Source organism: Mauremys reevesii, linkage group 12, assembly GCF_016161935.1.
Source record: "Mauremys reevesii isolate NIE-2019 linkage group 12, ASM1616193v1, whole genome shotgun sequence".
Taxonomy (NCBI): domain Eukaryota; kingdom Metazoa; phylum Chordata; order Testudines; family Geoemydidae; genus Mauremys; species Mauremys reevesii.
Genome location: NC_052634.1, coordinates 22,882,337 through 23,144,135, shown reverse-complemented (window position 1 = coordinate 23,144,135; position 261,799 = coordinate 22,882,337). Strand labels below are relative to the sequence as shown.

Here is a 261,799-nt window from a genome sequence, read left to right as displayed (position 1 = left end):
GTGGGGGCACCAGCACTGTGCCGGGTCGTGATGGGAAATTGTCCAAGCTGGCCCAGGAGAGACGTGTGTGTCCCTGCTGCCCCCTGCTGGTGGGGCTGAGCCCCGCTCTGTGTGTGTGTGTGTGTGTGTGTGCACGTGTGGTGGCTTTGCAGGATTTTTTATCCTGCAGCAAGTGACACACACACACACATTGACGCACAAAGGGACTCACACAATCCCAAGAACACTCACACACAACACACCCAGAGGGGCATGCTAGCCCAGCCCCCAAAGAGAGAAACAATCACACCCCCAGCCACACTCACAATCACCCCCACACACCAGACTATTCGGAATCGTGCTCAGAGACACAACCGCACACAGTTCACTCCCACTCCTCCCAACACAAAGACCTCCTGCCCCACACAGCATGTGCTGAGGCCTGTGGAACTCACTGTCACTGGACAGCTACTGATGAGAATGGACCTTTCCAGGAGACCAATAGACGTAGCCGTGGCGACAGAGGGGGCTGGGTTCCCAGGGTCTGACCCGGGCTGAGACTGGTTCTGACCTAGAGGGGTCTATCCAGCCGGGGGCAGCGTGACACACACACAAACCCACCAGCGCCTTTCTTAGCAGGTCTCCCAGGCCATCCCCCGCCCCACTCCCGGTTGGGTAACAAAGGGGCAGTATGGGCCACTGGGCCGTGTCGCAACCCGGCCCCAGCCCCTCGCTCCCACACGCTGGTGAGTTGAGTAACTGCTGAGAGATTGCACAAGAGAGAGTCAGAGCCAGGGAGAGAACCCAGGAGTCCTGGCTCTCCCCCCCCCCCGACACACACGCTAACCCCTGGACCCCACTCCCCTCCAAGGGCTGGAGATAGAACCCAGGAATTCTGACCACCAACCCCCCTCCCCCGCTCTGACCACTAGACCCCACACTCCCCTTTTAGATTTTAGTCCCGCTGCCTCTTCTATCCACCCACCCCACCTGTCCATCCCTTTGCTGCAGGTTTCTGGGGTGTCACCCTTGCTCTGCACTCCCCCAGTGCAGCCCAAGGCTTTTCCTCCCCCCAACCACACATCCTCTCCCCCTCGTGCTGGATCATCTGCTTGGCCCCCTGCCCCCTCTCGGGGTGCGCTGTGCGGCGTGGCTGGGGATTGTGCAATGGCCCAGCACCAGGCAACGCAGAACGGACACCACATGCCCTGCCCGCCTCACCTGAGCTGCTCTCCAGGTGCATCGGAGCCCAGTGCCCCGCACCTGGGCCCTCCTGCCCCATAGGAGGTGAGCTGCAGCCCCCGCCACACTCCGCAGAGGGGAGAAGGGTCAGGCCGGCCAGCCCTTGTAAGATGGGGAAATCACCACCGGGGTCAACGGTATGGGGGCTGTGACATATAGAGAAACGGTTGTTGCACCAGCAGAGGGCAGCTGACCATTCGCACACACATACACACACACACACAATTGCAAACATACACAAACACCCACATAAATCCAGCCAACATCAACACAGCTACTAACAGATGCAAATACATGCACAAATCCAGCCACATGAACACACACACATTTGCACAGCCACAAACACAACCCCCAGAGCTGTAATAACACCCCCACACACACACAAAACCCTTGCAGAAAACCACACAAACACATGCAAAAATCAATTCATCCATCCATCCACCCACCCACACATACACCGTCCCCATTCTGTGCACACACCTTGGGTCACTGTGACACTGAAGACTTCAGTTGGATGGGGGGCCCAGCACCATGTGTCTTTCCAAGCAAGGTTGAGCAATTCCCCCTGTGTGGCCTCATGCAGGTGATGGCTGATTTCCCCAATTTACAGCTAGTGGTGAGCTCCAGCCAGTTCACACCCATTCACAAGAACCGGTTGTTAAGTTTAGAAGCCTTTTTAGAAGCGGTGGTTCCAGGACAACCGGCTCTAAAAAGCTTTTAAATTTAACAAAGGCTCATACAGCTGTCTGCCTGGCCCCAGCTCACCTCCCCCTCTTCCCTGAGTGCTTTGCCCTCATTCTCCTCTGCTTCCTGCGAATCAAATGTTTATAGGAAGCCAGAAAAAAGCAGCAGGCAGGTAAGCTGGGCGCGGGGGTGGAATAGCTTCCTCTGGCCCTGGCCGAGTGCCCCAGCCCGGTCCCAGCCAAGCACCCCCAGCTCGGGCCCGGCCTGGGGAGTTGGGCCTCGGGCCCCGGTGCTGGCTGAGCAGCTCTGGCCCCGGTGCCGGCCCGGCCCGGGGAGTCGGGCCCCGCAGGGCCGGTTGAGGTCCCGGCGGAGTGGACCCGGTCCCGGCCCCAGGCAGTGTGGTAAGGGGGCAGGGGGCAGGGAGCAGGGAGGGGGTATTTGGTTGGTTGTGGAGGGGTGGATAGGGGTCAGGGCGGTCAGAGGGCAGGGAACAGGGGGATTGAAGGGGGCAAGGATCCCGGGGGGCAATCAGGAAGGAGCAGGGGTTGGATGAGGTGGTGGGGGCACTCAGGGACAGGGAGAAGGGGTGGTTGGATGGGGCAGGGGTCCCGGGGGGCCATCAAGAATGAGAGGAGGGGTTGGATGGGGCTGCAAAGGGCAGTCAGGGGACAGGCAAAGGGGGGGATGGGTCAGGGGTCCTGGGTGGGGTGTCAAAAACATAGGGGGTTGGATGGGGCATGACCTCCTGGGGGGGCACGACCCCCTCGTGAGGTGAGAAGGAGGGAACCGGTTGTTAATATTTTGGCAGCTCATCACTGCTTACAGCATAGTGACAACCATACTACACAATTCTTATAACTTCATATGCATGAATGGTGTACGTCTATGGGTAGATAAATGACTTTCAGCAGATCATATCCTTTCCCCTGATACCTTACAAGTCATGCTCTATATGTAAGATCACGATTATATGAAAATGAGGAATATGGGGGTTACAGCCGCTCCCCCAAAGGTCTAGAATGTCACACTAAGATTCTATTTTCATTTATGTAACCAACTTTGACCTCTCTGCCTAACACTTATAATCACTTACAATCTATCTTTCGGTAGTTAATAAACTTATTTTAATGTTTTATACTTGTGAAATTGTCCAAAGTGCTTGGGAAAGCTGCTCAGATTAAAAAGGCTGGTGCATGTTCACTTTCTTTTTGAGGAAGTGGTGAATTAATTAATGAGCTTGCACTTTTCAAGAGATTTTGAGCAGTGTAAGATGGTACATGTCTGAGGTGCAAGGCTGAGGGCTGGGGAGATATGCTGGTGTCTCTCTATGTATAATTGAGGAGTGGCTTATAGAGCATTCATGCAACTTAGTTGGGTGCATTGCTGCATGTTGTTGGCTGAGTGATCACAGCACATGGAGGGGGTTTTGCTGCTTGTCACTAGTGCAGCATTGTAAGACACAGCCCAGGCTGGAGAGATAAGAGGACAGAGCAGTTCCACAGTTTGGGATTGTACCCCACGGATCCCACCACACAGAGACCCTGCTGTGACCAGCCGTGGTAATACTGTGCTTAGTGCTCTGCCTTGTAGCTTCAACAGCTGCACATGCAAGATGAGTTACAGTGACCTTGACCTTGTTTCCATGTTTATCCAAAGCCTCCTTTTGACAGTTGTCAGCAAAAAGACCCGTTTCTTTTGCAAGCATTTGTATGGCTAGCCAGAGTCGGGCTTCTCCATTAACAAAAAAGATTGACCAAAAGGGGACAAGAGGAGGCACGTTCAGCAAGGCAGCACTAGATGCTGGATCCTGAATCTGCTCTTTATCCAGCAGCTCTCTTGGCAAGCTCTGCCATGGTGCCACGCTCTGGGACTTCTCCCCGAACTGCTCCATTTTTCATCAACAATAACATGAAAGGTGAAAGGACTGTCACTCTCCATTTCCTGCAAGCCCTGCAGAGAACCCTCTAGAAGGGGCTCTGTGCACAGATATCCCCAGTGAATTGCATGGGCGCATGACACAGGCTCTCCTGTCACAGCAAATTGCAGCCGGAGCAACCTCCTTGCCAATGCCAATAGCCTTTTCATCAACACCAGACTGAGGATTTGATTCTCTCCAACGCTCTGCTGGAAAGAAGCCTTTTTCTTCACAAGCAATTACTTGGATTGTCAAGGGAGGTCTCTTCTGTTTCCTAGGAAGACACAGGAAAATGTGAGCAGAGGAGACAAAAGCTATAGAATAAGGCACCACTGGGAGTTGAACCCAGGATCTCCTGTTTACTAGACAGGTGCTTTAGCCTACTAAGCCATGGTGCCTTCCCCAAGAAAACATTTGCAACCACTCCACTTGATGGTCCAAGACTAAACCTTCAAATTCCAAAGTAAAAATGTTGCTCATTTCCATCAAGACTTGCAGACCTTGAGCAGGCTGGATCAGTGCACAGAAAGCCACAGCTGAGCTGACAAAGGGCTTCTAACATGTGCTTCTCCCACCAGCTGCTGTAATCAGATACTGATTAGTGCTCTGTGTTTCAGTCACAGCAACTTCAGCTCAGCTTTGAGTCATGGTAACCTTTCCATCAGCTCCAGATTTACCACTTAACACTTTCTAAGACTTAGCTGCAAGGAAGGGTCTCTGTGTCTTGAACAAGCACTTACAAGGATTGTGCAGTGAGGTCTTTTCTTTTCATGAGAAGAAATAAAATAAAAGAAAGGAGCCTGACAGACAAGCCAGGTTCAGCAAGGAAGAACTGGCTGGCCAAGCCAGGATCTCCTGGTGAGTAGGAAGGCTCTTCATCCAGCTCTTCCCAAAGATCACTATCTAGAGGCCACTTCCCACAGAGACTGATTATGGTTACAGACACATCCTGAAATTAGAGCAGGATATTTTAAAGCTTTATCTCACAGTAAAGTAACACCATTCAACCATGTCGGCACAGAGGAGAAAGCACTCCGTCATTTCACAGTTATTGCTACTGATCTCACTGACAAACTTCCTTTTCTCAGGGCTGCTCCCAGCACTTTAAGGAGTTTTTCCTCTTCTCCCTTCCAGCTGTGGTGATGGGACTGCAGCAGCTCCCCGGATGGCCAGCTTTGCTCTTTCACTTACATCCTTCACTGCTTTGGCTGAAGCTGTGTTTGCCAACAGTTTAATCTGTAGCTGAGACCGCAGGTACCAGCAGCTAGTTACAAAGGCTCAATTCCCATCACCAGCAGTGGGAGGTTATCCTGGGCTGCCAGGGCTGCAGGATTTGGCCCATGGACAGTCAAGGTGCTACAGCAGCTACATTCTTACATGCTGAGTCCTGCAGCCTATTACCAAACTGCTCTGCCATAGTCTGCAGGGGGCCTGACTTGCTGAGAATCTGGCAGAAGAGAGACCCTGGAGCACAGAAGGAAAATGTCCTCAGCAGTCACAGCCGGCAGGAGCAGCAAAGACTGAGTATCAGACACACTTTTTCACCAGGGCAGTAAATGTGCACAACCCCCTGATATATTCTCAATTCACTCCCCCTCCCAAGGAAGCCCTATTCTGCTCTATTACACTCTCATGGGAGGAGAGGGAAGGTTGTCTCATGGATAAATAACTAGTTACAAGGTAGGAATAAATGGTCAGGTTTCAAAATGCAGAGAGGTCAATAGTGGTGCCCCCCAGGGGGTCTGGGACAAGTGCTATTCAACATATTCATAAATGATCTGGAAAAAGGGGTAAACAGCGAGGTGGCTAAATTTGCAGATGATCCAAAACTACTCAGGAAATTTAAGTCCAAAGCAGCCTGCAAAGAGTTACAAAAAGAGCTCACAAAACTGGGTGAAAGGGCAACAAAATGGTAGATTTGTTGATAAATGCAAACTGATGAACATTGGAAAACATAATCCCAATTATACATATAAAATGTCGAGGCCAAAAATAGCTGTTGCCACTCAAGAGAGATCTTGGAGTCACTGTGGATAGTTCTCTGAAAACTCAGTGTGCAACGACGGTCAAAAAAGCAAAGAGAATCTTGGTGATCATTAAGAAAGGGCTAGAAAATAAGGCAGAAAATATCATATTGCTTATGGCCAACCACATGCATTGGCCTCCCCTCAGGCAGGGGACTTATAGGCCGTTCTGCCAGTTGGCGTTGGCAGCAGCAAGGGCTGGGTTAAATGCCATGGGGAGGAGAGAGAGTCCTGAGAGAGAAGCAATAAGAGCAGAGTGCAAACCAACCAGCTGAGGGTCTCACAGGAGTCCTGAAATAACAGTAGCTCCAGGTCCCATCAGGGCCACCCAGGGGGGAGGGTAAGTGGAGCAATTTGCCTCGGGCCCAGCAGGGCCCCACAAGAGTTTTTTGGGCTTCCTGGAGTGGGGTCCTTCACTAACTCTGGGGGCCCCGGAAAACTCTAGTGGGACCCGGGCCCCCGGAGATTCTTCCGCTTTGGCAGCAATTCGGCAGCGGGGGGGTCCTTCCGCTCCGGGACCCGCCGCCGAAGTGCCCCAAAGTTATTTTATTCGAATTTCCTGAATCGAGTTCATACATTCAATGTTATGTGTCCCCACTAAAGCATGTGAATTCGGGGGAGTGCATCCACAGTACCAAGGCTGCATCGAGTGGCAGAGCATTTCACTGTGGTAGCTATCCCACAGTTCCCGCAGTCTCTGCCACCCATTGGAATTGTGGGTTAAGCTCCCAGTACATGATGGGGCAAAAATATTCTCACAGGTGTTTCTGGGTGTGTGCCGTCACTCACTCCTCCCTCCGTGAAAGCTACGGCAGACGCCATGTTGCCAGCATATGGTGCAGCACAGTGCACCAACTGTCTCTGGTATGTTGAATCCACTTCAAATGTCCTCTCCTCTTTCTATCTACATTTTCATCTAATCATTTCGCGCCATTTCTCGGTCATCGTGAACAGAGCCTCACAGCTTCCAACACTTTCTCCAGATTGTCTGTGCTGGGCTCCCGTGGAAGCTACAGAAGGCAACAATTCCCCGCCATCTCTTGGCCATCATGAACAGAGCTGCACAGCTTCCGCAGCAAAATCTGCAGGTCCAAATCAAGTCTCTGGAGTACATCCATAGCTGGGATGGGTCATTCAGTCCTTTGTAGAGCTTCAGTTTGTAGCAAAGTCCCTCCAGCGGTATTTGCCTTCTCTCAATGGGTCAATTGTGTAGCTGATGGTCCTTAAAGGGCCATCAAGCAGGCTAGGCAGAACTGACACCAACTTGTATGGCTGGGGTGTTCCCAGAAGCAGAGCACAAGTTTGAAATACAGGCAGCATAGAGCCAATATTCATAACGTCAACTACAAAATGATACACATCTAGAGATAGCATCATTATAATCAGCCAATCAGAACCTCTCCATAGACCCCTTACACGACAACCTTTCTATAATATTGGCTGCAAATATAGAACAGTGGTTGCAACGGTGATCTATACAGTTACAGATTATGTCAATAACGTCACAGGAGGTGACACGCCATCAGTGAGACTGATACTGGAATACTGCCTCCAGTTTTGGTGTCCTCATTTGAAAAAGATGTTGTGAAACTGGAGCTGGGGCAGCAAAGAGCCACCAAATGTTCTGAGGGCTGAGAAAAATGTCTTCTAGGAGCTATTGAAAGACCTCAACCTGTTTAGCATATCAAAAGAAGATTGAAAGGTGACTTCATTGAAGTGTTGAAGGGCCTTAATGGAGAGAAAAGATTGGCTATTAAAGGGCTCCTGAATTTAGCAGGAGAAAGACATAACAAGACCCAATGGCTGGAAGGTGAAAAGAGAAAAATTCATATTACAACCAAGACACAAAAATTCAACAGCGAGGATGTTTCACCACAGGAACAAGCTACCAAGGAAAGAGGTGGATTCACCATCTCTTGATATCATTTAATGAAGACTAGATGCCTTTCTGGGATGTGTTTGCCCCAAAAGTAGCTCTTGTGTCATACAGGAGGCCTGTGATATGCAGGGGGTCAGATTAGATGCTCTAATGGTCTCTTCTGGCCATAAAGTCGACTAATTTCTGAAAAAACTGAGTGTAGTATTGGGAGCAGCGTCTGATGTTTTCCTGTCTAGCTGGCTTGCTTCCTAGAACGAACGCTTCTTGAGTGGGGTGATCCACAGGGAGTAGCTCAAACCTCCAAAGTGCCTGGCCAGGGGCAGGACATTGGCACAGCAAGGGAGGGGTGTGGCAGTGACATCACAAAGGCCTTTTGCAGGACCTCAGACTATTGGTCAAAGGTGGTAGGGAGGAGGTGACCTCACAGAGAGATGCTGACATCAGCCAGGCAGGACAGGTGCGAGGGGCCAGGGAAACCTCAGAGACCCCTGTGGCTTTGCTTCAGCAAGTCTCCTTCTCCAGGTCTCTCTTTGAGGACTGAGAGAGTATTCGGGTTCACGGATGTGAGCGCCAGGAGGAACCTCTTTTGAGTTTTCTCCTTCCCTTTTAGTGATTTTACTAGAAAACAGACGTCCCTATTTAGATGGTAAGAGCCTCCTTGAGGGAAGGGGTGTCATGGGGGTGTCACTTTCAGATGCCGATGCCCCTCCCCGCTTTGTAAGGAAGTTCCCACCACCCTGCTCTGTGTTCGCAGGGTGGGAGAGAGCAGCATCCACGGCAGTGATTTGCTCCTGGCTGCCGGAGCAGAGCAGCAGACTCAGCTGTCAGAACTTCCAAGAGCGATGAAAGGGGAGGGGCCCATTGCTCTGTAGCAGGAGTGCAGGGCAGGTGAGTTCACGGCGGGCATTGTGGGATACTGGGGAAGGCCATTTATGGTGGTATAATGAACAGCAGCGTTTACTCTGTTACTTTAAGTTTGCTGCAAAAAGCTCTAGGCCTCTCATCGAAGTCGTTTTATTTTGTCAGCAAAACAGGGCAGTTTTGTCACCAGACATGGCATTGCAGTGTGTACACCAGCCACAAGCTACCGACCGAGAGAGCGTTGTGTGTTTTTCACACACCTGAGCAATATAATTCTGCTGAAACAACTTTGTAGTGCAGACCTGGCCAAAGATTCACTCACATACAGCTTGCAAGGAAAACGTCACCTGCTTCTCTGCTTTGCAGAATCCAAAGACAAGCAAAGCTTGTCAGGCCCTGGTGGCGATGGTAGGGAGTCAGGTGTGGGCAGACACTGTATTTTAATTACCCACAGGCACCATGGCTTAGCTGGCTAAAGCATCTGTTTTGTAAACAGGAGATCCTGGGTTCAACTCCCAGTGGTGCCTTGTTGATTGGTTGTTGGGACACCTGCTTTTGGCTACTGTCAGAAGACAAGATTCAGAGGTAGATGGGCCTTTGGTCTAGCCCAGTGTGGTTTTTCTTATGGTTTAAATAACACTCACAGGCACTGATAATAGAGTTACTGAAGGTTTGGGAGTTAGGAGCGGGTAGGTCAGTGGTCCAGTCCCACACAGATGACCCGTCTCCCTCTGGGACAGGGGCAGGTCTGAGCTCTCACCCAAATGCTCATTGTGGCTGCCAGAATCTGTAGGCAGCTCATTTAGTTTACGGCAAAGGTTGAGTCCTGCTTTGTGCACCGTGTGTGAGAATGAAAATCCTAAGCTGCCATTTGAAATAACGAAAGCAGCAGGACGTGTTATTGTGCTTGCCCCAAAGCAGACAGACCAATGGAGAAATGCCGTCAAGTCCAAGGTAATACTCCTGCCATTTTACCTTTTTGCTTGCTAAACTCCTTCTTATCTGCCCGGCCCAGGCTGTCCTCTGCCTCAGCTGCTGCTCCGGCCTGCTCTAGAGTCAAACACGCAGGGCCCCCAGGGGAACAGAGGCTGGGACAGGGCAGCAGCCTGGGCTGGGCTGGGAAGATGCTGGGAGTTCTCGTTCCCTGAGAACTCGTCCGGCTCCCTTCTCAACAGCAAACAAATCAAGTCCACGTCCCCTCCCTAGAAAAACCAGCTTGGAGCCAAGGGCAGCAGGGGATGATTCCCTCCAGTTCCCACCGAGGCAGGAGAGAACCCAGGGTGTTTCTAGCAGAGTTTATGGAACTGACGTGGGGAAACCAGCCTTTAATAACAGGCAGTTCCAGTTTAAACTAAGTGTTTTTAACAATTTCTACAACATTAAATAACCCTTCAATCGTAGTGTCACCATCCATAAAATTACTTCAGCCTCCTAAGTGCACAACTAAACATCTCTTCAAATCCAAGGGAGTGGAGATCAGTCAATGTTCAGAGTCATCCCACATAAAAGAACCATGTTGTGGTACATACTGGCCCCATCATGTGGCCATCGCTTTTCCCTCCTCCTCCAGAGTCAGAATGTGATCAGCTCCCACTGAGGGGGTGCAACACCCCTCCCTTGGTCTCTGTGCCAGAGCTCCTATCAGCTCAGTGTCCTTCCCGCAAGAGTCGGCTGCTGAGAGGGTTGCAATGGGGTAAATGAAGGCAGAGGAGGATTGTTCCTGATGGGGTTTCTTTGTGTTGCTCTGTGATCCTGCTGGAGGAAGCATGATTTGTGTTTGTTTCAGTGGCTTGGGTTGGTCTCAGGTTGTGACCATGGGTACAGGGATTCCTGCACTTTCTGCTCTTAGCCCCTCAGGGAATGGACAATGGAGCAGCTTCAGAAATTGGATAGAAAGTAGCCTAAAAAAGTGTCACATAAGTGAGAAGAAAAACAGCATCATCATCTGCCCGTCCCTGGTGGTCTAGTGGTTAGGTTTTTGGCACTTTTACTGCTACGGCCTGGGTTCAATTCCCAGTCAGGGGGAAAGTGACTTTAAACCAAAACTGCTTCAATTATTCTTCACTTACAACATAAACAAATCCCTGGTATTTTCCTGATTCCCCCCATCTTCCCAGTGTCTCCATGGCAGGGCTGGCTCCAGGCACCAGCACAGCAAGCAGGTCTGTGGGGTGGTCAACGGAAAGGGGAGGCTTCAGCAGCAATTGGTCCCTCTCAGAGGGAAGGACTTGAGGCCAAAAGCGGCAGTGGTAGAGCTGCAGTTGATTGCAGCTTTTTTATTTTTTTTTCTACTTGGGGTGCCAAAAACACTGGATCTGGCCCTGCTCCATGGAAGACAATTTGTTAAATCCCAGATGAGTGCAGTTCTATCAGTTCTCAGTGACCCTAAGAACCAGCAACCTCCAGGACAGCACGTTTGGCCCTCAGAGGAGGGAATGTGTCCCCCATGCTGCTCTTAGGCCACTGGATGCTCTGGGAATAGGACAGCTCTGAGTGTAACCAGCAGCCCAGCTGGGGATGTAGTGCAGCGGTAGAGCACATGCTTTCCATGTGTGAGGTCCTGGGTTCAATCTCCAGGTTCTTCTTTTCACCCTGCTACTTTGCTCATGCCCAGAGGGGATGTAGCCCAGCAGTCTCCCTGCAGGAGTTTCAGTCCTGCTCAGTGAGGGGCAAGTGCCAATTGCATGGAAGGTCGGGGGCGGTTTCTGCTCCTAAGTCACCTCAGTACATGTAAGATTCCCACCCGCTGTGCTGCTTGGGACAAGGGTAGATGAGAAGGGCGAATCCTCCAGCACTGGAGGGAAAGGTCCCATCTGCACAGACTGAGAGGCAAGGAAACAGAGGGGCAGTCAGTGCTCAGAGAGGAGAGAGGTCAGTGATTTACACCCACCAGGGGACACTGTCTTTTTGAGTACCACAGGGGTAGCTGTGTTAGTCTGGATCTGTAAAAAGCGACAGAGTCCTGTGGCACCTTATAGACTAACAGACGTACAGGAGCATAAGCTTTCGTGGGTGAATCCCCACTTCGTCAGATGAATGGAGTGGGAATTCTGTGCCTGGCTAGCCAACTACAAAAGCAATTTCTCCTCCCTTGGTGTTCGCACCTCAGCTGCTAGAAGAGGGCCTCATCCTCCCTGTTTGAACTAACCTCCTTATCTCTAGACTGATTCTTACCTGCATATTTATACCTGCCCCTGGAAATTTCCATGACATTCATCTGACAAAGTGGGGATTCACCCAAGAAAGCTTATGCTCCAATATGTCTGTTACTCTGTAAGGTGCCACAGGACTCTTTGTCTTTTTGAGGCGAGTGCAGCTGGCTTGGGATGGTGCTGACGATGGATAGAAAAAAGGCTGGAGTCAATGACTGATGAGACCACAGAAGGGAAGGGAATGGCAGCCCCACAGAAGGTCCTGGGTGCTCAGATGCCCCAGTTATTGCACCCTGGCCTGTCACACAGAGAGAAAAGACACCGAGGGACCCAGCCCCCCTACAGTGATCCCATGGACAAGAACCTGGCTGGGAGTTGGGTGAAGGTTCCCTCTGGGCAAAGGGGAGCTGAAATCCCTCAGTGTCCTGGAATTTAAGCAATGGAAGCTTCAAACCCTGCACGGGTGTGGGCTGAGGTGCGTTAGCAGAAGGTTGGGCTGGACACGGGAGGCAGGTTTGTATAATTTTTGGTCGTTCCCAGAATGGGACTAAGTCCTGCCCCACCCCACAGCTGTGTAAGGCTCTGGGGGGGAGTTTGGGTGTGGGAGGGAGAGGGATTGGGCTCTAGGAGAGAGTTTGGGTGCAGGGTCTGATCTCAGTCAGGGGATTGTGCTGCAGCAGGGTGTGTGGGGGGCAGGGTCTTGGAGAGAGTTTGGGTGCAGGTGTGGGGTCTGGGTTGGGGGTGCAGGAGAGGGTGAGGGGTGCAACCTTTACCTCGGGCATCTCCCGAAAGCAACCCGCACCCCCTTCTGGCAGCAGCCCCTAAGCGGGAGGGCAGGGGGCATCTCTGAGCATGGCTGCCCGCAGACTCCACCCCTGAAGCTCCCATTGCCACAGTTCTCAGAGTTGGCTCTCGGGGCGGGGGCAGCACGTGGAGACCCCACCCCCCACCCCAGGGGCCGCAGGGACGTGCCAGCCGCTTCCGGAAGTGGCGTGCCACATGGAGCGAGGGTGGGCAGGAAACCGCCTTAGCCCGCTGGTGCTGGTGGTGGCAGGGGTCCTCCGGCTCTTTTAACTTGACCGGGGCAGCAGGCAGGACCAGGGGGGACACTCCCAAGGGCCTAACGTTGCTTTGCACAACAATAAATCTTGGAACAGGACAGAAATGAAATGGCGGCAGAACCTAAGGAATTAAAAGCCTCCGGATTCTTGTGTGTGCACTGACTCCGAACGGAAACTGTAATTTGACTCGCTTTGTGTCTGTGGCCGGTAAAATATCAAGCCAAAATCATTGCAGTGATTGTGACCGTGGGTTTGAGGAGGCTTTGGTCTTATTAAAATGTAACTAGCATGTTACACTTGTGTTTTTAAAGGTGGCTTCCCCAAGCAATCCCAAGTTGTTCTTCCCACAGCTGGCTGATGGGGGGCAGCAGGGGATCTCCCCAATCTGGGGGAATCTCTCTGGGCCCCACTGTTAGTTCTCCATCCTTTCTCCTCCTAATCACAGACACCCCTCCCCTCCCCATTATCAGTGTTTTGGAGCGACCCCTCCCTCCCTTGATGGGATACAGACTCTCTGTGACAGAGACTGACTGGGGCTCCTCTCTGCACAGCCCCAGTGGGGAAAGAAAGAGAAGGGGTGGGGCAGGGCGGGGAGGCGGGGGGAGAAGATGGGCAGGAGTCAAATGGGACTAAACCAGAATCGAGGAGATTTTCTTCCTGTTAAAATGTCCGGGAGTCTCATCACTGAAAAGCTGCATCTTGAGTTAGGTTTGATGCATCAGCCTTTCAATTACCAGGCAAAGGTGTGAACCCCAGAGACTGATAACTGCCTGCTTCCCAGCTTGCTCTAAAAAGCACCTGCAGTGGTGCAATTGGTTGGTATAAAGGGGGCTACTGCTGGGGTTATGAGTTCAAGCCTTGTCTGAAGCACTGGTGTACGTTATCCATGTAATTTCCCCAGCTTGTTTGCCCGATGCATAGGGAAAGGAGGTTGAGTTTTAACATGTGGCAGTGGGTGTACAACTTGGAAACATCCCCCCTGTGCTGCCATTAGCCAGTACATTATTCACTGGCAGGGATAATTGATTTATTTGCTCCTGTGAAAGCCGCCAGGACAGGTCTGTGGGCAGCAGATCTCCTGCTTTTTCCAGCACACCCCTGGCTCCTTCCCTGCCCCAGTCACTGCTGTAGGAGGATCCTATATGTACTGAGCCTAAACATTTCACTGGGCCTTCTTAGCACAGTTGGCAGCATGTCAGTCTCATAATTTGAAAGTCTCAAAGCTCAAGCCTCAGAGAAAGAAATGGTTCTGTTTCCTGCTTTGGATTTTCTAAAGGAATTCAGAGAAAAGAAAGTAGAGGAAAGTGGTTTTAGACACCCTCCCACCCATCTAACACACAGAGGCTTTTCCAAGGCATTAACTTTTCCTTCTCTGTGCAGTTTGTATTCTCCATAGAGCAAAATAAACCAAAAACATGCAAGTCTAAGCCTAATACAGTACAAAACTCAATACAGATCAAATCTCACCATCAGAGATCTTCCAATAAGCTTCTTTTGCAGACTAGACTTATTTCTTGTGTAAGCAGAGTCAGGATGAGATCTACCCTGACATCTGGTGGTACATTATGAGGAGTGGGCAAAGGAATTTTAGGAATGTGCATTTGCATTGGTAAACCCACTCCACTTAGCATAACACACAGCAGCATGGGATGGTTATTTTCACACTGTGGCATCCCCAATTTCTTTGTTATTGGGGCAGGAAGGAAAAAAAAGTGCTGTTACCTTAATTATGTGAATGAGGAACTATGAGACTGCTTTATGACAGAAATGACTCAACCTACATTAAATAGTACTTGCTAGACAAGGGACATGGGTTCCAAAACCCAGTGAAGGGAGAGAGGCTGGGAACTGGTGTGTGTTCCTGATGATATGGGCCCCTTTTGAGGGCCTGGAACAACAATTGCACATTCTCCTCTCTCCACTGTTAAAGAGCAGAGCTAATTTTGAATCCTTTAGGAGTCCATTTGGAGGCTGCTGATCTGAATTCACGTTGGGCCAAGGTGGCACTGGTGCTTCTCTACTACAAGTTGAAACCACTAAGAGCTGAAATCACTAAAAGAGCTAAGCTTACTGAGCTGAGATCATTGAGTGGGGGAGCCTGAAGATCGATCGCTAAGCAGCTGGCAGAGCGGAGCAGTCTGCAGCACGTTGCCGCAGCCTGTGGAACAGTAAGCAGTGTGGCGCAGTTCGCGGGGACGGCTGATGCGGTTCACGGGTTGGCTGGAGGAGCGGCACAGCTGGTGGAGTGGAGCCAGTCGTGGTGAAGGCTGCAGCAGAACTCCACAGAAAAGCGGGGCAGTCGGCCCTGGCCCATGTAAGGTGTCCCTTAACACCCTGTGTGTGCCCCCACCATTTCCACCCAGGCTGGGGGGGTAAAACTCTGCAGATAAACTTTTGAACTCTGGGGTGGCACTGACCAGAGACAGAGACTCTTGGGTTGTTGGACTTTGGGGTGATTGGACGTAAGACTCTAAGGGGGAAAGGACAGTGCCAAATGTGCTTGGAGGTGGGTTTTTTTGCTTATGGTTTGTGTATAGTCCTGGTTGTGGTGTCTCTCCAACGTGATGCCGCATTGTTTCCCTCCTTTATTAAAAGGATTTTGCTACACTCGGACTCTGTGCTTGCGAGTGGGGAAGTATTGCCTCCTAGAGGCGCCCGGGGGGGGGGTGGTAGGTAATTGTCCCAGGTCACTGGGTGGGGGCTTGAGCCAGTTTTGCATTGTGTTATTGAAACGGAACCCCTGGATACTGAACCCGGCCCTTGTTGCTGCCAGCTCAGAGGGGCAGAAGGGTTACACTTGTCTGGGCCCAACCTTTTCACCTGGTATAGCCCTTGTTCCAGCTCAGGTGGTAGCTAGGGGATGTCTCATGACTGCAGCCACCTTTGTTCTGTTCCACCCCCTTATACAGCTTTGGTACAAGGCAGGAATCTTTTGTCTCTCTCCTGGGGAAAAGCCCCAGGTTTAAGATGGATTCCTGTACCAGGTAACATGGTCACATGTCCTGTGAGACCCCCAAGCCTTCATTCTTCCTGGCCTGACTCACAGATGGTGCAGGACAGAGCCATCTCCAGTCAATTGTCCTGGTTAATGGGAGCCATCAAGAGTCCAAACCACTATTAATGGCCCTCACTTTGCATCATTACAACAGGACCACAGAGTTATAGTTCATATTTCTAGTTTCAGATACAAGAATGATCGAGTCATACAAATAGGATGAACACACACAGTAGATTATAAGCTTTGTAATGATACTGCACAAGAGACCTTTTGCATGAAGCATGTTCCAGTTACATCATATTCACACTCATTAGCATATATTCATAAAATCCTATGGAGTGCAACGTCACAGCAGGGAAAGGTTTTTACTGCGGCACTTGGGAGCAGTTGAGTTTCATGTTCAGGCTGTGGTATGAGTTCCTCCAGGTTTCTCATAAGCACACAGGGACCTTAGCAGGTACTCTCGATACAGGAATGGCCCAGACATGATAAAGTGATGGGGATTGCATTTTCCTTTTTTATTTTTGTATTTCCAATGGCATTTCTGTTTGTGATTTTGTTTTGCTTTGTATAACTGTGTTTTCTCCTGGATTTGTTATTTAACTAAAAAAAGAATAAGGCCTCAGGGCACCGGATGGAGGAGCAGGCTAGGGCTAGGACTGCTAAGAGAGCACGAGTAGCAGGTTTTCTGTATTGTTTCCTACTCTCATTTTCTTGATTAGTTTCTCTTCTGCATGGAATTTGCTTCTTTGAAACATGAGCCTGACTAGCTCAGTTGGTAGAGCATCAGACTTTTAATCTGAGGGTCCAGGGTTCAAGTCCCTGGTCAGGTGAAAAGTAACCTTTCCCTGTTGGATATTTCCCCCAGAACTGATGAAGGCATCTCTCCAGGATGTTATTTGAATCACTTTTTCCCCCCAGGAATTCACCTTTCACTAGGAAGGGCCATGTACTGCCTGGGACTGAAGGGGAAACTTCCTCACATGCCCACTGGCCTTTCACAGTCTGGATTAAGAAAGGCCTCTGGGAGCTGCAGCAAACTGCTGCATGACAACTTGGTGAGCAAATGCAGGGCTGCCCGCACAGGGTCATACACACCAGAGCTCAGCAGAGGTCTGGGGGTTCCCTATTGGTCCCATGGTGTAAGGGCAGCACTCGGGACTTTGAATCCTGCAATCTGAGCTGAAGTCTCGGTGGGATCTGAGGACAATTCCTGTGCCACAAACCCTGCTGGGTCTTCCAAGGCTCTATCTTGCTCTCTCCAATGCCATGAATTCCTGTCTTTCACCCGCTAGCTGTTGTGACTTGAGCACAAGAGGGGATGTTTGATCCAGAAGCCTGGCCATGCCTGGAGTCCTGTAGGTAGGGATGCAAGCTCCATTTCCTGTGAATCCTGAAGCTGGGCTGCAGCCTGGCCTAGCAGGCAGCCCTGTTGGTTCACCTACTGGCCCAAAGTCACTTGGGCAGTGTTGTCTTTCCCCAGGGATGCTGAAGGGCCTAAGGGAGGGAGGCTCAATACTCCCCCCCATCAGTCAGGGAGGAAGAGGAGGGCTGCAAGAGTGGGCAGGTTGATGGCTGGGCCTTCTAGCATTCGGTTGGGGACGAGGTGGGGAACGCGAACTGGGAGAAATGGTTGCTGGCCTGTGAGGAGTGGCTCAGCCGGTGGCGTAAGTGGACCTTGTCATTACCTACAAGGTTGTCATGCTCAAGACCCATCTGTGGGGAATTTCCTCAGCCATGTATTTCCCCCTGCTCCACGAGTGCTACTGAGACCGAACACGATGGCCTTCCACTTCTTGTGGGGCCATAGGACGTCCCTACCTAGTCAGGAGAAGTGCGGCTTTTTTGCCATGTTAGAAGGGGGGTTGGGCCTGGTGGGCTTTGAAGCCTTGTACGGTTCTACTGTTTTGTTTTTCAATTTTCAGTGGTGGCTCAGCTGGAGAGCAGGTCAAAGCCCAAAGCCCTGCCCCCGCCCCCCTCGCTCCACCCTTCCCCCAAAGCCCTGCCCCCCCGCTGTGCCCTTCCCCAAAGCCCTGCCCCTGCCAAACCCCTTTCCCCACAGCCCTGCCCCTGCCCCCCCTTTCCCTGAGGTCCTGCCCCGCCCCGCCCCAAAGCCCTGCTCCTGCCCCCGTCACTCTGCCCTTTCCCCAAAGACCTGCTCCCACCCCCCGAGGTCCTGCCCTCACGCTGACCCTAACCCCGAGGTCCCCCCTCACATCGCCTGTTCCCCCTAATCCCTGCACCTTTCCCTGAAGTCCTGCCCCGCCCCGTCCCTTCCTCCAAGGCACCACCCTCGCATTGCCCCTTTTCCCCAGCACCCCACCCTCACTCTGCCCCTTCTCCTGACTCCCCACTCCCACATTGCCCCCCCAATACACCCCTCCCCTGCACCCTTTCCCCAAGGACCCACCCCCACATGGCCCCTTCCCCCGAGTTCCCGCCCTTGAGCTTTCCTTTCTCCTCGAGACCCCGCCCCTGCACCGCCCCTTCCCCCCTGGAACCGCATGCCTGCACCACCCCTTCCCCCTGGGACCCCGCCCCTGCACCGCCCCTTCCCCTGGGACCCCGCCCTTTCCCCCAGGGACCCTGCGCCTGCACCGCCCATTCACCTGGGACCCTGCCCTCACATTCCCACTAGACCCCACCCCTGCAGCACCTGTTCCCTCTAATCCCTGCCCCTGCATTGCCCCTTCCCCCGAGACCCCACCCACATGCTTCCGCTTTGCCCGAGACCCTGCCCTCACAGCGCCTCTTCCCCCAAGTCCCCAGTGCCACACAGCCCAATTCCCCTGAGTCCCCGCCCCACACTGCCCCTATGACCCCACCCTCACATTGTCCTGAGACCCCGCCCTCCCACTGCTCCTTCTCCTGAGACCCCGCCCCTGCACCACCCACTAACAGGCCAGACCCCGGCGGGGGAGGGGGAGAAACATGCTGTGCTCTGCCACAGACTTCCCGAGTGTCCTTGGGCACATCACTTAGCCTCTCTTCTCCCATCCAGGAAATGGGGCTGGTGGCGCTTCCCGCCCTCGCACGAGCTGGGAAGAGAACTACCCTGTGAATTAGGAAGATGCTCCCAGTTCCCCTGCTCCCACCTCTAGACCCACCTCTGCTCCCAGAGCCAGGAATAGAATCCAGAGGTCCTAGCACCCAGCCCCCTCCCTGTTCTGACCACTGACCCCCACTCCCCTTTTAGGCTCACTGCCATTTCTATCCACCCACCCCACCTGTCCATCCCTTTGCTGCAGGTTTCTGGGGTGTCACCCCTTCTCTGCACTCCCCCAGTGCAGCCACAGGCCTTTTTTCCCCCAACCACACATCCTCTCCCCCTCATGCTGGATCATCTGCTTGGCCCCCTGCCCCCTCTCGGGGTGCGCTGTGCGGCGTGGCTGGGGATTGTGCAATGGCCCAGCACCAGGCAACGCAGAACGTAAACCACAGGCCCTGCCCCACCCCACCGGAGCTGCCCTCCAGGTGCATTTGAGCCCAGCACCTTGCATCTGTGCTCTCCTGCCCCACGAGGGGTGAGCTGCAGTCCCCACCATGCTCTGCAGCAGAGAGAAGAGTCAAGCCAACCAGCCCATTTAGGATGGGGGAATCAACACCCTTTTTTCTGCACAGCCACTGACCATCAGCGGGATTCCTCCTCCCTCCTGTGCCTCAGTGCAACTAAATCTCCGCACCTAGACAGCTGGTCCATCCGCTGCACCCCAGTCCCCCATACCTAAGCCTCCCTGCCAAAGCCCTGCACCTGGCTCCATAGAATTAAGTCTCACATCTCGCTGGGAACTCAACTTCTTGTGCCCAGAGAGTCTCGGCACCCCTCAGTAGCTGACCTGAGTCTGAGAAACACAGTGTCTGTCTTCTCTAAAGTAGTACTTGGAGAGCATTTTCTAGTGTGACCACGTGGCCTAATGGATAAGGTGTCTGACTTTAAATCAGGTAGTTGAGAGTTCAAGTCCCTTTGTGCTTGTGCAGTTTTACCTTTGGCTGAACGTCCTGCTCCCTTCAGGGCTGGAACCTCTTTTTGGTCACTTAGGCCAATGCTCTGGCTTCAGCTAGAGCCCCGGGAAGGAGTTGGGGGTGGGTGTCACAAAGGCTGGGGCATGAGCCCCAGGTGCTTCCAGTCTTGCCTTTGCCCTTCCTGACTTGCCAAAGAAACTGGGCGGCTGCCCGGGCTAGCGTGTGGAGCAGTTTCCCTCTTCCAAGTGTGCACCTGTCCCTGTGCTGGAGGGTACTTGCTACATAGCACCTTGGGAGCCTGGGTGTTTCTCTGCTTCTCGCCAGCTGGGGAAAAGCCTCTCGAGGTAAAATCTCCTGCCCCACTGCCAAAGTGAGCACCTGGAGTGGGAACAGTAAGAGGCCCCACCGGGGGGGCTGGCCCTGCTTTCCTACCATCGTCTGATGTTGGCCACAGAGCATCAGCAGCCGCCCCGCATGCTGGTCTGTGGGTGGCCTTCAGTGGGTGTTTGGCATGGCAGGGAGCAGGCTGGCTGGGGGTCTTTGTCGCTGTCTGCTGGCCACGCATAGGCATGGTCGTCCCCTCCTCTGAACAGCCAGAGTGAGTCTGTGCTTAGAAAGCAGAGACACAGGAGACTGGAGACAAGAGGGTGAGAAAGATTGAGAAAGGGCCTATGCAGACAGCCCACACCACAGGGACGCTGCCTGGTTAAGGGATGTGGAGGCACCAAATTGCCCCAAATTTCCCGGTGCCCTGCGCAGCTGCGTGCTGCTCAGCGGGAACCCGATCCCCGGCTGGCTGAGCCGGCCAGGAAAGCTGCCCCTGCCCCTGCTCCACCTCTTCCCACAGCCCCCACCCTGGTCTGCCCCCACCCCTCTTCCCACCCCTGCTCCACCCCATCCCCACTCCGCCCCTTCCCTGAGCTACACCCGGTGGACGGCAGGAGGGATCAGGCGCACCCGGCACTCACTGGGCGGTGGGAAGTGGAACGACCTGGCCCCAGCCTGCTCTGCTCCACTAGCTCCCAGCCGCGCCACTGGTGAGTGCTGGGCGTTCCCAACTTCCAGGCTGGGAGCAGAGTGCAGCAGGCTGGGGCCGGATCACTCCACTTCCCGATGCCCCGTGAGTGTGGGGTCGGGCCTGCCCTGCAATTACCGGGCAGCGGGAAGTGGAGTGACCGGGCCCCAGCCAGCTCCACTCGGCCAGCTCGGGCTGGGGACGGGGGTGCCGTGTAGGGCACCAAAATGTCTAGGGACAACCCTGAATAGATCATTTTCCCACAGGGACCGATGGCTGTTAGACTAGAGATATTCAGGCTGCCTGTACAGGCCTAGACTTTAAGAACTCAGGTGTATTTTTATCACTTAGCTAGTGACAGGGCTATAAAAGAAAGACCCAAAATCCCAGTCTGCCTGCGTCTGGGCCTTCTCTCCCTCGGAGAGTCTGAGCCTTGTTTGTAGGCGAAGGCCTTTGGCTAAGCAGCAGGGGCAGCCATAAGCTGGGAAGCGAACGGTCCCATCCTCACCTCCCAAACCCGTCACACTGAACTAAGGTGGGGTTGGGCTGTTAGGAAGACGATCCTGTCCCGATAGTGCCCATCAACACCAGATAACGAAACAGATCTTAAGGGAGCATCCGGTCTGGCAAGAAATCCCTTCTCAATGGTTGTGGTTGTGAAACCCTCATTTCTGTAGGGTTTAGCTTTCTGGCCCCCACTTTTCTATTGTCAATCTGTCTGGTTCGCTAATTGTTTCTGTCTGCTGCAGAATTAATTTTGCTGGGTGTAAGTTAATTAGGGGAGTGGGATGTAATTGGTTAGAGAATTCTGTTACAATAGGTTAGAATTGGTTAGTTACAATGACTGGTTAAGGTCTAGCTGAGAATATTACTGTATAAACTGGGGTCAGACAGGAAGTGGAAGAGGAAATTGGAATCATGCTAACGGGGGGATGGGAATAGGGAACAGGGACACAGACAAGGCTTTGCAGTGTCACAGCTGGGAAGGGGGATGTGGGGTAAACACTCTGCAGTGTCAGAGCTCATAGACTCATCAACTTTAAGGTCAGAAGGGACCATTGTGATCGTCTAGTCTGACCTCCTGCACAACGCAGGCCACAGACTCTCACCCACCCACTCCTGTAACAAAGCCCTGGCCTATGTCTGAGCTAGCGAAGTCCTCAACTCGTTGTTTAAAGACTTCAAGGTCAGAGAATCCTCCAGCAAGTGACCCATGCCCCATGCTGCAGAGGAAGGTGAACCCCCCCCAGGGTCTCTGCCAACCTGCCCTGGAGGAAAATTCCTTCCCGACCCCAAATATGGCGATCAGCTAAACCCTGAGCATGTGGGCAGGACTCAGCAGCCAGACACCCAGGAAAGAATTGTCTGTAGGGATGTGGGGTAAATGCTCTGTGGTGTCAGAGCTGGGAAAGGGGACACTGGGGAACAGACTCTGTCGGTCTATAGAGATAAGCCCGACTGGTGTGAAGGGCTTCGGAATCTGCCTGCTTGGAAACTTGTAAACATCCCTTTGTCTGCGCTTCCGACTTCTGGTCTTTTGCTGCTTGCTGCCTGCGTGACAAGAGCCAGGGAAGTGGGCGGGGGAAGGGAAAGCCCTGTAACAATGGCTCCTTGCTCCTCTCACTCCAGGCTCAGGGGTCAAGGATGGGCAGGACTCCAGGCTCTGCTTGAGGGATCCTGGCACAGGGGCTGGTGGGGGAGAAAGGATGGTAGATTCTCATCTGCGCTCTGGAGAGGAGGTAATAAACGAAGGGGGCATTTTTGACTCCTCCCCTCCTCAGTGTCCCCAGGGCTGGAAGTCTACATTACGCAGGGGAAAATGAGGGGGTGATGCCACTTGGCTAATGAAAACCAGTGCTCCAGGTAAGGTTTGAACTCACAACCTCAGCATAACTCCTCTCAGCACTGCCCTATAAATACTGTGCACTAAACAATTGCACCACTAGGTTGATACACGTGAGGGGTGACCTCAAAACATTCTCAGTGGGGCTGAGAGCAGGTAGCGACAAGTGTACTCGGTGGGGTGGATTCTTCTTAAGGGTTCCAGGCACCATTGACCCTTTTGTTCTTCCCTGTGTAATAACAGAGCTGATTAAGACTCAATGGAGAGTCTTGCTGCAGACCAACAGATCTGAAGTCACTGATAACCAGCTCTAAGCATTAGTCCTGCTTTGGGACAGTGTCTCTCATGCAAGGAACTGCCCAGTCTGCACTAGCAGTGAGGCTCCCTCACTAACAGCTGAAATCAGGGAGAGCTGTGTGAAGTGCAGGGCCCCAGGGGTGCCGGAACAGGGGGGAACAACACCCCAGGACTTTAAAAAATGGGAGGGCTCAGCCTTGCCACTTTGTAAAGACCGTAATGGTGAGTGAGGGGAGGAGGGGACGGAGAGCAGTGAGCGGGAGGAAGGATCTTGGGGTATGAGGCAGTGTAGGAGCGGGGCCTTGGGGAGGGGGTGGTGCAGGGGCGTGGCCTCAAGTGGAAGGGGTGGGGCTACTGCTTGGACTCTGGTGGCCGCCACTTTTAGGCAGGGACACCCGGGGGGGGGAAGTGGGGCAAAAACCCCTCAGCTGGTGGTCCAAAGAGCGGGCTGGATGCCATTCAGAAACCCATCTGCCAGCAGCCGTGCCGGAGGCTCAGGCTTAATCCTCAAGGCCGAGCACAAAAACTTTCAGCCGGGAACGTTTCGCTCCCTTCCCGCCTCCGCCCAAGCGGAGTTGCTCACCCTAAGCTTATGCCATTAGATGTCTTTCACGGTGTATTTTAGTCCTGAGGTAAAAGGTGTGTTGTTAGGGAGAGAGGTAGCAAACATTAGTTGCAGAGGTGGTGCATGTGTCACAGAAGTCGTGTGCCCCCCCTGCCCCCGCTCCCGTCCAAGAGTCCAGTATTTCCATAAACCCACCCACTGAACTGTGACTAACAATCTCGCTCTGCTAACTCTTCCAGCAAAACAGGCCAAAGAAAGCGTATGCGAGCGCTGTACCACAGCCCCGGTGCTCCTTTCGGTTCCTTCCCACAGAACTTTCGCTCCATACCAGTCCAGTTCCTTGCTGTTGCTTGTCTATCCACTGCATGCATGTGCTATACTGTACCCTGAGCTGATGCCCGGCTTTTGTGCTCAATACAGCCTTGCCCCTCCGTGTCTCTGTGGCGCAATGGGTCAGCGCGTTCGGCTGTTAATCGAAAGGATGGTGGTTCGAGCCCACCCAGGGACGACGCTAAGCCTGTGCTGCTTCCTTGCTTCCCCGAGGCCAGTGGGGGAGCCTCAAAGGTCCCATTTTGCTGCCTCTTGGCCTCAGTGCTTTCAGCTGGTGGTCCAAAGAGCAGGCTGGATGCCATTCAGAAACCCATCTGCCAGCAGCCGTGCCGGAGGCTCAGGCTTAATCCTCAAGGCCGAGCACAAAAACATTCAGCCGGGAACATTTCGCTCCCTTCCCGCCTCCGCCCAAGCGGCAAGGGAGAAGCGGAGGAGACACGCCGGCTCAAAGACGCCTCCCTCCCACTTCTCTGTACGCTGTGCAAAGCTCTTGGCCTGCCTCATGCCTCGTCAGGAAAGCACGGCCATGCGGCCCAAGCCTGAGTCACGTCCGCGGCCTGGCCCGCCCTGCCCCGGCTGACGGTCGCGCAGAGCCACGCGAGTCAATGGCAGGTCGAGTCCGGAGCCTCGGCTCTTTCCCCTGACAGCCACACACACAGCGCTGCCTAGCGCCCCCAGAGCCTCCCTCGTGTTCTCCCGCAGCAGCCGCCTGCCGGGGTGGTGGGAAAAGGGGACCAGGAAGCACTGCAGCCTCATTCCAGGACAGGAGGCCCTCACCACGCCTAGGCCTGCCTCTTGCCTTCAGCCCAGGCAGCCAGAGGTGCCGGGGAGCTACCTGGCAGGCCGCTTCGCCTCAGCCACCTCTTGCCTCATGGCCTAGGCTCTTGGTGCTCTGCTGGTCACCGGCTCGCTTGAAGGCCCAGAGGGAAAAGAAACAAGCGCCGCAGCGTAGCAGAGGATGGTTTCGATCCATCGACCTCTGGGTTATGGGCCCAGCACGCTCCCGATGCGCCACTCTGCTGCTTCTTCACACCCTCCCCCTGCCACCTAGCCGCCACTATCCAGATTAGTGCCTTACGCGCTCTCGTGCTGGCAGGCAGATGCGCAAGCTGCTAGGCAGCTGCCCTGGTCACAGGATTTTACAGCTTCTACAGGGTAAAAGGGATCTATTTGGGGTTTGGACCCCATTGGGAGCTGGGAAGCTGAGTGCCGGAGATGGGAGCACTTCTTAAACAGTTTTCAGTTAAGCTTTCAAGCTTGTGGGGGACGAGGTTCAGCCTTGGATCCGTGTCTGCAGCAGGCAAGCGCGTCTGGCTCAATTGCCCCCCCCCCCCGCTGTATTAGCAGACTAAAACCCGGAGCAAACGCACACGCCTTGCAAAGGAACAGGAGCCGGGATCTCGAACAAAAGTCAACTTTTTATTAAGATGACGTTCAAGAAAAAAAAATGTACAGTACAGAGTTTCGGCATAGAAGTTTCTGGTGCTCAGGGAACAACGTACAGCTTACCCAAGGGATGCAAAATTCAGTTTAAGATCGGGTGGCATAAGGAATACATAATCTACAATAGCCCTGACTGGGGGGTAAAAGGTTAACGTACAGATACTGAGTTAGGAGGGTATGTTGTCCATATGAGGGCTACGTTCGGGTGTGGAATATAACGAGCGGTTACGACGATGAGGATGGATTGACCCGCGTTTGGTGAGTTTTAACGTTCGGTGTTTTGGAATCTTTGCCACAATCTAGTTGAAGCAGGGTCAGTATGAAATCTGCCCTGCCATCTGTTGGTGATGTGTTGTCAAGGCCTTTTGGGGCTGATGTCATTTGCATGGTTACACCCACCCCGGATTGCATGATGGGAGTGTTTGTCCAAACGGTCATTTCAGCTGCTGCGATATCCCCAGTCTCTTTGTTATTGGGGCAGGAGTAATCCAGTGTATTTTCCTGTTGATTTTGGATCAAGGACAGAGTAACTGTACCTGGCATTTGAGGCCTGAGAGCGTCACCCTCTCCTGAAAAGTACTCACCATTTAGGGGTATGGGTTCCTAACGTCCGCTCGTGGAGAGAGGTAGAAATGGATGTTTGTTGGTGTCTTGCAGGTGCTGCTGATGTCCTTTCTGGTGTGGAAAAACAGAGGCAGAGGCGGTTTTGAATCTCTTCAAATTGTTGTTAGTGCTGCAGTTGCTCATCCTAAGCTTATGCCATTAGATCTCTTTCACGGTGTATTTTAGTCCTGAGGTAAAAGGTGTGTTGTTAGGGAGTGAAGTAGCAAACGTTAGCAGAGGTGGTGCATGTGCCACAGAAGTCGTGTTCCCCCCTGCCCCCGCTCCCGTCCAAGAGTCCAGTATTTCCATAAACCCACCCACTGACCTGTGACTAACAATCTCGCTCTGCTAACTCTTCCAGCAAAACTTTTCTACCAGGTTCTTATGCAGCGGTATATTTCTACCAACTTTAGCTTTTAAGTACCATCAAAGACAACCTGTTTACGTATAACTAAAATTCCTGCTTCTGCATTGAAGATTTTCAGTGTATGCTATAACACATTATTTAAAAAAGAATAATAATTAATTCTATTTTTAAACTAAAGAGAAGAAAACCATAAAATATGTGTTTAGAGATTGCTAAAGAACCCTATAGTGCAAAACACAAATATTGATTTTCAATCTCTTTTAACTTGCTATTGTTTGGAACCCATGTGTCTTGTCTAAAGATTTTTATTTTGGTTTGGGTGAGTTCTGAAATCAAGAACTGCTAAGTACCGTTCTACTGTTCTTGATTCATGTCACCAGGATTACTACACTTAATTACTCTTGCCCTAATAAGAAAGAGTTTGGAGATCCCACAGCAGCCAAAATCACCATTTGGACAAGCACCCCCATCATGCAATGCGGGGTGGGTGTGACCATGCACATCAGCAACTAAATGCCTTTGCATCACATCACCAACAGATGGCAGGGTAGAGTTCATTCTGACCTTGCTTACACCCTCCCCCCCAGCCAAGAATTGGTGATCCTGATACATCACACGCCCTGTTATACCAACTCATTGGTATTGAATGCTGAAGTTATGGCTAGCAAAAGTAGCCACCCATCTCTGCCCTGTAGCATCCAGCTTAGCCCTTGTTAACACAGAAGTCAGTGGATTGTTCTCTGTCCATAGCTGAAACTGAGCACCGGACAAGTAGTCTGGAAATTTCTCAGTGATGGCCCATTTCAAGGCCAAGAACTGCAGCTGGTGGATGGGATAGTGAGTTTCGCTATCAGACAGTCCTCAGCTGGCAAAGGCCACAGATTTACATTTACCTTCCACTTCCTGGTAGGCGAGTGCTCCCAGACCCTCCAAACTGGCATCAGCATGCATGATAAACCGTTCGTTTGGGTCAGCAAGGACTAGGACTGGCACATGAATCAGGCAAATAATGATTTCCCGTAAAGCCCTGTCACATCTCTCATCCCGCCATGTCCCCAATGGAGAGGAGATGAGCCCCTCCCCTGTCCCAGGCCAGGCACACCAGATCTGTGCGGGGAGGTGTCCATAATGGTCACCTGGTTTTAATAAGGTGAATGTGGCAAGTTTTCCAATACTGTATACTGCGTGATGGAGCTGCTGGGAGAGAAGTTCCTTCCTCAGCCCGAGCCCACCAGAGTTGATGTTGCAGTGGGGAGAGGTATCTCTCATCTGGTTTTTAGATGCTCTGATGAGAGGGAGCAGGAGAAAGATTTTTCTTCTCCTTACATTTCAAATTCTCCACCCCCACCCCTAACCATTTTCTGCTCTAGCCTGATCTCTCTCTCTCATGTCTCCAGGGCCGTCATTAGCCATAGGCAGCTGCCTAGGGCACCACTAGGTCTGGGGGCACTGCTCTGCTGGGAGTCTGGACAGACGGGAAGCAGTGGAGCATGTAAGAGCAGGGCTGCTGGGTCCTAGAGAGAGCCGAATGCAGCACAGTCTGAGGGAGGGGATTGGCTGCTGGGGTCTCTGGGAAGGGGAGGGGGTAGGGGTTGGGGAAGGAGCTCACCTGTGAGTGTGACTCTTTCCCCCCGGCTGAGGTGAGGTGAGGCAGGCTCTGCAGCTCTGGAACCAGTGTCCTTTGTTGTCCCCCATAACATCCATTCTTCTCCCTCCCTGCCCCATGGAGCACCCCCTCCTTTCTCCCTCCTCCTCAGGAGGATCCCTCTCTCTCTCCTCCCTCCCCTCCGTCAGGGCTGGGTTGGGTGAGGTGCTGGGGGGTTGGGGGGGGGGAGGAGGCTGGCTGGCTGCCTGCTGAGGAATGACAGTGAAAGTAACTCACTTCCTCAGCAGTGAGCCAGGATTGGAATGTCACAGGGGGCTGGGATGGGGTTAGCCAGATGTGTGAAAAATCAGGACAGGGGGTTGGGGTAGGGTGAGCAGATATCCCTATTTTATAGGGCCAGTCCCAATTTTGGGGTCTTTTTCTTATATAGGCTCCTTTTACCCCCACCCCTGTCCTGATTTTTCACACTTGCTGTCTGGTCACTCTAGGTGGGGGTAATTGGTGCCTATATAAGACAAAGCCCCAAATATCGGGACTGGCCCTATAAAATCAGGACATCTGGATCTGGGCCCCCTAGCTGGGGAGCGCCTCCCCCCGGGCTGGCAGCTGCCACCGATCCATCTCATCCGGGGGGGAGCTGCACAGGGCAGGATGAGCTGCTGTGGCTCCATGGGTGACCTGTCCCTGAGATCAGATGCTGGGCTAACTTCACCATGGTCCGTAAGGCTGGTGGTGGTGCCCATTGGCGTGTGATTGGACCTGAGGGTTTGCTGCTGCTGTTGCTATTCTGCACCCCAAGAGGTGGATTTTGGGGTCTACTACTGCAGCTGTTGGACCAGCAGGCTGGGGGTGAGCCAAGCATGAAAGCAGTACAGTGTTGCCATTTAGATTGTCATTTAACAACTTTGTTTGCCAAAAATTCTTGCTAACAATCCTGAATCCAATTTCAATATTTTTTTTTTAAAAAAAAATCAATATCTTAGCCAAAAACAGAAAATTAAGTTGTTGACAATTATTAGTGACAGGTTTGGTTTGAAGCAGGGAGTGGGCCAGTTTTCATCAGAGAAACAAAAAATGTCGACTGACTTTCCTATAGCCTGTTACTCCGGATAAGAGCCCTCCAACAACTGTATTATGCTCATCTTCTTACTGGTGTATAGAGCAGGGGTCGGCAACCTACGGCACACACGCCAAAGGTGGAAGGTGAGCTGATTTTTGGTGGTACGCAGCGGCAGGCTGAGTGGCTCAGCCCATCACTGCTCTGGGGTTCCGGCTGCTGCCCTATTGCCAGCTGGGATACCGGTCGTTGGCCCCTCTCAGCACCTGCTGCTGGCCTGGGGCCACCCAGGGAACCCCAGGCTGGCAGCGGGCTGAGCAGGCCGGCTGAACCACTCAACCTGCTGTCAGCCTGGGGTTCCATTCACTCAGCCGGCAGCGGGCTGAGTGGGCTGGTGGCGGGCTGAGCAGGGCCGGTGGAGGGTTGAGTGGCTCAGTCTGCTGCCAGTCTGGGGTGCCAGCAGCACTCAGCCTACTGCTACTCCGGGGTTCCGGCTGCCGGCCCCTTGCCAGTCAGGAGCCCAGCCACCGGCCCCACTCTGCCTCCTGCCAGCCTGGGTGAGCAGAATCCCAGGCTGGTAGCGGGCTGAGGGGGGTTGGCGGCCGGGATCCTGGCTGGCAGGAGTTGGTGGTCAGAACCCCCGACCAGCAGGCTGAGCAGGGCCTGGGATCCTTGTCTAGGGTTCCAGCCACCAGCCCCGCTCAGCCCGCACCCGGTCTGGGGTTTCATTTACTCAGCTGGCAGTGGCCTGAGTAGGACCTCAGATAATAACAATAGTTTATTTATATAATATACACATAGAGAGAGAGACCTTCTACAAACGTTAAAATGTATTACTGGCACGAGAAACCTTAAGTTACAGTGAACTTGGCACACCACTTCTGAAAGGTTGCCAACCCCTGGTATAGACTGACCATATGTTGTACTAAGATTCTCCTGCTTTTTTTTTCCTGTGAGTCAGTATAGCTTTTGCCAGCCCAGAAGTTGGGCAGCCAATGTTTTACGTTTTCACAATGTTTTCTCCAACTTTCATAAAGTAAATTCATAGTTAATATGAGTTAAAAAGGCCACGGACACTTCCTTGTGAAGAATCTGTACAGCAGATCATGCTAGAGCTGTGAAAATGTCAGTTTTGATGGAACTTTAGAGGCAGTGATTTATCATTTATTTTATCATGCAGAATGTGCTGCTATTGCTAATGTCTTTCCAAACAAAATAAGGCACAATAGGACTTCTGTAACATTTCTGTGCTACCTTAATCTAGAGGAGATGATGCTGTGCTGACTTCATTTTGGTCACTTTGTGCTTTACCTAGCAGTAAAACTAGGGTTATATTTTCCCACTGTTTGGAAACCCAGCTTATTAAACTGATTTTGCAGCCAAAAAAGCCAGAAAGATTGCTTTTAATTAAAAACAAATTTTTGTTTCAATACCTCTTCATATAAATTTCCAATAAAAATTATACAAATTAAAAAATTATATTATTTGCATCATTCTGTCAAATCAGAATTTTTTCTATAGTGCTACTTCTTTAGTGCCAGTGCATCAGCATTACAGTGTGCTTCATTAAGTTAAACTGGTTTTAATAAGGTGAATGTGGCAAGTTTTCCAATACTGTATGCTTATATTTGTGTTGCTAAGAGCAGATCAGGCACAGGGGCACCAGTTTCATAATCTCGCCTAGGGCACCATAAATCCTAAGGACGGCCCTGCATGCCTCAATTCTCTTTTTCCTGGCCTTGTTCCAGAGCCCTCACAGCCCAATTCTCTGCCCTAACATTGAGCCCTCTACTGCACCCTGAACCTCTCATTCCAACCCCACCCCAAAGCCTGCACCCCCTAGCCAGTGCTCTCATCCCCCTGCACTCCAACTCTCTGTCCCCTGTAGCCTGATTTAGGGTATACTAATAATATTAATTTTGAAAATATGATGAAAATTTAATTTATTAGCTTACATTTAATTTAATTTAATTGAGTTATAAAGTTACAGTTGCATTACTGCTATTCAAAACTTACATATGGCATTATATGCAACAAAGTTTTGGTTAATATACTCACACCCTTCCTTGATAACCTGGTGGTAAGAGACACAGGACCAGCCTTGCAGTTCAGGTTTCTCAATTCTTGAGTGAAAGATGCAGTGCTTCGAAAAAGCTAATGTTACTTTGGGTTTACTTGAATAAGTTAAACTTAAAATCAAATCCTAATAAACAAAGAATAAAAACGTAGGGAAACCAAGCTTAGCCGAGTTACTTTGAAACTTAAAGTTTAAGAACAAGAACGGCCTACTGATAGTAGATAGAGAGAGTGGAGGAAGTATGATAGAAGAATGATAGAGCAACGTGCTCTAGCGAGGTGGGTTACCTCTTTTATAGGGCACAAGCGCCTGAAATCCTTCCTCCTATGCCCAAATTTCATTCCTTACCCACAAAACGTTAGGGTACGCTTACTTCATAGGCTAGTATGTTTGTGCGTGTTGATGACATGTACATATGCACATAAGTTCCCTTGTGGTGTACGTGTTAATTCTGTGAGTACAACACTGAAAAACACCTTATGCCATTCTCCATTGTCGATTGGTCTAGGTAAAGGTCTTAGACAAGCGTGGGTACTTCTCTCTTTATTTAACAAGATAAAGGTCAATTTTCCTTTCTCTATAGCATCTCTATAGTGTAAAAGGTCACACTATAGAGATGCTAACTTTGCCTTAGCTTAACATACAGGATATGGCCTGTAGGTTCTCTTAAGTCATGTGCCCGAGCCCCCTAATCATTTTTATTGCCCTCTGCTGGACTCTCTCCAGTTTGTGCACATCCATTCTCATGTGGGTCCCAACCCCAAAAGTACTCACATTTCACCCCAATGGCTCCAAAATGTACATAGGGTGCTGCCATTGTCAAGTCACTCCCGAGCTCTCCAGTGGAGCCTGCTGGCAGAGAACAAGGTGAAAATTAGCCAGGACGTTGCTCAGTCAATTCCCTCTGCTCCCGGCAGGTGGTATCGGAAACCTCCAAGATGGCTCACTTCCCTTTCTCTCATCAGCTTCAGGCCCCAGGGTTACAAATGCACAAACCAGTTGAGATTCTCCCCTGGGCTCAGGGTGTGGGGCTGCTCTGAGGGGATGGACTTGCACATTTGGGATATTAGTGCAAAGATACAATTTCAATTTCTCATAGAAAACTGAGGGCATTGGGAAAAGTTTTCAACTAGCAATAATCACGCCTCGGATTAACCTCATTGGCTATGATACTGCCACTTCTTATTTAGTGAAAGGAAAGCTGCAGTGACAGCCTGGTTACTGAGATGCAAAACACTTTCCTCCTGGGAGAAACAAGAAGTTAGAATTAGAAATTTACATAGTTTGTTCCAGTGTTGGCACAGGTTTAATTTTGCTTCTGTGTAGGTTTGTTTCAGGCTGTGACTGTTTTGGTTTATTGGGTTGTTTTGTTTTTTTTTAATTGGAATGGAGCTTTTAATTGACATTTGCTGGATTCGAATCGCTGACCTGCAACACCAGTTTTGACATAGTTCTGCATATTTTATACAGATTTGGCCAGTATTCAAGGATGTGATTCCTTTATGGGAGGTTTTAGTGGTCAGGCTTATTTATTTTATGTTATTTTCTCATCCTGCTGTAGCACACCTTTTTGATAAAATGTTGAAATTATTAATTTATGGCATTTGTTAGTTTTATTTTTAAAAACAACGTTTTCTTAATGTTTGGGTTTTAAATTAAGCATTGTTTTTGTTTCAATTTTTCATTTAGGTTTTGTTGTTGATGGGATCTTTAAGAACTTTGGATTTAAATAATATTTTTATCTCAAGGTTCCAAAGACTCAGACAAGGTTTTCATCTCGAGGCCAAAAGACCAAAAACATCAAGACACTTGATCATATCCTTGGATAGACCAAGAGACTACTCACACTTGATCTGAGCTCATAGTATTAAAATTTGGACAGATGTAGATTATTAAAGTAAACCGTTTACTATTTTATTTTAATAAAGGTTGTATTGCTTCCATAAAGGATGGAGCCTGCCCCCCAATTTTTTTTGTCTAGCCCATCTCAGTCCCCCAGCAAACGAGAAGAGTCTGATGCCACCCCTGCTGGTCACTGGGTGTCACTGCTGCTCCATGGGAAGCATGCTCTGTGAATTACTCAGATTGATGGGAAACACACTCTGTGCCTTACCTTGACCGGTCCCTGGGTGTCACTGCTCCTAGAAGGCAGACACACGCTGTGCATTAGGCCACCTGGCCACTGTGTGTCACTGCTATATCAAGGGAAACACCTTCTGTGCATTACCCTCAATGACCACGAGGTGTCACTGCTGCACCAACGGAGACACCTTCTGTGCATTACCCTGATTGGCCACTGGGTGTCACTGCTGCGCCAAGGGAGACATAAGAGCAGCCAGACTGGGTCAGACGCAAAGTCCATCTAGCCCAGTATCCTCCTGTCTTCTGCCAGGGGCCCCAGAGGGAATGAACAGAGCAGGGAATCATCCAGTGATCCACCCCCTGCCGCCCATTCCCAGCTTCTGGCAAACAGAGGCTACAGGCACCATCCCTGCCCACCCTGGCTAATAGCCACTGATGGGCCTGTCCTCTGTTAATTTATCTAGTTCTTTTTTGAACCCTGTTATAGTCTTGGCCTTCACAACATCCTCTGGCAAGGAGTTCAACAGGTTGACTATGCAACTGCCCTGAGTCTCCCCCCACCACCCCGGGTTGTATCTGGAAAAGAGGATGAGGCTGAGGAGAGCCATGATGTGTTTGTCACTGGCTGGTGCCTCAGTTTCCTCTAGGCAGCAGTGCTGCAGGCTCCTTTGGTCGGTTCCCATGCAGCTGTGTCGGGGGAAGGGGGAGTAGAGGCTCATGGTCCCCAGCCCCACGCCCCTCCCCCAGCAGCTGGGGAATCCAGGCCAAATGTAACCCTGGTAGCTGGGCCGGGATTAGCCTGGGCCAGGATAGGGCTGGGGAGGAATTGCGGGGGAGACAGATACACCCGCTGTGAGGGGAGATCCTCCCATTCCCTGCCAACCCCCCTCACTCCTTGCAGCACGGCGCCCTCTAGCACGTCTTTCTCTGTTGTGGGGGTGTCTGCTGCCTGCTTCTCCCTTAGCATCATCTCTCCCCACCCTGGGGCACTGGTGTCACCCGTCCTGTGCAAACAGGCAGGCCCCGGTGTGCCCCATGGCACTGCCCTGCAATTGGGGGGGGCAGCTGTTGGATGGAGCCATATCAAAATATGGGGGTGGGCAAGGCTGGGGACCAGGACTCCTGGGTTCTCCCCCCAACTCTGGGAGTAGAGCGGAGGTTAGGGGGTAGAGTGGAGGAGGGGCAGGGCTGGGATCCAGGGCTCCTGCTTTTTCTCCACCTCCTGCATCTGCCTTGGTCCTTTCAGTGTGTTTCCTGTTCCAAATTCATTTGCTGACTTGTGCAACCCACCCCAGAGGTGGCTGCATCTCAGTGTTGGGTGAGGCATCTTTGGCTGCATCACCTCCTAACCGCGTCTCTCTCGCCCTGCAGGTGACCCTGCAGCACTCAGCAAACATCCGCAAGATCGTGGGGCGCTTTGAGCATTGGGCAGGCAGGGGCCAGGAGCCCAGTCCCTCTCCCCCGACCAGAGAATGGGACCCAGCACCCACCCTACTTTTTACAGGGATTAAAGAGGAGCAAAGGGGGGCAAATCAGAGGAGGGGGGTGGCCAGGGTCTGAGCAGGGGGTGGAAATTGACTGGTCGGGGGGTCAAGCCGCGGGAGGCAGAGTGAGGAGCGGGGCTGACGGGCAAAGTCAGGGAGGGGGGAAGGAGCCGGAGTTAAGCCCAGGGGGAGGCGCTGCCAGAGGGTTAAACTCCGGCACAGGCAGGAGCAGAGGGGTAACAGTTACCCCGGGGGGCTGAGACTCCAGTGTTTGCAAAAACAGGGTGGGGGGAGCAGAGGGGCTTTTCTATTTCCCCTCCCACAGGCAGCACCTCTCAGCATGGGCTTCCCAGGGCTGGGCTCTTAAAGGCACAGGCATCCCACTGCCTAGACACTGCAGCTCCTCTCTGATGTGACCTACTGAGGTGCTGCAGTAGGAGACTCAATTCAGTGAAACTGGGCATTCCCTATACGCCCCCCAGCCAGGGGGCTGTGCACCCCCTTCCCCGAATTTCCCCAACCCCCCCCAGGGGTCCGGTAGGTACATGCCGCGCTGCCAATGTTGTCATTGGTTGCAAATCTAAATGGAAATTGCAACGTTAACAAACACTTTAAAAGCAGCTCCAACGTATGACAAATACTTGTACCTGAGAAAGTAAAATAGGTTTGAAAAGTCTGGACAAAGCCGGGTTTCCTCCCCCAGCTGTTGTGTTTGCTGACAATGTCGGTGCATTGGCTTCGGCAATGTTGGCCAACCTCAGAATTTCAAATGATGATTTGGAAGCAAGGTGTGGATGAGCTCTGCCCTGACAGCTAGTGACGAGCCAGGGTTGGGGGAGGCTTTGGGACCAGACTGTATTTACATGAACTCACCTACTCTGCCCAGGTATCCAGCAGACAGAGCTGGGCCGCCTCTGCTCTAGGTGCCCAGAGGAGGAGGGAAGGTGTGTGGGGCTCCAGCCTGGGAATCTTCTTCCCTCCTGCCAAGCCCTGACCCTCCTTTCTTCAAGCACCATGTGGGCCCCAGGAAAAGTGTGGCAGGAAGCACCAGGGCCAAACTTGTGGGCATCAGGTGAAGCAGCAAGGATCCCAACTGTCAGGGTAACAAGTTCTAGAGCCCCAACCCACTGTGGCCACCCCAGCCAGAGACCTGGCTCTAGGAGATGTGAGTCACCCAGCAGGAGGGGAAAGACTGGCTCTTGCACAACTGGAGACAGGGAAGTTGAACACTGGGAGCTCCAGGGCTTTACCACAAGGTCCCACTGAGATTTGAACTCAGATTGCAGGATTCAGAGTCGTGAGGGCTGCCCATTACACCATGGGACCAGCTCGTGCTGCCCTCTCTGCACATCGGTGACCCTCACGGGGCTGGCTTGTGTAAGGGGGCTCTTGGCCCATTACTAAAACTTAGCGTGGGGGGGGCGGGGTTTGGTTGGCTAGTTCCCAGTCCCGGGGGAAGGGCCAATGGGGAATCAGGACCCTGAGACTGACAGTCCCCTGGGCAATGGGGAGAGACCAAAGCTCCAAGTTAGCTGCACTGACAGGCCAGGCAGTGTAATGGGGGAGTCACCAGGCCAGGGGGTCCCATCCTCCGTGGGAGCTGGAGCTGCCTGGGCCAGAGTGGGGCAGAGCTAAGGAGAGAGCAGGAGCCCAAGAAGAGCCAGGAAGCAGAGCTGCGCAGGTGTAGTGCCAGAAACTGCTCCCTGTAGGACTTTGCTACCTGCAGCAGCTACTGAGACCTGAGGTTGTTCTTATTTGCTGACTTGTCCTAATTGGCTAAAACTTGACAGTGGTTTCTCTAGCAAAGGCCAGTCCCTGGCCCCTTGGTCCAGACATCCTCATTCACCTCAGGCTTCAAGTTGAGAATCATTTCCCCTTCCCGCTCTGTGGGAGGGGAGACTTTTAAACCCGCTCTCTGTGCGACTGCACATGGCTAACAAAGAGAACAAACCCCAATCCCCTGTGCTTTGGGGGCCAGGTTTGCGGTGGGAATTCTGTAGTTCAGATGACTTCACACCTGGGCATTGTGATTCTTTACCAGTTTCTCTGGCATTGGGGCAATTTTGTCCTCACAGCTGTGATGGCCGAGTGGTTAAGGTGTTGGAGTCGAAATCCAATAGGGTTCCCCTGCGCAGGTTCAAATCCTGCTCACAGCGAGGCCTGTGTTTTAGCCAGTCTCTCACCCGGGCAATACCTCTGTCCAACCCCCTGAGCCACTCTCAATTCTCTTCCCACCCCAAGTAAATCCTGTTCTGCTCCTTTCACAGAGATCCCTGGGACACCCCCTCACACTGTGTCCCTGAGGGGTCAGGCAAACTCTCAGTACCTGAAACCTCTGCCACTCACCTGGTGCCCCATAGATTAGCCATGTTGACGTGCTCTCCTTCACGTAAATCCGGTCAGTGCGACTCCTGGTCTGTCCCTGCAGAAAGGTGTATCCCCTCTGCAGCTGCTGTGAGCTCGGGTCAGAGGACTAGGAGGCTACCGCCCACCCTCCACTGGTTCTGCTATGGAGAAACAAGTCCTCTAAGCCAACCTCGCTACAGACCTGCACCAGGTAGTGCTCATTGTAAAAACGTTTCCTCTCACAGTTGAGAAAACGGGACCAGCAGTTCTCAGGCCGGCTGAGACAATTAAAATCCGCCCCAACACCAAACACTGTGTGGTCCAGAGGAAGGGAGCCAGTTCCTACCATGGATCTTTCCTTTCACACCTTAACATCAAGTGCCTCCTCTTGGGCCTCTGAATCCCTGCCATATTCCAGGTGCCAGATGCCCCTTCCCCAGCACTGTCGTCACTCAGCTTTGCAGAGGAGCTTTCCTCCCAAGTCCCTGCCCCCTCTGGCACCATCTCCGAGGGCCGTCCTGCCTCACTCCGTTCCTGCCATTTTGGGTGGACAAATAAGTCATGTGGGAAAGACAGCTCCCATCTCCCATCCTTATAGGTCAGGTGGGCCAACTAGGGGGAGAAGCCCATGCTCTCTGTTGTCCTGCTGGGGAGCTCAAAATCAGGTACCTGCCCCAGATAAAGGTGCTGCTGCCCTCCCAGAAAACAAGCCCCCCCTGCACAAAGAGGGATGAAAGGGCCTGCCAAAGCCTGGGATTAAAACAGGGGCCTTTGGATCTTCAGTCTAACGCTCTCCCAACTGAGCTACATTGGCAGCTGTGTGGCAGTGTTTTGGCCTGTTGCTTCTCTGTTCGGGATGTTTTTGCAGCAGTTGCACACAAAAGGACGTCATTGTGAGTGGCCCATGAAGACAAGACTCGCTTTTGCCTGCCTTGCTCAGCTTGACTTGCTGCCTCACCCTGTTCCTGCCCTAGTGCCCGGGTTGACCTGGTGGTGGAAGGGGACTGGGGGCCAGTGGCGCGGGGAGGAAGTTGAGCTGGACCCTGAGCTAGACTAGACCCTGGCAGTGAGAGTCTAGCCACCACCTGCCGCCCCACTCTGTTGTCCTGGCTTCCCCCACTGGGTGTCATTTCGGGAGGAAGTGGGGCTTCTGCCTCCGCCCGATTTTCACACCGCAGAGGAGTGCGAACAGGAAAAGCAGCGGCTGCTCCACACCCCACCGGAGGAACCCAACGCCCTTAGCTGCTCCTTGCTCCCCCAGCTGTGCTACTGAGTGGAAGCGTCCTGTGCCCATAACACAGAGATCGATCAATCAAAACCCTCTTCTGCCAGCACCAGGCCTCCTTCTTCTTACACTGGGCCTGCAAGTGAGGGGGCGGCTGGCACAGCACCAAGAGTCTAACCTGTGAGGCAGGAGGCGGCTGATGCCCGCAGCCTGCTGGGGAGCTCCCAGAAGTTATTAAGGGACAGAGACTCCTCAATGCCCTTAGTAACAAGGGTTTGGGGGTCACCAAGGCCAGTAAGGGGGTCACTATTTCGGCCTTATAACCCTGGGTGTCAGGTCGCTGTGCAGCTTTGATCTAGAGCTCGGATCCCAACAACCAACCAGCAGCCCACAGCCTCCCCCTGGGTCTGCCCCATCTGGTTACTTCTTACAGGCCGACCTTACCCCCCTTCCAGCCCCGGATTCACCCGCTAATCATCCTACTGCTGCTCAGAGCCACAGACGTGGAGGTGCTGAAGGAGGGAGGGGTGACTCTACGGTGGGGTTCTTCTCTAAAGATGGCTGGCAGAAAGGTGGTGCTCAGCTCTGTCAGCGACCTGCCCAGTTGCCTCACTGCCAGGGGATGCAGACGTTTCTGTAAGGCGATTAATTGGTGTATTTGACTTCTGATTGAATGTGAGGAATGTGCAATCCTGAGAGGGAATTTCCATCCCTCTTTCCACTGGTTTTCAGGGCCCCAGTGGCCTAATGGATAAGGCGTTGGCTTCCTAAGCCAGAGATTGTGGATTCAAGTCCCATCTGGGGTGAAAAACTCCTTTCTTCTTGTACATTGCAAAGAAGCCTTGGTGCTATTTTCACCAAGGAAGCTGGGAGACGTTTGAACCCAAAGTACTGGATCTTGGGAGCAATCCCCCAGAAACGGTATCTTCCACTTGACAAATGCTGTCTAGACCCATCAGTAGCAAACAGTTAATACTAGTGTTTGTCTGAGAATAGAAGGAAGGAGTGTTTACTCCGACACCTCAGCGAGTGAAACAGACAGAAAGAGCAAGGCTGTCCTGAAAGAGAATGGATCTGTCTGGAGACAAAGCAAAACCTGAGAATGAGCAACAGTGTGAAAAGAAGAACTTCAAATGTGTGTTAGGTGTTAGTTAGGTTGGTCTGACAAATTTCAAGAAAATACCAATGCTCGTAGACTGATGCGGACACTGGCTGCTTCTGATCTTTTACTGAGAGGTCATTGAGAAATATTTTCCTTAACTATGATATGGAATATTGGGTGGGCTATGAAGGTACCATTCCTCCTGCTTTCGCCCTTGGAGACAACATGGCTACATGGCATGCAGCCAATGCTCACCTTCCAGTCAACTGCTAGAGAAGACAACACAGACAGGGATGGCAGCAGGGCAGCCTGGAGCTCCATGGAGACGGTGGGACCAGGTCTCATCAACAGGGAGGTGGCCACCCCACCATGCACAAGGCTGAGCCAGCAAGTGCGGCATGTGCTTCACTGTGTCCCTACTCACTGCACATGGTGGTGGAGGGCTGTCCTGCCTGGCTGATGTCAGCATCTCTCTGTGAGGTCACCACCTCCCCACCACCGTTGACCAATAGTCTGAGGTCCTGCAAAAGGCCTTTGTGATGTCACTGCCACACCCCTCCCTTGCTGTGCTAATGTCCTGCCCCTGGCCAGGCACTTTGGAGGTTTGAGCTACTCCCTGTGGATCACCCCACTCAAGGAGCGTTCGTTCTAGGAAGCAAGCCGGCTAGACAGGAAAACATCAGACGCTGCTCCCAATGCTACACTCAGTTATTCAGAAATTAGTCGACTTTATGGCCAGAAGAGACGATTAGAACATCTAATCTGACCCCCTGCATATCACCGGCCTCCTGTATGACACAAGCCGGCTTCCAGAAAGGCATCTAGCCTTCATTAAATGACATCAGGAGATGGCAAATCCACCACTTTCCTTGGTAGCTTGTTCCTGTGGTGAATCATGCTCGCTGTTGAATATTTGTGCCTTAGATGTAATATGAATTTGTCTCTTTTCACCTTCCAGCCATTTGCTCTTGTTATGCCTTTCTCTGCTGGATTAAAGAGCCCTTTAATACCCAATATTTTCTCTCCGTTAAGGCACTTCAACACTTCATTGATGTCACCTGCCAATCTTCTTTTGATAAGCTAAACAGGTTGAGCTCATTCAATAGCTCACTAGAAGGCATTTTTCTCCAGCCCTCAGAACATTTGGTGGCTCTTTGCTGCCCCAGCTCCAATTTCACAACATCTTTTTCAAATGAGGACACCAAAACTGGAGGCAGTATTCCAGTATCAGTCTCACTGATGCCGTGTCACCTCCTGTGACGTTATTGACATAATCTGTAACTGTACAGATCACTGTTGCGACCACTGTTCTATATTTGCAGCCAATATTGTAGAAAGGTTGTTGTGTAAGGGGTCTACGGCGAGGTTCTGATTGGCTGATTCTAATGATGCTATCTCTAGACGTGTATCATTTTTGTAGCTGACTTTATGAATATTGGCTGTATGCTGCTCGTATTTCAAACTTGTGCTCTGCTTCCGGGGAACACCCCAGACAAGTTGGTGTCAGTTCTGTCTAGCCTGTTTGATGGGTCATTAAGGAACATCAGCTGTACAATTGACCCATTGAGAGAAGGCAGATATGGCTCCTGGCATGCCAAACCCCCGCTGAAGGCCACTCACAGACCAGCATTCGTTCTGCGGCCAGCATCACAAGGCGGTAGGAAAGCAGGGCCAGCCCTCTGACCGTTCCCACTCAAGGGGCTCCTTTTGGCGGTGGAGCAGGAGATATTTCCCCCAAGAGGCTTTTTCCCAGCTGCTGAGAAGCACAGAAGTACCCGGTGTGTTTGCTCTTGCGGTGAAAGGGGTTAATACGTTTAGGCGGCCTGGCTAGGTCAGCTGGCAGCACCTCTGGCTCTTACTCTGAAGGTTGAAGTTACAATTCCCTGTTTGGGTGCTTGGGGCTCCTCTTCAACAACACAACACACAGTCTGCTTAAGCCCCCACCCAATAACCTGGGGAAACTAACCTGGCCACTGGGTGCCTCTAAGAGGCGATACTTTCCCACTCACAACCACTGAGTGTAGAAAAGAAACTTTAAGAAAAAGGAGGAAAATCACCTTGTATTAACTTGGGAAAACACCACAATCAGGATTCATAACACAACACTATGAGCAAAACACCCACCCCACAGTGCGCTGGGCAGTGGCCTTTTGCCTCGGGCTCCTAAATCCAGACACCAGAAGCTCTGTGGATGTGCCCCTCCCTTCACTGCACCTCACCCACAGCTGCTGGCCTGGGTCAGTGAAAACCCAGAATTCACCTCTCACCTCCCGGGGGGAAAGCCCCTTTCTCCCTTCGCTGTCTGGCCACATTGCCGGCCACTTGCCGTTCCCCCCTGTCACCGCTCTGCTGGCCACCCTCTCTGCTCTGGGACGTCTTGTGGTCCCACCAGGAGCGGAACAGGCTCCCTAAAAGCAGGGCCACCCAGAGGATTCGGGGGCCTGGGGCAAAGCGGGGGAGCGGACATAAAAAAGGCGCCACTCGCTGCGGCACTTGTACTCACTGGGCGGCGTCCAAGTCTTCAGTGGCAGCGGGTCCTTCACTCGCTCCGCGTCTTCGGCAGCACTGAAGGACCCGCCACTGAACTGCCACCGAAGACCCGGACTGCTGCCGGATGAATACAAATTAAAAAGGCGCCTCTAGCCAGGGAAGGGATTCTTGGCCAGGGCTCGCGGGGCCCCTGTGGGGCCCGGGGGTTGGGGCAAATTGCCCCATTTGCCCCCCCCGGGCAGCCCTGCCTAAAATTAGTGGCCACCCGAGCCTGAACAGTAGCCCCACCCCTTCTACTCGAGGCAACGCCCCTGCCCCCCCTTCTCCCCAAGGCCCCGCTCCTGCGCTGCCTCATCCCTCAAGACCCCTCCTCACGCTCACTGCTCTCCATCCCCTCCCCACCCTCACTCGCCATTAGAAAGTGGCAAGGCAGAGCCCTCCCATTTTTTAAAGTCCTAGGGTGTTGTTCCCCCCTGTTCAAGCACCCCTGGGGCCCTGCACTTCACTGTCCCAAAGCAGGACTAATGCTTAGAGCTGGTTATCCGTGATTTCAGATCTGTCGGTCTGCAGCAAGACTCTCCATTGAGTCTTAATCAGCTCTGTTATTACACAGGGAAGAACAAAAGGGTCAAATGGGGCCTGGAACCCTTAAGATGAAACCACCCCACCGAATACACCACTTGTCGCTATCTGCTCTCAACCCCACTGAGAATGTTTTGGGGTCACTCCTTGCCTGTATCAACCTAGGGGTCTCAGAAAAGCCTTATGAATAGGTGCTCCAGTGGCGCAATTGGTTAGCGCACAGTACTTATAGAACAGTGCTGAGAGGAGCTACGCTGAGATTATGAGTTTAAGCCTCACCTGGAGCACTGGTTGTCATTAACCAAGTGACATCACCCCCTCATTTGGCCCTGTGAAATGTAGAATTCCAGCCCTGGGGACACTGAAAAGGGGCAGAGTCAAAAATGCCCCCTTCACTTATTACCTCCTCTCTAGAGCACAGGTGAGAATCTACAATCCTTTCTTGCCCCTGTGCTAGGATCCCTCAAGCACAGCCTGGAGTCCTGCCCTGGCGTCTGTACTGTTGACAAAGACTAAGTGACAGGGACAAAACACTCAAATCCCGCCTGGTGCAGGGAGCCAGGTTTGCTCTTCAAACTCTGTCGTTGGTACATTTCCAGGCCTGGGAATGTCCCACAACAGCATTGAAGGGGAAGCTGCCTGCAGAACAGTTACAATGCACAGAGCTCCTGTGGAGGACGGGCGGGAATTAGTAACATTTTGAGGATCGTTTGGGAAATGAGCCTTTAGTGACAAGGTTTGTCTCTGTTCATATTTCACCTTCAGGTGTTATGTTGAGGGATCTTTAGTATAGTTTTGTGAGGTTAATAACTATCTCCTCAACTTTATTTACTCAACTTAAAAATTGGTGTCACTTGATTTTTGCATCTCCCTGTGAAAATACAACTGACACGTTTGGCTTTCTACAGGGGGCCATGATGTTAAAGTTGGGGAATTCAGTCTCTGTACTTGTGTGAGGGGATGTTGCTTTTTTACAGCTGCCTCACGGCCAGGCACACCGGGCTGTTAGCTGCACCCACTGTCCTTGCCAGGGGCCCCTGCTGAACCCTGGGCGGCTGCACTGCCGTGCTGGGGTGACTCTGCAGGTGGCGAAGCTGCTGTGGAGCAATGTAGAGCAGGTGCAGGAAGGAGACGATGTCACTATTCACATTCTGAACTGCACAATTTTCCAAATTTGGAAAAAGATTAATAGATTCATAGACTTAAGGTCAGAAGGGACCATTATGATCATCTAGTCTAACCTGCACAACGCAGGCCACAGAATCTCACCCACCCACTCCTGTAACAACCCCCTAACCTATGTCTGAGTTACTGAAGTCCTCAAATCGTGGCTTAAAGTCTTCAAGGTGCAGGGAATCCTCCAGCAAGTGACCTGAACCCCACGCTGCAGAGGAAGGCGAATGTCCGAGAACAATTCTAAGGGGAAGGTGAATGCAGAGCAATGATACTGGAGATGCCCAGACCTCCAATGGGGGCAGCATGGAAATTAATAATGGGAAGATCATTTGCGAAATTAGTCGTCACTGACAAGATTTGTCTCTGTTCCTATTTCACGCTGTGGTGTTAGTTAGAGGAATCAGGACAGATTTTTTACTATATTGATTAAACACTTAATTTTATGTAACCAAGCCAAAAACTTGGTGTCACTTATTTTTTCTCTGTCCTAGCAAGAATGAATTGAATTTTGTGACTTTCTGGAAAGTGCAGCAAGATTAAATGTGGGGAATTCAGTCTGTGTGTTTGTGAGCTGATGTTTTCCTCTCACAGGTGTCGAAGAAAACTCAGTTCTCGCTTTTTGTTTGGGTGCAGCAAAATTAAATACTTTATTATTTCTCCAGTAATTACAATGGAGGGAGAGAGTGCCATAGGACACAGGGTCCTGGACAGGTCTCTCAACTGGTAAACAATTACATCAAGCCTTTATACCGTTGTTTCAGACAATTTCTAGCAATAATACAGACAGTAAAAAGCAACAAATACATTTTGTTTATACATAAGCTTTTCTGCTATCTCACTAGAAAAACAAGACTGCAAGACTGCATATTGCAAGGTCGTAATAACTTTCACACAATTCACTCTGTCTTACATTATCTTGCTTCCTCATGTCACCAGGGTCACAGTTAACCTAACTCATGCTAACTAACATTCATTAAGATCTCTTCAAAACCTTGTTAATTATTTACTGGCTTCCACACTCCCCCCTTTTGTACTTCTAGTACAACAAACAATTTCAAATCTCAATTCGCATGAAACCATGGACTTCAGATTCTACAGCAAACATGTCAACCATCATGGGACATAATGACAATGCATGATTAGCATGAACATGAAAGGTATTGCTATTCTTACGTTATTTACAACAACAACAACAATAATATAAGCCTAAATTAACTAACAACACTACAAACAATAACAATCCCATAGAAATAATATAATGGGGCTGTTGTACAATTGCGAACACAAAGCACAAAACATCATACCTAGTACATAAAGTAAACACTCTATAAGCTGTATGAAAGGCATTCCTTCCAGCTTGATATATATTCTAAAGCATGGGAATTTGCCCTTGCAATTCAGAGATTCTTTGAACCTTTGGTAACAATGAAAGCAAATTTTGAAACCAATCAGGCACTACTCTAGTTCAAGGAAAAATATACTTGAAATCTAAAAGCTACTGGCAACATTCTATCTGCAGGCCAGGAAATGATAGGATTGCCTGCAGCAGTGGTAAAATCAATATGTATATCTTGTAAAGTGGTGGCATTAACGCACACACAGCTATCATTAGCTTGAAAAAGTGGGTGTCCCGTCAGGGTAGTTCCTTGACCTCCACCCTCTCAACAAAAATTGTCATAAACAGTGACAATTTCCCCTAGCTTCAGTTCATAGATACACTGAGCTGTGGTGGTTCTAACGGCCAAAATGTCCATTGACTCTCTATTCTTATCCAAAATGTCAGGTGTCATTCTAGGGGTACTGTCTAGAAATCAGTTGGAGATACCAGGTGGTCTAATTTCCCCAGATGTCTCGGTAAACAATTACAGTCCCACAGGCAGCCTCCCCATGGACCCAGCAGGATTCGGTATGTGGGAGCCCACACCCACCCTAACCGGTCCATATGCTTGGAAGGAGCACTGTGAATGTCCACACTTCCATCCAGAAAGTGTCCAAGTATGTCTTCATGACCACAGATCAGATGGTACTCCTGACGTGTCTGGAAGGGCAGTGGGCCAAGTCAGGTCTAGATCCCACTGCAATACCTTCCCAGCCTCAGTGATATGCAATACCATCTCTGTCAGTAACTTCTGGGTCATAGAACTAAGGGTGGAAATGACATGTAACTCACCAACTCCAGCCTGTACTGAAGATAGCTGAGTTTCAAGAACAAGGCTAGTAGCCTTTTCTAGTTGGCCCAATTTCTTATCATGTTCCTGGCTTTTAAGAATAGTCCAAATGGCTACTACACTATTGGCTCCAGCCCACAGGGATCTGGTCAATTCCCTTTTTGTCCAGAGGAAATAACCCAGGCCTTTTGTTGTGCTAATCTAATGGCAGCCCCTTGTGAGCAATCTGGGTATGTAGAAAACTGGATAAGGGCAATGTCAGGTAAAATCCAATTAGGGAGGGCAATACATACTGAAGGATTTATCCAGAACACAGGGCGCAGCCTGTAGAATAAACCCCAAAATCCAATTAATACCACAGTCCCAAGCATGGGTCCCACAAATTTCTTCCTGCCAGTATGTAATTCTTTGTTTCTTCACCAGGGTCAGTTCTCAGTGTCCTTTTCAGTCAGGAATTCCTGGACTTTGGCAATGTCAGTGGAATGAGTGTTTCTTCTTCTTTCCCAAAACAATCAAGGTTTAGCATCCTACAGGGGAGAGGTTTCCAGCACATATCACCCTGTAATGGCTTTGCTTTTTCTAGAAAAGTCTAAAGGCACAGTTGGTCTGTCAGTGGACAAGGGAGCTTTTTCCCTGCTGTCCAGAAGCACAGTAGAACTAGAAGAAAGAATAGGCTAATCATCAATAGGAAAATTCTCCTGATGTGGAGGTCTTTTGCAGTGAGAATCCTGGGTCCAAGCAGTCAGTCTGTGGCACTTCACAGCGGTGTCGGTAGTCAGCAGGACTTGGAAAGGGCCTTTCCAGCATGGAGCCAAGGCAGACTTTCGCTGATGGATCATTATGTAGACCCAGGCTCCTGGTTCCAACGAGTGGCAAGGTTGCACAGGATCCTTTGGTAGTGCTTCCATCACCTGTGTATAAAAAGACTTAACACATTTCATTAGTGCCTGACAATATTTAAGCATTATGTTATCCAGCAAATGAATGTCCATCTGAGCTGGGGTCAGTGGGGGTGCAGTTGGTAGTCAGCATTGGGTGTCCTGTCAAATTTCATGAGGGCTGAGTCCAGTCGTTCGATTGGGAATGGTTCTCATACACATCAGTGCCAAAGGAAGGGCATCTGGCCACTTTATTCTTTAAAATCCCGTTCTGGCGTTCCACTGTCCCAGCAGATTCTGGGTGGTGAGGGCAGTGAGTTGCACATAACTCCTTTACAATCCGTCCAGTAAAGTGAGTTCCACGACCACTGTTGATAGTCACAGGGATGCCAAAACGTGGTACAAAATCTGTAAGCAAAGACCTCTACTGTCCTGCAGGGAAAAGCTTCAACCCAAGTGGTAAATACATCAACTAAAACTAATACATATTCATAACCACAACATTTAGACATTTGAATAAAATCAATCTGAATATTTACAAAAGGTCCCAAGGAGGAGAGTGGGCTGGCCGCTGCACACCAATCTCGTGTAACTGGAGTAACCATTCCCCCCCGCTTCCCTTGGTAAGCAGCCAAGCGGTGTCCTTGACTGGGGCCAGCGCATGTTAGCCATTCTCTGGTTGTTTTTTCCATGTAACCTACAAAGGAAACTTTTACTCTTCAATTATACACCTTTTTCATACCATGAACACATAAACAGTACTGTTATACAGTACAGAAGTATTATCATTCAATGTATGCCACATATACCCTTTCACTAAAATAACCTTATTACAGAACTTTGGAAGAACAAGCCAGGACAAGCACACCCACTTTGAGAAGTTCACTTAATATAACTTCTAGTCCAATAGCTATCCACCATCCCCAGCCCTCTGGCTAAAAGTCTGAGGTAGCCAGAAGGATCCCTTGTACAATATGGGGAGTGGGTTAACTTTTCATGTCCTTGCTTCCAAAGACTGTCAGTATGCAAATTTTAACAACAATTCTCAATTAAAAGATTTGGCCAATGTAGTTTCTTTCTCTTACTTAAGAAAATGTATTAGACTTTAGTATATCACATTTTTCTGATGTAACCAAACACTTTGTATTCTAAGTTGAACAAAACAAGTATCTGCATTTCAATCCAACACTTCCGCTTGATTTCAAATCAGACCATCTCATGAAAATATTAAACACAACAATTTTTTGCCACGAGACAAAACACCACAAAACAGAACATAGAACACACAACATAATTGTGATTGCCAGTAAATCATAGTACGTTGAATGCTGTGCAGCTGGCATTAATGTTCTTTGATTATCTGAAAGACAAAAACAGAGGTCCACCCCTTCGGGGCAGTTAAATACTTAAAATATACAAATACTCTTGTTGATTCTAGGCAAAACAGAGGAATTACCCCATATTTTCTCGTATGTGCTTCTTAGACAGCCCTGGTTCAGCGGCCTCTACCTTATCAGTTAGTTAATTTGCATTAACACAGATGCTTTCCGGCTTGTTTTTTTTTTTTTTTTTACTGTTAACTCCTGCTTTTAAACACTGAAAGAATACCATCCCCACGTATAGTGCCTGTAGGGCCTAATAAAATTTCATTACATAGCACTGTATACATTCTTCAACTGATTTAACAAAATTGTTCATAGCCAAATGAGTGCAATCTAATAATTTCTTTGCCTGAATTCATTCACAAACATGTCAAAGACACCAAAAAACTGTTCTCTTTAGCATTTTAACAAAGTTCAACTGCTGTTCCCCACAGCAAACACAGAGTCAATTTTTCATTTTCCCTTAAAAATCAATTGCTTTTTCCTTCCAACAGCCACTTTACCAATGCAAATCACCATTCCAAATATCCTTCTGAGTATTTGAAATCCTCATGCTTATATTCACTTACTCCTTCTTTCCACTACACCCTCAAAAGTTTCCAACCTGTTTTCCAATCACTCTGTCTGTTGCCCTCCCTTGGGCCCGATCCTTTTTTCCTCACTGAATCGTCCCGTCCATGGACACTAGCTTGTTCCACAACCAGTTCTTAGCTAGGAGGGTGGGCTACTCAACTAGCCCCCACCCTTCTGGTCTTGTCCCCAAAACATTTCTACTCACAAGACTACCTGAGTCCTTCCTAGTAAGGCTTGCCACCTGGGCAAAAATACATGGCCATTCACTTAACACATAATCCAAACCCCTTTGGGGTCTACCCAGAGACCCACCCATTTGTCTGCTGACACTTAAACAGAAAAGAAAATTACACAGAGAGCAAAGAAAATTACAGTCTAAGCCAAATTTTTCTACTTCTATTACATTGTCCGCTACAGGGGGGGCGGGACTGTAAAAATCTCAGGACAACCTCAGAGCTTCATCGCACACATGGCTTCCACCCTGAGGAATTACGAACGAGAAGTTCAGTTCCGCTCACAGACCTAATGCCCAAATGAACAGAGCAGAAAAACATCAGTAACCGGTTAAACAAAACAGAGCCAAAGCTAAATAGTGCACCAAAACCAAATAGTGTTTCCTTATTCTATTAGAGCTCACCTTTAACCATACAATCCTTATCATATAATACTAAACAATACCAAACAAAGCAAACATAAAATAACAAGGGTAAAACAGATAGATGGTGTAAATTCTACAGGGCTTCCCAATTCTCTATTGCTCACCAAACTGTGACAAATTTCTGTTACCAATTATCCCTTATGTCAGGTGATCAAACTGACATTGCAGGACTGGGGGGGGTAGATAGAGAAATCACACCATATATCCAAATTTTAAAGCTTCATTAAAAATAATAAAACAACAATGGAGAGTATTGGGAACACTCCCACATCACTCAGGAAAAATATGAATGCCCCAAGCCTTAAACCACTTTAATACTCACACATATCTCACTGGGAAGTTAAGCTTTGCAAATATAATTCCAATTCTGTAACTTGTAGTGCCTCTATTTTCCACAAGCAGCTGGGGCTGAAAGCAGTTTTCTTTGCACTTAGCATAGTCCGTACTAATTCATGACCTTGAACACAAAACAACTTCTCCTTTATCTCAGGGCTAAGCCGAATTTCAAATTAACCCGTTCCTAGACAAATTTCTCACTGTGACAGAGGTTTTGCTTTGTGATTAAAGCTCCACTGAGATATATGATCTTATCTAGATTGAAGGTACCTTCTAATGGGCATTGTTTAAATGAATTTTCACGCGTGTACAGATTCCAATCATTTAAATACCTGCAGGTTTTAGGACCATAATGTACGTACATGTAATATGCTGGGGTACCCTTAGGGGGTGAGGTGGAATATTTAGACAGTCCCTTACCCATTTTCCACTCACACAGGAGAGACTCACAAGGAAAGGGGAGGGAAGATGGGTTCACACACTCCTAGACCTAGGCAGCTTCCTCGCCGGACTATGCCAGGCTGAGTCAGCCCACCGTGGGTCGGATCTCCTAAAGATCCACTAGTTACCGGGCTAGCCCGGTAACAGCCACTCACACTGGTGTACACACACACACACCAAGGCCTCCTTTTCTTCCTTTTTCTTTTTCTTTTTAACCTTTTTTCAACCTTTTTATCTTTTTTTTTTTTAAAAAACCATGATGCATCTTTACCTGGTCCGGACCAATACCATGAGGCGGTATGACAACCCCTCTTGAGGCGGTAAAAACCCCTCAGCACCGGTGCATTCTAATGCATTTGCCTATGCATTACCTTATGCATTACCTTATGCATTTCCTTGGCCAACTCAGCAGTTCCCAGTACTGCTATAAACTAACCTTATTGGGGCCTCTCCCCAATACCACTTTGCATCTGATCCTGCTGCACAGTCAATAAGTTCAGATGGCGTGAGCCCAACAGAGAGACAGACGTCCTCAGGGACAGTCCTCCTCCGATACCCCAATAGAGATTTCAAAAGGTCTCATACCTCTCATGTGGCGCCATGGGGTTCGAAGGGGAATGTGGGTCTGTGGGCGTTGCCATCCCGGACGAGCCCCCAAATTGTCGAAGAAAACTCAGTTCTCGCTTTTTGTTTGGGTGCAGCAAAATTAAATACTTTATTATTTCTCCAGTAATTACAATGGAGGGAGAGAGTGCCATAGGACACAGGGTCCTGGACAGGTCTCTCAACTGGTAAACAATTACATCAAGCCTTTATACCATTGTTTCAGACAATTTCTAGCAATAATACAGACAGTAAAAGCAACAAATACATTTTGTTTATACATAAGCTTTTCTGCTATCTCACTAGAAAAACAAGACTGCAAGACTGCATATTGCAAGGTCGTAATAACTTTCACACAATTCACTCTGTCTTACATTATCTTGCTTCCTCACGTCACCAGGGTCACAGTTAACCTAACTCATGCTAACTAACATTCATTAAGATCTCTTCAAAACCTTGTTAATTATTTACTGGCTTCCACACAGGTCAGTGCCCGCATTGAAATACCAAGAGGGATCTAAGCGCTGGTGTATGCTGGGCACTGAACTGGCAGAGCGACGTCTCTCAGGGTGTGACACCCCCCCAAACCCATAGAGTTAAGGTGACCTAAGCCCTGGTTAGATAGTGCTAAAGAAAAGGAAGAATTGTTCTGTCCATGTAGCTATTACAGTCACTGTTTACTCCAAAGTGCTATAGCAGTGCCACAGCAGCGTTTTAAGTGTAGACAGAGTGAAACTAGATCTGGCTCCAGTTTGCACTGTGGAGGCTCAGGTACTAAGGCTACAATAATAACAACAACAGTGCAGTGCTTGTGTAGTTAGCAGGATTTGAACCTGCACAGGGAGACCCCAATGGATTTCTAGTCCATCGCCTTAACCACTTGGCCACAACTACTTGATATGTGCCAGTCTCACTACATGATGATTCTGTTCTCACTGAATTGTCACTTCAAATTGTTTGCTCAGACCAGCTTCCCCAGCACACTCATGGCTACATTAGTGTAAGTGTGTCCTTGGCTGAACAGCGAGAATTCCTGCCCATTTCCCTTCCGGCTGGAGCAGGATTAGAGTGTGTTTGTGTGAACGACATTGCTGTAGATTGTTGTTCATTCCCCACTCTGACAATTCAGACAGTCCCTTTCCTAGTCAAATCTCCAGCACATCGTTCCAATAGCAGGCAGCAGGATTTCTCTGGGGCACTGAGGGCTGGTGTGTGAGCTCAGCCTTGCATTCCACCCTTGATATTTCATGGACTAACAACAGCAGCAGAAAGAAAGAGCCGAGCCAATATCTCCCTGCCAGGGATGCAGGTGCCACGTCCCCTCTGTCTGACCATCGCATTGCAGGAGAGAAAGGTTCACTGGAATCAAATGTCCTGGCTCAGACCAGAGACACAGGGAGGTTTTGCTGTTCATGGATCTGTGCAAAGGAAATTGTGTCTCTGTGTGAAACTGAGGTCGGAAATGAAACGTCCACATGGTGGCCCAGTGCTCTAGGGAATGTGGGTGAAGGACTCGGGCTGAGAAATGATTTAACAGGGGTTTGTATCAATTTATTGCCCTGATTAAAATCTATGGCTAAAACGCAGCCACTGTTGTTAGTACTTGTACCTGTGTAGGGACACCCCAGTGGGTGTCAAGTCCATTGCCTTCACCAGGGGCAGTCGATTATTTTATCAAGGTACAAATTTCTTGGTCAAGGCCTAGGCTCCAGAGAAAACAATACACTGCTGATAAGAAGAAGTACATGAAAAGATTTTGCAGCCACCATGGGCATAACTATGATGTGTCGTGTTTCACTCTTTATATCTGGTGCCACCTCCTTTCCCTTTAGCCTTTAGTTGACCAAGGGCAAAGCTAAACATCTCCTCAGATACCAGGGTGTGTTTATGTCCATTCCTGCGAGCTACACAGGGGTTTGCTGTTGCTGCTTTCAATCCCAGAGCTCCCAGCCACGGGGGGTTGTGCCGATCGGGTGTCCGCACTAAGTTCAGCATCAATATGGTGATCCCAGGGAAGCTTGGGGCCCCCAGGTTACCTAAGGAGGGGTGAACCGGCCCAGGTCGGAAACGGAGCAGGTCAAAACTCCCGTGTCGATCAGTAGTGGGATCGCGCCTGTGAGTAGTCCCTGCAGCGTAGCCTGGGCAAGACAGTGAGACACGGTCTCTTTTAGACACCCCTGCAGAGACTGGATGGGGATGGGAGCACCCATTGTGGGGATCCTGAACTGGTGGGAGGAGGCACCATGTACCAGGGATCCCGAACGCGGAACAGGGACACCCCACACCAGGTGTCTTGCAGCAAGAGCTGCAGTCTTGATTTACAAACTGCAAGTGATGGGAATTTACCACCTCCCTTGCGGAGCTTGTTCCACTAGATAATTAGCCACACGGTTAAAAAACGGTCATTTCCAGTTGGGATTTTCTGACATCGACTGCAAGCCAATGGGGTCTTGTTCAGTCTTTGTCTGGTGAATTAAAGAACCCTTCAAATCACATATCCCCCCCTCTGGGAATTTGTAAAACGTATTTAAACCAGTGATTAAATCGCCTCTTAACCTCCAGTCAATGAAATCAATTGAGCTTCTTCAGTCTCTCGCTGGAGACATTTTTCTTGTTTTTAAAGGCAAAAATCCTGATCTTTCCAATGGGAGCTGCTGCTTCAATGTTCAGTTTGGGGAGGATTTGGCTGCACTCAGAGATCTGCCCGAGGGTTACAATCTGCGATCCGAAGGGCCGAACGCAAACAGCGTTTAGATGGGACCTTTAGTGCCACCCCCCTGTGGCCAAAGATCAGAACTGACCAGCAGAGTTTACAGCTGGAGCCTGGGACGCTCCTGAACAAGCTGGGCATAAAGCCTCCCGCGTGGGATCCTCGCTGTGCAGCAGGAGGCGGAGGCAGCTGATTGTCAGGGCTCAGGGCAGCTCCCTGCCATGCTGAGCCGGTGTCTGCGCTAACCTCAGCATCAATCAGGTGATTCTGGGCAGTTCGGGGTCCCCGGGCTCCCACAGGAGGGTGAAGCAGGACACCCCTGGAGCAGGTTAAAGCTGCAGGGTGACAGTGGGGTTGCTGCCCCTGTGAACAGCTGCTGTAGCAGCGCCTGGGCAGGACAGGGAGAGCCAGTTATACCCCCCCCAGCCTGTATCGGGGGCTGGGAGCGCTCACACCCTGGGGACCCACCCACCAGAGATCTGCTGGGGGGGAGAGTGGCACCCACACACCCAGGATCTTGTAGGGGGGGACAAGGGCATCCACACTCCGGGATCCTCTGCAGAGGGACGGACACCCCCACACATCCAGGATTCTGTATGGGGGGCAGAGGTACCCGGACACCTGGGCGGGGAAAGGGGGCACCGAAACATCCGGGATCTTACCTGGGAGGACAGCGGCGCCTGCAGCTCGACATGAGACGGGGGCGGGGGGAGCAGGAGCATTTCCCAGTTCCAGGCTGTCCCCGTCTGGCCAAAGCACAGAGCTCACAAGCAGAGTTTAAAGCTCCAGTTGCCAAGCTGAAAAGCAAGCTGGGCTCTGTGGCTGGTGCCTGTGATCCTAATGCCTGGGGAGGCTGAGGCTGGCAGATTGCTTGAGCTCAGGAGTTCTGGGCTGCAGGGGGCTGTGCCGATTAGGTGTCTGCACTAAGTTCAGCATCAATATGGTGATCCCAGGGAAGCTTGGGGTCTCCAGGTTGCCTAAGGAGGGGTGAACTGGCCCAGATCAGAAACAGAGCAGGTCAAAACTCCTGTGCTGATCAGTAGTGGGATCACACCTGTGAATAGCCCCTGCAGCGTAGCGTGGGCAAGACAGTGAGACACAGTCTCTTTTTAGACACCCCTACCCCACAGAGCCTGGATGGGGGGATGGGTGCACCCACATGCTGGGGAATCTGACTTTGGGGGAGGGAAGCGCCCAAGCAACACAGATCTTGAAAAGAGGAACAGCGACACCACACACCACACAGCCTGGATGGGGGCAGGGGAACCACACACGGAGCTAGTTCATGGGGTGGGGACACACCCATATGCTCCGTTGCACCATTCTTAATGAGAAGAGCGGGGGCATCCGCACAACACGGATCCTTAATGGGCGGGGGGACACCCACACACTCCACTATTAACCAGGAGGGACAGGGGCACCAGACACCCCCAGTAGCATGGAGAACCCCCACATCCACCAAATCCCTCATGGAGGGTAAGACAGAGGGGATTGTAATGGGGCCCAGTGCACACATGCACCAGGGATTGTTAAGGGTTGAAGAGACAGGGACACCCACACACACTGAGATCACGTCCTTGGAGGAACACAAACCCTCCACAGAAGGACCTGGTCTGTTCCGTGATGGCAGCCCAGCCTGGGTGAGTCAAAGTCTCTTTTTATACAGCCACGCCCCAGAGATCCTGACTAGGGGGAGAGAGACACCCACCCACCAGAGATCCTTAATGGTCTAGGGTGCACCCACACACCAGGGATTCTTATGGGTGGGAGGAATGGAGACAGCCAGACACACTGAGATCACTTCCTCCCAGGAGCCTGGGCCAGACAGGGAGACACAGTCCCCCTTTACAGATCTGCCTGACAACCTTCCTCCCACCCCCTCCACATAATGTTCTTATCTGGAGGTCAAGCCAGGGAAACCACATGGAGGATTCTGATCTGGGGAACTGGGGGGACCCACTTACCACCAGAGATTCTTAAGGGCAGGAGGAACAGGGACTCCCACCTCTGCAGCATGGGGGTGGGTCGCCTGCTGGGATCATCTGGGCATATTTCACCTCGTCAGCTCCCTGCCATTGCCTTGGGGGCTCCTTGTTCGCTGCCTCTGGTACCCAGTTTAGCCTCCTTCCTGAGGGCTGAGACGCTTTGATCTGTCTAAGGTCTGTGGGATCAATGTGTGTCATGATGTAATTCTGTGTTATTCGGGGGTCAGACTAGCTGAGCTAATGGCCCCTTCTGCCCTTAAACGCCATGAAAACATTTCCTTGGTTTCTCCTTGCGCCTGACAGACACCACGGTGAGGGGCCCGATAGAAGATCCTGGACACAGCGCTCTGGCTCTTACTTTACTTGGGGATGTCAGCGCTTCCCTGGCAAAGCTGCCGCTAAAGTGCTGGATTTGGGGAATGGTTCGGCTCCGGTTCAGAGATCTGCCTGTGCGGTGGGAACCTGCTACGAGGAGCGGGAAACGCAACCAGCAATGGGAGGTGTTGGCTGAGCTCCAGGCTGCCCCCGTGTGGCCAAAGCTTAGAACTGAGCAGCGGAGTTTGAAGCTGGCGCTGGGAGGGACCTGAACACACGGGGCATGAAGGCTCCTGCATGTAAAGCTTGTTGGGTGGGCAGCTGAGCGTAGCTGATTGCTGGAGTTCAGGGCTGCACCCCGGGGCGCTGAGCAGGTGCCTGAGCTCAGGTTGGCCTCGCTATGAAGGTTTCTGGGAAGTTTGGGGCCACCAGTTCCCCCTAGGGAGAGGGGAGCCAGGTCAGCCCAGGAAAGGAGGCTTTCAAAACTCTGGTACCAATAGACAGTGGGACTGCCCCTGTGAAGAGCCGCTGCAGCCCCGCTAGGGAGAGCCGGTCTCTCTTTATGCAGCCCCCCCCATTCCTCAGGATGAGGTTGTGCTCAAAGATCTGTGCCCCGTGTTTTCACCTCCATGTGAAGCGCACAGTGCAAATAACCCTCAGCGCATCAGCTCAGTTCCAGGCTCCACTGACACCTGCTCAGAGCGCAGAGCTCCCAGGCTGAGCCTGAAGTTGGAAGCGGGAGAGCCTGTTACCAGCCGGGCCCCGTGGCTGGTGCCTGTGATCCCAGCGTCTGGGGAGGCTGAGGCTGGCGGATCGCTTGAGCTCAGGAGTTTTGGGCTGCAGGGTGCTGTGCCGATCGGGTGTCCGCACTAAGTTCAGCATCAATATGGTGGTCCCGGGGAAGCTTGGGGTCCCCAGGTTGCCTAAGAAGGGGTGAACCAGCCGAGGTTGGAAACAGAGCAGGTTAAAACTCCCGTGCTGATCAGTAGTGGGATCGCGCCTGTGAATAGCCCCTGCAGCATAGCCTGGTCAAGACAGTGAGACATGGTTTCTTTTTATACAGACACCCTCCACAGAGCCTGCAGGGGGGATGGGACACCCACACGCTGGGGATTCTGACTTGTGGGGAGGGACGCACCCAAGCAACACAGATCTTGAAAAGGGGAACAGCGACACCCACAGATCCCGGATGGGGGCAGGCAGGAGAAACCACACACGGGAGCTAGTTCATGGGGTGGGGGACAGAGACACTCACCAGAGATCCTGGATGGGAGCACCCACATGATGGGGATCTTGAACTGGGAGGAGGGAAGCACCATGTACCAGAGGTTCTGAAGGGGGAACAGGGACACCCACACACCAGGTGTCTTGCAGCAAGAGCTGCGGTCTTCATTTACACAGGGCAGTGATGGGGAATTAACCACGTCCCTTGCGGAGCTTGTTCCACTAGATGATTAGCCTCATTGAAGTACCCAAACCTTTTAACAATAAGAAGTGGAATGAAATGGCCACATGATGGCAACAGAACCTAAGAAACGTGTTAGTTTCTAAGGTGCCACACATACTCCTGTTCTTTTTGAGGATACAGACTAACACGGCTGCTCCTCTGAAACCGAAGAGATGAGAAGCCATGTTCTTGTTCAATGTGCATTGAAGCTGAAAAGGGAGATGTTTCCTCTTTGATTCCTAAGCCCCCAACTCTAATCCACTAAACACCCCTTTCCTCCCACAGCCAGGACTAAAACCCAGGAGTCATAACTAGTAGCCCCCCTTAACCTTCTCTCTGTGAGGAAGAAGAAGCTCTGAGACCCCTGGGCTGTCCTCTTGCCACCCTGCCTGGGCTGCACTTGGAACCCAATGGGGTTTCCTTGGGCAGTTTTGAATCTTGCTCCCAGGAAGGGTGTAATTTTAGGAGCAGTTTCCAAATAGTGCACTTAACCAGCCAGAAGGGGCAGCAGGTATCGGTGTAGGAGCCATTGAAATAATCATAGCAAAGTAGTTCAGGGAAACTGTTATTAATCAAGTGTGAGTGAAAGGTGAGAATCTGATGGTGTCAGTGTCACACTAGAGGGCGCTGAGATGGTTTTAAATTTGTCATCCAAACCCAGCCACCACCTCGCACATGTTTTAACCTCTTCTTCTCTTACCGTTGCTCCTTATCAGGGAAGGGGAGAGAGCAAACGAGCAATAGAAACAGAGACCTAGTGACCGAAGCAAACATTTCTTTGCTCCTTGCTTGGCTCTGTCAATTATTCGGGTACAAACTCACCCCCCACCCACTGTCTGGGCTGGGCTCAGTGGGCAGGAAGAGCTCAGCTGTCAGTGGGACTTGGGGAGCTCGGGACATTACTGGGAGCTGCTTGAACGTTTAGGTGAAAACCACCTAAACACGGACACAAGGTCTAGGCTGCAGTAACTCATCTTGCATCTGCGGCTGTTGAAGCTACAAGGCAGAGGACTAAGTACAACATTTAAACTTATGTTTGACCTCAGAGAATAAAACAAATGTGTCTGTGAAAGAGGAGTCGAATTCAATCCCTTGTCACCATCAATGTGCAAACCAGGAACTTGTTGCTTTGCATTCCTGATGTGTCACCATCATGTGACTATTCTCATAGACTTTAAGGTCAGAAGGGACCATTATGATCATCTAGTCTGACCTCCTGCACAACGCAGGCCACAGAATCTCACCCACCCCTTCCTGTAACAAACCCCTAACCTATGTCTGAGTAACCTATTCTGTCTCAGTCCCTTTAATTAAAAAATTGTGTTTTTTTCATAGAAACTATATTTTCCTTGTAGAGACACAGGAGCAGATTAATCTACAAAGGGAAGGTGATTCCAAGGCAGTTCTGGAGGAGAAGGGAACGTTTTCAGCATCACTAAATTATTTTGTTGTGCCTCACAGAGAGAGAAAGAGAGAGAGAAAATAAACCTATTAATTTGAGCTACCGACACAGTTCACAGCATGAAATACATAATTTTGTGTTCAATGAATTGTGTTCATTTACATAATATGAAAAATATGTATTAGGCAATGCATGAAAACCTCACTGCATTGAAGAACCCACCTGATCTAGTCAATGTACTACAGAATATTTAAAGAAGTTAAGAAAGATGTGCTTATAAATTAACATGCCATTTACACACACAAGACACAGAAGATACTTTATTATTTGAGCTACTAAAATTTCCATTTTCTCACAGCATTTTAGGTCTCAAGGTTGTTTTAATTTGCTTATTTTTTTGGAACTAGAAATGGGGAAAGAGTACACTGAAGTCAGTGGAATTACCGCAGTGAGGGATTAGTCTCATTATTTGCCACTAACAAAACCTTTGTTAGCACAGAGTTAACTTTGACTGTGACTATCTCTTACCTTCAAGAACATCGAGTTCAGTAAAACTCAAACTCTGGAAAAACCGGGAATACAGAGTGATGGTACATGCTCAGATAACCTTAACTCTGCCTTCTAGAAGAGAATCCGTGATAGCATATGAGAACAAGGAAAGGTTTGGGGACAAATTACAGCTACATCCCAAGAGTTTGTTTCTTCTGTAATTAATTGATCCTGGCCCCATCAATTGATCCTGACCTGGTGTCTGGCATTGGAATTTACTATTTTTATCCTGCATATTTAAAGATGAAACTGCTTTACAAAAGCTCCTTTATTCTAGGTTATACAAACAGGTCACTTCTCCAGCTATTTCAAGGAGATGGAATTTTCCTGACCCACAGGGAACTTAAACTAACATGCTCAAGATCACACATTCCTTAGGAGAAAACGAAGGGGAAAAAAACCAAAACCCACCAAACTGTTGCTGTTTCTACCCAAATGAGACTGGAAAGTGAGACTGTGCAATTAACTGTCTGGTGCTACACTGACTCTGCAGTTACTTGGATGCAGACACACCCAGCTCTACGGTTGGTAAACGTACAGAGACTCTGCTGCTGCTCATGAACTAGCAGCACATGACCTCTGAACAGCTGCTATTTGAATGCATCTGAAAGTCACAAGGAACAACGATCTGTGTTAAAGGAAGGTTGCCATTTATTAGAGCCCCAGTTGATGCCGTGTGCACAAAGAGAGGATTGATTGTGTAACAGGGAGTTTGGTAAATCTTGGTTATTTTAGTTTGTAACAGGCTCCTGTCCACCTCCAGTAGAGTTTTCAGTCCCAATGGCAACTTACTTACCAAATGTAATACAGACTAGTCCATTCCTCCCAAGTGGATGTGGTTCTTGTTCTTCTGCACATTGTAGCCCATGGAGGCCAAGGACCTGCAAATGTGTCTTCATGTGCCTTTATTTAATTGATTAAAACAAACCTAGACACTTAGAGGATTGGAACTGATTTCAGCTGGGGGCCATACTAGGTTTTTATGCATTTGCACAGGAAAACATTGAGCATGTCCATTCATTTCAGGGATCCCTATTTAGGGGAGCTCCTGAACACACTAGAAATAGAATTATTTTTACTGAAGGAAGAGGTTTGTAAGAGGGCACTTGGATTTGAAGCAAGGACCATTTCATCTGCAGTCAAACACTCTACCACTGAGCTATACCCCCATGACATTTGCATTGGCAAGTCAGTGATATTAAGGATTTTGAAGGACGGGCTCTGCCTCAGAGAGCTCCTTTTCTATTCCCAGACCACATGGGTTTTAAAAATGGGGTTTGATTAAACTTTATATACACATGTAGACACCACAGCTTGCACACCCACCAACATAGCTTCCCCCACTGACATAGCTACCACCTCTCGGGGAGATGGGTTAACTGCACGGACAGGACAGCTCTCTCCCCTCCGCTTAGAGCAGCTTCATTATTTATGAATAGGTGGGAAATAACCTCCTGAATGGACAGGCACCAATTTATCAAATATTGCTGTGTCTGCATTCAATATGGGTAACTGGTCATATTGGGCTGGATTAGTAGGAGCATTGCCAGCAGATCGAGAGAAGTGATTATTCCCCTCTATTCAGCACTGGTGAGGCCACATGTGGAGCATTGCGTCCAGTTTTCACACACACACACCCCTCCCCCTACAGAAACAAATTGGAGAGAGTCTAGGGGAGGGCAACAAAAATGATTAGGGGGCAGGGGACTTACGAGGAGAGGCTGAGGGCAGGGGTGCCCAGAGGGGGGGCAGGTGGGGCAATTTGCTGCAGGGCCCCCAGGAGAATACAGGATTCTATAGTATTGTAACTTTTTTTATGAAAAGAGCCCCCAAAATTGTTTTGCCTCAGGCCCCCTGAATCCTGTGGGCTGCCCCTGCCCAGACCGTGGTGCTGCCCCCCCACTCCACCCCCTTCCCTCGTTCTCCTCCCTCCGAGGCCCCCCATGTGCTCCTCCCTCACTCCCATTTGGCCACTTCCCACCCCTGCTCTTTGGCTGAGGCCTGCTGGTCCCTGGCTCCTCTCCTCCCCCAAGGCCTCCTCGCACCTCTCCACCCCCTCCCCCATGGTCTGCCTGCTGCCCACCCCTCTCTGCCCCTCCCCTGAGACCCGCCCTGCTCACCGCCCCCACCTCTCTGCCCCCTCCCCTGAGACCCGCCCTGCCCATCGCCCACACCTCTCTGCCCTCCCCTGAGACCCGCCCTGCCCATCGCCCACACCTCTCTGCCCCCTCCCCTGAGACCCAACCTGCCCACCACCTAAGCCTCTCTGCCCCCTCCACTGCCCTGCCCACCGCCCACACCTCTCTGCCCCTTCCCCTGAGACCCACCCTGTCCACCTCTTTCTTTGGTCATCTGTTGTTATTCCTTGAAACATCAAGGATGGAATAAAAAGCTGAGTTTACTCCAGGATGAGGAAAAAAAGGAGCCACCAACCCCCTGGCAAAGCTCAGTGCCCCAGAGAAAACCTGTCCCCTGCTATCGCAATCACTGATGTACTGGGGATATGACGGGAAAGGGACTGTCTGAATGATCGAGGCAGGAAATGGACAACAATCTACAGCAATGTCATTAGCCACAAACACACTCTCCTCATGCTCCAGCCAGAAGGGAATGGAGCAGGAATTGGAGCTATTCAGCCATAGACACACTTACACAAGGGCACAGCAGTGACTGTGTTGTGGAAGTTGGTCTGAGGAAACAACTGGAATTGATCACTCAGTGAGAACAGAACTAGAGTGCAGTGAGAGCCAAATATCCAACAAGTAGTTGTGGCCGAGTGGTTAAGGCGATGGACTAGAAATCCATTGGGGTCTCCCTGCGCAGGTTCAAATCCTGCCAACTACGCAGGAAGTTGTGGTTCACTCTCAAGCTATGTCTACATGAAAGAGTAATGTGGCTTTAGTTAAAGTGTTTTAATTGAACAGCTGTTGCATGTCCACCCTGTGTCACCAGAGCACATCCATGCTAGCATCTCTTGTCTTGCCACAGAGAGCAGTGCACTATGGGTAGCTATCCCACTGTGCAACTGGCTGCAGGGTGCTTTGGGAAGGGTTTGCAATGCCTCACGGGCTGGTACAGCGTCACATGATGCAGGTTTCTATCCCATTGTTCCATGGGCATCCTACTAGACTGCCAGCTGCTTTTCAACTGCAGTGTGTGTGTGTGTGTGTGTGGTGGGGAGAGACAGTGTGTGCGTTGCGGAAGAGTGAGTATGTCGCACACTGTCTCTAAGTTCAGACAGCTGCTGGAAGCAACCAGTCCTGAGGCAGGGGACAGCCCTGACATCAGCCCCCTTCTCTCACTGGCTCAGCTCAGCACAGCACTCTCTGTCACACACACACACACACTCACACTGCTGCCTGCTTATCTCTATGTCAGGGGGGCTGGAACAGGGGGTTTAGAGGGCCATGGTCCCACCAATCTTTACTGGCTGTTAGGACAAATGATTGGGGGGGAGGTTGCAGTCTTGGAGAAGAGGCGTTCTGTGGGTGTGGCCTCGTGGGGAGAGGTGGTGTGAGTGGGGGTCCTTAGGGAAGGGGGGTCATGGGGATGGCACAGTTTGGACCGCGGGGCCTCCCCCCCCCCCCCCCCCACTGTAAGGAAGCTTCTGCCGCCCCTGCTCTGTGTTGGCAGAGCGGGAGAGAGCAGCATCCACGGCAGTGATTTGCTCCCCGGGGCTCCAGTAGGGGGGCTCGGGAGGCTATTTAAAGGGCCCAGGGCTCTGGCCGCTGCAGGGAGCCCTGGGCCTTTTAAATCACCAGCCTGGGGAAGCCAGGCCGGGCTGGCACAGCGTAACGGCTCTTGCCGGTACCCCATACCGGAACATACCGGCTTACTTTCACCTCCGGAAATTCCTCACGTGGATCAATAACTGGTTAAAAGATAGGAAACAAAGGGTAGGACTAAATGGTCAGTTTTCAGGATGGAAACAGGTAACTAGTGGTGTCTGTACTGGGACCAGGACAAGTCTACATATTGATAAATGATCTGCTAAACAGTGAGCTGACAAAATGTGCAGATGATCCAAAACTACCGGCTTGCTTCCTAGAACGCACACTCCTTGAGTGGGGTGATCCAAAGGGAGTAGCTCAAACCTCCAAAGTGCCTGGCCAGGGGCAGGACATTAGCACAGCAAGGGAGGGGTGTGGCAGTGACATCACAAAGGCCTTTTGCAGGACCTCAGACTATTGGTCAAAGGTGGTGGGGAGGTGGTGACCTCACAGAGAGATGCTGACATCAGCCAGGCAGGATGGGGTGAGGGACCAGGGAAACCTCAGAGACCCCTGTGGCTTTGCTTCAGCAAGTCTCCTTCTTGAGGTCTCTCTTTGAGGACTGACAGAGTATTCGGGTTCATGGACGTGAGCGCCAGGAGGAACCTCTTTCGAGTTTTCTCCTTCCCTTTTAGTGATTTTACTAGAAAACAGCCGTCCCTGTTTAGAAGGTAAGAGGCTCCTCGAGGTTTGAAACCTGTTCAGTCTGATCCATCTGGTGACAGTTGAATTCTAGGCATGGAAAACACGAGCTTAAGGAGGCCGAATTTTATTCCGCACCTGGGATTTTGTCCCTTAGAATCAGTGGGGACATTAGGGTTTGTCCTTTTTGTTTCACCTTTTCCTCCATCCATCCCATCCTCCTTTCTCTTCATCTCTTGCTTCTTTTGTCCTTTCTCCTGTTCCCCTCCCAACACCAGGAGGGGTGTGTGTGTGTGTGTGTGTGTTGCGGGGGAGTGCTCGGCAGCTCCCCCTGTGGGAGGTCCACCCAAAAATGTGGGGCTGAAATAGTGCTCGGGCAGTGATCCCCACCGGTGACCTGGGCCATCCTTTGGGCTCTCTGGTGAGAACCCTCAGCCTCCCGTCCTCAGTCTCTACCCTGATTGGCTGAGCAGGGGGTTATTGACAGGGAGGAGACTCAGGTCCTAGTTCTCTTTTAAGACCAAGTAAATAAGTCAGAACCAGTCATATGTTTGATGAATTTTGCTGCTTCTCTGCATTAATGGTCTCTGAGCAGTTCATGATTCTCTGTAACCTTGCAGTTCTCCTCAAATACTTGCTGAATAATTACTGTGCACTGTTGTTGGTCTGGAGCTCATCTGAGAGCACTTTATTCAGGTCATTCAATGTCTGAAATTCAAGATCTGATGGTTAGTTTGAAAATCAGGGCTCTTGGGTCCTATTCCCAACTCTGCCACTGGCTGGCTGTGTGACCTAAGCCAAGTCAATTCTCCTTTCTCAGCCTTAGCTTCTCCCTCTTTCAAGTAGGGATAATAATGATCTGCTGCTACCTACTTCACAGTGGGTGGAGGATGGGGATCCATTGGAGAGTGTCACTAGGAGTAGTGCATAATATGAGGTGTCCTATCACATTTACTCTGATCAGATTGTGACATAATAAAATAGCTGAAATAGTCTATTTGATTTGTATTTTTTTTACTTTGAAATTGTTAAGAGCAGCAACTACTTAGCTTAGACTGACTGAAGCATCTTATCTCATGTTTGTGATCTAAGTGTCTCTTCTTTGTGTGTGACGAGACAATTTAACACACTGTGACAAACAGGAGATGCTTTTGTTTGGCAACAAAATATTTGTGCAAAGAACTTTCATCCCACTTGTTTTGAGTTCGAGAAATGAACTGGTTCAGTCTTAATGGGATTTTCTGACAGAAATGGTTTCAGTGAAATTTCCCCACCATCTCGATTCCTGGGCTCTATCCCTGCCGCTGGGGGTTTTTGCTGTTTGTTAGAACAGGAATCAGGACAGGTGACGTCTCTTTCTGACTCTGCCACCGCCTTGCTTTGTAGGCCCTTGGGTAGGTCACTTCCCTTCTCTGCACCTCAGGCTCCTCCCCATCTGTCCAATGGGAACAGGGACAATTCTCAAACTCTGGGCGGTCGTGAGCCTGAGTGAGATAAGGGGCGTTAAAGCCCTCTGTGAAGGAGAAAGGGGAGTTTCACGGTATTTAGCACCAAGGAATTCTAAAGTTTGCTAAACAAGTTTGCTAAAGTCTGCGGAAACAAGAAATGGTCGGGGCCAAACTTTTTAACCACTGCCTTTTTTAAAGCCCATTCAGGGATGTGAGTCCCTGTCTCTTAGGTACCTGGGGTTCTTTGCCAGCAGGAGAGAACAGGTCCTACCTCTGTTTTTGTGGCTTTAACAAACCAGGTGCTGTGCCCCAGTTCTCGTCTGAGATCCCTGAAAAAGAACATCTTCCCATCCATGAACAAGACAGGACCTATCTTTAAAAGGGGAACAAAGAGACCCCTGGGACTTACAGACTAGCTAGCTTCACTTCCACAGCTGGGGAGATACTGGAATACATTCTTAAACAATCAGTTTGTCATCAGCACCTACAGGACACTTTGGTTCTTAGGACTAGTGAGCATGGATTTGTCAAGAACAAATCATTCCAAACCAATCCGCTTTCCTTCTTCGGCAGGGTTCCGGGTTTAGTGGAGGTGGGTAAACAGTAGATGGGATCGATCTCGGTGTTACTGAGGCTTTTGACACAGTCCCGTAGGACATTCTCACAAGCAAAGGAGGGAAATGTGGTCTAGATGCAATCAGTGTCATGTGGGTGCAGAGCTGGTTGAAAGCCCAGTCTCCAAGAGCCCTTCTCCATGTCTGGCTGTCCAATGGAGAGGGTGCACCTAGTGGGTCCGGCAGGGAACAGTCTGGGGTCCGGTACTATTCAATGTTTTCATGAATGATTTGGAAAATGGAGTGGAGAGCATGCTGCTAAAATTGGCAACTGACACCAAGCACTTTGGAACACAGGATTGGAATTCAAAACACCCTTAACAAATTGGAGAATTGGTCATCTTGAGCCAAACTCCATGGCTGGGCCCCTCTCTCTAGACTGGGCTGAAGTGAAACCCCAGAGCCAAACCCTCCTCCTCCTGGGCAGTGTGCTCCGACCTGGAATGGTCAGATGCTGCTTAGCACTGTCAGAGCAGCTGTGGCTGGGGGATTCTCCCAGCACTTTACAATAGCGGGAAAGTATGAAATCCCCAGCAATGGAACCCAGGAATCCTGGATCCCAGTCCCCCTGCTCTAGACCCCTTCCACTTCCATAGCCAGGGGTAGAACCCAGGGGTCCTGGTGCCCAGCCCCCTCCCTGCTCTGACCATTAGACCCCACTCCCCTCCCAGGGTGGTGCAGGAGTCACTGGGTCTGTGTCCCAGCTCTGCTAAGGGCCTTGACTGATTTTCCCAAAGTGCTTCCTTCTGAATCCATCCGACAAAGTGGGGATTCACCCACGAAAGCTCATGCTCCAATACGTCTGTTAGTCTATAAGGAGCCACAGGACTCTTTGCTGCTTTTACAGATCTGGCACATCTGCCCCCCATGCCCGGTCGCTGTCCACCCCCATGTGGGGGCACCAGCACTGTGCCGGGTCGTGATGGGAAATTGTCCAAGCTGGCCCAGGGGAGACGTGTGTGTCCCTGCTGCCCCCTGCTGGTGGGGCTGAGCCCTACTCTGTGTGTGTGTGTGCGTCTGTGACACTGTTTGTATCAGTGTGTTGCTGGGCTAAGCAGTAAGAAATGGCTTTGCAGGATTTTGTATCCTGCAGCAAGTGACACTGACTGACAGACAGACAGACAGACAGACAGACACACACACACACACACACAAAGGGACTCACACAATCCCAAGAACACTCACACACAACACACCCAGAGGGACATGCTAGCCCAACCCCCAAAGAGAGAAACAATCACACCCCCAGCCGCACTCACAATCACCCCCCCAACCATAATATTCACAATCGTGCTCAGAGACACAACTGCACACAGTTCACTCCCACTGCTCCAAATACAAGGACCTCCTGCCCCACACAGCATGTGCCAAGGCCTGTGGAACTCACTGCCACTGGACAGCTACCAATGAGAATGATCCCCTCATGCTGGATCGTCTGCTTGGCCCCCTGTCCCTCTCGGGGTGCGCTGTGCGGTGTGGCTGGGGATTGTACAGTGGCACAGCACCAGGCAACGCAGAACGGACACCACACGCCCTGCCCCACCTCACCTGAGCTGCTCTCCAGGTGCATTGGAGCCCAGCACCCCACACCTTGGCACTCCTGCTCCACAGGGGTTGAGCTGCAGCCCCTGCCACACTCCGCAGAGGGGAGAAGGGTCAGGCCAGCCAGCCCTTGTAACATGGGAAAATCACCACCGGGGTCGACGGTATGGGGGCTGTGACATACAGAGAAACGGTTGTTGCGCCAGCAGAGGGCAGCAGAGCATGCACACACACACACACACACACACACACAATTGCAAACATACACAAACACATGCATGAATCCAGCCACACACACACAATTGCTAATATACACAAACACCCGCACAAATCCAGCCAACACCAACACAAGCCTGGGAGCCAGGGGAGCAGAGCAGGCTGGGGCTGGGTCACTCCACTTCCCGCAGGAAGTAGCCAGCCCCCCATGTCCCACGATGGCCTGGGGCCCCAGCCTGCTCTGCTCCCCTGGCTCCCAGGCTTGGGGAGGGGAACCGCCCACAGCACTTGCCGGCAGCGTGGCTGGGAGCCAGGGGAGTGGACCAGGCTGGGGCTGGGTCACTCCACTTACCATGCAGTGAGTGCAGGGGCGGGGCTGGGGCAGAGCAGGGGCGGGGTCGTGAGGAAGAGCCGGGCAGCCCCCCCCCCCGCAGCAGCTCCCCACCCCAGCTCACCTCCACTCCGCCTTCTCCCCTGAGCTCGCCGGCGCCGCTCCACTTCTCCCGCCTCCCAGGCTTGTGGTGCCACTCAGCTGGTTAGTGCAGGAAGCCTGGGACGGGAGGAGAATTAGAGCGGGGACGGCGTGCTCAGGGGAGAAGACGGAGCAGAGGTGAGCTGGGACAGGGAGCGGTTCACCTGCACACACACACACCCCCATTACTTGCTGCGGGCAGCCCTCCCCCCGCACCTCCCAGCCCCCTGCCCCAGCTCACCTCCACTCCACTGCCCCCCCTGAGTGCGCTTCTCGGCGCCCCCGGCCCTAACCACTTGGCACCCTGGGCGGCTAACTAGTTCGCTTAGTGGTTGCACCGGCCCTGGCCACTGCCTGTCAGCAGGATTCCTCCTCCTCCTCAGTGCGACTAAATCTCTGCACCTAGACAGCCGGTCCGTCCGCTGCACCCCAATCCCCCATGCCTGAGCCTCCCTGCCAAAGCCCTGCACCTGGCTCCAGAGAATTAAGTCTCACGTGTCACTGGGAACTCGACTTCTTGTGCCCAGAGAGTCTCGGCCCCCCTCAGTAGCTGACCTGAGAAACACAGTGTCTGCAAAAGCAGCAAAGAGTCGTGTGGCACCATATAGACTAACAGACATATTGGAGCATGAGCTGTGGGTGAATCCCCACTTCGTCGGATGCGTCAGTGTCGGCCTTTTCCAAAGAAGTGCCTGGAGGGCCTTTTTCTGGGTGACCACGTGGCCTAATGGATAAGGCGGCTGACTCCGGACCAGGCGAGTGAGGGTTCGAGTCCCTTCGTGGTTGTGCTTGTGCAGTTTTACCTTTGGGCTGGACGTCCTTCAAGGCAGGAACCTCTTCTTGGCTCAGGCCAATGCTCTGGCTTCAGCTAGAGCCCGGAAGGAGTTGGGGGTGGGTGTCACAAAGGCTGGGGCATGAGCCCCAGGTGCTTCTCAGCCTTTGCCGTTCCTGACTTGCCAGAGAAAATGGGCGGCTGCCCGGGCTAGCGTGTGGAGCAGTTTCCCTCTTCCAAGTGTGCGCCTGTCCCTGTGCTTGAGGGGGGTTGCTACATAGCACCTTGGGAGCCTGGGTGTTTCTCTGCTTCTCGCCAGCTGGGGAAAAGCCTCTTGGGGTAAAATCTCCTGCCCCACTGCCAAAGTGAGCACCTTGAGTGGGAATGGTAAGAGGCGCCACCAGGGGGGCTGGCCCTGCTTTCCTACCGTCTTCGATAATGGCCACAGAGCATCAGCAGCCGCCCCACATGCTGGTCTGTGGGTGGGCTTCAGTGGGTGTTTGGCATGGCAGCCTTGCTGGGTGTTTTTGTGCCTGTCTGAAGACCACACAGGCATGGTCCTGCCCTCCTCTGGCCCTGACCTCGGTTGTTCTGTGGCTTTTAAGCCTTCCCTTGGAGCCGTCAGCACCAGCCGCCTCTGCTCTAGGTGCCCAGAGGAGGAGAGGTGCTGGGCTCTGTGACAAAGTGGGGGATTTTCTTAGGGTTTTCTGTGTTTTCCAGTGGTTCGCATGCACAGGGAGTGGGACTCAGTGTCCCCGGGTGTTACTGGTTTAACGAGGTGAGGGGAGAGGGAGTTTGTTGTTACAGAGGATCGGAGAGGGACTTGGGACCCCGGCTGATGGCCTGGAGGATGGAGACCCCAGTGACTGGTGACCTGGTGACCCGGAGACCCAGCTCAGGAGTCACAGCCAGTTCTGGCCAGTGAGAGGACAATGGCCTGCGGGGAGAGGACCCCGTGACCAACCTGTTCCAGCCAGAGGAGGGCAGAGAGGGGAGGAGGCCCAGGCAACCCTGTTTACCTGGAGAAAAGACAATGGACAGAGGTGGGGCCTGGGGCCCGGGATATCGGAGGCCCAGCTGGGAAGCAGGGGGGCTCGGGGCTGGCGAGGGGAAGCAGGCAGAGCCCACCTGGCTGCAGGGGGACTGGGATGTGCTGGGCTGAGGGAGGCCAGGCCTGAGGCCCTGAGAGTTTCCTGTGCTGTGTTCAACTCTCAATAAACCCTCCTGTTTTATGCTGGCTGAGAGTCGCTCCGGGCTAGAGAACAGGGGGCATCAACCCCTTCGGGGGTGAGGAGACCCAGGGGGTCCAGAGCGCGTGGACTCCCTGAGGGGGCCCACGGCGAGAGGCAGACGTGCTAAGGCTCAGAGAGGTGCGGCTCCAGGAGGTGGAGGGGCCTGACCCCGAGAGAGAGTGGACCCCCGCGAAGGGCTGTCGCACTGAAAGGGGCACCCCCCACGGACTGCACGGGGCCAAGAGTGGGCACGATCTGTGAGTCCGTGACAGGCAGTGACATCACAAAGGCCTTTTGCAGGACCTCAGACTATTGGTCAGAGGTGGTGGGGAGGTGGTGACCTCACAGAGAGATGCTGACATCAGCCAGGCAGGACAGGGGCGAGGGGCCAGGGAAACCTCAGAGACCCCTGTGGCTTTGCTTCAGCAAGTCTCCTTCTCCAGATCTCTCTTTGAGGACTGAGAGAGTATTCGGGTTCACGGACGTGAGTGCCAGGAGGAACCTCTTTCGAGTTTTCTCCTTCCCTTTTAGTGATTTTACTAGAAAACAGCCGTCCCTGTTTAGAAGGTAAGAGCCTCCTCGAGGGAAGGGTTGTCATGGGGGTGTCACAGTTCGGATGCCGGTGCCCCCCCCATGTAAGGAAGGTCCCACCACCCTGCTCTGTGTTCGCAGAGTGGGAGAGAGCAGCATCCATGGCAGTGATTTGCTCCTGGCTGCTGGAGCAGAGCAGCAGGCTCAGCTGTCAGAACTTCCCAGAGCGATGAAAGGGGAGGGGCCCATGGCTCTGTAGCAGGAATGCAGGGCAGGCGAGTTCACAGAGGGCATTGTGGGATACTGGCAGAGGCCAGTTATGGTGATATAATGAACGGCAGCATCTACACTGCCACTCTGCCACTTTAAGTTTGCTGGAAAAAGCGCTAGGCTTCTCATCAAAGTGTTTTTATTTTGTCACCAAAACAGGGCAGTTTTGTTGCCAGACGTGGCATTGCAGTGTGTGCGCCAGCCACAAGCTGCCGACCGAGGGAGCATCATGTGTTTTTCACACACCTGAGCAATATAATTCTGCTGAAATAACTTTGTAGTGCAGGCCTGGCCAAAGATTCACACACAGAGACACAACTTGCAAGGAAAATGTCACCTGCTCCTCTGCTTTTCCAAACACAAGCAAAGCTTGTCAGGCCTAGATGGAGATGCAGGAGTCAGGTGTGAGCAGACACTCTACCTTAGACACAGGCAGGCACCATGGTTTAGCTGGTTAAAATACCTGTTTTGTAAACAGGAGATCCTGGGTTCAACACCTAGTGGTGCCTTGTTGAGATGCTTTTAGAACACCTGCTATTGGCTACTGTCAGAAGATAAAATACAGAGCTAGATGGACCTTTGGTCTAGCCCAGTGTGGTTTTTCTTATGGTTTAAATTACACTCACTGGCACTGATAATAGAGTTACTGAAAGTTTGGGAGTTAAGAGCTGATAGGTCAGTGGTCCAAGCCCCTCGTGGATGACCCCCTCCCTCTGGGACAGGGGCAGGTCTGGGCTCTTGCACCAAATGCTCATTGTGGCTGCCAGAATTTGTGGGCAGCTCATTTAGTTTACAGCCAGGGTTAAGTCCTTGATTCACACATCAAGGATAACAACCCTTTGTTTCTCCTGCCCCAATAACAAGGAGACTGGGAATCCAACACCAGCCAAAAGTGATCATTTCGGCAAGCAACCCAACCTATTTCCAACATACTGTAAAATCCACATGCAGACTCATACACAAAACCTTGCAAGAAAATCTTCCTGAGGGGGTCTGAAGCACCTGCTGCTGGAGGGAAGGTGGGAGCTGTGGGTTGGGATTGAGGAGCAGCATGAGGAGAAGGGACCTGTGAGTTGGGATTGAGGGGCACTGGGAATAGGAGGGGCCTGTGGGTTGGGATTGAGGGGCACTGGGAATAGGAGGGGGCTGTGGGTTGGGACAGAGGAGAAGGGTGAAGAGGAGCAGGCTCTGGTTGGGAGTGAGGAGCAATGAGCATAGGAGGGACTGAGGGTTGGGTCTGAGGGGCACTGGGAGTACAGAGGACATGGGTTTGGGCTGAAGAGCATCCTCATTTGAGGATCCAGCAGGACAGGGAAAGGCGCAGGTGATTCTAATTCCTTAGGGATATTCTGTGTGTTTGTGTGTGCAGGGGAGGAACATGCTCTATGCCCAGAGGACTTTATTCCTCCAGCCTGCAAGGACAGAGGGGATGTCAAGGAGTTGCTCCTTCAATCCCCCCCACAAGGCCCTTCTTAGGAAAGGCAAAATCCTGAAGAGAAAGAGTAACACCAAAGAAGACTCCAGAAAGTCAGATTTTTACAATCACAGCAAGTAGTTTATCACCTGACCAGGGACTTGAACCCTGGACCCTCAGATTAAAAGCATGATACTCTGCCAACTGAGCTAGCCAGGCTCACACAGGAAAAGTGCCACTTGGTGCAGAGGTGAAGCTAGTCAAGAAAAAGCGAGACAGACCCAATCGGGGACACCTGCTGCTCTCTCTCTTCCCAGCCCTGGCCTGGCCTGGTATTAGTGCTGGTTAAAAAGATGGGAAAATATCAGCATCTACCAGCCTTTCATAGCTGTACAAGACTCAGGCACAATACAGAGGTGCCCATCTGCAAGTGCCGAATGGTTGGATTGGCTAATGCAGCCTGTAGACGTCCAGGGCACACTGGGATATAGAGCCAACTGTCCATCACCATCATCATTTTGAAGGGATAATGATAATGATGGGAAGGTTCACAACTGACTCAGTAGTTGCATACAAAGGTGCACGTCTGGCAGTTACATTGGGAAATTCTGGCTCCTTCTCAGGCTCAGGTTGGCCACCCCCGTCTAGATGTAGAAGTTACAACATTTAAACTTGAAAGAGGGGCCAATTTCCCCATCATTTCACACCTTTACATCCAAACACGATGACTTTCTGAATGAACCCTCCTCGTCCAGACCAGCAGCAGGCTGAGCAGGCCAACGGCATAAGATCAACATTTTAATTTAATTTTAAATGAAGCTTCTTAAACATTTTGAAAACCTTGTTTATTTTATAATACACTAGTTTAGTTATATAATATATAGACTTGTAGAGAGACCTTCTAAAAAACATTAAAATGTATTACCGGCACCCGAAACCTTAAATTAGAGTGAATAAATGAAGACTTGGCACACCGCTTCTGAAAGGTTGCCAACCCCTGGGCTGGAGGAACCTAGAGAGTACATTTCTAATCTACATTTCTATTTGTTTGGTTTTTGTAGGTTAAATTAATGCAGCCTCTGGTCCACTCTCTCGCAAGGGTGTAATGTTGCTGTGCACAATGAGAAATCTTGGGGAAAGATTGAAATGAAATGGAAGCAGCATATGGTGGCAGAACCTAAGGAATTAAAAGCCCATTGATTCTTATGTGTGTGCACTGCCTCTGAACCAGACATGTAATTTTTCTCGTTTTGTGGCAGCAGCCAGTAAAATATTTAAATATCTATCAGGGATGGTCTAGACAGTATTTGGTCCTGCCATGAGGGCAGGGGACTGGACTCGATGACCTCTCGAGGTCCCTTCCCGTCCTAGAGTCTATGAATCTATGAAACTCTGGCTTTTCCTGAATGCTGTAGACTGTGAGTTCCTGGGAAAGGGCAGGGGGAGAGGGAGCATGAGGAGAAAGGCAGAGACACTGGAGAAGAATAATGGGAGGAGAAGAGACAGAGAACACAGAGAGACAATCAATGATTGAAGATGTCCCAACTAGATCTTGCTCCTCACAGATGTTCAGAAAGCTGGGTAGTTGTAGGTTTCAAATATTAAAGGGATCTCCACATACCTGATCTCTCTCTCCTGGCTCCCATTTTAGTATTTTTATTTTGAAATGTTTGGCTTACCCTGATCTTCTCTTTCCTAACTGTACTGCAAGTTGGATGGGATTTTTGTTGTTTTTATGCTTCCCTTTGTTCATATCAATATAATTGTAACAGCAAAGGAATCTGTAGGAGCAAAACTGACTCAAAACTTTATTTCCCATCATGCAGGAACAGGGTACAAACAGCTCACGCAGCTGGAATCATCACATGGAAGCCAGGGGATGGGAGATGCAGGTTTCCAAGTGTTCTGTCTTCTCAGATGACACATTCCAGCCCCTTGTAGTCCTCCCTCCTGTGACACCTGCTGGGCTTTGACACATTTATTGTCTCATTCTATTGATAATGTGATTGTAACACAACGTGACTGAAATTAAACCACTTCCAGACAAGGAACCAACAAAAGAGAAAAGTCATTATTGCACTGGCTGGGAATTAAAGCCAGGTCAACTGTTTGGAAGGCAGCTATGCTCCCCCCTATACCACCAACACAGCTGGCAGGAGCAGCTTTCTTGCAGGCTACGTGTGCTGGCAAAGGGGGTTACACGTGACCATGGAGCTAGTAAGCAGGGTGGATGGGCTGGAAGCCGCCTGACAGCTGGGAGCAGAGTTAGGGGGCAAAGATGAAAACAGATCTCATTGGGAGCTGGCCCCACACCCAACCTGCCCCTAGGAGAGGGGAACTGAAGCTCAACTTCAATCATAGAAAACTCTTCCCTAAGAAGGAAGGGGACGGCTTGTTTTAAAGACAAGGTTTGTGGGTTTTGCCCACTACATACAGAGGGGCTGGATAGTGCTGAGTCCAGACAAGACTCTGGTAGGATAAGGAAGAAATTCAGGCTGCCAGTGAGCTGAAGGAGGGAGATGATATTTTGACAGTGATGGACACCTCATCTTAAAGGCCTTTGTCTGCCTCCATCTAGTGACTGTTTGGCACAGGAATGCAGCCCCCACTCCTGGGTGTCTCCTGTGGAAATAATGTTTCTGTGCAAAACACAAAAGCTTTTAACAGAAAGGAGGGAAAGGAAATGGCCATGCAGTGCGACAGGAATGTAAGGAATGAAACAGCAGATACTTCTCCCAGGTGCATTGACTTTGAACCTTGTTGTTTGCTGTGTTGTTATATCCCTGTTGTTCCCTGGACATGAGAGGTGGGGCAGGGAGGTGGGGGCTCACATATCTTTCAAAGGACCAAGGAAGGGAGTGTTATTTACTCCTTCTCATAACACAAGAGCTAGGAGGAGTCACCAAATGAAATGAATAGGCTACAGGTTTGAAACGAAGTATTTCTTTGCACAACGCACAGTTAACCTGTGGAACTCTTTAGCAGAAGATGTTGTGAAAGCCAAGACTAGAACAGAGTTCAAAAAAGAACTAGAGAAGTGCACAGAGGATAGGTTCCTCGATGGCTATCAGCCAGGATGGGCAGGGATGGTGTCCCCAGCCATTGCTTTCCAGAAGCTGGGAATGAGCAACAGGAGAACCACAGAGCAATGACAAAGCCAGGCTGTCATGGGCGAGCAGCTAGGGGGATGCACTAAAAATCCAGTGGAGTCATCCCCCTCCTCTCCACCCCCAAGCGGCTTTGAATCGTGATGACTCTGATGCTGAAATTCCACTGCCTCAGCATCCTCAACCCCCACTGGAGGCCAGTGTAGAGTCTTTAGATCCCTGTTCATATTTCATACTCCAGCTGATGCACCATTCCTGCCCACCCACTCACCGTCTGCCCCAGGAGAATCAGCTGGTGGGCTGCACAGGCAGACAACTCATACCGCTCCTCAGAGCAGCAGCCGCAGCTGTTGGCAGCTAATCCCCACCTAAGGCTTTGGGGAAGGAGATGGGGATCACGTGTTATTTCTTCCATACATCGAGTCTCAATGTGTTTGAAACATATTTTTCTAATGCTGATTTAAATTTAGAGCCCTCCCCAATGTCTGCTTTGTAAGAGCCTCATTTCTGTGCATAAAACATAAGAACAACTGCATTGAGTCAGACCAACGGTCCATCCTGTCAAGTGTCCTAGCTCCCAAGAGTGGTCAAAGCCAGATGCTTTAGAGGGAATTAACAGAACACGTAATCATGAAGTGATCCATCCCGTCGCCCATTCCTAGCGTCTTTACAGATGTGAACACAAAGAGACACTTGCAGCTACTTAGAATTATAGAATATCAGGGTTGAAAGAAACCTCAGGAGGTATCTAGTCCAACCCCCTACTCAAAGCAGGACCAATCCCCAACTAAATCATCCCAGTCAGGGCTCTGTCAACCCAGGTCTTACAAACCTCTAAGGATGGAGATTCCACCACTTCCCTAGGGAACCCATTCCAGTGCTTCACCACCCTCCTAGTGAAAAAGTTTTTCCTAATATCCAACCTAGACCTCCCCCACTGCAACTTGAGACCATTGCTCCTTGTTCTGTCATCTGCCACCACTGAGAACAGCCGAGCTCCATCCTCTTTGGAACCCCCTTTCAGGTAGTTGAAGGCTGCCATCAAATCCCCCCCTCACTCTTCTCTTCTGCAGACTAAATAACTCCAGTTCCCTCAGCCTCTCTTCATAAATCATATGCACAGGTCTCCTAATAATTTTTTGTTGTCCTCCGCTGAACACTCTCCAATTTGTCCACATCCTTTCTGTAGCGGGGGGATGCGGGGGGGGGGGGAACTGGATGCAGTACTCCAGATGTGGCCACATCAGTGCCAAATAGAAGGGACTAATCACTTCCTTTGATATGCTAGCAACATTCCCACTAATGCTGCCCAATATGCTGTTAACCTTCCTGGCAACAAGGGCACATTATTGACTCATATCCAGCTTCTTGTCCACTGTAATCCCCAGCTCCTTTTCTGCAGAACTGCCACTTAGCCAGTCTGTCCCCAGCCTGTAGCGGTGCATAGGACTCTTCCATCTTAGGCTTTGGCTACACTTACACATCAAAGCGCTGCCACGGCAGCGCTTTGAAACGCTAAGTGTAGTCAAAGCGCCAGCACTGGGAGAGAGCTCTCCCAGCGCTGTCCGTACTCCACCTCCCTGTGGGGAATAACGGACTTTGCAGCGCCGCAATTTGCAGCGCTGGAGAGGGTGTGTTTTCACACCCTGCTGCAGCGCTGCAAATTTGTAAGTGTAGTCAAGCCCTTAGAGAGTAGGAATCTGCACTTGTCTTTGTTGAACCTCATCAGATTTCTTTTGGCCCAATCCTCCAATTTGTCTAGGTCACTCTGGACCCAAACCCTACCCTCCAGCGCTTGGATTCTTTATGTGCTTTCACAGAGCAAAGAGCACATGTTCCATGATTTCATAGGGCAGAGTTTTATGCTATAGGGAGCTTTCCCTGTGTGGATTATCATAGATGCACATTGTGACCCTTCTCAGGGTGCTGAGGGCCATGAGTGTCCTTGTGGCTACCTGCCATGAGGAAGAGGGACTTTTGCATTTGGCAGCTGGATGTTAGTGACCAAACTCACCAGCCCAACCCTAACCAGTCAAGCACCCTCCTCTGAGCTACAGCAACCTTGACAGTTGACAATAAAGGCACCTTAACCCCTGAGTTCCTTCAATGTGTCCCCCTCTGGGGTCCAGCTCCAATCATCAGATACTCAGGGTATGTCTATACTATCTGCTGAATTGGCGGGCAGCGATCGATACAGCAGGAGGATCGATCTATCGGGTCCAGTGTAGATGCAATAAATCAATCCTCGAGTACTCTTCTGTCGACCACTGTACTCCAGCTTGGTGAGAGGCGCAGGCAGAGTCTACTGGGGAGCTGCAGCAGTCAACCGCGATGAAGACACCATGGTAAGCCGACCTAAGTTGTCATAGGTCTCACCCCCACTTAGAGCTGTTGGGTTCCAAAATGGGGACCTGCACTGTTTTCCCTCTAAACTAAAAATCCTAGTTTAGATCTGGTAAAAGCTGCCACCACCCAATCAGGTACGTGGATTGGGACACAGTCCTTCCCCCAAATCCTTGGGGATCCCAAGAGCCCCAAATCCATGGAGTTCTTACACCCGGGAGAAATAAACCATTCCCCCCTGCTTCCTCCCCCCTCCCTTTTCCTAGGAGAGATACCGGGATCTAACTACAGAGGGATGCCTCCCCCTCCCCTTTCTCTGAGAATCCACCCAAAGAAAGATTAACCAAGTCCTTTACAGAAAAGATTTATTAAAAAATAAAAGAAAGTCACTGTCTCTGTAACCAAGATGGAACAATATACAGGGTCTAAACTTATCAATCTCTGGAGAGAATTCCCCCTCCTTTCTTTCCTCAGTAAAAGCAATCAGTACAGAATTAAAGAAATTATATAGCAAAACACAGAATTGCAAATACAGAAATAAAAGTATAAGAATACTAGTTCCTTGCTAATACTCACTAGCTTGAATAGAAGAATTTATTGCAGAAACCTGGGAGGACTTGATTAAGATGTCTGGACTCTCTTAATTCCCAAGAGAGACTCTCTAAAACAAAGAACAGGAAAAAACTTCCTCCACAGGTATTTGAAATTATCTTGTCCCTCATTGGTCCTCTGGTCAGGTGTCCACAGGTACTGCTTGTTAACCCTTTACAGGTAGACAAAAACCTTAACCCTTAACTAACTGTTTATGACATAAGTACATCGACTTCAGCTACGATATTCATGTAGCTGAAGTTGCGTAACTTAGATTGATTCCCTCCCCTAGAGTAGACCAGGGCTCAGAAAAATCCCAGATCCTCTCTGCCCGAAGCAATGGTACATCCCAGGTTACCAGTTTTACTGTAGCCCACTGCTACTGGATCACACACAGCACTTAAGCACAGTTATTGAACAAAGGGAAATTTCTTTAACAAGGGACAGAGATTTAAACAAACAAATGTGAATGATAGAAACCAACTGTTACCAACAAAACAAAATCACAAAATGCAACCTACACTTTTTAATAGTTACCTTTCCTACCTAAGTAGATTGAAGTCTGAGGTGACAGTCTATTGCAGTGACTGCTAGTCCCTAGGAGCCAGGGCCCTGCCTTTCTTGAAGCACCATTGGTCATTAGTGATTTCCTTGGTGAATGGAACCAGAGTGTTTCTCTCCACCGTGTTATAAAATGAATCAGTTTTTTGTGTATATTCACAGAAAGGACCATTTCCTCATTGTCATATTGTCGTTTACACTTCCACAGGGTTTTGATGTCTATAATTTGTCTTTGATAGTTTTCCATTGGCTTTTCTGGGCTGGTGCAAAGGTTGACAATGCAACAACACACCACATAACTGGCTAGCAAGGGACGGGTGACAATTCCCTCCCACTTGAATGGGCCATTCCCAACAAGACCTTTGATTGGGGTGACTCACTTTCATGACAATACCATATGGGCATAATTTTCCATATACTAACATGACTCCTTCAATAGGACTCATACACACCTCTTGCAATGATCAGGAGTAACAATAATTTACAAGCTTTCAGTAGAGAGCTCACTGCTATGCTTCCTGGATAAATATCATAAAAATCAGTGCATTAGGTGTGATGAGTCTGTCAGGTCTGAGGCAGGAGTTTCTTGTGAATTACTTTGACCTCTCTGCCAATTGGAACCAAAGAGCATTTATCACACATGCACTGAGCTACACAGTCACACTCTGATAGAACAGAAAGGACAACACAAAAAATAGAGACAGGAACAATCATATCCTCAAATGACAAGGGTTGAACTCAACATTTCTCTCAGTCTTTGGACTGATGGGTACTAAGAGCTTTTCCCTCAGTTGAACCAGGTGATCGGACAGCTGGCTCAGCACTCCATACTAGCAGATTTCTCACATATAGGGAGATGGGTCAAAATTGGAATTGATGTCATGACTCGCTTCCCAGAGGGGATCAATCTGTCTAAGGCTGTGTCTACCCTTCAAACACTGGAAATATTCTTCTGACAACCTAACACTGTCTACACTGGGGCTTTGGTCACATTAACTACTTCTCTCAGTGGAGTGGATCTTTCACACCCCTGAGATATGTGGCCATGTCAACATAGTTTTTCAGTGTAGACCAGCCTCTGGATGGCTTTTAGATATGAAAGGCAGTGGACTTCAGCCTTTTCCTTGGTATTGATGGTTGACAACTGCAGCTTTCCTACCTGCTGGACACATCCTATGACAGATGTCAGGCCTTTCCTTTGCAAATTAGAGAAGTGGGGAAGTCAGTGACACTTACAGTGTAAGTGGGTAAAAACTTAGACAACTTGTCTCCTTGAGTAGTTTTCCTTTTAATAGAAATTGACTTTGAAGCTAAGCAAAATATGCTCTATCTGAAATACAAAAAAAATAAAACCTATACAGACCCAATATTCTCTTATACACTCTTTCTAACACCTATTCTCCCATCCCAACCTTTGGAGTGAGGTTTTCTACCAGGTTTACACTACAGGGGGTAAATTAAATCAAATTAACTTTTGAAGATTAACCATCATTTCCTGTACAACTAAAAAAAGAAAAAAAAACACAAGACAACTTTCAGTTTTCCAAAATAATTCAGATCATCAAATAACTTGTCTCTTACTCTAACCAATAACATCACCTATGATTTCATTTTCACTAGTAACACTAATATATTCAAAGATCACAAATTCTGGTCACATATGTTAGTTTTCTTTTAATCCCCATTGCCAACAACTGAACTTGGCTCAAGTTGTGGTTTGTCCCAACACTTCTGTGAGTTCATATATCTCTGGTTCCTCTGCCAGGCGTGTTGGTGGAAGGGGTCTCCTATGCGGGAATCTTTGCATCATGAGGAAAAATACCTCTCTTTTCACACTTTAAATCTTTCAAAGTAGTAGGAAGTAGGGGAGAAGTGATACAAATGCAGAAAACACAGGAGAAAACTGTCTGGGCTACACTAAAGACATTTATCGGTATAATTATTGCTCAGGGGTGTGAAAAATCGATATAGCTGAGCAACATAGTTACACAGCTCTAGTTCCCTAAGTAAATAGCGCTACATCAGCAGGAGAGCTTCTCCTGCCAACATAGCCATCTGAGACAATATTGATTTAAACAATTGAACTACACTGTGATCATATGCACTTCCTTCAGTTAGTTGGGGATCTGCTGTTGTTCACAATTTCCAAGTGGAGATTTTAGATCACTGCTGTGTCTTTGTTAGCATGGCCAGTAAATTGGAGAGTTCTCTTCTATTGACAGAACTGAACTTGAACTTTCTCCATATCATCATGGAAGGATGGGGAAAAGCAAAGCTGAAGTGAGAAATGATGACTTTAGCAAATGGTCATTTGTCTTAAACTCTCCAATAAATCTGAGCTGAACTAATATCTAATTGTGTGACCACACAGCCATCAAGAAAGATAGAAACCGAGATCACAGAGAGATAAAATACATGACAATGAACGTGTAAACTGAAATTCCAGAGCAGATTACATCTAATTATTTAGAATCAGGACAAGAGATTCTCCCATCACATTCTCCTCTGAACCATTCAAACATATTTCAGTGAGTAACTGTCTCAATAGTCAGTTATGTTATTTACAACATGTTTAGTATCCTAGCATTCCCATAATGGGGGGAAAAGCAGCCACCTTGCCAGAATTGGCTTTACCAATAGATGGAACCTGGGATTTAAACTCGAAATGATCACACTGCGATTAGGATCCATTTGAATTCCCCTTCCTGGTCTTTGATACTTTTCTCACCAGTCATAGCAACTCTGGCATAGGATTAAATAAGTCAAAGCATCATCTCCAAGCACAGACAACTGAGAACTCTTCATCACATGACACTTTGAGAAGTGGAGGGGTAGAATGTGATGACGATAAACTCTGCCTGGTTCAGACAAAAGGTAACAGTTCTGCCATGATGGGGAAGGAGGGAATCTCTGAGTCACCCCATCTCCTTCCAAGTATCAGAGGAGTAGCTCTGTTAGGGTACATCTATACTTACCAGCCGGGTCGACGGGTAGCGTTCGACTTCTCGGAGTTCGAACTATCGCGTCTAATCTAGATGCGATAGTTCGAACTCCGACGCGCCCCGTCGACTCTGGAACTCCACCACCGCAAACGGTGGTGGTGGAGTCGATGGGGGAGCCGCGGACTTTGATCCCGCGGCGTCTGGACAGGTAAGAAGTTCGAACTAAGGTAGTTCGACCCCCCCCCCACACACACACAAGTGGAGACCAGGCCTTAGTCTGGATCTGCAAAATGTGACAAAGAGTCCTGTGGCACCTTGTAGACTAACAGACATATGGGTGCATGAGCTGTGGGTGAATCCCCACATCGTCAGATGCATGTAGCGGAAATTACCAGAGGCGGGTGTAAATATGCAGGCAAGAATCAGGCTAGAGCTAACAAGGTTAGTTAAATCAGGGAGGATGGGCCCCTCTTCTAGCAGCTGAGGTGTGAACACAAAGGGAGGAGAAACTGCTTTTGTAGTTGGCTAGCCAGGGACAGTCTTTGTTTAGTCCTGAGCTGATGGTGTCAAATTTGTAAATGAACTGAAGCTCAGCAGTTTCTCTTTGGAGTCTGGCCCTGAAGTATTTTTGCTGCAGGATGGCACTTTTAAATCTGCTATTGTGTGTCCAGGGAGGTTGAAGTGTTCTCCTACAGGTTTTTGTATATTGCTTATGCTCCAGTACGTATTTTAGTCTATAAGGTGCCACAGGACTCTGTCGCTTTTTACATCTCCTTCCAGTATCACAGAGGCTGAAATGACAATTTTTTCCTGCCCCTGCTCTTCATTTAAATGTCATATGAAAAGTTCCCATGATAACTGCTCTTCAGCACAACATGAGAACAACTGGCAATGATACAATCTATATCACCGGTGACTCTAACAATAACTTTGCAATAGGAGGAATGGTATAAATGTGATGCTCCCTGGTTTCCGATAGGAAGGGCACACTAGAATTACTTATGGGAGAATGGAGTTGATAGAAAGGATAAATGAGTCCACCTCAAAGAGGTCAAACTGCAAAATGCAAAAATAGGCCACTCACTCATCTGGACAAGCTGAGGGATATCGGTGCTTCAAACAGCTTTTAAAAGTGGGAATCAGGAAAAGTATGAAAGTATTGATAGCCCTAGAGGTTTTTATGGTGTTGATCCCCCTTGCAGATTCTCTGATGGCTCACATGGTCTCAGTGGCAAGACAAGGTTTTCCCACACTCACTGCTTCCATTGGGTCGCATACCTGTGTGGATTCTGAGATGGGTAAGAAGGTGTGAGCTGTGATTGAAGGTTTTCCCACACTCACTGCAATAAAAGGGCCTCTCCCCTGTGTGGATTCTCTGATGTTTAGAAAGTCCTGAACTGCTAATGAAGCTTTTCCCACACTCACGGCATTCATAGGGCCTCTCCCCTGTGTGGATTCTCTGATGTTGAGAAAGGACTGATCTGTAAGTGAAGGTTTTCCCACACTCACTGCAATCAAAGAGCCTCTCCCCTGTGTGGATTCTCTGATGAACAGAAATGGCTGAGCTGCAAGTGAAGGTTTTCCCACACTCACTGCAATCAAAGTGACTCTCCGGTGTGTGGATTCTCTGATGTTTAGAGAGGCCTGAACTCCGACTGAAGGTTTTCCCACACTCACGGCATTCATAGGGCCTCTCCCCTGTGTGGATTCTCTGATGTTGACAAAGGGCTGAGCTCCTAGTGAAGCTTTTCCCACACTCATGGCATTCATAGGGCCTCTCCCCTGTGTGGATTCTCTGATGAATAGAAAGGGCTGAGCTGCAAGTGAAGGTTTTTCCACACTCACTGCAATAAAAGGGCCTCTCCCCTGTGTGGATTCTCTGATGTTTAGAAAGGCCTGAGCTGCTATTGAAGCTTTTCCCACACTCACGGCATTCATAGGGCCTCTCCTGTGTGGATTCTCTGATGTTGAGAAAGGGCTGAGCTGCTAGAGAAGCTTTTCCCACACTCATGACATTCATAGGGCCTCTTCCCTGTGTGGATTCTCTGATGTTTAGAAAGGTCTGAGCTGGTAATAAAGCTTTTCCCACACTCACTGCAATCAAAGGGCCTCTCCCCTGTGTGGATTCTCTGATGAACAGAAAAGGATGAGCTGCAAGGGAAGGTTTTTCCACACTCACTGCAATAAAAGGGCCTCTCACCTGTGTGGATTCTCTGATGTTGAGAAAGGGCTGATCTGTAATTGAAGGTTTTCCCACACTCACAGCATTCATAGGGCCTCTCCCCTGTGTGGATTCTCTGATGTTGAGAAAGGGCTGATCTGTAAGTGAAGGTTTTCCCACACTCACTGCATTCATAGGGCCTCTCCCCTGTGTGGATTCTCTGATGAACAGAAAGGGCTGAGCTGCAAGTGAAGGTTTTTCCACACTCAGTGCATGTATTTTTCCTCTTTCCCATGAGGACTTCCTGCTGTGTTGTGGTTTCCTTGACGCTTTTCTGAGTTCCCCGACAGGAAATAAATTTACCCATTTTCTCCTCTGGCTGGTTTCCTTGCTCTCTTTCTGGTCTGTGCTGAATCTCACAGGATTTTCCCTGCTCATGACTCCAGGACACATTCCTTTCGATCTTTGCGATAATTCTCTGTGTTTAGCCACTTTCTCAACATTTTCCTGCTGAGAATTCTCCTCTTTCTCACATACCATTGCGTCACCTGCTGTGATAGAGACAGAAACCTCAAACAGGGATGGAAAGGGAAGGCCAAACCAAAACAAGTGCTGGAGAGACGTCAAATAAAAATCAGGAACTGAACTCCCCCAAACTCTTCCCTAAACAGGAGAGAGGAGGGGATCAATTCGGCCCTCACATCCCATCCAAACTCACAGGGGAAAGGGAGGAAGCTACTGCCTGGTGTCTGCTAGTGTCTACAGGAAGCCATGAGCTATATTTACCCTGAGGATACGACCCCTGCTAGGGACAATAATGAACTGAGAAACCTTCCAAGGGCATTGTAGGGTATCCCAGATGTTTCCTTCAGGCACTTCCAGATTCTGAGTTGGTTTAATCTTTCCTCACCTGTGCAGGAAACTCTCAGGATCTCTCTTTCCTCTGAACCCTGGAGGTCTGGGGCCCATGGCTCTTCCCCTTGTTCCAGCTGGGAGATTATATGAGGTTTGGAAACTGGAAACGCTGCTCAGATAAAAGAAAACAAAGGAGTTCAGCTGATTTCATATGACTGTGTCATAAAAAACACTATTAATTTAACTTCAGTGCTTACTGTGACCCAGTGTGCCTGGGGCAGTCCACACTGAAAATGCCAAAAGGGCAGGCTGAAAAAGGGAGAGCAGATGCTCCCAAAACTGGTGGTTAACACGGAAGTTAAATTCACCGATCAGTCACCAACTGTGCTTCTGATCCCCCACACTGGTTATCGAGAAACTGAAAAAAGACATCACACGGCCCCCTTTACTGCATTCCAGTTCTCTGACTCCCAATCAGCACCTAGGTCCGGCACAGTGAGAAGTTATTTAAAAACTCTGCTCACATAAACAAAGTGTTCTTCTGACCCCAGAGTCAGCCACATTACCAGGTCTGTATAGGTTTGGATCTTACCCAGAATACTATGATGCCAGCCAATCCTTAGCATCTAAACTAAAGGTTTATAAGCAAGAAAGCATCTCAACTAAAGGTTTATTATAAAAGAAGGAAAGAAAAAGGAAGTTGTTAAAATGGGAAAACAGTCAGATACATTCAGAAATCTATATATCTGGTTCTTAGCAGTATTGGTGAGTTTCTGGCTTGAAAGGCTCTCTGGTAATGATTTTTTGCCCCAGATCCCTAAGTGGCCCCCTCAAGGATTGAACTCACAATACTAGGTTTAGCAGGTCAATGCTCAAACCACTGAGCTATCCCTCCCCCCCACATCATTCAGTCCTTTGTTCCAGGGTTCAGTTTGTAGAGAAGTTGCTCCAGAGGTAGGAAGAGGGACTAAAGACAAAATGGAGATGATGCAGCTGCCCTTTATATTCCTTTTGCCAAGTGGCTTCTACTTCCTGTGTCCCAAACACAAGCTTCACAGCACATGGCATGGAAAAGCCTTGGAGGTCTCAGTACACAGGCATATCCCTGCATGTCTTGCTGACTCAATAGGTGTCTCCCCTTGATCCTTTCAATGGGTTCATTGTACAGCTGATGACCCCGGATGGGCCATCGAACAGGCTGGGCAGCACTGATGCCAATATGTCTGGGGGTGTCACTCAGAAACACTACACAAGTCTGGAATACAGATATACCCTACATATCTATAACTCACAATACAAAGATAGACACAAGATTATCAAACTTGGAAAATCATAGCATTTTCATTGACACCTTACATGGCATATCTAGCACGATTCATTGCAATTTCATCATATTGGTATTTATAATAAAATAATAATAATATAAAATGTCTCTCAATTCCATAGAGTGTCACTTAATAAACCAGTGAATTCCCAGGACTGGTTCCCCAGGTGTTTGAAGATGCCGAACACCTTGTTTGTGAAGGATTGAAATACCCACATATATGTTGGGAACACACAGACGGACACTGTGCAAGTCTGTGCCCCTATGTTCACTCTTCTAGAAAATTATGATCAATTTTGTTCATAGTATGTGTCATGGCTGAATCTCCACTCTGTCACCCGAGTGCAGAAAGTGGGGCCCGCCAGGATTCTAAAAATTAATTTGTGCAACTCTAATAAGAACATAAGAAAGGCCATACTGGGTCAGACCAAAGGTCCATCTAGCCCAGTATCTGTCTACCGACAGTGGCCAATGCCAGGTGCCCCAAAGGGAGTGAACCTAACAGGCTTTACAAGTAATCTCTCTCCTGCCATCCATCTCCATCCTCTGACGAACAGAGGCTAGGGACACCATTCTTACCCATCCTGGCTAATAGCCATTTATGGACTTCGCCACCATGAATTTATCCAGTCCCCTTTAAACATTGTTATAGTCCTAGCCTTCACAACCGCCTCAGGTAAGGAGTTCCACAAGCTGACTGTGTGCTGGGTGAAGAAGAACTTCCTTTTATTTGTTTTAAACCTGCTGCCTATTAATTTCATTTGGTGACCCCTAGTTCTTGTATTATGGGAATAAGTAAATAACTTTTCCTTATCCACTTTCTCAACATCACTCATGATTTTATATACCTCTATCATATGCCCCCTTAGTCTTCTCTTTTCCAAGCTGAAGAGTCCTAGCCTCTTTAATCTTTCCTCATATGGGACCCTCTCTAACCACCTAATCATTTTAGTTGCCCTCTTCTGAACCTTTTCTAGTGCTAGAATATCTTTCTTGAGGTGAGGAGACCACATCTGTACACAGTATTCGAGATGTGGGCGTACCATGGATTTATATAAGGGCAATAATATATTCTCAGTCTTATTCTCTACCCCCTTTTTAATGATTCCTAACATCCTGTTTGCTTTTTTGACCGCCTCTGCACACTGCGTGGACATCTTCAGAGAACTATCCACGATTACTCCAAGATCTTTTTCCTGACTTGTTGTAGCTAAATTAGCCCCCATCATGTTGTATGTATAGTTGGGGTTATTTTTTCCAATATGCATTACTTTACATTTATCCACATTAAATTTCATTTGCCATTTTGTTGCCCAATCACTTAGTTTTGTGAGATCTTTTTGAAGTTCTTCACAATCTGCTTTGGTCTTAACTATCTTGAGCAGTTTAGTATCATCTGCAAACTTTGCCACCTCACTGTTTACCCCTTTCTCCAGATCATTTATGAATAAATTAAATAGGATTGGTCCTAGGACTGACCCTTGGGGAACACCACTAGTTACCCCTCTCCATTCTGAGAATTTACCATTAATTCCTACCCTTTGTTCCCTGTCCTTTAACCAGGCTTGTATTAAACCCCCAAAGTTACAGCTTTTCTCTGACCTTGGCTTGGTAAATGCTGCCACCACCCAAATGCAAAAAACCCCAAACCCTTGGACCCAGGAAGGAGCACTTGAGAATTCTTGCCTCTGGGGTAGCCTCAAGCCCTTTCACCTCCCTCCGGGAAAGAGCTGAGAAAGAAAACAGAGGACATTAGCTGTGGCTACCAGCTAATCAAACAACATGCACAAACCTCTTAGGGCACCAAAAATCCAACCCTGTTCTTAAAAGAGGTAAATTTTATTAAAATTGAAAAGGAAAACAATAAATCTGGAACTTAGGCTTTTGCTAGATCTTAAAAGAAACAATTGTTGTAAGCACCCAAAATAGCTTTCTTGGGGGTTCAGCTTAAAGCTTAGGCCTGGTCTACACTAAAGGGGTTCGAATTAGGGTGCAAATTCAGCTACGGAATAGCGTAGCTGAATTGGCACCCTAATTCGAACTACTCACCCGCCCAGACGCGCGGGTCGAACTCCGCGGCTCCCCCGTCGACTCCACCACCGCCGTTTGCAGTGGTGGAGTACTGGAGTCGTCCGCGGCGCTTCTGGAGTTTGAACTATCGCGTCTAGATCAGACGCGATAGTTCGAACTCCGAGAAGTCGAACTCACCGCGTCGACCAGGAAGGTAAGTGTAAACGTACCCTTAGAAGCAAAAAAAAGCATCTGGGATAGCATAGAGGAGCTCCAAAGCCAAAATAAAAAATATAAATCTGATTGTGTTTGTCTAAACTTCCCTGTCCAAAACATTTCTTCTAGGGATGGAAGATGAATTTTCCAACCTGCTTCAAGCCACACACAGCATTGCTACTCTGTGTCGCCTTCTCCGGAGAACAACAGACAAAGGGAAAGTTACTGTCCCATTTAAAAAAGTTCTAGTCTTTCCATTGGCTCTTTTGGTCAGGTGCCCACTCCTTTTCTTTTACCTATGGCCTTGTTAACCCTTTACAGGTAAAGCAAGCAGAGAAGTCACACCACCAAGGATTTTACAGCAATCTGGCTGTCTGGGTGTTTATAAAAGGGAGATCCCTCCCCTTCATTTATCACTATATGGCTTGTGAGGTATCATTTGAAGACAATCTACTGAATATCCTCCTTAAAATGTGTAGCAACATTGTATGTAAAGTTATGAGATTTTACGGTATGATATTACTGAAAAAGTTGCAACCCTAACCCTAAGTTCGTCAGAGACAGCAAGGAAAACAGCTGGTCAAATAGCCATTCTCCAGGAGGGGGAAGGTGTGAAGACATTTACATTCCATCACAGGGACCACTCGAAGCTCATATCTACGAGAGCCTGTCACCATGACTCAGCTGAGAACTAGATTTGTTTCTAGTACAAAGGACTGAATTATAAAGAGATGTGAGGAAAATGCATGAGACTCTCTCTCTCCCCCTCCCCTTCCCTCTGCTCATGACAACTCCTGAAGAACTGAATGTGGGCAGCAGGGGCAGGTTCGAGGGATTCCCGGCTGAAAGGAAAACCAGCCTGTCTCAGCAGATGGTGAGAGAAACATTTGTTTTAAATCCCTTTTAGCTGGTTAACTTAGATGTTAATTTGTGTTTTATCTTGCATTTCTTTTGTAAACAATTCTGACTTTTATGCCTCATTACTTGTAGCCACTGGAAATCTTTTTTTTTTCCAGTAGTTAACAATCTTGGTTTATTGTTTTATCTAACCAGTGTGGTTGGATTAAAGTGTGTTGGAAACTCCATTTGAAATAACAAGGCTGGTGCATGTCATTTTCCATTGATGAAATAACAGATTTCATATGAGCTCCCACTGTTCAGTAGTGTGCTGGACAGGACAAGATGCACATTTCTGGGGGATGTCTCGGAGCAGAGAATTTTCTGGGGTTCTCCGGTGGGGTACTGTAATTCAGGAGTTGCTGACTAGCAGCACTCAAAACTGTGTAGCTGGGAGCGAGTTACATTCTGGAGACTGCGTGTTACCTGCCCAGGAGTGGCTGCTCTCACAGTAGAGCAGTGTAAAAGGCACCCCAGCCTGGGGAACTGAGGGGACACAGCTGTTCAACAGTCCAGATTGTACTGTGCTTAATGTCACAGACACTCAATTTCAAAGTCTCTTAAAACACAGAGAAAGTAAATCCATGTCCCAGAAATCGAAGTCTCCAGAGAGAGGGCAAGTCTCCCTGGCTCTGCTTCTTGCTGACAGACAGGTCCAGAGACAAAGAGAGAGTCCTGGGGAAGCTGGAAACATAAGCGTGGAGCTCAGTGGAGAAAGGGGACAGGAAGGGCAGGGATATTACTGAATGCAGCATCTCAGCACTACTAGATGTCAGGATAACACATAGTGCAGCCCACTGGAAAACATAATCTCAAATATACATATAAAATGATGGGGTCTAAATTAGTTATTTCCATTGATTTATATAAGGGCAATAAGATATTCTCTGTATTATTGTCTATCCCTTTTTAAATAATTCCTAACATCCTGTTTGCTTTTTTGACTTCCGCTGCACACTGCTGGATGTCTTCAGAGAACTATCCACAATGACAAAAAGATCTTTTTCCTGATCAGCTGTAGCTAAATTTTCCCCCATCATATTGAATGTATAGTTGGGGTTATTTTTTCCAACGTGCATTACTTTTCATTTATCCACATTGAATTTCATTTGCCATTTTGTTGCCCAATCACTTAGTTTTGTGAGATCTTTTTGAAGTTCTTCACAGTCTGCTTTGGTCTTAATTATCTTGAGCAGTTTAGTAACATCTGCAAACTTTGCCACCTCACTGTTTACCCCTTTCTCCAGATCATTTATGAATAAGTTGAATAGGATTGGTCCTAGGACTGACCCTTGGGGAACACCACTAGTTACCCCTCTCCATTCTGAGAATTTACCATTTATTCCTACCCTTTGTTCCCTGTCTTTTAACTAGTTCTCAATCCATGAAAAGTTCTTCCCTCTTATCCCATGATAACTTCATTTATGTAAGAGCCTTTGGTGAGGACCTTGTCAAAGGCTTTCTGGAAATCTAAGTACACTATGTCCACTGGATCCCCTTGTCCACGTTTGTTGACACCTTCAAAGAACTCTAACAGACTAGTAAGACATGATTTCCCTTTACAGAAACTATGTTGACTTTTGCCCAACAATTTTTGTTCTTCTATGTGCCTGACAATTTGATTCTTTACTATTGTTTCAACTAATTTGCCTGGCACAGACATTAGACTTACCGGTCTGTATTTGCCAGAATCGCCTCTAGAGCCCTTTTTAAATATTGGCGTTACAGTAGCAATCTTCCAGTCACTGGGTACAGAAGCTGATTTAAAAGACAGGTTACAAACCATAGCTCATAGTTCCCCAATTTCACCTCTGAGTTCCTTCAGAACTCTTGGGTAAATACTATCTGGTTCTGGTGACTTGTTACAGTTAAGGTTATCAATTAGTTCCAAAACCTCCCCTAGTGACACTTCAATCTGTGGCAATTTCTCAGATTTGTCACCCACAAAAGGTTTGGGAATCTCCCTAACATCCTCAGCCATGAAGACTGAAGCAAAGAATGCATTTAGTTTCTCCGCAATGACTTTATCGTCTTTAAGGGCTCCTTATGTATCTCAATCGTCCAGGGGCCCCACTGGTTGTTTAGCAGCTTCCTGCTTTTGATGTAATTAAAAAACATTGTTATTACCTTCTGAGTTTTTGGCTAGCTGTTCCTCAAACTCCTTTTTGACTTTTCTTATTACATTTTTACACTTCATTTGGCAGTGCTTATGCTCCCTTCTATAGACACCTCACTAAGATTTGACTTCCACTTTTTAAAAGATGCCTTTTTATCTCTCACTGCTTCTTTTACATGGTTAAGCCAAGCCACAGTGGCTCTTCTTAGTTCTTTTGCTGTGTTTTTTAATTTGGGGTATACATTTAAGTTGGGCCTCTAATATTGTGTCTTTGAAAAGCATCTATGCAGCTTGCAAGGATTTCACTCTAGTCACTGTACCTTTTAATTTCTGTTTAACTAGCCCCTCATTTTTGCATAGTTCCCCTTTCTGAAATTAAATACCACAGCGTTGAGTTGTTCTTCCCACCACAGGAATGTTAAATTTTGTTATATTATGATCACTATTTCCAAGCGGTCCTGTTATAGTTACCTCTTGGACAAGATCCTGCTCTCCACTCAGGACTAAATGGAGAGTTGCTTCTCCCCTAGTGGGTTCTTGTACCAGCTGCTCCAAGAAACACTCATTTAAAGTATTGAGAAATTTTGTCTCTGCGTTTTGTCCTGAGGAGACGTACCCAGTCAATATGGGGATAATTGAAATCTCCCACTATTATGGAGTTCTTTATTTTGATAGCCTCTCTAACCTCCCTTCGCATTTCATCCTCACTATCACTGTCTTTGACAGGGGGTCGATAATAGAACCCTATTGTTATATTCTTATTAGAGCATGGAATTACTATCCATAGAGATTCTATGGAACATGAGGTTTCATTTAAGATTTTTACTTCATTTGAGTCTACATTTTCTTTAACATACAGTGCCACTCCCCTCCCCACCCCCCCGAGTATGACCTCCTCTGTCCTTCCGATATATTTTGTACCCTGGAATGATTGTGTCCTATTGATTGTCCTCATGCCACCAGGTTTCTGTGATGCCTATTATGTCAATATCCTCTTTTAACACGAGGCACTCTAATTCACCCATCTTATTATTTACGCTTCTAGCATTTGTGTACACGCACTTGAAAAACTTGTCACTGTTTATTTGTCTGCCCTTTTCTGATGTGTTAGATTCTTTTGTGTGTAAATGCTTCTCGTCTGATCTGGCCCCTACTTTATCCTCTTCCAGCCTCTCTTCCTGACTAAAACTAGAAAAATCTCTATCACTACACTCTCCTCTAAGAGAAGTCTCTGTCCGATCCACGTGCTCCTCTGCAGCCATTGGCTTTCCCCCCATCTCTTACTTTAAAAACTGCTCTGCAACCTTTTTAATGTTAAGTGCCAGCAGTCTGGATCCACTTTGGTTTAGGTGGAGCCCATCCTTCCTGTACAGGCTCTCCATCCCCAAAGTTTCCCCAGTTCCTAATAAATCTAAACCCCATCTCTCTACACCATCATCTCATCCACGCATTGAGACTCTGAAGCTCTGCCTGCCTACCTGGCCCTGCGCGTGGAACTGGGAGCATTTCTGAGAATGCCACCATAGAGATCCTGGATTTCAGTCTCTTTCCTAGCAGATTAAATTTGGCCTCCAGGACGTCTCACCTACCCTTCCCTATGTCATTGGTATCTACATGTACCATGACCACTGGCTCCTCCCCAGCACTACATATAAATCTATCTAGATGCCTTGAGAAATCCGCAACCTACGTACCAGGCAAGTCACCATACGGTTCTCCCGGTCATCACAAACCCAGATATCCTTGTTTCTAATGATCGAATCTCCCATTACTAACAGCTGCCTTTTCTTAATGACTGGAGTTCCCTCCCCTGGTGAGGTAACCTCTGTGCAAGAGGTTACCCTAACACTATCTGGAAGGAGGGTCCCAACTATGAGAAGCTTTCCCTCTGCTCCCGTTGACTGCTCTCATTCCCTGGGCCCTTCATCCTCCTCAACAGTGTCGGGGGCTGTCTGACTGGAGTTGGGACAATTCTATAGTGTCCCGGAAAGCCTCATCGACATACTTCTCTGCCTCCCTTAGCTCCTCCAGTTCCAAAACCCTGGCCTCCAAAGCCTCCACACGGTCTCTGAGGGCCAGGAGCTCCTTGCACCAAATGCCCACATACATACATGACATAAGAACGGCCGTACCGGGTCAGATCCAAAGGTCCGTCTAGCCCAGTATCCTGTCTACCGACAGTGGCCAATGCCAGGTGTCCCAGAGGGAGTGAACCTAACAGGCAATGATCAAGTGATCTCTCCCCTACCATCCATCTCCATCCTCTGACAAACAGAGGCTAGGGACACCATTCCTTACCCATCCTGTCTAATAGCCATTGATGGACTTAACCACCATGAATTTATCCAGTTCTTTTTTAAACGCTGTTATAGTCCTAGCCTTCACAACATCCTCAGGTAAGGAGATCCACAAGTTGACTGTGCGCTGCGTGAAGAAGAACTTCCTTTTATTTTCTTTAAACCTGCTGCCTATTAATTTCATCTGGTGACCCCTAGGAAGCTTCTGTTGATTATGCTGCACTTAAACCTCAGTTTTACTTGAGCAAACAGGAGATATCTGACACTGTGCGATACGGCTCCTGTGCTCTGTTCCCAAAGTGTTCTGCAGCAGGGGAGGGTCTCTGGTAGTGTGTGTCTCACTGGCATATTGGGGTGATGCTGAAACTGGTCAGAGTAGAGGTGGCATTGTGGGGCTGGCGTAAACCTTCACTCTCCATTTCCCCTTCCAAGAACCGAGGGGACAGTAACCCTTACCCAGCGAGGTCACATTCGCATAGTTCTCCTGCATGACATCGCAGTAGAGGGCTCTCTGAGCAGGGTCCAGCAGAGCCCACTCTTCCCTGGTGAAATACACAGCCACCTCCTTGAAGGTCACCAGCCCCTGAAAGAGCAAGAGTCCAACACTCAATACCTGCTGCCCCATTCACAGCCCCACTATTTGTGGGGAGAGGAGCCCATCAAAGGGAAGCCCTGGGTGGATTGCAGTCAACAAAGTCCCACCCCCACCCTGCTCAGAGCATCCCAGAAACATCAGAGTGAGGGGACAAAGAGAGCCCCTTATCTCTCCCAGCAGATCCATCACACACCTACTAGCCACAGACTGATAGAGGAGAGGGAGCCCCTAGCAGGGACCAGGGAGAGCTCCCTGGTAGGAAGCCCAACACCCTCCTCATTGTGAGGAGCTGGATATGAAGGGAGGGGAATCTCCCCTAACCCTCACTGGTGGGTGCCCCCTTCATATCTCACAGCAGCCACTGGTTAGTCGGGTCAGGCTCCAGCACTGTGAGTCTGGTCAGTTTTCCCAGCCCCATTCACGTGGGTTATTTTCTGCTCCACAAACTAGAGCATTTCCACCTCCGAACCTCATGGGTCTGTTCCTAGAATCTAGGCCACTTATAAAACAACTCCCAGGAGGTTTGTCACACCCTGCCCTCCCTTTCTCCACCCTGTGTATTTCCTGCCCCGCGCCAACATCCAAACCAGACTGTGTAAACCTTCCCATCTCCGCTGTATTTGCTGTCCCTCTCCCTCCTGTAGGAACCCACCAACCCCCCCCCTCAAAAAAATAATCCCTACCTGAGCTGGCTCCACTGCAGCCATTTCTCTTCCCTGTGTCATGGGAGGATGGGATGAGCTGGAGAAAAACATGGACGTCATTCTGCAGCCCTGGCAGGGTGAGAAGGGCAGTTGTGGAGGTTTCAGAACAGGCTTTAGTTAATTTCACATCACGATTCCCCCAGGCCCCTTCCCTGCAGACAGACATCCTAGACTCTGCCATGCTGGGAACATGCTTGATCTCTTTATTAGAGTGTAGACCTGGCCCCTCCTGTCAGGCTAAGCCCACAGAGATATTTTTAACCTCCCTTCTCCCTCCCCTCACCCCGTAACAAAGTCTCTGAATACAAGGCTAGAAAAGAGCAGAACCCAAGGAGTCACTGTGGGGGATTCTCGACACTGACCCACCGGCAGTCACACCCCAGCAGGGGAAATGTGGAGTCAGGAACTGGCTTTTCCTCTGTCTGAGTCTTTTCTTGTTCACTGGAAAGTGGTTCTGCCCAGGGATGCTGCAATACATGTGTCTGGGTGGACTAGAGAGCTGGAAATCTCTCCCCCGACTCATTTCTCCCACTGCCTCTTTCAGTCTCTCCTTCCCTGTCCTCTCTCCCTGCCCCTCGGGCTGGGACAGTGCCATTCCTGGTTCTTTGCTCTCCCAGGGCTGGATTTTCTCCTGGCAACTACTAATGGGAGGAGAAATTGGCGGGGAGGGGCTGTTTGTGCCAGTCCCCAGCACTTTCCTGAGATCTTTCAGTAACCTGGAGTCTGTGGCTCAGAATTTGCATTAACAGGGCCCAGGGCTGCCCTAGGGGGCTAGTACCAGCTGCAGAAAGTCATTACCTGGGCTGGACAGAGAAAAAAGCTTTAATTAAGGTCACATCCCAGGACAGAATCCAGCTGGGGGAGCAGCAGCTGCTAAGCCTGGTCTCCCAGATCACAATGGAGGCTGCAGTGTCTGACCCAGGAAGCTGAACCCCAATGTCCTGAGCAGAGAGGGACAGAGCGTTTGAGCAGCTTCCCTCCTTTAGCTCTCTGGGGAGAGCAGCTAATGAGAGCCCCTCCTCACAGGGAGAACTGCTGATCTCAGTCGCCCCACTGTCCATTCGGAGTCACTCCTTGTCTTTCCATGCAGTGACTCTGGATTAACAATGGTCTCAATGAAACCAGATTTCAGAAAGGAGGAGTCCAGAATGCTGTGGAAGAGACCATTGTGTGGCATTTCTAGCCCCCTTCCCACCTGCCTCACCCATCAGATCTAGTATAAGGACTCGGGGCACAAATTTTCCCAATGGAACTGGAAGGTCCTGGAGTTTTCAAGATGTTTGATAAGTGGATAGAAAGTTATCATGGTGACTGGGCCTGGCTGGGGAATGCTGGGCAGTGCTTGGAGCCAGGATTCTGGCACAAGCTGATGAGCTAGAAGGAGCATGGTTAGTAGCAGCCCCTAGAGCCTCCATCCAGGGGACCCCAGATACCCCCAGATCCCGCAGCCAGGGTCCCACCAGATATTCCCTGGGACCCATCCCCCCAAATCCCTGAACAGGAACTCCAGATACCCCTCAGCACCCCACTGGCCAGAGAACCCCCACCAGACCATCACTGGCAGGCTGGGAATCCTAAAGGTTCCCCCCACCAAGAGCCCCCAACAGCCAGGGACCACCCCCCCAGAGGACCCCTCACTGGGAATTCAGTCCCTCCCTGCCTGCCCAGGATTCCCGCCTGCCTGCCTAGGACCCCACCTGCCCTCCATCCGGACCTGCCAGGCCGTGTGCCGGGGACCCCCTGATGCTTTACAATGGGACCCCTCCCTCTGCTTGCCTGGCATCCCGACCTAGCGCCTGGCACTCCCCCACCCAGTTCTGTGCATTGGGCACCACTGAGCCCCTGGCACAGCACCAGGCTCCCTCCAGCCCCCTGCCCTGCCTCCCCAAGAGACGCCCACCCTCACGGTTCTGCACCAACAAGTCCCCAGCGTTACCCACCTCCAGGACCCACAGCCTCAGGGCTGGGCACATCATAACCCCCCCCCCCCCCCGAAACCTCCAGAACCCACCAATTTGATTAGGTACCCTCCCACAATGCCCCTTCAGCTCCAGCTACAATCTCCCCACACAGACACCCCATCCCCTACCCCAGCAACAGTATTAACTTTCTATCCACTTAGCAGACACAGTGAGGTATCACTGCCCCCTGCTGGCCAGTCACCGGGGCACAGGGATCCCTGGGGGGTGCTGCTTTAACAGGAGAATGGAAGGCCTGGAGGGCAAGAAAGGTCCATGCCCTGTCACTAGCTACATCTTCGCACTGCGGAAGCAGCCCCTCCCAGAGACCATTTGTCATGGGCTTTGGGATACTTCTGGACCCACGCTGCACTCAGAGTGACCTCCTCACCCAGTGCCAGCTGGAGAAAAGAAAAGGGTCCAGCCTACTCTCCTATTACCAGCTGGGAACCACTGATCCCCCAAACAGGGGGAGGCCTCTGGATTTGATGGGTATTAAATCCGTTTAGAGAGGAAAGTGGAAAATCAGAGGGATTTTATATCAGTTGTTGATACGAGGTAAAATCTGAGTGTTTCACATCAATATCTGATAACTGAATAGAGAGAAAATGGGCAACATTTGCCAACATTTTATATCCATGTTCAGGAATCTGAGAAAAGGTGTAAATTTGAGATTTTCTTAGTATTTTATATTTAGAGAGACAGGGAAAAATCTCAGGCCATAGTCATTTAGAAATAGACAATTAGAGAAAAAGTGGGGCTTAGGATATTTTTTAGATTTGCAGAGAATACATATCAGAAACTACGCAAGTGATAACACTAAGAGAGGGAAGGAAGGGATAGCTCAGTGGTTTGAGCATTGCCCAGATAAACCCCGGGTTGTGAGTTCAATCCTTGAGGGCTGCATTTAGGGAACTGGGGTTAAAAAATTAGGAATTGGTCCTGCTTTGAGCAGGGGGTTGGACTAGATTCCTCCTGAGGTCCCTTCCAACCCTGATATTCCATGAACACCACCAAGATCTGAGGGGATTTTATGTTGCTGTTAAATAACTAGAGGGAAAAGGGGGACTGTTGGACTGGATTGTATATTACTATCCAATACATATACACAAAGTGATGGTCCCCCCCCCCCCCACAGGCAGCAGGGAGCCCTGTGAGGAGCTGCTTTAAGAGGGCAAAGGGGGGTGGGGGAGGTGGCAGGTCCCTGGATGAGGGAAGGGGGCAGCAGTGGGGGACGGGCAGGTGACTGGGGGCTGTGGTGGTCGTGGGGGGCAGTAACGGGGAAACCGGGGTCCGGGCAGCCCCCACGGGGGACCCGGGCCCCTCCCGCCCCCGCCCGGGCATAGAACCGGCATCTCACCCCCCCCCCCCCCCCGCCAGGGGCAGCCACGTGCTGGGGACTGACCCAGGGCAACAATTTCCCACCCGGACAAGGACAAATCGCTGCAGGTTAAACGGGGGGGGGACCCCCCTTGGGAGAGATTTTAAATGGACATTGGAGACTCGTGGAGAGACCGGGGGGGGGGACAGGGGAGCCGAGAGAGCGGATCGGGGGGGCGACGCTCCCCGGATGTTACAGCCCGAGCGAGCCCCCGAGAGAGAAACGGGGCAGAACCGGAGAGACTCTGTGCCGGGGGGGGCGAGAGGCGCCAACAGGGACAGGAGCCAATTCACTCCCCGCCTCCCTCCCGAGGCGGCTCCGAGGCTTCTCCCAGGTTCCCCGGGGCAGAGTCACGTGCCCGCCCCCCGGGGTCTCTCACTCACCGGCTCACACGGAGGCGGCAGCAGCAGCTTTATTCTCCCGCCCCCAGCGGGGCTCGCACGGAGCATGCGCAGTTCCAGCTGCTGACCCCTCCCTCACCCGGGCTGGAGAGGGCGGACGCGCCCCCGGGGCAGGCTGGGAAATGTAGTTCCGGACTCTCCCTGGACCGGAAGTGACGTCGGCCAGGGAGGCGGAGCCGGAGCGCGAACGCGCGCGGGGAGCTGCGGTTCTGCCTGGCTCGTGCGGGGCCGTTGGAGCCTCTCCCGGGCCGGAGAAGGTTTGTGCCGCTGGGGCTCTGGGCATGCGCAGATCGCGGCGGAGAGACCTTCATTAACCCCGTGCCCGGGCTGGGCCCCGCCCCCGCTGGGGAGCGGCAGCCGCCAGGGCCCGGGGCGCGCTCAGTGCCCCCCCCCCCCGGGGGCCCGGCCCGGCCCGTCCCGGCTCCGCCCTGGGGCCCCGCGGGGTCCAGCCCCACTGGGGTCCCGGCGTGGGCTGCCGGGGTCCCAGGGGGCTGGGAAAGGGGCGGGGGGGGGAAGTGTCGGTGCAGCCCGGACATGGCCGGGGAGCCAGTGACCCCGAGGAGCGGGAGAGAAGGGGGCTGAGACCCCTCGGATTTACTGCTGCCCCCGTGGGGACCCCGCCCCCCGCCCTGCCCCTTTCTCCCTAGAGCCACGAGCAGCCCCAGGGTGACCCCCTCCCCAACCCCTGAGAAGTTCCCTGCCCCCGATTGTGCCCCATTTTCTCTCCCCTTCGCCAGTGGCCAGTTCAGAGCTCGGGGTTGGGGTTTCCCCATTTCCCCTGCAGGGATTTGTCCTTGTGCGGGTGGGAAATGGTTCCCCCGAGTGATTCCTGAGCTGGGCAGAGGCTGGGGGGGCCCTGAGACAGGGACACCTCTGGGCTGGGCTGGGGGGGGCTCTCTCTGCTGGCAACGGGGCCTGGGAAGGGCCAGGCAGGGGGGGAGGAGCAAGTGTCCCCCCTGGCGACGGCCCAGCCCCAGGTTTCCTAGTCCAGCTACTCCCCCCTCCCCCACCCTGCCCAACCCAGCAGCCCCCCCCGCCCCCCCCCCCGTGCCTTCTCCATCACCTGCTAGTCACATTCCCAGATCCCATTGCCAGCCCCTCCCCACAGCCAGTGACCTGACTCCAGCCCCCTCCTTTCCCCTGTGAAAGCCACATCACCCAGGGCTCCCTGCCGGCCATGGGAATGTGAGGTAAGAAGAATCCATCCCATTCTGTTGTTGTTTTAATATCGCTGTATAATCCCCTCAAATTTCCCCTCTTTTCTCTTGAGTGGTTGAATGGTGACATAAAATCTCCCCACATGATGCTTGTCCCTTATATTGGCAAATATATTGTTTGTGCCCCATTTTTCTCCTCCGTTCTGAAATACTGATATCAAATTCTCGAAAATCTTCCCACTTTTCTCTCCAGGTGTGTGACTGAGATCAGGGCTCTTATCGTACTGAGCGTGGCCCTGTTCTGACAGCTGCTGCAGAGACCCCAACTGAGGTCTGGGCCCTGTTCTGCCAGGCGCTGCAGAGACAACAGGTGAGATCAGACCCCACTGTTGTGCCAGGTAAAACTGAGACCTGGACCGAGATCACGGCCCCCCCCTTGCGCCAGGCAGCGAACGACTGCGACCCAAACCGCTGCCTCCATTGTGCTGGGCACTTCAGAGACCTCGACTGAGATCTGTGTCCCCGTTGGGTCTGACATTGCACGGACCCTAATGAAGATCACGCCCCACCATTGTACTGGGCACTGCACTGACCCTGACAGAGATCCTGCCCCCACATTTTGCCAGTTGCTGCAGGGGCACTAAACAAAATCCGGGATCCTGTAATGCCGGGAGTTGCAGAGTCCCCGACTGAGATCAGGCCCCCTGTTGGTCAGGGCTCTGCACAGACACTGACCAAGGTCAGGGTCCCCATTGTGACAGGTGCTGAACAGACACCCAGGGTATCTCTACCCTGCCATAAACCCCCCCCAGCTGGCCCATGGCAGCTGCCTCAGGCTCACAGGGCTCAGGCGAAGGGGCTGGTTAATTGCAGTGTAAATGTCTGGGCTCGGGCTGGGGCCAGGCTGTCGGACCCTGCGAGGTGGGAGGGTGCCAGACCTTGGGCTGCAGCCCCAGCTGGAACATGGACACCACCATTAAACAGCCCCACAGCCTGAGCCGTGTGAGCCCAAGTCAGCGGGCATGGGCCAGCCGTCGGTGTCTAACAAGTTTGCATGGAGAATTTGGGGCAAAACTGGGAACTGAACCCAGATTGTTTGAATTCTTGCCTCTCCCCTTAACCCCAAGCCCAGAGTGTGTGTGTACAGCTTGTTTTGGGCTGTGTTTGCCTTGCATTGGCTTCCAAGGGAGGCTGTGGAATTTCCTTCATTGGAGGTTTCTAAGACCAGGTTAGAGATACACCAGTCTGGGAATGTCTAGGGATACTTGGTCCTGCCTCATCACAGGGGGCTGGAGTAGACGCCCTCTCAAGATCCCTTCCAGGCCTACACTGAAATAATTCTCTTTTGTGCTGTGTCCTGTTCTACGCTGAGCTGTTTTGCATGGTGCCATTAGGAACTGTGACGCACCATGTTGTGTAGCAGTTTTATGATTCATTGTTTTGCCTCAGCTTGTTTGGTGCCTGTGTTGTGTTAGTTTGAGCTGAGCTCTTTTGCATTGTGTACTTTTGTCCTAGGATGTCATCGTTTGCATCGTGTTGCTTTCTTCTCCTTTGTATTGTCATTCTATGCTGTGGAGTGCAGGTTGTGTTTTTTCCCCCCTGAATTGCCTGACATTATGTTGTGGTGGGTTTTATTCTGTATGTTGGGTTTTATATGTATATATTGTATCGCATCCTAGAAATGTAGGGCTAGATAAGACCTCAAGATGTCATCAAGTCCAGCTCTCTCTGCCGAGGCAGGACCAAGTATCTGTAGATTATCTCTGACAGAGCTTTGTCCTACTTGTTCTTAAAAACTTCCAGGGAAAGAGACTCCCCAGCCCCCCTTGTAAGACTATTCCAGAGCTGCCCTGCCTTAGCTCTGGGGACACCCACACAGATTTGAGTGGTGAGCAGCTCTGCAGAGAGAGGAGACCCCAGTGAGTGGACAGCTGGGTAAAGAGACTGAAGTTGGGAGGAGAAACATTGACGTGTCCGAGGTCACCCAGGCTGTCCGTGACCGAGCTAGAAATAGATCCCAGTTCTAGTGCCACCGTACTGCTGTTTTGGGCACTGAAGGTCTCTGCCACCCTGGTGTTTTAGGCACTGGTGCAAACCCTTAGTACAGACAGAATTTACACTAGTGCACTCTGATTGGTACTGGTGCACCATGCCCCAGTTTGAAGGTTTGAGGTGGGGGTGGAGGGAAGTGACCTCACAGAGGCCTGGGGCTGGCTGAACAGTGCAGCTGGGAAGGGAGGGGCAGCAGTGAGCGCTGGAGATATGAGCCAGGAGCACAGCCCCACAGGGCTGGACACTGACTTCTCCTGACCCAGGGGACACCCCCCCAGCGAGGTGGTTTGTCCAGGGATGCACAGGCTGTCTTGGCAGGGCAGCTCAGCTGCAGTTCCTGCACACCTCTTCCTGCAGCCTAATCCAGTGTGCTCGGGGGACCTTCCCAAGCTGCGGGTGACGGGGCTCTGGAGCTAACAGGGTCTGTTCCTGGCTCTGTCACAGACCTGTTCAGTGACCGTGGGGAAGTCACAGCCCCTCTCTCTGTAACGCTGTCTCCAGTGACTCGAGAGCACGAGCACCAGCTTCGGGCAGACTGGTAAGAAGCAGGGAACAAACCCCAAATTGGGTGTGAGGTCTGTATGGAGATTTCACCAACCTAGAATCCAGTGTAAACACCTCAGGCTCTGTAACAGCATTAACATGGAATCACACAGTCAGTCCCCTTTGGGTGATCCCATATATCTTTCTGAGCTCCCCCCACCCCATACACACATGCTATAAAAACTCCACTGCCCATGAGGGCCACAATAACTGGTTTTCTGCATATAAAAGCCAGGGCTGGCATTAGGGGCAGCAAGCAGGGCAACTGCCTGCGGCCCCACGCCACAGGGGCCCCCACAAAGCTACATTGCTTAGGCTTTGGCTTCAGCCCTAGTGATGGGGCTCAGGGCCCTGGACTTCAGCCCCATGCGCTGGGACTTCAGCTTTCTGCCCTGAGCCTCAGCGAGTCTAATGCCAGCCTAATGGCAGCCCCCTGAAAGCTGCTCACGGCCCCCCAGGGGGCCCCAGACCCCTGGTTGAGAACCCCTGCCTTACCCCACGAATCACAGCAATGTTCAAGTTACTGCCAGTCCCGAAGGACCAGTCACTTCCTTAGGTCAATTGAATCTTAGATCTTCCAACAAAGACAACACTTGTAGCCAGTCCTGTCATAACCTGTATTAAGACTTGTTTAAAAGGAAAGGAGAGTTGTTTACAAAGTTAAAGCAGGTAATCCTATAGATGCAGACGAGTTGTCTTAAATATCAAAGGTAATAGAAGCTTCTATAATAAGCAAGCTCTACATATTCTTTAGGACTAACCCCGGCTAAGCAGCTGGGGATCTCTTGCTTATGCCTAGAAACTTTGCCCCCCAGAGTCCAAGCAGCATACAGATCATCAGTTCCTTCTGCATGGGGTTTTATATCCCCTTCCTACCATGTGCTCTGTCCTGGAAACTCAGCTAATGGGAAATCAAGAGCACAACAACAGTTTTTTGTGTCTTCGTTAACGTCCCATAATAGTCTCTCTGATGTTGATGGGCCTTTCCTGCCAGGCAGGGTGTAATGCATTCTATTGCCAATCAGCACTTTGCACAGGTAAAGTCTCTCTCCTGTCTGATGATTTACAGAGCCACAGAGGCTCCCAATGCAACTAGTCAGATGTTAACCCAGGCAGCAACTCACAAGCATTCAATAAAGTCTAAACACTAAACACATTCTTATGTTCACAGTCTGTATGAGGAGTATCTACTCATTTGGACTCGCTGGGGAGCCACAGAAAGGAACAAGATGTGCTGCGGCAAGAAAGCCAAGTCTCAGCGCCCCCGGGGTCACACTTGCCAAAAGCTAAAACTAGGCCCAGCCCATGAAAGGGGCACTGCCAGGAGAGACTGTATAAAGGCTGGAGCATCCAACAACTTAGTTAACCTGAGAGAGCTGCCTTGGGAACAGTGACAGGGAGAATCCCCAGAGTGACTCCTTTGATTCTGCTCGTCTCTGGCCTTTGGTTTATGGAATCACAGAACTGGAAGGGACCTCGAGAGGTCACCAGTCCAGTCCCCTGCCCTCAAGGGAGGACAAAGTATTATCTAGACCAGGAGTGACCAACCTGAGCCTGAGAAGGAGCCAGAGTTTACCAATGTAGATTGCCAAAGAATCACAGTAATACATCAGCAGCCCCCCATCAGCTCCCACCCCCTGCTCCCAGCGCCTCCCACCCATGGGAAGCCACACTAATCAGCACCTCCCCCTCCTTGCACCTCCCGATCCGGGGTTCACGCTATGCTATACACGCGGGGGGGGGGGGGGAATGGAGCAAGGGCACTGCAGGCTGAGGGAAGGGGTGGACTGGGGGCAGGACCTGTAGCTGAGTAGTGAGCACACCCAGCACACTGGAAAGTTGGTGCCTGTAGCTCCAACCCCGGAGTTGGTGCCTATACAAGGAGCCGCATATTAAATTCTAAAGAGCCACATGTTGGCCAGCCCTGATCTAGACCATCCCTGAGAGGTGTTTGTCCAGCCTGCTCTTAAAAATCCCCAACGATGGAGATTCCACAACCTCTCTAGGCAATTTATTCCAGTGCTTAACCGCCCGGCCAGTTAGGGAGTTTTCCTAATGTCCAACCTAAACCTGCCTTGCTACAATTTAAGCCCATTGCTTTTTGTCCTGTCCTCAGAGGTTAAGAAGAACAATGTTTCTCCTTCCTCCTTGAAACGAACTTTACGTACTTGAAAGCTGATCATATCTGCTCCAGACTAAACAAACACAATTTTTCAGTTTTCCCTCATAGGTCATGTTCTCTAGACCTTTAAGCATTTTTGTTGCTCTTCTCTGGACTTTCTCCAATTTGTCCACATCTTTCCTGAAATGTGGCACCCAGAACTGGACACACTATTCCAGTTGAGGCCTAATCAGTGCGGAGTAGAGTGGAAGAATTACTACTTGTGTCTTGCTTACAATACTCCTGCTAATACATCTCAGAATTATACTTGCTTTTTGCAACAGTGTAACACTGTTGACTCATATTTAACTTGTGATCCACTGCGACTCCCAGATCCGTTTCTGCAGTGCTCCTTCCTGGGCAGTCATTTCCTGTCTTGTATGTGTGGAGCTGATTGATCCTTCCTAAGTGGAGTACTTTGGATTTGTCCTTATTGAATTTCATCCTATTTACTTCAGACCATTTCTCCAGTTTGTCCAGATGATTTTGAATTTTAATTCTATCCTCCAAAGCACTTGCAACCCATCCCAGCTTGGTATCGCCCACAAACTTGATAAGTTTAACAGAGAGACTCTGCTGCTGGGAGGGTGTCACCCTGTCTCGGAGGGTTACACCCTGGTGGGAGAGGGCTAGGCCTGTACTGGGTTAAGGTCACTCTGTGCTTCACAGTGTGGCAGAACCTAGAATGTCCATTAGCAGGGGAAAATCCTGGGGGGAATCAACATGTGGAAAGGACAGAAACCCTGTCTGAATTCTCTCACATTGCCCTTCTCGCCCTGGCAGGCTACAGAATAACATCCACGTTTCGCCCCAAATCATCCCCTCCTCCCAGGGGGAAGGAAATGGCTGCAATGGAGCTGGCTCAGGTAAGGGATTATCAGACAGCTGGTGGTGGGTTCTGCTTGGAGGGAGAGGAGCAGTAAATGTACAGGAGGGTGGGAGGCAGGAACTATCTAGGGTGTGGAATGGGAGGGGACAGGATGTGACAAACCTGCTGAGACTTGTGTACTCTAGGGTGTGATGGGTTGTCACCCCGGGGTGCAGTCTGGGGGGCTTCTGGGAACCGCTGCGCCCTCTAACCCTCAAGCTGGGCTGGCCCTTCTCACACTGCTTTGCTGGAGATTCAGCCAGCCTCTCCAGGCCCTGTTATCACCCAACACAACAGCAGGTGGCGCCATGCAGCCAACTGAGCTACCTGAGTGTTTTACCTAAGTCGCTCAAGGACAGATAGAAGACAAAAGCCAATTTCCCAGCCGTAAGTGGTAGCAAACAGATCAAAGCAGATTACTTAAATAACCAAAAACTCAAACTAAGCCTAACAAACTATCTGGATAGAATTTGAATTAGCAATTTCTCACCCTGACTGATGATAGAAGCAGTCCACCAAGTTTCCATACACAAGCTGGAAATCCCTTTACCCTGGGACCAACACTTTCCCCCAGTTCAGTCTTTGTTCCTCAGGTGTTTCCAGGAGTTTTCTTGTGTGGGGAATGAGGCCAAGAGATGACGTCACACCCCACCTTATGTAGCTTTTCCACATGGCAGGAACCATTTGTTCCAAACTCAATTCCCAGTCCAGTTTGTGGAAAAATACAGGTACCAAAATGGAGTTTAGTGTCATGTGGTCTGGTCACAGGCCCTACCATGGCCTGCTGAGTCATAGTAGCCATGACTCATGGGCTGGCTGAAACATTCACAGGAAGGCTAAGCTCTTCCATGGTCCATTGTCTTTGTTGATGAGCCATGAACACTGTCTGGCTTCTTTGTTGTACCTGAAAGGCTCGTTGTGGCTGTTACCCAGAGTAAGCACATTTGAAATACAGATACAGAGTCAATATCCATAACTTCAGATACGAATATGATACATGCACACAAATAGGACAATCATATTCAGCAAATCATAACTTTTTCAATGACACTGAACATGACGCATCTTGCACAAAATGCATCATAATTATGTCCTAATCATTTGATAATCATACCACTCTGCTGAATGTGGGGTGTAGTGTCAGGGCCTAATTTCAAGGCACAGGTGTTGTGAATGGAACTTCCCCTTTTTGTGGAACAGGAAATAACCCTCTAGCCAGGGCTGGGAAAACTTCCCAGACTCCCAGTGCCGGAGCCTGAACCTACTGACACTTCATTAGTTACCACCAACCCCGATCTTTGTGGCAACTGCAAACGTTATCGGTGATGATTTTATATTCTCTTCCAGGTCATTGATAAGAATGTTAAATAGCACAGGGCCAAGAACCAATCCTTGTGGGAATCCCCTAGAAAGAAATCCACTCGACCATGGTTCCCCATTTACAATCATAGTTTTTAATCTATTTAATGTATGCCGTGTTTATTTTGTATCTTTCTAGTTTTCTAGTCAAAATGTTGTGCTGAACCAAGTCATACCTAAACTTCTGTAAGGCATATATTACATCAATACTATTAGTTGCAACCAAACTTTTGATCTCATCCAATAAGGATATCCAGTTAGTTTGGTTGGATCTGTTGTCTCTGAAACTTTGTTAATTGGTACTAATTATATTACCCTCCTTTCATTCTTTATTAATTAAATCCATATTCGCTGCTCCATTATCTTGCCCAGTATCAGACTAACACTCTTGTAATTAGCTGGGTCATCTCTTTTACACTTTTAAAATATTGGCACAGCATTAGCTTTAGTCCAGTCTTCTGGAATTTCCCCAGTGTTCCAAGTCCTAATTATAATCACCATTAACAGTCCACCACACTCCTCCACCAGGTCTTTCAAAACTCGTGGATACAAGTTATCTGGACCTGCTTATTTAAACATGTCTAACTGTAATAGCTGCTGTTCAACATCCTCGTGAGTTATTGTAGGAATGGAAAGACTGTCGTCGTCAACGTCTTATATGACTTACATCATCCGTTTTTCTCCAAATCCAGGAGAGAAATATTTATTTAACACTTTTACCTCTTCTACATTTCCATGTAGTAATTTGCCACTTCCATTGTTAGGATTAATTTTGTACTTAATATACTTTTTAAAAACTTCCTTCTTGTTTCATTAATTGGTCATTTATTTCTGATAGCTTCCCTTGCTAACTTTCTACAATTCTGACCTTCTATTCTTTACTATTGACTTCCCCTTTCTTCCATATATTTTATTTGGAGAGTGTTGGGATTCCTACCAGGGAGCCACCAGCAGGGTCCAGAGACAGCCTCATCTCCTATATTAAGCTCTGGCTAGTAGGTATGTGATAAACGTGAAGACCCTGCCTCCGTCTGTCAGCTGGGAGACACAGAGGTTCTCTCTTTCCACCCTCTGATGCCTCCTGGCTGCTCTAGACAAGGTGGGGTGGGACTCTGTTAACATGTGCCTCCTGGAGCTTCCATTTCCCTGGTGCTGCTGTTCCGTGAGTAGTGGGGTTGTGAGTGGGGCAGCAGGTACTGAGTGTTGGACTCTTTCTCTTTCAGGGGCCGCTGACCTTCGAGGAGGTGGCTGTGTATTTCACCAGAGAGGAATGGGCTCTGCTGGACCCCGCTCAGAGAGCCCTCTACAGGGGTGTCATGCAGGAGAACTATGAGACGGTGACCTCGCTGGGTAAGGAGTCCTGTCCCCTGGGTTATTAGAAGCTGTGGGGTCTCTAAAGAACCCGAGTAGTGATAACTTTATACCTTTATTTGTCATACAAGTTTTGACAAGTTTCCTTGCCCCCCCTTTTTTGCCTTATCTCCCACCCACTAGTATCATTTTGGACATGTGCCTTTTTAGTGCCATCAGTCATTTTAAAATTGAATTTAATGTATCCTTATTGGATACATTAATAACTGTAGCTTTCATGCCTTTTCCTCATTTTAAGAGGAAAATATACCTCCTGTAGAATTCTAAATTGAGTAAATAGGTGTATTACTCATGCCTGGCTTGTGTGACAGTCAGATGAGCTCCTCTTTCGATACGAGCGTATAATGTTGCCATTCAGGACCACATGGGTGAAGGGAGAACAGAGCTATGGGAGGGGAGGAGAAGGGGGGAGTAGATAATTCTGGGGTGCCAGGACATGGGGAGGGTGTGTGCAGGGTTAGAGCTAAGAAGCAGCAGGGAGGGATGAGGTAGTGAGAGGTGAAGAGGAACACAAGAATCTCCCAAGGTGCCGGCAGGTGGTGCTGGCTGAGAGTAATGGGAAGAAGTGGAGAGGAGTGTGGAGGAAGGGCACCGAGGAAGTGGCTCAGTCTCAGGTGTTGAAGCTAAGTGGCCTGTCCTTGTGGAAGAGTGGGACCCCTTGGGGGTCTAGTGCACTCAAGAGGCACCTCCCAAGGACTGTTTAAAAGCCAGGGCATTGCAGAGATCCTATGGATCCATGACAGTGCCAGAGGTTCAGCCTTATGGGGAAAAGATATAAAACAAGAAAAGGATCTAAATGCGTGTTTACCATCGCTCCCTCTCAGTCTTCAGGGGAATCCCTGGTCCGTTCCAAAGTGTATTAAAACCTTCCTCTAAGGCTCACCTCTTGGTTATCAGGTCATGTCCATTTGTTAGAGGGTTTTCCCTTCACCCTCCCACTTCCCTGGTTCTTGTCACGCAGACAGCAAGCAGCAAAAGACCAGAAGTCTGAAGCACAGATAATGCGATGTTTATTGGGGTTATTTCCAAGCAAGCATATTCCACTGCATATTCCAGTGCCCTAATGAACTTACACCTAGCAAAATTAATTATGCAGCAAACAGAAACAATTAGAGAACCAGACTGATTAACAAGGTAAAAGTGGTGGCCATAAAGATAAAACAATACTGAAATGAGGGTTTCAGAACCACAACCATTGATAAGAGATTTCTTGCCAGACAGGATGCTTCATTAACCATCTTAAGATCTGTTTCTTTATCTGGTGGTGATGGGCACTATCAGGACAGGATCATCTTCCTAACAGCCCAAAAGCACCTTATTTCAGTGTGACTGGTTTGGGATGTGAGGATGTGACCCTTCGCTTCCCAGCTTATGGCTGCCCCTGCTGCTTAGCCAGAGGCCTTAGCCTAAGAACAAGGCCTCAGACTGTCACAGTGAGAGAAGGCCCAGACACAGGCAGACTGAGATTTTGATTCTTAGCTAGTTACAGGGGTATAAAGACAAAGTGATAAAAATACCCCTAAATTCTTAAACTATAGGCTTTACAGGCAGACCTGAATATGTCTATTCTAACAGTGGGTTCTAGCCCTTCCCCCATTCTGTGTCTGTCTTGTGTATTTAGATCAGGGGTCGGCAACCTTTCAGAAGTGCTGTGCCGAGTCTTTATTTATTCACTCTAATTTAAGGTTCCGTGTGCCAGTAACACATTTTAATGTTTTTAGAAGGTCTCTTTCTATAAGTCTATAATATAGAACTAAACTATTGTTGTATGTAAAATAAATAAGGTTTTAAAAATGTCTAAGAAGCTTAATTTAAAATTAAATTAAAATGCAGAGGCCCCCCCCTCGGACCAGGGGCCAGGACCCAGGCAGTGTGAGTGCCACTGAAAATCAGCTCGCTGCCGCAGGTTTCCTACCCCTGATTTAGATTGTAAATTCTTCAGGGCATGGGCCATCTACTATTCTCTGTTTGTACTTTGCCTAGCACAATGGGGACCCACTGTTAGTTGGTCTTTAGGCACTAAGGTAGTGAATATGATTTGTTATAATAGTAACTGTCCTGCCACTTTGAGCCAAGGAAGATGGCCTTGGGATGCGTAGCCTTATTTGGGGTGTGTGAGTAATGTTGATTTGATTTATCAACTTAATTTAATGTGTATTGTACTTATTTTAATTAATTAATAATAATACTTAATCATTTATATTAATTAATATGAGTTTAGGCTCGCCAATTTGTTTGATCAGAAGATAAAAGTTTGTGTTTCGAATCAGGTTCCACAGAATTGATAAAGGGACCTTTGAGGGTATGACAGGAAGCTCACAGGGAGACAGATATAGTCATAAAGACTTTTTATTAAATTCAATGAAATAGTAAGTAAATTGTAAAACAGGTAGAATTACAGAGTTACAATTGTATTACTGTTATTCAGGAGATATATATGATGATACAATATTATGTGCTGCAAACTTTGGTTAATATTCACACCCTGTTTTGATAAACTGGCGTTGGCCTCACCTCTGGCGGTTCTGGTTTCACAGCTCTTGCAAGGGAAACTAATGTAAAGAGCTGTCAAAGCTACTTTGGAATTTACTTTTTAGCTCAACTAAATAATCTAATACACAAATTAAAATAAAGTTTAGAGAGACCAAGCTTAGCCGAGTCCCTTTTGAACTTAAAGTTTGAAAAGAAAATAAGTGCGGCCTATTACTGGTTAATAGCTGTCGTAGATGGATAGCATGAATACGTAGTTGAAGATGGTGAAGTGTGGAGAAGGAGGGAGGAGGTTGAGGTGCGGGTAAAAAAAGGTAGGTTACTTCTTTTTATAGTGAGGTAGGTTACCTCTTTTTATGGAAATAAATGCCGGAAATCCTTCCTCTTATGCCCAAATTTCAGTCTTCCCCCATAGAAATGTTAGGATACGCTTACTCCATAGGCTAGTATGTGTGTGCGTATGGATGGCAGGTATCTGCGCACTTGTGGGGTACTTGTTAAGTCTGTGAGTACAACTTTGAAAAATCCCCTTTGCTATTCTTCATTGTCTGTTGGTCTAGGTAAAGGGTCTTAGACCTAAGCGTAGGCACTTTATTTGGGTGTAGGAAAAACAGTTCTTTTCTGGGTAAAGGGCACAGGATGTAGCTATGCTAACTTTGCTTTAGCTTAAAATGCAGGTTTCTGGCCTGTAGGTTTCTTGCATTACAGCCAAACATATTTTTAATATGAATTAATAAACCTATCACAATACTGTACTTATAAAAAAAGAGATATTGATGCAGGCAAGCAGATGAATCCTGAGGGCTACAGATGTTACTGCCTAAAAATGAGATGGGGTTAAAACTATGGAATATTCTTTGTGACAAGTATCCCACAAATTCCACTGACCTCCCTTGTTTTCTTTGCCTGCAGTAGGGTTTCCAATTTCCAAACCTGATGTGATCTCGCAGCTGGAGCAGGGGAAGAACCGTGGATCCCGGACCTCCAGGGCCTTGAGAAAGAAGTGATCCCGAGCTGCCTTCACAGGTGAGGACTTGGTTAAACAACTCAACAACTGCTTAGAAATGCAGGAAACATTTGGGATGCCCTACAAAGACCCTGTGAGCTCGTCAAGTTCAGGATTGTTCCCTGCAGATGTGGAATCATTATGGCAGATGTCACTCATGGCTTCCCTCCTATTCTGACTGACAACTGGCAGCAGGTCCCTCCCGATCTCACTTCCCTGAGAGTTATGGTGCAATGAGGACCCAGAACTGATGCCTTCCTCCCTTCTCTGTGGAAGGGCTTGGGAAAATCAGCACCTGATAGGTTTGATCTCTCCCACATATATTTTGGTTTGTTCATCCCTTTTTCCATTCCTCTCTCTGACATTTCCTTTTTCTCAGGCACAGGGAGTGACCTATGTCTGGATTCTCTCTGTCTCCCATCCGGCGATGGGCTGGTGAGTGAGAACGAGGAGGAGAAACCCCAGCAGGAAGACACTGTGCAAGTAGATCCACATTGGCTGTTATCAGGAAGATCCAAAGGGAATGTTTCCAGGAGTTGTGCACTCCCAGAAAGCACAAAAGCCTGTGAGACTCAGCAGAGGCCAGACGAAAACTACAGTAGCCACTCAGCCCTTATTCCACGCAACAGAATCAACTTGGAAGAGACGCTACATGTGCCATGAGTGCGGGAAAAGCTTCGGGCGGAGCTCTCACCTTATCACACATCAGAGAATCCACACAGGGGAGACGCCCTACACGTGCTCTGAGTGCGGGAAAAGCTTCAATCAGAGCTCTGTCCTTATCAGACATGAGAGAATCCACACTGGGAGATGCCTATACGTGCTCTGAGTGCGGGAAAAGCTTCAATCAGTGCTCAAACCTTATTACACATCAGAGAATCCACACAGGAGACGCCCTACACATGCTCTGAGTGCGGGAAAAGCTTGGCGGAGCTCTGACCTTATCACACATCAGAGAATCCACACAGGAGACGCCCTACACGTGCTCTGAGTGCGGGAAAAGCTTCAATCGGCGCTCTCACCTTATCAGACATGAGAGAATCCACACAGGGTGACGCCCTACACGTGCTCTGAGTGCGGGAAAAGCTTCAATTGGCGCTCTCACCTTATCAGACATGAGAGAATCCACACAGGGTGACGCCCTACACGTGCTCTGAGTGCGGGAAAAGCTTCAATCGGCGCTCTCACCTTATCAGACATGAGAGAATCCACACAGGGGTGACGCCCTACACGTGCTCTGAGTGCGGGAAAAGCTTCAATCGGCGCTCTCACCTTATCAGACATGAGAGAATCCACACAGGGGTGACGCCCTACACGTGCTCTGAGTGCGGGAAAAGCTTCAATCAGCACACAAGCCTTATTAGACATCAGAAAATCCACATGAGAGAGAACTGTTATAAATCCCTTGACTAGGGCTGGCCAAAGTTTGGTTTTTTTAATTACATTTGCTAATTCCCACATAGTGATTTTTGCACCATCTTCACCAAGGTCTCTCAGCTCCACCAGATCAGTTGCCTGCTTCTGCCTTTTGCAGCTCACCCTTCTTTGGGGTCAGTCCTGTGATCTTTTCTATCAACTCCTTTCCTTTGAGTCGTAGGAGTGTGTGTCCCTCCTGCCAGGAATGTTCATCAACTCCAGGTGGGAGAGGGGTTTGATCCCAACAAGCTACACTGAGGCAAAAAGTACCTGTGCCTGACAGCCACTAGGGCTGTACATGGCGGCTGCTTAAGTTAGTGATCTTGGTGTAACAAGACAATTATAGTTGTAGAGCAGATGTAGCCCAGGTGCAGGGGTTGGCATTAGCTTTCCCCTTGACCTGACCTAAACTCCATCACTTTTCCTAGTCTAAACAAACCCTGAGCATCACGGTTATACTGTTCCCCCATTTCACAGCAATTGTTAGTCATCGAGTTCTCCCTTGGGGAACCAATTGTTTCATTCCCAGTTGCTCTGATGTTGCTTTAGGTTGTGCTGGGGAGCAGATATTTTTATTATTTTCCACACTTAAAATATATTGAACTATAACAAAGAGCAGGAACAGGGCAGGGATAGGGAAAAATGTCATTTCACCCATTGTAACAACAGACGTAGTTAGGGTAAGTCTGAGGATTCCCTTATTCCCCATCACCATCCTCGTTCAATCCGTGCTAGAGCCTAAGAATCCTTTTCCTTTCCCCCGTTGTGGGATGGGAGACTTCCCAAAGTGCTCCCTGTGCTATAGCACATGGCTAAGCTCAGAGAATAAACCCGAAATAGCCCCTGAGCTTTGCTTTTGAATTCTGTGTTTCCGATTACTTCAAGCCAGGGCACTGTGATTATTTACCAGTTTCTCTAGCACTGTTCCTACCACTGTTTCTGTAACATATTTTGTTTTTTGTGGGACAGGGTTGTTATTCCTTTGCCTAACCCCAACCTGGAAGGCCAGGGTGTCTGTCTTCTCTGGCCCCTCCCCACAGACAAATCTGACAGGGTTGCACCTGCCAGGAGCAAACAAAAAGCCCCACTGGTCACACACAGAAAGCAGATAGACACACACAAGATACAGAAGAAACTGAATTATTTGAGCTATCAACATTTCCACTTTCCCACGGCATGTTAGTTCTGAAGGTTGTTTTAATTTATTTTCTTGGAACCAGAAATGGGGAAAGAGACACTGGAGTCAGTTGAATTACAGCAGGAAGAGTTAAGTCTCATGATTTGTCACTAACCCAAAGGCTTTGTAAACAGAGCGATAATGTTACTGAATGGTCTGGCTAACCCTGCAGTTAGAAACAATCAGCTCTATGGGTGGCAAATTGACAGAGGCTCTGCTGCTGATCATGAAATAGAAGCACATTACTTTAAAATAGCTGCTACTTCAGTGCCTCTGGAAGTACAGAAAACAATGATCTGTGTTAAATGAAAGTTGCCATTTCTCAGAGCCCCAATTTCTATTGTGTGTGTACAGGAAGGTTTGAATGTGTAGCAGGTAGTTTGGTCAAGCTTAGCTATTTTATGTGTGTAACAGGCTCCTGCCCACCTCCAGCAGAGGTTTCAATCACATACGATGGCAACTTACCGAATGTCACACAAATTAGTCCATCCCTCCCCATATTCAGTCTCTGACGGGAATGTTAGGATGAGGCAGAGAACTGGGAAAGTATCGCAGTAGGAATACATTAAAAAGTGGGATTAATCAGAGCTGGGCTGCAGACAGAGCCTGTTCTAGAGCTGGTGAAGTGACAGGGACACACTCCCAGTAGTGCTGGCTCTGAAGTAACAGCAGAAGCAGATCGAAGAGAATGAGCTCATGGGCAGCTGCCCTGTCAGTGCATCACTCACCTGGCAGGTGTTACACAAAACACAGCACTTCCCCCCACCGCCACCACTTCATTATACTGTCCATGGGGCTGTTTGTCCTGCAGGACTTTGATCTCTCCGGGTGGTCCATGGTGATTCATAACAGAGCCATTAGGGGAGCAGGAGTCATCCCAATGGAAATCTCTCCACTTCTTTCTCAGTGTTACCTTCTTAGCCCTGGCTTTGGAGATGACATTAGCCTTATCCTGTCTTGATTTTAGGTAGGATTGTGATCACCCTCTGGGGCTTGGCAGCTTAGAACTTTTGAGGGCTTTTCTCTGCCTTTTTGGTCCCCGCTGCAGTCAGTACATTCTAGACATGGGCATGGTGACCTTCCTGAGGATCTTGACAGCTTTGGCCAGCTTCTTGGTGGCTATTTTCCTGCTCACAGCCACTGTCTTCTTCTCTTGCCTTGTCCTGAGGGCCCAGCCGTTGGCTGAATGTGAAGGAGCCAAAGTGCTGGTGACTTTAGCCTGCAGCAAGTTGCCTTTGCTCATCAGACTCCTGAACCCCAACTGGGTGTGGTTCTTGTTCTTCTGCACAGCACAGCCCTGGAGAAGAGGGATCTGCAAATGTACATTCATATGATCCCTTTGTTTAATTGATGAAAACATAAACTAGACACTTAGAGGATTGGAACTGATTTCAGCTGATGGACAGGTTTGCTAGGTTTTTATGCATTTGGACAGCAAAATGTTGAGTGTTTACATTCATTTCAAGCATCCTCGTATGGTGGAGCTCCTGAACATAATGGAGAATGGTTTTTGTAAAGGAAAATCATGCCTCACGAATCTACTATAATTATTTGAGGGAGTCAACAAGCATGTGAATAAAGGTGATCCCGTGGATATAGAATACTTACATTTTCAGAAAACCTTTGACAAGGTCTCTCCCCAAAGGCTCTGAAGCAAAATGGGATAAGATGGAAGGTCCTCTCTGGGATAGGTAACTGGTTCAAAGGCAAGAACGAAAGGGTCTGATTTTCAGAATGGAGAGAGGTAAATAGTGGTGTCCCCCTCGGGTCTGTACTGGGACCAGCACTGTTCAACATACTCCTGAGTGATCTGGAAAAAGGGGTAAACAGTGAGGTGGAAACATTTGCAGATGATACAAACCAACTCAAGTTAGTTACGTCCAAAAGAGAGTGCGAAGTGTGACAAAGGGATCTCACCAAACTGAATGACTGGGCAGCAAAAAGGCAGATGAAATTCAATGTGGATCAATGCAAAGTAATGCACATGGGAAAACATGATCTCAATTCTACATCTAAACTGATGGGGTCTAAATTAGCTCTTACAACTTAAGAAAGAGATGTTGGAGTCACTGTGGATACTTCTCTGAAAACATCTACTCAATGTGCATTGGCTGTCAAAAAAGCGAACAAAATGTTGGGAAGTCATTAGGAAAGGGATGGCTAGCAAGACAGAAATATAATATTGCCTGTCTATAAATCTGTGGTAGGCCCACATCTTGAATACTGGAGCTGGTCCCCCATCTCAAAAAGCTATATTGGAATTGGGAAAGGCACAGAAAAGGGCAACCAACATGATTGGGGTATGGAACAGCTTCCATGTGAGGTGAGATTAATAAGACTGAGGAGTTTTCAGCTTGGAAAAGAGATGAACAAGGGGGGGCTAGGATAGAGGTCTATAAAATGATGACGGGTTTGGCGAAAGTAAATAAGGAAGTATCAGAGGGGTAGCCATGTTAGTCTGGCTCTGTAGGGAAGTGCTATTTACTCCTCATTACACAAGAACTGGGGTCACCCGATGAAATGAATAGAGAGCAGGTTTAAAATAAACCAAAGGAAGTATTTCTTCACCCAACACACAGTCAACCTGGGAAACATTGCTAGAGGATGCTGTGAGGGCCAAGACTATAACAGGGTCTACCAAAGAACTAGATAAGTTGATGGAGGATGGGTCCATCATTGGCTATTAGCCAGGATGGGCAGGGATACAAAACCATGCTCTTGAAGTGTCCCCAGCCTCTGTTTGCCGGAAGCTGGGACTGGGCGACGGGATGGATCGCTTGATGATTCCCTGTTCTGTTGATTCCCTCGCGGGCACCTGGCATTGGCCACTGTGGGAGGACAGGATTCTGGGCTGGCTGGACCATTGGTCTGATCCAGTCTGGCTGTTCTTATGACCAATAGAGGGCAGTCCCCAACAGCAATATTTATATTTGGTGCACTGAAAGGGCTAACTTTCCAAAGCTGACCCAAATGATTAGTGAAAGTGTTTTGGAGAAAAACACTAAACAGAAGAATGTAAATGAAAATTGGGAGCTATTGTTTAAGGAGCTTGTTAGATGGGGCATAAGCCACGTTGCCTAATTAGCTGAGCCTGCAATGGCCTTCCACTCAACTGCCTGACATTTCTCCAGCTGCAAATGTGGTAACTGTTTTAAAACCTAGATCCTGGAGGTGTGTGGGTTACATACTTCCCCTAGCTGAGGAAGCGCATCCGGAGCTTCGGAGAGTTCCCAGCTGTAATCCTGGACAACCACTGTAACAATGCGGCGTCTGGCGGGACACTGCTGAGTATCAATTCAGGGCAAATTGCTTGGAGCAGGGCAGTCACAGCCCGAGGCTGGGTGCCCTTTACTATTAAAGCACGTCACAGCAGCCATGCCGGGAGAACTTTGGTTTTACCCCACTGGCCAATCCGGACGTCATAGAACCAATTCCCTCAGCTATTCCAGTTCCCTTCTATCACCACCAGCCCCGCTCCTTATGGGGATGAATGGTTATGAAAACCGATACCCCAGTAAAAGAAAATGGGTTCTCTCAAAGGACCAAGCCCCAAATGCAGGTGAATAGATGAGTCAGATCTTACCCACAAATCACGCTCTTGCAAATCCTTCAGCATGTAAAATCTAAAGGTTTATTCATAAAAAGTAAGAAATATGGATGAGAGCTAAAATTGTTAAAGGAATCAGTTACATCCAGTAATGGCAAAGTTCTTGGTTCAGGCTTGTAGCAGTGATGGAATAAACTGCAGGTTCAAATCAAGTCTCTGGAGTCCATCCACAGCTGGGATGGGTCATTCAGTCCTTTGTATAGAGCTTCAGTTTGTAGCAAAGTCCTCCAGAGGTAGAAGCAGGACTGGAGATGAGGCATCAGCCTTTTATAGTCTCTTGCCATGTGATCTTTGCTTTCTTTGTCGCAAGGACACTCTATCCAGCACGTGGCACAGAAAAACCTTCGAGTTCTGTCCATAGGCAGGTCCCTGCAGACCATGCTGAGTCACAGGGTGTATCTGCCTTCTCTCAGTGGGTCGAATGTAGATGGTCCTTAGTGGGCCATCAAGGAGGCGAGGCAGAACTGACACCAACTTGTCTGGGGTGTTTCCCGGAAGCAGAGCACAAGTTTGAAATATGAGCAGCATAGAGCCAATATTCATAACGTCAACTACAAAAAATGATAGACATCTAGAGATAGCATAATTATAATCAGTCAATCAGAACCTCCACATAGACCCCTTACACAACAACCTTTCTACAATATTGGCTGCAAATAGAGAACAGTGGCATAGCGGTGATCTGTACCATTACAGATTATGTCAGTAACATCACAGGAGGTGACACGGCATCAGTGAGACTGGGGGTTTGGCTGCACTTGCAGGTGTACAGTGCTGGGAGTTAAAGCTGTCTTCGTACAGCTGTGTAGGGAAAGCGCTGCAGTGTGGCCACATTTGCAGCATTTGCAGTGGTGTTGGGAGTGGTGCATTATGGGCAGCTATCCCACAGAGCACCTCTTCCCATTCTGGTGCCGTGGGTTGTGGGAAGTGCGGAGGGTGTGGATCATTCTGGTTCCTCTCCCAATGCCCTGTGATGCATAGCTTCACATCCCAGCAATCCCTGTTTTTCCATCCATGTTTGGCACCATCTTGCATCTTTCAACGTTTTCTGTGCAGCGCGATTCTGTGTTCCGTTTCGGTCTGCGGGAAGTGGAGCCTGAACTGCTGAGGAGTTTGCTGACAAGTCTCGCCAGCACATCACGTTTGGCAGTTGAGCTATTCCTTAAAATCCAAAGTGACAGTGAGGAGTCCACAATGATAGCGAGTTGCATAACGTGTACGACACAAAATTGCTTGTAACATTCACAGACATGCTCAGCACCGTGGAATGCCGCTTTTGGGCTCAGGAAACAAGCACTGAGTGGTGGGATCACATCGTCATGGAAGTCTGGGATGATGACCAGTGGCTGCAGAACTTTTGGATGAGAAAAGCCACTTTCATGGGACTGTGAGGAGCTCGCCCCCACCCTGCGGCACAAGGACACAAGATTGAGATCTGCCCTGCCGGTGGAGAAGCGGGTGGCTATTGCAATCTGGAAGCTGGCAACTCCAGACAGCTACCGATCCATCGCAAACCAGTTTGAAGTGGGAAAGTCGACCGTTGGAATTGTGTTGATGCAAGTTTGCAGGGCCATTAATCGCATCCTGCTAAGAAGAACTGTGACTCTGGGGAAATGTGCAGGACATTGTGGATGGCTTTGCACAAATGGGCTTCCCTAACTGTGGAGGGGTGATAGATGGGACCCATATTCCTATTCTGGCACCACCCCACCTAGCATCTGGGTACGTTAATCGGAAGGGGTATTTCTCTATGGTTCTCCAGGCGCTTGTGGATCACCGTGGGCATTTCTTTGACATTAACGCAGGCTGGCCCGTAAAGGTGCATGATGCACGCATCTTTTGGAATACTGGCCTGTTCAGGAAGCTGCAGGCTGGGGACTTTTTCCCCAGACCGGAGGATCACAGTAGGGGACGTCAAAATGCCCATTGTGATCCTTGGAGACCCCGCTTACCCGTTAATGCCGTGGCTCATGAAACCGTACACAGGGAGCCTTGACAGTAGCAAGGAACAGTTCAACTACAAGCTGAGCCAGTGCCGAATGACTGTAGAGTGTGCTTTTGGCCATTTAAAGGGGCGCTGGTGATCTCTGTATGGGAATCTGGACTTGGGGGAAAGCAGCATCCCTGCGGTTATATCCATGTGCTGTACCCTTCATAATATTTAGGAAGGGAAGGGTGAAAGATTCAGTCAGGCATGGACCTCCGAGGTTCAAGTCCTGGAGGCTGAATTTGCACAGCTAGAGAGCAGGGCTATTAGAGAGGCCCAACACAGGGCTGCAAGGATTAGGGATGCCTTGAGGGAGGAATTTGAGGCTGAAAACCAACAGTAATGTTTGGTGCCTTGCACAGGAGTGAAGTGTAGTGGTTACAATGTTAGTGGGAATCTGTGTTTGCTAAGCTGATTTGTAGTGCCTGTGTCTTTCCTGGGCTAAGGTATCTTTGACCTTATGCAATAATAAAGACTGTTTTCAAAGCCAAGAATTCATTTATTGAAAGAAAATTACTTTATGGAAAGACACACAACTTTTGGGGAATCTGAAAGGGCAGGGGGTGGGGTGGGAACTGTACAGTCACAGGTTTGAATATGTCCTGGCTGGAGTGCTGTGCAATGACTGCTGCACGACAGGGTGGCTATACTGCATGGCAGTGATTTCCCTACACCCCTGAATGTTCCCAACACCCCCCCCCAGTTTTGTGAGCTAGTTACAGACCCATTTAGTGACTGTTTGGAAATCTGAATTTAAACTGAAACATTAATACACACTTTAAAAGCTTATACAGTGTATGATAAAATATGTGTATCTGAAAAGTATAATAGATTTGAAAAGTATGAACATAGACTAGCTTCCTTGCTTCCTTATACAGCTGTTTTTTATGATGTCAGTGCATTTATTTCGGTGATGTTGGCCAACCTAATAATTTCAAATGATGATTTGTAAGCCAAGTCTAAATTAGTTCTCCCTGACAGCTAGTGATGAGCTGGGGGCTAAGGCTTCAGGGCCAGATTATATTTACATTCACACCTAATCTACCTAGGTATCCAGCAAACAGAGCTGTGTTGTCCAAGTGATAGATTTTGGCTGGGGTTGGGTTACAAACCACTTGAATGTGGGGGAAGGGGGAATGAAATGTTGTTCTTATTGTATGAGTAAAGGGCAGTAGAACTGTACTTAGTCTGTGATGATTTGAAGGCATCAAGAGAGAGGGTGGGGACCTGTCCCTCTCCACTGTTTAAAGACAGAGCTGATTAGGCTCCATAGATAGTCTTTTGTTCTGTTAAGTGACCACTGCAGCTGAAATCACTGACAATCAGGTCTAAGTGCTTAGTCCTGTTGTGGGGACAGTGTTCCTGTGGGGACAGTGTTTTTGTGTAAGAGACAGCCCAGACTGCACTAGCAGCGAGGTTCCCGCACTGAGAGCTCAGCTGAAATCACTGAGAGCTGGTGGAACCTCAAGAAACCAACTCGCAGAGATCACAGTGGTAGGTGACAGCAGAAGGTGACTGTGCAGGGCCATTGGCAACAGAGCGGTGGAGTGAACGGTGGCACAACGAACAGCCATGGCCAGAGCGAACTGTGCCTTTTTGTCCCCCACCTGGGAGGTGTACTCACGTGAAAGTGAAGTCTGAGTCTCCACTGACCAAGGACAACACCGGTGAGTGGAGTGCGGTGGAGGGAAAAGTGAGGGGCACGTTAAATAACCATTTGTTTGTTGGACTATATTTTAGTCACTTTGCTCCAGAATGCTGGATTTGTGACTGGGAATGGAAACTTATATAAATATGTTTCCCATTGGCCATTATCTTTGAAAAATCATGGTGATCGGGGGAGGTCCTGGATGACTGGAAAAAAGCTAATGTAGTGCCCATCTTTAAAAAAGGGAAGAAGGAAGATCCAGGGAACTACAGGCCAGTCAGTCTCACCTCAGTCCCTGGAAAAATCATGGAACAGGTCCTCAAGGAATCAATTCTGAGGGCTAGTCTACACTTACCTGCTGGGTCGACGCGGTGAGTTTGACTTCTCGGAGTTCGAACTATCGCGTCTAATCTGGACGTGATAGTTCGAACTCCCCGTGTGCTCCGGTCGACTCCGGTACTCCACCACTGCAAACGGCTGTGGCGGAGTCGACCTTGGAGCCGCAGACTTCGATTCCGCGGCGTCTGGACGGGTGAGTAGTTCGAACTAGGGTACTTCGAATTCAGCTACGCTATTCACGGAGCTGAATTTGCGTACCCTAGTTCGACCCCCCTTCTTAGTGTGGACCAGCTCTGAACCACTTAAAGGAGGGGAAAGTGATCAGGAACAGTCAGCATGGTTTCACCAAGGGCAAGTCATGCCTGACTAACCTAATTGCCTTTTATGATGAGATAACCGGCTCTGTGGATGAGGGGAAAGCAGTGGATGTGCTATTTCTGGACTTTAGCAAAGCTTTTGATACAGTCTCCCACAGTATACTTGCCAGCAAGTTAAAGAAGTATGGGCTGGATGAATGGACGATAAGGTGGATAGAAAACTGGCTAGATGGTCGGGCTCAACGGGTAGTGATCAATGGTTCCATGTCTAGTTGGCAGCCGGTATCAAGTGGAGTGCCTCAAGGGTCGGTGCTGGGGCCGGTTTTGTTCAATATCTTCATTAACGATCTGGAGGATGGTGTGGACTGCACCCTTAGCAAATTTGCAGATGACACTAAACTGGGAGGAGTGGTTGATATGCTGGAGGGTAGGGATAGGATACAGAGGGACCTAGACAAATTAGAGGATTGGGCCAAAAGAAATATGATGAGGTTCAACAAGGACAAGTGCAGAGTCCTGCACTTAGGACGGAAGAATCCCATGCACTGCTACAGACTAGGGACTGAATGGCTGGGCATCAGTTCTGCAGAAAAGGACTTAGGGGTTACGGTGGACGAAAAGCTGAATATGAGTCAACAGTGTGCCCTTGTTGCCAAGAAGGCTAATGACATTTTGGGTTGTATAAGTAGGGGCATTTCCAGCAGATTGAGGGATGTGATCATTCCCCTCTATTCAGCACTGGTGAGGCCTCATTTGGAGCACTGTGTCCAGTTTTGGGCCCCACACTACAAGAAGGATGAGGATAAATTGGAGAGAGTCCAGCGGAGGGCAACAAAAATGATTAGGGGGCTGGAGCACATGACTTATGAGGAGAGGCTGAGGGAACTGAGATTGTTTAGCCTGCAGAAGAGAAGAATGAGGGGGGATTTGATTGCTGCTTTCAACTATCTGAAAGGGGGTTCCAAAGAGGATGGATCTAGACTGTTCTCAGTGGTAGAAGATGACAGAACAAGGAGTAATGGTCTCAAGTTGCAGAGAGGGAGGTTTAGGTTGGACATTAGGAAAAACTTTTTCACTAGTAGGTGGTGAAGAACTGGAATTGGTTACCTAGGGAGGTGGTGGAATCTCCTTCCTTAGAGGTTTTTAAGGTCAGGCTTGACAAAGCCCTGGCTGGGATGATTTAGTTGGGGTTTGGTCCTGCTTTGAGCAGGGGGTTGGACTAGATGACCTCCTGAGGTCCCTTCCAACCCTGAGATTCTATGAAGATTTTTAAAATGCAGTATTTGCCAAGATTGTTATCTCACATTGTTGCTATCTTGGGAGGTCATTATGTTGGGGAGTTTCTGTACTAAACATTTTTATTATAATTAATTTTTACATAAGAATGGTCATACTGGGTCAGACCAATGGTCCATATAGCCCAGTACCCTGTCTTACAAAAGTGGTCAAGGCCAGGTGCTTCAGAGGGAATGAATAGCACAGGTCATCATCAAGTGATCCATCCCCTGTTGCCCATTCCCAGCTTCTGGCAAACAGGCTATGGACACTCAGAGCATGGTGTTGCATCCCTCTCATCCTGGCTAATAGCCACAGATGGACCTATTCTCCAGGAATGTATCTGGTTCTTTTTAAAATCCTGTTATAGTTTTGGTCTTCAGTTTCACAGCATCCCCTGGCAAAGAGTTCCCTGGGTTGACTTTATATTGTGTGAAGAAATACTTCCTTTTGTTTTTTAAAATCTGCTGCCTATTAATTTCATTTGGTGACTGCTAGTTCTTGTGTTGTGTGAAGCATTAAATAAAATTTCCTTATTCACTTTCTTCGCACCAGTCAAGATTTTGTAGACCTCTATCATATCCCCATTAGTCATCTCTTTTCCAAGCTGAAAATTCCCAGTTACTTTAATCTCTCCTCCTGTTTCATACCCCTCATCATTTTAGTTGCCCATCTCTGTACCTTTTCCAATTCCAATATATATATTTTTAGGATGGGTGACCAGATCTACACACACTATTCAAGGTGTGCACATACCATGGATTTATATAGAGGCAATATGATATTTTCTGTCTTATTATCTATCCCTTTCTTAATGATTCCCAACATTGTTTGCTTTTGTGACTGATGCTGCACATGGAGTGGATGTTTTCAGAGATCTATCCACAATGACTCCAAGATCTCTTCTTTGAGTGTTAACAGCTAATTCAGATGCCATCGTTTTGTATGTATAGTTGAGATTGCTTTTCAATGTGCATTACTTTGCATTTATCAACATTGAATTTAATTTGCCATTTTGTTGCCCAGTCACCCAGTTTTGTGAGATCCCTTTCTAGCTCTTTGCAGTCTGCCTGGGACTTAACTATCTTGAATAGTTTTGTATCATCTGCAAATTTTGCCACCTCACTGTTTACCCATTTTCCAGATGAATATGTTGAATAGGACTAGTCCCAGTACTGACCCCTCAAGGATACCACTATTTATCTCTCTACATTCTGAAAAATGATAATTTATTCCTACCCTTTGTTTCCCATCTTTTAACCAGTTACTGATCCATGAGAGGACTTTCCTCTTACCCCATGATGGCTTACTTTTCAAAGGTCAATTTAAATTAAATACTTTTTTTAAAATGTATATTTTTTTAGAAATCTAGACCTGTTATGTGTTTTGGTGTAACTTGCATTATTCTTACGTTAAATTTGCATAATCCTAACAAAACATTTACTTTATTCATCTCTCTTTTATATATCTCATTGGTCCTGACACCCACCCTGTAAATTCGAACACCCCCCCTAATTTCAATTCCTGGGGAAACCACTGCTGCATGGTGATGGGGGTTGAGTGCAGAGGGTAAGGGTCATAGTTCTCAGGGCTGGTGGGTGAACGTACAGGTGTTTTCGGGGCAGCTGGTGGTGATGAGAACCTGGATGTTGGGGAAGGGAGGTTGGAGCTAATATGGGGGCACAAGGGAAAGAGCTTTGGGACAAGGGATGCAGGGGGGAACCGGGGGCGGTAGTGTTCTGCCTGCATGGCTATGAGCGCCTGGATAGAGTCCGCTTGGTGCTCCAGGATGTTTATCAGCCGCTCCATGCTTTGCTTCCTGTGCGCTGCATTTTCCTTGCGGATCCTGCTTTCCCTCTCCCTCCACTCCTGCGCTTTTTGATTCTCTGTGAGAGGTTGGTGCATCACTTCGTGCAGCATGTCGTCTTTGCTTTTTCGCTGTCTGACAGAGGTTTTGCAGTCTCTCAGCCAGTGATAACACGGACAGCCGAGATCTCAAGGTTGCATCTGTAAAGGCAAAATGCAACACTTAACAGAGGCAGCATTGTTTATACCAGACAGAGTAATTTCCCCGCACTTAAGGAGGGCACATACAGTCTTCACAATAGCGTAATTTTCCCATCCCAAAGAGAGTGCACATAACCCACGGGAGCCCCGAAAGGGTGAGTAAGGGGGACTAATTGTTTCAGGGCTGTACTGTCCTCTTGGTTTCTGTGCCTTGGGGAGAGCCAACAACTGCAGGGGGCACCTACACTGAACACTATCCCAACATTTTCCACAGGAGTGTATCCTGGAAGATATCTCGCTGCTGCGGGTCACCTGGAAAGAGCGGGAGGATCTTCTACTGCAATGTGGATTCCGCCCTGGCCCCTATGCAGCTTGCCTGTGTGCAGCAATGGTCCCCCCACCCCTCGTGGATGTGTTAGCCTGACTGGGACAAGGACCATAGTAGCTTTCCCAATAAACGTGCACAAGCGCATTGCCCATGCTCTGGATGAGACTTTTGATGAGATTACCGAGGCCGATTACCGTGACGTGATAGACCACATCAGTGCGCTATTCTGCATCTAGGCATGCATGCATGCAGCCGTAACCCTCCCGCCTCTCCCGAAAAATTTCCATCCAGAAAATAAAAGCCGCTTACTGGGAACCTGCTCCTCTGTTTGTCCTCCACCAAGTACCGGGTGCTGCGACTGGCTACCTTCCTCTTGGCTTGAGAAGAACTCCTGGCTGCATGCCTCCAGGGACTCCGGGGTGTCTCCCCCCACCCCAGTACCCTCACTTTCGCTTTCCCCTCCTCCCCCTGCTCTGAAGTGTCCATCGTGGTTGTCGGATTGGCGGTGGGGTCACCCCCAAGTATTGTGTCCAGCTCCTTGTAAAATCGGCAGGTCGTGGGGGCAGCGCTGGAGTGGCGGTTTCCATTGCGGGCTTTGCAGTAGGCACTCCGCAGCTCCTTCACTTTAACCCTGCACTGCAGCGCATCCCGGTCATGGCCCCTTTCCATCATGGCCCTTGATATCTGCCCAAAGGTATCGTAATTCCTACGGCTGGAGCACAGCTGGGACTGCACAGCTTCCTCCCCACAAACACTGATGAGGTCCAGCAACTCGCCATTCTCCATGCTGGGGCTCATTTGCCACGTGGAGGCATGGTCACCTGGAAAGATTCACTGATTGCACTCCACACCTGGCTGAGCAAACAGGAAGGGGATTTTTTTAAATTTCCGGGGCATTAAAGGGCGGGTCTGACAGCTGGTCACCTGAGGCCAGGGCAGTAGAGTTTGAACTGATGAGCAGAGTAGCTAGAACAGGCACTCTGGGATAGTGCTGAATACTTCTGAAGGCCAATAACAGCGCTTTTGGTGGCCACAGTGGCGGGGCAGCACTGCATCAGCAGCGCTATAGTCTTTATTCCTCTTGTAGAAGTGGAGTACAGCCAGTGCTGTAGCCAGGGAGATACAGCGCTGAATGCGCCTTGGAAGTGTGGATGGTGAGTGAGTTACAGCGCTGTAAAGCCAACACCAGTGCTGCAACTCTCAAGTGTAGCCAAGCCTGAACACTAGATGCCTTTCTGGAATGTTTGCCCCAAAAGTAGCTCTTGTGTCATACAGGAGGCCTGTGATATGCATGGGGTCAGATTAGATGCTCTAATGGTCTCTTCTGGCCATAAAGTCGACTAATTTCTGAAAAACTGAGTGTAGCATTGGGAGCAGCGTCTGATGTTTCCCTGTCTAGCCGGCTTGCTGCCTAGAACGAACGCTCCTTGAGTGGGGTGATCCACAGGGAGTAGCTCAAACCTCCACAGTGCCTGGGCAGGGGCAGGACATTAGCACAGCAAGGGAGGGGTGTGGCAGTGACATCACAAAGGCCTTTTGCAGGACCTCAGACTATTGGTCAAAGGTGGTGGGGAGGTGGTGACCTCACAGAGAGATGCTGACATCAGCCAGCCAGGACAGGGGCGAGGGGCCAGGGAAACCTCAGAGACCCCTGTGGCTTTGCTTCAGCAAGTCTCCTTCTCCAGGTCTCTCTTTGAGGACTGAGAGAGTATTCGGGTTCAGGTACCTGAGCGCCAGGAGGAACCTCTTTCGAGTTTTCTCCTTCCCTTTTAATGAGTTTACTAGAAAACAACCATCCCTGTTTAGAAGGTAAGAGCCTCCTCGAGGTTTGAAACCTGTTCAGTCTGATCCATCTGGTGATAGTTGAATTCTACGCATGGAAAACACGAGCTTAAGGAGGCCGAATTTTATTCTGCACCTGGGATTTTGTCCCTTAGAATCACTGGGGACATTAGGGTTTGTCCTTTTTGTTTAATCTTTTCCTTCATCCCTCCCTCCTTTCTCTTTGTCTCGTGCTTCGTTTGTCCTTTCACCTGTTCCCCTCCCAACACCAGAAGGGGTGGGTGGGTGTGTGTGTGTTTTGCAGGGGAGAGCTCGGCAGCTCCCACTGTGGGTGGTCCACCCAAAAATGTGGGGCTGAAATAGTGCTCGGGCAGTGATTCCCCACCGGTGACCTAGGCCATCCTTTGGGCTCTCTGGTGAGAACCCTCAGCCTCCCGCCCTCAGTCTCTACCCTGATTGGCTGAGCAGGGGGTTATTGACAGGGAGGAGACTCAGGTCCTTGTTGTTCTCTTTTAAGACCAAGGAAATAAGTGCTGTCAGCCCCGCACTAGAGTGATGTTCTGCACCCCCTGCTGCTGGCCAAGTTTCTCTTTTCCCTGGCAATAAGACAGACTCTTGTTTTCCCAGCCAGCCGATCGCCCGGTGTCATCACCCTGCCTGCTGGCTGGGCAGGGTAACTCCTCAGGTCACCCCCCCCTCCAGCCTGCCTTGGGCTTGGAGAGTGAGGAGAAGGGCGAGGGACGACCCTGAACATCCTCCATCCACCGCTCCGTCACCAGAGCAAGTGAGTGGCATTAGGGTTCCTCGGTGGCGTCCCCTGTCTGTCTGGGGAGAGGCAGAAAGAGGGGGAGAGAATCTCTCCCAAAGGAGATTGGATTTGCAAACAGCCCCCAGGAGCCCCTCACTCTCAGACCGGGGAGGTGCTTCTCCAGAGCCATCTCCCGTGTGTTTGGCAAGGTCCCAGCAATGGGGCTCCCAGCCCTTCCCTTGTGGGAGACTGTTCCCCAGGCCGAGAGTCTCTGAGCTGGGCCAGACCCGGGGAGCTGCTGAGCATGGAAATCAATGGGAAACGAGGGGGCCCTGGCCTTGCTATGCCGAAGGACTTTGAAGTGGGGAATGGTTTCCCAGGAGACGTCCGGACTCCTGGGTTCTGTTCCTTCTCTAGCCTGGGGTGGGGTGGGGGGGGGAGTGTGTCCTGGGCTGGCAGGAGGGAGCTGCTTGTCCGAAGTGACCGATGGTCTTTGTGACTGACCCCAGTGCTCGAAAAGGACGAGACTCCCCGGTTCTTGCAGCCCCAGGGATGAGGAGGGGAACGTTGAGGTGGAGCAGATCATGCAATGAACTCCTGCCAGTGTGTGTAGCCTGCGCTCCTGCACCCCGTGGGGGAGGAGGAGCTGCTCTGGCTGGGGCAGGGATGGGGAGGGACCAAACAGGCTGGTTAGTGAGAGGCTGCCCTGACCCCGGACTCACGCCTGCTCCCCGCTCGGTTCCAGGATGCAGGCTCCTGAGGATGTTCAGGAAGAAGGCTCTGCCAGTGGCCCCAGAGCCTGAGGGGAGCAGCTGCCATCTTCCCCAGGAGTGGAGCGGCCCCTCCATCCTCACTGGCGGGGAAGGAGCTCCCGGCCGGGCCAGGAGGTGGAAGTGCCCAGCCTTCTGGAAGAGGAAACCTGCTCCTGGCGCAGGTGCTGAGGTGGGAGAGGCACCGGCCAGGCCAAAATGGAGCTGGGCCAGGATGCGGCTGGGCAGGCAGAACCCAGCCCAGGAGCACAACCAGGCAGGGTGGCTCCGGGGCTTGTTGTGTGGGCAGCAGCGGCCCCAGGAGCCCAGACCCCATTTCCAGCAGGAGGCATCGCCCTGCCCAGGCAGTGGGGACCTTCCAGCCTTCCCAGGGAGGAGGTGGAGGATCCCTCTCCCAGCCCCAGCAGCTCGGCCTGCTCCCCATGGGACAGCAGCAGCGCCTGGGACTCGGACAGCAGCGAGGCCGACGGACGCTTCTGCTTTGTTCCGGGTGAGGAGCCAGGCTGGGCTCAGGAAGGGGTGAGGAGGGGGCTGTGAACACCCCAGGCCCAGGCCCTCGAGCAGTGCTATGGGGGCAGGTCCCCAGCTCAGGGGTCTGGCCTGAGCCACTGAACCCCACTGACACTAGATGCTGCCACTTTAATCCTTGGTGCTCCATTGGGTTGGGGGGTGGGAGGCACCTCCCAGGGAGTCCAGGGCAGGTGGGGGGGGGTCTCTTTGCTGTGGACTCCTGAAGGAGTTGGGGGCTGACGACACTGAGGCTACTTGGAATCAAATACATTTGAGATACAAGTACAGAGCCCATATTCATAACTTCAAATACAAAAATGGTGCCCACATACAGCCAGCGTCATTATCACCAGCAAATCATAACCTTGTCCTAGACACCTCACACGCCAACCTTTGCACAATATTTGCTGCACATACATAACAGTGGTAGCAACAATGATCTCTACAGTCCCAGTTCATATTAATAACGTCACAGAAGGCTATAGAGAAGTGGGAGGGAGGCGTCTTCCAGCCGGCGTGTCTCCTCCGTTTCTCCCTTGCTGCTTGGGCCGAGGTGGGAAGGGAGCGAAACGTGCCCGGCTGAAGGTTTTGTGCTCGGCCTTGAGGATTAAGCCCGACCCCCCGGCATGGCTAGGTCGGGGTTGTCCTGGGCTCTGTGGGGGGAGGGCTCAGCTGGGAGAAGGGGCAGACGAGGGGATTTTGTCTCTGATAGATAAGGGCTTTGTCAGCAGGAAGCTGCAGGTCACATGCTGGGGGTGACAGTGGGGTTTGAGCTGGGGCAGCAGCAGCAGGGGAGCAATGTGTGTGTATGTGTGGGGGGGGGGTTCACTTGGTAAAAATGAACCTGCCAAGCCGCTCCCTCTGCTGGAGCAAAAGCCTCTCATTTATCTCCTCAACTCCCCTCCATGAAAATCTCCACCCCTCCCCTGGCGCTGAGAGACCCCCTCACTCCCATGGAGATTTGTAATTGTTCTAACTCTTCCTTGGCCTTGTCCAAACAGTTTCCCCAGACAAATGATCAAGGACATTTCAAATGAGACAAACAAACCAAACCAGAGAAACCCCCACCACACCCAGTTTGGGGCTGAATTTTTCTACTGAAGTTTGGAGACAATAAAACTCATTCCTCTGTTGGCCAGAAAACCAAAGCTAGACCTCCGCCGCTGTAGCGGTGACTTCTGCTACCGAACCACCAATGCACTGACTCCTCTTGTGAGACATTTCTCTGCACAATACTGCTGCTATTCCAGTTACTGACTCCAGGAAACATTTTCCTTAGCCTGGCACCGTGTGTCACTGGTTTTTCTAGCAAAGGCCAGTCCCTGGCCCTGTGGTCCAGACATCCTCATTCACATCAAGCTTCAAGTTGAGAATCATTTCCCATTCCCGCTCTGTGGAAGGGGAGACTTTTAAACGCGCTCTCTGTGTGACTGCACATGGCTAAGCAAAGAGAACAAACCCCCAATCCCCCCTGTGCTTTGGGAGCCAGGTTTGCGGTGGGAATTCTGTAGTTCAGATGATTTCACGCCTGGGCATTGGGATTCTTTACCAGTTTCTCTGGCATTGGGGCAGTTTTGTGCTCACAGCTGTGATGGCCGAGTGGTTAAGGCGTTGGAGTCGAAATCCAATAGGGTTCCCCTGCGCAGGTTCAAATCCTGCTCACAGCGAGGCCTGTGTTTTAGCCAGTCTCTCACCTGGGCAATACCTCTGTACAACCCCCTGAGACACTCTCAATTCTCTCCCAACCCCAAGTAAATCCTGTTCTGCTCCTTTCATAGAGATCCCGGGGACACCACCTCACACTGTGTCCCTGAGGGGTCAGGCAAACTCTCAGCACCTGAAGCCTCTGCCACTCACCTGGTGCCCCATAGATCAGCCATTGCCCTGGTTCTGCTCCTCTCTCTAGGGTGTGAAAGGAGCTGAGTCAGCGACTCCATGGGAGCTACGGGGCTGCAGAACCAACAGAGCAAAAATAGGTGCTCAGCACCCACTGGCAGCCAGCTCCCCCCCCCCACACACACTACAGGCCTTGCTGACAAGCTCCTCCTCTTCCCCTTCAGCGCCTCCCACCTGCCAGAGATCAGCTGTTCAGTGGGGTGCAGGAGGCACTGGGCAGGGAGGGGGAGGAGCAGGGACAGGAAGAGGTGGGGGAAGGAGAGGAATGGGGCAGGAAGGTGCAGGGCAGGAAGAGGTGGGACAGGGGTGGGGGTTTGGGGGAAGGGGTGGAGTGGGGGCAGGGCCTGGGGAGGAAAAGGGGGGATTTGTCCCAGACCCCTCTAGGGCCGGCCCTGAAGGGAAGCACCGACTATCACAGTGACAATACAACTGACCAGCATTGCGGGGGAGGCTGAGGGAGATCCACCCTCACCAGGTCTCTTCTCTCCCCCACGGTGAGCCAGACACTGCTCTCTCCTGGCTCTCACTCTAGCAGCTGGACGCCAAGGAGCCATTTCCCCACAGGAAGTGCATCGAGTGCCCCTGTGGTGCTGGGGGGCTGGCGCTGCGGCTGGCAGGGGGGCTGGCAGGGGGGCTGATGTTTGCACAGACTCTCAGCTGCCAGGCCGGAGGGGGCACTTGGGACCTTACCAGACTGGCTCAGTGAAGACGGGGGGTTGACAGAGCAATACAGACGCTCTCCAGAGCACGGAGCAGCAGCCGCCCATGCAGCCAGGCAATGAGCATTTCCCACAGCCTGGAGCCAAGGGGGAGGCGGCAGCTGCTGTTCCAGCTCCTCGGGGCCAGGCCCTGTCAGCCAACAGCCACTTCTTACTCCCCACAGCTAAGGGCGCCGGGTTCCTCCGGTGGGGGTGTGGAGCAGCCGTTCGTTTTCCTGTTCGCACTCCTCTGCGGTGTGAAAATCGGGGAGGGGAGGCAGAAGCCCCACTTCCCTCCCGAAATGACGCCCAGTGGGGGAAGCCAGGACAACAGGGTGGGGCGGCAAGTGGTGGCCAGACTCTCACCGCCAGGATCTAGTCTAGCTCAGGGTCCAGCTCAACTTCCTTCCCGCACCACTGGCCCCCAGTCCCCTTCCACCACCAGGTCAACCCGGGCACTAGGGCAGGAACAGGGTGAGGCAGCAAGTCAAGCTGAGCAAGGCAGGCAAAAGCGAGTCTTGTCTTCATGGGCCAGTCACAATGACGTCCTTTTTGTGTGCAACTGCTGCAAAAACATCCAGGACAGAAGTAACAGGCCAAAATGCTCCCATTCAGCTGCCAAAGTAGCTCAGTTGGGAGAGCGTTAGATTGAAGATCTAACAGTCCCTGGTTCAATCCCAGGCTTTGGCAGGTCCTTTCATCCCTCTTTGTGCAGGGGCAGCTTGTTCTCTGGGAGCACAGTGGTGTCTACACCCCAGATGAGCAGGGCTGCCCTAGAGGATCCAGGGAATCTGGAACAAAACAATTTTGGTGGGCCCTTCCATTAAAAAAAGTTGCAATGCTGTATTGCATGGGGCCCTGTGGGGCCTGGGACAAATTGCCCAACTTGCCTCCCCTCTGGGTGGCACTGAAGGTGAGTCCCTGAGCTTGGGCTCTGCAGTAGGAAAACATAGAATGGGCTTCTGCCCCTAGTTGGCCCACCTGACCTTTAACAAGGAGAGATGGGAGCTGCCTTTCCCAACATGGCAGGGAGAGAGTGAGGCGGGGGACCATCAGGAATGGTGCCACAGGGGGTGCTGGGCAGTGACAGGCAGGGATTGGGGATGGAAGCTCCTCTGTGCAGCTGAATGAGGACAGTACCAGGGAAGGGGCATGTGTGAAAGTGGCCATGTGGAAGGGATTTGGGGGCCCAGGAGGTGGCACTTGATGTTCATTGCCTTGGAGCAGCTGGACTTGGCCATGGTGGGTGTTCAGGAAATGCACATTAACAACTCTAGGGTAGCTTGATGGGCAGAGGGTGATTGGAGGAAGGGCCTCCTGGCCAGGGAAGAATGATGGGGCTGGAGTCTTGTTCTTCACGTTGGCGGTGAGAGTACAGAAGGGGCTGGAGCTCCAACCAGGGAGGGCATTACTGGTGGGCTTTGTGCTCTGTGGCACTGGTTACTGCTATATTAGTGTGTATGGTCCCCAGTTAAGGCATGGGAGGGAAGATCAAAGGCTCCCTTCCTCTGGACTGCATGATGTTTGGTGTTGGGGGGGGATTTTAATTGTGTCAGCCGGCCTGAGGCCTGCTGGTCCCGTTTTCCCAACCTTCAGAGGAAACATTTTTACAATGAGCACTACCTGGCGCAGGTCTGTAGTGAGGTCGGCTTAGAGGAGCTCACTCCAGCCACAGAGGGGGTTCACCTTTCTGCGGGGTGTAGCCCTGAGGATTAATCTGTTGGTCTGTATAAAATGTCTTTTTGATAAACGTGTGTAGGCTGCATAGATTAATAGAATTTGCAATAGCTATAAATGCAAGATACCTAGAAGCTTCTAAACCAGACATCCTGGCCTATTTCCTCTGTGATGCTGAAAGCAACCTTTAAGACCCTTACTCAGAAAAGTGATAATAGGAAACAAACCTACGCAAATTGTCTAGGGACTTTCTGAATATCTGCTAACCTTTCACCTAGTTAGGTGCAAAAGTAGGGTATTTCTGCCCACAAAATATAACAAGTCTACCACAAAATACGTAGATAGTTGTCATTAGTACGTACACAAAGGTCAGCCTATGAAAACAGGTACCCTCACCTTTCCATGGGGGAAAGACAAATTTGGGCATAGGAGGAAAGATTTCTCCCTATAAAAGGTGTGATAATCCACCATTAGGGCAGGCGATACATCTCTCTGTTTCCTGGTCGTCTCAACCTGCTTCGAAGCCTCCTTCTCCTACGAAAGCTGTCAATGCTAGTCGTAGTATTAATTCTTTTCAAAGTTGTGAGTATGAAATAATTCTTAATTTCTACTTCACCTCTAAGCATCTATGCTAAGAAGGGTTTAATTTACAACCAGTTTCTTTATAACTATACTTCCTCTAGCAGAGGTGTGAAATTCACTTTAGTACTCTTTGCTGCAGAGTGCATTTAGAACTGTATAATATCATATCATATCTCTTAAAGAACTGTGATATTTTGTAACTTTGTAATCTCATACTGCTTTTAACATTTTACATTTACTTCTTGTTTCATTGATTTTAAATAAAAGGTCTTGTTTGACTAAACATTGTCTCAGTGTAATTCCTGTTAGACCCCAATCTCCTTGTATTAAATTCTGTGAAGCCTGATTCAAGACGAACTTTTATCTTCTGATCACACATATTGGCGAGCCATACCCATATTATTAATATCTATTAATTATTACTAACATTCTTAATTAATTAGAAAATTAATTAATAAATAAAACTAAATTAAGTGGATAAATTCCACTGTCCCTACTAACCCTCCCCAAATCAGGCAACAGACGGCGAGCCGCCAGGAGGAGATTTAAGGAGTGTGTGACAGGAATTTCAGGGAATTTCAGACTTTTTCTTTGAACCGTAAGTAAATGGTTAAAATTTCAGTAAAACTCTGAAATCTAACTCTTATACCAGAGACAACTGGTTATTGCTGCTGGCAGCACGCCCAGTATTTCCGTTTTGTATTGTGGTTAAACAGCCTACGGGTTTTACTTTCACTTTTGCCTAAAGGATTTTAACTGTATTGATAACTGAATATTAAAGTAATAAAGTTTAAAAGTGATATATGTGCACAGAAAGGGGTTTTTATATGTTGAAGAAGTTAATGAATGGTACCGAATAAAATAATAGCAGCCGCACCTGGATCCGGTGACCCACACTAGTGGTGGCGGGGAGTTAATAAAACAAGGTATTCATAGCCGCCAGAAAGGCCGCAATCAGTCAGAACTTGAATAGTTCAAAGATACCTTATCTTAGTCCCATTAACTCTTCCGGACTGCACCTCTGATCCGTCTGCCTCAGTATTCCCCGATATTTGGCAGGTCCCGACAGAGGGGAAAGACCTCTCGATCTGCTATAAGCCATCGAGAGAAGAGAGAAGAGAGTATCCCCACTCCCTCTATTTACTTGGGACTTTTATGATACAGTGTTTAAACCGGTGTACAAGGGGTATTATCCTGTTGTTTCTGTGAAGGGACGCCTTCTATATCAGAGTAAATCAACAGAAGATTGATTCTAGTGAATATACTAGACAATACTAGATTCTAGTGAATATACTAGAAGAAGAAAGAGATGAATTCTCTATTTCATATTAAGAGTATGAAAAATGAAGATATAACAGGAGTGGAGTGTGATGGAATTTCTAGCAGTTTAGCTTTGGAAAACTTTGCTAGGAAATATATTCAGGAACATGGTGGAGGTTTGGAGCAGCTGAGAAATAGTGGAATGATTTCTGAGCAGAGAAACCCATGGGGTTTTGTGAGTAATGTATTTGAGGATGAAACAGAGCAGAAAAAGAAAAGAGCTAAGGTGGTGAAGGAATAGCTGTTGAATGCTTGCTTGTAGCTTGTAGTTCATTGGGAAAGAAATTGGATAAAAAGATGGAGTTACTCAGGGAAGTTCAGCAGATGCTGGTAGCCTATAGAGTAGACCGTGGTCGGCTGTTGGAAAAGATTAAAGAACTAGAAAAGGGAGAAGATAGAGCAGAGGAAGTTGAAGAATTGATTCCCATTCCTATTGGTATGGTGGACCCGACAGAGGTAGAAAATCTTATTGGACCAGTGACTAGAAGTAAAACAAGAGAATTAGCTCGAGCAAACACAGTACCTTCAGAAGCGAATTTGCAAGTTGAATCTGTAGAGTCAGAAGAGGAAATTGGCAGTGCAGAGAAAACTGACAGTCTGCCGATAAGAGACGGAAGTTCTGAAGTGACAGTTCAGGAGGCGGAGACAAGTGTCACAGTCAGTGAAGCAGTTAGTGACACAAACAGAGAAGCAGAGAAAGAGGAAAAGATCTCTACTTCTGTAGAGACAGCTTCTGTGAGTGAAGAAGCGATACCTTTACAATCGGTCATTGTTCAAGGGTTAGAAGAGGCCGTATCACAGGTAACACAGGTAGCTAATGCATGTGATGTAGTGATCTCTAAGTTACAAAGAGAGCTACAACAACAAGCAGGAATAAAATTCCTGCTCCTCCACCCAATGTTACATTAGCACCATATAGAGTAGAAAATCCAGTCCCTTTGGGTGGACATTTATTGGCATTTGGGCAATCAACATTGCCTAGACCCCAGGAATTTCGTGGGTCCTCTACACCCCCGTGGTATATGCTGGTATCACCTAGTGTATCAGTAGAACGCCCTACCACGCCAGACTTTAGTGGACTAAGGGATGTCCTGCGTCAGTGTGGAGACACTTTGAATGTAACCCATAGACATTTCATGGAAAATTATCCTAGATACCCAGGATTATCTCCAGTGGAAAGTTTTGATGGTTCAGATGAGGAAAATGTGAATCCAGGTAGAAGGAGGCAAGGAATAGAAATTGTAGATTTAAGCTCAGATGAAAGCTCAGATGAAAGCTCAGATTCAGATCCAGAAGAAGGAACTGCAGGTTCCAATTCTGATTGTCCTGTAGCAGTTGTTACAGATATTAAAACCTTAGACCTGGTAGCTAAGCAAGTAGGAATGATGGAGGATTCTTCAGTTGCTATGCATGCACAACGTGTGCAGGAGACAGCAAAAGTGTTTGGCTTACCAAGGGAAGATTGGGTTAAAATCTTACAACTCACAGTGAATCGAGCATTGTGGAGTACTTTGCCACTTAAGTTTAGGGTAGGAGAGAAAAGTTTTCAAGAGACAGTAGCCCTATTGGAACATAACCAGCACCAAGGGCAAGCTGGAGTAGCAATTCTGTCTAACTTAAAGCAAAAACCTAATGAAACTCCACATCAGTTTCATTTGCGGTTGAGTGCAGCTTGGCGGAGTCATATCAAAGAAGAAACAGATGAACTGCCATACATCAGTTTGCTAGTTAATAATTCTCTTCCTCAGTTAAGAGAAATGGTTAATATGCATATCACTGATGATATTTCTTTAAAAAGAACATTAGCCTTACTGGCTAAAGCACATGCACAGGGAGGCTCTAAATTAGGTCGGCGTGGAGCCCCGGTTGCAGTACTTCAGGAACCACAAACTAATCCTACGGTGAGGATTGAGGGACCTCAACCTCAGCCAGGATTAGGACGAGGAGTTCCTAAATTCCCTAAGTATCAACGTTGGCAAAATGACCCTAACCCACGTAATAACCCTGGACCTTCGAGTGGCCAGGCCCCTCGACAGGGTTATGCGTTTGGATCCTATGCAGGAGCCCGGGATCGTGTTCCTTTCTTTTCAGATGCTGCACAGAACAGTTCATGTCTGCAGAGACCTAAATCACCGCCTTTGCACAAAACTGAGGACTCAGTTGTGAAAATGTTTAAAACAGTGCAACAGACGCTTGAGGCTCAACGACGGGCTATCCGAGAACTTCATGCCCGTGTGAATGAGCTGATGATGATGGAAGGCCAAGGCTCAGCAACCTTGAACCATCCAGTGGCCTCCGTTGATCCATCCCTTTTTCCCCAGTGGACAGCCACTACTCCAGAATTGGCTGCCTCTGAGGAGATAGAGGAGGAACCCCTAGATTATCTGACAGCATATGCTGCATGACTACAAACAACCCCGAGTGTAGTCATAACCCCTTTAGACAGAGATACAAGTGGAAGACCCACAATATCTGCAGTGATAGAGGGACTAGACAGGAATCTCATTATAGATACTGGAGCAGCAATCAGTATTCTCCATGTCGAGGATCCTAGATCCTCTCCTCTATCATCAGGATGTACCAAGACACTTGCAACCTTTGCAAGTAATCAGGTTACTACCACACTTTCTACACCCCTTGAAGTACAGATAGGTCACCTAAGAAAGAATCATACTTTTGCATTAATGAAGTTAGCAGACCCAAATAATTCCTTATTGGGAACTGATTTCTTATACAAACAGGGATGTGTTCTTGATTTGTGTAACCAATTATTGTGTCTTTCAGTAGAACAGGAAAAGGATGACTCTCCCGTAGTCATACCTGAGTGTGGCATGGTATCTCCAGTGGAGAACTCTGAACCTGAAGGGTATGATTTGGACAAAATAGTGGCTAAACATGCAGACCAACCTAAGTTACAGGCATTACTGTACAAACATGCAGATGCCTTTGCTAAACACAAACATGACTGTGGATGCATGGCTGTCACTATTGTTGTGGAAGGAGGAGAAATTTCAGCCCCAAAACAGTATCCTTACCCAGAACAAGCAAATCCATACATAGAAAAGACTATTAAGTTTTTACTATCCAACAGGGTAAAAGATGGGCAAGTTTCAAATGCTCGCCTTGCTCACTGGGTATTATTACTGCAAGGGAAAGATATTGCAGTCAAACCTATTAGGACACCATCCTTGTTACCAACAGCTCTATTGTATCAGGGAGAGCCACACAAGGTCTTGTTTGACTAAACATTGTCTCAGTGTAATTCCTGTTAGACCCCAATCTCCTTGTATTAAATTCTGTGAAGCCTGATTCAAGACGAACTTTTATCTTCTGATCACACATATTGGCGAGCCATACCCATATTATTAATATCTATTAATTATTACTAACATTCTTAATTAATTAGAAAATTAATTAATAAATAAAACTAAATTAAGTGGATAAATTCCACTGTCCCTACTAACCCTCCCCAAATCAGGCAACAGGGGACAGACCAGGACTCGCACTGACCGGATTTATGCTTAGCTTTTGTGTCTTTAGCATGTTGCTTCTCAGATTCTTTCTTGGCCTGACTTGTTACACTTTGACACTTAACAGGCCAGAGTTTGTGCACCTTCCTATTATCCTCACTAGGATCTGATTTCCAAATTTTGAGGAATGACTTTTTGCCTCTAACAGCCTCCATTACTCTGCCATGAACCTAGAGTGGCGTTCTGCTGGTCCTCCTATTGTCGTTTCTGATTTAGGGCAAACGTTTCATCTGAGCCTCTAATTGCGGCGGTTTTAAACAGTCTGCATGCTGCTTGCAGGCACCTAACACTTGTGACAGCAGCTCCTTTTAATTCCGATCCAACCATCTATACTTATGCCAATAGGTTGACTTTAGGTCTTTAACTTTGAGCGGTAGCTGAGAAGATGGTAAATTGGGCAGAAACCCATTCGACAAACCTCTTCATTTCCTTGTTATTTCCTGACTTCTTCATTCATCGCCTTTTCCTTATTTCCTGGCTGAGGCGGCGGCCTGCCAGAGAGCTCCTGGCACCTCTGGCTGCCTGGGCTGAAGGCAAGAGGCAGGCCTGGGTGTGGTGAGGGCCTCCTGTCCCGTAATGAGGCTGCACTGCTTCCTGGTCCCTTTTTCCCACCCACACCGGCAGGCGGCTGCTGTGGGAGAACACGAGGGAGGCTCTCGGGATGCTAGGCAGCGCTGTGTGTGTGGCTGTCAGGGGAAAGAGCCTTCTTCTCTAAAGATGGCTGGCAGAAAGGTGGTGCTCAGCTCTGTAAGTGACCTGCCCAGTAGCCTCGCTGCCAGGGGACGCAGACATTTCTGTAAGGTGCAGAAAGAGGGTATTTGGCTTCCAAATTAATATGAGAAATATGCATTTAGGAGATTGAATTTCCCTAGTTTCACAGGGCCCCAGTGGCCTAATGGACAAGGCAATGGCTTTCTAAGTCAGAGGTTGTGGGTTCGAATCCCATCTGGGGTGAAAAATTCCTGCCATATTGCAAGGAAATCTTTGCCTTATTTTCACCAAAGAAGCTGGGAGATGTTTGAACACAAAATACTGGATCTTGGGAAAAATCCCCCAGAAATGGCATCTTGACAAATGCTTTCTAAACCCCTCAGTAGCAAACAGTTAATACCAGTGTTTGTCTGAGACTAGAGGGAAGGGGAGTGTTTACTCCAACACCTCAGTGAGTGAAACAGAGGGAAAGAGAAAGCCTGTTCTGAAAGAGAATGGATCTGTCTGGAGACAAAGCAGCCCCTGAGAATGAGCAACAGTGTGAAAAGAAGAGGTTCAAATGTGTGTTAGATGTTAGTGTTAGAGGGTTTATCCCATTACTGAGTCCTTGCATACACACAGAGCAGCAATACCCAAAGTCCGAAGGTGCAAACAATGAGATGTTTATTGGATTGAATTTCCAGCAAGCAATGATTCCAGTTTCCTTCCTCGGTGTCCCCATCCCAGCCCTGACGCCACAGAGCCTTGCCTGTGTCCCTGTTCCCATTCTCCCCCTTAGCAAAACATAGGACATATGGTGACACATTTCCTGATCGGGCCAGGCATCAAGGTGGAAGGTGTTGATATTCCATTTGTCCCACTGCCCTGTGCGTAGTACAGTGCCCTGCTCCTTCTCTCATACGGGCCTGCCACACCTGTTCCAATTAGCGTTCCAGACTTCCCACTATAGTGGGCCCGGGAAGGTTGCGTCCAGGTTGTCTAGTACAGGGGAGGGCTTACTCCATTACTTCTAGGTTATTTCCATAGGCAACGTAACACAAGTATACTTAGCAATACACCAGCCGCTGTAACAATCCACAGCTACACCGAGAGACCTGAGCACTGCCGCATGGTCCAACATCCTGGCCACCACCGAAACACCTCCTCTCCTCCTTCGACGGGTCAAGCTCTTAACATGTCCAGTTGCAATACGCTGCCGCTGCAGGTTTTCGTGCTTTTGTCCATATCATAAGTGCATTGAATGTCCACAGAGAAATGGGTTATTGTCCAAACCAACTTAACCACATGGTGTGGAATCAGGCTGTATGTGCTGGTTCGATTATTCACAGCAGTAAGATTCTCAGGTCTATCTGTGCCCCAAAGCCCAGAGAGCAGTGTGTAGTGTGGAATTTGGTTAGGGGCTGGTGTAATTGTGCCCCCAGTAATATGTACATTTCCAGCAAAACACCTCATACACAGTACACCCAATTGTCCACCCCTTGCCACGGGCCATTGGGTGTGCTCCTCCATGGCCATCAGGAGGGGCACATTCAAACATCTTCCTGGATTTACACCATTTTACACACCCTCCATTGATTCCCAGCAAGCAAATCCCTTCTCATTATTCCCATAGGGCTTGTGGGGCCCACCTTAGCTGCTGATTCACTTCCAGATACCACGGTAGCTATTACACAGGTGCTGGCCTCCTAGTCGAGCATTTTGAATTTCTGTACACATCTTCCCCCAGGTCAGCCCTTTGAAGCCATCCTCACCCATGTCATGAGGTTTTCTGTTCATTGAAACACAACAATGCTAACAACAAGACAAACACCACAGACAAACAACACAAAACATAGATCCATGGTATTATGGGTTAGTCTTTTGCTGGCACCAGCTTGCTTGTAGAGTGTCTGAAAAACAAAAGAAACAATTTCTACACACACCCCGATGGGGACAGATTAGTGCTTAATAATAATAATACCACTTCCTTTTACAAATTTCCTTGCTAATTGCAGGAAAAATGGAAGAATTACCTCCAGGCTGTCCTTGTTTGGTTCTATAGTCAGATAGTGAATTACCCCACTCGCTGGTCATTTATGAAATTCATGAAGAGGTGTGCCTCAGTTTCCCCTCTTGTACAACAGACCCAGTTTGCAATAGTTTCTTTGCTGTACCAAGCTTTAAGTTTATCCTCAGGTAATAGCTGAGAGACAGCTTTAGATTTAGCTTTAGCACTGTATACACACACACACACTCCTTAGGGTTAACCTGTCCCCCTTATTTTCAGGCTTGACTTGTTTTTTCACCTCCCTTTCCTGGAGGGCCACAATCTGAGTCTTCCAGTAGCTTGTTTGCTGACCAGATGTATTTATTATTTGCAGCTCCTTTGTACTGCCACTGATGGGCAGTTCTCTCCTTCCCCCATCAGCTAGGTCATTTGCATTCACCCCGGCTTTCGGGCTTGCTTTTGGATCCAAAGCCATCAGCAGCTCAGAGACTGTCTTAAAAGGGACACAATCAACTTCCACCCGAGTTCTGATTACTTTCCACTTTCATCTTCTGCTTCAAAACACACAGATCTGAAAAAGAAACCACAACCTATTGTGGCTCCCTTTGGAGCCCTAATAGGGTTTGAATTAAGTACCATGTTTTGTTTGCATTTCTTTTACCCCTTCTCCAATATACACTGCACACGTCCTGGGAAAATGCACATTCCTTCCATAGTTTAACCTTCATAACATTATGTTACAAAACATAAGTCTCACTTTAGGTTTTTAAAACCTGACACAATTACACACAACATTTTGTTTTGTCTAACATCCCTTGCACTGCAATAATTTTTTTTACACAACTGTACCCCGATTACACGTCCATCTTGTACAACCAGAGACAGCCAGGGGCAGGCACGTTAAGTGCCAATAGAAACCCCGGACATTCCTTTAGTGATTTTGCTAACATTACCCAGGAGTCAAATCATTTTGATGAGATTATCTCTCCACCTGCTGCCTGCAGCCGTCCCCTATAGACCATTTCTGTGGACAAAGGGCCCATTTCCCCTCAGAATGGCTGTGAAGGCTTCTCAGGACAAAACTTTACCTGACCCTCTTGTATAATTTAATTACTAAGCTTCCATCCAACAGGAGTGCACAGAGCTGCACATACAGTTACATTTATATAACTGGGTTTTATTATTAAACCAAAAACTGCCTTCTTGTAACACCACAACTGTTGGCTTTTGCTATTTCCACAACTCCCAAATGTTTACTTTCCTCCAAACTCTGTATTATGAATTTTTGCAAAGCCCTCGGCGGCTGCACTGCAGTGCTGGGGTGACTCTGCAGGGGGAGAAGCTGCTGTGGAGCAATGTAGAGCAGGTGCAGGAAGGAGCCAGGGTCACTATTCACATTCTGACCTGCACAATTTTCCAAATTTGGGAATGTCCGAGAACAATTCTAAGGGGAAGGTGAATGCAGAGCAGTGACACTGGAGATGCCCAGACCTCCAATGGGGGCAATGTGGAAATTAATAATGGGAAGATCATTTGCGAAATTAGTCGTCACTGACAAGATTTGTCTCTGTTCTCATTTCACATTGTGGTGTTGTTTAGCAGAATCAAGACATAGTTTTACTGTATTAATTAAACACGTAATTTTATTTAACTGAGCCAAAAACTTAGTGTCACTTATTTTTTCTCTGTCCTAGCAAGAATGAATTGAATTTCGTGACTTTCTGGAAAGTGCAGCGAGATTAAATGTGGGGAATTCAGTCTCTGTGTTTGTGAGCTGATGTTTTCCTCTCACAGGTCAGTGCCTGCATTGAAATACCAAGAGGGATCTAAGGGCTGGTGTACGCTGGGCACAGGGGTGTTTGCAGGAGGGGCGGGGCCTCAGGTGGAAGGGGCGGGGCAGGGCGTTAGTGTCCCCCCAGCTGGCGGTTCTCGCCCTGCCCATGGTGTTGCAATGACAGAGGCTGCCCAGGCTGCACTTGTAGCGAGGTTCCCCCACTACGTGGCCGCGCAGAGGCTACAGGAGACAGGCAGGTGGCAGCAGGGAAGTGGCGACACAGGAGCTCTCAGCAGCAGGGTGAAGGACAATGCCGTGGAGTGGCAGCGACGCAGAGTGAACAGGGCAAACCGAGAGCCAGTTGAAGGAGTGGCAGCAGCAGAAGCTGAGGTTTTGCTTGATGCCTTCGCCCGCTGCTGTTTTCTGCCGGTCGCTGGGTGACAGTTCCTGCCTGTGGCAGCTGGGGGCTGCGGGGTCCCCTCGCTGCCTGTGGCGGCTGGGAGCCGGGGGGTCCCCTCGCTGCCCATGGCACCCGGGGTCCATGGGGTCCCCTCGCTGCCCGTGGTGGCCGGGGGCCATGGGGTCCCCTCGCTGCCCGTGGCGGCCGGGGGCTGTGGGGTCCCCTCGCTGCCTGTGGTGCCTGGGGTCCGTGGGGTCCCCTCGCTTCCCGTGGTGGCTGGGGGCCATGGGGTCCCCTCGGTGCCCCTGGTGGCCATGGTCCGTGGGGTCCCGATGGCAGCTGGGGGCTCTGGCATCCACCTGCAGTGGCTGGGAGCTATAGGGCCATCTGCAATGGCATTTGGCTGAGGCTTCTCCTCACCCCCCATGGTGACTGTGCACTCCAGGCTCTGCCTGCAGTGTCTGAGAGCTGGGGGCTTCCTCACTTGCCTGTGGCAGCTGGGAGATCCAGGGTCTTCGGAGCTGCAGGGTCTATTAGCAATGACATGGGGCTGGCAGGGTCCTCACGCCATCAATGCCTGCCGGGAAATCCTGGGTCCGCTCACAGTGGCTGGGAGCTCTGGGGTCCACTCGTAGGAGCTGGGAGCTGCAGGGTCCATATACAGTGGTGTGGGGCTGTGGGGACTCCCCCGCCACCCATGGCTGCAGAGGTAGTATATATATTGTGTGGATTCTGCTCACATAACACAGAGAAAGTTGCCTATGCAGCTCACAATAGTAAATAGGGCCAGACCAGAAGATATCTTCTTTCCAAGTGGGAATTGTGCAGGGAGGAACAACAGACCTAGTGCAGCTGTGTTGCCACTGTCTACTAGCACTGAAATGGTTCAGAATGCCTTGGGTCAAGTGGCACCAGTTCTAAAAGTAAGGGTGATTTAGTGCTGTGGTTCTCAAACAGGGGTATCCAATGGTCTTCCAGGGGGTACAGCAACTCATCTAGATATTTGCCTTGTTTTACAACAGGCTACTTAGAAAGCACTAGCAAATTTGTAACAAATTAAAATTCATACGTTGATTTGTTTATACTGTTCTCTATACTATACACTGAAATGTAAGTACAATACTTATATTCAAGGGATTTATTTTTATAAATATTGCATCTGATTTTGTAAGCAAGTAGTTTTTAAGTGAGGTAAAAAATGGGGGTATGCAAGAGAAATCAGACTCCTGAAAGGGGTACAGGTGTCTCTAAAGGTTGAGAGCCACTGATTTGGTGCAGGTACCACCAGTAACATAGAACCCTGCAAAAACTTCTAGTGCAGATGAATTTGAGAGCAAGCCAGAGAGAAACCGCTGCGGAGCATGCTAGAAAGGGCTGACCTGTCCGCATTGTCTGTGCCTGACAAGCTGTCATGTGGTACGGAGGAGCCTGTGAGAGGTATCGCAAAGCAAGAGGGTTTGATTGGTCGGTAGGAGCTCCACATGCTAATCAGGAGGTGTGTGTCTGTAAATAGCGACATAAACATCTTCTAATGGCCAGTCTTCTAAAGCTGTCTCAATTGTGCTTAATGAAATGGGAACCTGGTTTTAGATTTTTGGTCTTTAATTCTCTGGGGGTGAAACCCGTTGTATTAAAGCATTCACCGTGGGAAGAAAGCTTGCGCACATTAGCCTGGGTGTGTAGCCGAGCACAGCTTTGTTAAGACTATACTTTCAGGGATCATTTCTATAGTTTGTAACTAGAGAAGTGTGGTTGGAAGTGTCTGACCTTGCTAACCACGATGAGGAGTTAAAGTGTTCTCTTCTGAGCATGAAGTGAGTGGATAGTGGTGCTTTAATGCACCTGCTATCTGCTATTGATGAGTGTTCTTGCTTTTCTTTTAGGAAGCTGAGAGGAAGAAAACACAGACTGAGTGGTTAGTCCTTATAAAACAAGTTTAAAAATAAATGTTTTGGGTTTTTTTTTCTGTTATCTGAATTTATTTAAAGCTTTTGTGCAGTTCTGTTTAGGGGCAAGTCTTAGTTTGTTTTGGTAGAATTTAGAAGAAAAGTAAAGGTAGTGTGAAAATGGTATTTTAAAGGTTTCTAATTCAATACTTACTGAAAGATTTTTTTAAATTTCTTTATGCTGCTCTCTCCTTTTTTCTTGTAATCTATTTAAGAATTTAGGTAGGGTCCTGTGTCTGCATGTTCTCTGCCTTTTCCACTTGCTTCTCCGCTTCTCTCTTCTTCCCTTCCCATTTTTCAGGAAGCCCCTATTTTTACTTCTCCTGCTCTGGCAGGGGGTACGCAGTTTGCTCTTGGCCCCAAGCCCATCAGACAATCCACACAGGATCTGAGAGTAGCTGTCTCTTGGCCGTATAGTGGGTAGAGGGTTCTAAAGCTGTCTCAGGGTATGTCTACACTATGGGATTATTCTGATTTTACAGAAACCAGTTTTTGGAAACAGATTATATAAAGTCAAGTGAACGTGGCCACACTAAACACATTAATTTGGCAGTGTGCATCCATGTACCGAGGCTAGTATCAATTTCCGGAGCATTGCACTGTGGGTAGCTATCCCATAATTCCTGCAGTCTCACCTGCCCATTGGAATTCTGGGTTGAGATACCAGTGCATGATGGGGCAAAAACAATGTCACGGGTGATTCTGGGTAAATGTCGTCACTCAATCCTCCCTCCGTGAAAGCAACGGCAGACAATCATTTCGCGCCCTTTTCCCTGGATTGCCCAGGCAGATGCCATAGCACGGCAACCATGGAGCCCGTTCAGCCTTTTTTCACTGTCACTGTATCTCTACTGGATGGTGCTGACAGACACAGTACTGCAGCGCTACACAGCAGCATCCCCTTGCCTTTTGCAAGTTAGCAAAGATGGTTACCAGCCATACCGTCCCATCTTCTGCTTTGCAAGTTGACAATGACAGTTGCTAGTTATACTGTATTGTTTGCTGCTGTCATGGGTGCTCCTGGTTGGCCTTGGTGAGGTCGGCCGGGGGCGCATGGACAAAAATGGGAATGACTCCCCCGGTCAATCCCTTCTTTATGTTTTGTCTAAAGGGAGAGTCAGTCCTGTCTAGACTATCAGGCAAGCCTACTAAAGAACCAGAGAGGCAAACGGCCGCTCTGGGTCAGAGCGCCAGACAGCCCACAGAAATGATGAGCTGCATGCCATTCAAGGGGGTGCCCCTGAAACAACCCCACCCGTTGCTTCCCTTCTCCCCCACCCCTCCTGGGCTACCGTGGCAGTTATCCCCCCATTTCTGTGATGAAGTAATAAAGAATGCATGAATTTGAAACAACACTGACTTTATTGCCTCTGCAAGTAGAGCTCAAAGGGGGGAGGGGAGGGCAGCCTCCAGCTGCTATGATATTCCAGGCAGGACTGAATCTCCATTAGACAAAGTTTAAAGAAGAGTCATTCCCATTTTTGCCCAGGCACCCCCTACCAACCTCACCGAGGCCAGCCACGAGTACTCATGGGACGACGATGACAGATACCAGTCCTACTGTACCGTCTGCCATCCGGAAGGGAAGGGAAGGGGATGCTGCTGTGTAGCGCTGCAGCACCACATGTGCCAGCAGCATCCAGTAGACATACGGTGACACTGAAAAAAAGCGAGAAATGATTTTTTTCCCTTTGCTTTCATGGGGGGAGGGGGCAATGACATGTACCCTGAACCACCCGCAACAATGTTTTTGACCCTTCAGGCTTTGGGAACTCAGCCAAGAATTCAAATGGTTTTTGGAGAGTGCGGGAATTTTGGGATAGCTACAGACATCAGTTGCCTCTCCCTCCGTGAGCGTCAATTTTATTCTTTAGCTTTCTGCTATGCTTGTCTCAGCTCCTTAAGTTTCAGCACTGTGTTGAGTCCCTGTTGTGGCCTCTGTCTATCATGGCCTTGGAGATGTTTTCAAATGTTTTGGTATTTTGTCTTTTAGAACGGAGTTCTGATAGAACAGATTCATCTCCCCATACAGAGATCAGCTTCAGTATCTCCCGTACGGTCCATGCTGGAGCTTTTTTTGGATTCTGGGACTGCATGGTCACCTGTGCTGATCAGTGCTCCACGCAGGGCAAACAGGAAATTAAATTCAAAAGTTCACGGGGCTTTTCCTGCCAACCTGGCCAGTGCATCTGAGTTCAGATTGCTGTCCAGAGCGGTCACAATGGTGCACTGTGGGATAGCGCCCGGAGGCCAATACCATCGAATTGCGGCCACACTAACCCGAATCCGACATGGCAATGCCGATTTCAGCGCTACTCCCCTCGCCGGGGAGGAGTACAGATACCGGTATTAAGAGCCCTTTATATCGATATAAAGGGCTTCGTTGTGTGGACGGGTGCAGGGTTAATGTAGTGTTGACCACAGGGCCGGCTTTAGGCTGATTTGCCCGATTCCCCCGAATTGGGCCCCGCGCCGGCAGCGTCTCTCCCGGAAGCAGCAGCTGTTGTTGCTAGGCAACGAGAGACCCTGGCCGGCTGAGGCAGAGGCAGCCGCCTGGGTGTTGCTGGTCAGGAGGGGGGAGGGGGGAGAAGGCACATGTGCTTTGCAGCCTTCCTTCCCCTCCCCTCCCCCCAGCACTCACCTGGAGGAGACGCCGAGGGAGCTTCTGGTCCGGTGGGAGACAGGAATCTCTGCCGTGACCTCACTCACCTGAGCAGCTGCTGGGGCTTCCAGCGGTGAGTGTTCGACCCTGTGATTCCCCGCAGGGTTGTAATATTGGGCTGGTGTTGTGGTTTTCGTGGTGTTGCTGTTTGAGGGTGAGTTGGTGCCTGCCTGTGTCTGGTTCAAAACTAAAGTCGGGATCATGTAACCCAGGAAAAAAGCCCCGAGCCGGTACTTAGTGCTGTGAACTCCAGGTGAGAGAGAGAGGGAGGTTTGGAGGAGGAAATCAAATACATCAAGAGGGGAGAATGCGAAAGGTCTGCAACACGGCAGGCTGAGACTTCTCTCCCCCGCCCCCGCCCCGGCAAGAGGGGAAACTGAGGCACGGAGTGATCTGATTCCCCTCTCCAAATTATTTTGCAAAGAAAGAGGACGGAGGCTCCTATCCAGACCAGTTCCCTCCCATCAACTCTGCTTTCCCTGCTGCAAGATCTCTGTAGGGGCTGAATATTTCCATTAAACTATGGCTCCTTCGTTTGCCCTGCAACAATAAATTAGACCAGCTTTCGGGGCTATTCCTCCCCAAAGCTGTGGGGATATTAAGGTTTTTTTGAGGGGGGGCATGATAATATTCCAGATCAATCAAATGCCCAGCTCAGCTTTCTAGCCATCCAGCAGCTAGGGCAGGGAAGGAAGGTGCTCTTGGTGCAGAGTGGTTGCAAAACAGGGGTGAATTTAGCGGGGGGGGGGGCGGTCCAGTTTAAATCCCGCCTCATGCAGCCATACAGAATCGCTGGCAGCACTGGGAGAGGCCAGGAGTGGAAGCAGGTTGCCTGGAGGTGGGGGGACATTTGCCCTCAGTTCTGGGCTCTGGGATGGACTAGGCTGGGTGGTGGGTTCAGTCTAGTCTTCCAGCCTGTTGCTCTCACTGGGGTTTGTGGTTTTCATCTGGCTCCACTGAAAAGATCAAACAAGCCCAGTAGAAAAGCGGGGTGAGAGAGGCGGGAAAGGGTGTGTAATGGGTTAAAGTGACCCATCAACGAAAGAGTAAAACCAGAGTTTGACTGGGTTTCCCCCCAGCCACCACTCCTGCAAACACTGGGCAAGGGGCAGCCCCATTCCCCACCGAGGCTATGGTGAGGGGCAGCAGAGGAGGAAGGAAGCCACATGTGATGGCAGTCCCCGCCCCCCCCAGCACCCCGCCCCCCCACGCCCGCCCCCCAACGCGGTCCCCGAGCCGGCACCCACCCCACCCCAATCCCACCCAGAGCCTGCACCCCTCCACCCTTCCTGCACCCCACCCTGTGCCCCAGCCCAGAGCCTTCACCCCTCCACCCTTCCTGCACCCCACCCCGTGCCCCAGCCCAGAGCCTGCACCCAGCCCTCCACACTCCCTCCCAGAGCCTGCACCCCTCCACCCTTCCTGCACCCCACCTGTGCCCCAGCCCAGAGCCTGCACCCAGCACCCAAACTCCGTCCCACTCAGCCTGGGCTAAGCTCTCCTCCGTCTGGCTCCCAGCCCCTCTCCAAGGCTTGCAGGTGTCTGGAGGTGCTGCCTTCCACACCTTCCTAATTCACACCTCATTCATTCAACAGGGCAACTGATTACAAAGTGGGGGGAAGATCTTATTCTACTCCAAGCAAAAAGACATTTTTCTTTTACCTTAATTACACTACCTTTAGGGCCTGCTATAACATATTACCAAGGTTCAATACAAAGTCATATAAAAGTTATACAAAAATGCATAATGCAGAGATTTATCTACAACTGCATTGATTGACTGCTGTGTGCAGTAATATAGTGACCCCTGGGTCTTTGAATGAGGCTTTATACTTGGGGGGGAGGGTGAGGGGGTAAGTTGCGAGTGGGCAAAGAGGTGAGCAGTGAGCCAGCAGGGGTTCTAGGGGCGGGCATGGGGGTTTCTGGCAGGCGAGGGAGAAGGTGAAAGGAGGCGAGTGGTGGGGGGGGGACTGACTAGGAGGGACGCAGCAAGCCAGCAGGGGGCTAGGGGGTGAAGAAGGATGTGATGGTAGGGTTGAGCAGGACGGGAGCAGGTCCTATTGTACTGCTGGGATCTGGTCACCCCATGTGTGGTGTTTCTTCCTCCCCCCGCCCCTGAACCTTGGTTCTGTGGGGGGGAGGTGGGGACGGAGGGTTTGTTTCCACAGGGCCGGGTGGCGCTGGAGGGGGGGGAAGGATGGGGGCAATTTTATATTAATAAGGAAATATTTTATAAATTTTAATAAAATAGTGAAGAAAATCAGTTGTACAACTATCAAAACAAATTATTTTCCTGATATGAAAGTGCAAATCAGCTAATTAATATATGATGCAATGTATGTTATAGATAATTTTGTTATTATTTATATAGTCATGGAAAGTAAATAATACATGGAAGACATGAAAGGGTTTTTTTTAAGTGTTTTTTTGTTTTAGTCATCCCTGCCGGGGCCTCATCGAAACTGTTCGAATTGGGCCCCGCACTCCCTAAAGCCGGCCCTGACAATGAGGCTAATCATCTAGTGGAACAAGCTCCGCAAGGGACATGGTTAATTCCCCATCACTGCCCTGTGTAAATCAAGACCGCAGCTCTTGCTGCAAGACACCTGGTGTGTGGGTGTCCCTGTTCCCCCTTCAGAACCTCTGGTACATGGTGCTTCCCTCCTCCCAGTTCAAGATCCCCATCATGTGGGTGCTCCCATCCAGGATCTCTGGGGTGTGTCTCTGTCCCCCACCCCATGAACTAGCTCCCGTGTGTGGTTTCCCCTGCCTGCCCCCATCCAGGATCTGTGGGTGTCTCTGTTCCCCTTTTCAAGATCCGTGTTTCTTGGGTGCGTCCCTCCCCACAAGTCAGAATCCCCAGCGTGTGGGTGCTCCCATCCCCCCTGCAGGCTCTGCGGGGGGTGTCTGTATAAAAAGAGACCGTGTCTCACTGTCTTGCCCAGGCTACACTGCAGGGGCTATTCACAGGTGCAATCCCACTACTGATCAGCACAGGAGTTTTGACCTGCTCTGTTTCTGACCTGGGCGGGTTCACCCCTCCTTAGGCAACCTGGGGACCCCAAGCTTCCCCGGGATCACCATATTGATGCCAAGCTTAGTGCGGACACCCAATCGGCACAGCCCCCTGTAGCTCCGAACTCCTGAGCTCAAGCGATACACTGGCCTCAGCCTCCCCAGGAGCTGTGATCACAGGCACCAGCCATGGAGCCCAGCTGCTTTTATTGCTTGGCAGCTGGAGCTTTAAACTCTGCTTTTGAGCTCTGTGCCTGGGCCAGACGGGGACAGCCTGGAACTGGGAAATGCTCCTTCTCCCCCAGCCCCCATCTCATGTCGAGCTGCAGGCGCCGCTGTCCTCCCAGGTAAGATCCCGGATGTTTCGGTGCCCCCTTCCCCCGCCCAGGTGTCCGGGTACCTCTGCCCCCCATACAGAATCCTGGATGTGTGGGTGTCCCTCCCTCTGCAGAGGATCCCGGAGTGTGGATGCCCTTGTCCCCCCATACAAGATCCTGGGTGTGTGGGTGCCACTCTCCCCCCCAGTAGATCTCTGGTGGGTGGGTCCCCAGAGTGTGAGTGCTCCCATCCCCCGATACAGGCTGGGGAGGGTATAACTGGCTCTCCCTGTCCTGCCCAGGTGGTGCTACAGCAGCTGTTCACAGGGCCAGCGACCCCACTGTCACCCTGCAGCTTTAACCTGCTCCAGGGTGACCTGCTTCACCCTCCTTTGGGAGCCTGGGTACCCCAAACTGCCCAGAATCACCTGATTGATGCCAAGCTTAGCACAGACACCGGCTCAGCCTGGCAGGGAGCTGCCCTGAGCCCTGACAATCAGCTTCCCTCCGCCTCCTGCTGCACAGCGAGGGTCCCACGCGAGAGGCTTTGGGCCCAGTTTGTTCAGGAGCGTCCCAGGCTCCAGCTGTAAACTCTGCTGGTCAGTTCTGATCTTTGGCCACACGGGGGCGGCAGTAACGGTCCCATCTAAACGCTGTTTGCGTTCGACCCTTCGGATCGCAGATTGTAACCCGCGGGCAGATCTCTGAGTGCAGCCAAATCCCTCCCCAAACTAAACATTGAAGCAGCAGCTCCCATTGGAAAGATCAGGATTTTTGCCTTTAAAAACAAGGGAAATGTCTTTAGCGAGAGACTGAAGAAACTCAATTGATTTCATTGACTCCATGAATGTTCCTCTGTGTCCCCCTAGGAGTCATGCCCCACATTTTGGGAACCACTGAACCCTACTTGCTAAGCAGGGGCTAGTGATGCCAAAGCCCAGGGAAAGGGAGAACAAGTGCAGGGCCCCCAGCGCTGGAGCCATGTGAAGGGGCTGCAGGAGAGGGGCAATGGCTGGTGGCACAGGGAGTTAAGGGCAAAGGGGGCACGGGGGGGGCAGGAGTTGGGGTGAAGGAGGTACAAGGTTTGGGAGTGCAGGAGCTAGCAGTAAAGGGGGAGTGGGTATCGTCCAGGGGCAATGGGGAAGTGCCAAAGTACAAGCTTTGCCTAGGGCACCATTTTCCCTAATGCTGGTTTGAGCAAACAATTGGAAATGACCCTTCAGTGAGACCAGAACCATAGTGTAGAAAAGCCCCTTTGTTAAGTGGTGGTGGCTGAGGGCTTAGGGAGATGGATTAGAAAACAACAGCCACTTGTCTGTGGAGGTTTGATTCTTGCCTGTTAAGCAAGGCTGGTGTGTGGTGTCTCCATGGCTGTACTTTCAGTGTCTGATCATCCACAGGGAGCCAAGTCTAGACATACTCAGGGGCTCTATGCCAGGGTTTCTCAAACTTCCTTTCACTACAACCCCTTTTTGCCAAAAAAAACCCAAAAAACTTACTACATGACCCTAGAAAGACGCACCAAGCCCCTCTACACTGAGCACAGGCAGAGGAGACAAAGCCTGAGCCCTGCCCCAGTTAGGAGAGGGTAAAACCAGAGCTGGAGGGATTCAGCCCTGGGTGGTGGGGCTCAGACTTTTGGTTTCAGCCCCAGGCACCAACAAGTCTAATGCCAGCCCTGGCAACCCCATTAAAACAGGGTTATGACCCACTTTGGGGTCCTGACTCACAGTTTGAGAACCACTGCTCTATGCTGAGGGGAGAGAGTTTTCCTGGGGGTGTAGTTAATCCACTTCCCAAGAGGTGGCAGCTATGTCAGTGGGAGAAGCTATATCGGTGGGTGCGCAAGCTGTGGTGTTTACCACATTTAAGAAGTTTAATCAAACCCCATTTTTAAAACCACCTGTGGTCTGGGAATGGCAAAGGACCTCGATGAAGCACGGTTTGTCCTTCAAAGTCCTGGACTCTTAGCGTCATGGGGTTATTGTTCAGTGTTAGAGTGCTTGACTGCAGTTCACGTAGTCCTCAGTTCAAACCCCAGTGTTCTCTTATAACCCTCTTTCTTTTTTTTTTAAAAAGTTAAACATTTTCATTTCCATTCTCCATTCTGTTCAGGGGCTCCTCTATACAGGAGTGCTTGATATCAATGTAAACACTCAACATTTCGCTGTCCAAATGCATAAAAACCTAGCAAAGCTGTCCATCAGCTGAAATCAGTTCCAATCCTCTAAGTGTCTAGTTTATGTTTTCATCAGTTAAGCAAAGGTATCATACGAATGTACATTTGCAGATCCCTCTTCTCCAGGAGCTGTGCTGTGCAGAAGAACAAGAGCCACATCCAGCTGCAGTTCAGGAATCTGATGACCAAAGAGCCACGAAGTGTTCTGAGGGCTGGAGAAAAATGCCTTCTAGTGAGCTATTGAACAAGCTCAACCTCTTTAGCTTATCAAAAGAAGATTGAAAGGTGACTTCATTAAAGTGTTGAAGGGCCTTAATGGAGAGAAAAGGTTGTGTATTAAAGGCCTCTTTAATCTAGCAGAGAAAGGAATAACAAGACCCAGTGGCTGGAAGGTGAAAAGAGACAAATTCATATTACAAATAAGGCACAAATATTCAACACCGAGGATGATTCACCACAGGAACAAGCTACCAAGGAAAGTGGTGGATTCTCCATCTCTTGATGTCAGTTAATGAAGACTAGACGCCTTTCTGGAATGTGTTTGCCCCAAAAGTAGCTCTTGTGTCATACAGGAGGCCTGTGATATGCAGGGGGTCAGATTAGATGCTCTAATGGTCTCTTCTGGTCATAAAGTCGACTAATTTCTGAAAAACTGAGTGTAGCATTGGGAGCAGCGTCTGATGTTTTCCTGTCTAGCCGGCTTGCTGCCTAGAACGAACGCTCCTTGAGTGGGGTGATCCACAGGGAGTAGCTCAAACCTCCAAAGTGCCTGGCCAGGGGCAGGACATTAGCCCAGCAAGGGAGGGGTGTGGCAGTGACATCACAAAGGCCTTTTGCAGGACCTCAGACTATTGGTCAAAGGTGGTGGGGAGGTGGTGACCTCACAGAGAGATGCTGACATCAGCCAGGCAGGACAGGGGCGAGGGGCCAGGGAAACCTCAGAGACCCCTGTGGCTTTGCTTCAGCAAGTCTCCTTCTCCAGGTCTCTCTTTGAGGACTGGGGGAGTATTCGGGTTCACGGACGTGAGCGCCAGGAGGAACCTCTTTCGAGTTTTCTCCTTCCCTTTTCCTGATTTTACTAGAAAACAGACGTCCCTGTTTAGAAGGTAAGAGCCTCCTCGAGATTTGAAACCTGTTCAGTCTGATCCATCTGGTGACAGTTGAATTCTAGGCATGGAAAACACGAGCTTAAGGAGGCAGAATTTTATTCCGTACCTGGGATTTTGTCCCTTAAAATCACTGGGGACATTAGGGTTTGTTCTTTTTGTTTCACCTTTTCCTCCATCCATCCCTCCCTCCTTTCTCTTCGTCTCTTGCTTCTTTTGTCCTTTCTCCTCTTCCCCTCCCAAAACCAGGAGCAGTGTCGGGGTGTGTTTGGGGCGGGGGCAGAAGAGGGGGATGGGCGGCACTGGGGGACGGGGAGCTCGGAGGGTGTTGGGGGCGGGGCAGAGAGGGGATGGGCGGCAGTGGGGGAGGGGAGCCTGGGGAGTTTGGGGGCGGGGCAGAGAGGGGATGGGTGGCACTGGGGAGGGGGAGCCTGGGGGTGGTTGGGGTGGGGGCAGAGAGGGGATGGGCGGCACCGGGTTGGGGAACTCGGGGGTTGGGGCAGGGCAGAGAGGGGATGGGCGGCACTGGGGAGGGGAGCCTGGGGGTGGTTGGGGCGGGGCAGAGAGGGGATGGGCAGCACCGGGGTGGGGAGCTCAGGGGTTGGGGGCAGGGGCAGAGAGGAGATGGGCGGCACTGGAGGAGGGGAGCCTGGGGGTGTTTGGGGTGGGGGCAGAAGAGGGGATGGGCGGCACTGGGGAGGGGAGCTGGGGGTGTTAGGGGCGGGGCAGAGAGGGGATGGGCGGCACTGGGGAGGGGAGCTCGGGGTTGGGGACGGGCAGAGAGGGGATGGGCGGCACTGGGAGAGGGGAGCTCGGGGTGTTGGGGCGGGGCAGAAGAGGGGAGGGCGGCACCGGGAGGGGAGCTCAGGGTGGGGTTGGGGCGGGGCAGAGAGGGGATGGGCGGCACCGGGGAGGGGAGCTCGGGGATGTTGGGGGCGGGGCAGAAGAGGGGAGGGGCGGCACTGGGGAGGGGAGCTTGGGGTGGGGTTGGGGCGGGTCAGAGAGGGGAGGGGCGGCAGTGGGGAGGGGAGCTCGAGGGGTTGGGGGCGGGGCAGGGAGGGGAGGGGCGGCAGTGGGGAGGGGGAGCTCGGGGTTGGGCTGCTCAGGAGCCGCCTCGCGAACGCTTCAAGGCCACGTGACGCCCTCTCGGAAACTCCGCCTCCCGAGACAGCCAATAGGAAGAGGAGGCAGAGCCCTGACCAATGGGAGCGCGAGAAGAAACCTTCCCCGCCCAGTTCCAGTGTGAGGTTGGGGCTGCAGTGACCAGAGCCCCAGCAGGGTGCATCGGGGCTGCAGTGACCAGAGCCCCAGCAGGGTGCAGCGGGGGCTGCAGTGACCAGACCCCAGCAGGGTGCATCGGGGCTGCAGTGACCAGACCCCAGCAGGGTGCATCGGGGCTGCAGTGACCAGAGCCCCAGCAGGGTGCATGGGGCTGCAGTGACCAGAGCCCCAGCAGGGTGCATCGGGGGCTGCAGTGACCAGAGCCCCCAGCAGGGTGCAGCGGGGGGGGGGGCTGCAGTGACCAGACCCCCCAGCAGGGTGCCTCGGGGGGGGGCTGCACTGACCAGACGCCCAAGCAGGGGGGCTGCCGGCCAGGGTTCCTGCAGTCTGGTGCCAGTCACAGGAGACCCGCAATAGCCTGACCCCCACCCCTGTCCGAGCTCCCGCCCTGCCCCCCAGCCCCCTGCCCCTTGAGCAGCCCCCCCTGCGGTGTCACCACTACCCCCACCGCTGTGTCCTCCCCCCAGCTTCCCAGCCCCCCAGCGCCCCTCCGGTGGCCCCCCCCCACTTCCTCCCTGCAGCCTGCCCCATTCCCAGCTTCACCCCCCGACATCTCTCCAACCCACCTCCCCCCATCGCAGCCTCTGCCCCCCCGTGCCCCGGCCCTGCTCCCCGGGGGGGGGCTTGAGAGGCCCCCACCCCCCGGCCGCGCCCCGCCCCACCCTGGGCAGCGGCTGGCGCGGAGGAAGGGGTCGGGGCCCGGCCAGGTGCTGGGCCGATCCTGGTGAAAGAGAGACGAGCCGGCAAGGCTGAGAGGCCCCTCCCTTGTCTGGGGGGGGGGACAGGGGCTCCCACAATTTGGCCAGTGTCACCCTCCCCCATCCAGAGGAGACGTCCGCTCCCAGCAGGCCGTGCTCCATCTCCACCCCACAGGGAGGAGCCCCCAGTCCAGCAGTGCCCCCCACCCCGCCCCCATCAGCAGCCAAGCCGGGAACCTGCCCCTTCTCCCCTGCGAGGGCTGCAGGACTCCCTGCCCCCGCAGCACCAGCCTCCCCCCATGTCCCCGGGGTGGGGTGGGGGAAGGGGGGATTCCTTCTTCCCATTGCCCAGATCCCACCCCCACCCCGGGCTGCCCAGACGGGAGCCAGGGGCTGCAGCAGTTGGCTGCTTCCCCAGGGCTCCCAAGGAGCCGCCAGGAGAAGGGACGAGATTCTCCACGGCGCTGCAGCCGTTCACACTGGGACCCGTCTCACACGGGGGAAACTGAGGCACCAGGGAGGGCGAGATGGGCTGCACCAGCTCAGATTGGGAGTCTGGGGGAGAGCCAGGAATAGAACCCAGGAGTCCTGGCTCCATGGGCAGCTTGAGACTCCTCCACTTGGGGAGGCTGGGCCGGCCCGGACTGTGGCCCTGCCCCAAGGCCTGCTGCCACTCAGCCTCCTCCTGCCAAAGCCCCGCCCACACGCCCCCTCCACCCCGCCCACACGCCCCTTCAGCCCCGCCCACACACCCCTTCAGCCCCGCCCACACGCCTCAGGACCCCTTTGTTCCACTCCCTGACCCCCGCCCACCTCTCAAGTCTCTTCCCCCGAGGCCCTGCCACTTGTGCCTCTTCGCCCCCACCCCAAGGCCCCCCCCGCCTGCCTCTCTGCCGTTTGCACCCCCGGCCTCTCCCCCCACAGCCCCATGTGGCTGGATGGAGCTTGGGAAAGGGCGAAGTGAGGATGGGGCCTTGCGGGGGAGAGGACGAGTGGGAGCAGGGCCTCTGGGTGGAGCACGGGCCAGGTGCCTCCCCGGGCCCCTTATATCCACCGCCCCTGCCTGGCTCCCGGCCTCCCCGGCTCTAACCACTAGACCCAGCGGCACTGGGACAATTTGTATAGTGGGAGGTGCTGAGAGCCAGTGAACAAACCTGTAAACCCTGCACAGGATGGAAACCACTTCAAGCCAGGGGGCACCACGACTGGCCCCCACTCCCTTCCCAGAGCCAGCGGTGGGACCCGGATACCCTGGCTCCCAACCCCCACTCTAACCACTAGCCTGCACTGCCCTGCCACAGCTGGGGAGAAGAACCAGGAGTCCTGGCTCCCAGCCCGGCCGTGGGTGGAGCAGGACGTACTGGCCATGGGCTCAGCTGGGCATCGCTTACCATCAGGCTGGATGGTATCCCAGTGCTGACCTCCAGCCCCACAGCTCTGCTGGTGCCCCTCACTCCCGACCCGCAGCCCCTTGGTTCCCCCCAGCACTGACGGTGCCCCTCACTCCTGACCCGCAGCCCCTTGGTTCCCCCCAGCACTGACGGTGCCCCTCACTCCCGACCCGCAGCCCCTGCTATCCCAATCCTGATCTCCAGACGCACAGCTCTGCCGGTGCCCCTCACTCCCGACCCGCAGCCCCTGCTATCCCAATCCTGATCTCCAGACCCACAGTTCTGCTGGTGCCCCTCACTCCCGACCTGCAGCGACTGGGCTTCCCGCAGAGCTCCCCAGTCACTGTGCTGCCGGTGCCCCTCACTCCCGACCCGCAGCCCCTCCTATCCCAATCCTGATCTCCACACCCACAGCTCTGCTGGTGCCCCTCACTCCTGACCCACAGACCCCTGGGTTCCCTTCAGCTCTACCGGTGCCACTCACTCCCGTCCCGCAGCCCCCTGGGTTCCCCCCAGCTCTAGTGGTGCCCCTCACTCCTGACCCGCAGCCCCAGCTATCCCAGTCCTGATCTCCACACCCACAGCTCTGCTGGTGCCCCTCACTCCCGACCTGCATGCCCCTGGATTCCCCGCTGAGCTACCCAGTTACTGCGCTGCCGGTGCCCCTCACTCCCGACCCGCAGCCCCTTAGGCGTCCACCAGCTCTGACGGTGCCCCTCACTCCCGACCCGCAGCCCCTGCTATCCCAGTCCTGACCTCCAGACTCACAGTTCTGCTGCTGCCCCTCACTCCCGACCCGCAGCCCCTCCTATCCCAATCCTGATCTCCACACCCAGACCTCTGCTGGTGCCCCTCACTCCCGACTTGCAGCGACTGGGCTTCCCGCAGAGCTCCCCAGTCACTGTGCTGCCGGTGCCCCTCACTCCCGACCCGCAGCCCCTACTATCCCAGTCCTGACCTCCAGACTCACAGCTCTGCTGCTGCCCCTCACTCCCGACCCGCAGCCCCTCCTATTCCAATCCTGATCTCCACACCCAGAGCTCTGCTGGTGCCCCTCACTCCCGACCCACAGTCCCCTCGATTCCTCGCTGAGCTCCCCAGTTACTGCGCTGCTGGTGCCCCTCACTCCCGACCCGCAGCCCCTTAGGCGTCAACCAGCTCTGACGGTGCCCCTCACTCCCGACCCGCAGCCCCCTGGTCTCCCCCCAGCTCTGCTGGTGCCCCTCACTCCCGACCCGCATGGGTCACCCCTGGAGCAGGTTAAAGCTGCAGGGTGACAGTGGGGTTGCTGCCCCTGTGAACAGCTGCTGTAGCACCGCCTGGGCAGGACAGGGAGACCCAGTTATACCCCTCCCCCACCCCAGCCTGTATCGGGGGATGGGAGCGCTCACACCCTGGGGCCCCTGAGTTGGGACGGAGGGAGGCCCCCGTGCACCAGGGATGCTGTAAGGGCGAACAGGGGCACCCACCCACGCACCCGAGATCTTCTAGGGGAGGAGAGTGGCACCCACACACCCAGGATGTTGTAGGGGGGGACAAGGGCATCCACACTCCGGTATCCTCTGCAGAGGGACGGACACCCACACATCCAGGATTCTGTATGGGGGGCAGAGGTACCCGGACACCTGGGCTCCTGGACAGGGGATGGGGGGCACCGAAACATCCGGGATCTTACCTGGGAGGACAGCGGCGCCTGCAGCTCGACATGAGACAGGGGCGGGGGGAGCAGGAGCATTTGCCAGTTCCAGGCTGTCCCCATCTCGCCAAGGCACAGCGCTCACAAGCAGAGTTTAAAGCTCGAGCTGCCAGACAGCAAAACAAGCCAGGCTCTGTGGCTGGTGCCTGTGATCCCAGCGCCTGGGGAGGCTGAGGCTGGCGGATCGCTTGAGCTTAGGAGTTCTGGGCTGCAGGGGGCTGTGCCGATCGGGTGTCTGCATTACGTTCAGCATCAATATGGTGATCCTAGGGAAGCTTGGGGTCCCCAGGTTGCCTAAGGAGGGGTGAACCGGCCCAGGTCAGAAACAGAGCAGGTCAAAACTCCTGTGCTGATCGGTAGTGGGATCACACCTGTGAATAGCCCTTGCAGCGTAGCCTGGGCAAGACAGTGAGACACGGTCTCTTTTTACACAGACACCCCCCGCAGAGCCTGGAGGGGGGATGGGAGCACCCACACGCTGGGGATTCTGACTTGGGGGGAGGGACGCACCCAAGCAACACGGATCTTGAAAAGGGGAACAGAGACACCCACAGATCCTGGATGGGGGCAGGCAGGGGAAATCACACATGGGAGCTAGTTCATGGGGTGGGGGACAGAGACACCCACCAGAGATCCTGGATGGGAGCACCCACATGATGGGGATCTTGAACTGGGAGGAGGGAAGCACCATGTATCAGAGATTCTGAAGGGGGAACAGGGACACTCACACACCAGGTGTCTTGCAGCAAGAGCTGCGGTCTTCATTTACACAGGGCAGTGATGGGGATTTAACCAATTCCTGCGCAGAACTTGTTCCACTAGATAATTAGCCTCACGGCTAAAAATGGTAATTTCCAGTTGGCGTTTTGTGACATTGACTGCAAACCAAGGGGGTCGTGTTCAACCTTTGTCTGGTGAATTAAAGAACCCTTTAAAATCAGATATTCCCCCCTCTGGGAATTTTTAAAACTGTGTATTTAAAATCAGTGACTAAATCCTCTTAACCTCCAGTCAATGAAATCAATTGAGTTTCTTCAATCTCTCGCTGTAGACAGAAGAGACCAATGCACATTTTCCTTGTTTTTAAAGGCAAAATTCCTGATCTTTCCAAGGGGATCTTCTGCTTCAGCTGTCAGTTTGGGGAAGGATTTGGCTTCCTGGGCTATAATCTGCCCGCTGGGTTATAATCTGCGGTCTGAAGGGTCAAATTTAGATGAGGCCATTAGTGCTGCCCCCGTGTGGCCGGAGAGGGGAGCTCACAAGCAGAGTTGAAAGCTGGAGCTGGAACGGACCTGGCTGGACACGTGGGGCACAAAGGCTCTCACGTGGGATCCTTGCTGTGCAGCAGGAGGCGGAGGGAAGCTGGTTGTCAGGGGTCAGGGCCATGGGCGCCAACTTATATGGGCTCGTGGAGCTAAAGCCCCAGGAATATTCAAAATCAGGGGCTCTGCTCCACCAATATTTGGAGCTAGGTTTTGCCCCTTTAAATTCCAGCCGCGGCTGGGAATCGGAGGGCTCTGGGCTGCCTGCAACCGCGGGGAGCACAGAGCCCTTTAAATCTCAGCCGCGGCTGGGAATCAGAGGGCTCTGGGCTGCCTACAAGCGCGGGGAGCCCACAGCCCTTTAAATCTCAGCCGCGGCTGGGAATCAGAGGCTCTGGGCTGCCTGCAACCGCGGGGAGCCCAGAGCCCTTTAAATCTCAGCCGGGGCTGGGAATCGGAGGGCTCTGGGCTGCCTGCAACCGCGGGGAGCCCAGAGCCCTTTAAATCTCAGCCGCGGCTGGGAATCAGAGGCTCTGGGCTGCCTGCAACCGCGGGGAGCCCAGAGCCCTTTAAATCTCAGCCGGGGCTGGGAATCGGAGGGCTCTGGGCTGCCCGCAGGGGCAGAGAGCCCAGAGCCCTTTGAATCCCAGCCGCGCGGCTGGGATTTAGGGCTCCGGGCTCCCCGCGGCTGCCAGCAGCTCAGAGCCCTTGAATCCCAGCCCCTGGCCGCTGATTGCCCCTCCCCAGACCCCTGCCCCAACTGCCCCCAGGACCCCACCCCTATCTAAGCACCACTGGTCCTTGTCCCCCGTTACCCACTCCTGAGACAACTGCCCCTAACTGCCCCTTGGGACCCCAGCCCCTATCTAAGCCTCCCTTCTCCTTGTCCCCAACTGCCCCCTCCTGAGACCCCACCCAACTTTCCCCAGGACCCCACCCCTACCTGTCCCCTGATAAACCCCTGGACTCCCATGCCTATCCAATTGCTGCCTGTCCCCTGACTGCCCCTGCAAACCTCTGCCCCATCCCACCCCCCCGGCTCCGTGTCCCGTGACTGGCCCTGGAACCCCTACCCTTCTCCAACCTTGTAATCTTGTGGCACTGACGTGTTGTAGCTTCATTTTATATCGGCTTACAGGGCGGAGTGCGGGGGCACCACCATTTTGGGCCCCAACAAAATTATACAAACCTGCCGCCTATGGTCAGGGCTGCACCCTGCCATGCTGAGCCGGTGTCTGTGCTAAGCTCGGCATCAATCAGGTGACTCTGGGAAGTTCAGGGTCCCCAGGCTCCCACAGGAGGGTGAAGCAGGTCACCCTGGAGCAGGTTAAAGCTGCAGGGTGACAGTGGGGTTGCTGCCCCTGTGAACAGCTGCTGTAGCACCGCCTGGGCAGGACAGCGAGAGCCAGTTAGACCCCGTCCCCCAGCCGGTATTGGGGGATGGGAGCACTCACACCCTGGGGACCCACCCACCAGAGATCTACGGGGGGGAGAGTGGCACCCACACACCCAGGATGTTGTAGGGGGGGACAAGGGCATCCACACTCCGGGATCCTCTGCAGAGGACGGACACCCACACACCCAGGATTCTGTATGGGGGCAGAGGTACCCGGACACCTGGGCGGGGATGGGGGCACCGAACATCCAGGATCTTACCTAGGAGGACAGCGGCGCCTGCAGCTCGAGATGAGATGGGGCAGGGAAGCAGGAGCATTTCCCAGTTCCAGGCTGTCCCCGTCTGGCCAAGGCACAGAGCTCACAAGCAGAGTTTAAAGCTCCAGCTGCCAGATCGCAAAACAAGCTGGGCTCTGTGGCTGGTGCCTGTGATCCCAGTGCCTGGAGAGGCTGAGGCTGAGGCTGGCGGATCGCTTGAGCTCAGGAGTTCTGGGCTGCAGGGGGCTGTGTTGATCAGGTGTCCGCACTAAGTTCGGCATCAATATGGTGATCCTGGGGAAGCTTGGGGTCCCCAGGTTGCCTAAGGAGGGGTGAACCAGCCCAGGTCAGAAATGGAGCAGGTCAAAACTCCCATGCTGATCAGTAGTGGGATCACACCTGTGAATAGCCCCTGCAGTGTAGCCTGGGCAAGACAGTGAGACACGGTCTCTTTTTATACAGACACCCCCCGCAGAGCCTGGAGGGGGGGATTGGAGCACCCACATGATGGGGATTCTGACTTGGGGGGAGGGACACACCCAAGCAACACAGATCTTGAAAAGGGGAACAGAGACACCCACAGATCCCGGATGGGGGCAGGCAGGGGAAACCACACACGGGAGCTAGTTCATGGGGTGGGGGACAGAGACACCCACCAGAGATCCTGGATGGGAGCACCCACATGATGGGGATCTTGAACTGGGAGGAGGGAAGCACCATGTACCAGAGATTCTGAAGGGGGAACAGGGACACCCACACACCAGGTGTCTTGCAGCAAGAGCTGCGGTCTTCATTTACACCCGGCAGTGATGGGGATTTAACCACGTCCCTTGCGGAGCTTGTTCCACTAGATGATTAGCCTCATTCAACACTACGAGTTTATATCGAATTTAGCAGCGTTAAATCACATTAACCCTGCACTCATCCACACAACGAAGCCCTTTATATCGATATAAAGGGCTCTTAATACCGGTATCTGTACTCCTCCCCGACAAGGGGAGTAGCACTGAAATCGGTATTGCCATGTCGGATTAGGTTTAGCGTGGCCACTATTCGACGGTATTGGCATCCAGGCGCTATCCCACAGTGCACCATTGTGACCGCTCTGGACAGCAATCTGAACTCGGATGCACTGGCCAGGTTGACAGGAAAAGCCCCATGAACTTTTGATTTTCATTTCCTGTTTGCCCAGCGTGGAGCGCAGATCAGCACAGGTGACCATGCAGTCCCAGAATCCAAAAAAAGCTCCAGCATGGACCGTACAGGAGATACTGAAGTTGATCTCTGTATGGCGAGATGAATCTGTTCTATCAGAACTCCATTCCAAAAGACAAAATGCCTAAACATTTGACAAAATCTCCAAGGCCATGATAGACAGAGGCCACAACAGGGACTCAATACAGTGCTGAAACTTAAGGAGCTGTGACAAGCGTACCAGAAAGCCAAAGAATGAAATGGACGCTCACGGTGGGAGGGGCAACTGACGTCTGTAGCTCTCCCACAGTTCCCGCACTCTCCGAAAACCATTTGAATTCTTGGCTGAGTTCCCAAAGCCTGATGGGTCAAAAACATTGTTGCGGGTGGTTCAGGGTATATGTCGTTCCCAACCCCCCCCCCCCACCCCCCCGTGAAAGCAAAGGGAAAATCATTTCTCGCCTTTTTCAGTGTCACCGTATGTCTACTGGATGCTGCTGGCAGACGCAGTGCTGCAGCGCTACACAACACCATCCCCTCCCTTCCCTTCCCGGTACTACAGGACTGATGTTATGGTAGGACTGATATCTGTCATTGTCGTCCCGTGAGTGCTCCTGGCTGGCCTTGGTGAGGTCAGCTGGGGGTGCCTGGGCAAAAATGGGAATGACTCCCAGGTCATTCTCTTCTTTAAGCTTTGTCTAATGGAGATTCAGTCCTGCCTGGAATATCATAGCAGCTGGAGGCTGCCTTCCCCTCCCACCTTTGAGCTCTACTTGCAGAGGCAATAAAGTCAGTGTTGTTTCAAATTCCTGCATTCTTTATTACTTCATCACACAAATGGGCGGATAACTGCCACGGTAGCCCAGGAGGGGTGGGGGAGGAGGGAAGCAATGGGTGGGGTTGTTTCAGGGGCACCCCCTAGAATGGCATGCAGCTCATCATTTCTGCGGGATGTCTGGGGCTCTGACCTGGAGCGGCCGTTTGCTTCTCTGGTTCTTTTGTAGGCTTGTCTGATAGTCTAGACAGGACTGACCCTCCCTTTAGACAAAACTTAAGGGAATGACCTGGGGAGTCATTCCCATTTTTGTCCATGCACCCCCAGCCAACCTCACCAAGGCAAGCCAGGAGCACCCATGAAAGCAGCAAACGGTACAGTATAACTGGCAACTGTCATTGTCAACTTGCAAAGCAGCAGTGGGACGGTATGGCTGGTAACCATCTCTGCTAACTTGCAAAAGGGAAGGGGATGCTGCTGTGTAGCGCTGCAGTACCGCGTCTGTCAGCAGCATCCAGTAGAGATACGGTGACAGTGAAAAAAGGCTGAACGGGCTCCAGGGAAAAGGGCGTGAAATGATTGTCTGCCGTTTCTTTCACGGAGGGAGGATTGACTGACATTTACCCAGAATCACCCACAACACTGTTTTTGCCCCATAAGGCATTGGGATCTCAACCCAGAATTCCAATGGGCGGGGGAGACTGCGGGAACTATGGGATAGCTATGGGATAGCTACCCACAGTGCAACGATCTGGAAATCGACAGTAGCCTCGGTACATGGACGCACACCGCTGAATTAATGTGCTTAGTGTGTCCGCGTGCACTCGACTTTATACAATCTGTTTCCAAAAAACAGTTTCTGTAAAATCGGAATAATCCTGTAGTGTAGACACACCCTGTGATTAATAACTTTGGTGGCTAAATGAAAGGCTGATGGTTCAAACCCAGGTGAAGATGGAGGTTTTTTTTTTAGTGATGAGAATCCAGTACATTTTAACAGGCAGAAAAGTGCCTTAATGCTGCTCTAGCCTCATTGGGCAAGCATAAGTAGCCCTTTTGCCAAATGCATTGGTGGTATAGTGGTGAGCATAGCTGCCTTCCAAGCAGTTGACCTGGGTTCGATTCCCAGCCAATGCAGGCATGTGATGTTTTCTCTGCTGGGAATTGGTTTAATTTCAGTCACGTTGTATCAGTTTATCAATAGAATGAGAGAATCAATGTCCTGCAGGTCATTCAACACAGAAGAAAGGGGCGGGACTATACAATGAGCTGTTGGAGTTATCCTGGTATTACAATGTTTGGTTTATTTTTTTTTTAATTTCTTTACTTCCCTCTCCCTTTTAGACTCGGAGCCTTTAAGGTCAGAAGGGACCAGTGTGATCATCTAGTCCGACCTGCTGCACCTTGCAGGCCAAAACACCCCACCCACCCACTCCTGTAATAGACCCGGGAGGGGAGGCAGCTCTGTGCTCTGCCCCTCCCCCAGGCAGCACATGGAGGCCCTCTGCTCCCCTCCCCCCATGGGTATGCAGAGATGTGCCAGCAGCACTGAGGTGGCTCCCTGCCCACTCTGCCTCCGTCCCTCCGTGCCACTCCCAGAAATGGCCGGCATGTCCCAGCATCCCCTGGGGCGGGGGGAGTGTCTCCATTCACTGCCCCTGCCCCGAGTACCAACTCCGCAGCACCCATTGGCCAGGAACTGCAGCCAATGGGAGCTCTGGGGGCGGCACCAGCAGGCAGCGGCGCACAGAGACCCCCTGGCATGGCCCACCTAGGAGCTGCTGCCGGAGGGTTGTGTGTACCAGTCACTTTGGGAGCTGCAGTGCCCAGGGTAAGCGCCACCCCTCCTGCACCCCAACCCCCCCCAGCACAGAGCCCGCACCCCGCACCCAAATTTCCTCACAGAGCTTTGCTTGTTTCCTTTCACCCAAAACCATCCTTCTTCTCCGGGGCTGCAAGTAGCCATCCCTGGGAAGCCAAGAGGCAGGCACAAGATTCTGCCTCCCAGCAGCCAACCGCACCTCCCCAGGCTTTGCAGAACGACTGGTGACGCTCTACTAACCCCACTTAGCCGCACTGAGGCGCTTAGCTTCTGCCCTGCCTTCCTCAGCTCGACTTTCCTCTTTTGCCCAATTCCTGCCTCACTCCCTCCTTTGGCAAGTCACCATAGGCCAATCTCCAAGGGCAGAGGAGACCAAGCCACAAGGCTTCAAAAGGTGAGTGGCCCAGATCCTCTAGCTTTCCCCTGCTGATGCCAAGGTTTCTTCTCAGCTCATTTCACCACCCTCTGCCATGCAGGAGTTGGGGTTATCACAGGGACGGACCAGTGGCAGCAGTAGGAGCGCCTTGCTGGACAGGCAGAAATAGTAAGCCCTCCTATTTCTGTCTGGTTTTGAGCCAGGGACCTTTTGTGTGCTAGGCAAACATGATAACCAATATACTACAGAAACTCTGTTGCAGTGCTTTCTCCCTCCCTTCATAAGAATGGCCATACTGGCTCAGACCAAAGGTCCATCCAGCCCAGTATCCTGTCTGCCAACAGTGGCCAATGCCAGGTGCCCAAGAGGGAGTGAACAGGTAATGATCAAGTGATCTCTCTCCTGCCATCCATCTCCACCCTCTGACAAACAGAGGCTAGGGACACCATTCCTTACACGGCCTGCCTAATAGCCATTAATGGACTTAACCTCCATGAATTTATCTAGTTCTCTTTTAAACCCTGTTATAGTCCTAGCCTTCACAACCTCCTCAGGTAAGGAGTTCCACAGGTTGACTGTGCACTGTGTGAAGAACCTCCTTTTATTTGTTTTAAACCTGCTGCCTATTACTTTCATTTGGTGTTCCCTAGTTCTTATATTATGGGAACAAGTAAATAACTTTTCCTTATTCACTTTAAGGTGTGGGGGCTGGGCTGGGCTGACTTTAGTCCCAGGCTTGGATCTCCTGAATGACGGGAAACATCCTTTGCTGCTACGCAGGGACAGCAGGCTACTGGTGACATACCAGGGCTGGGATGTGAGGGGAATGTTGCATGGACTTTATCATACAGGCCCCATCTTGCTTCTCACAGCCCACAGGCGAGAATCTAGAGAAGGGAGAATCATTTCTCAGCTGCATTCTCAAGAGAAGCCGGAAGCCGTCCTTGACCAGAGACCCAGGGGAGCAACCACAGCAGTTCTGCGGAGAGCTCTGGCTGCCAGGGGGTCCAGCTAGGAGAGGGAGTGCTGGGGGCTCTGCAGTTTTTGCAGTGGGGCTGTCTCAGGAGTCACAGGTGGCTTTGTTGGGGGGGTGGGGAAGTAGGGACTACAGGATGTGAGGCTGGCTGAAATGAACCTGCACAAAAAACCTCCCCCTTTGCTCCAGCTAAGGCCCTACTTTGGCCTCTCCCCCTTTCATAAATATCTCCATATCTACCCCAGCTCTCAGAAACCCCCTTTCTCCCATGGGTAGTTTCACAGTTTCTTCCTTTTTTCATGGAGAGAGAGAGAGAAAAAATAAACCTATTAATCTGAGCTACCGACACAGTTCACAGCATGAAATACACAATTTTGTGTTCAATGAGTTGTGTTCATTTACATAACATGAAAAATATGTTTTGGTCAATGCATGAAAACCTCACTGCATTGAACAACCCACTGGATATAGTTAATGTACTACAGAATATTTAAAGAAGTTAAGAAAGATGTGCTTATAAATTAACATGTTGTGCCATTTACACACGGACAAGACACAGAAGAAACTGAAATCTGAGCTACTAAAATTTCCATTTTCTCACAGCATTTTAGTTCTCAATATTGTTTTAATTTGCTTATTTTTTTGGAACTAGAAATGAGGAAAGAGCACACTGAAGTCAGTGGAATTACCGCAGTGAGGGATTAGTCTCATTAGTTGCCAATAACAAAACCTTTGTTAACAGAGAGTTAACTTTGACTGTGAATATTTCTTACCTTCCAGAACATCAACTTCAGTAAAACTCAAACTCTGGAAAAACAGGGAATACAGAGTGATGGTATATGCCCAGATAACCTTAACTCTGCCCTCTAGAAGAGACTCCGTGATAGCATATGAGAACAAGGAAAGGTTTGGGGACAAATTACATTTACTTCCCAAGAGTTTGTTTCTTCTGTAATTAATTGATCCTGGCCCCATCAATTGATCCTGGCCTGGTGTCTGGCTGTGGAATTTACTGTTTACTATTTTTATCCCAGTATATTTAAAGGCAAAACTGCTTTACAAAAGCTCCTTTATTCTAGGTTATACAAACAAGTCACTTCCCCAGCTATTTCAAAGAGATGGAATTTTCCTGACCCACAGGGAACTTAAACTAACATGCTCAAGATCACACTACATGCTCAAGATCTCCACCTGCAGAGTCACCCCAGCACTGCAGTGCAGCCGCCCAGGGTTCAGCAGGGGCCCCTGGCAAGGACCGTGCGTGCAGCTAACAGCCTGGTGTGCCTGGCAGTGAGGCAGCTGTAGAAAAGCAACACCCCCTCCCAGAAGTACAGAGACTGAATTCCCCAACCTTAACATCATGACCCCCTGTAGAAAGCCACACGTGTCAGTTGTATTTTCACAGGGAGATGCAAAAATCAAGTGAGACCAATTTTTAAGTTGAGTAAATAAAGTTGAGGAGATAGTTATTAACCTCCCAAAAATATACTAAAGATCCCTCAACATAACACCTGAAGGTGAAATATGAACAGAGACAAACCTTGTCAGCAAAGGCTCATTTCCCAAACGATCCTCAAAATGTTACTAATTCCCACCCCTCCTCCACAGGAGCTCTGTGCAGTGTCACTGTTCTGCAGGCAGCTTCCCATTAAATGCTGTTGTGGGACATTCCCAGGCCTGGAAATGTACCAATGACAGAATTTGAAGAGCAAACCTGGCTCCCCGCATCAGGCGGGATTTGAGTGTTTTGTCCCTGTCACTTAGTCTTTATCAATAGTACAGACGCCAGGGGCAGGACTCCAGGCTCTGCTTGAGGGATCCTGGCACAGGGGCTGGTGGGGGAGAAAGGATGGTAGATTCTGACCTGGAGAGGAGGTAATAAGTGAAGGGGGCATTTTTATTAGCCCCCTCCTGAGGGTCCCCAGGGCTGGAATTCTACATTCCACAGGCCAAATGAGGGGGTGACCCCACTTGGTTAATGAAAACCAGTGCTCCAGGTGAGGTTTGAACTCACAACTTCAGCATAGCTCCTATCAGCACTGCCCTATAAGTACTGTGCGCTAACCAATTGCACCACTGGAGCACCTGTTAATTAGACTTCTCTGAGACCCCCCTAGGCTGATACAGGCGAGGAGTGACCCAAAAACGTTCTCAGTGGGGCTGGGAGCAGGTAGCGACAAGTGTTGTACTCAGTGGGGTGGATTCTTCTTAAGGGTTCCAGGCCCCATTTGACCCTTTTGTTCTTCCCTGTGTAATAACAGAGCTGGTTAAGACTCAATGGAGAGTCTTGCTGCAGACCAACAGATCTGAAATCACTGATAACCAGCTCTAAGCATTAGTCCTGCTTTGGGACAGTGTCTCTCATGGAAGAAACTGCCCAGTCTGCACTAGCAGTGAGGCTCCCTCACTAACAGTTGAAATCAGGGAGAGCTGTGGGAAGTTCAGGGCCCCAGGGCTGCCTGAACAGGGGGGAACAACACCCCAGGACTTTTAAACATGGGAGGGCTCCGCCCTCGCTCAGCTGCACAGAGGAGTTTTCATCCCCTATTCCTGCCTGTCACTGCCCAGCACCCCCTGTGGCACCATTCCTGAAGGTCACCCTGCCTCACTCTCTTCCTGTCATATTGGGTCCACCAACAACTCATGTAGGAGAGACAGCTCCTGTCCCTCATTGTTAAAGGTCAGGCCAGGCAACTAGGGGCAGAAGCCCACAGGTTTTTTTTTTCCTCCCTATTGCAAAGCCCAAGGACTCACCTTGGTGTACAGGCACCACTGTGCTCCCAGAACACAAGTTATCACTGTACAAAGAGGGATGAAAGGGCCTGCCAAAACCTGGGATCTTCAGTCTAACACTCTCCCAACTGAGCTACTTTGGCAGAGGAGGAGAGGTGCTGGGCTCCAGGCTGGGACTCTGCCTCCCTCCTGCCTAGCCCTGACTATGAAGCCTGGCCCTGGCACTGCTTCCTTCAAGTGCCATGTGGGCAAGAGGAAGAGTGTGGCAGCTGCAGGGACCAAAGTTATGGACGTCAGGTGAAGCAGCGAGAAGCAACCATATGATCAATCCACAGGAATCTCTAGCCAGACTGTTAAATTCTAGGACCCCAACCTATAGCCGCCAGCCCATTGAACCAGCCAGACCAGAGACCTATCTCCAGTGGGGATCAGTCACCCAGCAGGAGGGAAAAACCTCACTCTCTACCTGAGAGAAAATAGCCAAACACATTGGGCTCCACGGCTTTGTAGCAAAGCAATATATTGCCATGAGGTCCCACTGAGATTTGAACTCAGATTCCAGGATTCAAAGTCCTGAGTGCTGCCCATGGGACCTGCTGCTATTGCATTTTCTAGATCCCTGTGACTCTCAGCTGGCTGGTTTGCACTCTGCACTTATTGCTTCCCACCAGCGGCTTCCTCTCATGGGACTCTCTCTCCTCCTCCAGCAACTGTGGTCCTGCACTACCGGATCCACGGGTCCTGCCCTGAGTCCCTGCATCCCCCTGCTTTGTCTCCATTCCCTGCAGGCTGCAAAAATGTCAGGGGAGTCTGCTCCTCCCTTCCCTCTGTGCTCCCGCTCATATCAGCCAACTGCAGCCTCATCTCCTGGAACTCGGGCAGCTGTCGCTTGATCCGATCGTACAGTCACACGCTGACTGGCTCCCCTGCCTGGATGGTTTTGTGGAAATCCCACAGGTGACGCTGCAGGACTTGGCACTGTTGGTTTCTTTAATGTTGTGATGTTTCCCCAGCTGCCGGAACAAAGCCGCCAACTCCTCCCTCACAGACTCACACCAATCCCCCTCGTTGCCATAGGACCCTCTGATGCTTTCCCGTTCTGCCAACACCTCCAGGCCTCGCCCCCCTGCTCCTTTATCTTGCAAGCTCTGGATGTTCAGCTTCCAATATCCTCTGCCGTGGGTCAGGGAATTGCCCACATTGAGCACACGGTGAGAGCTGCGTGATCCGAACAGTCCATTGGCACCACCCTGCACTGGGCTGTCGACGTGCTCTCCTTCACGGAAATCCAGTCAGTGCGACTCCTGGCCTGTCCCCGCAGAAAGGTGTATCCCCTCTGCGGCTGGTGTGAGCTCGGGTCAGAGGAATAGGAGGTTACTGCCCATCCTCCACTGGTTCCACTGTGCAGAAACACGTTCTCTAAGCCGACCTCGCTACAGACCTGCGCCAGGTAGTGCTCATCATAGAAGAGTTTCCTCTGACAGTCGGGAAAACAGGACCAGCAGTCCTCAGGCCGGTGCAACAACTGAAATCCCCCCTGACACCAAACACCGTGCGGTCTAGAAGAAGGGAGCCTGTTCCTTCATAGAACTTTCCTTTCATGCCTTAACTGGGGACCATACACACTAATATAGCAGTAACCAGTGCCATGGAGCACAAAGCCACCAGTAATGCCCTCCCTGGTCGGAGCTCCAGCCCCTTCTGTACTCGCACTGCGAATGTGAAGAACAAGACTCCAACCCCATCACTCTTCCCTGGCCTGGAGGACCAGAGATGGGCCCTTCCTCCAATCACCCTCTGCCCATCAAGCTACCCTAGAGTTGTTAATGTGCATTTCCTGAACACCCACCATGTCCAAGCCCAGCTGCTCCAAGACACTGAACATCAAGTGCCTCCTCCTGGGCCCCCAACTCCCTTCCACAGGGCCACTTTCACACATGCCCCTTCCCTGGTACTGCCCTCCCTCAGCTGCACAGAAGAGTTTTCATCCTCTATACCTGCCTGTCACTGCCCAGCACCCCCTCTAGCACTCTCTTCCTTCCATATTGGGTCCACCAATAACTCACTTAGGAGAGACAGCTCCTGTCCCTCATTGTTAAAGGTCAGGCCAGCCAATTAGGGGCAGAAGCCCACAATATATTTTCCTACTGCAGAGCCCAAGCTCAGGGACCCACCTTGGGTGCAGGGACCACTATGCTCCCAGAAAACAAGCCACCGCTGTGCAAAGAGGGATGAAAGGGCCTGCCAAAGCCTGGGATTGAACCAGGGACCTTTAGAACTTCAGTCTAACGCTCGCCTAACTGAGCTACATTGGCAGCTGTGTGGCAGCATTTTGGCCTGTTGCTTCTCTGCCAGGGATGTTTTTGCAGCAGTTGCACACAAAAAGGACGTCATTGTGAGCGGCCCATGAAGACAAGACTCGCTTTTGCCTGCCTTGCTCAGCTTGACTTGCTGCCTCACCCTGTTCCTGCCCTAGTGCCCGGGTTGACCTGGTGGTGGAAGGGGACTAGGGGCCAGTGGTGCGGGGAGGAAGTTGAGCTGGACCCTGAGCTAGACTAGACCCTGGCGGCGAGAGTCTGGCCACCACTTGCCGCCCCACCCTGTTGTCCTGGCTTCCCCCACTGGGCGTCATTTCAGGAGGGAAATGGGGCTTCTGCCTCCCCTCCCCGATTTTCACACCGCAGAGGAGTGCGAACAGGAAAACGAACGGCTGCTCCACACCCCCACCAGAGGAAGCCGACGCCCTTAGCTGCTCCCCCTGCTCCCCCCCAGCTGTGCTACTGAGTGGAAGCGTCCTGTGCCCATCACACAGAGGTCGATTAATCAAAACCCTCTTCTGCCAGCACCGCGCCTCCTTCTTCTTACACTGGGCCTGCAAGCGAGGGGGCGGCTGGCACAGCGCCGAGTCTAACCTGTGAGGCAGGAGGCGGCTGACGCCCGCAGCCTGCTGGGAGCTCCCAGAAGTTATTAAGGGACAGAGACTCCTCAATGCCCTTAGTAACAAGGGTTTGGGGGTCACCGAGGCCAGTAAGGGGGTCACTATGTCGGCCCTGTAACCCTGGGTGTCAGGTCACTGTGCAGCTTTGATCTAGAGCTCGGATCCCAACAACCAACCAGCAGCCCACAGCTTCCCCCTGGGTCTGCCCCACCTGGTTACTCCTTACAGGCCGACCTTACCCCCCTTCCAGCCCCGGATTCACCCCCAATCATCCTACTGCCACTCAGAGCCACAGCCGTGGAGGTGCTGAAGGAGGGAGGGGTGACTCTAGGGTGGGGTTCTTCTCTAACGATGGCTGGCAGAAAGGTGGTGCTCAGCTCTGTCAGCCACCTGCCCAGTTACTCGCTGCCAGGGGATGCAGACGTTTCTGTAAGGCCATTAAATGGGTATTTGGCTTCTGAGTGAATGTGAGGAATGTGCAATCCTGAGAGGGAATTTCCATCCTTCTTTTTACTGCTCTTCAGGGCCCCAGTGGCCTAATGGATAAGGCATTGGCTTCCTAAGCCAGCAATTGTAGGTTCAAGTCCCATCTGGGGTGGAAAAACTCCTTCCTTCTTGTATATTGCAACAAAGCCTTGGTGTTATTTTCCCCAAGGAAGCTGGGAGACGTTTGAACCCAAAGTACTGGATCTTGGGAGCAATCCCCCAGAAACAGCATCTTCCACTTGACAAATCCTTTCTAGACCCATCAGTAGCAAACACTTAATACTAGTGTTTGTCTCAGAATGGAAGGAAGGGGAGTGTTTACTGTGACACCTCAGTGAGTGAAACAGACAGAAAGAACAAGGCTGTCCTGAAAGAGAATGGATCTGTCTGGAGACAAAGCAGAACCTGAGAATGAGCAACAGTGTGAAAAGAAGAACTTCAAATGTGTGTTTGGTGTTAGATAGGTTGGTCTGACAAATTTCAAGAAAATACCAATGCTCGTAGGCTGATGCGGACACTGGCTGCTTCTGATCTTTTACTGAGAATTCATTGAGAAATATTTTCCTTAACTATATTATGGAATATTGGGTGGGCTATGAAGGCACCATTCCTCCTGCTTTCGCCCTTCGAGACAACACGGCTACATGGCATGCGGCCAGTGCTCACCTTCCAGTCAACTGCTAGAGAAGACAACACAGACAGGGATGGCAGCAGGGCAGCCTGGAGCTCCGCGGAGATGGTGGGACCAGGTCTCATCAACGGGGAGGTGGCCACCCCAGCATGCACAAGGCTGAGCCAGTAAGTGCGGCGTGTGCTTCACTGTGCCCCTACTCCCTGCATGTGGTGGTGGAGGGCAGTTACTGAGTTCGGTTGGTTTGGTAAATTTAGGGCTTGGCTACACTTGCAGAGGTAGAGCGCTGGGAGTTAAACCACAGCAGGGAAACTGCTGCCGTGTGTTCACACTGACAGCTGCAAGCGCACTGGAGTGGCCACATTAGTAGCTCTGGCAATGCCAGAGAGAGCAGTGCACTGTGGTAGCTATCCCAGTGTGCAAGTGGCTGCAACATGCTTTTCAAATGGGGGGCGAGGGTGGAATGTGACAGGGAGTGTGTTGTGTGTACGTGGGGGGAGCAACAGTGTTTGGGGGACCGAGAGTGTGTCAGCATGCTGTCTTGTGTGTTCGGACAGCAGCAGACCCCCACCTCCCCTCATACACACTCACAACAGCAGCACTCCACACTAATGGTTGCTTTGTCCCGGAGCAGATAAGCAGCCGGCTGTCAGAAACGGAGCTTTGAAAGGGGATATCCGCATGCCTGCAGCCGATTTCAAAACAATGACCAGAGTGGGCACTTGACTTCAGGGGATTATGGGACATTTCCTGAGGCCCAACACAGTGCAGTGATGCAACACGTCCACACTGATGCCCGGGTATTTCAGCAGGGCTCAGCGAGCTTTATGCTTCTCATGGAGGTGGATTACCAGGAGCGCTCCACCTACAGAGCCCAGATGCTCCATGTGCCTTGCGAGTGTGGACACCTCAGGAGTTAGGGCACCCGGGGCTGCTTTAATGGGCTCTATCTTGCAAGTGTAGCCAAGTCCTTAGACTATGTCATTTGTGTGACTTACTTGTGCTATTGTAATAAATACAATAGACGTGCAATGGTCAGAAATCGCACCAGCAGAGAAGTATATTGCAGGGAAACCATAAGGAAATTAAGAGTTTAAATTATCCTCCACATGTCCCGCGTCCCACTATAATGAATCCAACCCACAGGGCACATGGGCAGAAATATCAGTGTCAGGATGCTACATTGTTAGCACAGTAAATGAAGCTGCAAAATAAATGATGTTTAAATGACCTCACTCTATTTTTTACAATCCGGTGTTAAGAGGTAATAGATACAGATGGACACCAGGCAGGGTCGCTTGGAGGACGAAGCCTTTATGCTTCCATCCCCCACCACTCTCAAGTTTTAGCCAATTAGGACAAGTCAGCAAATAAGAACAACCTCAGGTCTCAGTAACTACTACAGGTAGCAAAGTCCTACAGGGAGCAGTTTCTGGCACTACACCTGTGCAGCTCTGCTCCCCGGCTCTTCTCGGGCTCCTGCTCTCTCCTTAGCTCTGCCCCACTCTGGCCCAGGCAGTTCCAGCTCCCACGGAGGATGGGACCCCCTGGCCTGGTGACTCCCTCATTACACTGCCTGGCCTGTCAGTGCAGCTAACTTGGAGCTTTGGCCTCTCCCCATTGCCCCTGGGGACTGTCGGTCTCAGGGGCCTGATTTCCCATTGGCCCTTCCCCCTTCTATTGGGACTGGGAACTAGCCAACCAAAACCCCCACTAAGCTTTAGTAAGGGGCCAACAGTCCCTTATTCGAGCAGGCCCCATGAGGGTCACTGATGGCCAGAGAAGGGAGCATGAGCTGGTCCCATGGTGTAATGGGCAGCACTCAGGACTCTGAATCCTGCAATCTGAGTTCAGATTTCAGTGGGACCTTGTGGTAAAACCCTGGAGCTCACAGTGCTCCACTTCCTGTCTCCAGCTCTGCAAGAGCAATTTTTTTCCCTCCTGCTGTATGGGTCAGGGCTCTAGAACTGACACCTGAGGGTTGGGATTCTCACGGCTTCACCTAGTGCCCACAAGTCTGGCACTTGCCACTGTGCTTGAAGGAAGCAGGGCTGGGCAGGTGGGAGCCCAGCACCTCTCCTCCTCTGGGCACCTAGAGCAGAGGCGGCTGGTGCTGACAGCTCCAAGGGAAGGCTTAAAAGCAGCGGAGGTCAGGGCAAGAGGAGGAGAGGACCATGCCTATGTGTGGCCAGCAGACAGCCACAGGGCCAGCCTGCTCCCTGCTGTGCTGAACCCCACTGAAGGCCACCCTCAGACCAGCATGCAGGGCGGCTGCTGATGCTCTGTGGCCAACATCAGAAGATGGTAGGAAAGCAGGGCCAGCCCCCCTGGTGGGGCCTCGTATGGTTCCCACTCCAGGTGCTCACTTTGGCAGTGGAGCCGCCCATTTTCTTTGGCAAGTCAGGAAGGGCAAAGGCGAGACTGGAAGCACCTGGGGCTCATGCCCCAGCCTTTGTGACACCCAACCCCCAACTCCTTCCCGGGGCTCTAGCTGAAGCCAGAGCATTGGCCTGAGCAGCCAAGAAGAGGTTCCAGCCCTGAAGGGAGCAGGACTTGCAGCACAAAGTGAGCACAACCATGAGGGGACTCAAATCCTGAATCATCTGATCCACAGGGAGATGCCTTATCCTTTAGGCCACATGATGAGGGGGGTCTAAGCTCTTCTTTGGAAAAGCCGGACACTGTGTTTCTCAGGTCATCTGCTGAGGGGGCTGAGACACTCTGGGCACAAGAAGTTAAGTTCCCAGCAACAAGTGAGACTTAATTGTATGGGGCCAGGTGCAGGGCTTTGGCAGGGAGGCTCGGGCATAGGGGATTGAGGTGCAGCGGATGGACCGGCTGTCTAGGCACAGAGATTTAGTCTCCCTGAGGAGGAGGAATCCTTCTGACAGGCAGTGGCTGTGCAGAAAAAGAGGAGGGGTTCCTGGGACTTTTTTTGACTCTCTTTTGCCTGCCTGCTCGCTCTTGTGGTGAATGGTAAAAATGTTCTCAATAAGCCTAGGTAGCTCAGTTGGTAGAGCATCAGGCTCTTAAGTTGTGGGTCCACAGTTCAAGCCCCTGTCTGGGTACTTGGCTTTTAAGTTGCCTTGTGTGCCAGGAGCCAAATTCTGTTCACAGCCACACAGGGATTCCCAGAAGCTGTGGCCATTTCCTGGAAAGGTTCCTTTCCTTAGCAATCAGGAGAGAGGCCACATACGCAGGTACAGAAAGTGTAGTCTCTGGCCCCCAGGAAGTGCTGTGGGGCCAGGTGCTGAGAAAGCCCAGAGGGGGAGCAGCAGAGATGAGGGGAAGAGAGACAGAGAAGCAATGAGGACAGAGTACAAGTGTAAAGGGGGCATCTGGTCTGGTTATTGTGGCAAACTTCCCTGGTTTATACACAACCCGGGTGGAATTGGCCAGTGGAAGGATCTGAGTCCCCACCCCCTTACCCAGAGGCTGCCTGACCTCGAGGACTGTTAGGATACAGAGATTCAGGCCAGTCTGCAAAGGCCTGTACTTTAAGAATTTAGGTGTATTTTTATCACTTAGCTAGTTATAAAGGTATAAAAGAAAGAATAAAAAATCACTGTCTGTGTAATTGCCTTCTTTTACTGTGACAGTCTGAGGCCTGGTTCTTCAGCTAAGCAGCAAAGGCAGCCATAAGCTGGGAAGTGTATGGTCACATCCTCACATTCCCAACTAGTCACATTGAAATAAGGTGCTATTGGGCTGTTAGGAATACAATCCTGCCCTGATATTCCATCACCTCCAGAGAAAGGGAAACTTAGTTTGGTAGCATCCTGTCTGGCAAGAACTCACTTATCAATAGACACAGCTGGAAAACCCTTATGTCTGTATAGATGTAATTGTGAAATCCTCCCTTCTGTATTGTTTTGTATGTTTATTTGCATGGTCTCTGTCTGGTTCTGTGATTGTTTCTGTCTGCTGTATAATTAATTTTGTTGGGTGTAAACCAATGAAGGTGGTGGAATATAATTGGTTAAATAATCACGTTACAGTATATTAGGATTGGTTAGTTACATTTCAGTAAAATGATTGGTTAAGGCATAGCTAAGTAGAACTCAGGTTTTACTATATAGTCTGCAGTCAATCAGGAAGGCGGGGGGGGGGGAAATGGGAACAGGGACTGGGGATGGGGGAATTGGGATCATGTTTTGCTACAGGGGGAAATGGGAACTGGGATGGGAACAGAAACAGGGACACAGACAAAGCTCTTTGGTGTCAGAGCTGAGAAGGGAACACTAAGGAAGGAAACTGGAATCATGCTTGATGGACGCTCACCCCAATAAACATCGAATTGTTTGCGCCTTTGGACTTCAGGTATTGTTGCTCTCTGTTCATGCGAGAAGGACCAGGGAAGTGAGAGGGTGAAGGAATAAGCCCTCTAAGACTGTCATTTGTTGCTCTAGGCTCCATTCACATCCCACTCCTGACACAATCACTGTCTTCTATCTGACGAAATAGCCTAATTTCAACCTCTCCTGTAACATTACACCACCAACTATTTAGCATTTGTATGAGAGAAGTTGGAGGGAATTCAAACATCTTCAAATGGTAAAACTTTTCCCCCGGCCTGGTCAGTGAATCCTATGGTGAGAAACTTTCTGTGCATTTCAGTTTCTTGTATTGTTGGATGGAGCCTGAGGTGCTGGAAGGGAAATGTCCATGGAAAACCTGGACATCACTGTTGTCCAAAAAAAGGCAGGTGTTAGACACAATCGCTTCTCGTATTCCCGTGGAATCCGAGTCTAGCTGAAGAATTTCTGTCTATCCTAGAGAGAATCATTCCATTGTAAATACAAATGAAATGAGATCTTCAGGTCGAGTCAGCGCCTTTTAAAAATATTTACTGAGAAAAAAGCCATTCTTTGCCTTGTTAATAAGGACAAGAAGCCCTCTTTTCCTTTCCATTTCAAATGCGAAATGAATGGAGATTTTCATTGAAAAACTTCTGGCTTTTAGGGGGAATTGAACCCAGGCCATGGCTGTTAAAACACCAGAACCTACTGCTTAAAGCACCAGGGAGGGCTGTTTTTTTCTGACAGCCAGTGTTGTTTTTCTCAGCCTCCTACTTCACCAATGTCAGACTCTGAGTGTAGTCAAGGTCTCGAATAGGCTCCCAAAGGCGTCTGTGGTGTCTCTGTCCTCAGAGGTTTTTAAGAACAGGTTGAACAAACCTCTGTCGAGGATACTCTGCATATACTTGGTCCCATAGACAACCTGCTCTGGCTCTATCTGCTACCTTCATCGTGTTTGGATGTAAAGGTGGGAAATGATGGGGAAATTGGCCCCTCTTTCCAGTTTAAATGTTGTAACTTCTACATCTAGACTGGGGTGGCCAACCTGAGCCAACGTAACTGCCAAACGTGCACCTTTGTATGCAACTGCTGAGTCAGTTGTGAACCTTGCTACCATTATCATTATCCCTTTGAAAGAATGATGGTGATGGACACTTGGCTCGATATCCCAGTGTGCCCTGGACGTCTACAGGCTGCATTAGCCAATCCAACCATTTGGCACTTGCAGATGGGCACCTCTGTATTGTGCCTGAGTCTTGTACAGCTATGAAAGGATGGTAGATGCCGATATTTTCCCATCTTTTTAACCAGCACTAATACCCAGCCAAGCCAGGGCTGGGAAGAGAGAGAGAGCAGCAGGTTTCCCCTATTGTGGCCGTCTCGATTTTTCTTGACTAGCTTCACCTGTGCACCAACTTATACTTTTCCTATGTGAGCCTGGCTAGCTCAGTTGGCAGAGCATCAGACTTTTAATCTGAGGGTCCAGGGTTCAAGTCCCTGGTGAGGTGAAAAACTTCTTACTGTGACTATAAAAATCTGTCTTTCTGGAGTCTTGTTCAGTGTTACTCTTTCTCTCCAGGATTTTGCCTTTCCTAAGAAGGGCCTTTCTGTGGGGGGGATTGAAGGAGCAACTCCTTGACATCTCCTCTGTCCTTGCAGGCTGGAGGAATAGAGTCCTCTGGGCATATAGCATGTTCCTCCCCTGCAGACACAAACACACAGAATATTCATAAGGAATTAGAATTAGAATCCACCACTTTCCTTGGGAGCTTGTTCCTGTCATGAATCATCCTCGCAGTTAAATATTTGTGCCTTAGTAGTAATATGAATTTGTCTCTATTCACCTTCCAGCCATTGGGTCTTGTTATGCCTTTCTCTGCTCGATTAAAGAGCCCTTTCATACCCAATATTTTCTCTCCATTAAGGCCCTTCAACACTTCAATGAAATCACCTTTCAATCTTCTTTTGATAAGCTAAACAGGTTGAGCTCGTTCAATAGCAAAGAGCCACCAAATGTTCTGAGGGCTGGAGAAAAATGTCTTCTAGGGAAAGTGGTGGATTCTCCATCTCTTGATATCATTTAATGAAGACTAGATGCCTTTCTGGAATGTGTTTGCCCCAAAAGTAGCTATTGTGTCATACAGGAGGCCTCTGATATGCAGGGGGTCAAATAAGATGCTCTAGTTGTCTCTTCTGGCCATAAAGTCAACTAATTTCTGAAAAACGGAGTGTAGCATTGGGAGCAGCGTCTGATGTTTTCTTGTCTAGCCGGCTTGCTTCCTAGAACGAACGCTCCTTGAGTGGGTGATCCACAGGGAGTAGCTCAAACCTCCAAAGTGCCTGGCTAGGGGCAGGACATTAGCACAGCAAGGGAGGGGTGTGGCAGTGACATCACAAAGGCTTTTTGCAGGACCTCAGACTATTGGTCCAAGGTGGTGGGGAGGTGGTGACCTCACAGAGAGATGCTGACATCAACCAGGCAGGACAGGGGCGAGGGGCCAGGGAAACCTCAGAGACCCCTGTGGCTTTGCTTCAGCAAGTCTCCTTCTCCAGGTCTCTCTTTGAGGACTGAGAGAGTATTTGGGTTCAGGCACGTGAGCGCCAGGAGGAACCTCTTTCGAGTTTTCTCCTTCCCTTTTAGTGATTTTACTAGTAAACAGAAGTCCCTGTTTAGAAGGTAAGAGCCTCCTCGAGGTTTGAAACCTGTTCAGTCTGATCCATCTGGTGACCATTGAATTCTAGGCATGGAAAACACGAGCTTAAGGAGGCAGAATTTTATTGCGCACTTGGGATTTTGTCCCTTAGAATCACTGGGGTCATTAGGGTTTGTCCTTTTGGTTTCACCTTTTCCTCCATCCATCCCTTCCCCCCAGTGATGAGCTGCCAAAATCTTAACAACCAGTTCCCTATAAAAAGTTCTGATTTAAGGGAGGTAGTGGGGGAGGGGCAGGGGGAGATATACTCATGGGGCCGGGGGCCCCTGCAGGGCCTGGGGCAAATTGCCCCACTTGCCCCCTCGGCAGCCCTAGAGCTTGCAGCCCCCTCCCCCCTTACCTTGCCGGCAGCTCAAAGCAGCAGGACAACTCCAGAGCTCAGCTGAGCTGCCCAGCTGATGCCGGCAGCTGGCCACACTGCAGCTGGGGGGAAACGGAGAAAGGGCCAGAGGAGCCTCAGCCTCCCAAGCTGGGAATCCTGGTAGCAACAGGATGGTCCGGCCCGCGGACTGGAGTTCTTTGCCCACCCCCTGGCCCTTTAACAGCCGGTTCTCCACGGAGGTCTAATTTTAGTAACCGGTTCTTGAGAACCTGTGGGAACCGGCTCCAGCTCACCACTGCTTCCCCCTTTCTCTGTCTCTTGCTTCTTTTGTCCTTTCACCTGTTCCCCTCCCAACACCAGGAGGGAGGGAGGGAGTGTGTGTGTGTGTGTGTGTGTGTGTGTGTGTGTGTGTGTGTGTGTGTGTGTGTGTTGCAGGGGAGTGCTCTGCAGCTCCCACTGTGGGAGGTCCACCAAAAATGTGGGGCTGAAATAGTGCTCGGGCAGTGATCCCCTCCGGTGACCTGGGCCATCCTTTGGGCTCTCTGGTGAGAACCCTCAGCCTCCCGTCCTCAGTCTCTACCCTGATTCAGCTCCTTGTTGTTCTTTTTTAAGACCAAGGAAATAAGTCATAACCTGTTATATGTTTGACAAATTTTGCTGCTTCTCTGCATTAATGGTCTCTGAGCAGTTCATGATTCTCTCTAACATTGCAGTTCTCCTCAAATACTTGCTGAATAATTACTGTGAACTGTTGTTAGTCTGAAGCTCATCTGAGAGCACTTTATTCAGGTCATTCAATGTGTGAAATTCAAGATCTGATGGTTAGTTTCAAAATCAGGGCTCTTGGGTCCTATTCCCAACTCTGCCACTGGCTGGCTGTGTGACCTAAGACAAGTCAATTCCCCTTTCTCAGCCTTAGCTTCTCCCTCTTTCCAGTAGGGATAATAATGATCCGCTCCTACCTACCTCACGGTGAGTGGAGGATGGGGATCCATCGGAGAGTGTCACTAGGAGTATCAGAGGGGTAGCCATGTTAGTCTGGATCTGTAAAAGCAACAAAGAGTCCTGTGGCACCTTATAGACTAACAGACATATTGGAACATGAGCTACTGCACATGGCTAAGCAAAGAGAACAAACCCCAAATCCCCCCTGTGCTTTGAGAGCCAGGTTTGTGGTGGGAATTCTGTAGTTCAGATGATTTCATGCCTGGGCATTGTGATTCTTTACCAGTTTCTCTGGCATTGGGGCAATTTTGTGCTCACAGCTGTGATGGCCGAGTGGTTAAGGGGTTGGGGTTGAAGCCCAATAGGGTTCCCCTGTGCAGGTTCGAATCCTGCTCACAGCGAGGCCTGGGTTTTAGCCAGTCTCTCACTGGGGAACCTCTGTACAACCCCTTGAGACACTCTCAATTCTCTCCCCACCCCCAAGTAAATCCTGTTCTGCTCCTTTCATGGAGATCCCTGGGACACCACCTCACACTGTGTCCCTGGTGAGTCAGGCAAACTCTCAGCGCCTGAAGCCTCTGCCACTCACCTGGTGCCCCATAGATCAGCCATAGCCCTGGTTCAGCTCCTCTCTCTAGAGTGTGAAAGGAGCCAAGTCAGCGACTCCATGGGAGCTACGGGGCTGCAGAAACAACAGAGAAAAAATAGGTGCTCAGCACCCACTGGCAACCAGCTCCCCCACCCCCACTACAGGCCTTGCTGACAAGCTCCTCCTCTTCCCCTTCAGCACCTCCCACCTGCCAGTGATCAGCTGTTCAGTGGGGTGCAGGAGGCGCTGGGCAGGGAGGAGGACGAGCAGGGACGGGATGAGGGGGGGGAGGGAGTGGAATGGGGCAGGAAGGTTGTTATATCCTTGGGGGCAGTCGGTTTAGGAAGAAATCACTTGAGGCCTTAGAGCAGACAGCTAACCAAACTACCATTTTATTTATAGATACAGAGCTCACCCAACTGGCCGAAGCCAGCCGGGCTATCCCCTAATAATCTAGCTCAGTTGCCATAGGACCCAAAAACCATGACAACCAAATACACAACAAAGGTGAAGGCCGGGAAGAGATGGGACAGCGGTGGCAGCTTGGGGGAAGGGGTGGAGTGGGTGGTACAGAAAGGGGGGGGGGGATTTGTCCTGGGCCCTGCACCCCTCTAGGGCCGGACCTGAAGGGAAGCACCGACTATCACAGTGACAATACAACTGACCAGCCTTGCGGGGGAGGCTGAGGGAGATCCACGCTCACCCAGTCTCTTCTCTCCCCCAAGCTGAGCCAGACACTGCTCTCTCCTGGCTCTCACTCTAGCAGCTGGACGCCAAGGAGCCATTTCCCCACAGGAAGTGCATCGAGTGCCCCTGTGGTGCTGGGGGGCTGGCGCTGTTGCTGCCTGTGGGGCTGGCAGGGGGGCTGATGTCTGCACAGACTCTCAGCTGCCGAGTCAGAGTGCCAAGTGGTTGGGGGGCGCCGAGAAGCACACTCAGAGGAGGCGGGGGAGTGGAGGTGAGCTGGGGCAGGGAGCTGGGAGGTGCGGGGGGGAGGGCTGCCCACAGCAGGTAAGGGGGGGCCGTGCAGGTGAACCGCTCCCTGTCCCAGCTCACCTCTGCTCCGTCTTCTCCCCTGAGCACACAGCCCCCCGCTCTAATTCTCCTCCCCTCCCAGGCTTGCCGCACTAAACAGCTGATTGGCACCGCAAGCCTGGGAGGCGGGAGAAGTGGAGCGGCACCGGCGAGCTCAGGGGAGAAGGCAGAGTGGAGGTGAGCTGGGGTGGGGAGCTGCTGCAGGGGGGGCATGGCCCCCGCCCCTGCTCTGCCCCAGCCCCTGCCCCCCTCCACCCCTGCACTCACTGCATGGTAAGTGGAGTGACCCAGCCCCAGCCTGGTCCACTCCCCTGGTTCCCAGCCACACTGCCAGCTAGTGCTGTGGGGCGGTTCCCCCCCCCAAGTTTGGGAGCCAGGGGAGCAGAGCAGGCTGGGGCCCCAGGTCTCCGTGGGGGGAAGCAGAGGGGGGCTGGTCCCAGGCCTCCATGGGGGATGGGGGCTGGCTACTTCCTGCAGGAAGTGGAGTGACCCAGCCCCAGCCTGCTCTTCTACCCTTGCTTCCAGGCTTGTGTTGGTGTGGGCTGGATTTGTGCGGGTGTTTGTGTATATTAGCACGTGTGTGTGTGTGTGTGTGTGTGTGTGTGGCTGGATTCATGCATATGTTTGCAATTGTGTGTGTGTGCATGCTCTGCTGCCCTCTGCCAGCGCGACAACTATTTCTCTGTAGGTCACAGCCCCCATACCGTCGACCCCGATGGTGATTTCCCCATCTTACAAGGGCTGGCTGGCCTGACCCTTCTCCCCGCTGCAGAGTGTGGTGAGGGCTGCAGCTCACCCCCAGTGCCAAGATGTGGGGTGCTGGGCTCCAATGCACCTGGAGAGCAGCTCAGGTGAGGAAGGGCAGGGCATGTGGTGTTCGTTGTGCGTTGCCTGGTGCTGGGCCGTTGCAGAATCCCCAGTCACGCCGCACAGCGCACCCCGAGAGGGAGTGGGGGGCCAAGCAGATGATCCAGCACGAGGGGATCATTCTCATTGGTAGCAGTCCAGTGGCAGTGAGTTCCACAGGCCTTGGCACATGCTGTGTGGGGCAGGAGGTCTTTGTATTTGGAGTAGTGGGAGTGAACTGTGTGCAGTTGTGTCTCTGAGCACGATTGTGAATATTATGGTGTGTGTGGGGGTGTGATTGTGACTGTGGCTGGGGGGGTGATTGTTTCTTTGGGGGTTGGGCTAGCATGTCCCTCTGAGTGTATTGTGTGTGAGTGTTCCTGGGATTGTGTGAGTCCCTTTGTGTGTGTGTGTGTGTGTGTGTGTGTGTGTGTGTGTGTGTGTGTGTGTGTGTCAGTCACTTGCTGGGATACAAGGCAGGTGAGGTGCTGTTACTGGACCAGCTTTGGAGCCATACAGGGTCTTCTTCATGGAGGGGAAAGGTGCTCAAAACATCACAGTTCAATAGAAGGTGGAACGCTCTGCTCCGAACACCAGACATTCCCCTACTTCCTGGAACGGGGGGGCCTGTCCCCATTGTCCTGTAAACAGCCCCACCATGTAACCCAGAGGTGGCTCCATCTTAGCACCAAGACACCAATGGTCACTGCTCCAGAGGAGATGGTACATACAGGCCACTGCCCTATGTGACCCCACATGTTACTGCCCCAAGAGGTGAGGTACACACAGGCTACTACTCAAACTGGGCACCTGGGGTCACTGCAGCAATGGTTGGGGGGGATACATGCAGGGCACTGCTGCACATGGCCACCAGGGGGCACTGCTGCAGTGGTGGTGGTGGTGTGGGGGGATGATAAACAGGCCCCTGCCTGAAGTGGCCACTACCACAATGGTGTGGGGAGAGCGGGAGGGAGATACCAATAGGGCACTGCCACACCAGGGCACCACGGGGAGGTCACTGCTCCAATTAGTAGAGATACACATCGGGTAGTGCCCCAACTGGGGGCCCTACCCAAGAGAGAGAGGGGGCTGGGGAGAGAAGAGGAAATCAAAGGCCACTGCCTCACTTAGCCACCAGGGGTCACTACCTAAATAGGGGAGACAAACACACACAGGGCACTGCTCCACCTGACCAGCAGGGGTCACTGCCCCAATTGGGGGATATACAGAGGGTATTGCCCCACGGAGATGCCAGGGATCAGTGCCTGCCATATCTGGCACAGGGGTAGAGGATAGGGTGACCAGATGTCCCGATTTTATAGGGACAGCCCAATATTCGGGTTTTTCTTATGTAGGTGCCTATTACCTACACCCCATCCCGATTCTTCACACTTTCTATCTGGTCACCCGGGGGGAGAGGGAGGCGGCTACACACAGGGCACTGCCATACTTGGCCACCAGTGCACATCCCTAGTGGGGGAGTGACACACACCAGGAGCAGGGATCACTGCCACAAAGGGGTTGGAAGACACCCAGGGCACTGCCTGACACGGCCACCCAGGCGCCCTGCCACCTTGGGAGGTGAAGAACACACCTCAGGCACTGACTCCTCTGGCTACCAGTGGTCACTGGCCCAATGCAGGGGTTGGGGGAGTAAATACACACAGGGGACTGCCCCACCTGGGCAACACGAGTCACCGAGATGAGAGTGGGATACGCAGAGGGCACTGCCCCAATGGCTGATATACATACAGGGCCCTGCCTCACCTGCCCACCAGCGCTCACAGGCGCAATGGCAGTGGTGGGGTCACACAGGCAACTGCCCTCAGTGGCCACCAGGGGTCGCTGCAGCAATGCTAGGGGGGGATACAAGCCAGGCATTGCTGCCCCTCGCCACCAGGAGTCACTGCTCCTACAAGAAGGCACCTACAGGACACTCCCGTGCCTGGCCAGCAGGGGTCCCTATCACTGGGGAGGGGCTATGGGGAAGCAGAGAAAGAGCAACTAACTGCAGTGGGGAAAATTGTCATCTACCGGGGAGAAAGAATGGACTCTGCTAGGACATCGCACCAACTCCAGCCAGGCTGGATACCAGCAATTCGGGGCTGGAGCAGCTCCAGCTAGAGGCTGGGCGGAGGCAGGTGACCTCGGTCTCTGTGCTGAGCAGGATGCGTTGGCAGCGAGGAGGGACAGGGAACCCCCCGGCCAGGGTCTGGCTGCCCAAGGAGGGGGAGATCTGTGGCAGTTTTGGAGTAGCTGGTTCAGCAGCCGTGAGCCGCACGCTTGTCCCTGCCTGAGCTCTCCAGGAGCACATAACACACAGGTGTGCACTGCATGTAGGCACCAGTGTAACGACAGGGCCAGACTCTGCTGAGTGCTGCCTGTGAGAGACAGGGGCAGAGTCAGACGGGCAGATGGGGTCAGGAGATGACAGGGCCAGCGGCCATGAGCTGAACCCATCACAAGTCCAGCCTGTGACGTCACCATCCGTCCCTGCAGCTCTCCATCTGTCCCGCTGTCCGTCCAACCTCAACCTCCCATCCGTCCCCATGTATGCCACACACACCCCTTCACCCATCTGCCTCACACACTCATCTATTTTCTCATGCATCCTGCTGTCCCTCTGATTGGCCCTGCAGTGCCCAGCACAAGGAGGCATAGTGGACCCTGAGCGAGGCTTTTGGGTGATGCAGTAATGGAGTTAGCAGGTGATAAGGCAGCAAAGAATCCTGTGGCACCTTATAGACTAACAGATGTTTTGCAGCATGAGCTTTCGTGGGTGAATACCCACTTCTTCGGATGCAAGCAGTGGAAATTTCCAGGGCAGGTGTGTATATATAAGCAAGCAAGAAGCAAGCTAGAGATACCGAGGTTAGATCAATCAGGAGGATGGGGCCCTGTTCCAGCAGCTGAGGTGTGAAAACCAAGGAGGAGAAACTGGTTCTGTAATTGGCATCCTCCTGATTGATCTAACCTCGTTATCTCTAGCTTGCTTCTTGCTTGCTTATATATACACACCTGCCTGGAAATTTCCACTGCTTGCATCCAAGAAGTGGGTATTCACCCACGAAAGCTCATGCTGCAAAACATCTGTTAGTCTATAAGGTGCCACAGGATTCTTTGCTGCTTCTACAGAACCAGACTAACACGGCTACCCCTCTGATACTTGACACAGGTGATAAGGGAAGTTCTGGGCATCTCTAATCGCAGCCCCTCTTCTCCTGTGCCCAAAGCCATGACCGCGAGCCCACCCCTCTCAGTCTCAGGCCCCACAGCCCCAAAGACATGACTGGCCACTCATGCTGTGACCCAGTTACAGCAATGAGGTCTCCCTGAAGATAGGGGGTGGGAGGAGCAACCCCCTTATCCTGGCAGGCAGGACACATCCTTCCCAGTATGGCAGAGACCCTGCCCGTGGGCAGATGGACCCAGCTGAGCCCATAGGAGACTGGGGGAGGGGGAGCAGAGAAAGAGGATGCAGGCAACTGAACATGACAGATGTCCATGAAAGGAGAGAGAGAGTTTGAGTGTGAGTTGGCCAACACAGAGAGAGAAACCTCGGAGGAAGAAAGAAACTCAGAACAGGGAGTCACCCTCATGGATCCAACTTTCTGCTAGGGAGCACACACCACTCCTGGCCAGAGAGATGATCAGCCCTTGCAAATGGCAACATCATCTCCCTTGAAGCCACAGCTAGTCTGGAAACCCACACCCAGGTAACAGGAAGTCCCTGCCTGGAGCCAGGGGGGCTGTGACCAGAGCCCTCCCCAAACCAGACACTTCTCTCACCGACAGAGACAGCTACTCTCATCCCAGCTGGGCAGGTCTTGCCTGGCATCAACAGGATTCACCCTGTCACTGCTCTCGCTCACTTTCCATCTCACCTCGGGGCTGGACTCCGTCCCCGCGACTTCTTTTCCCTTGGTATGAAACACAACACAAGAGGAAAAGAAAAAGCAATGGTGGCGAGGCTCCTCTTCTCACTACTCCCGCACCCCAGGGCTCCGGCTTCAACCCTCCTCCCATTCTGCCATCACAGCTACAATTAGAAATCTGAGCCCTGGGCTCACACCTTGTTGTCTCCCCAATCCTTGGCGCTGTCCAGCATGTCTCCCTCCACAGAAGTCACCTGGTCTCATCTTAGACTCCATCTTCATATTGCTCTTCTCCTTCCCAGAGCTCCTGCTCTGCTCCTCAGACCTGTCTGTGCTCAGCTCTGCAGGCAGAGGGGAAGGGGCATGATGGGAACACACACGCCCCATTCCAGACACCACGCAGCATCCACAGGGCTACCAAAGCACGTCACCTTCTGCCAAAACCATCCCCCACCCCGAGGGAGCAAAAAGCCTTGCTGAGCACAGCACACACAAGACAGAAAAAGATTAACACCCACACCCAGCCCAGCCAGAGTGGGAGCTTCCCCACCTTCCTGGCCACAGGCCAATGGGGCTCATGGATGGAGGAGTTTGGGGGGCTGTGGGGGCCCCTGAAGAACTAGCTCAGCGTGTGAATGAGTGACTGGGATGTATGTGGGGGCCGGACTGTGGGTTGGGGTGCCCAGGAGGACCCAAGGGAAGGGACTAGGGGGATTAGGGATAGAGGAGGGTGGGGTTACCAAGGTGCATTGTGGGAATGTGGGATTTAGAGAGCCCAGAGTGGATGGGTGGGGGCGGGTTGGAGGACCCCACAGTGGCTGAAAAGGGGAACTTGGCAGGTTGGGGGGTAGCAGAGATTGGAGATGAGGAACCTCACACCCTGGGGATGGACTGGGGGGGGGATGGGAAAGTGGGGCCCAGCAATGGAGAAATGGGCTGGAAACAATTAGGGGCAGGGCACTGAGGGGGAGGAGGGGCAGGAGGAAGGGGATGGGGCACTGAGGACAGGGGGGAGGAGGAGGAAAAGGTCATCCGGGGTGGGGCGAGAGGAGGAGGTCGGTGTCGGGGCACTGAGGATGGGGAGAGGAGGAGGAGGAGGAGGGCGGTGAAGGGAAAGGCCAGGCAGAGTGTACAGGGTGGGGAGGGGACGCTGGGGATCCCCACAGATGGGGGTGGGGCTGGCGAGAGGGTCACAACAGAAGGGGAGACACGGGGGCAGGTTGGGGGCTTGAAGGCTGTTGGGGCCCTACAGAGGGGAGGAGGAGGAGTGCTGAGGATGGGGATGGGGGGAGGAGGAGGAAGGGGGCGGGGTGCTGAGGATGGGGAGGAGAAGGAGGGTGGGGTGCTGGGGAGGGGAGGGGAGGTGCTGAGGACAGGGAGGGGAGGAGGATGTCGGGGTGGGGCGGGAGGAGGAGGTCGGGGCGCTGAGGACAGGGAGGAGGAGGTCGGGGTGGGGCGAGAGGAGGAGGGGTCGGGCGCTGAGGATGGGGGGAGGAGGCGGGGCGAAGGGAAAGGCCGGGCAGAGCAGACAGGGTGGGGAGGGACGCCGGGGCGGGCTGGCGGGAGGGTCACAGCGGGGGAGACACTGCGGGGGCAGGTTGGGGGGGGGTTGAAGGCCCCACGGCCCCAGGCTGCCGCTTGTGGGGCTGCTCCCAGGCAGCTCAGCCCCCCCCGCGGCTGCCCCCCAGGCCCAGCTGGGGGGGGGGGTGGCGCCCTTTCACTCCGCGCTGCATCTGCCCTGCGCCCCCTCCCGCCCGGATCCCAAACGGGATTCGAATCCCAACGGCCGCAGCGCCGCCTGGGAACCAGGGCCTCCCACGCGCCGAGTCTCTGCCCGCGCTCTCCGCCATGCTGAGACAGGCCAGGAACTACAACTCCCAGCCTGCCCGGGCGCCTCCGTCCTCCAGCCCCGGTGCGGGCGGGTCCCTGGGTCAACCTGACACCCCCCCCCCCCCCAACGCAACTCCTCATCCCCGCCCCGCCCCCCAGGGAGCCCCGGCCCCGCCCCCCGGTGCAGGGTGTGACGCTGCCCCGCGCAGGAACGTGCTGCGCCGCTTCGCCCCTTTCACCCCCCCCCGGCACAATGCGGCTGGTCGGGGCGGAGGCGCGGGGCGGGTCCGTGCGGGGGCGGGTCCGGGTCTGGCTCTGTCCGGGGGCTGGATCCCCGTGTCCGCCCCGCGGGATGTTCCCGGCGCCCCTTGTAACCCCTCCCGGCTGGGTGTGAGCGGGTCCGGGTGGGTCCGCCGGGCCCAGGCACCGGCCGCGTGTCACCCCCCGACTCCCGCTGCCCCCGGCCCCGCGCCCTCCCCCGGGTGAGCCCGGCTCTAAACACCTGTAAACACCCGCTGCAGGGACAGCGTCACCCCCACCCTGAATGAGTCCTGCTCCTTCCCCGAGTCCCCCCGCCCAGTCACTGCTCACCCCCGTGTGGGGGCACCAGCACTGTGCCGGGTCGTGATGGGAAATTGTCCAAGCTGGCCCAGGAGAGACGTGTGTGTCCCTGCTGCCCCCTGCTGGCGGGGCTGCGCCCGGCTGTGTGTGTGTGTGTGTGTGTGTGCGTGCGCTGGACTAACCAGTAGGAAATGGCTTTGCAGGACTTTGTATCCTGCAGCAAGTGACACTGACACACACACACACACAGACTCACGAAGGGACTCACACAATCCCAAGAACACACACACAACACACCCAGAGGGACATGCTAGCCCAACCCCCAAAGAGAGAAACAATCACACCCCCAGCCACACTCACAATCACCCCACACACCATAATATTCACAATCGTGCTCAGAGACACAACTGCACACAGTTCACTCCCACTGCTCCAAATACAAGGACCTCCTGCCCACACAGCATGTGCCAAGGCCTGTGGAACTCACTGCCACTGGACAGCTACCAATGAGAATGATCCTCGTGCTGGATCGTCTGCTTGGCCCCTCTCGGGGTGCGCTGTGCATCATGGGTGGGGATTAGTGCAATGGCCTCGCACCAGGCAACGCAGAACAGACACCACACGCCCTGCCCTGCCTCACCTGAGCTGCTCTCCAGGTGCATTGAAGCCCAGTGCCCTGCACCTTGGCACTCCTGCCCCACAGGGGTGAGCTGCAGCCCCACCACACTCTGCAGAGGGAGACAGGTCAGGCCAGCCAGCCCTTGTAACATGGGGAAATCACCATCAGGGTCGACGGTATGGGGGCTGTGACATATGGAGAAATGGTTGTCACGCCGGCAGAAGGCAGCAGAGCATGCACACACACACAATTGCAAACATACATGAACACATGCATGAATCCAGCCACACACACACAAACACCCGCACAAATCCAGCCAACACCAACACAAGCCTGGGAGCCAGGGGAGCAGAGCAGGCTGGGGCTGGGTCACTCCACTTCCCCCAGGAATTAGCCGGCCCCCCATGTCCCACGACGGCCTGGGGCCAGCCCCCTTCTGCTTCTCCCCATGGAGGCCTGGGGCCGCAGCCTGTTCTGCTCCCCTGGCTCCCAAGCTTGGGGGGAGGGGGAACCGCCCCACAGCACTCACCGGCTCCCCCCATGGAGGCCTGGCTGGGAGCCAGGGGAGTGGACCAGGTTGGGGCTGGGTTACTCCACTTACCAGGCAGTGAGTGCAGGGCGGGGCCATGGGGAAGAGCCGGGCAGCCCCCTGCAGCAGCTCCCCTCCCCAGCTCACCTCCGCTCCACCTTCTCCCCTGAGCTCGCTGGCGCCGCTCCACTTCTCCCGCCTCCCAGGCTTGCGGTGCCAATCAGCTGTTTAGTGCCGCAAGCCTGGGAGGAGGAGAATCAGAGCAGGGCGGCGTGCTCAGGGAGAAGATGGAGCAGAGGTGAGCTGGGACAGGAGCGGTTCACCTGCACACACACCCCACCCCGTTACTTGCTGTGGGCAGCCCTCCCCGCACCTCCCAGCCCCTGCCCCAGCTCACCTCCACTCCCGCCCCTGAGTGTGCTTTTTGGTGCCCCCAACCACTTGGCACCCTGGGCGGCCGACTAGTTTGCCTAGTGGTTGCACCGGCCCTGGCCACTGCCTGTCAGCAGTTTTCCTCCTCCCCCTCAGTGAGACTAAATCTCCGCATCTAGACAGCCGGCCTGTCCGCTGCACCCCAATCCCTCATGCCTGAGCCTCCCTGCCAAAGCCCTGCACCTGGCTCCAGAGGATTAAATCTCACATCTCACTGGGAACTTGACTTTTTGTGCCCAGAGCGTCTCGGCCCCCCTCAGTAGCTGACCTGAGAAACACAGTGTCTGCAAAAGCAGCAAAGAGTCGTGTGGCACCTTATAGACTAACAGACGTATTGGAGCATGAGCTTTCGTGGGTGAATCCCCACTTCATTGGATGCATCAGTGTCGGCCTTTTCCAAAGAAGTGCCTGGAGGGCCTTTTTCTGTGTGACCACGTGGCCTAATGGATAAGGCGCCTGACTTCGGATCAGGCGATTGAGGGTTCGAGTCCCTTCGTGGTTGTGCTTGTGCAGTTTTACCTTCGTGCTGCAAGTCCTGCTCCCTTCAGGGCTGGAACCTCTTCTTGGCTGCTCAGGCCAATGCTCTGGCTTCAGCTAGAGCCCCGGGAAGGAGTTGGGGGGTGGGCCTCACAAAGGCTGGGGCATGAGCCCCAGGTGCTTCCAGTCTCGCCTTTGCCCTTCCTGACTTGCCAAAGAAACTGGGCGGCTGCCCGGGCTAGCGTGTGGAGCAGTTTCCCTCTTCCAAGTGTGCGCCTGTCCCTGTGCTGGAGGGTACTTGCTACATAGCACCTTGGGAGCCTGGGTGTTTCTCTGCTTCTCGCCAGCTGGGGAAAAGCCTCTTGGGGTAAAATCTCCTGCCCCACTGCCAAAGTGAGCACCTGGAGTGGGAACGGTAAGAGGCGCCACCAAGGGGGCTGGCCCTGCTTTCCTACCGTCTTCGATAATGGCCACAGAGCATCAGCAGCCGCCCTGCATGCTGGTCTGTGGGTGGCCTTCAGTGGGGGTTTGGCAGGGCCGGCTCCAGACCCCAGCACGCCAAGCACGTGCTTGGGGCGGCATGCCACGGGGGGCACTCTGCCTGTCGCTGGGAGGGTGGCAGGTGGCACCGGTGGACCTCCCACAGGCGTCCCTGCGGAGGGTCCGCTTGTCCCGCGGCTCCAGTGGACTTCCTGCAGACGTGCCTGCAGATGCTCCTCTGGAGGCATGGGACCAACGGAACCTCCGCAGGCACGTCTGCAGGAGGTCCACCGGAGCCGCGGGACCGGCGACCACCAGAGCGCACCCCGCGGCATGCTGCCGTGCTTGGGGCGGCGAAATTGCTAGAACCGCCCCTGGTATTTGGCACGGCAGGGAGCAGCTTGGCCGGGTGTCTTTGTGGCTGTCTGCTGGCCACGCATAGGCATGGTTCTCCCCTCCTCTAGCCCTGCCCTCAGTTGCTCTGTGGCTTTTAAGCCTTCCCTTGGAGCTGTCAGCACCAGCCGCCTCTGCTCTAGGTGCCCAGAGGAGGAGAGGTGCTGGGCTCTGTGACGAAGTGGGGGATTTTCTTAGGGTTTTCTGTGTTTTCCAGTGGGTTGCATGCACAGGGAGCGGGACTCTGTCCCCGGGTGTTACTGGTTTGACGAGGGGAGGTGAGGGGAGAGGGAGTTTGTTGTTACAGAGGACCAGAGAGGGACTTGGGACCCCGGCTGATGGCCTGGAGGATGGAGACCCCAGCGACTGGTGACCTGGTGATCCGGAGACCCAGCTCAGGAGTCACAGCCGGTTCTGGCCAGTGGGAATAAAATGGGCTGCAGAGAGAGGACCCCGGAGAGGAGAGGAGGCCCAGGCAACCCTGTTTACCTGGAGAAAAGACAATGCACATAGGTGGAGCTTGGGGCCGGGCAGGGGCGGCTCTACCTATTTGGCCACCCCAAGCAGTCATGTGCAGAGCAAAGGCGGCCCGGGGCACTGTGTCAGGCTCTGGCACCGCTTGAGACAATGGACCATCTTCAGCCACCAGCCGACCCAGGATCTAAGGCAGGAATGGGGTGAGGAAGCAAGTCAAGCTGAGCATGGCAGGCAAAAATTCATCTCGCCTTCGTGGGCGCTCGCAATGATGCCCTTTTTGTGTGCCAGGGCTGACAAAAACCTCCCAGACAGAGAAGCAGCAGGCCAAAAAAGCCCTCTACACCAGCTTTCCACACAAAGATGGACTACGAGCCGTCAGGAACAGTATCCCCGATAATGTCACGGCAAACCTAGTGGCTGAACTTTGTGACTTTGTCCTCATTCATAACAGATTTGGGGACAATGTATACCTTCAAGTCAGCGGCACTGCTATGGGTACCCGCATGGCCCCACAGTATGCCAACATTTTTATGGCTGACTTAGAACAACACTTCCTCAGCTCTCATCCTCTAATGCCCCTACTCTACTTGCGCTACACTGATGACATCTTCATCATCTGGACCCATAGAAAAGAAAACCCTTGAGGAATTCCACCATGAGTTCAACAATTTCCATCCCACCATCAACCTCAGCCTGGACCGTCCACACAAGAAATCCACTTCCTGGACACTACAGTGCTAATAAGCGATGGTCACATAAACACCACCCTATACCGTAAACCTACTGACCATTATACTTACCTACATGCCTCTAGCTTTCACCAGAGCACACCACACAATCCATTGTCTACAGCCAAGCTCTAAGATACAACTGCATTTGCTCCAACCCCTCAGACAGAGACAAACACCTACAAGATCTCTAATAAGTGTTCTTACAAGTACACTACCCACCTGCTGAAGTGAGGAAACAGATTGACATAGCCAGAAGAGTACCCAGAAGTCACCTACTACAGGACAGGCCCAACAAAGAAAGGAACAGAACCCCACTAGCCGTCACCTTCAGCCCCCAACTGAAACCTCTCCATTGCATCATCAAGGATCTACTACCTATCCCTCACTCTCACAGATCTTGGGAGACAGGCCAGTCCTGGCTTACAGACAGCCCCCCAACCTGAAGCAAATACTTAACAGCAACCACACAACAAAAACACTAACCCAGGAACCTATCCTTGCAACAGAGCCCATTGCCAACTCTGTCCACATATCTATTCAGGGGACACCATCATAGGACCTAATCACATCAGCCACACTATCAGAGGCTCATTCACCTGCACATCTACCAATGTGATATATGCCATCATGTGCCAGCAATGCCCCTCTGCCATGTACATTGGCCAAACCAGACAGTCTCTACGTAAAAGAATAAATGGACATAAATCACATGTCAAGAATTATAACATTCAAAAACCAGTTGGAGAACACTTCAGTTTCTCTGGTCACTCATTTACAGACCTAAAAGTCGCAATATTACAACAAATAACCTTCAAAAACAGACTCCCACGAGAGATGCTGAATTGGAATTAATTTGCAAACTGGACACCATTAAATTAGGCTTGAATAAAGACTGGGAGTGGATGGGAGATTACACAAAGTCAAACTATTTCCCCATGTTTATTTGTCCCCCTGCTGTTACTCACACCTTCCTGTCAACTGTTGGAAATGGGCCGTCCCGATTATCACTACAAAAGGTTTTTTTCTCCTGCTGATAATAGCTCACCTTAACTGCCCACTCTCATTATAGTGTGTATGGCAACACCCATTTTTTCATGTTCTCTGTGTGTGTATATATATATATATATATATATATGTATCTTCCTGCTGCATTTTCCACTGCATGCATCTGATGAAGTGGGTTTTAGCCCACAAAAGCTTTTGCTCAAATAAATTTGTAAGTCCCTAAAGTGCCACAAGTATTCCTCGTTCTTTTTGCAGATAAATGAATGGAGGTTAAGTCCATGAATGGCTATTAGCCAGGCTGGGTAAGGAATGGTGTCCCTAGCCTGTGTTTGTCAGAGGGTGGAGATGGATGGCAGGAGAGAGATCATTTGGTCATTACCTGTTAGGTTCAGTCCCTCTGGGGCACCTGGCATTGGCCACTGTTGGCAGATAGGATGCGGGGTTGGATGGACCTTTGGTCTGACCCAGTATGGCCATTCTTATGGTCTTATGAAGGGAGGAGCAAAGCTTTGCAAGAGAGTTTCTGTAGTGGTTATCACGTTTGCCTAACACACAAAAGTTCCCTGGTTCAAAACCAGGCAGAAACATGCTGGCTTAATTTTCCCAGCTCCTGCTGTTGTAGGAACAGCAGTGATTTCTATGCTCAAAAGGTCTCTTATACTTCCCCCGCTCCCACTTTTGTCTCCTCTCCCTCTCTGAATGCCTGTGAAGTGGCTTTTCCCCTCCTGCTCCCTCCTGGAATGCTGGTGGGATGAATGGGCTGGTTGAAGAGCAGAAGAGCTCCCAGGTAGACAAGGTGTCTGGGATGCTAATTAGGCAGCGATCACACATCCAGAGCATGGACACTGCCCAAGGTGGAGTGTGACCAACCAGATGCAGCCAAGTCATCTCTGGTCGCAGGCCATGAGGTGCAGGCCCTTAAAAGGGGAAGGGGCCCTGTGCTCAGGAGAGCACTCACAAGCTTGTACCTCCAGTGAATGCCCTTTGCCCGGACTGCCTGGCCAGTGGTTCTCTGCGTTGCATTTCATTGTGCCTCAGGGAGACTTACCTTCATCACACCATGCATCACGGTGCTGTGGGAAACTTACCTTGCAGAATCCAGACATCTCCAGTGCCGTGCCTGTCCTGGGAGTGTGAGTGTGACACCCCCCGCCCCCTTTCTTTTGAGCTTAGCTATCAATATAATAAATGTGCTGCTTTCTGCCAAACTGGTGGGTCATTAGTGCTCCCTACGCTGACTACCTGGCCCAATTTGGGGTAACACCTGCGATAACCCCAACCCCTGCATGACAGAGGGTAGTGAAATGAGCTGAGAAAAAGCCTTAGCATCAGCACGGGAAAGCTAGAGGATCTGGGACAGTCACCTTTTGAAGCCTTGTGGCTTGGTCTCCTCTGCCTTGGAGGTTGGCCTATGGCAGCCAGCTCTTCCTGCTGCCTCATCTGCGTGACTTGCCAAAGGAGGGAGTGAGGCAGGAATGGGGCAAAAGAGGAAAGTCGAGCTGAGGAAGGCAGGGCAGAAGCTAAGTGCCTCAGTGCAGCTAAGTGGGGTTAGTAGAGCGTCACCAGTCATTCTGCAAAGCCTGGGGAGGTGCAGTTGGCTGCTGGGAGGCAGAATCCTGTGCCTGCCTCTTGGCTTCCGGGTGCCTCCCCTCCCGGGTCTATTACAGGAGTGGGTGGGTGGGGTCTTTTGGCCTGCAAGGTGCAGCAGGTCGGACTAGATGATCACATTGGTCCCTTCTGACCTTGAAGGCTCTGAGTCTAAAAGGGAGAGGGAAGTAAAGGGAAAAAAATAAAAAATAAACCAAATGTTGTAATACCAGGATGACTCCACCTGCTCATTGTATAGTCCTGCCCCTTTCTTCCTCCATTGTGTGTTGAATGACCTGCAGGACATTGATTCTCTCCTTCCATTGCTAAACTGATACAATGTGACTGAAATTAAACCAATTCCCAGCAGCAAAAACATCACATCGCTGCATTGGCTGGGAATTGAACCCAGGTCAACTGCTTGGAAGGCAGCTATGCTCACCACTATACCACCAATGCATCTGACAAAAATGCTGCTTATGCTTGCCCAATGAGGCTAGAGCAGAATTGAGGCGTTTTACTACCTGTTAAAATGTACTGGAGTCTCATCACTAAAAAAAAACCTACCTCTATCTCCACCTGGGTTTGAACCATCAGCCTCTCAATTAGGTCACCAAAGTGGTTAATCACAGACACAGGTAACTACCCTACTTCCCAAGCTTGTCTATGAAGCACCTACAGGGGCACACCTGGCTAGTGAGGGAGGCGCACAGCTGGGGTTATGAGTTCAGGTCTCACCCAAAGCATCCGTTTTCAGTAGCCATGGAGCTTCCCCCACTCACTTTGTCTAATTCACATGGAAAGTGCCATACCACGGTGATGAGAGCAAATTCTAAACTCTGAAATGTGGAGGTGGCCCATAGACTGGGATAAGGGGTTTGAAGAGAAAAAGCTCTAAGGATATAAAACCAGTCTCCACGGGCAGGTACGGTACAACGCCTCAACAGGGAGCCATTTGGGGGAGGGGGTTTCACGTCCTCTGTTCAATGTCCTGAGAGGTATTTTAAGATGAAGGTAACACCATGGCTAACAGTTGACTGGCACGTCCTGGGTTAAAGAAAGGAAGGGACTTGGGTTAATAGTGGGAAGATTTGTGTTACCGTCACTGTCTGACCCCCCTTCAGTTCAGAGGTTTGTGCTTTGCTGGGTGGAACGCACAGACTCCTGGAGAGCAGGGGCAGCTGTTTCCATGGCAGAGAGCCTGGCACTTAGGAGACTTTCTTGACTTGCTGTTTTGAAGCAATTCAATAAAATAACAGTGGAGCTGCAATGTCCAGTCCAAAATTTCAGCCCCCACTCCCGGTGCAAAAATGCTATTTGAGGATCTAAACAGGAGGCTTCCGGCACTAGGACTCCTGACCAGAGAGCTCAGAGGGGGGTGTAAGAGCTGCTGACTCTGAGGGTCCTGGGCTAAATCCACTTGCAGGTGGAAGTGTTTTGATTTATTTGATGGATAATGAGCGCCAGCTACCAGGGGAGAAGCCCTGCCAACCAGCTGCCACTCCAGCTGCTGCCCCGGCGGGGGGGGGGGAGCCCCAGGGGGCCTGCTGCTGCTCCGGCCACCCCAGGAGTGCTGCCGGGGGCCACCGAGCTGCGGCTGCTCCTGCTGCCCGCGGAACCACAGGAGGGAGATGATTTTTTGACAGTGATGGACGCCTCGTCCTAAAGGCCTTTGTCTGCCCCCTTCTAGTGACTGTTTGGTACAGGAATGCAGCCCTCACTCCTGGGGCTCTCCTGGGGAAATAATGTTTCTGTGCAAAACACCAAAGCTGTTGACAGAAAGGAAGAAAAGGAAATGGCCACACGATGGGACTAGGACATAAGGAATGAAACACAAGATGCTTCTCCCATGTGCATTGACTTTGAACCTTGTTGTTTGCGGTGTTGTCTCTCATGTCCTGGGACCAACATGGATACAACAAGGGGGAGGAGGTCACATAATATCTTCTAAAGGACCAAGGAAGGGAGTATTATTTATTCCTTCTCATAATACAAGAAGTAGGAGGGGTCACCACATGAAATGAATAAGCTGCAGGTTTGAAATGAACACACTTCCCTCAAGCTGCTGGCAATGCTTCTACTAACGCAGCCCAATCTGCTGTTAGCCTTCTTGGCAACAAGGGTGCTGTTGACTCATATCCAGCTTCTCATCCATTGTAATCCCCAGGTCCTTTTCTGAAGAACTGCTGCTTAGCCAGTCGGTCCCCAGGCTGTAACAGTGCAGGGGATTCTTCCTTCCTAAGTGCAGGACTCTGCACTTCTCCTTGTTGAACCTCCTCAGATTTCTTTTGGCCCAATCCTCCAATTTGTCTAGGTCACTCTGGACCCAAACCCTGTCCTCCAGCGCTTGGATTCTTTACATGCTTTCACAGAGTGAAGAGCACATGTTCCATGATTTCATACGGCAGAGTTTTATGCTATAGGGAGCTTTCCCTGTGTGAATTTGACAGGTGAATCAACATAGAGACATATTGTGACCCTTCTCAGGAGCTGAGGGCTGTGAGTTTCCTTGATGCCACCTTCCACTAGGAAGAGGAGTTTAGCATTTGGCAGCTGGATGTTAGTGACCAAACTCACCCAGCCCATCAGGCACTCAAGGCCCCTCCTCTGAGCTACAGCAGCCACCCTAACCTCTGACTTCCTTCAATGTGTCCCCCCCCCGGGGTCCAGCCCGGATCACCAGATACTCAGAGAAATCCCAGATTCTCTCTTCCCAAAGCAATGGTATATTCCAGGTTACTAGTTTTACTGTGGACCACTGCTACTGTATCTCACACCGCACTTGAGTATAGTTATCAAACAAGCAGAAATTTATTTAACAACCGATAGAGATTTAAACAAACAAATGTGAGTGCTGGAAACCACCTGTTACCAACTAAACAAAATCAGAAAATGCAACCTACACTTTTTAATAGTTACCTTTCCTATCTAAGGCCTGGTCTACACTAAGACTTTAAATCGAATTTAGCAGCGTTAATTCAAATTAACCGCTCAACCGTCCACACTAGGAAGCCGTTTAATTCGACCTAGAGGGCTCTTTAGTTTGAATTCGGTACTCCACCCCGACGAGGGGAGTAGCGCTAAATTCGACATGGGTATCTCGAATTAGGCTAGGTGTGGATGCAAATCAAACTTACTAGCTCCAGGAGCTATCCCACACTGCACCACTCTGTTGACGCTCTGGACAGCAGTCCGAGCTTGGATGCTCTGACCAGCCACACAGGAAAAGTCCCGGGAAAATTTGAATTCCTTTTCCTGTCTGGACAGTTAGAATCTCATTTCATGGTTGGACATCGGGGCAAGCTCAGCAGCACCGGCAGCGATGCAGAGCTCTCCAGCAGAGGAGTTCATGTAATCTCTGAATAGAAAGAGGGACCCAGCAGAGACTGACCGGGAACTCTTGGATCTGATCAGTGTGGGGCGAGAGTCTGTGCTTTGAGCTGCGCTCCAAAAACGGAATGCAAAGACCTACGAGAAGGTCTCCAAAGCCATGAGAGACAGAGGATACAGCCGGGATGCCATGCAGCGCCGCGTGAAAATCAAGGACCCCAGACAAGGCTACCAAAAAATCAAATCACTGAGGATGCAAGGTATCCCACAGTTCCTGCAGTCTCCGAAAAGGATTTGCATTCTTGGCTGAGCTCCAAATGCTTCTAGGGTCAAAAACAGTGTCCATGTGGGTCAGGGCATAGCTCGGCAATTTACGCAGCCCCCAACCCCCAGAAGTGAAAGGAAAACAATCCTCTCTTGACTCTTTTACATGTCACCCTATCTTTACTGAATGCTGCAGATAGACGCGATGGTGCAGCACTCAACACCAACATCCTTGCTCCCCCCACGCTATGGATGGCTGATGGTACAAAATGACTGGTATCCGTCCTCATCATCAGCCTATTGGCACATGGGGCAGTGCAAAAGGACTGGTAACCATGCCGACTAGCATCGGTAAGGTCAATCAAGGGCGCCTGGTCCTAATTTTTCGTGGTAGATAGTGCAGTATGGCTGATAACCATCGTCATCATAGCAACAGGGGGCTGAGCTTCATCAGCCCCCAAGCCTTCATGTGTAAAGAAAAGATTCAATTGCCCCTGGACTAGCAGCAGGATGCTGGGCTCCTCTTCTCCACACTCCTTAATGTCCTATCTGGACTATCATAGCAGCTGGAGGCTGCCTTCCACTCATTTCTCACTAACAAGTCACTGTGTCTTATTCCTACATTCTTTATTACTTCATCACACAAGTGGGGGGACAATGCTATGGTAGCCCAGGAAGGCTGGGGAAGAATGGAATGAACAGGTGGGGTTGTTGCAGGAGCACCCCCTGTGAATAGCATTCGGCTCATAATCTATGCAGGATCTGACACAGAGCAGCTGTGCTCTCTGGGTCTCTGATACAGTGGTTCTCTAGTACACTTGCCCATATGCTAGGCAGGACTGATTCTATTTTTAGATACCAAAAAGGAGGGATTGACTCAGGGAGTCATTCCCAATTTTGGCTTTTGCGCCCCTGGCTAAGAGCAGCCAGAGGCACTTATGACAGCAGCAAATGGTGCAGTGCAAAAGGACTGCTAACCATGCCCATCTTATTACCAATTTATGGTGTGGTAGATGGTACAATATGGCTGGTAACCATCTCTGCTGTCATGCAAAAGCAAAAGCATGCTGCTGTGTAGCGCTGCTGAACCGCCTCTGTCAACGGCATCTAGTACACATACGGTGACAGGCACAAAAGGCAAAACAGGCTCCATGGTTTCCACGCTGTGGCGACTGCCAGGGCGATCCAGGGAAAACGGGCTTGAAATGATTGTCTGCTGTAGCTTTCGGAGGAAGGGATGACTGACGACATTTACCCAGAACCACCCGCGAAAATGGTTTTTGCCCCATCAGGCACTGGGATCTCAACCCAGAATTCACAGAGACAGATTAGACTGTGTTCATTGTTCGCAAACATTTATCTTGGCAAGGAATTCACTCCCTTTTTCCCATCACACAGCTTCGACTGTCTCCAGACCCGCCACAGCATCCCCCTCACAGAGGCTGGCAAAGATTAGGCGGCGAAATAAAAGACACGGGCCGAGATGTTCGCGGAACGTATGGGGTGCTCCCGAGACGACGCGACCAGCAGAGCCAGTGGAGGAGACCTCTCTCTGTACCAGCGCTCACTCAGCGAACGGGAGGAGAGGTGGCGTGAGGAAGACAAGCAGGCGACTCAAACGCTGCTTGGACTAATGAGAGAGCAAACGGACATGCTCCGGCGCCTTGTGCATGTTCTGCAGGACCTCCGGCAGGAGGACAGAGCCCCCCTGCAGTGTATCTGCAACCGCCCTCCCCCGCCACAAAGTCCCATACCCCCCTCACCCAAAATAACCAGAAGGAGGGGCGCCAGAGGCCTTGTAAACTGTCACTGCACCCCAGCAGAGTGCTCAAGTACCCAAAAGCTCTCATACCCTAAATTTTGAAAAGTCCTTTCCTTCCCGCCTCACCCAAGCCCCCATCCCAGTTTCATCCCCTAACTGTCTAGTTGATAATAAAAAAATACTTTTCTGTTAATTACTGTTTCCGTCATGTTCTTTTAGAGGAGACTGTGTTTGAAGGGGGGGAAGGGAGTTGGTAATTTGACAGGACAATCACCTTTACCAGGGTACAGACATGGGGGCAGGATCAGCAGCAGGTCACACACACACTGCAGTCAGTACGCACCCTGGTTGGTATGGGAGGTGGTTTGCAGGTTCTGTGTGGGTGGGGGGGTATGTGACTTTGTAGCGGGGGAGGGGGGTTATAGATCTCATGCAATGGTCCCTGTCCTGGACCACAGAGCCACGCAGCAGAGGAATCTGTATCCGTCCTCCCCCGCCAAAAGGCCACACAGCCCCCGCACACAGAGTCCCAAAACGGAGGGATGGCACGCTCCGTTGAAACATCCAGTCCGGCACTGCAGACCGCTCTGGGAGCAGGAGCCTGTCATTCCTTGAGTTTACAGGCGGTCTTTACATCACTGCACACCCTACACAGCACAGTCCATGTCCCAGTTTCAACCCTGTAACGCAAAGTCATCAATAAAGAAACCTTTGTAAAGTTACAGTGGAACATGTATTTTATTTTTACACGTGTGTTGGAAGTTGGGGAAGCGGGGTTGGCGGGGTATGTAACTGCAGATGCTAGTCAACAGTCACTTGGTAAAGAAACAGGGGCAGGTTCAGCTTCTCTGTAAAGAAACTGAACAGTCACAGGTCACGCTGCTCACTGCTCGCTGGTACTTTAAGAGTTCCTTGTCGCTGTGCAAGGCGCCTGCACAGAGCTTCATGAGCCAGGGCATTAGCGGGTAGACTGGGTCCCCGACGATCAGTATAGGCATCTGCAAATCCCCAAGACTTATTTTGTGGTCCGGGAAGAAACTACCTTCCTGCAGGCGTCTAAACAGACCAGAGTTCCTGAAAACAAGCACGTCATGAACTTTGCCTGGCCACCCGACGTTGATGTTGGTAAAACGTCCCCCATGGTCCACCAGTGCTCGCAGCACCATTGAAAAGTAGCCCTATTTCTCAGCAGCTGACTGTGGAAGAGGTGGATGATAAGGTGCGAGGAGTTGACAACGGCCATAACTGCAGCGGGATCCGTGCTCAAAGTGCTGTGGCGCCCGCGCTGTCACTGAGCAGAAAAGTGCACGAACAGATTGCCCGCAGATGCTTTCAGGAGGGAGGGAGGGCGTGATTGACGATTCAATGATGACAGTTACCCCAAACCACCCTCGACATTTTTTCCCCCAGCAGGCATTGGGGGCTCTACCCAGCATTCCAATGGGCAGCGGGAAGTGCGGGAACTGTGGGATAGCTTCCCACAGTGCACCGCTTCCAAAGTCGATGCTGGCCCCGTTACTGTGGACTCAGACAGTCGAATTAGTGTATTTAGTGTGGATACACAAATTCGACTTCATAAGGTCGATTCCACAAATTCGAATTAAGTAGATTCGAAATAGTCTTGTAGTGTAGACGTACCCTAAGTAGAGTCTCACCTCCCACTTCAGTCAATTTCACTGATTCCTAGTCCCTAGGAGCCACGGCCCTGCCTTTCATGAAGCACCACTGGTCATTAGGAATCTCCTTGGTGAATGGACACAGAGTGTTTTTCTCCACCCTGTTATGAACTGAATCAGTCTTTTGTCTTTATTCACAGAAAGAACATTCCTTTCTCCTCATTCTCATATTGTCCTTGTCACTTCCAAAGGTTTCGATGTCTATAATTTGTCTTTGATGGTTTTCCATTGGCTTTTCTGGGTTGGTGCAAAGGCTGACAATGGAGCAATACATCACATAACTGGCTAGCAAGGAACAGGTGCCAATTCCCTCCCACTTGAATGGGCCGTTCCCAACAAGACCTATGATTGGGGTGACTCACTTTCACAACAATACCATATGGGCATAATTTTCCATGTACTTACATTACTCCTTAACCATGCCTCGGACACACCTCTCGCAGTGATTCAGAGTATCAATAATTTACAAGCTTTCAGTAGAGATCTCACTGCTATGCTTCCTGGATAAATATCATAAAAGCAGTGTATTAGCTGTGGGGAGTTTGTCAGGACTGAGACAGGAGTTGCTTGTGAAGAACAGTGACCTCTTTGCCAATTGGCACCAATGAGCTTTTGTCACAGATGCACTGAGCTATACAGTCACCCCCTGATAGAACAGAAAGGCCAGCACAAAAAACAGAGAGAGGAACAATAAGATACTAAAATGACAATGGCTGGAACTCTCCATTTCTCTCAGTCTTTGCATTCATGAGCACTAAGAGCTGTAGCTACAGTTGAGGAACCAGGTGAGCGGACAGCTGGCTCAGCCCTCCATACCAGTAACTTTCTCACACATAGGGAGATGGGTCAAAATTGGAATTGATGTTAAGGCTGTGTCTACACTTCAAACACTGGAAATATTCTTCTGACAACCCAACACTGCCTACACTGGGGCTCAGGTCACTAACTACTTCTCTCAGTGGAGAGGACTTTTCACACCCCTGAGAGATGTGGCTCTGCCAACAGAGCTTTTCTACATCGACCAGCCTTTAGCTGGCTTATTGACCTGAAAGGCAATGGATTTCAGTCTTTTTCTTTATATTGATGGTTGATGAGTGCAGCTGTGCTAACTGCTGGACACATCCTGTGACAGATGTCAGGCCTTTCCTTTGCAAATTAGAGAAGTGGGGAAGACAGTGACCCTTACAGTCTAAGTGGGTAAAAACTTATACAACTTATCTCCTCGAGTAGCTTTCCTTTGAATAGAAATTGACTTTGAAACTAAGCAAAAAAATTCTATTTGAAAACACAAAATATTAAAATCGATACTTGGCCAATATTCTCTTATACACACTCTCTCACACACATTCTCCCACCCCAACCTTTGGAGTGAGGTTTTCTACCAGAACCCTTTATATTACAGGGGGTAAATTAAATCAAATTAACTTTTCAAGATTAGCCATCATTTCCTGTACGACTAACAAAACAAAACAAAAAAAGACAACTTTCAGTTTTCCAAAATACTTCAGATCATCACACATTTAGGCTCTTCTTCTTTAACTAATAACTTCACCAATAATCTCATTTTAATAGGTAACAAAAACATATTCAAAGATCACAAATTCTTATCATATATGTTAGTTTTCTTCTAATGCCCATTGCCAACAACTGAACCTTGGCTCAAGCTGTGGTTTGTCCCAACCACTTCTGTGAGTTCAGATATCTCAGGATCTTCTGCAGTATGTGTTGGTGTAAGGGATCTCCTATGTTGGAATCTTTGCATCATGAGGAAAAATACCTCTCGTGTCACACTTTTAAACTTTCAAAGTGAGAGAAGATAGAGAAGTGATGTAAATGCATAAAACACAAGAGAGAACTGTCTGGTCTGCACTAAAGACATTTATTGGTTAACTATATTACTCCGATGTGTGAAAAATCCACACCACTGAGCAATGTAGTTACACAGCCCTAACCCCCTGTGTAGATAGCGATACATCAGCAGCAGAACTTCTCCTGCCAAAAGAGCCACTGCCGCTTGCGAGGGTTGGACTAATCAAGTCCGATGGGAGAAATCTCTCCCATTGGCTGAAAGCGTCTGTAATAGCAGCGCTACAGCAACACAGCTACATTGATGCAGCTGCACCAACATCAGCTTTATTGTGTAGCCATAGCATCAGACACAAAACCATAGAATCAGAACTCAACATGCGAGTATCCAGAAGTCTGAAATTGGAGCCTGATACATTCATTGCCTCATTGGTTACCATCATTTCTACAGCCTTGAAGTCCTTGTTACCCAATCAGGCAGCCAGTTTGGGATCCACGGGGAAGGAATGTCCTTTGAAGCACTCTCTCTTTGGATCCAAATGGTGAAGGATGATTGTTCTCAATGTAACCTGGCATCCTTTGGAACTGTAATCAGTGACACTGAACTAGGAAATGGAGTTGTACAAACAATTTTCCTTGGGTCACTGGTCACCATAGCTTCCTTTACTGGGGTGGAAACCAAGAACTGGATGTGGACTCTTTCAGCCCCAGCTCTTTCCAAATCCTTGGCCAGGATAAATTTACACTTCTCCAAAGTAGAATCCTTTACAAAACCTCTCCAAATCTCAGTAGTGTTAGTGAGGCTTACCAAAACATGCCCAGCTTTTCTTTAATTTGGTGGCACAGTTCCAGGCAAGGGACTGGATACAGGGCTGGATCACAATCTTCATTAGTGACCAGAGTTGGAGTTTCTATTCAAAAATCGCTATTTTTCTGCAGCTATTAGATTTCCAGAACTGATTTGATCGATATACATTTTTAGCACCTACAAAGGATAAATTCAACAAAACTCTGCTTCTATTTCCTCAACATCTGCATCATGAAGGGCAGCATCTCCGATACAATAAGATTAGCTAGGAAAGATCTTCTGTAGGGCCTGGGTTACAAAGGCTTTGGAACCAAATACATGGGCATTGTGCCTAGTTCAAAAATCACTTAGCATGGAATTTTCTCCCCCGATCATCTGGGACAATATTGACTTAAACAATTGAACTACACTGTGATCATATGCACTTCCTTCAGTTAGTTCGGGTTCTGCTGTTGTTGACCATTTCTGAGTACAGACTTTAAATCACTGCTGTTTCTTTGTTAGCCTGTCCAATAAATTGGAGAGTTCTCTAATGCTGACAGAACTGCACTTCAACCTTCTCCATGACATCGTGCAGGGATGGGGAAAAAGCAAAGCTGAAGTGAGAAATGATGATTTTAGCAAATAGTCATTTGTCTTAAATTCTCCAATAAATCTGTGCTACATCCTATCAAACTGAACTACTATCCAACTGAGTGACCAAACAGCCTTCAGGAAAGATAGAAACCCACATCACAGAGAGCTAGAATACATGGCAATGAAAGTGTGAAGTGAAATTCCAGAGCAGGTTACATCTGATTATTCAGAATCAGGACAAGAGATTCTCCCATCACATTCTCCTCTGATCCATTCAAACATACTTCACTCAGCACTGTCTCAATAGCCAGTTATGTTATTTACAAAATTTTAGTATCCGAGCATTGCTATAATTAGGACAAAACCACTCACCTTGCCAGAAGTGGCTTTACCAATAGATGGAACCTGGGATTTAAACTCCCAATGATCACACTGTGTTTGGGATCCATTTGAATTCCCCTTCCAGGTCTTTGACACTTTCATCTCAGAGCAACTCTGATATAAGATTAAAGAAGTCAAAGCATCATCTCCAAGCACAGACAGCTGAGAACTGTTCCTCACAGGACACTTTGAGAAGTGGATGGATAGAATGTGATGATGATAACCTCTGCATGGCTCAGACAAAAGGTAACAGTTCTGCAGTGATGGGGAAGGAGGGAATCTCTGCGTCTCCCCATCTCTTTCCAGTGTCACAGAGGCTGAAATTACACTTTTTTTCCTGCCCCTGCTCCTCTTCATTTAACTATAATTTGAAAAATTCCCATTATATCTGCTCTTCAGCACAACCCAGAGCAATGTGAGAACAACAGGCAATGATACAATCTGTATCACTGATGACCAACAATAATTTTGAAATAGGAGGAATAGTATAAATGTGATGCTCCCTGGTTCCTGATAGGAAGGGCACACTTGAATTACTCATGGGATAATGGAGTTGATAGAAAGGACAAATGGGTCCACTTCAAAACAGGGCAAACGGCAAAAATGGCCACTCGTCTGGTCAAACTGAGGGATAACCATGATGCAAACAGTTCAAACAGCTGTAAAAGTTACTATGTGGGAATCAGGAAAATTATTAGAGAAAAAAAAAGTATTGATAGCCCTAGAGGTGTTTATGTTGTTGATCTCCCTTGCAGACTCTCTGATGACTAACATGGGCTAAGTGCCCACAGAAGGTTTTCCTGCACTCACTGCATTTATAAGGTCTCCCACCGGTGTGGATTCTCTGATGTTTAGAAAGGCTTGAGCTGCTAGTGAAGTTTTTCTCACACTCACTGCATTCATAGGGCCTCTTCCCTGTGTGGATTCTCTGATGCCTAATAAGGTGTGAACTGCGACTGAAGGTTTTCCCACACTCACTGCATTCATAGGGCCTCTCCCCTGTGTGGATTCTCTGATGGGTAAGAAGGTTTGAGCTGCGATTGAAGGTTTTCCCACACTCGCTGCATTCATAGGGCCTCCTCCCTGTGTGGTTTCTCTGATGCCTAATAAGGTCTGAGCTGCGATTGAATTTTCCCCCACATTCACTGCATTCATAGGGCCTCTCCCCTGTGTGGATTCTCTGATGTTGAGAAAGGGCTGAGCTGTCAGTGAAGCATTTTTCACACTCACTGCATTCATAGGGCCTCTCCCCTGTGTGGATTCTCTGATGTTTAGAAAGGCTTGAGCTGCTAGTGAAGTTTTCTCACACTCACTGCATTCATAGGGCCTCTTCCCTGTGTGGATTCTCTGATGTTGATAAAGGCCTGAGCTGCTAGTGAAGCATTTTCCACACTCACTGCATTCATAGGGCCTCTCCCCTGTGTGGATTCTCTGATGGGTAAGAAGGTTTGAGCTGCGATTGAAGGTTTTCCCACACTCGCTGCATTCATAGGGCCTCTTCCCTGTGTGGATTCTCTGATGTCTAATAAGGTCTGAGCTGCGATTGAATTTTCCCCCACATTCACTGCATTCATAGGGCCTCTCCCCTCTGTGGATTATCTGATGTTGAGAAAGGGCTGAGCTGTCAGTGAAGCATTTTCCACACTCACTGCATTCATAGGGCCTCTCCCCTGTGTGGATTCTCTGATGGGCAAGAAGGTTTGAGCTGCTAGTGAAGCTTTTCCCACACTCACTGCATTCATAGGGCCTCTCCCCTGTGTGGATTCTCTGATGTTGATAAAGGCCTGAGCTGCTAGTGAAGCATTTTCCACACTCACTGCATTCATAGGGCCTCTCCTCTGTGTGGATTCTCTGATGCGTAATAAGGTGTGAACTGCGACTGAAGGTTTTCCCGCACTCACTGCATTCATAGGGCCTCTCCCCTGTGTGAATTCTCTGATGTTGAGAAAGGCCTGAGCTGCTAGGAAGCATTTTCCACACTCAGTGCATTCATAGGGCCTCTTCCCTGTGTGGATTCTGTGATGCTTTATAAGGATGGAGTAATCACATACGTTTTCCCCAAACTCACGGCATGTATTTTTTCTCCTTCTGCTGAGGATTTCCTGTTGTGTTGTGGTTTCCTTGAGGTCCTTCTGAGTTTCCTGACAGGAAATACATTTACCCAATTTCTCCCCTGGCTGGTTTCCCTGCTCTCCTTCTGGTCTGTGTTGAATGTCATGGGATTTTTCCTGCTTATGACTCCAGGACACATTCCTTTTCGATCTTTGTGATAATGCTCTGTGTTTATCCACTTGCTCAACATTTTCCTGCTGAGAATTCTGCTCCTCTTTCTCACATACCCTTGCGTCACCTGCTGTGATAGAGACAGAAACCTCAAACAGGGATGGAAAGGGGAAGGCCAAACCAATACAAGTACTGGAGAGAGGTCAAATAAAAATCAGGAACTGAACTCCCCCAAGTTCTTCCCCAAACAGGAGAGAGGAGGGGATCAATTCATCACATCCCATCCAATATCACAGGGGGAAAGGAGGAAGCTACTGCCTGGTGTCTGCTAGGGTCTACAGGAAGCCATGAGCTATATTTACCCTAAGGATACGACCCCTGCTAGGGACAATATTGAACTGAGAGACCTTCCAAGGGCATTGTAGGGCATCCCAGATGTTTCCTTCAGGCACTTACAGATTCTGAGTTGGTTTAATATTTCCTCACATTTGCAGTGAGCTATCAGGATCTCTCTTTCCTCTGAACCCTGGAGGTCTGGGACCCATGGCTCTTCCCCTTGTTCCAGCTGGGAGATCACATCAGGTTGGGAAATTGGAAACCCTGCTCAGATGAAAGAAAACAAAGGAGGTCACTTGATTTCATAACTTTGTCATAAAAAACATTCTATTAATTTAACTTCAGTGCTTAGTGTGTCGGGTGTGACTGGGGCAGTCCTCACTGAAATTGCTCGGGTCTGGGCAGGATTTAAATGGGAGTGCAGATGCTCCCAAAACTGGTGGTTAACACTGAAGTTAAACTCAACGACCAGTCACAAACTGTGCTTCTGATCCCACACACGGGTTATCGAGAAGCTGAAAAAAGAAATCACATGGCCCCTTTTATTGCATTCCAGTTCTCCGACTCCCAATCAGCACCTAGGTCCAGTACAGTGAGAGGTTATTTAAAAACTCTGCTCATATATAAATGTTTTTCTGACCCCAAAGGGTCAGCCACATTACAAGATCACTATAGGTTTGGATCTTACCCAAAAGACCACACTGCCAGCCAATCCTTTAGCATGGAAAGACAAGACAGGACATGACACAAAAAAAGTTGTTAAATGGAAAAGCAGTGAGATGCATTCAGAAATCTATATATCAGGTTATTAGCAGTATTGCTGAGCTGCTGGCTTGAAAGTCCATCTGGAACACATCCACAAGTTCGATGGGTCTTTCAGTCCTTTGTTCCAGGCTTCAATTTGTAGAGAAGTTGCTCCAGAGGTAGGAAGAGGGATTGAAGACAAAATGGAGATGATGCAGCTGCCCTTTATATTCCCTTTGCCATGTGGCTTGTACTTCCTGTGTCCCAAACACAAGCTTCACAGCACAGGGCATGGAAAAGCCTCGGAAGTCTCAGCACACAGACATACCCCTGCATGTCTTGCTGACTCAATAGGTTTATGCCCTTGATCAGGGATGGGCAAATTACGGCCCACGGGCCACATCCAGCCGACAGGACCGTCCTGCCCGGTCCCTGAGCTCCCGGCTGGGGAGGCTAGCCCCTCCCCCACAGCCACGCCACCGTGCGGGCAGTGCTCCTGTGGGGCGGGGCTGTGCGCTCCTGCAGGGCAGTGTGTCTGGCTCTGCGTGGCCCACGTGGCTGCCAGACGCGCTGCTCTGAGCGGCATGGTAAGGGGGCCGGGGGGTTAGATAAGGGGCAGGGAGTCCCAGGGGGCAGTCAGGGGACAGTTGGATGGGGCGGAGGTTCTGGGAGGACGGGGGCTGGATCGGTTTGGGAGTCCCAAGGGTCTGTCAGTGGGCAGGGGGGTGGATAGAGGTCAGAGCAATCAAGGGACAGGTAGCAGCGGGGTTGGGTAGGGGGTGGGGTCCTGGATATGAACCCATATCCACACCCCTGCCCCCTGAAAAACCCCGGGACTCCTACGCCTATCCAACCCCCCAGTTCTCCATCCCCTGACCGCCTGCCCAACCGTCCCCTGCTCCCTGTCCCCTGACTGCCCCCCAGGGCTCTCTGCCCCTTATCCAACCCCCTGGCCCCCTTACCACAGCCACGCGGCTCGCCGGAGCTAGATACGAGGTCCCTCAGGAGAGCGCTGACCGGCCCCCTTACCATGCCACCCAGAGCAGTAGAAGCTCGCAGCCCCACCGCTGCAGCACTACCCAGGAGTGGTGGGCCAGAGCGCTGGTGGCACGGCATGTTGAGTCTACAGTGGGACAGCAGGGGCGAGGGAACAGCAGGGGAGGGGAGGGAGAGGGGAGCCTCCCAATCCGGGAGCTCAGGGGCCGAGCAAGCTGGGCCTGCGGGCCGGATGTGGCCTGCGGGCTGTAGTTTACCTACCCCTGACTTACATGTTAGTTTGTAAAAAGAACAGGAGTACTTGTGGCACCTTAGAGACTAACAAATTTATTTGAGGTTTATCTGCATTTCTTTTGTAAACAATTCTGACTTTTATGCCTCGTTACCTGTAGTCACTTAAAATCTTTTTTTTTGGTAATTAACAATCTTGTTTTATTGTTTTATCCAACTAGCGTGTTTGGATTAAAGTGTGTTGGAAACTGCATTTGGGATGTAGCGGGGTGGACCCCCGCTCCTGCTCTGAAGGGTTAAAAACAGCCCTGGGAGGGGGCTGTGGCTGGAGAAAGCAGCTTTTAGGCTGGGCTGCTTGGGGGAAGTGGTTGCAGCTGGGGCCACGCCCCAAACAGACTCAGCTGCCCTATAAAGGCAGAGAAGCCAGGGGCAGATAGAATCTCTCTCTGTTTGTAGAGGGAGATGGGCCCGGCTGCAGGGAGCTGGACACAGGGTACCTGGGGAGCTCCAGCCTGGAAAGCCCCAGGCTGTGGCCTAGCAGAAGGCAATAGGTACTGGGGGGCTGCAGAGGGCAGCCCAGCGGTAGGCAAAGGCAGCCGGTCCAAACCCTCCTTGCCAGTGTTGAGTGGCTGATACTGCAGCCTGCCCCAGGGTGTGGGGCTAGACGATGACTGGCCTTATACTGAGCCGAGGTGGGAATAGTGGGTGGGAGTTCCCTGGGGAGGAGAGACCCTAAGACTGAGGGGTTACTGCCAGAGGGCAGCACCCCAGGTAAAAGGGGCACCAGGTCCAGGGAGGGACACGGGGGGCCAGAGGACAGGCGGATCACTGGCCTGCAGAGGGTGCGCCGGAGCTGGAATGAGCTAATTCCCAGAAATCACCAGAAGGGGGTGCCGCAGGGATGAGTCCACTCACCTACATGGGATAACAAGGCTGGTGCATGTCAGTTTCCACTGATGAAATGACAGACGTCATATGAGCTTGCCTTGTTCAGTAGTGTGCTGGACAAGGAAAGATGCACATTTCTGGGGGAAGCCTGGGAACAGAGACTTTTCTGGGGTTTTCCTGTGCTGCACTGTAACTCATGAGTCGCTGACTAGCAGCACTCAATACTGTAGCTGGGAGCGAGTTACATGCTGGAGACTGTGTGATAACTGCCCAGGAGTGGCTGCTCTCACAGTAAAACAGAGTAAAAGTCACCCCAGCTTGGGAAACTGAGGGGACACAGCTGTTCAACACTCCAGATTGCACTGTAGTTAATGTCACAGACACTCAATTTCAAAGAGGCTCCCAAAACACAGAGAAAGTAAATCCATGTCCCAGAAATCCAAGACTCCAGAGAGAGGGCAAGTCTCCCTGCCACTGCTTCTTGCTGATGGAGAGGTCCAGAGACAATGAGAGAGTCCTGGGGAAGCTGGGGACAGTAACCATGGGCTGGTGGGGTTCAGTGGAGAAAGGGAACAGGAAGGGCAGGGATAGTACTGAATGCAGGATCTCAGCAGTACTAGATGTCAGGATAGCACATAGTGCAGCCCATTGGAAAACATAATCCCAACTAGACATACAAAATGATGAGGTCTAAATTAGCTGTTTCCACTCAAGAGAGAGATCTTGGAGTCACGGATAGTTCTCTGAAAACATCCACTCAATGTGCAGCAGCAGTCAAAAAGCGAACGGAATGCTGGGAATCATTAAGCAAGGGATAGAAAAGACAGAAAATATCATATTGCCTGTATATAAATCTATGGTACGCCCACATCTCGAATACGGCTGTAGGAGCTGGATTTTATAATGTACTGTGAGAATTTAATGTATGATTTGATTTCATCCTGTCAGCCACCCTGTTTGAATAGCAGAAGGGAATGACAGACCAGAACAATCCTTCTGACTGATTATGGTCACCTTTTGTTTTAGGATAAGTTACACTGTCTACTATGGTTTCCTCTATGTATTACAAATTAGGCACTCTAGTTAAATCTACACGTCTTTGTTTTAAGGTTTAGTAAGTAAGAGACAGGATTCACTATTGTGTCTATGTTAAGTAGATTAGAGAAACATTGAAGGCAAGGTTTCATTTGCAATACCTTTTTGCTCGATATAAAACACTACTGTTTGTATTCTCAGTGGGTTTGTGTGAATGAGGATGTATGCATCAGGAAAGAGAAGGTGTAAAAGCCATTGTTATAGCCAGAGTCAAGGAAGAAGGAGTCAAGAGACTTAAAGGACATCAAAGAATCAACAACGCACATCCATAAGGAAGGGCAGATTGATGACCCTGAGGTCAAGGCTGGCACCCCTGAGGACAATTGATTAAATCAGAACAAAGGTCAGGCTGACCCTCTCAGAGGTGCACTGGAATGTTTACACCAGTTAAGAAGTAACCGATCACAAACTGATACAGCAAAATCCATAGAGTTCAACAAAGGAAAAAACCCTATAAGAACCAGGGTGCTTGGCCATAGGACTTTGGGTTCATCTTGCCACACTCCCGGAGCATTGGATTGCGACCGACAAGAGCCCAGCCCCACACTCGTGCTCAGTGTAATTGGCCATTAGATTGACTTCAGCTACAACAGACCAGTAACTATGGAGTGAGTGAGAGAGAGAGAGAGTGTGAGAGTGAGTGTGTGTGTAAAAACCATATGTTAACTGTTATATTCTCAATAAATGCTGTGTATTTACCTTCCTCTATAAAGATCCCATGTGCTTTCTGGAGCATAACACTGCGTGCAGATGTGGTTGCCCCATCTCAAAGAAGTTTACTTATGCAAACAGAAGATATTTGACACTGTGCAATACTGTTCCTGTGTTCTGAAGCAGGGGAGGGTCTGTGGCAGTGTGTGGGTCACTGGCATATTGGGGTGATGCAGAGACAGGACAGAGCAGAGGTGGCATTGTGGGACTGGCATGAACCGTATCTCTTCATTTCCCCTTCCAAGAACTGAGGGGACAGGAATCCTTACCCAGCGAGGTCACATTCTCATAGTTCTCCTGCATGACGTCTCTGTAGAGGGCTCTCTGAGCAGGGTCCAGCAGAGCCCACTCTTCCCTGGTGAAATACACAGCCACCTCCTTGAAGGTCACTGGCCCCTGAAAGAGCAAGAGTCCAACACTCAGTACCTGCTGCCCCACTCACAGCCCCACTATTTGTGGGGGAGAGAAGCCAATCAAATGCAAGCTTTGGGTGGATCACAGTCAGAGTCCCACTTCCACCCCACTCAGAGCATCCTGGAAACACCAGGTTAAGGGGACGAATAGAGAGTCCCTTTTCTCTCCCAGCAGATCCATCACACTCCTACTAGCCACAGACGGATAAAGGAGATGGAGCCCCTAGCAGGGACCAGGGAGAGATCTCCGGTAGGAAGCCCAACACCCTCCTCATTGTGCAGAGCTGGATACGTAAGGAGGGGAATCTCCCCTAAACCTCACTAATGGGTGCCCCCTTCATATCTCACAGCAGCCACTGGTTAGTCAGGTCAGGCTCCAGCACTGGGAGTCTGGTCAGTTTTCCTAGCCCCATGTAGGAGGGTTATTTTCTGTTTCACAAATTAGGGTATTTCCACCTCCTAATCTCATGGGTCTGTTCCTAGAATCTGGGCCATTTATTAAACTCCCCCCAGCAGGAATGTCACAAGCTGTCCTCCTCCCTTCCCCACCCTGTGCATTTCCTGCCCGGCTCCAAACCAGACTGTGCAAATCTTCCCATCTCCGGTGTATTTGCTGTCCCTCTCCCTCCTGCAGGAACCCACCAGCAACCCCCCGACAATCCCTACCTGAACAGGCTCCTCTGCAGCCATTTCTCTCCCCTGTCCCATGGGAGGATGGGATGAGCTGGAGTGAAACATGGATGTCATTCTGCAGCCTGGGAGGGTGAGAAGGGCAGGTGTGGGGGTTACAGAACAGGCTTTAGTTAATTTCACAGGACGATTCTCCCAGGCCCTTTCCCTGCCGATAGACATCCTAGATTCTGCCATCCTGGGAACATGCTCAATCTCTTTATTACAGTGTAGACCTGGCCCCTCCTGCCAGGCTAAGCCCACAGAGAGATTTTTACCTTCCTTCTCCATCCCCCAATTTCATAACAAAGTCTCTGAACACAAGGCTAGAAAAGAGCAGAACCCAAGGAGTCACTGTGGGGGATTCCCTCGGACACTGACCCCACGGCAGTCACACCCCAGCAGGGGGAATATGGAGTCAAGAACCAGCTTTTCCTCTGTCTGATCCTTTTCTTGTTCACTGGAAAGTGGTTCTGCCCAGGGATGCTGCAATACATGTGTCTGGGTGGACTAGAGAGCTGGAAATCTCTCCCCCCGACTCATTTCTCCCACTGCCCCTTTCAGTCTCTCCTTCCCCTGTCCTGTCTCCCTGCCCCTCTGGCTGGGAAAGTCCCATTCCTGGGGGCTTTGCTCTCCCACGGCTGGATTTGCTCCTGGCAATTGCTAATGGGAGGAGAGGCTGTTTGTGCAGAGTCACTTTCTTGCCAGTCCCCAGCACTTTCCCAGAGGTCTTTCAGTGACCTGGAGTCTGTGGTAGAATTTGTATTAACAGGGCCCAGGGCTGCCCCAAGGGGCTAGAACCAGCTGGAGAAAGTCATCACCTGGGCCAGGCAGAGAAGCAGCTTTAATTAAGGTCACATCCCAGCACAGAGCCCCTGCTGGGGGAGCAGCAGCTGCTAAGCCTGGTCTCCCAGATCACAATGGAGGCTGCAGCGTCTGACCCAGGAAGCTGAACTCCAATATCCTGGGCAGAGAGGGACAGAGCATTTGAGCAGCTTCCGTCCTTTAGCTCTCTGGGGAGAGCAGCTAATGAGAGCCCCTCCTCACAGGGAGAACTGCTGATCTCATTTGCCCCACTGTCCATCTGGAGTCACTCCTTGTCTTTCCATGCAGTGACTCTGGATTAACAATGGTCTCAATGAAACCAGATTTCAGAATGAATGAGTCCAGAATGCTGTGGAAGAGACCATTGTGTGGCATTTCTAGCCCCCTTCCCACCTGCTGCACCCCCAAGATCTAGTGTAAGGACTCAGGGCACAAATTTTCCCAATGGAACTGGAAGGTCCTGGAGTTTTCAAGATGTTTGATAAGTGGCTAGAAAGTTATCACGGTGACTGGGCCTGGCTGGGGAATGCTGGGATGTGCTTGGAGTCAGGATTCTGGCACAAGCTAATCAGAGAGAAGGAGCATGGTTAGTAGCAGCCCTCAGAGCCTCCATCCAGGGCCCCCCAGACACCCCCAGTACCCAGAGCCCAAACCCCGCAGCCAGAGTCCCACCAGATATTCCCTGGGACCCAACCCCCAAAATCCCTGAACAGGGACTCCAGATACCCCTCAGCACCCCACTGGCCAGAGAACCCCCACCAGACCATCACTGGCAGGCTGGGAATCCTAAAGGTTCCCCCCACCAAGAGCCCCCAACAGCCAGGGACCCCCACCCCAGGGGACCCCTCACTGGGAATTCAGTCCCTCACTGCCTGCCCAGGATTCCCCTACTGCCTGCCTAGGACCCCCACCTGTCCTCCAGCAGGACCTGCCAGGCCGTTTGCCTGGGACCCCCTGATGCTTTACAATGGGACCCCTCCCTCTGCTTGCCTGGCATCCCGACCTAGCGCTTGGCACTCCCCCACCCAGTTCTGTGCATTGGGCACGACTGAGCCCCTGGCACAGCACCAGGCTCCCTCCAGCCCCCTGCCCCGCCTCCCCAAGAGACGCCCACCCTCACTGTTCTGCACCAACAAGTCCCCAGTGCTACCCACCTCCAGGACCCACAGCCTCAGGGCTGGGCACATCAGAACCCCTCCCCCCCCCCAAACCTCCAGAACCCCCTGCCCAGTCACCCAGAGGCCTCCCCCTCCCACAATACCCCTTCAGCTCCAGCTGCAATCTCCCCACACAGACACCGCATCCCCTACCCCAGCAACAGTTACCTCACTGTGTCTGCTAAGTGGATAGAAAGTTATCACTGCCCCCTGCTGGCCAGTCACCCGGGCAGAGGGATCCCTGGGGGGTGCTGCTTCAACAGGAGAATGGAAGGTCTGGAGGGCAAGAAAGGTCCATGCCCTGTCACTAGCTACATCTTCGCACTGCGGGAAGCAACCCCTCCCAGAGACCATTTGTCATGGGCTTTGGGATATTTCTGGACCCAGCTGCACTCAGAGTGACCTCCTCACCCAGTGCCAGCTGGAGAAAAGGAAAGGGTCCAGCCAACTCTCCTGTTACCAGCTGGGAACCACTGATCCCCCAAACAGGGGGAGGCCTCTGGATTTGATGGGTATTAAATACGTTTAGAGAGGAAAGTGGAAAATCAGAGGGATTTTATATCAGTTGTTGATACGAGGTAAAATCTGAGTGTTTCACATCAATATCTGATAACTGAATAGAGAGAAAATGGGCAACATTTTATATCCATGTTCAGGAATCTGAGAAAAGGTGTAAATTTGAGATTTTCTTAGTATTTTATAATTAAAGAGACAGGGAAAAATCTCAGGCCATAGTCATTTAGAAATAGACAATTAGAGAAAAAGTGGGGCTTAGGATAATTTTTAGATTTGCAGAGAATACATATCAGAAACTACACAAGTGATAACATGAGAGGGGGGAGGGATAGCTCAGTGGTTGGAGCATTGAGCTGATAAACCCAGGGTTGTGAGCTCAATCCTTGAGGGGGCCATTTAGGAAACTGGGGTAAAAATCTGGGGATTGTTCTTGCTTTGAGCAGGGGGTTGGACTAGATACCTCCTGAGGGTCCCTTCCAACCCTGATAGTCTATGAACACCGTCGAGATCTGAGGGGATTTTATATTACTGCTACATAACTAGAGGGAACAGGGGGGCTGTTGGACTGGATTTTATATTACAGTCCAATACATATACAGAAAGTGATGGTTCCCCCCAGCCCCACGGGCAGCAGGGAGCCCTGTGAGGAGCTGCTTTAAGAGGGCAAAGGGGGGGGGGGGGGAGCTGGCAGGTCCCTGGGTGGGGGAAGGGGGCAGCCGTGGGGGCTGGGCAGGTGGTAGTTCGGGGCAGTAACTGGGACTGGGAAACCGGGGTCCGGGCAGCCCGCACGGGGGACACGTGCCCCTCCCGCCCCCGCCCTGGCAGAGAACCGGCATCTCACCCCCCCCCCCCCCGCCAGGGGCAGCCACGTGCTGGGGACTGACCCGGGGCAACAATTTCCCACCCGGACAAGGACAAATCGCTGCAGGTAAAACGGGGGGGGGACCCCCCATGGGAGAGATTTAAATAGACATTGGAGACTCATGGAGAGACCGGGGAACAGGGAGCCGAGAGAGCGGATCGGGGGCGAATCTCCCCGGATGTGACCGCCCGTGGGAGACCCCGAGAGAGAAAGGGGGCTGAACCGGAGAGACTCTGTGCCGGGGGGGGCGAGAGGCGCCAACAGGGACAGGAGCCAATTAACTCCCCCCCCCCAGAGACAGTTCAACCCCCCCCCGCGCCGCGTCCCACCGACCCAGCAGGGGGGGCGGATCCTGCTGCAGCTCCCGGGGCCGAGGCGGCTCCGCGGCTTCTCCCAGGTTCCCCGGGGCAGAGTCACGTGCCCGCCCCCCCCGGGGTGTCTCACTCACCGGCTCACACGGAGGCGGCAGCAGCAGCTTTGTTCTCCCGCCCCCAGCGGGGCTCGCACGGAGCATGCGCAGTTCCAGCTACTGACCCCTCCCTCACCTGGGCTGGGGAGGGCGGACGCGGCCCCGGGGCAGGCTGGGAGATGTAGTTCCGGGCTCTCCATGGAGCGGAAGTGACGTCAGCGAGGGAGACCCTGCGGTTCTGCCTGGCTCGTGTGGGGCCGTTGGAGCCTCTCCCGGGCCGGAGAAGGTTTGTGCCGTTGTGCTCTGGGCATGCGCAGATCGCGGCGAGAGACCTTCATTAACCCCCCCGTGCCCGGCCCCGCCCCGCCCCTGCTGCGGCGCTGCAGCCTCCAGGTGCCGGCTCCGCCCTGGGGCCCCGCGGGGGGTCCGGCCCCCCTGGGGTCCCGGCGTGGGCTGCCGGGGGGGGTCCCGGGGGGGGGCTGGGAAAGGGGGGGGGAAGTGTCGCTGCAGCCCGGACATGGCCGGGAGCCAGTGACCCCGAGGAGCGGGGAGAGAAAGGGGGCTGAGACCCCTCGGATTTACCGCTGCCCCGTGGGGACCCCGCCCCCTGCCCCGCCCCTTTCTCCCTAGAGAGCCACGAGCAGCCCCCAGGGTGACCCCCTCCCCAACCCCTGAGAAGTTCCTACCCCCGATTGTGCCCCATTTTCTCCCCCTTCGCCAATGGCCAGTTCAGAGCTCGGGTTTGGGGGTTTCCCCCATTTCCCCTGCAGGGATTTGTCCTTGTGCGGGTGGGAAATGGTTCCCCCGAGGGATTCCTGAGCTGGGCAGAGGCTGGGGGGGCCCTGAGACAGGGACACCTCTGGGCTGGGGGGGGCGGGGGGGGCCTCTCTCTGCTGGCAACGGGGCCTGGGAAGGGCCAGGAAGGGGAGGGAGGAGAGAGTGTCCCCCATGGAGACGGCCCAGCCCCAGGTTTCCCAATCCAGCTACTTCCCCCTCCCCCCCGCCCAACCCAGCAGCCCCCCCCCCGCCCCAGTTACATTCCCAGACCCCACAGCCAGCGACCTTCTGACTCCAGCCCCACTCCTCGAAAATCTTCCCACTTTTCTCTCCAGGTGTGTGACTGAGATCAGGGCTCTTATCGGACTGAGCGTGGCCCTGTTCTGCCAGGCGCTGCAGAGACCCCAGGTGAGATCAGACCCCACTGTTGTGCCAGGTAAAACTGAGCCCTGGACCGAGATCACGGCCCCCCTTTGTGCCAGGCAGTGCACGACTGTGGCCCAAACTGCTGCCTCCATTGTGCTGGGCACTTAGAGACCTCGACTGAGATCTGTGTCCCCGTTGGGTCTGGCATTGCACTGACCCCGACCCAGATCACGCCCCACCACTGTAGAGGGCACTGCACAGAACCTGACAGAGATCCTGGCCCCACATTTTGCCAGGCGCTGCAGGGGCCCTAAACAAAATCCAGGATCCTGTAATGCTGGGAGTTGCAGAGCCCCCAACTGAGATCAGGCCCCCTGTGTGCAGGGCTCTGCACAGACACTGACCAAGATCAGGGTCCCCATTGTGACAGGTGCTGAACAGACACCCAGGGTATCTCTACCTTGCTGTTAACCCCCTCTCCCCCCCCCCCAGCTGGCCCATGGCAGCTGCCTCAGGCTCACAGGGCTCAGGCGAAGGGGCTGGTTAATTGCCGGGTAGATGTCTGGGTTGGGCTGGAGCCAGGCTGTAGGACCCTGCGAGGTGGGAGGGTGCCAGACCTTGGGCTGCAGCCCCAGCCGGAACATGGACACCACCATTAAACAGCCCTGCGGCCTGAGCCGTGAGCCCAAGTCAGCGGGCACGGGCCAGCCGCCGGTGTCTGACTGCAGCGACGTGCCCACAGGGACAGAGAGGCCTTGCCACAAAAGGCTCAAAGGCTAAATAGGCCAATGGTGGGAGGCGACTCTCCATTTTACAGATGGGGAAACTGATGCTTCGAGAGCTGAAGTAATTTGCTCAAGTTTCCATGGAGAATTTGGGGCAAAACTGGGAACTGAACCCAGATTGTTAGAATTCTTGCCTCTTCCCCTTAACCCTAAGCCCAGCGTGTGTGTGTACAGCTTGTTTTGGGCTGTGTCTGCCTTGCATTGGCTTCCAAGGGAGGCTGTGGAATTTCCTTCATTGGAGGTTTTTAAGACCAGGTTAGAGATACACCAGTCTGGGAATGTCTAGGGATACTTGGTCCTGCCTCATCACAGGGGGCTGGAGTAGATGCCTTCTCAAGATCCCTTCCAGGCCTACACTGAAATAATTCTCTTTTGTGCTGTGTCCTGTTCTACGCTGAGCTGTTTTGCATGGTGCCATTTGGAACTGTGATCGCACCATGTTGTGTAGCAGTTTTATGGTGCATTGTTTTGCCTTAGCTTGTTTGGTGCCTGTGTTGTGTTAGTTTGAGCTGAGCTCTTTTCCCTTGTGTACTTTTCTCCTAGGGTGTGTTAGTTTGCATTGTTTTGCTTTTTTCCCCTTCTGTATTGTCATTTTATGCTGTGGAGTGTGGGGTTTTTTTTTCCCCCCTGAATTGCCTGACATTATGTTGTGGTGGGTTTTACTCTGTATGGTGTGTTTTATACGTATCTATTGCATAGCATCATAGAAATGTAGAGCTGGACAGGACCTCAAGATGTCATCAAGTCCAGCTCTCTCTGAGGCAGGACCAAGTCTCTGTAGATTGTCTCTGACAGAGCTTGGTCCTACTTGTTCTTAAAAACTTCCAGGGAAAGAGACTCCCCAGCCCCCCTTGTAAGACTATTCCCGAGCTGAACTGCCTTAGCTCTGGGGACATCCACACAGATTTGAGTGGTGAGCAGCTCTGGAGAGAGAGGAGACCCCAGTGAGTGGGCAGCTGGGTAAATAAATTAAAGTTGGGAGGAGAAACATTGATGTGTCCAAGGTCACCCAGGCTGTCCATGATGGAGCTAAAACTAGATCCCAGTTCTAGTGCCACCGTACTGCTGGTTTGGGCACTGAAGGGCTCTGCCACACTGGTGTTTTAGGCACTGGTGCAAACCCTTAGTCTAGACAGAATTTACACTAGTGCACTCTGGCACTGGTGAACCATGTCCTGGTTTGAAGGTTTGTGGTGTGTGGAGGGGTAGGGGGGGCAGTATCTCACTGAGGCCTGGGGCTGGCTGAACAGTGCAGCTGGCAAGAGAGGGGCAGCAGTGAAGTATGAGCCAGGAGCACAGCCCCACAGCACTGGACACTGACTTCTCCTGACCCATGACCCCCACCCCCAGCTGTGTGCAGGGACTGCCGCTGAGCTGCCCTGCCAAGACAGCCTGTGCATCCATGGACAAACCACCTCTTCCTGCAGCCTAATGCAATGGGGTCTGGGACCTTTCCAAGCTGCGGGTGACGGGGCTCTGGCGTTACCGGGGTCTGTTCCTGGCTCTGTCCCTGACCTGCTTGGTGGCCTTGGGGAAGTCACAGCCCCCTCTGTTTTCCTCCTCCCCATTGTCTGCTTGGGCTGTGATCTCTTTGGGGCAAGGACTGTCCCTCTCTCTGCAGCGCCCAGCACAACGTGGGTGCTGATCTCAGTAAGGGTCTCTGCCGTGGGCAGCGCGATGGGGCCCTGAGCTCCAGCAGTGTCTGTGCAACGCAAGGCACAGTTGATAGGCTCACACACTTTAAGGGCAGAAGGTAGAGGTGTATTTCAGATGAGGTCTCATCAGTGCCTTGTACAACAGTACTAACCCTTTCATGTGTCTGCTGGAAATACCTCACCTGATGTATCCTAGGACTGCATTAGCCTATTTCACGGCCGCATCACATTGACAGCTCATAATTATCCCGGGATCAACCAATACACCCAGGTCTTTCTCCTCCTCTGTCACTTCCAGTTGATAAATCCCCAGCTTATTGCAAAATTCTGCACTTGGGGACTAACAACTAGAATTTGTGCACTATTAATTTTCATCCCATTTCTATTACTCCAGCTTTCAAGGATGTGCAGATTTTCTTTTATGATTTTCCTGTCCTCCTCCATAGTGGCAATCCTTCCCGGCTTTGTGTCCCACTCCCACTTCTTGTGCCAAGATCACTAATAAAAGTGTTGAGTAAGATTGATCCCAAGACTGATCTGAGGAACTCCACTAGTAACTCCCTCCAGCCTGACAACTCACCATTCAATATGACCCCCTTGTAGACCCCCCCTTTAACCAATTCTTTATTGACCTTTCGGTTCTCATATTAATCCCCATCGTCTCCAATTTAACGAATAGTTTCCCATGTGGAACTGTATCAAAAGCCTTATTGATGTCCAGATCACGTTTCTCTGGCACAATCTACCTTTTGTAACACCATGTTTTATTTATTTATAGTGCTGAAGGCTGGGAGGAACTGTTAGCAATGGGCTGAGAATGGCCATGTGGAGATGGGGGAAGAGATGGGAGGCGGCATTGGAGGTGTATCTGGGATTGTGTTTTGTAGGAGTCCATGTCTCTGCTCCCTGTGGCCGTGGCGCATTCCGTACCAAAGCAGCACGTCAGCAGAGCAGACGCACACACCATAGCTCCGCCTGGAACACGCAGCGTTCACTGCCAGACGGGCTGGGTGATTTTTCAGGGACCCAGCTTGATATGCCTGGCTGGGGTGGGTTCAGTTGGGCGGGGGTCTGGGGCTCTGATAGTTTGCGACGTTCCTTTTTGCATAGTCAGTTCTTTCCATCTAATGTTTTACCCCCACCGATGCCCGATACCGTTCTCTTCTTAACTTGCTTCGGTTATTTCACTTCCAGGTTACCGCCAGTCATAGAATCATAGAATATCAGGGTTGGAAGGGACCTCAGGAGGTATCTAGTCCAGCCCCCTGCAACTAGTCAGATACTAACCCAGACACCAACTCACAAGCATTCAATAAAGTCTAAACACATTCTTACAATTGTAATACCTCTTTTAACAATACTAACATAGGTGAGTCAGACTGATTCCAGCTATGTGTTTGTCCGTGTTCAATTAAGACATGGGGGCTTTTGCAAGAGCTAACACCTCATCTGCCAGTGTCAGAGGCAGGATGGGCAGGGATGGTGTGTCTTGCCTCTTTGCCAGAAGCTGGGAATGGGTGGCAGGGGATGGATCACTTGATGATTTTTCTGTTCTTTCCCTCTGAAGCACCTGGCATTGGCCACTGAGCTAGATGGACCAGTGCTCTGATGCAGTCGGCCATTTTTATGTTCACAGTCTGTCTGAGGAATATCTATTCATTTGGACTCGCTGGGAGGCACAGAAAGAAACAAGATGTGCTGAGGCAAGAAGGCCCCGTCTCAGAGCCCCCAGGGTCACACTTGCCAAAAGCTAAAACTAGGCCAGCCCATGAAAGGGGCACTCCCAGGAAAGACTGTATAAAGGCTGGAGCATCCAACAACTTTGTAAACCCGAGACAGCTGCCTTGGGGACAATGACAGGGAGAATCCCCCAAAGTGACTCCTTTGATTCTGCTCTTCTCTGGCCTTTGGTTCATAGAATCATAGAACTGGAAGGGACCTCGAGAGGTCACCAGTCCAGTTCCCCTACACTCAAGGCAGGACTAAGTATTATCTAGACCATGCCTGAGAGGTGTTTGTCCAGCCTGCTCTTAAAAATCCCCAATGATGGAGATTCCACAACCTCCCTACGCAATTTATTCCAGTGTTTAACCACTCTGACAGTTAGGAAGTTTTTCCCTAATCTCCATCCTAAACAGCCCTTGCTGCAATTTAAAGCCATTGCTTCTAATCCTACCCTCAGAGGTTAAGAAGAACAATTTTTCTCCCGCATCTTTGTAACAACCTTTATGTACTTGAAAACTATTACCATGTCCCCTCTCAGTCTTCTCGTCTCCAGACGAAACAAACCCAATGTTTTCAATCTTCCCTCATAGGTCATGTTTTCTAGACTTTTAATCATTTTTCTTGCTCTTCTCTGGACTTTCTCCAATTTGTCCACATCTTTTCTGAAATGTGGCACCCACAACTGGACACAGTACTCCAGTTGTGGCCTAATCAGTGTGAAATAGAGCAGAAGAATTATTTCTCGTGTCTCGCTTACAGTGCTCCTGCTAATACATCCCAGAATGATGTTTTCTTTTTTTGCAACAGAGTTACACTGTTGACTCATATTTACTTTGTGTTCCACTATGACCCCCAGATCCCTTTCTGCAGCACTCCTTCCTACGCAGTCATTTCCCATTTTGTATGTGTGCAACTGATTGTTCCTTCGTAAGCGGTGTACTTTGCAGGTGTCCCTATTGAATTTCATCCTATTTACTTCAGACCATTTCTCCAGTTTGTCCAGATCATTTTGAATTTTAATCCTATCCTCCAAACCACTTGCTACCCCTCCCAGCTTGGTATTGCCCACAAACTTGATAAGTGTAAAAGAGACTGTTACTAGGAGGGTTTCACGATTTCTCAGAGGGTTACACCCTGGTGGGAGGGGGCTAGGCCTGTACTGGAATAAGGTCACTCTGTTCTTCACAGTGTGGCAGAACCTAAAATGTCCATTAGCAGGGAAAAATCCTGGGGGGAATCGGCTTGTGGAATGGATGAAAACCCCATCTGAATTCTCTCACATTGCCCTTCTCGCCCTGACAGGCTACAGACTAACGTCCACGTTTGCTCCAGATCATCCCGTCCTCCCAGGGGGCAGGAAATGGCTGCAATGGAGCTGGCTCAGGTAAGAGATTATCATGGAGCTGATGGTGGGCTCTGCTTGGAGGGAGAGGAGCAGTAAATGCATAGGAGGGTGGGAGCTGCTGGAGGTGGTGGGAGGCAGGAAATATTGAGGGTGGAGAAAGGGAGGGGACAGGGTGTGACAAACCTGCTGAGACTTGTGTAACGTAGGGTATGATGGGTTGTCACTCTCCTTTTATCTCAGTTAGTATGTACATGCCTACATCCATTACAACACCCCCCAAACCCTTATTAAGTAATAGAAATACCCATACTGTTAGTATACCCACCCCTATCTATTATTCACAGGATTACACATGTCATACAGGTTTCAGAGTAGCAGCCGTGTTAGTCTGTATCCGCAAAAAGAACAGGAGTACTTGTGGCACCTTAGAGACTAACAAATTTATTTTAGCATAAGCTTTCGTGATCTACAGCTCACTTCTTCGGATGCATAGAATGGAACACACAGACAGGAGAACATGAAAAGGTGGAAGTATGCATACCAACTGGAAGAGTCTAATCAATTGAGATGAGCTATCATCAACAGGAGAAAAAAAACTTTTGCAGTGATAATTGAGATGGCCCATAGAAGGTGTGAGGAGAACTTAACATAGGGAAATAGATTCAATTAGTGTAATGACCCAACCATTCCCGGTCTCTGTTTAAACCTAAGTTAATTGTATTTAATTTGCATATTAATTCGAGTTCAGCAGTCTCTCTTTGGAGTCTGTTTTTTAAGTATTTTTGTTGCAAAATTGCCACCTTCAAGTCTGTCACTGAGTGGTTAGAGAGGTTGAAGTGTTCTCCCACTGGTTTTTGAATGTTATAATTCCTGATGCCAGATTTGTGTCCATTTATTCTTTTGCGTAGAGACTGTCCGGTTTGGCCAATGTACATGGCAGAAGGGCATTGCTGGCACATGATGGCATATATCCCGTTGGTAGATGTGCAGGTGAACGAGCCCCTGATGGCATGGCTGATGTGATTAGGTTCTATGATGGTGTCACTTGAATAGATATGTGGACAGAGCTGGCATCGGGCTTTGTTGCAATGATAGGTTCCTGGGTTAGTGTTTATGTTGTATGGTGTGTGGTTGCTGGTGAGTATTTGCTTCAGGTTTGGGGGCTGTCTGTAAGCGAGGACTGGCCTGTCTCCCAAGATCTGTGAGAATGAGGGATCATCTTTAAGGATAGGTTGTAGATCTTTGATGCGGTGGAGAGGTTTTAGTTGGGGGCTGTAGGTGATGGCTAGTGGCGTTTTGTTATTTTCTTTATTGAGCCTGTCCTGTAGTAGGTGACTTCTGGGTACTCTTCTGGCTCTGTCAATCTGTTTTTTTTCACTTCAGCAGATGGGTATTGTAGTTTTAAGAATGCTTGATAGAGATCTTGTAGGTGTTTATCTCTGTCTGAGGGCTTGGAGCATATACAGTTGTACCTTAGAGCTTGGCTGTAGGCAATGGATCGTGTGGTGTGTCGTGGATGGAAGCTGGAGGCATGTAGGTAAGTATAGCGGTCAGTGGGTTTCTGGTATAGGGTGGTGTTTATGTGACCATCGCGTATTAGCACAGTAGTGTCTAGGAAATGGACCGCTTGTGTGGATTGGTTTAGGCTGAGGTTGATGGTGGGATGGAAATTATTGAAATCATGGTGGAATTCCTCAAGGGGTTCCTTTCCATGGGTCCAGATGATAAAGATGTCATCAATGTAACGTAAGTAGAGTAGGGGCGTTAGGGAACGAGAGCTAAGGAAGCGTTGTTCTAAGTCAGCCATAAAGATGTTGGCATACAGAGGCACTGCTATGGGTACCCGCTCCACCAAGCCTTTTAAAACTCTTGGATACAAGTTATCTGGACCTGCTGATTTAAACATGTCTAACTTTAATAGCTGCTGTTTAACGTCCTTGTGAGTTCTTGTTGGAATGGAAAGAGTGTCGTCGTCAACATCTTATGATATGAGTTACAGCATCTGTTTTTCTCCAAATCCAGGAGAGAAATATTGATTGAGAACTTTTACCTCTTCTGCATTATTTTTGGTAATTCTGCCATTTCCATCTAGTAATTTACCACTACCATTGTTAGGATTAATTTTGTACTTAATATACGTTTAAAAACTTCCTTTGTATTTCTATTAATTTCTTATAGCCAGTTTTCTACAATTCTGACCTTCTCACTTCATTCTTTACTATTGACTTCCCTTTCTTCCATATATTTTATTTGGAGAGTGTTGGCATTCCTACCAGGAGACACCAGCAGGGTCCAGAGACAGCCCCATCTCCTATATCAAGCTCTGGCTAGTAGGTATGTGATAAATGTGAAGACCCTGCCTCCGTCTGTCAGCTGGGAGACACAAAGGTTCTCTCTTTCTACTCTCTGATGCCTCCTGGATGCTCTAGACAAGGTGGGGTGGGACTCTGTTAACATGTGCCTCACGAAGCTTCCATTTACCTGGTGCTGCTGTTCTGTGAATAATGGGACTGAGTGGGGCAGCAGGTACTGAGTGTTGGATTCTTTCTCTTTCAGGGGCCGGTGACCTTCGAGGAGGTGGCTGTGTATTTCACCAGAGAGGAATGGGCTCTGCTGGACCCGCTCAGAGAGCCCTCTACATGGATGTCATGCAGGAGAACTATGAGACGGTGATCTCGCTGGGTAAGGAGTCCTGTCCCTTGGGTTATTAGAAGCTGAGGGTCTCTGAAGAACCAGTAGTGATAACTTTATACCTTTATTTGTCATACAAGTTTTGACAAGTTTCCTTGCCCCCTTTTTGCCTTATCTCCACACATAAGTATCATTTTTGGACATGTGCCTTTTTGGTGCTGTCAGTCCTTTTAAAATTGCATTGAATGCATCCTTATTGGCTACATTAGCAACTACATTAATAACTGTAGCTTTCATGCCTTTTCAATAGGAAAATATGCTGGCTGTAGAATTCTAAAGTAAATAGGTGTGTGACTCATGCCTGGCTTGTGTGACAGGCAGATGAGCTCCTCTTTGATAGGAGATGCAGCTGAAGAAGTGAAGTTTTTACCCACGAAAGCTGATGCCCAAATAAATCCGTTAGTCTTTAAGGTGCCACCACTGGACTCCTTGTTGTGTTTGATAGGAGCGTATAATGTTGCCATTCAGGACCCCACGGGTGAAGGGTGAACAGAGCTGGGGAGGGAAGGGAAAGGGGGCAGTAGATAATTCTGGGGTGCCAGGACATGGGGAGGGTGTGTGCAGGGTTAGAGCTAAGAAGCAGCAGGGAGGGATGAGGTTGTGAGAGACGAGGAGGAAACGCAAGAAGTTCCCAAGGTGCCGGGAGGTGGTGCCGACTGAGAGTAATGGGACGAAGAGGAGGAGTGTGGAGGAAGGGCACCCAGGACGTGGGCTGGGTGGGTCAGTGGGAGGGAGGAGAGGTTTAGGGATCTGGAGCTGTGGGGAATCCCAGACCTTTAACCCCGAATCCCTACCCAAGCTTTAGAGCCTACACTCCGGTTTGATTTCTGTTCAGTTTCGCTTCATTATACATTTTTTTCCTAAATATTATTATTTTAACTCTTGACCTCCCTCTCCCGCTCATTACCCCCCTCCCCATATAACCTCCCCATCTCTATGCACAGCGACCCTGGCCACCGATCCGGAGTCCTTGCTGCATCCTCCCTCCCATCGCGGGGCCGTTACCCAGGCACAAATGAGCACTTTGTTGATGATGTCCCAGGGTGGTGGTGTAGCCTGTACAATTTTTATGCCTATAGGATGACGTATTGGGGTACAGCTTGTCCTTGTACATGGCTACTCAAAGTTAATTGAGGGGATGAAATGTGGTGAAACACACAGAAACGTGATTTAATACAGACAGTTATAATGGAAATCATAGGCAAGGCTCAATACACGTAACAATTAGACTAGATAGTAAAGAGGGTCTTGCCCTGTGCATACTTACAAGTTGTGGACACCGTTGGAAACAAAGATCGAGGGGCAAGGAGCCCATCAGAAGGAGGCCCTGCTTCAGTTGACCCTATCTCAGGGACCCAACAAAACGAAAAATGGTCACTCGAAAAGGTAATTTATCCACTTTATTATGGTAATAGGATGGCTATATACCATATCTGCTCCTTTACTCTGATTACAATAATGTCAATAGCTGCCCCAACCCATATGTAGCCTTTGGGAAGTCCATAATTTAGCATCAAGCATTAATACTCATGATTTACATCACTTAGTTATTAATAATTCCAATATATGAATGCGTCCAACTGCTGAGATACTGCATAGCAACCTAATTGCTAAAGCCCGCCTCGCCCTCCCCCACCCGCTTTCAGAATCCTGTGGCGTGTTGCACCTGTTTGTGGTTACTCGTTAGTTTCTCAAAATCAGGGTGCAAAATATCTGACTTGGGATTCTCTCCTTGCCTATTCAGATAAATCCCAGACTTCAGCATAACTACTCCCACAAAGCCTCCACCTAATATATGGCCCTTAACTGTAGCAAGCTTTGGCTATGTTTACACTACCGCAGTCAGTCGACCTCGCTGCGCAACTCCAGCTACGTGAATAAAGTAGCTGGAGTCAGCGCTGTAGATCACGTTACCACAGGGTGTAAGCTGCAGGGGTCGACTTACTTTACTCTTCTCATCTGGATAGAGTACAGGGTCGACTGGAGAGCGATCTGCAGTCGATTTAGCGGGTGTTTACTACACCCGGTAAATCGACCATGGGTGGATCGATCTCAGAGCGTCGATCCCGGCTGTAGTGTAGACCTGCATCGCCTCCTTGCCCCTCCACGCATGTTCCAAGCTAACGAGCAATATTGTGATCATGACATTTTCCCTCTAGTGAGTATAAAATTGCCCACAAGACATGGTGGTCGTAGATGATAAAATCAGGTCGGGGTCAACAGGAGTGAGAGTTTGGAGAGTCTTGTCCCCCCCTCTCCCCATCTGCAGCAGCCACAAGCTGTCTTCCCTCCAGGCTCCTTGGATCTCTGAGCCTGTCCCTCCGGAGCTTGCGTGGCCCAGTTCTTGTTTCTTACACTCTCCTTTTCCGGAAGAATTAGGGGCTGTTGCTTCTGAATTTTAGTGTTTAATTCCCCAGCCTTCTCCACACACTGGGGGAGTTTAATTCTCCTCCCATTACACCTGAGTCACTAGGTTTCCTAATTTCCCCAAATCTGCTTTTGCGATGTCACAGTTCTGGGGTAGCGAAGCCTTTGAACTGCCTCCATGGTCTGCTCAAGCAATGGCCTCTTGGGTATCAGGCCTCTAGCCAGCCCCTCTCTATGGGTGGGGACCCACATGCCTCTCCTGTTTGACCAGGGTGTGAGGATTGCAGCTTGTTCTCCACTGTGTTCACTGGACTAACATCCAGTTCCGTGCTTTGCTTTCTCTCCAGGGGCTGTGAGCCGTGTGTGTGTGATAGAGGCAGGAATTTTGGTGATACTTCTATGATGCCAATACACACCTCAGTTTCCCTTTGTGGTTGGTATTGCTATGATTATAAAGAGGAGGAGACATGAGGTGTTTTGTCACGGAGCTGTCTTGGGGTGATATGAATGGGTCATTAAGGACAGGCTGGGACCAACCTACATCAATGGAATACCCGACAGAGACAAGGGAATAATTGTCACCTGTCCATGGGAGGATCTCAGTTTTGCTGAGTGAAGCATACATACATACATACTACCCTAATTAACTTACACCCAGCAAAATTAATTATACCGCAGGCAGAAACAATTAGAGAACCAGAAAAGTGGTGGACATAAAGATAAAACAATACAGAAATGAGGGTACCACAACCGTTGATAAGTGATTTCTTGCCAGACAGGATGCTATCAAACTAAATTTTCTTTAAGCATCTTAAGATCTATTTCGTTATCTGGTGGTTCTACCCCATTCCCCCATTCTGTGGTTGTCTTGTCCAGTTAGATTGTAAATCGTTCAGGGCATGGGCCATCTACTATTCTGTGTTTGTACTTTGCCTAGCACAATGGGGATCCACTGTTAGCTGGTCCTTAGGCACTAAGGTAATGCATATGATTTATAATAATAATAACTCTCCTGCCACTTTGAGCCAAGGAAGCCGGCCTTGGGACGTTACTGCTTAAAAATGATCTGGGGTTAAAACCGTGGACTATTCTTTGTGACAAGTATCCCACAAATTCCACTGACCTCCCTTGTTTTCTTTACCTGACGTAGGGTTTCTAAATTCCAAACCTGATGTGATCTCGCAGCTGGAACGAGGGGAAGAGCTGTGGGTCCCAGACCTCCAGGGCTCTGAGAAAGAAGTGCTCCTGAGAGCTGCCTGCACAGGTGAGGGATTGGTTAAACCATCTCAAAACTGTCCATGAATACAGGAAATATTTGGGATGCCCTACAAAGACCTTGTGAGCTCTCCAAATTCAGGATTGTTCCCTTCAGATGTGGAATCATTAGGCAGATGTCACTCATGGCTTCCCACCTACCCTTACTGACAACTGGCAGCAGGTCCTCCCCAATCTCGCTTTCCCTGAGTGTTGTGGTGAGATACACACCCAGAACTGATCCCTTCCTCTCTCCTCTGGGGAAGGGTTTGGGAAAATGAGCTCCTGATAAGTTTGATCTCTCCCACACATATTTTGGTTTGTTCATCCCTTTTTCCCTTCCTGTCTCTGAGATTTCCTTTCTCTCTGGCGCAGGGAGTGACCTATGTCTGGATTCTCTCTGTCTCCCATCAGGTGTTGGGATGGTGAGTGAGAATGAGGAGAATCCTCAACAGGAAGATGATGAGCAAGTAGAATCACATAGGACATTATCAGGAAGATCCAAAGGGACTGTTTCGGGAATTGTGCACTGCCAGAAAAGAAAAAGCCTGTGAGACTCAGCAGAGTCCAGAGGAAAACTTAAGTAGCCTCTCAGACCTTATTACACACAAGAGAATCAACTTGGAAGAGACACATTACACATGGCATGAGTGTGGGAAAAGCTTCAATGAGAGCTCAGACCTTTTCACACATCAGAGAATCCACAGAGGAGAGAGACCCTACATGTGCTCTGAGTGTGGGAAAGGCTTCAATCAGAGCTCTACCCTTATCGCACATCAGATAACCCACACAGGAGAGCTGCCCTACACATGCTCGGAGTGTGGGAAAAGCTTCAGTTGCAGCTCAAACCTTATCACACACCGTAGAATCCACACTGGAGAGATGCCCTACACATGCTCTGAGTGTGGGAAAAGCTTCAATCAGAGCTCACACCTTATCACACATCGTAGAATCCACACAGGAGAGCTGCCCTACACATGCTCTGAGTGTGGGAAAAGCTTCAGTTGCAGCTCAAAGCTTATCACACACCGTAGAATCCACACTGGAGAGACGCCCTACACATGCTCTGAGTGTGGGAAAAGCTTCAATCAGAGCTCACACCTTATCACACATCGTAGAATCCACACAGGAGAGCTGCCCTACACATGCTCTGAGTGTGGGAAAAGCTTCAGTCGGAGATCAACCCTTATCAAACATCATAGAATCCACACAGGAGAGAAGCCCCACATGCTCGGAATGTGGGAAAAGCTTCAGTTGGAGCTCAGACCTTATCACACATTGTAGAATCCACACTGGAGAGACGCCCTACGCATGCTCTGAGTGCGGGAAACGCTTCAATCGGAGCTCAGACCTTATTAAACATCGTAGAATCCACACCGGAGAGACGCCCTACACATGCTCTGAGTGCGGGAAAAGCTTCAAACGGAGCTCAGACTTTATCGTACATCAGAGAATCCACACCGGAGAGACACCCTACACATGCTCTGAGTGCGGGAAAAGCTTCAATCGGAGCTCAAATCTTATCGTACATCAGAGAATCCACACGAGAGACACCCTGCACGTGCTCTGAGTGTGGGAAAAGCTTCAGTCAAAACTCAAACCTTATCTCACATCGTAAAATACACACAAGAGAGACCCTACACATCCTCTGAGTGCGGGAAAAACTTCATTGAGTGCTCAGACCTTGTCATACGTCGTAGAATCCACAGTGGAGAGAGATTCTGCACATGCTCTGCATTTGGGAAAAGCTTCAATCAGAGGTCATTCCCTATTAGATATCAGAAAATCCAAATGGGAGAGAACTGTGAGAAATGCCTTGATTAGGGCTGTCCAAAGATTTGTTTTTTAAAAAATCACATTTGCTAATTCCAGTATAGTGATCTCTGCACCATCTTCACCGTGGTCTCTCAGCTCCCCCAGATGAATTGCCTCCTTCTGCCTTTTGCAGCTCCCCCTTCTTTGGGGTCAGTCCTGTGATCTTTTCTATCAACTCCTTTCCTTTTGACTCATAGGAGCGTGTGTCCCTCCAGCCAGGAATGTTCATCAGCTCCAGGTCGGGGAGAGAGGGTTGATGCCGCCAAGCTACCCTGAGGCAAAAGCTACCTGTGTCTTACATCCACTAGGACTGTACATGGAATTGGCTGCTCAAGTTAGTGATTTTGGTGTAAAAAGACAATCATAGTTGTAGAGCAGAAGCAGCCCAGGGAGTGAACCTAACAGGTAATGATCAAGTGATCTCTCTCCTGCCATCCATCTCCACCCTCTGACAAACAGGCTAGGGACACCATTCCTTACTCATCCTGGCTAATAGCCATTCATGGACTTAACCTCCATGAATTTATCCAGTTCTCTTTTAAACCCTGTTATAGTCCTAGCCTTCAGAACCTCTTCAGGCAAGAAGTTCCACAAGTTGACTGGGCGCTGTGTGAAGAAGAACTTCCTTTTATTTGTTTTAAACCTGCTGCCCATTAATTTCATTTGGTGGCCCCTAGTTCTTGTATTATGGGAGTAAGTAAATAGCTTTTCCTTATCTACTTTCTCCACATCACTCATGATTTTATATACCTCTATCATGTCCCCCCTTAGTCTCCTCTTTTCCAAGCTGAAAAGTTCTAGCCTCTTTAATCTCTCCTCATATGGGACCCGTTCCAGACCCCTAATCATTTTAATTGCCCTTCTCTGAACCTTTTCTAATGCCAGTATATCTTTTTTGAGATGAGACCACATCTGTACGTAGTATTCAAGATGTGGGTGTACCATGGAGTTATATAAGGGCAATAATATATCCTCCGTCTTATTCTCTATCCCCTTTTTAATGATTCCTAACATCCTGTTTGCTTTTTTGATTGCCTCTGCACACTGCGTGGACATCTTCAGAGAACTATCCATGATGACTCGAAGATCTTTTTCCTGATTTGTTGTAGCTAAATTAGCCCCCATTATATTGTATGTATAGCTGGGGTTATTTTTTCCAATGTGCATTACTTTACATTTATCCACATTAAATTTCGTTTGCCATTTTGTTGTTCAATCACTTAGTTGTGTGAGCTCTTTTTGAAGTTCTCCACAGTCTCCTTTGGTCTTAACTATCTTGAGCAATTTAGTGTCATCTGCAAACTTTGCCACCTCACTTTTTACCCCTTTCTCCAGATCATTTATGAATAAGGTGAATAGGATTGGTCCTCGGACTGACCCTTGGGGAACACCACTAGTTACCCCTCTCCATTCTGAGAATTTACCATTTATTCCTACCCTTTGTTCCCTGTCTTTTAACCAGTTCTCAATGTTAGAGAGAATCATGAACTGCTCAGAGACAATTAATGCAGAGAAGCAGGAAAATTTGTCAAACATATGACTGGTTCTGACTTATTTACTTGGTCTTCAAAGAGAACAACAAGCACCTGAGTCTCCTTCCTATCAGTAACCCCTGCTCAGCCAATCAGGGTAGAGACTGAGGACGGGAGGCTGAAGGTTCTCACCAGAGAGCCCAATGGATGGCCCAGGTCACCGGTGGGGATCACTGCCCGAGCACTATTTCAGCCCCACATTTTTGGGTGGACCTCCCACAGTGGGAGGTGCAGAGCACTCCCCAACACACACACACCCCGCTCCTGGTATTAGGAGGGGAACAGAAACGTTTGGTGCTGGGGCCCACAAAGATTAATCCGGCCCTGATTGGCTGAGTACTAATTCAGCCCCACATTTTTGGGTGGACCTCCCACAGTGGAAGCTGTAGAGCACTCCTCCATGACACGCACCTCCTGGTGTTGGGAGGAACAGGAAAAAGGACAAAAGAAGCAAGAGACAACGAGAAAGGAGGGAGAGAGGGAGGAAGAGGTGAAACAAAAAAGACAAACCCCAATGTCCCCAGTGATTCTAAGGGACAAAATCCCAGGAGCAGAATAAAATTCGGCCTCCTTAAGCTCGTGTTTTCCATGCCTAGAATTCAACTGTCACCAGATGGATCAGACTGAACAGGTTTCAAACCTTGAGGAGGCTCTTACCTTCTAAACAGGGACGGCTGTTTTCTAGTAAAATCACTAAAAGGGATGGAGAAAACTCGAAAGAGGTTCCTCCTGGCGCTCACGTACGTGAACCCGAATACTCTCTCAGTCCTCAGAGAGAGACCTGGAGAAGGAGATTTGCTGAAGCAAAGCCACAGGGGTCTCTGAGGTTTCCCTGGCCCTCGCCCTCTCCTGCCTGGCTGATGTCAGCATCTCTCTGTTAGGTCACCACCACCTTTGACCAATAGTCTGAGGTTCTGTAAAAGGCCTTTGTGATGTCACTGCCACCCCTCCCTTGCTGTGCTAATGTCCTGCCCCTGGCCAGGCACTTTGGAGGTTTGAGCTACTCCTGTGGATCACCCCACTCAAGGAGCGTTCGTTCTAGGAAGCAAGCCGGCTAGACAGGAAAACATCAGACACTGCTCCCAATGCTACACTCAGTTTTTCAGGCTTATCACAGGCCTCCTGTATGACACAATAGCTACTTTTCGGGCAAACACATTCCAGAAAGGCATCTAGTCTTCATTAAATGACATCAGGAGATGGAGAATCCACCGCTTTCCCTGATAGCTTGTTCCTGTGGTGAATCATCTTCGCTGTTGAATATTTGTGCCTTAGTTGTAATATGAATTTGTCTCTTTTCACCGTCCAGCCATTGGGGCTTGTTATGCCTTTCTCTGCTTTAATACCCAATCTTTTCTCTCGATTAAGGTCCTTCAACACTTCAATGACGTCACCTTTCAATCTTTTGATCAGCTAAACAGGTTGAGCTCATTCAATAGCTCACTAGAAGGCATTTTTCTCCAGCCCTCAGAACATTTGATGGCTCTTTGCTGCCCCAGCTCCAATTTCACAACATCTTTTTCTAATGAGGACACCAAAACTGGGATAGGGGCAGGTCTGAGCTCTCACACCAAATGGCTCATTGCAGTTGCCAGAATCTGTGGGCAGCTCATTTAGTTTATGCCGAGGGTTGAGTCCTGCTTTGTGCCCAGTGTCTGAGAATGAAAATCCTAAACCACCCTTTGAAATAACGAATGCAGCAGGACGTGTTATTGTCCCTGCCCCAGAGCAGACAGACCAGTGGAGAAATGCCATGAGTCCAGGGTAATACTCCACTGCGGTTTTACCATTTCCACTCACTAAAGTCCCTCCCACCCTTCTGGGCTCCTAGACCAGGGGACTGAGCCTGAGCCCAGACACGGACACTGCAACTTTACTCCAGGCCAAGCCACATGACCCTGATTAATGTGACACAGGCCAGCCGAGGGTGTTTCATTGCACTGGAGACGTAGCCTAATGTTATGTCTACACTGTGATTAACACACCCAGGGCACCTGTCCCAAAGCCCAGGTCAGCTGACGCAGGGTAATGGGGCTTGGGCTGCAAGACTATAAAATTACAATGCAGACATATGGGCTTGAGCCCAACCTCTGAGGCCCCATGAGGGGTGAGGGTTTCTGAACCCAGGCTTCAGCATGAACACAAATATCTGCCCCTCAGCTTTAGCTCCAGGAGCCCAAGTCAGATGACCCAGGCCAGCCCTGCTGCCATCTTTATCCCAGGAGAGATGGACTCTAAGGGTACGTCTCCATTGCAATGTAAGCCCAGGTGTGGCACTCTGTGCTCAAAGCAGCACCTTGCAAGCCCCATATTCACCACTGTCATATAATGATGACATGGTTTGTACAAAGTCTGCCTGGTGAGGTATCATTTCAAAAGTCTCGATCTGTTGAACATTAATATCGTGTTGGATTGTGTGTGCTCGCATTGGTTGGGAAGTTATGAAGTTTTGCTCTGTGGGCTTGGCTACACTTGCACTTCAAAGCGCTAAGTGTAGTCAAAGCGCCAGCACTGGGAGAGAGCTCTCCCAGCGCTGTCCGCACTCCACCTCCCTGTGGGGAATAACGGACAGAGCTGGGAGCCGCGCTCCCAGCGCTGGGGCTTTGACCACACTGGCGCTTTGCAGCGCCGCAATTTGCAGCGCTGGAGAGGGTGTTTTCACACCCTGCTGCAGCGCTGCAAATTTGCAAGTGTAGCCAAGGCCTGTGTGTGTTACTGAGATATGGGTTGGGAAACGCCCATCGCCAGCCTTTCTGGTGTGACAATGGAGGAGCCAGACTCGCTGCTGGCCCATTAAAGGGATCCACACTGCCAAGGACTAGCCCAGGAACCATGTACAATGCAGGCTTCTCCGAGATAGCACAGCGACAATGGACACTGCTTGACTCACATCGTAGCAAAGGAGCTTCCTAGCAAGTTGGAAGAAACTATGAAAGAGGGGAAGAGACATCATGACTTGGCCTCTCTCCCCCAGAACTCAGCAGGTGGAAACACACCTGGAGGAGAAAAAACTGAACTGATTCAGAAATCAGAAGAGAATAATAACAATAATACTTGCAAACCAAAGTCCCCAACCAGACTAGTACTGGTTTTTCAGCAGAAAATTTTCAGTTTGGGGAATTTTGTTTTCTCAGTCAGACCTTGCCAAGGGAAGCAGGGAGAAAATGTTTGAGTTGCCTCCTTCAGAGCAGCTTGGCCTAGACACTAGCTCTGGTTCACTGCTCTGGCCTTGCTCGGGTTGATGGTATTTTAATAATTTGGGCAGGTCCCAGGGTGTTTGGGGGAGATGATGAGGATGTGCCCTTTTGAGATAAAAACTAAGAAATACAGGACTAGAGAATTTTTTTTAAGAAATCTGGGATTTAGACATTTTATTTAAAGCAAGGGAGTTCTGAGTTTCTGAGAAGGTTTTTGTTTGCAAGAAGGAACATTGTTTGATCTGTCATTGTACCAAAGGGGTACATGTTTGTCTACAAAGGAGGGGCGACGACTAAAAGCATCCGATGAGGATGGGATTCAAACCCACGCGTGCAGAGCACAATGGATTAGCAGTCCATCACCTTAACCACTCGGCCACCTCATCTGAGCTGGCAAGAAGAAGACAGGAGGAGAAATCTAAGGCCAGCAGAGCTAGGGACAATAAGGAGTTTTTAAACACTAAGCGGAAGCAGGGGCTGAATGAGCTCCCCCCTCACATCTAGTGAGGAGCTGGGGGAAAGACTTCAGGAACAGACCGTGTTTGCACAGACACACCTACTCTGCCTAGCTATGCAGCATGATGGAGCCACTTTCCCAAAATGACCAGTTTTGGCTGCTGGTGGGTTACAAATCACTTTAGCATTGAGTGGAATGAAATGTTATTATCCTTCCTGTATGAGTGAGGGGCAGCAGAACATACCTAGTCTGTCCTGATGGAGGACTGGGTGGGTGAGGAATTGCTTTTATTGGACTGCATAGAAGCCATTGAGAACATCATCCTAAACCAGGGGTCCCCAAACATTTCACTCTGTGCCCTCTTATCCATGGCTGTGGACCCTCGGAAACCACAATCGGAAACCGAGGCTGGGAGTGGGGCTGTTGCTTGCTGGGGAGATGGGTGCAGACAGGGGTAAGGGGGTCGAGGCTGAGCTGGGAGCCAGAGCCGAGGCTGAGGGTGGGGTTGGAGAAGAGCTGGGGCAGAGTGGGGCTCAGTGCTGCTCCCTCCATGGGGGCTGGCTCAGACCCTGAGGTGCCCCTATGAATGTTCCTCTGTGTCCCCCTAGGAGTCATGCCCCACATTTTGGGAACCACTGAACCCTTCTCACTAAGCAGGGGCTAGTGATGCCAAAGCCCAGGGAAAGGGAGAACAAGTGCAGGGCCCCCAGCACTGGAGCCATGTGAAGGGGCTGCAGGAGAGGGGCAATGGCTGGTGGCACAGGGAGTTAAGGGCAAGGGGGCACAGGAGGGGCAGGAGTTAGGGGTGAAGGAGGTGCAAGGGTTGGGAGTGCAGGAGCTAGCGGTAAAGGGGAGTGGGGATCATCCAGGGGCAATGGGGAAGGGCCAAAGTACAAGCTTTGCTCAGGGCACCATTTTCCCTAATGCTGGTCTGAGCAAACAATTGGAAATGACCCTTCAGTGATAACAGAACCATAGTGTAGAAAAGCCCCTTTGTTAGTGGTGGTGGCTGAGGGCTTAGGGAGATGGGTTAAAAAACAACAAGCATCTCTCTGTGGAGGTTTGATTCTTGCCTGCTGGGCAAGGCTGGTGTGTGGTGTCTCCATGGCTGCACTTTCAGTGTCTGATCACCCACGGTGTCACAGGGAGCCAAGTCTAGACATATTCAGAGGCTCTATGCCAGGGTTTCTCAAACTTCCTTTCACTGCAACCCCCTTCAGCTAAAAAAAAAAAAACCTTACTATATGGCCCTGGAAAGAGGGACGAAGCCCCTCCACACCAGGCAGGGGCAGGGGGGAGCCAAAGCCTGAGCCCTGCCCCAGTTAAGGGAGTGCAAAACCAAAGCTTGAGGGATTCAGCCCTGGGTGGTGGGGCTCAGACTTTTGGCTTCAGCCTCAGGCACCAACAAGTCTAATGCCAGCCCTGGCAACCCCATTAAAACAGGGTTATGACCCACTTTGGGGTCCTGACCCACAGCTTGAGAACCACTGCTCTATGCTGAGGGAAGAGAGTTTTCCTGTGGGTGCAGTTAATCCACTTCCCCAAGAGGTGGCAGCTATGTCAGTGGGAGAAGCTATATCGGTGGGTGTGCAAGCTGTGGTGGTTGCCACATTTAAGAAGTTTAATCAAACCCCATTTTTAAAACCACCTGTGGTCTGGGAATGGCAACGGAGCTCAATGAAGCAGGGTCTGTCCTTCAAAGTCCTGGAGATCACAATTCTATACTCCTGTTGTCATGGGGGTATAGCTTAGTGGTAGAGTGCTTAACTGCAGCTCAAGTGGTCCTTCGTTCAAACTCCTGTGTTCTCTTATAACCTTCTTTCTTTTTTTTAAAAAAAGGAAAACATTTATTTTTCCATTCTCCATTCTGTTCAGGAACTCCACTATACGGGGGTGCTTGATATGAATGTAAACACTCAACATTTCGCTGTCCAAATGCATAAAAACCTAGCGAAGCTGTCCATCAGCTGAAATCCGTTCCAATCCTCTAAGTGTCTAGTTTATGTTTTCATCAATTAAACAAAGGTATCATACGAATGTACATTTGCAGATCCTTCTTCTCCAGGAGCTGTGCTGTGCAGAAGAACAAGAGCCACATCCAGCTGCAGTTCAGGAATCTGATGACCAAAGAGCCAATAAATGTTCTGAGTGCTGGAGAAAATTGCCTTCTAGTGAGCTATTGAACGAGATCAACCTGTTTAGCTTATCAAAAGAAGATTGAAAGGTGACTTCATTGAAGTGTTGAAGGGCCTTAATGGAGAGAAGAGATTGGGTATAAAAGGGCTCTTTAATCAAGCAGAGAAAGGCATAACAAGACCCAATCGCTGGAAGGTGAAAAGAGACAAATTCATATTACAAATAAGACACAAATATTCAACAGCGAGGATGATTCACCACAGGAACAAGCTACCAAGGAAAGTGGTGGATTTGCCATCTCCTGATGTCATTTAATGAAGACTAGATGGTTTTCTGGAATGTGTTTGCCCCAAAAGTAGCTCTTGTGTCATTCAGGAGGCCTGTGATATGCAGGGGATCAGATTAGATGCTCTAATGGTCTCTTCTGGTCATAAAGTCGACCAATTTCTGAAAAAACGAGTGTAGCATTGGGAGCAGCGTCTGATGTTTTCCTGTCTAGCCGGCTTGCTGCCTAGAACGAACGCTCCTTGAGTGGGGTGATCCACAGGGAGTAGCTCAAACCTCCAAAGTGTGTGGGCAGGGGCAGGACATTAGCACAGCAAGGGAGGGGTGTGGCAGTGACATCACAAAGGCCTTTTGCAGGACCTCAGACAATTGGTCAAAGGTGGTGGGGAGGTGGTGACCTCACAGAGAGATGCTGACATCAGCCAGGCAGGACAGGGGCGAGGGGCCAGGGAAACCTCAGAGACCCCTGTGGCTTTGCTTCAGCAAGTCTCCTTTTCCAGGTCTCTCTTTGAGGACTGAGAGAGTATTCGGGTTCACGTACGTGAGCGCCAGGAGGAACCTCTTTCAAGTTTTCTCATTCCCTTTTCCTGATTTTACTAGAAAACAGCCGTCCCTGTTTAGAAGGTAAGAGCCTCCTTGAGGTTTGAAACCTGTTCAGTCTGATCCATCTGGTGACAGTTGAATTCTAGGCATGGAAAACACGACCTTAAGGAGGCAGAATTTTATTCCGTACCTGGGATTTTGTCCCTTAAAATCACTGGGGACATTAGGGTTTGTTCTTTTTGTTTCACCTTTTCCTCCATCCATCCCTCCCTCCTTTCTCTTCGTCTCTTGCTTATTTTGTCCTTTCTCCTGTTCCCCTCCCAAAACCAGGAGCAGTGTCGGGGTGTGTTTGGGGCGGGGGCAGAGAGGGGATGGGCGGCACTGGGGAGGGGGAGCTCGGGGTGTTAGGGGCGGGGTAGAGAGGGGATGGGCGGCACTGGGGAGGGGAGCTCGGGGGTGTTGGAGCAGGGGCAGAAGAGGGGATGGGCAGCATTGGGGAGCTCGGGGTGTTTGGGAGCGGGGGCAGAGGGGATGGGCGGCACTGGGGAGGGGGCCTCAGGGCGTGTTTGGGGCTGGGGCAGAAGAGGGGATGGGCTGCACTGGGGAGGGGTCCTCAGGGGATGATGGGGCGGGGCAGAAGAGGGGATGGGCGGCACCGGGAGGGGGAGCTCGGGGGTGTTTGGGGGGAAGAAGAGGGGATGGGCGGCACTGGGGAGGAGTTCAGGGGTTGGGGCGGGGGCAGAATAGGGGATGGGCGGCACTGGGGAGGGGAGCTCGGGGGTGTTTGGGGGTGGGGCAGAAGAGGGGCATGGGCGGCACTGGGGAGGGGAGCTCAGGGGTGTTTGGGGGAAGAAGAGGGGATGGGCGGCACTGGGGAGGGAGCTCAGGGGGTGTTTGGGGGTGGGGGCAGAAGAGGGGATGGGCGGCACTGGGGAGGGGAGCTCGGGGTGTTAGGGGATGGGGGCAGAGACGGGATGGGCGGCACTGGGGAGGGGAGCTCAGGGGTGTTTGAGTGCGGGAGCAGAAGAGGGGATGGGCGGCATCGGGGAGCTCAGGGGGTGTTGGGGGCAGGGGCAGAGAGGGGATGGGCGGTGCTGGGGAGGAGCTCGGGGGTGTTTGGGGCAGGGGCAGAGAGGGGAGGCGGCACTGGGGAGGGGAGCTCAGGGGTTGGGGGCGGGGTCAGAGAGGGGAGGGGCGGCACTGGGGAGGGGAGCTCGGGGATGGGCGGCACTGGGGAGGGGAGCTCGGGGGTGTTTGGGGCAGGGGCAGAGAGGGGATGGGCGGCGCTGGGGAGGGGACCACGGGGTGGGGGTTGGGGCGGGGCAGAAGAGGCGGACGGGCGGCACTGGGGAGGGGAGTTCGGGGGTTGGGGCGGGGCAGATAGTGGGAGGCGGCATTGAGGAGGGGAGCTCTGGGGTGTTGGGGCGGGTTCAGAGAGTGTGATGGGCGGCACTGGGGAGGGGAGCTCAGGGGTTGGGGCGGGGGCAGAGAGGGGATGGGCGGCACTGGGGAGGGGAGCTCAGGGGTTGGGGCGGGGGCAGAGAGGGGATGGGCGGCATTGGGGAGGAGGAGCTCAGGGGTGTTGGGGCGGGGTCAGAGAGGGGATGGGCGGCATTGGGGAGGGGAGCTCGGGGGTTGGGGGCGGGGCAGAGAGGGGATGGGCGGCATTGGGGAGGGGAGCTCGGGGGTTGGGGACAGGGGCAGAGAGGGGATGGGCGGCACTGGGGAGGGGAGCTCAGGGGTTGGGGCGGGGCAGAGAGGGGATGGGCGGCAGTGGGGAGGGGAGCTCGGGGTGGTTGGGGTGGGGCAGAGAGGGGAGGGGCGCCACTGGGGAGGGGAGCTCAGGGGTTGGGGGCGAGGAGGAGGGGATGGGCGGCAGTGGGGCGCTCCGGGGTTGGGGGCAGGGCAGAGAGGGTGATGGGCGGCAGTGGGGAGGGAGCTCGGGGGTGTTGGGGCGGGGTCAGAGAGGGGAGGGGCGGCACTGGGGTGGGGATCTCAGGGGTTGGGGGCGGGGCAGAGAGGGGATGGGCGGCAGTGGGGAGGGGAGCTCAGGGGTGTTGGGGGCGGGGGCAGGAGGGGATGGGCGGCACTGGGGAGGGGAGCTCAGGGGTTGGGGGCGGGGCAGAGAGGGGATGGGCGGCACTGGGGTGGGGATCTCAGGGGGTTGGGGCGGGGCAGAGAGGGGATGGGCGGCAGTGGGGAGGAGCTCAGGGGGTGTTGGGGCAGGGGCAGGGAGGGGATGGGCGGCACTGGGGAGGGGAGCTCAGGGGTTGGGGGCGGGGCAGAGAGGGGATGGGCGGCAGTGGGGAGGGGAGCTCAGGGGTTGGGGGCGGGGCAGAGAGGGGATGGGCGGCAGTGGGGAGGGGCAGAGAGGGGAGGGGCGGCAGTGGGGAGGGGAGCTCAGGGGTTGGGGGCGGGGAGGAGGGGATGGGCGGCACTGGGGAGGGGAGCTCAGGGGTTGGGGCGGGGCAGAGAGGGGATGGGCGGCAGTGGGGAGGGGAGCTCAGGGGTTGGGCTGCTCAGGAGCCGCCTCGCGAACGCTTCAAGGCCACGTGACGCCTCTCGGAAACTCCGCCTCTCCCGAGACAGCCAATAGGAAGAGGAGGCAGAGCCCTGACCAATGGGAGCGCGAGAAGAAACCTTCCCCGGCCAGTTCCAGTGTGAGGTTGGGGCTGCAGTGACCAGAGCCCCAGCAGGGTGCATCGGGGGCTGCAGTGACCAGAGCCCCCAGCAGGGTGCATCGGGGGCTGCAGTGACTAGACCCCCCAACAGGGTGCAGCGGGGCTGCACTGACCAGACCCCAGCAGGGGGCTGCTGGCCGGGGGTTCCTGCAGTCTGGTGCCATTCACAGGAGACCCGCAATAGCCTGACCCCACCCCTGTCCTAGCTCCCGCCCTGCCCCCAGCCCACTGCCTCTTGAGCAGCCCCCTGCGGTGTCACCACTACCCCCGGCTGTGTCCCCTCAGCTTCCCAGCCCCCAGCTCCCCTCCGGTGGCCCCACACTTCCTCCCAGCAGCCTGCCCCATTCCCCTGAGTCCCAGCTTCACCCCCCGACAACTCTCCAACCCACCTCCCCCCATTGCAGCCGCTGCCCCCCAGTGCCCCATCCCTGCTCCCCGGGGGGGGGCTTGAGAGGCCCCCACCCCCCGGCCGCTCCACTCCCCACAATGGGCAGCTGCTGGCGCTGAGGAAGGGGGGTCTGGGCCAGGCCAGGTGCTGGGCCGATCCTGGTGAAAGAGAGACGAGCCGGCAAGGCTGAGAGGCCCCTCCCTTGTCTGGGGAAAGGGGCTCCCACAATTTGGCCAGTGTCACCCTCCCCCATCCAGAGGAGACGTCCGCTCCCAGCAGGCCGTGCTCCATCTCCACCCCGCAGGGGGAGCCCCCAGTCCAGCAGTGCCCCCCACCCCGCCCCCATCAGCAGCCAAGCCGGGAACCTGCCCCTTCTCCCCTGCGAGGGCTGCAGGACTCCCTGCCCCCGCAGCACCAGCCTCCCCCCATGTCCCCGGGGTGGGGTGGGGGAAGGGGGGATTCCTTCTTCCCATTGCCCAGATCCCACCCCCACCCCGGGCTGCCCAGACGGGAGCCAGGGGCTGCAGCAGTTGGCTGCTTCCCCAGGGCTACCAAGGAGCCGCCAGGAGAAGGGACGAGATTCTCCACGGCGCTGCAGCCGTTCACACTGGGACCCGTCTCACATGGGGGAAACTGAGGCACCAGGGAGGGCGCGATGGGCTGCACCAGCTCAGATTGGGAGTCTGTGGGAGAGCCAGGAATAGAACCCAGGAGTCCTGGCTCCATGGGCAGCTTGGGACTCCTCCACTTGGGGAGGCTGGGCGGGCCCGGACTGTGGCCCTGCCCCAAGGCCTGCTGCCACTCAGCCTCCTCCTGCCAAAGCCCCGCCCACACGCCCCCTCCACCCCGCCCACACGCCCCCTTCAGCCCCGCCCACACGCCCCTTCAGCCCCGCCCACACGCCCCCCTCAGGACCCCTTTGTTCCACTCCCCTGACCCCCCCCGCCCACCTCTCACGTCTCTTCCCCCGAGGCCCTGCCACTTGTGCCTCTTCGCCCCCACCCCAAGGCCCCCCCCGCCTGCCTCTCTGCCGTTTGCACCCCCGGCCTCTCCCCCCACGGCCCCATGTGGCCGGATGGAGCTTGGGAAAGGGCGGAGTGAGGATGGGGCCGTGGGGGGCGAGGACGCGCGGGAGCAGGGCCTCTGGGTGGAGCACAGGCCAGGTGCCTCCCCGGGCCCCTTATACCCACTGCCCCTGCCTGGCTCCCGGCCTCCCCGGCTCTAACCACTAGACCCAGCGGCACTGGGACAATTTGTATAGTGGGAGGTGCTGAGAGCCAGTGAACAAACCTGTAAACCCTGCACAGGATGGAAACCACTTCAAGCCAGGGGGTGCACAAGACTGGCCCCCACTCCCTTCCCAGAGCCAGCGGTGGGACCCGGATACCCTGGCTCCCAACCCCCCACTCTAACCACTAGCCTGCACTGCCCTCCCACAGCTGGGGAGAAGAACCAGGAGTCCTGGATCCCAGCCCGGTCGTGGGTGGAGCAGGACGTACTGGCCATGGGCTCAGCTGGGCATCGCTTACCATCAGGCTGGATGGTATCCCAGTGCTGACCTCCAGCCCCACAGCTCTGCTGGTGCCCCTCACTCCCGACCCGCAGCCCCTTGGTTCCCCCCAGCACTGACGGTGCCCCTCACTCCCGACCCGCAGCCCCTGCTTTCCCAGTCCTGACCTCCAGCCCCACAGCTCTGCTGGTGCCCCTCACTCCCGACCCGCAGCCCCTTGGTTCCCCCCAGCACTGACGGTGCCCCTCACTCCCGACCCGCAGCCCCTGCTATCCCAGTCCTGACCTGCAGACTCACAGCTCTGCCGGTGCCCCTCACTCCCGACCCGCAGCCCCTGCTATCCCAGTCCTGACCTCCAGACCCACAGCTCTGCCGGTGCCCCTCACTCCCGACCCGCAGGCCCTTAGGCGTCCACCAGTTCTGACGGTGCCCCTCACTCCCGACATGCAGCCCCTCCTATCCCAATCCTGATCTCCACACCCACAGCTCTGCTGGTGCCCCTCACACCCGACCCGCAGCCCCTACTATCCCAGTCCTGACCTCCAGACTCACAGCTCTGCTGGTGCCCCTCACACCCGACCCGCAGCCCCCTGGATTCCTCGCTGAGCTGGAATCCAGTTACTGCGCTGCCGGTGCCCCTCACTCCCGACCCGCAGCGCCTTAGGCGTACACCAGCTCTGATGGTGCCCCTCACTCCCGACCCGCAGCCTCTGCTTTCCCAGTCCTGACCTCCAGACTCACAGCTCTGCTGGTGCCCCTCACTCCCGACCCGCAGCCCCTGCTATCCCAGTCCTGACCTCCAGACTCACAGCTCTGCTGGTGCCCCTCACTCCTGACCCACAGACCCCTGGGTTCCCTTCAGCTCTACCGGTGCCCCTCACTCCCATCCCGCAGCCCCCTGGGTTCCCCCCAGCTCTCGTGGTGCCCCTCACTCCTGACCCGCAGCCCCTGCTATCCCAGTCCTGATCTCCACACCCACAGCTCTGCTGGTGCCCCTCACTCCCGACCCGCATCCCCCTGGATTCCCCGCTGAGCTACCCAGTTACTGCGCTGCCGGTGCCCCTCACTCCCGACCCGCAGCCCCTACTATCCCAGACCTGACCTCCAGACTCACAGCTCTGCTGGTGCCCCTCACTCCCGACCCGCAGCCCCTACTATCCCAGACCTGACCTCCAGCCTCACAGCTCTGCTGGTGCCCCTCACTCCCGACCCGCAGCCCCCTAGTCTCCCTCCACCTCTGCCGGTGCCCCTCACTCCCGACCCGCAGCCCCCTAGTCTCCCTCCAGCTCTGCCGGTGCCCCTCATTCCCGACCCGCAGCCCCTGCTATCCCAGTCCTGACTCCAGACTCACAGTTCTGCTGCTGCCCCCTACTCCCGACCCGGAGCCCCTTAGGCGTCCACCAGCTCTGACGGTGCCCCTCACTCCCGACCCGCAGCCCCCTGGTCTCCCTCCTGCTCTGCTGCTGCCCCTCACTCCCGACCCGCAGCCCCTCCTATCCCAATCCTGATCTCCAGATCCACAGCTCTGCTGGTGCCCCTCACTCCCGACTTGCAGCGACTGGGCTTCCCGCAGAGCTCCCCAGTCACTGTGCTGCCGGTGCCCCTCACTCCTGACCCACAGACCCCTGGACTTCCTTGAGCTCTACCGGTGCCCCTCACTCCCGACCCGCAGCCCCCTGGGTTCCCCCCAGCTCTAGTGGTGCCCCTCACTCCTGACCCGCAGCCCCTGCTATCCCAGTCCTGACCTCCAGACTCACAGTTCTGCTGGTGCCCCTCACTCCCGACCCGCAGCCCCCTCGATTCCTCACTGAGCTCCCCAGTTACTGCGCTGCTGGTGCCCCTCACTCCCGACCTGCAGCCCCTTAGGCGTCAACCAGCTCTGACGGTGCCCCTCACTCCCGACCCGCAGCCCCTGCTATCCCAGTCCTGACCTCCAGACTCTCAGCTCTGCTGGTGCCCCTCACTCCCGACCCGCAGCCCCCTAGTCTCCCTCCACCTCTGCCGGTGCCCCTCACTCCCGACCCGCAGCCCCCTAGTCTCCCTCCAGCTCTGCCGGTGCCCCTCATTCCCGACCCGCAGCCCCTGCTATCCCAGTCCTGACTCCAGCCTCACAGTTCTGCTGCTGCCCCTACTCCCGACCCGGAGCCTTAGGCGTCCACCAGCTCTGACGGTGCCCCTCACTCCCGACCCGCAGCCCCTGGTCTCCTCCTGCTCTGCTGGTGCCCCTCACTCCCGACCCGCAGCCCCTCCTATCCCAATCCTGATCTCCAGATCCACAGCTCTGCTGGTGCCCCTCACTCCCGACTTGCAGCGACTGGGCTTCCCGCAGAGCTCCCCAGTCACTGTGCTGCCGGTGCCCCTCACTCCTGACCCACAGACCCCTGGACTTCCTTGAGCTCTACCGGTGCCCCTCACTCCCGACCCGCAGCCCCCTGGGTTCCCCCCAGCTCTAGTGGTGCCCCTCACTCCTGACCCGCAGCCCCTGCTATCCCAGTCCTGACCTCCAGACTCACAGTTCTGCTGGTGCCCCTCACTCCCGACCCGCAGCCCCCTCGATTCCTCACTGAGCTCCCCAGTTACTGCGCTGCTGGTGCCCCTCACTCCCGACCTGCAGCCCCTTAGGCGTCAACCAGCTCTGACGGTGCCCCTCACTCCCGACCCGCAGCCCCTGCTATCCCAGTCCTGACCTCCAGACTCTCAGCTCTGCTGGTGCCCCTCACTCCCGACCCCCAGCCCCTGCGCTCCTCCAGCTCTGACGGTGCCCCTCACTCCCGACCCGCAGCCCCTCGATTCCTCGCTGAGCTCCCCAGTTACTGCGCTGCTGGTGCCCCTCACTCCCGACCCGCAGCCCCTTAGGTGTCAACCAGCTCTGACGGTGCCCCTCACTCCCGACCCGCAGCCCCTGCTATCCCAGTCCTGACCTCCAGACTCTCAGCTCTGCTGGTGCCCCTCACTCCCGACCCGCAGCCCCCCGCGCGCCCCCCAGCTCGGACGGTGCCCCTCACTCCCGACCCGCAGCCCCCTCGATACCTCGCGGAGCTCCCCAGTTACTGCCCTGCAGGTGCCCCACACACCCGACCCGCAGCCCCTTAGGTGTCAACCAGCTCTGACGGTGCCCCTCACTCCCGACCCGCAGCCCCTGCTATCCCAGTCCTGACCTCCAGACTCTCAGCTCTGCTGGTGCCCCTCACTCCCGACCCGCATGGGTCACCCCTGGAGCAGGTTAAAGCTGCAGGGTGACAGTGGGGTTGCTGCCCCTGTGAACAGCTGCTGTAGCACCGCCTGGGCAGGACAGGGAGACCCAGTTATACCCCTCCCCCGCCCCAGCCTGTATCGGGGGATGGGAGCGCTCAAACCCTGGGGCCCCTGAGTTGGGATGGAGGGAGGCCCCCGTGCACCAGGGATGCTGTAAGGGCGAACAGGGGCACCCACCCACGCACCCGAGATCTTCTAGGGGGGGAGAGTGGCCCCCACACACCCAGGATGTTGTAGGGGGGGACAAGGGCATCCACACTCTGGGATCCTCTGCAGAGGGACGGACACCCACACATCCAGGATTCTGTCTGGGGGGCAGAGGTACCCGGACACCTGGGCTCCTGGGCGGGGGAAGGGGGCACCGAAACATCCGGGATCTTACCTGGCAGGACAGCGGCGCCTGCAGCTCGACATGAGACGGGGGAGTGGGGAGCAGGAGCATTTCCCAGTTCCAGGCTGTCCCCGTCTGGCCAAGGCACAGAGCTCACAATCAGAGTTTAAAGCTCCAGCTGCCAGACCACAAAACAAGCCGGGCCCCGTGGCTGGTGCCTGTGATCCCAGCTCCTGGGGAGGCTGAGGCTGGCGGATCGCTTGAGCTCAGGAGTTCTGGGCTGCAGGGGGCTGTGCCGATCAGGTGTCTGCACTAAGTTCGGCATCAATATGGTGATCGCGGGGGAGCTTGGGGTCCCCAGGTTGCCTAAGGAGGGGTGAACCGGCCCAGGTCGGAAATGGAGCAGGTCAAAACTCCCATGCTGATCTGTAGTGGGATCACACCTGTGAATAGTCCCTGCAGCATAGCCTGGGCAAGACAGTGAGACACGGTCTCTTTGTATACAGACACCCCCCGCAGAGCCTGGAAGGGGGGATGGGAGCACCCACACGCTGGGGATTCTGACTTGGGGTGAGGGACGCACCCAAGCAACACATATCTTGAAAAGGGGAACAGAGACACCCACAGATCCCGGATGGGAGCACCCACATGATGGGGATCTTGAACTGGGAGGAGGGAAGCACCATGTACCAGAGGTTCTGAAGGGGGAACAGGGACACTCACACACCAGGTGTCTTGCAGCAAGAGCTGCGGTCTTCATTTACACAGAGCAGTGATGGGGCATTAACCACGTCCCTTGCAGAGCTTGTTCCACTAGATAATTAGCCTCACGGTTAAAAAATGGTAATTTCCAGTTGGCGTTTTGTGACATTGACTGCAAACCAAGGGGGTCGTGTTCAACCTTTGTCTGGTGAATTAAAGAACCCTTTCAAATCAGATATTCCCCCCTCTGGGAATTTTTAAAACTGTGTATTTAAAATCAGTGACTAAATCCCCTCTTAACCTCCAGTCAATGAAATCAATTGAGTTTCTTCAATCTCTCGCTGTAGACAGAAGAGAACAATGCACATTTTCCTTGTTTTTAAAGGCAAAATTCCTGATCTTTCCAAGGGGATCTTCTGCTTCAGCTGTCAATTTGGGGAAGGATTTGGCTTCCTGGGCTATAATCTGCCCGCTGGGTTATAATCTGCGGTCTGAAGGGTCAAATTTAGATGAGGCCATTAGTGCTGCACCCGTGTGGCCGGAGAGGAGCTCACAAGCAGAGTTGAAAGCTGGAGCTGGAACGGACCTGGCTGGACACGTGGGGCACAAAGGCTCTCACGTGGGATCCTCGCTGTGCAGCAGGCGGCGGAGGGAAGCTGGTTGTCAGGGGTCAGGGCCATGGACGCCAACTTATATGGGCTCGTGGAGCTAAAGCCCCAGGAATATTCAAAATCAGGGGCTCTGCTCCACCAATATTTGGAGCTAGGTTTTGCCCCTTTAAATCCCAGCCGCGGCAGGGAATCAGAGGGCTCTGGGCTGCCTGCAACCGCGGGGAGCCCAGAGCCCTTTAAATCCCAGCCGTGGCTGGGAATCAGAGGGCTCTGGGCTGCCTACAACCGCGGGGAGCCCAGAGCCCTTTAAATCTCAGCCGCGGCTGGGAATCAGAGGGCTCTGGGCTGCCTACAAGCACGGGGAGCCCAGAGCCCTTTAAATCCCAGCCGCAGCCGGGAATCAGAGGGCTCTGGGCTGCCTGCAACCGCGGGGAGCCCAGAGCCCTTTAAATCTCAGCCGGGGCTGGGAATCGGAGGGCTCTGGGCTGCCTACAAGCACGGGGAGCCCAGAGCCCTTTAAATCCCAGCCGCAGCCGGGAATCAGAGGGCTCTGGGCTGCCTGCAACCGCAGGGAGCCCAGAGCCCTTTAAATCTCAGCCGGGGCTGGGAATCGGAGGGCTCTGGGCTGCCCACAGGGGCAGGGAGCCCAGAGCCCTTTGAATCCCAGCTGGGGAGGCGGCTGGGATTTAAAGGGCTCAGGGCTCCCCGCAGCTGCCAGCAGCTCAGAGCCCTTTGAATCCCAGCCCCTGGCCGCTGATTGCCCCCTCCCCAGACCCCTGCCCCAACTGCCCCCCAGGACCCCCACCCCCTATCTAAGCACCACTGGTCCTTGTCCCCCGTTACCCACTCCTGAGACAACTGCCCCTAACTGCCACTTGGGACCCCAGCCCCTATCTAAGCCTCCCTTCTCCTTGTCCCCAACTGCCCCCTCCTGAGACCCCCCCCAACTTTCCCCAGGACCCCACCCCTACCTGTCCCCTGATAAACCCCCAGGACTCCCATGCCCATCCAATTGCTACCTGTCCCCTGACTGCCCCTCCAAACCTCTGCCCCATCCAACCCCCCCCGCGGCGTGTCCCTTGACTGGCCCCTGGAATCCCCTACCCCTTCTCCAACCTTGTAATCTTGTGGTACTGATGTGTTATAGCTTCATTTTATATCGGCTTACAGGGCGGGAGTGGGGGGGGCACCACCATTTTGGGCCCCACCAAAAATTATACAAACCTGCCGCCTATGGTCAGGGCTGCACCCTGCCATGCTGAGCCGGTGTCTGTGCTAAGCTCGGCATCAATCAGGTGACTCTGGGAAGTTCGGGGTCCCCAGGCTCCCACAGGAGGGTGAAGCAGGTCACCCCTGGAGCAGGGTAAAGCTGCAGGGTGACAGTGGGGTTGCTGCCCCTGTGAACAGCTGCTGTAGCACCGCCTGGGCAGGACAGGGAGAGCCAGTTATACCCCCCCTCCCCCAGCCTGTATCGGGGGATGGGAGCACTCACACCCTGGGGACCCACCCACCAGAGATCTACTGGGGGGGGGGGAGATTGGCACCCACACACCCAGGATCTTCTAGAGAGGGACAAGGGCATCCACACTCCGGGATCCTCTGCAGAGGGACGGACACCCACACACCCAGGATTCTGTATGGGGGGCAGAGGTACCCGGACACCTGGGCTCCTGGATGGGGGATGGGGGGCACCGAAACATCCGGGATCTTACCTGGGAGGACAGCGGCGCCTGCACCCCGACATGAGACGGGGGCGGGGGAAGCAGGAGCATTTCCCAGTTCCAGGCTGTCCCCATCTGACCAAGGCACAGAGCTCACAAGCAGAGTTTAAAGCTCCAGCTGCCAGGCAGCAAAATAAGCCGGGCTCCCTGGCTGGTGCCTTTGATCCCAGTGCCTGGGGAGGCTGAGGCTGGCGGATCGCTTGCGCTCAGGAGTTCTGGGCTGCCGGGGGCTGTGCCGATCGGGTGTCCACACTAAGTTCAGCATCAATATGGTGATCCCTGGGAAGCTCAGGGTTTCCAGGTTGCCTAAGGAGGGGTGAACCAGCCCAGGTCGGAGACAGAGCAGGTCAAAACTCCTGTGCCGATCAGTAGTGGGGTTGTGCCTGTGAGTAGCCCCTGCAGCGTAGCCTTGGCAAGACAGTGAGACACGGTCTCTTTTAAGACCCCCCCCCCCGCAGAGCCTGGAGGGGGGATGGGAGCACCCACACGCTGGGGATTCTGACTTGGGGGGAGGGACGCCCCCTGCAACACGGGTCTTGAAAAGCGGAACAGTGACACCCACAGAGCCTGGATGGGGGCAGGGGAACCACACACGGGAGCTAGTTCATGGGGTGGGGGACACACCCATATGCTCCGTTGCACCATTCTTAATGAGAAGAACGGGGGCATCCGCACAACACGGATCCTTAATGGGCGGGGGGACACCCACACACTCCACTATTAACCAGGAGGGACAGGGGCACCAGACACCCCCGGTAGCATGGAGAACCCCCACATCCACCGGATCCCTCATGGGGGGTAAGACAGAGGGGATTATAATGGGGCCCAGCGCACCCACGCACCAGGGATTGTTAAGGGTTGAAGGGACAGGGACAGGGACACCCACACACACTGAGATCACATCATTGGAGGAACGCAAACCCTCCACAGAAGGACCTGGTCTGTTCCATGATGGCAGCCCAGCCTGGGTGAGTCAAAGTCTCTTTTTATACAGCCATGCCCCAAAGCGCCTGACTAGGGGGAGAGAGACACCACCAACCCGAGATCCTTAATGGTCTAGGGTGCACCCACACACCAGGGATTCTTATGGGTGGGAGGAATGGAGACAGCCAGACACACTGAGATCACTTCCTCCCAGGAGCCTGGGCCAGACAGGGAGACACAGTCCCCCTTTACATATCTGCCAGACAACCTTCCTCCCACCCCCTCCACACAATGTTCTTATCTGGAGGTGAAGCCAGGGAAATCCCATGGAGGATTCTTATCTGGGGAACTGGGGGGACCCACTTACCACCAGAGATTCTTAAGGGCAGGAGGAACAGGGATTCCCACCTCTGCAGCATGGGGGTGGGTCGCCTGCTGGGATCATCTGGGCATATTTCACCTCGTCAGCTCCCTGCCATTGCCTTGGGGGCTCCTTGTTCGCTGCCTCTGGTACCCAGTTTAGCCTCCTTCCTGAGGGCTGAAACGCTTTGATCTATCTAAGGTCTGTGGGATCAATACGTGTCATGGTGTAATTCTGTGTTATTCGGGGGTCAGACTAGCTGAGCTAATGGCCCCTTCTGCCCTTAAACGCCATGAAAACATTTCCCTGGTTTCTCCTTGCGCCTGACAGACACCACAGTGAGGGGCCCAAGAGAAGATCCTGGACACAGTGCTCTGGCTCTTACGTTACTTGGGGACGTCAGCGCTTTCCTAGCAAAGCTGCTGCTAAAGCGCTGGATTTGGGGAACGGTTCGGCTCCGATTCAGAGATCTGCCTGCGGGGTGTGGACCTGCCACGAGGAGCGGGAAACGCAACCAGCAACGGGAGGCGTTGGCTGAGCTCCAGGCTGCCCCCGTGTGGCCAAAGCTTAGAACTGAGCAGCGGAGTTTAAAGCTGGCGCTGAGAGGGACCTGAACACGTGGGGCACGAAGGCTCCTGCGTGTGACGCTTGTTGGGTGGGCAGCTGAGCGTAGCTGATTGCCGGAGTTCAGGGCTGCACCCCGGGGTGCTGAGCAGGTGTCTGTGCTCAGGTTGGCCTCGCTATGATGGTTTCTGGGAAGTTTGGGGCCGCCAGTCTCCCTAAAGGGAGGGGAGCCAGGCCAGGAAAGGAGGCCGGCAAAACTCTGGTACGAATTGCCAGTGGAACTGACCCTGTGAAGAGCCGCTGCAGCCCCGCCAGGGAGAGCTGGTCTCTCTTTGTGCAGCCCCCCCCCCCATTCCTCAGGACAGGGGTTGTGCTCAAAGATCTGTGCCCCGTGTTTTTACCTCCGTGTGAAGCGCGCAGAGCAAATAACCCTCAGCGCCTCAGCTCAGTTCCAGGCTCCACTTCCACTCGCTCAGGCAAGATGGTGCAGAGCAGGGCCGGCTTTAGGCCTATTCCACCAATTCCTCCAAATAGGGCCCCGCGCCTAAGAGGGCCCCACGTCCAGTGAGAATCCCTTCCCTGGATAGAGGCGCCTTTTTAATTTTTACTCACCTGGCGGCGCTCTGGGTCTTCGGCGGCACTTCAGCGTCGGGTCCTTCAGTGCCGCCAAAGACCTGGAGTGAGTGAAGGACCTGCTGCCGAAGACTCGGAGCACCACCCGGTGAGTACAAGCCCCGCACTTCCTAAAGCCAGCCCTGGTGCAGAGGAGCCCCTGGGTGGCTGTGGGCCTGGGGAGGGTGGCTTTTGATTTTTCGGCCTGACCGTTACGGGCAGCCAGGCCAAAAGTCAGATGGCCGGCTCTCCCATCCACCACGCTCATCAGGAGCCCTTAGTTGACCGGCTCGGATAATGCGGGCAGCGTCCCCCACTACCTCTCGCATGCAAAGCGAGCGCTCTGCCGCTTGAGCTAATTCCCCACAGCTGGCCTGACTCTCAGGCACCGGGCAAAAAAAGGCAAGGGCACTGTGGCCTTAAGCAGAACACAGCCTGAAATGGGGAGGGGGGGCACTAACCAGAGCTGGGGAAGGGGGTCCAAGTCCCAGCCACGCTCCTCGGCACAAACACCAATGCTCCCTCCCTGGAGTGTGTCTGGGCTGAGAGTTAGCCCCAGAAACAAGCACCAAACTTCAGAAGACAACGCAGGGATAGATCACTTGACGATTGCCTGCTCTGGCCATTGCCTCTGAAGTGCCTGGCATCGGTTACTGTCAGAAGACGTGATAGTGGCCTAGATGGACCATCGGTCTCTCCCAGGAGGGCCGTTCTTATCTTCACCACTTTCCTCTAACCCAAGCAAAGCCAGGAGCAGGCCCAGCTCACCAACTCTAGCAGGCTCCCTGCCCCCTGGCCCAGCATACAGCAAAACGACCCTGCCTCCGCCAGGATAGACAGCCACCGACTCCCTCTTCCAGACCAACGCAGCCCTTCCCCGCTTTGGCTGTCTCCAAGCTGTCTGCGTGCTCTGCTCTGCTCCACGGCTGCCATGCTGCCTGAGATCAGGAGGCTGCGAGGTCTCACGGTCTCAGCTGAGCTGGTATCGCGTGCCACCCCGCCCATCTCCTCATTCCCTTCATGGACCCCTGGGATGTGAGTAATTCTGTATTTGAGTGGCTCTCCCTCCCGGCCAATGAGCTTGGCGTAGACTAGCAGGGAGGGAGGAGGAAAGGGATTGTGTTCCAGTGAGAGCTCAGAAAGAAAGGTGCAGGTCCCCCACTAGAGCCCAGCCCAGCAGAGCAGAGCAGGCTGGAGAATGTGTGTCTGGGTCTGACTACTTCTCCCATGCTCTTCCATTTGAGCTAACTTCCCCCAGCTGTCTCCAGCCTCCCAGTCAGCGCAAGGGGGAGAAGGGCCAGGGAGGAAGAGCTTTGTGCTCCTCAAGGGCTGGCTTTTTGGGAGGCCAAGCAGGGAGAGGGATGGAGGCCACTGGAGGAGCTGAGCAGGCTGACTGTCCATGGCTTCTAAAAGAAGGGCAAGCGAAGGTCCCACGGCTGCCTTGCCGCTGGAGAATGCGGGCATTGATCCCGCTGCCTCTCGCATGCGAAGCGAGCGCTCTACCACTTGAGTTAATTCCCCTACCTTGGCAGATAGCGTCTTGATCCATCCATTCGATAACGGAGGCCACATCGTTCCCCGCGCCAGCCGGTGACTCCTTCCAAAAGGGTCAGGCAAGGGAGGGCTTCCCGTAGGCTGGCTAGCTCAGCTGGTTAGAGCGTGGTGCTAATAACGCCACGGTCATGGGTTCAAGCCCCCTGCTGGCCACTGCGGGAGGGAGAGGGTGACTTCTGCTCTTTTGGCTGACTGCTAGGGGTGGCAGAGGCCAAAACCAGGTGGGACGGGAGCGGGCAAGAGCCCTGCTGGGCACCGGGCAGGACGAGGCTCCGGACAAGTCCTTGGTCTCCCCTCCCTGGGCTCCTCGCTCCACCTGCTGCCTGAAAGGAACTTGGGCCCGGGGAGGAGACAGGTGAGCCCGGCCGGCTGCCTTCCAGGCTCATAGGAGGCCAGGCTTGAGCTGCCCGCCCTCGAAGCCAAAATCACAGGCCTGCCGGCTCACCCCCATTTCCACAGAGGGTTGACCTGATGGCCCGAATTCTTGCCGGCCGCCAGCTCCACCCAAATGTACCCGACGCCAGATCACGCTCCCCAGCCCAAGCCACAGAGGAAGGCTTAATCCTCGGCACCCCAACCTAGGGGAGAGGCTTCACACTCCGCCGGCGCAGGGTGATCTTTGGGACTTCCCTGGACACCATCCTCCCACCGCCCACAGCCAGACCCCCCAAGCCCACACTCGAGCCCACCCCTCCGACAGGAAGGAGCAGGAGGACCACTCCGCCCAGGGGCACCACCACTCGAAGTCAGCTTCACTTGCATTCTCTTCTACCCCTTTCCTCCCAAGATATGCGCGCCTCACGGGAGCTGGCCCTGGGAAGACGCAGGCACGGCACTCTGACTGGCAGAAGCCAAACGCCCACACCGAGAGTTTAGCACGGGCTCTTGAGGCACTGGAGGAACCCCATGCAGACGCACTGACGGAGCTAAGCTTTACGGCCAAGGGCCCTACCTGTGCAGAAAGCCAACTTGCTTGTGAAAAAGACTCCTCTTTCGGCTCCCCTTCCAAACTTCCAAATGCCTCCAAATGGGAAAACACACACACTGAAACACCCAAACGGTCCTAACGCTGGGGCCAGGCGAAAAAGAAAAGCAAGGAAAAGATTTCTAAATGGCCACCCTGCCAGAGTCGTACAGCTCCGCAAGTGAAACCCGTGGGAGGGACATTACACAGAAAAGGGGAATGGAAAGCTGCCCAAATTGAGATGCTGTGGAAAGCTACAGCCCCATCGCTACTCCTACTCTGCACACTTCTTGCAACAGCTGATGAACGGCCAGGTGCTTTTCGCATCCAAGCCCACACCAGGGAAAGACCTTGAGAAGCTTCCCGTGGCTTGCCTGGTTCAGCTGGTCAGAGTGCGGCACTGGTGGAGGCAAGATGGTGCAGAGGAGCCCCTGGGTGGCTGTGGGCCTGGGGAGGATGGCTTTTGATTTTTCGGCCTGACCGCTACGGGCAGCAAGGCCAAAAGTCAGATGGCCGGCTCTCCCGTCCACCACGCTCATCAGGAGCCCTTAGTCGACAGGCTCGGAGAATGCGGGCAGCGTCCCCCACTACCTCTCGCAGGCTACAGCAGAGCTTGTGGGCAGAGCCAGGACCTCTCAATCTGGTAAGATACTTCAGCAATCTGTGGTTCAGGGTGCTTGGATCCCAGCCTAGGATTCTCTGAACTCCCCTCACCCAGCCCCAAATCGAAACTGACTCCTCTCCACTCGGCTCTCTCCTTTGTCTAGCTCCCTGGCAGAGATGTTGACCTCCCTCCCCTGCCTAGCTCAGGTTACAGGCTGAATACCTGTCCCTCACCTAAAGTCCTCCCCGGCTCCCCCCACCCCACAGACAGCCCCTACTCCATCACATCTCTCCCCTTTCGAGACTGAACTGAGCGGGTCACTCTGTCCAGTGACCCGGGAAGTTCAGGGCCCCTCTCGGGACAGCGCGTCTGCTATCAGGTTGGCACTTCCTTCACATGGACCACGTCTATGTCGTAGTCCTGCAGGAGCAGGCTCCACCTCAGGAGCTTGGCGTTGGCTCCTTTCAGCTGGTGCAGCCAGGTCAGGAGAGAGTGGTCTGTGTACACGGTGAAGTGGTGCCCAAAGAGATATGGCTCCAGTTTCTTAAGGGCCCACACCATGGCCAGGCATTCCTTCTCGATGGCCGCGTAGTTCTGCTCCCGGGGTAGCAACTTCTTGCTCAGTTACACGATGGGGTGTCTCTCCCCCTTTTCATCCTCCTGCATCAACACCACCCCCAGCCCTGTGTCTGAGGAGTCAGTGAACACCATAAAGGGCTTGTCAAAGTCTGAATTTGCCAGAACTGGGCCACTGAGC

General features: G+C 51.5%; 19 non-coding genes and 2 pseudogenes across 19 annotated transcripts; 14 read left to right on the top strand and 7 right to left on the bottom strand.

Annotated features, from left to right (window-relative positions):
- Positions 1 to 4,144: 4,144 nt before the first annotated feature.
- On the bottom strand, positions 4,145 to 4,218 carry TRNAT-AGU. Its single transcript has one exon. It is a non-coding gene; the product is annotated as a tRNA-Thr (tRNA).
- A 4,819-nt stretch (positions 4,219 to 9,037) lies between these two features.
- On the top strand, positions 9,038 to 9,111 carry TRNAT-UGU. Its single transcript has one exon. It is a non-coding gene; the product is annotated as a tRNA-Thr (tRNA).
- Positions 9,112 to 16,555: 7,444 nt separating this feature from the next.
- On the top strand, positions 16,556 to 16,628 carry TRNAK-UUU. The gene has a single exon. It is a non-coding gene; the product is annotated as a tRNA-Lys (tRNA).
- A 7,284-nt stretch (positions 16,629 to 23,912) lies between these two features.
- Positions 23,913 to 23,986, top strand: TRNAN-GUU. Its single transcript has one exon. It is a non-coding gene; the product is annotated as a tRNA-Asn (tRNA).
- Positions 23,987 to 32,031: 8,045 nt separating this feature from the next.
- On the bottom strand, positions 32,032 to 32,151 carry LOC120375947 (annotated as a pseudogene).
- A 4,450-nt stretch (positions 32,152 to 36,601) lies between these two features.
- On the top strand, positions 36,602 to 36,683 carry TRNAS-CGA. Its single transcript has one exon. It is a non-coding gene; the product is annotated as a tRNA-Ser (tRNA).
- Positions 36,684 to 38,831: 2,148 nt separating this feature from the next.
- TRNAR-CCU lies at positions 38,832 to 38,904 on the top strand. Its single transcript has one exon. It is a non-coding gene; the product is annotated as a tRNA-Arg (tRNA).
- Positions 38,905 to 51,299: 12,395 nt separating this feature from the next.
- Positions 51,300 to 51,381, bottom strand: TRNAS-AGA. The gene has a single exon. It is a non-coding gene; the product is annotated as a tRNA-Ser (tRNA).
- Positions 51,382 to 61,657: 10,276 nt separating this feature from the next.
- Positions 61,658 to 61,739, top strand: TRNAS-AGA. The gene has a single exon. It is a non-coding gene; the product is annotated as a tRNA-Ser (tRNA).
- A 20,950-nt stretch (positions 61,740 to 82,689) lies between these two features.
- LOC120375743 lies at positions 82,690 to 210,992 on the bottom strand (annotated as a pseudogene).
- TRNAS-CGA lies at positions 130,781 to 130,862 on the top strand. Its single transcript has one exon. It is a non-coding gene; the product is annotated as a tRNA-Ser (tRNA).
- Positions 132,407 to 132,479, top strand: TRNAF-GAA. The gene has a single exon. It is a non-coding gene; the product is annotated as a tRNA-Phe (tRNA).
- On the top strand, positions 139,780 to 139,852 carry TRNAR-UCU. The gene has a single exon. It is a non-coding gene; the product is annotated as a tRNA-Arg (tRNA).
- On the top strand, positions 145,471 to 145,687 carry LOC120376538. The gene has a single exon (XR_005587396.1). It is a non-coding gene; the product is annotated as a small nucleolar RNA U3 (small nucleolar RNA).
- Positions 166,011 to 166,082, top strand: TRNAG-UCC. Its single transcript has one exon. It is a non-coding gene; the product is annotated as a tRNA-Gly (tRNA).
- Positions 170,109 to 170,202, bottom strand: TRNAI-UAU. The gene is made up of 2 exons: positions 170,165 to 170,202; positions 170,109 to 170,144 (listed from the first exon to the last, which is right to left on the bottom strand). It is a non-coding gene; the product is annotated as a tRNA-Ile (tRNA).
- On the top strand, positions 183,506 to 183,587 carry TRNAS-UGA. The gene has a single exon. It is a non-coding gene; the product is annotated as a tRNA-Ser (tRNA).
- Positions 193,932 to 194,004, top strand: TRNAR-UCG. The gene has a single exon. It is a non-coding gene; the product is annotated as a tRNA-Arg (tRNA).
- TRNAG-UCC lies at positions 199,040 to 199,111 on the bottom strand. The gene has a single exon. It is a non-coding gene; the product is annotated as a tRNA-Gly (tRNA).
- Positions 210,993 to 241,143: 30,151 nt separating the features above from the next.
- Positions 241,144 to 241,225, bottom strand: TRNAS-GCU. Its single transcript has one exon. It is a non-coding gene; the product is annotated as a tRNA-Ser (tRNA).
- An 18,328-nt stretch (positions 241,226 to 259,553) lies between these two features.
- On the top strand, positions 259,554 to 259,627 carry TRNAI-AAU. The gene has a single exon. It is a non-coding gene; the product is annotated as a tRNA-Ile (tRNA).
- Positions 259,628 to 261,799: the final 2,172 nt, after the last annotated feature.